This window comes from Hemitrygon akajei, chromosome 8, assembly GCF_048418815.1.
Source record: "Hemitrygon akajei chromosome 8, sHemAka1.3, whole genome shotgun sequence".
Classification (NCBI taxonomy): Eukaryota; Metazoa; Chordata; class Chondrichthyes; order Myliobatiformes; family Dasyatidae; genus Hemitrygon; species Hemitrygon akajei.
Genome location: NC_133131.1, coordinates 128525595 through 128749595, shown reverse-complemented (window position 1 = coordinate 128749595; position 224001 = coordinate 128525595). Strand labels below are relative to the sequence as shown.

At 40.6% G+C, this 224001-nt stretch overlaps 1 protein-coding gene across 2 annotated transcripts; it reads right to left on the bottom strand.

Annotated features, from left to right (window-relative positions):
- Positions 1-11927: 11927 nt before the first annotated feature.
- mrc1a (mannose receptor, C type 1a) lies at positions 11928-181713 on the bottom strand. 2 transcript variants are annotated; one of them, XM_073054606.1, is made up of 30 exons: positions 181580-181713; positions 180447-180848; positions 174124-174294; positions 138972-139136; positions 129749-129862; positions 129145-129288; positions 120696-120875; positions 116658-116815; positions 115079-115198; positions 96436-96551; positions 94251-94402; positions 90570-90769; positions 86469-86596; positions 85596-85680; positions 72646-72787; positions 68864-68905; positions 60735-60895; positions 60567-60631; positions 54991-55091; positions 44756-44898; positions 43557-43671; positions 41908-42070; positions 39464-39570; positions 33134-33366; positions 31712-31877; positions 29649-29798; positions 28110-28226; positions 17241-17408; positions 17116-17151; positions 11928-13224 (listed from the first exon to the last, which is right to left on the bottom strand). In XM_073054606.1, exons 1-30 carry the CDS (start codon positions 181638-181640, stop codon positions 12995-12997), a joined length of 4335 nt encoding a protein of 1444 aa, XP_072910707.1. In that variant the 5' UTR covers positions 181641-181713; the 3' UTR covers positions 11928-12994. The 2 variants fall into 2 exon arrangements, with proteins under 2 accessions (XP_072910707.1, XP_072910708.1); XM_073054607.1 differs by having other exon boundaries at positions 31745-31877.
- Positions 181714-224001: the final 42288 nt, after the last annotated feature.

Sequence of the window (224001 nt, the reverse complement as noted above, 5' to 3'; positions counted from 1 at the left end):
ACCGGATAAATCCATAACTAAAGCTTCATCTCTTCGTTTTGACCCTCCACCCACAATGAAACGATGTATTCCTCCCCCGAAAATGGAGCTTTTCTAAAATACTGTCCAGAGTGTGTAAATCTGAAAACGCCGATTGAGTGGTATAATGTGAATGGGGTAACCGGAACTTTTTAAAATCGCTGTCATGACGTGCTGGAACAGATGGTGGCAGCAGCGCGGCATTTCATTGTTTTCTTGAACACAGCCTCCAATACCCCAACAACAATGGCGGACGGCTTCAGGAGACTGTCCCCGAGGAGAATGTAACTGCAGCTTTGCAGTATAACAGAGAATTTCAATCCCCCACACACAACCTAACAATTTCAGAACAGACGGCAACGAGACTGAAGCCAGAAGAGTTAGAAATGTACTCACCAAATACTTTGACCCATCACTTACCGAATAAATAAGTATACTCACTTTGCCCTTTTTTCTGTCCTTGCTTGTATGAAGGTGGTTTACCTATTTATGCAAGTACGTCTCTGACAATAGATGTGTAACAGCCTAATGTAACATTGTATGGAAATACAAGGTAACACTGATGCAGACATGTTTTATACATTTAACAAGGTGCTTTATTAATGTATTGCTTGTGCAAACATTCAATAGATTCAATAGATGTCACTACTTCCAAAATGTCATTTTTAAGTAGTAGCTTATGTTTGTAAGTTTTACTTTTTCTCAGGTAAAAACAAAATCACTTTTGCTCAGTAACTCGTTTTACTGTACATGTTAAATACAGCAAAATAATATGGAAAGACATGGCAAAAGTAAAGGCAAACAAATGAGGTAACAGCAAATTTCTCTTTTGCCCAGTAACAAGCCTTATTGCATTTAGTTGTAGTTGTCGTTCCTTTCATCGGTGAAAAGACTATTGCTATAGGAGATGTTTCCAGGGTTAGTCAGTTTTTCAGTGTTCGCTGTCAGCCAGATCATACTGTCCTTGAACTCCCTGTCGGTTGCCTCCATATGCGCCAGTATTTATTTGTTTAGTTTTAAGTCCTCCTGTGTGAGAGCCAACAGCTGTCCGTCGTTTGGCAATTTCCTTTTAAGTTTTTCTAGTCTGTAACTGAACAAATGAGCACGAAGTCTTTCACGGCGAGATTCGACACCAAACACGTCGTTTGTTTTCTGCAGATGTGTCCTGCACATGCCCAGTAGGAGGAGATTCACCCAAATACCCGTTTTAATGTGGATGGAAGTATTTTCAAAATTGCCTGGTGTGGACGCCTATCATTCTTACGCGAAACCAGCGTTTCCAAAATTATCCGGTCTAATGTGGATGTAGCCTTAGTTTCTTTCTTCTTCTCTTCTCTGTTCTGAGTCATTGCCCTGTATTTATGCCTTCTTCAGACTTTATTAGCTGCCATTAGCAAGCTACCTTCAGCCTCTCTCAATCAATACCAATCTGTCATTATTTCCTACTTGTCTTCCTCTTCTCTGTCATTCCCTTGTTCTCCATTTTGTCATCAACTTAAAAGATGAATGTTTTCTAATTTCTAGAAATGCCAACCCTATTTCTGTCTCCACAATTGCTACCTGATCTGCTGAAAATTTGCAGCACTTTCTTTCTTTATATTTCAGTTTTTCATACGGAACCACTTTTCTGCAAATGCCAGTGGTGCGTCAATAAGAACCCCTAGAATCACCTTCCTGGGGAAGCTGCTATGGGGACACCTGCAGCTTTCACAGGAACAATACTTTGGTAATTATTTTTAAAGTGCTCTGTGATGAGAAGATGGTGAAGCAAACTATATTCCTTTACACCACCCATCTACCCCCTCCTCCATATCTTTTGCTCAAAATTTTAAATCTGTGTCTGTAGTTCTTGAACCGTCTACTAACAGGAGCAGCTCTCATCTAGTTATTCATTCTAAATCAGTCAAGATCTCTTCTCAGACTTGAGTTCTTCAAAGTGGCACAACTGCACTTTTTCCAGTCTTGAGTTACTGCTAACGTTCTCCAGTTTAATCTTAAAGCTGAACTGGGAGAAAATATTGAAGTAATAGAGTCAGAGTACTATAGCACAGAAGCAGACCATTTGGAGCATCTAGACCAGTGGTTTACAGTGGCCGCGAGGAAACAATATGATTTGGCGATATGAAATGATATTAATCATCTGCACCTTTCCTCATTCCCTGTCACGCCCACTGTTGAACTTGAATACACACGAGGTCATTACCCACGTGAAGTCATCAGTCGCCTAACCACAGTGATACCCTCGCGCCAGGGATCACTGGTTGGCCTCAGGTAACCAGCCGCCTCGCGCAGCCAGCGAGAAGTGCTGTTGGTACTGGCCTGGAGTGCGGACAGATGGGCGCTGCCTCTAAACCTGTTTAGCACACCGAATGTTTGTGGGGAACCCGGTGCTAAAATATTCTCTGACGACCTAATTTGGGCTCAGGGTTTCGTAAGTAGTAGAGCAGCTACCTCACTGCAATCTACTGAAAGTCATCCATCGAGCCAAACTTTTGTTGGCCGATATATCCTACCTACCTACAAGAGGGGCAGGCACGCCCCCTGTCGCATTCCTCGCTCGGTCAGTCGTTCTCTCTGGACTGTGACCGCTGCAGCCCCGGTACGGGGACCTCCAGCCCTTACCTTGTCCTCTCACTGGTGTGTTGCAATGATTTTATATGTTCATGCAAGGAAAATATGTGCTGTTTGTTTAATATCCAAACATTACTTTAAAATGTTATGATGCTATTGACTTATAAGTGAGTTATAATTATCACTATGTTCATGCGAGGAAAATATGCGCTGTGTGTTTAATATTAAATTCATTAGATAAATCCCTCTAGAAATGAAATTGAGTGTATTAGCCATTTATAAGTGACTTATAGTTGACTTATCACCAACATTCTAGTCAATATTAACATCCACACCGCACCCCCCAGGCCGGTCTGCAAGAATATTGTCAATTTAAAACTGGTCCGCGGTGCAAAAAAGGCTGGTGACCCCTGATCTAGACTGTGCTAACCTGGTCTTCTGCCCAGTCCCATCCACCTGCACCTGCACCTGATATCTCTGTCATCTATGTACGTCTTAAATGATACAATTCATTCGGCATCAAAATTTTTGCTAGCACCTTGTTCCACATTGAACTGTCCTGAATGAAAAGATATCCCTTCCAATTTCCCTTAAATATTTAATCTTTTATGCTAAACCAATGACCTCTAGTTTTAGTACCATCCAACCTCAGTGAGTAAAGCCTGCTTGCATTCACCCTCTCAATACCCCTCAATTTTGTATACATCTATTAGATTTTCCCTCATTCTCTTGCATTGCAGGGAATAAAGATCTAATCTATTCAACTTTTCCCTAGACCTCAGGTCCTCGGTTCTCAGAAACATCCTTGTAAATTTTCTCTGTACTTTTTCAACCTTATTGGTATATTACATGTAGGTCAGTAACCAGAATTGTACTCGTTATTCCAAAGTCAGTCTCACAACCTCTTTTATAACATTAAAATAACATTCCAACTCTTAGTCTCAATGCCCTGATTTATAAAGGACCATGTGCCAGAAGCTCTTTTTATGACCCCATCTATCTGTGATGTCAGTTTAATAGAATTATGGATCTGTCTTCCTAGATCCTTTTGTTCTACTGTATATCTCAGTGCTCTACCATTCACTGTCTAAGTCTTACACTGGTTATCCTTCCAAAGTGTATTAAATTCCATCTGTCATTTTTCAACCCATTTTCCTAGCTGGTCAAGTGTGACCTTCCCTGCCCTGTTCCCTAAGGGGGGGGATCCAGAATTGCACTCTTTCTAGTTGGGACATCGACATATCAATTAAGAAAACTTTGTTTGACGTATTTGACAAACACTATTCCATCCAGTCCTCTTACAGTATGAAATTTTCAGTCAATATGTTAAAATCCCCCACTATCATAACCTTGCATTTCTTGCAACAGTTTTCTGTCTCTACTAATTTATTCCTCTAAATCAGAGGTCTATAATATGGTCTCATTAACATCACCTTCCCTTTTATATTGCTCAGTTCTAGTCCTATTGCCTCAGTAGATGGTCCCTCCAGTACGGCCTCTCTGAGCACTGATATTTTCCTTAATAAATAATGCCACCCTTCCCCTTTAATACCCCCTCTTAAATGTCTAAAACATTGGAAACCAAGAACACTGAGATGCTAGCCCTGGACCTCTTGCAGCCAAGTCTTACTGATGGCTAGAACATCATAATTCTACATGCTGATTCATGCTTTAGGATCATCTGCCTTACCTATAATACTCTTTGCATTGAAATAGAAGCATCTCTGATCAATAGGCCCAGCATGCTCAACCTTTCAGTTTCTGTCTTTGATTGGAAGCTTAACATCAGCTTTCCCCACAAGCATGCACTTGTTGTCCTGCCAGTCTGGATCACACTCCCTTGCACCTCTAGCTTAAACCCTCATCAAAGCAGCACTAGCAAGCCTTCCTGTAAAGAAATTGAACTCCTCCAGTTCAGGTGCAAACTCTCCCATTTGTAAAGGTCCCACCTTCGCTGAAGGAGAACCCAATGATCCAAAAATCTGAAGTCTTCACTCCTACGCCATCTGCTTAGTCACAGGTTAAGTTGCATAATCTTCCTATTTCTTCCCTCACTAGAATGTGGCATGGGTAGAGACCCTGTGATCACCATCCTGGATGATTGTCTTTTAACTTAGCACCTAACTTCCTGAACTCACTCTGCAAGACCTTGTCACCTTTCCTACCTATGTTATTGGTACCAGTGTGGACCATAGCATTAGTTACCCACCCTCTCCCTTACTAATACTATGAACTCAAACTGAGACATCTGTGACACTTGAATCTGAGAGCCAACATACAATATGGAGTCAGTCTCAGCCACAGTATCTACTGTCTGTTCTCCTAATCAATGAATCCTCAAACACTACCATTTGCCACATCTCAAGATGTGCTCCTCCCAATTGCGATATTTCTTTGTTTGTGTCCATGGGTTTTCCTGGTTCTCCAGTTTTCTCCCACATCTTGGGATGTGCTGTTAGATTAACTGACAACTATAAATTATCCCTAATATAGGTAACTGGCCAAAGAATCAAACAAGGTGTTGATGGGATGTGACAGAGAATAAGGTGCAAGGATCTCAGCCTCGGATTAGAGGAGTGTTGTTTTGGAACGGAGATGAGGAGGAATTTCTTTAGCCAAAGACAGGTGAATCTGTGGAATTCTTTGCCACAGGCAGCTGTAGGGGCCAAGTCTTTGTGTACATTTAAGGCAGAGGTTGATAATTCTTATTTGGTCAGAGCATAAAGGAAGAAGGAAAGAAGACAGGAGATTGGGGCTAAGAGGAAAATTGGATCAGCCGTGATGAAATGGCAGAGCAGACTTGATGGGCCAAATGGCCCAGTTCTGCTCCTATATCTCATGGTCTTGTGGGTCATAAAGAAATTTAAAAAATCAGTAATTGGGCTGGTCTCTTCAGAGTTGGCATAGACTTGTAAGGCTAAATAGCTTCTTTCTCTTCATAATAAGCAAGTTAATTTCTCCTGTACATCCTTTCATCTTTTCCTTAGTTCATTTTTTCTAATCCATCTGCTCTTGAGACATGATCTTCCAATCCAAAGCAAACAAGATGTCCTCCATTTTCAGAAATCAAGGCTTCACTCCCATTTTTGCTGGTGGAATTTTCACTTGAAGCTTTTCTACTGCTCACACCTGCTCTTACCTCATCAACCACCACCACACCACCCCCCGGCAGTATAGAGCTCCCCTGATCTCCTAGTAAACTATAAGCTCACCAGTTTATGCATCTGACACATCATTCTTTGCAACTTCCAACAACTTCGTCAGAATCTGAGTGCCAGCCACGCTTTCCTTTCCCCACACCTCTCCTACACCTTTTGTACTGCCTACTTCTCTCTACCTTTCTGTCCAGTAGAAGGGACATAACATGAGACATAACCTAATTATTTCCATCCATCGATACGTCTTCACTCATTGCATGTTGCTCTAGATCCCAGCACCTGCTGTCTCTTGTCTCTACTTACTATTTATTCTGGATACCTCCTGTCCTGTCTTTCACACAGGACCTTCAAAACAATTAAAATAAATAGTTTTATCACCATCAACTCTGTTCCTCAGTTATCGGAGATGTTTATTCCTGTTCCCGTTCATCCTTCATACTTGATTTTTTTCCTCATTCAGTCCTTACCCTATTGTAACAGAATGGTGGCCTTGTGATCCTTTTACTCTATGATGGCTCCCAACAGAACAAACCTCTCAGCCTCATTTCCTCTCTCATTATTTCCTTGTAAACCTTAAGATAAGACAATAAGATATAGGAGCAGAATTAGGCCATTTGGCCCATTGAGTCTGCTCTGCCATTTCATCATGGCTGATCTATATTTTCCTCTCAGCCCCAATCTTCTGCCTTCTCCCCATATCCCTTCATGCCCTGACCAATCAAATATCTATTGACTTCTGCCTTAAATGTACATAAATACAGCCTCCAAACTGTCTGTGGCAAAATATTCCACAGATTCACCACTCACTGTCTAAAGAAATTCATCCTCATCTTTGTTCTAAAAAGACGCCTTTCTATTCTGAGGCTGTGTCCTCTGGTCTTAGACTCTCCCACCACAGGAAACACCCTCTCCACATCCACAAGGCCTTTCAGCATTCGATCTTCTCCCACTTTCTTTCTTTTGCCATTAACTTCCACTAAAGTGTAATTTACAGGAGCCAGTTAACTGGCCAGACTGTCTTTGTCTTTGAGATATGTCAGGAAACCAAAGAAAGCCCAGACAGTCACACAAAAACATGCAAACTTCGATTGTGTGATGGATCTTCACTTTTCAGGTTCTGAGAAACACATTCAGCTTTCCAAAGGGTCAGAGTTGCTGGTGATAAAGTTTAACTTTTAACAAATATCCTTTGCTAAGCATGTTGTAAGCAAGGACCTGTCCCTGGTTCTTGATGTACACAGAAACATAGAAACATAGAAAATAGGTGCAGGAGTAGGCCATTCGGCCCTTTGAGCCTGCACCGCCATTCTGTATGATCATGGCTGATCATCCAACTCAGAACCCTGTACCTGCTTTCTCTCCATATCCCCTGATCCCTTTAGCCACAAGGGCCATATCTAACTTCCTCTTAAATATAGCCAATGAACCAGCCTCAACTGTTTCCTGTGGCAGAGAATTCCACAGATTCACCACTCTCTGTGTGAAGAAGTTTTTCCTCATCTCAGTCCTAAAAGGCTTCCCCTTTATCCTTAAACTATGACCCCTCATTCTGGACTTCCCCAACATCGGAAACAATCTTCCTGCATCTAGCCTGTCCAATCCATTTAGAATTTTATATGTTTCAATAAGATCCCCCCTCAGTCTTCTAAATTCCAGTGAGTATAAGCCTAGTCGATCCAGTCTTTCTTCATATGAAAGTCCTGCCATCCCAGGAATCAATCTGGTGAACCTTCTCTGTACTCCCTCTATGGCAAGAATGTCTTTCCTCAGATTAGGGGACCAAAACTCACACAATATTCTAGGTGCAGTCTCACCAAGGCCTTGTACAACTGCAGTAGAACCTCCCTGCTCCTGTACTCAAATCCTTTTGCTATGAATACCAACATACCATTTGCCTTTTTCACCGCCTGCTATACCTGCATGCCCACCTTCAATGACTGGTGTACAATGATACCCAGGTCTCGTTGCATCTCCCCTTTTCCTAATCAGCCACCGTTCAGATGATAATCTGTTTTCCTGGTCTTGCAACCAAAGTGGATAACCTCACATTTATCCACATTAAATTGCATCTGCCATGAATTTGCCCACTCACCTAACCTATCCAAGTCACCCTGCATCCTCTTAGCATCCTCCTCACAGCTAACACTGCCACCCAGCTTCATGTCATCTGCAAACTTGGAGATGCTGCATTTAATTCCCTCGTCTAAATCATTAATATATATTGTAATCAACTGGGGTCCCAGCACTGAGCCTTGCGGTACCCCACTAGTTACTGCCTGCCATTCTGAAAAGGTCCCGTTTACTCCCACTCTTTGCTTCCTGTCTGCCAACCAATTCTCTATCCACATCAATACCATACCCCCAATACCGTGTGCTTTAAGTTTGCACACTAATCTCCTGTGTGGGACCTTGTCAAAAGCCTTTTGAAAATCTAAATATACCACATCCACTGGCTCTCCCCTATCCACTCTACTAGTTACCTCTTCAAAAAATTCCATAAGATTCGTCAGACATGATTTTCCTTTCAGAAATCCATGCTGACTTTGTCCGATGATCTCACCTCTTTCCAAATGTGCTGTTATCACATCTTTGATAACCGACTCTAGCATTTTCCCCACCACCGATGTCAGACTAACAGGTCTATAATTCCCCGGTTTCTCTTTCCCTCCTTTTTTAAAAAGTGGGGTTACATTAACCACCCTCCAATCCTCAGGAACTAATCCAGAATCTAAGGAGTTTTGAAAAATTATCACTAATGCATCCACTATTTCTTGGGCTACTTCCTTAAGCACTCTGGGATGCAGACCATCTGGCCCTGGGGATTTATCTGCCTTTTAATCCCTTCAATTTACCTAATACCACTTCCCTACTAACATGTATTTCCCTCAGTTCCTCCATCTTACTAGACCCTCAGTCCCTTACTATTTCCGGAAGATTATTTATGTCCTCCTTAGTGAAGACAGAACCAAAGTAGTTATTCAATTGGTCTGCCATGTCTTTGTTCCCTAAGATCAATTCACCTGTTTCTGACTGTAAAGGACCTACATTTGTCTTGATCAATCTTTTTCTTTTCACGTATCTATAAAAGCTTTTACAGTCAGTTTTTATGTTCCCTGCCAGCTTTCTCGCATAATCTTTTAAGCCCTTTGTCCTCCTCTGCTGGTCTCTCAATTTCTCCCAGTCCTCTGGTGTGCTGCTTTTTTTTGCTAATTTATATGTTTCTTCTTTGGACTTGATACTATCCCTAATTTCCCTTGTCAGCCACGGGTGCACTACCTTCCCTGGTTTATTCTTTTGCCAAACTGGGATGAACAATTGTTGTAGTTCACCCATGCGATCTTTAAATGCTTGCCATTGCATATCCACCGTCAACCCTTTAAGTATCATTTGCCAGTCTATCTTAGCTAATTCACGTCTCATACCTTCAAAGTTACCCTTCTTTAAGTTCAGAACCTTTGTTTCTGAATTAACTATGTCACTCTCCATCTTAATGAAGAATTCCACCATATTATGGTCACTCTTACCCAAGGGGCCTCGCACGACAAGATTGCTAACTAACCCTTCCTCATTGCTCAATACCCATTCTGGAATGGCCTGCTCTCTAGCTGGTTCCTCGACATGTTGGTTCAGAAAACCATCCCGCATACATTCCAAGAAATCCTCTTCCTCAGCACCCTTACCAATTTGGTTCACCCAATCTATATGTAGATTGAAGTCACCCATTATAATTACTGTTCCTTTATTGCATGCATTTCTAATTTCCTGTTTAATGCCATCCCCAACCTCACTACTACTGTTAGGTGGCCTGTACACAACTCCCACCAGCATAAATTGCAAGCTACGATCAGTTCAACATTGAAGGTACAGCTTTGCAAATTAGAGTGACCAGGAGACTTGTCTCAATTATCCGAATACAAAACAATGGGGTTATTTCACTTAGCACATTGAAAATGGCTACAAGTTGGGATGTTTGTGTACTCAAGGGGTCAGCACTTACAGCATTAATTGTAGATGTCTGGAATCTCTGTCACCACAAGCTTTTAAGACCGTCTGTTTGAGTTACTTTGTCCCAGCAAAGGTATCTCCTCACTGGCAATAAACACAGGCACACCTCAAGAATAAACACTTAGCCTGCTGCTCGATTCTGTCTACACTAATGACATCTCCAATAACGATCTATAAACTCTCCCGTGACACCATTGTTGTTGTTATAGTCTCAGGTGGCAATGAAGAGGCATACAGGAAAGAGTATCAGCTGGTTGAGTGATATTGCATTAACAACCTCATGCTCAGCATCAGTAAGACCACCAAGAAGTTGCTTATGAACTTCAGAAAGTGGAAGTTGGGAGCACACCAGTTCTCATTGAGGGGTAAGGAGTGGAAAGGATGAACAGAATTAAGTTCCTGGGTGTCAACGTCTCTGTGGGATGCTCCTGGATCTAACACATTAATGCAATCATGAAGAAATTATGCTAGCAGCCCTACTTCATTAGCAGTTTAAGAGATTTGTGATGTTAAAGTCTCTTGCAAATTTCTCTGGACGCACCGGAGAGAGCATTTGGCCTGGTATCAAGGCTCTAGTGCACAGGATCATAAGAGGTTACAGATGGTTGTAAACTCAGCCATTTCCATCATCTGCACAATTTTCACCACTATTGAGAATATCTTCAAGAAACTGTGCCTCAAGAAGGCAGTATCCATCAGTAAGAACCCTCACCATCCCGGACATGTTCTCTTCTCATCACTACCATCAGGGAATTGATACAGGACCCACATTGAACTAAATAGAATAGATTCTTCCCCTCTGCCATTAGATTTCTGAATGGTCCATGAATACTATCTTATTATTTCTTTTTGCATTATTTATTTACTTTGTAATATGTAGTAATCCTATGTCATTGCACACTGCTGCCACAAAACCACCAATTTCATGTCATAATTAACCTGATTCTGATTCTCATAGCAATGCTGTGATGTTAATTTTGGTCATTAGTAATGTTAAATGCTACATGTCCAATTCACTCTTCTATTGCTGAACAGCAAGGGCGGACAGCAGGGGAGCTGTGTGGTCTTGGTTATGTCAAAAAGGCCTCAAAACACAGTGTCACCTGTTTCCAGATTGGTGTGGCAGAGTGTAGGTGCTGCCATCCAGTATCCGTTTGGCAAAAGACAAGATGTATCATGCTCAACTGTAAACTGTCGCAACGTGCGTGGACTCAGGGACTTGGACCATTTTTTTGTTTTGTGAGACTATATTTTACAACTGTCTTGTATATGGTATGTTTTCTGCAAACGACTGTCTGTACTGTGTTTTGCACCTTCGCCTTGGAATAGCGCCGTTTAGTTTGGTTGTATTCATGTATGGTTGAATGACAATTGGACATGAAGCTGGATTTGGATTACTGTGCTGAAGCTGCAATCAGACTATGGTGGGAACTCAGAATGTGGGGGAAATCTCACTAGCAGTGGACCCTGAATATGGGATGAACTTGAACTTGAGAAACTGAGTCAGACCTTAAAGGCCTGACTGGAGTGGAACAGGACCGTCAGTAAGCCAGTTCATCCATCCTGCCAAACCTTTCTTCACTCCAATGCAGAGACAAAACTAAAGATTAGAGGATTTTAATCACTGCATTCTGTGCCCTTTTTTGGATGAATCATTATTCTCAAACTTTCCAGGAATATTTGAGAATATTTTTATCTTTTGTAAACTGGTTGTCTGTTTAATTCTCCCTCAGTCTTTAGAGGAAGTAACATTTTTATTTTCTAAACAAACCAGGAAAGACTGCCCAATATTTATTTATTTTTAAACCATTACATGAAGAATGTAACCCATCCTGATTCTCTACATGCACGCTCAATGAAAAATAACCCTTTATATGGTATCAGTTCCTTAGTATATGATTGGTGTAAAAAATCATGTTCTATTAAGAATAGATTGTGATTTATAAAGTGTACAGCATATAATTAAGAAAAAGCTGTACTCATGCTGTCCACAGCTGATAATTTTTATTTTCTTGTGATTGATGTTTGATGCAATTCATTCCTTATACATACACAAACCATAGAAATCACAATTTGATCAGAATCCTATTTTTTAAATGAATAAAACATTTATCCTTTTAACTGTGCCTGAAATCAGTTCATACCTCTTCAGTGTATCAGGAAACATAAAAATCATTCCATATTAAACATGCTAGACTTTTATTTCAAATGTTATTATTCATACAGGTATGTAAGGTCAATGTATTTAATGCCTAAATGAAGACCCTCAATTTATTTCAATCTGTATGAACATCCAAAATTTTGCATACATTCTGTCTCTAGAAATGTGCTGACAATAACTTTTTTTACACGTGACTGGAAGTTCATCTGCACACATTTTGTCTATAAGGTTTGTATAATCACCAGATTATTCGGAAACAGTGAATGGAACAGTAAGTAACCATAAATTCATATTCAAGTTGTTTGCTGTTTGGAAGTCAACAAAATAAGGGTTAATAATGTACATCTAATCCTTTTAAAAAATAAAGCAGAGAATTGCTGACAAATAACTTGTGAGCTGATTTAACAATTTTCTGTAAAATCTAGGCTTTTAATGGTTATGTGCAGAAAATGCTGGAGGAACTCAACAGCTCAGTCAGTATCTATGGAAATAAATAAATAGTTGATATTTTGGTCCCGATGAAGGGTCTTGGCCAGAAATGCTGACTGTTTATTCATTTTCATAGATACTGCCTGACCTACTGAGTTCTTTGTATTGCTCTGGATTTCCCCAGCATCTGCAGAATCTCTTGAGGTTTTTAACAATTCTGTGTATTTTGCTCACTCTATTTGAACTATAAATCAGATACGTAAAACAACACACTTTTTTTTGCAGTAGGCCAAGCATCTAAAACTATCATTCCAATGTTTTCTTTGTATCAAAGCTATAAGATTCAACTCTCTCCTATTTACATTTTAAAAGTGTATTATTTAAATAGCAGAATTACTAAAGCACTAAGCATTAACTCTAAAAGGTCACCTGAAAAATTGACCTTTAACAAGCATAAGTAATCAATATATATACTTCTAAAATGATGGGAAACAATACACAAGAATAATCATGGAGTCTTGTGCAAAATATTGCAGCAAAGCACACATCAGCCAAATACACTGCTAAAATGTGTTTCCAGTCTAACTGCATGCAGTTCATGGTAGAATTATTTCAATGTATTTCAAAAACTTTTAATAAACTACATTACATTCTATTCATTTGATTCTATATTTGGCACAAGAGACTTCATGTCACAGGGTTCAGATGCAAACTCTCTGTTGAAGAAAAGGGTGTTATCAAATGTTGTAGGTCCATCTGTGGCCTTCCTCCTATACTTTTGAAAGAAGTAGCCTCCAAGAACTGCAAGTAGAATGATGACAAGAACCAGTACCACCACAATCCCTGTAGTGCTGTAAGATGGATTCTCTTTTGGCTGGGAAACTGATAATTAAAAAAAAACACACACACAATAAGATAACCAAAGATAACACTTAACGAGAGGATGCAGTTCAGACTGTCTGCACAGTTGCCAGCTATTAAGCTGGAGATTTCTCAAGATAATTTCCCAGCTCTTTACACAAAAACATAAGAAAAAAGTGCAAGAGCCATCCACAGGCCCCATTAACATTATTCAATAAGCTTAATGGCTACCATTGCTGAATGCTCCTCCGTCAATATCCAGCAGCTTATCATGAAACAGAAAAAGAACAAGGTCCATCACAGTAAGTCCATGGCAAGAAGACCTATCATGAGTATTCTGCAAGAAATGGTTCCCTTAGATTCACGAGGTTAATTCCTGGGATGTTAGATTCACAAGGTTAATTCCTGGGATGTTACATTCACAAGGTTAATTCCTGGGATGTCTGGACTGTCTTATGCAAAGAGGTTAGAGAGACTGGGCTTGTACATGCTGGAATTAAGGAGATTGAGAGGGGATCTGATTGCAACATATAAGATTATTAAGGGATTGGACAAGATAGAGGCAGGAAATATGTTCCAGATGCTGGGAGAGTCCAGTACCAGAGGGCATGGTTTGAGAATAAGGGGTAGGTCATTTAGGACAGAGTTAAGGAAAAACTTCTTCTCTCAGAGAGTTGTGGGGGTCTGGAATGCACTGCCTCAGAAGGCAGTGGAGGCCAATTCTCTGGATGCTTTCAAGAAGGAGCTAGATAGGTATCTTATGGATAGGGGAATCAAGGGATATGGGGACAAGGCAGGAACCGGGTATTGATAGTAGATGATCAGCCATGATCTCAAAATGGCGGTGCAGGCTCGAAGGGCCGAATGGTCTACTTCTGCACCTATTGTCTATTGTCTATTGATTCCCACCATCTATAAATACAGCATGTACGTGAGTTTGAATATATCCACCTTGCACAAATGAATGCCTCACCAGGACAAAGCAGTGCACTTGATAAGCACACCTCATCTGCCATTTCTAATATCTCACTTACTCTGCTACGACCACTAATACCTATCTGCAGAAAGATGCTCTGCAACAAGATCTCTTTGAAAATATCTCTCAGTCCTGTGTGTTAAATTAAATTTTGTAACATACTGGATGAATGTTCGAACAGTTCAAAATGGCATTTAATTCTTTGTGAGATCACAGCATATAGAGTGCCTGTACATACAAAGTAAACACTGTAGGTTTGTTAATGCCTAATGCTTTCTGATAGCAGCTGGATTCTTTCTCAGTCTGTCACCATTAACATGAGGATGTCTGTAAATGACAAAGACTGTTGGTTACTTTGAGAGCTAGTTTGATGGATCCTTTCTTAGTGTAATATCAATGTTCTTTGTAAGTCAAAGGAATGTTATGTCCCAAACATTCGTGGACTGATGAATAATCAGTGACCATTAAGAGGCCTAATTGATTGAAAAGGGGATGCTGAACACTGCGTTCATAAATGCTCATGTTGTTTGAAAGGAAGTAACCAAGCTAAGTTAAAGGCATGAGAACAAAAGATCAAAGACGTTGTCGGTCTCCGTGTCTCTCTATGCTCATATTTAATGGGGTACCTTTCCTGGGCTCTTTGGACTTCCAGACTGGGAACTGTGATTGGTGTCTAGGACCCAGGGGTGGTTTCACAACTGAGTTGGAATTCTGAGTCTCCAGACAACAGCAACAATCAAGAAATGTCTAAGAATCATGAGCCTTGAATTCTCCGTGGAAATCTTTGTGACTTATTACATAGTATTTTGTGTGGTTTATTTGTGTTTTCTATTTTATGCTAATAAATTAGGCTTATGTTATTTTGTTGTGCTTGTAGGCTTTTTACCACATTTCCTGGGCACTTGAATTGTTTGAGTCTGATCAACCCAGTCCGTTACAGTCCTGTTACCACTGACATCCAGAGAGACAAAGGCTACAGGAATCAAGGAAACTTCTCCCTCCAAATCACATGCCATTTGAATTTTTCACAACCCTTGTGTACCACAATGGAGAGTTACAAGAAAGAAAGTAACCTTCTCAAACACTATTCAGGATGGCAATAAATTATAGGCTTGTCAGCATCCCCTGATGCAAACTTGGTCACAAATAAGTGCTTGAAGAACTTTATCTTCAAACTTAAATAACCAAACCGCTTTACCTTGAGACCATGTTAACATTGAACAAAGAACACATCAACACAATATAGGCCCTTTGTTCTTTCTTTATTCCATTTCCTTAGCTTTCTTTCTTGCTGTTTATTTTCAGATTCTCTGACTTCTCAGGATCAACCCTATCAAACCGTCAAAGAGGTTTATACATTTTGTTATCACTTTTTATTCACATACACTCAGTAGCCATTTTATTATGTTCCTCCAGTACCAAATAAAGTGGTCACTGAATGTATATTTGTGGTCTTCTGCTGCTGTAGCCAATCCACTTCAAGCTTCAATGTGTTGTGCATTCAGAGATGCTCTTCTGCACACCACTAATGCATGGTTATTTGAGTTACTCTCTCCTTCCTATCGGCTTGAAACAGTTAGGTTATTCTCCTCTGATCTCTCATTTTCACCCACAGAACTGCAGGTTACTAGATTTTTTTTTGCTCCATCCTCTGTAAACTCCACAGAGTTTGTGAAAGTCCCAGGAGGTCAGCAGTTTCTAAGATATTCAAACCACCCCATCTGGAACCAAGAATCACTTCATAGTCAAAGTCACTGTGATCATATTTTTTCTCTATTCTGAGGTTTGGTCTGAACAACAACTGAACCTCTTGATGATGACTGTATACGTCTATGCATTCAGTTGCTACCACATGATTGGCTGATTAGATACTTGTGGAACGAGCAGGTGAAGAGCTCTACCTAATAAGGTGGCCACTGAGTATGTAAAATCTAGACTACATTCTACCTATTCTATCTTTTCCAAGAATCAATGCAGTGTGTCTTCATTTCATTTCACTTTCTCTTTGGTAAATGTTTTCCTCTATCAGGTAAGATGATCAAAAATGGTTGCAGACTTACTAAAACCCTTTATAAATACAGCATTACTTCCATAATTGTATACTACACTCATTTATCAACGAATGTGTATTTTCTTAATTTCTTCTTTTAATTTTTGATTTATAAACAGCACCAAAACAATTCACCTTCAAAATACAATGCCTCAAAAAGGACCCCCATCACCCAGGACATGCCCTCTTTTCACTGCTACCATCAAGGACGAGGTACAGGAGCCTGAAGACACACACTCAATGTTTCAGGAACAGCTTCTTCCCCTCCAACATCAGATTTCTGAATGGACACTGAACCTAGGAACATTACCTTAGTATTATTTCCTCCCTTTTTGCACCACTTATTTGATTTAATTTTCTTTTTTATATATACTTATTTTAATTTATAGTTTTTTATTATTATGTGTTGCAATGTACTGTTGCCATAAAACAGTAGGCCTGTTGTCTGCAGACCTCCCTCTAAGGGCTCCATCTGATGCCCGATAAGGCCAGGGTTGAAATATATGATTTCTCTTACATTTTCTCTTACTACAAAACCCCTTCTATTGTGAAGGAGCTGATGATGGGATATAGTCAGTGAAGGAAGTCCCTGCTCTGTACCTCTGAGAATTAGTAATGCCTGATGGCCTAGAAAAGGGCTGATAATTTTTCGCCAGACTACAGAATATGGTGTCACCTCTCCACAACTTGCCTCAACAGAAAATTAGCATTCTCCACTTGCAGCATTATGTTACCCTATGTTAGTAACAGTTGTTTTGGAAATTTCTGAAGAATGTGACAATCTAAAGCAAATTCATCAGCTGAAACAAGAAGTACCATTTGGGTGAAGATAAACTTATCATCGAAGTATAATGCTAACAACTTCTTAGGTGCAAATAGCTCTTACCTTCCAGTTGTGATGGTGCCTCAGTTACATCCACAACTGTAAAAAAAAGGAAATGCTAGTTATTCTTCACTGAATCCCACAAGGGAAAATAAAATTTTCAGAAGCCAGAGTACCATTTAACTTACTTTTCGGCATTTTGCAGATGTAGTTTTTATAAACTGAACATTGTGCGTTGTTCCAGGTGCCTTTATCCGAATACATTTCAACACAGTTTTCGTTCTTATGATCTGAAGGCTCACCTTTATTCCAGTTTACAAAATCCACCACACTATTATCTAGCCATAACCAAGCACCTATAATGGGGGAAAAGAATTATTTTCTAAAATGAAATACCAGTCTGAATATAGCTGAACGTGTGGGTCATAAAACTCTGCTCCACCCGTGCTCCCATGTCTTGATCAACTCAAGGAATCCAGCACAAAACCTCCTGATTGAGGTGTCTCAGTGCTAAGTCTGATTGTGCCTCAGGTCCCCATTCCCTCATCACCCCATAATTTTGAGTCCATTTGGACCATAAGTGCTCTAATCCTTATTTCCTATGACTGCTTTCACAGATTTCTGGATGAAAGTGTTTCCAAAATCACAACACTCCAGGTGAAAAATTGTTCCTTGTTTCCCTTTTAAAAGGAAGACCAGGTTATTCCCCTATAGAGTGAAGAGGAAATACCCTCTAAGGAAACATCCCATCAAGTCTTCTCAAAATGTTACATTTCAAACTGATAACCACCATTGAGTTTGTCAAATCTGCCCAATCTTTCTGACACTGCAACTCTTTCCTGTAAAGGTAAAGCCCATTTTGTTTTAATTTCATGAAACTTCTGGTAAGATGGCAGCACACTTGGTTGCAGCAGCATCTCTGGGTCCAAAAAAATGTGCAAATGTTTGACTTAAACTATTATTTGTGATTACAAGATACTGATGGATATAGGCACTACAGCAAATCTATTTTATTAGTTCATAGATTCTTAGAGCACTACAGCATAGAAACAGGTTCTTCAGTGCATCTAGTCTGTGCCAAACTACTATTCTGCCTAATCCCATAAACCGACATCTAGACCATAGGCCTCCATACTCCTCCCATCCCTCCCATCCATGTACTTAATAGATAACATACTTGTGTATTGTCCAAACACGAGGAAATCTGCAGACGCTGGAAATTCAAACAACACACACAAAATGCTGGTGGAACACAGCAGGCCAGGCAGCATCTATAAGGAGAAGCACTGTCGTGTTTCGGGCCGAGACTCTTCGTCAGGACTAACTGATGGGAAAGATACTAAGAGATTTGAAAGCAGTGGGGGGAGGGGGAAATGCAAAATTATAGGAGAAGACCGGAGGGGGTGGGATGAAGCTAAGAGCTGGAAAGGTGATTGGCGAAAGTGATACAGAGCTGTAGAAGGGAAAGGATCATGGGACGGGAGGCCTCGGGAGAAAGAAAGGGGGAGGGGAGAGCACCAGAGGGAGATGGAGAACAGGCAGGGTGATGGGCAGAGAGAGAGAGAAAATAAACAAACAACTAAATATGTCAGGGATGGGGTAAGAAGTCAATGTTCATGCCATCAGGTTGGAGGCTACCCAGCCGGTATATAAGGTGTTGTTCCTCCAACCTGAGTGTGGATTCATCTTGACAGTAGAGGAGGCCATGGATAGATATATCAGAATGGGAATGAGACGTGGAATTAAACTATGTGGCCACTGGGAGATCCTGCTTTCTCTGGCAGACAGAGCATAGGTGTTCAGCGAAATGGTCTCCCAGTCTGTGTCGGGTCTCACCAATATATAAAAGGCCACACCGGGAGCACCAGACGCAATATACCTCACCAGCTGACTCACAAGTGAAATGTTGCCTCACCTGGAAGGACTGTCTGGGGCCCTGAATGGTGGTGAGGGAGGAAGTGTAAGGGCAGGTGTGGCACTTGTTCCGTTTACAAGGATAAGTGCCAGGAAGGAGATCGGTGGGAAGGGATGGGGGTGACAAGTGGACAAGGGAGTCGCGTAGGGAGCGATCCCTGCGGAAAGCAGAAAGGGGGGGAGGGAAAGATGTGCTTGGAAGTGGGATCCCATTGGAGGTGGCGGAAGGTACGGAGAATTATACGTTGGACCTGGAGGCTGGTGGGGTGGTAGGTGAGGACAGGGGGAACCCTATCCCAAGTGGAGTGGCGAGCGGATGGGGTGAGGGCAGATGTACGGGAAATGGGAGAGATGCGTTTGAGAGCAGAGTTGATGGTGGACGAAGGGAAGCCCCTTTGTTTAATAAAGGAAGACATCTCCTTCGTCCTGGAATGAAAAGCCTCATCCTGAGAGTAGATGCGGTGGAGATGGAGAAATTGTGAGAAGGGGATAGCATTTTTGCAAGAGACAGGGTGGGAAGAGGAATAGTCCAGGTGGCTGTGAGAGTCTGTAGGCTTATAGTGGATATCAGTAGATAAGCTGTCTCCAGAGATGGAGACAGAAAGATCAAGAAAGGGGAGGGAGGTGTCAGAAATGTACCAGGTAAATTTGAGGGCAGGGTGAAAGTTAGAGGGAAAGTTAATGAAGTCACTCCCCTTTTTCTGCTTTCCGCAGGGATCGCTCCCTACGTGAATTCCTTGTCCAGTTAGTCCTGACGAAGGGTCTCGGCCTGAAACGTCAACAGTGCTTCTCCTTATAGATGCTGCCTGGCCTGCTGTGTTCCACCAACATTTTGAGTGTGTTGTGTATTGTCCATTAGCTTATATATGTACACAAATGTTTGTGTGTGCGTGTATATACTTACACACACACTTACATATAAACACACTGTATATACGTTCAAAGTAAATAGAACAGGATCTACAAAAATGTTACATAAGGACTTACAAAGAACCAATGTGTGAAATAAAACAAATCGTGCAAATTAAAAAAACATTTATGTACATTTATATGTACATACAGCATACACAAATACTGTACATATGTGTACATGTACAAAGGTAACACATATGTACTGCATCTATATGAAAAATAGACAACACACACCCGAAACACTGCCATTGATAATTACTAATACAACCAGAACCAGATTTCCAAACCTTGGTCTCCACAATTCCCTGTCCACGTTCTGGTTGCGGTTCCAAACTCAACCACAATAGTTCAGCTGTTTCACAACAATTGTAGTACACGCCAGAAAGAACGTGTATGTGCCATTGACTGGCATATTTGAGATAATAACAGCTGAAAATACAGTTGGTAGCATTACCATAAAACCATAAGATCATAAGACATTGGAGCAGATTAAGGTCTGCTCTACCATTCTATCATGGCTGATTTATTATCTCTCTGAAACCCATTTTCCAGCCTTCTCTCCATAAACTTGACATCCTGACTAACTAAGAACCTATCAAGCTCAGCTTTAAATATTCTCAATATCTTGGCCTTCACAGCTGTCCATGGCAAAGAAATTGCAGAGATTCACTACTCTCTGGCTAAAGAAATTCCTTCTCATCTCTGTTCTAAATGGACATACCTCTATTTTGAAGCAGTGTCCTCTGGTCTTAGACTCACACACTATGGGGTATATTCTCTGCACATCCACTCTATGCAGGCTTTTCAATATTTGATTGGTTTCAAAGAGAACCACCCTCATTCTTCTAAACTCCTGCAAGTACAGGTTCAAAGCCATCAAACGTTCCTCATGCATTAACCCTTCATTCCTGGAATCATTCTCGTGAACCTCCTCTGCACCCTGTCCAATGGCAGATAAAGGGCCCAGAGCTGTTTACAATTCTCCAAGTGTGGTCTGACCAATGACTTAAAAAGCCTCAGCATCACATCCTTGCTCGCATATTCTAGTCCTCTTAAAATGAATGCTAACATTGCATTTGCATTCCATATCACTGACTCAACCTGCCAATTAACCTTCAGGGAATCCTGCACAAGGACTCCCAAGTCCCTTTGCACCTCTGATTTTTGAATTTTCCTTCCACTTAGAAAATAGTCTCTGCCTTTATTCCTTCTGCCAAACTGCATGATATAATTCCCAACACTATATTTCATCTGCCTCTTCTTTGTCCATTCTTTCAATCTGTCTAAGTCCTTCTGCAGACTCCCTGCTTTCTCAACATTACCTGCCCCTCCACCTGTCTTCATACTGTCTGCTAACTTGGCCACAAAGTCATCAATTCTGTCATCGCAATCATTGACAAATAATGTGAAAAGAAGTGGTCCCAATACCAACACCGTGGAACACCACTTGTAACTGGCATCCAACCAGTATAGGCCCCTTTATTCCCACTCATTGCCTCCTGCCAGTCAGCAATCTTCTATCCTGTAATCTTTCCTGTTAAACAGCCTCATGGGTGGCATCTTGTAAAAGGCCTTCTTAAAATCCAAATAAACAACTGACTCCTTTGTCTATCCCTGCACATCTCAATGTGGTCCATATGATTCTCCAGGGGAACGTGCTGGATTGTGGAGGGGCCACTAGTCAGAGAACAAGAAATTGGGGGCTACAGGAGAATCTGAACAGGCCATGAGAAATTTACTGTACATTTTTATGTAAATAAAAAAGATATTCATATATGTAATTTATTTGGAATCCTGAATGATGTGAGAAAAACAACCAGTTGCTGAACTGCAAGTTAAGAAGGTAGCCTTGCAAATTGATGAAAACACATTATGTGATAATGAAGCCCATCTGATGACATATGGTAAGTTTGTGCATGATGATCAGGTCAGTGAGGAAATGTTTTTTGCCTGGAAGCTTAAACAAATACCAAAGGTGAAACTATTTATGAAGCAGTCAAGAGCTATTACTTGGAAAACAACATTTTGCTGAAAAATACAGTAGAATGGCTTGTGCAACTGATGGTGCTGCTTCAACGGTAGGAAGATGAAGAGGATTCACTGATCATTAAAAAAATGCTGCACCTGACATTTTTTTTTGCATACACTGCGTCATCCATCGTCAGCATTTGTTTGTAAAAATTTGGCAGGATGTTTGCATGACACCTTTGCTGTTGTAATAATGGCTGTCAAATTAAATGCACTTCAAGGTAATTTTTTTGACAGGTTTTTGAGGAAAGCAAAGACTTTGAACAGCTACTAATGCATACAAAGGTCTGATGGTTATCAAAAGGTAATAGTCTTAGTTGCACTTTGGAATAGTATTGCAACAGGCTCTGTGATAAGCAGCTTAGAGAATAAATTGTCACTGCTAAGTCTAACATATTTTACCTGCCAGAAATACTTGAAAAACTATATTTATTAAGTGAAGAGTTACACAGAAAAAAGTTTTTGCTTTCCTTGGAAAACTCAAATTTTTCAGCAGCAATATAGGACACCATGACTATCATTGTGAGTTTATGGAATCTGCTTCACTGGTCACTTTTAAAATAGAATTACAAGATGATGATCCTGATCATTTGAAACAACTGTGCACTGATAGGAATTTTGTTTCAGAGACCTGCTGGAGATGCATCTTCCAGATTGGGAGGTAGATCCATCTGGGGTGATTGTAAATGATGTTGACACCACATTGCAAAAATGTTTATTGACCTGCAGACTGATTACAACTCAAGCAAAATTCAAACTTAGCAAGCAAAATTTCCACCGCTCTGGAAGAAGGCAAAGTTGTTTTTATTGGATTTCCAAACTGTTATACCAGTGCCTAAGAAGAACAATATGAGCTGCCATAATGACTATCACCCGGTAGCACTCACATATACAGTGATGAAATGCTTTGAGAGGTTGGTCATGACTAGACTGAACTCCTGCCTCAGCAAGGACCTGGACCCACTGCAATTTGCCTATCGCTACAATAGGTCAATGGCAGATGCAATCTCAACGGCTCTTCACACAGTTTTAGACCACCTGGACAACACAAACACCGATGTCAGGATGCTGTTCATCAACTATAGCTCAGCATTTAATACCATCATTTCTACAATCCTGATTGAGAAGATGCAGAACCTGGGCCTCTGAACCTCCCTCTGCAACTAGATCCTTGACCACAATCTGTGCAGATTGCTAATAACATCTCCTCCTCGCTGATGATCAACACTGGTGCACTTCAGAGGTGTGTGCTTAGCCCACTGCTCTACTCTCTCTATGCCCATGATTGTGTGGCTAGGCCTATCTCAAATACCATCTATAAATTTGCTGATGATACAACCATTGTTGGTAGAATCTCAAATGGTGATGAGAGGGTGCACAGAAGCAAGATATGCCAACTAGTGGAGTAGTGTCGCAGCAACAACCTGGCACTCAACGTCAGTAAGATGAAAGAGCTGATTGTGGACTCAGAAAGGGTAAGGCAAAGGAACACATACCAATCCTCATAGAGGGATCAGAAGTGGAGAGAGGGAGCAGTTTCAAGTTTCTGGGTGTCAAGATCTCTGAGGATCTAACCTGGTCCCAACATATCAATACAGTTATAAAGAAGGCAAGACAGCGACTATACTTCATTAGGAGTTTGAAGAGATTTGGCATGTCAACAAATACACTAAAAAACTTCTATAGATATACCATGGAGAGCATTCTGACAGGTTGCATTACTGTCTGATATGGGGGTGGGGGGGGCTACTGCACAGGACCGAAAGAAGCTGCAGAGGGTTGTAAATTTAGTCAGCTGCATTTTGGGTACTAGCATACGAAGTACCCAGGACATCTTCAAGGAGTGGAGTCTCAGAAAGGCAGCGTCCATTATTAAGGACCTCCAGCACCCACTGTTTCTCACCGTTACCATCAGGTAGAAGGTATAGAAGCCTGAAGGCACACACTTAGCGAATTCAGGAACAGTTTCTTCCCATCTGCCATCCAATTCCTAAATGGACATTGAACCACGAACACTACCTCACTTTTTTAATATATATTATTTCTGTTTTTTGCATAACTTTTAATCTATTCAATATACAGATACTGTAATTAATTTCTTTATTATTATTCTATATTTTGTATTGCACTGAACTACTGCTAGGTTAACAAATTTCATGACGTATGCTTGTGATAATAAACCTGATTCTGATTCTGATTAACTAGTTGAATGTGACTTTAGTCAAGCTCTTCACCTGCTATCAAAAGCTTGTTACTGTCTTGAAGTCCTTCGATTATCTTCAACCAGGTTGCAGTCAGATATTCAAAAATTTGTTAGCTTCCATAAGTTGGAAGAATCTCGCTAAGTACCCAAAGTAATAATATCAAGCACTTTTGGGTTGCTGGTTGGAAGAATGTAATACACACTATAAATGAAGTATGCTATTCAGAGCTTTGAAATGGTTTTATTTTTCATATACAACTGTAACATTGTATTTAACAAATAATAATACCTATAATCTGTCAAAACATAAATATTGATTAAATAATTAGTGCAGTTGACCAAAAAAGCTTTATCATCTAATGGAAACTATAGAGGGTGATGGCCACAGAGGTAAATGAAAGCCATAAGTGGGCCACAAGTGAAAAAATGTTGAGAACCATTAGCCTGTCTGTTATTTTTAAAAATAATTTCAATGGATTTGTCAGGCAAGATTTCCCCTTCAGGAAATCATGTTGACGTTGGTCTACTTTATCACGTGGCTGGTGTTGTAAAGATCTTGGAGTCCATTATTAAGAATGAAGTTCAGAATTCCATACAATGTGTCAGTGTTTCAGTGGAATAAAGGAAATTACAATGGCGTGAGAGGGGAACTGGCCAAAGTTGACTAGCAAGGGACATGAGCAGGAAGGACAGCAGAGCAGCAATAGCTAGAAGTGCAGGATGGATATATTCCAAATAAAAAGAAATTTTTGAAATGAAAAAGGACACTACCATGGTTGACAAGTGAAGTCAGAGCCAAAGTAAAAGCAAAAGAGAGGACATACAAGGAAGTCAAAGCTAATGGGAAGATAGAGGATTGGGAAGCTTTTAAAAACTTTCAGTGGAAACTAAGAATGTCATTAAGAAGGAAAAAATGAATTATGAAAAGAAGCTGCCAACTAATATCAAAGAAGATTCTGAAAGCTTTTTTATGTATATAAAGGGTAAAACAGAGTCGAGGATAGATATAGGACCAATAGAAAATAATGCTGGAGATATTGTAATGAAAGATGCAGAGATGGCAGAGGAACTGAATGCGTATTTTGCATCAGCCTTCACAGTAGAGGACATCTGCAGTATACCGGACATTCAAGAGTGTCAGGAAAGTGAAGCAGGTGCAGTGAAAATTATGACGGAGTAGGTGCACAGGAAACTTAATGGTCTGAGGGTGGATAAGTCTCCTGACACTGATGGAATGCACCCTCAGGTTCTGAAGGAAGTAGCCGGAAATGCTGCAGAGGCATTAACAATGATCTTTCAAGAATTGATAGATTCTGCCATTGAACCGAATGACTGGAAAATTGAAAATGTTACTCCACTATTTAAGAAGGGTGGAAGGCAGCAAAAAGGAAACTATAGACCTGTTAGTCTGACATCAGTGGTTGGGAAGTTGTTGGAATCGATTATTGGGGATGAGATGAGTACCTGGAGGCACATGCAAGATAAGCCAAAGCCAGCATGGTTTCCTGAAAGGAAAATCCTGCCTGACTAACCTACTGCAATTTTTTGCAGAAATTACAATCAGGGTAGACAAAGGAGATGTAGTAGATGTGGTGTACTTGGATTTTCAGATAGCTGTTGACAAGGTGTTGCACATGAGGCTGCTTAGCAAAAGAGAGCCCATGGAATTACAGGGAAGTTACTAGCATGGGTGGAGTATTGGCAGATTGGCAGAAAACATAGAGCAGGAATAAAGGGATCCTAGTCTGGCTGGCTGCCCGTTACCAGTGGAGTTCCACAGTGGGACCACTGCTTTTTATGATGTATGTCAATGATTTGGACTATGGGATTAATGGATTTATGGCTACATTTTTTGATGATACAAAGACAGGTGGAGGAGCGGGTAGTGTTGAGGAAACAGAGAGCCTGCAGAGAGACTTGGATAGTTTAGGGGAATGGGCAAAGAAGTGGCAAATGAAATACAATGTTTGAAAGTGTATGGTCATGCACTTTTGTGGAAGAAATAAATGGGCAGACTATTATTTAGGTGGGGACAGAATTCAAAATGCAGAAAGGCAAAGGGACTTGGGGGTCTTTGTGCAGGTTACCCTGAAGGTTAACCTCCAGGTTGAGTTGGTGGTGAAAAAGGCAAATGCAATGTCAGCATTTGATTCTAGTGTTATAGAATATAAGAACAGGGATGTGATGTTGAGGCTCTATAAGGCAGTTTTGGGCTCTTTATTTTAGAAAGGATATACTGACATTGGAGAGGGTTCACAGAAGATTCATGAGAATGATACAAGGAATGAATGAGTTACTGTATGAGGAACGTCTGTCTGGCAGCTCTTGGGCTGTATTCCCTGGAGTTCAGAAGAATGACGGGTGATCTCATTGAAATATTCTGAATGTTAAAAAGCCTGAACAGATTAGATATGGGAAAGTTATTTCCCATGGTAGGAGATTCTAGGTCAAGAGGGCACGATTTCAGGATTGAAGGATGTCCATTTAGAACAGAGATGCGGAGAAATTACTTTAGACAGAGGGTGGTAAATCTGTGGAATTTGTTGCCACGAATGGCTGTGGAGGCCAAGTTATTGAGTGCTTTTAAGGCAGAGATAGATAGTTTTTTTTTATTAGCCAGGGCATCAAAGGATATGGAGGAGAAGGCAGGGGAGTGGAGATGACTGGAAGAATTGGATCAGCCCATGATTGAATGGCGGAGTGGACTCAATGAGCTGAATGGCCTACTTCTGCTCCTATACCTTATGGTCTTATTTTTCTCAGAGGACAAGCAGTCCACTGCCTGATCTACCATCCTGCCTACACTTGCTTACCTCTAACTTCTCAAGCTTACTTCTAGCCTGCCCCTGTTCTCACTCAATCCTGTTGAGCCAAAGCCTGGCCGCTCTAACACTGGCCCTTTCCAAAAATGGCTACTCCAATAATGACCACTCTGCTTAAATCTCACTTCTTTTTATTAGCCCTTATTTATTCACTATAAACACAAACAATCGCCTGCTGTGCAGATGTTGGTGAGACTGACAGCAGTAACTGTGCAAACCAGGACCTCACGCCAAATTGCTACCTGTTACAGCCACTCAGGAGAGGAAACGCTGGAGGTGGTGTGGGACAGAACAGTGGCATAGCGGGCACACCGGAATCCATGCCCTAGAACCAGGCCCTCATGCTGCAGCGTTGCCTGTTGCAGCCACCAAGGGGAGGAGGCATCAGAGGCAGTGGGGGAGCAAGCAGAGGTGCAGTGAGCATGCTGGAATCTGTGCTGGGCTGGAGGCTGGAGGCTGCAGGCCAGCTCTCCCATAGCTGCTGCTCGCTCGAGTTTCTTGCCTGGACCATGAGCTGGATTGCTTTCGGGTGTCGGAACTGGTGTGTGCTTTTTCTTGCTGGAACATGATTTCTGATGCACCATCGATCTTCAGTCCATGCCTCTCGGGGACTTGTGCTAATATTATTTTGTAGCCCGATGGTGCTGTTGTAACTGAATGTGCTGTGTACTGTGTGTGACTGTATGTACTGTGTTTTGTACCTTGGCGCTAGAGGAATGCTGTTTCATTGCTTCCATACTTGTGCATAGTTGAATGATGATTACACTTGAGCTTGAATATACAACCTTGAATTCAGCAACAATTTGCTTTAATAAAACTCTTGCTATGCATCAAAATTTCTTTCTGCGAACTATCAAAAAAAGTTTGAAATCACCCATATACCGGAGGAAATGACCAAATTAAAACTAATGGTGTATATTTTAAGTTTGTCCTTAAAAGAAAGACAGGCTGATGAACGGGTGGTCATACATAGGCTTGGCCCAATAATAACTTACATGGGGGGTGGGGGAACCGAGCAATGATCATGGAGTCAGCAGCCTATTCTCCCTGTTTCAATCCAGAGTTAAATGGTAGAGCCACATCACATATAGAAGAATTACATTCCTTCTCTGCTTGCCCTGCACATTCAATTTTTGATGTGGAGTTTAATTAGGAAATACAAACCATATTTTCTTTACCTTCAATATTACTGTACATTCCTATCCAAAAGGTAGGTGCCTTGTCAGCCATGATTTCTGCAGTATTTAGCAAAAAGGTGCTTTCTGGAATATTATCGATGCTTACTAATGAAGCACCTGAAAAATGAAGATAAAATTTAAATTAGTTTTTATTTAGAGGAATAGACTGGAACAGGCCTTTTCAGCCCAATGAGCCACACTGCCCAGTAACCACTTATTTAAAACTAGCCTAATCAGAGGACAATTTACAATGACCAATTAACCTACTAATTGATACGTGGAAGGAAACCAGAGCACTTTGAGGAAACCCATGCAGTTCTCAGGGAGAACGTACAAACTCCTTACGGAGGGCACTGGAATTGAACTCCAAACTCCAGACTGCCCTGAGCCATAATAGCATCGTGCTGTCACAATCACAGATTCAGCAGTGCAGTAGATATGGCAATTGCGCTTGTGAATATGTACTTGTCAGCTAATTATTATTTAATCCTGGTAGTATTTAACTCCATACTTATCGTCGAAGTGCTTGTTGAGACTTGTGCAGAGCAGAGCAACACTTCGCTGCCTGTTTGCATTTGGCCTCCCTGAGAAATTGGACTTTCGAGTCAACTGACTCCGAAGACTAACAGTATTCATTTAATGTTTAGATGTTCTTTTCAGCTGCAGTGTAGGCTTCGTTTTCCATTTGAGGGTTTTTGTTAACAGCCCTGTTTGGCCTAGTGCTTATTGTTTTATTTTCCCTTTAAGAGTATTCGCATTAAAGTTTTTGAATGATCGACCTGCTTCAGTGTCTCTCGCTCTGCACTTGGGCCACATCCGAACCTGGTAACACATGCTAACCACTATGCTACCATAATGCCCTAAAGATAAATATTTCACTCAAAATAGAAAAAATAACAAGTTAAAAGCAAGGCTTATTACTTCATATTTTGTAGTCCACTGGTATTTACTGTGAGCTACAGTATTACATTGACAATAAACGTTCAATTAGTTGGAGAAAAAATTTAAAATGTTCATATTTTTTTTAAATCCAGCAGCTAAGGAAGTTTCAACATACAAAGGCAAACAAAAGATCAAGCATATTACAAAGTAAATAAAAGCTATAACTGTGTTGGAAAAAGGACTGCATGTTAACTGTTACACTTTATTCTGCATTCTGTTTTTTTATCTTGTTCCCCTCAATGCACTGTATCATGACCTGACCTATATGAACAAGCTCTTCATTCATTATATCTTGGTACATGTGACAATAACAAATCAATTTAAATTCCAGTATGAAATAAAGTTAGTGCTTTTGCTAAAAAGTGCTGCGTTAAAATTAAGTGTTGAAGATTATATGCAACGTTTCTTTGGCTTGAAGCAATTTCATTTTGCATAATAATATGGAACCACTGTAGTATATTGTATCTATTGGTGGATTAATCAGTTTGTTAGTAAGACTGATTCATCTGGTAAGATTTATTTTTAGTGTTCACTCACAGACAGACATAGTGTCTAAAAAAGCGTAATCTCACAGTTACCACAAAATGAAGTTCTTACCATAACGAATGCAGTCAAGACTGGCAGAGGGCCAAGGCTTTTTAGTTGATGCTTCAAAGTAGTAACAGTGCCCATGGAATGGGATCCAGGATTGCGCCAGTGTTTCTGGACACCTTCCTTGGAGTTGAGGTGGCTCAGTAATCACAGGTTCTGACAAAACAAAACATTTAAATAAAGCTTCAGCTGACCAAACTTTCTTGGTCTTTAGCTAACGAGAGCACTTTTATTCATATGTCTAAAGGGTAAATTCTCCAAACACACACAATCTTCCATTTGAAAGGATGAACTATTATTTTGCTGGCTCTTATCCATGTTGTACCTCACTTGGCCTCCAGGGAGTGGATGGAAAGGGCGGCAAATAATGAATGTTCCTGTGAAGAAACAGGTAGAAATGTGGGAAGAAATTGGAATAACCAATACCTTTTTCTTCTGGGAATTGGTGAGTTCACATTTCAGAAAACACATATAACATCTTGGTAAAGGGCTTTGCTTGAGAGCATTCAACATTGCTGGGAACAATTGCTGTGACATCCTTAATGAGGAATGACTTGAAAGCGCTGCTGTCATTTATTCCCAGCTGCCTAAATACAATCAGAATTCCCTTATCTCTAGATTATGCACATCAATACTCTCTGTGTGAAAATATGATCTCCAGAACTTCATCTACCCTGCCGTTGATTCTCAGCTTCAAAGATGCAACTGCTATTCATATACTGAATTGTGAAATGATTTACATTACTGAATCAATAATTGATTAAATTTAGACCGACAAAACGTATGTTGTTTTTATCATGAAATTGACAATTTCTTATAGTACTCATTGATTTATAAGCCTTCAGTTTATGAATTGGTTCTGCAATGTTAATGTCCTTGACTTGTGAATTTCTCTTTGCCACACCAAGCAACTGATATCAGAGGCAGGCAGAACTGTGTCATCAAAGTTCGCTATCAAGTTGGCTAGCAGCAGCTCCAAGCTACCAAAATGAGGAATGGTTACAGCTTACACAAAGAGTGTGAGTAGGATTACACAGCAGCTGCACTACCAACTAAAGCTATCTACAAAGAGACTGTGGAATCACAAACACGAGAAAATCCACAGGTGCTGGAAATCCAAGCAACACACACAAAATTGTAAAGGAATACAGCAGGCCAAGTGGCTTCTATGGAAAAGAGAAAGCAGTAAGCAGTCCGCGTTTCAGGCCAAGACCCTTCTCACTTTACTCTTTTCCATAGATGCTGCCTGGCCTGCGGATTTCCTCCGGCATTTTGTGTGTGTTGGTTGAAGAGACTTTGAAGGTGTTCTACTACAAGGAAATCATGATAGTCATCTTTCAAAAGGATTATACACAGAGCAACAGAAGTGGCCTCATTATGTCTTGCTTTTCTGTGAGGAGCTTTTCCAGATGATGAAGAATAAAGTGATTTGAAGAACATTGACACCTTCTTTAAGCCCTGCTCTGCAGTCCCCTCAGCAAACTTCAGGAACAACTGTTGCCCATCACCTCTAAGCAGCTCACAAGCAGCTTCAAAAATCTATGACAACTCTACATTTTACATGCTCTGCTACCAACTTCACATGTAAAATCACTACACATTGAGATCCTTGGAGGGGGGATGGGGAGGGAGGGTGATATGGATAAAGGGAGAAAGAGGTCTTTTATGTTTAACTTGAGGAATATCTTGAGACGGTACATTATGCAAGGAATTTACCTTTTAATGATCCTTATTTAAGATTTGATTATTAATAAAATAATATTTCAGATAGTTATGCTGATCAATTTTTAAGGTCTTTTTCAATGAAATTCTTGAACTGCCACTCAAGAATTTTTTATTGACCCTGTGTAGTTGACTCTCTTGATTTCTACATTTTCTCTAAATGGAATGTTTTCTCCAGAATGTAACGTCTTTGCACATTGAGAGATAACTTTATTAGAATGCAAGGCTTGTAAGTGTTATAAAGATGTTAAAACAAGTTTGTGCTCATTTATAGTTTTGATGTAAATTGACTTTCAAAGAAATCAAACCAGTGCAGACAGAACTGAAGTTCACAAATTGGTTCTTACCAGAAGATATTTTACAAGCAGCATATGACTCACTGTTGCAGCTTGAGGTTTTCCACTGTCCATTCAGGTCAATAAAGACACAATCATTATTGCCCTTGGGCTCTCCAACATCCCAGTTGGAATATCGCAGTTTCCACCCATCAATCCATCGGTACTGTCCTGCAGTCTAAAAGAAATTCTATTTTAAAATAATGCAGCTGTGCCCAAGGCCCTGAGCTATACTTCTTGCGACTTAAGGTGACAGCAATTGGCATTCTTTTTAGATCCCGATACCTAACATCTTTCCCTTTTGACTTGTGAAATAATTCAAAGTAACATTTCACAATCACAGTATCAGATCATTGGTGGCATAATAATTGTAATTAAAAATGTTAAATTTGAGAAACGAACACTTATCTGAACTTTTTTCCCATCAGATTCTCCAGAACAATTCAAGTACAGGTGTCCCCCGCTTTACGAATGTTTGCTTTACACCGCTTTGCTTTTACAAAAGACCTGCATTAGTAACCTGCTTTCGCATTACAAAGAGCAGTCCGTCACAAGTAAAGTCATCACCTCCGTTGAGCATATCCACATGAAACACTTTCTCAGGAAAGCAGCATCCATCATCAGGGAACTCCAACACCCAGAGTATGCTCTTTCTTCACCTCTGCCATCAGGAAGAATGTACTGGAGCCAGAGGACTCTCAGCACCAGGATTTGGAACAGTTATTACCCCTCAACCATCAGGCTCTTGAACCAAAGGGGATAGTTCACTCAACTTCACTTGCCCCAGCATTGAAAAGTTATCACAACCAATGGACACACTTTTAGGGTTATTCTTCTCATGTTTTCATTATTTATTGTTTATTTATTTATTATTAAGGTTTCTTTCTTTTTGTATTTGAGAAGATTAGTGTCTCCTGCTCTCTGGTTGAATGCTCAAGACAGGTGCTCTTACACTGATTCTGTTACAGTTATTATTCTATAGATTTATTGAGCTTACCCACAAGAAAATCTCTCAGGGTTGCTTATGGTGACATATTTATACTTTGATAATAAATTTACTTTGAACTTTAAAGAAGAAAAGTGAGAGGATAGTTCTGCATCTGACCAGTTTCTTTCCACCTTCTGTGTTTGCCTGAAGGTGTGCAGAAACTGAAACAAACTAAGTTGTAAAGAACCGAAAGACAGGTTTCCCACAAAAGAATCAACAACCTGACTGCTTGATTTACCAAAGATTTTACCCTAGCCCGACTTTAATCTTGCAGCAATTGTTACTGCTTTTTATCTTCTAGTCAAGTGCTCATTTATTTCCAGCATTTGCTCTGAATATTTACATCAGATCCTCAAATTTTATCTTGTACTAGTACTAAGTGCTTATTGAAATAAATATGTTTACTTTCTACTCTTCAACATACAACATTTCTCTTTGTTTCTTACCACATTGGCATTTAATCCAATCCAAAGTTTCTCTCCAGCCTTATTTGCCTCTAGCATCATGAAGGAATTCTCAAAGGCATTCCTAATACTGATAAGTTGGGCACCTTCTGCTTCACATACTTTTTGTGCATCTTGCCATTTCAACTTGACTGTAATAACTTTATAGGAATTGTTGCCATACTGATAGTAATTTGGTCCAGGAGCAGTTGTGGGCTTCATGCTTAGTGAACGATCTGAGGAGAAAAAAATCAAATGTTGCACCTTTATTTTCAAACTCCTATGTACTTTGCTTTCTCTGAACAACAATGGAAAATATTCCAATTTTTCAGTCTAAGTAAAAGACATTTTAGCAAACATATCGAGTGGTAAGGCAACCAGTAACTAAGATAATGGAACAGTTTTCCAAGGACTACATTGTCAGCAAGGAACCTTTTCTAATCACAGATCAAACTGAGAAAACCACAAAAACTATATGGTTTCAATAGGGAGGAATTCAAGGACAACCAATATAGAAAATGCCGATGGGTACCCTTGCTTAGAGACATGATTACGCATTGTCAGATATGTCTGTAAACCTCTAATCTGTAAAATATTAAATCATTGTTCAAAACATTCCTTAAATAACATTTCCATTCTTATGTAAATGAAAGCTATAAAATACTACATAAATATATTAAAAAAGGCAGGACACAAAAATAAGTAGGAATTGCCACCGTGGCATAATACTGGTCTTCACTGTGGAAGACATGAACAGTATGATGAAAGTTCTAGGTGTCAGGGGGCATGAAGTGTGTGAAGTTATCATAACTAGAGAGAAGGCTCTTGGGAGCTGAAAGGTCTGAAGGTAGATGTCACCTGGACCAGATTGTGCACATCTCAGTGTTCTGAAAGAGGTGCCTGAAGAGATTGCGGAGGCATTAGTAATGATCTTTCAAGAATCACTAGATTCTGGAATGGTTCCAGAAGACTGGAAAATAGCCCAAATGCTATATCACAGCAACAGAACTGCAACCTAATCTGGCACATCTGGTGAATTTCCCATTTGGCTTCAGAACTGGCTTGCCCATTGAGAACAGGGGATAGTAATCAAAGGGACTCATAATAGCATGAGGTCTGTGATTAGCAGTGTTTCACAGGGACCTGAGCTGAGACCTCTGCTGTTTGTGATGTATATAAGTGACCTGGATGAATACGTAGATGGGTGGGTTAGTAAGCTTGCAGATGATACGAAGACTTATGGTGTTGTGCATAGTGCAGAAGACTGGCAAAGAATACAACATGATATAGATCAGTTGCAGATATGGGCAGAGAATTGGCAGATGGTGTTTAATCCAGATAAATGTGAAGTGTTGCACCTTGGTTAGTCAAACGTAAAGAGACAATACACTGTTAAATGCAAGACCGTTAACAAAGTTGATGATGGATGAGGGATCTTAGAGTCCAAGTTCACAGCTCCTTGAATGTTGCTACAGAGGATGATAGGGTTGTTAAGAAGGCATCTGACATGTTTACCTTTATTAGTCAAGGCACTGAATTTAAACATCAAGAAGTTATGGTGCAGCTTTATGAAACTCTTGTTAGGCCGTATCTGGAGTATTGCATACAGTTCAGGTGGCCCTATTATAAGTAATAGGTCTAGGCTTTGGACAGGGTGCCGAAGAAGTTTATCAGGATATTGCCTGGATTAGAGAGCATATGCTATAACGAAAGGGTGGATATACTTGGGCTGTTCTTTTGGAGGCAGAGGCTGAGAGGTTATCAGATAAAGATTTGTAAGATTCTGAGAGACATAGATAAAATAGACAGACAGCATCATTTTCCCAGGATAGAAATGTCTAATACCAGATGGCATGCATTTAAGGTGAGAGGGATAATTTCAAAGGAGGTGTAAAGGGCAAGTTTTTTATTACACAGAGAGTGATGGATGCCTGGAATAATCTGCCAGGACTGGACACTATTGAGGCTTAGGCTGAGCGGTATGGAAAATTCAAGGCACACAAGTATCAGACAACACAACAAAATGTTGAAGGAACTTAGCAGGTCAGGCAGCAGCTATAAAAATGAAAATGAGTCCTGATGAAGGGTCTAGGGCTGAAACATCTATGAATAATGCATTTCCATAGATGCTGCCTGGCTTGCCAAGTTCCTCCAGCATTCTGTATGGGTTTTAATAGATTTTCAGCATCTGCAAAATCTCTTGTGTTTATAGGTGTGAGACATTACCATTTCTAACAAATCTAGTCTAACAACCTTCTGTTGACATTTAGTGGGGTCATCATAATTACTATTCACAGATGCCACTGTTTGGAGTTCATTGTTATCCTTGGCTATTAATACCATTAACATTCTGGAGGAATCCATTCACCAGAAACACAAATGGGCCAGCCACATCAATAAGAGCTCTTCTACCAACTACCAGATGAAATACTGTCCATCTGCTGGTTGTGTGCAGCTTGAACAGTACTTAAAAAGATTGATGCCATCTAGGACAGAGTTATCCTCTCAACCAGCACATTTTCTGAGACTCCAAACATTTACTCTCTGCAGTACGTCCCATCTGCAAATGCACTGCTGCAACCAGCCCAAGCAGACTTACTAATCATAACTAGTATGTTCACAAACAGCAATGGTGCAAAGACCAATCCCAATGGTACATCACTGGTCACAGGCTTCCAAATCACAAAGCAATCCTCAAGCTTCAACCCTTGCCTCTTTTCACCAAACCATATGGCCTCATTTAAATATCCTTCTAAGATATCCTCACTTATTACTGCAGTGATGGGTTCCCTGATCAATAATTCAATGCCCCTCCTTTTCTGCATTCACCCCACCCTCTTCACTATCACATTTGAAACTTAAATACCCTGAAATGTAGAGTACCAGTCCTGTCCTTCCTTCAACTTTTTTCTGAGTGATTCACACATTGTGTCACTGATCTAAGATACTTTGCCATGTCAGTTAGGATCTTTGAATTAAAACAGTTGCAATTCAGTTTTATAATCCCCCTATGTACCAGATCATATCAGTTGTGCTTACTGGCCTGGCCCAATCTTCCTTCTTTATATGACTGAAGTGACCTCAACAGTACAACTCCATCACAACCTGTGGCCAAACTATTTTTAAACCTCCTCCACAGCAGGACCAATCCTCCCAGATTATTGGTGAGACCAACTGCTCATACTCTAAATCAATAATTTGGATGAGAGGATCCAATGTAATATATCAAAGTTTTCTTAATGATACAAAGCCAGGTGGTAATGAAAGCTGTGAAGATGATGCAGAAAAGCCTTACGGAGTTGCGGAAAGCAAGGGTATGATAGATGGAATATAATGTAAAACATACAGGTTTTTTCCACTGAGGCTAGGGGAGAAAAAAAACAGAGGACATGGGTTAAGGGTGAAGGGGGAAAAGTTTAAACGGGGGGCTTCTTCACACAGAGACTGGTGGGAGTGTGGAATGAGCTGCCAGATGAAGTTGTAAATGTGGGCTCACTTTTAACATTTAAGAAAAATTTGGACTGGTACATGGATGAGAGATATATGGATGGATATGGGCCAGGTGCAGATCAGTGGGACTAGGCAGAAAAATGGTTCGGCACAGCCAGGAAGGGCCAAAGGGCCTGTTTCTGTGCTGTAATATTCTATGGTTCTGTGGCAAATTCTCTTCGGAAAGGCATAATGTTTTTTAAATGACGAGAGACTGAAGAGTGTTGGTGTTCAGAGGGAGCTGAATGTCTTTATACATGGATCATTGAAAGTTAATATGCAAATACAGTAAATAATTAAGAAGTCAAATGTTTTGTTGACCTTTAATTCAAGAGGATGCAAGACAAAGAATAAAAAAACATCCTATTCCATTGAACAGGGTCCTAATGAGACTACACAGACAATACTTGGGATTACTGCCTGTGCCATGTGACAGTGAGTATAGGAATAGAATGAGGTGGAGGATAAATGCGCGGCTGAGGGCTTGGAGCAGAGAGCAGGAATTCAGATATCTGGATCACTGGGACCTCTTTTGTGGCAGGTGTGACCTGTACAAAAAGGACGGGTTGCACTTGAATCCCAAGGAGGCCAATATCCTGGTGGGGAGGTTTGCAAAGGCTATTGGGGAGAGTTTAAACTAGAATTGCTGGAGGGTGGGAACCGAACTGAACTGATGGAGGAAGAAGTGGTTGGCTCACAAATAGAGAAAGCTTGGTGACAGTGCGAGAGGGAGGATAGGCAGATGATAGAGAAGAGACACGCTCAGACTGATGGTTTGAAATGTGTCTATTTTAATGCAAGGAGTATTATGAACCAAGAGGATGAGCTTAGAGTGTGGATCAGTACTTGGAGCTATGATGTTATGGCCATTACAGAGACTTGGATGGCTCAGGGGCAGGAATGGTTACTTCGAGTGCCAGGCTTAAGACGTTTTAGAAGGACAGGGAGGGAGGCAAAAGAGGTGGGAGCTTGGTACTGCTGATCAGAGATAGAGTCACAGCTGCAGAAAAGGAGGAAGTTATGGAGGGATTGTCTACGGAGTCTCTGTGGGTGGAGGTTAGGAACAGGAAGGGGTCAATAACTCTACTGGGTGTTTTTTATAGACCACCCAATAGTAACAGGGACATCGAGGAGCAGATAGGGAGACAGATTCTGGAAAGGTGTAATAATAGCAGGGTTGTCATGGTGGGAGATTTTAATTTCCCAAATATCGATTGGCATCTCCCTAGAGCTAGGGGTTTAGATGGGGTGGAGTTTGTTAGGTGTGTTCAGGAAGGTTTCTTGACACAATATGTAGATAAGCCTACAAGAGGAGAGGCTGTACTTTATCTGCTATTGGGAAATGAACCTGGTCAGGTGTCAGATCTCTCAGTGGGAGAGCATTTTGGAGATAATGTTCACAATTCTATTTCCTTTAGCATAGCTTTGGAGAGAAATAGGAACAGACACATTAGGAAAGCATTTAATTGGAGTAAGGGGAAATATGAGGCTATCAGGCAGCAACTTGGAAGCATAAATTGGAAACAGATGTTCTCAGGGAAATATACGGAAGAAATGTGGCAAATGTTCAGGGGATATTTGCATGGAGTTCTGAATAGGTACATTCCAATGAGACAGGGAAAGGACGACAGGGTACAGGAACCGTAGTGTACAAAGGCTGTTGTAAATCTAGTCAAGAAGGAAAAAAGAGATTACAAAAGATTCAAAAGATTTACAAGGATGTTTCCTGGTTTGGGGAGCATGCTTTATGAGAATAGGTTGAGTGAACTCAGCCTTTTCTCCTTGGAGTGACGGAGGATGAGAGGTGACCTGATAGAGGTGTACAAGATGATGAGAGGCATTGGTCTTGTGGATAGTCAGAGGCTTTTACCCATGGCTGAAATGGCTAGCACGAGAGGGCATAGTTTTAAGGTGTTTGGATATAGCTACAGAGGGGATGTCAGGGGTATGTTTTTTATGCAGAGAGTGGTGAAAGCGAGGAATGGGTTGCCAGCGACGGCGGTGGAGGGGGAAACGATGAGGTTTTTTAAGAGACTCCTGGATAGGTACATACAGCTCAGAAAAATAGAGGGCTAAGGGTAACCCCAGGTAATTTCTAAGGTAAGGACATGTTCAGCATAATTTTGTGGACCGAAGAGCCTATATTGTGCTGTAGGTTTTCTATGTTTCTATGTTTATACAAGGGAAGTGGACACTTACGACATAAGGAAATAAATAAAGTGTCATATTGATTCCTGAGGGTGACATAAGAGACTGTAGATGCTGGAATCTGGAGTAACACACTAATTTCTGGAGGATCTTTGTACGCCAGCCAGCATATAGAGAGAGAAATGAACAGTTGATATTGATTGTCCATTTCTTCCAATAGATGATATCTGACCTGCTGAGTTCCTGCTGCATTATGTATGGGATTCCTGAGGTGCTGGTTTTCTTGTTTGTATGAGGAAAATTAAGTAGGTAAAAGCAGTGTTCTCTTGAGATATGGAGAAAGAGGCCTGACCTAATTCAAATATTCAAAAGCCTCCTGCAGCTTAACATGATAAATGCAGAATTAATGCATCTCCATGACTGCATTATAGTCTCAATATAAGTTTCAATCTATTGAGCGCAAGATGAGAAGAAACTTCTTCACCCAGAGTGCAATGAATTTTTGGAATTCTCTACACAAGGGGGTTGGGACAGTTCCATCTCCAAGGAGAACAAGAGAAATGGGTTAATGAATTAAAGAGATTAAAGAGGTACTGGGGTACAAGATCAGCGATGATTTAATTGTTTGCCAGATATGATTTTACATTTAAGATAACACAGATTAATATATTGTGCAAAAATCAGCCCTGTGCTCACCTTTATACTTCTGGCATATAAAACCTCTTTTGATATGGCAGTAGTTATCCTTCCAGAGGCCACCAAGTTTCTTTGCAGTTACACTCACAGTCACACAGTCAGATTGCCATATAAGGAAAACAAAAAATAGTTAGCACCATAAACCAACAGAAAATTTTCCAATGAAAATTGATATTTAAAATGTTGGCAGATAATTGAATAATGATGTCCAAATGCAATTTATGGAAATCTGTGACCAAATATCACAACAACGTTTTGCTGTTGGCTTAGTTTTATCTTTGCATAGAATAAATTACTTATGAGGTCAGTCATCAGTGGAGTACCAGGAGGAGTGGGTTCAAGAACAATAGAGGATGTCTTTAAAGGACATTAGAGGTAGGAAAGAGCATGACAGTAGAGGAATGGGGTTCACAGTAATAGAATTATAGAAATTAATGACAAAGATGGGAACTTCCTGCTCCAGCCAAGGACCATACAGCATATCAAGTGCATATCCCAAAAAAAGAGCAGAATTGCTATAAATGCTCTTTGGAGAGCAAAATACCATTCCTCAAAATAGTTTCTAATAATATGCTCAACACCAAGGTTAGGATGATTGGCCTGTTTTCATCTAGTCTCTACCTTCCCCTTTTCTCAAGCAGTGAAGCAAGATTATCTGTCTTCCAGTTCCCCAGAAGAACATCGAGAGAACATCTACGCAACATAGGAAAATGATGATTAGAATCTCTTCAATTTCTTAAGTTGCTTCTCTTACCAGCCTGGAATACACTTCACTGGTGTATTTTCAAAAATACAGAATTCATTAGCGATTCCTTTCTCACTGGACCTGATCTAATATTTCACACCTTCATCCTTAACTACAGTCCCTTAAGGTTCAAATATTCATTAAGACCCTCACTTAAGAGTCACCTCCAGAAATGAATTGTATTGTTTCTAAAAGTCTTTACTCCTTTATAGAAGTCATAGAATCAAAGGAGAGATAGAGCATGGAAGTAGGGCCAGCTGCCTATTAAGACTGTGATGACCATTAACTACCATTTACATTGATGCTACATTAGTCCCATTTTATTTTGTCCCATAATCCCCAACAGCTGTCTCTGAGTTCTATTAATGTTTTCATGCTTATGACAATTACAGTGGCCAATTAATCAACCACCTTCAAGACTTCGGGGTATAGGAAAAAAGCAGAACACCCATTGAAAGTCCTGGTCGTCACACAGAGAATGTTCTGACTCCACACAAATAGTACCTTAGATTGAACTCTAAGTAGAGCAGTGAAGAGGAGGTCACTTCAGCAGCACTAGATATAATAAACAGCCCCAAAAGTTTTGTAGATGAAGTGTTGTGTCACCTTGAAGGACTGTTTTTGTTTCCTGTTTTACTTTTGAATCTCACCACTTGTTATGTTGACTCCTGGACAACAGGTTTTCATAGGCTTTCTGTAGTACTCAACTCTCAATAGCAAGTGGAAGCTTCCCACCCATTTTTCCTCTATCCTATTCCACATCCTCTTTATCCAGGAGTTCCTCTGGACATCCCAGCATAGTTTTTTTTGAGTGGGGTATATATTTACTCAGTGAGAAAAGTATTAATCTTCCAAGTCTACTATACTAATGATACAATCACCTGCCAGGTCTATTGACAGCATATTCTGCCTGTATGGGCAGTCAGTAATAACCTCCAAGTATAGATATTATGCCTTAGGATACAATGCCAGTACTTGTGCCATTAAAAAATTTTGTGGCATCCAGCAATGTCAATTACCAGAGTCACCTAAATTTTAATCATTGTAAAATGGCAGTCATAGTACAGAAATTTATTTTTTCAAAAATGTTTTTTTCATTTGCTTTTTTTTTCCCCACAGCTGATCATTCCTCCACAGATAGTCTTATATGAAAGATGGTCATCCCAACGTGTTAATTCTGTTTTTTCGCCTGCAGATGTTGCTTGACCAGTTGGGTATTTCCAAGTTTTGATTTATTTCAGATTTCCAGCATCCTCTGCAATTTCTTTTGTGTAAATCCCCATGAGTACTTTCCACAAAACAATACTCCAGGGGTCCAGGGGTACTAATAATGGTCATACGTACCACAGAATCATGCAAATGGTTTGACCCCCAAGAGCTTAATCAAGTAACTAACTGATTCAGCTGACCTCAAACATCACCACAGTCCTCTCAATTCCAATTCCACTTTTTGGCTTCCTGAGGAAACATGGCCAATCCAGAGTATTGCTGAGTTCATAATTTTAACATGGGGTAAGTTTACATTGAGGTGTTAGATATTCCAACTAAAAATAAAAATATTATATATTGTGACTGTTGCCATAGATTTAATGAGGTTAGACACTGAGCCCATTGAGCCTAGAAAGTTAGTGAAGACATATATTACTAAAAGTAAGTCAACTGCATTGCTAATGCTCATGGGGCGAGGTTGGAACCTACCGGATTATCATAAGAGTATGATTGTCCTGTTGGGAAGCCTTTGGCCCAATTAGTATATGATACTCCCTTTCCTTCAGTCCAGAGGTATCTACCCTCTTGATTAATATCATTTAATCCAATCCAGACATCCAGAGGAAAGCCATTCAGAGACAAGGTAATAAATGCTGTGAAGGGAAAGAGATTAATATAATTCAAGATTGTGGTTAAAATTCAACACTTAAAAAAAGATTTCATTGCATTTACACAATTCCTTTAATATGTGGTTCCAAAGTAACACAGAGCAGCATAAACAAGGTAAAAAGAAATCTTAGAATATGGTAATGAGCAATTGCAGAATTCACAATGAATAAAATAAAAGGCTAATAGCATGCACAGAATATATTTACCAAGTTTCCAAAACATATAGTGTATTAGTGCACAATTTGAGTAGTGGGACGGTTGACTTGGAATGAAAGTTTGAGGTATTCATCTACCGTGTAAAAGTGGAATCACAATGTTTTACAGTAGAAATGGATTTATGTACTTAGTCCTTGAATGAACTCATCACTTTGTCTCATTTTCTTGCACTTTCCTGGTAGTTTTTTTATATCCAATATTTTTAAATGTTTATACACTAGCCTTTGAAAAATTATGATGCATCTGTTACAATTTTGGTAGGCTATTATCCTCTGTAGAAAATATTCTCCTAACACCCCTCTTACTGCTTTGAGTTAGTCAGAATTTTGTATCTCAGGTTGACATCTCACTGACAAATGGAAGCTTTTTCCTTCAAGCTCCAATTCACTAGCTAGCAGAAATTGCTCTTCCATGAACCCAAATTAAAATTATAATTTTAGTACAGTTTTCTACTTCACTAATGCATCTCCATTATCTGCCTGTCACTATTTCTGTTTTCTAACCAAGTTTCATACTATTACTTTCCCTTTGGACTATATTATGATCATTTAACAAAAGGTAAGGTGAAACAACAGGTAAAGATCAGGAATAACAAAGAATCAAATTACACTTGGCATACAACAAAGTAAAATAGTATATGAGAACAGCACAAATCATTTGATAGCTATTGTATCCAATGTATTCAGAAATAAAACTAACAATGAACAACAGTGAATATAGGGATATCATTCTAAATTGAACATCCTAGGTTACTAATATATACAAATAGAATAATATCTGAAACTGTTATCTGTACTGCTTTCGCTGAGGTGGGACTATATTAATGGTCTTGCTAAACTAGCAATGATTCATTTGTATACAGGCAATTATTTATCACGTATTTTTATTCTCTGACAAAATTAAAGTTAAAAAGAGTATTGCGTACATCATGCACTTCACTGTAAATATATTCAACAATGCTCTTTTATCCTGAGATCAGTGTTGATATTATTGTTCCTTTTGGTTTTGGCTTTTTGTCACTAACAAAGGCAAAAAAATAAATAAATCTGTACCTAAACAGAGACATCATTGCATTAATTGGAATATTGGATGTGCACAATTTTGTACCTGGATTATCATTTTGTATATTTACTGGTTCTAATTGTTGAAGTCCCTCCTGCTTCCAGGTTTGAAAAAGAAAGCCAATCCATAATGAAATCAAACCATTAAAAATAAATCAGCAAATGTAAGGCCACACTTGTCATAATTACTTACCCTGTTCCTTAGCACTTTGAATTGATGCCAGATTCCCTCCACCATTTATGCAAACATCTCTTGCAGCATTCCAAGATAAATGTTCCTCTTCTATTTTACCATAAAACTTGAAACACTGAGGGACAGATTCCCAAATTCTTAGAATGTACAATGCGTCAGGTAATTATATTACAAATAAAGCAATATTTCAGCAATAAGCCAATGTGCTGTGCAAGCCAAAATGTTGATACAAGAGGTTCTGCAGATGCTGGAAATCTTGAGCAAACACACAAAATGCTGGAGGAACTCAGCAGGCCAGGAAGTATTCATGGAAAAGAATAAACAGTTGACATTTCAGACTGAGATGTTGACTTTGAAGGTCTCAGCCTGAAACGTTGTCTGTTTAGTCTTTTCCATAGATGTTGCCTGGCCTGCTGAGTTCCTCCAGCATTGCTGAGTTCAACCTACAGAGCTGTTCCAGAATTTTGTGTGCATTGTCCAAGCCAAAATATAGTCTGTTGTCTGAAGATCATTATTGTGGCATTGGCTCTGCTGTGCTCTTTTTAGAAAAATAAAGACATATTTAAATAGAAAATGTGAAAAACAGATCATCAGTGATATAGACCTGCTTCTAAAGCCTGTGGAACAAAGGAGTAAAGATACAATAAATTCTATTGCCACATATTTTTCAGGAAGTTAATAGCATTTCTCTTTGCAATAGCAACATCAAGAATTCCATACAATAAACTATTAAGTTGTGCCAGCTGTTTGCAGGTGATTTTGTAACTGCATTATGAAGCTTGGCTTCTTGTTGTGCACAACAGGTTTCAAAATCTAGCAGCAGGCCAGACTCGGTGTGGGGCTGCTTCTCCTTTGATTTCAGCGCAGGAGAATGACCCTAATTAACTAATTTGTTTATTGGGTCAGATTATCTTGGAACTGGATGGCAACCAGAAATATGCTGCCCGTGATATCTGGCCATGCAGGCTTTCCTTGTCTGGATCAAGTAATCAACCTTTTTACTTTATACAATAATTGTTCCAGGAAACAGATTAAAATATGAGCAGTGATTATGTTTCATGCAGCAAAATCTGTGAGAAAAACTGGTATTTACAGCTAATATTGGCCCTGATGAGATGGTGGTTTATTGCCTTTTGAACATAAAAAGGAAAATATTGGAAGCATTCAATAGGTCAGGCAGCATTTGTGGAAGCATATACCTTCTTTCCAAATGGTTTCCAGTCTGTAGGGCATCCTCCTGACCTGGAGTCCTCAGTGGGAGCTTGAGTAGTATTAACTGAACTGTTACTTCTTTCACATATGGAAGGAAATGGGTGGCCACAGTTCATGTCATTCCAAAATCCTTGCAAGATGAAATAAAGTAAATATAAAAAGTATTCTTCACAAAAAAACTATAATTTCATCAATGTAGTTTGATGTATTTCATTTAATTATTTTTAAATGGGCATATAAAACCCTAAAATAAAGACTTATCTATGATTTTTTTCCATATTATGTTGATGAAGATCACTTTTTAAATGATCAAGGTTTGAGAATAGTTCCAAATGAACAAGCAAATTATGCATTGCTGGCATTGCATTGCAAGGTCCGTCAAATGACAGTCTGATGAATAATTGAAGGATGAGATGCTGCATTTCAAAACAATGTCAAGAAGCCTTTAATATTGCTACTGCAGCAAATTATGTATTTGTTAAATACAAATAACAGTTTAAGTTAAAGAAATTTAATTTAGATTCAAAGAGCAATACAGGCCCATGGCTCACTCAGACATGCCCACCAAGATGTCTACCTAAGCTCATCCCATTTAACTGTACTTGGATTCTTTCCAATTTGTCCAAATGCTTTTAAAAATTTGTAATGATATCTTTTTCTACTACTTCCTCTGATAGCTCCTTCTATATACTCACCACCCTCTGTGTGAAGAATGGATGCCCTTTAAGATTTTCCCCTCTCACCTAAAAATATGCCCTCCAGTAGTTTCAATCTCCATTGCACTGGGGAAAAAAGGCTGTAAACATTTACCTTATCTATGTCCTTCATGGTTTTATAAACCACTATAAATTTCATTCTTTAGGCTCCTTCGTTGCAGATATTTGCAATTTGAAATTAAAGTTAGTGGCCCTCCATCATCCTCTTTTTTAACCCATGAGCAGGGTGTTAGGGAATTAAAATATCATCTCCCACCTAAAACTTGTTCATTGCTGTTTTCAGCCCTGCCATAAATAGACATCTCTGTGTCTTTATGATGTGAAAATTTCAGATTATTAACATAGGCAATCACAGTTTTGTAATCTCTTTACGCTGGTAGACTCATTCTCTAACAGTCTGAGAAGCAAAATTTGATTTATTAATAGTGTAATAATAAAACTGAAAGTTCTTTACCTTAATACACAAAATATTGATGAAAATGTAGGTGAATTAATGACACAGTTAAAATTAAGTGGGTATGAATCAATGACCATCGTAAGATGTGGCTGTAAAGTAACCAAAGTTGGGAATTACAGTATGTATTCCAGGATACTCCTCTTTTCAGGAGTTAGGCAAAATAGGAAAGGAACAGGAGCACTCTGACTTTAAAGAAAGACAGTAGGAAGGAAGGATCTCAGCTCAGAAAATTGGTTATTATGGGTGAGCATAAGAAACAGCAAGTGTCATTTGTTGATTTAAAAGTATAAATTCACACTACTGAGTATAATGAACATAAATGGAAAAGATATGCATTATCTTTTCTCCTGTTTGTATTCATTGTAATAAATGAAGTTTATTTTTGAAATTAAAAAATAACATTGATTGGAGTTGTATGTAAACTTCTTTGACAGTAATGGCACTATAGAGCAAAGAATAAATTGAAATTAAAAGAGCACTTCACAAAGTAAATACAATAATTAAGGTGGGCTTTAATCTACGTATAAGCAAAACAAACCTATTAAGCTGTAATAGTGTAGAGGATGAATTTATGGAGATAATGCGGCTGACTGGTATGTTGGGGAACCAATTATGGAAAGGCTATTTCACTATTATTGTGTAAAGAGAAAGGGTTAATTGATCAATTGTTAATTAAGACTTCAGAGTACATGAATCAAAACAGGATAGAATTTTATACAAAGATTATTAGTTCAAATTGAAATGAGGATTTTAAGTCTGAATAAAGTAAACTACAAAGGCCTAATTCAGTAATTAGACATAACAGACTTGAAAACTGAATTACATATATAGCAGTAAGCCAACATTGTAAATGACAGGACCTAGGAAGTGTAGTAGAACAGAGAGGCATTGGGGTACAAGTGCATAGTTCTTTAAAAGTGGAAACAGGAGTATACAGGGTGGTAAAGGAGATGTTTAGCACAATTGCATTCATTTGATAACCATTGAGTACAAGAGTTGGTAACCCACGTTCCAGCTCTGTGGAATGCTAGTGAGGCTGCTCCAGACACTTTGCAATAGGAAGGATGTTATCAAACCAGAGGTGGTGGAGAAAAGGTTTATAAAGATGTTGCTGGGACTGGAGGACAGAATTATGAGGTGATATATAAGACGAAGGAGCAGAATTGGGCCATTTGGCACATATTGAGTCCGCTCCACCATTCATTCAAGACGGATTTATTTTCCCTCTCAACTCCATTTTCAATATTCTTCCCATAACCTTACTAATCAAGAATCAAGTGAATCAGTCACCCTCTTCTTTAGTTAAGACATCGAAACAGGACCGTCAGCCCAATTTGTTCATGCTGATTAAGTTGTCTACCTGCTTGATATACAATGACCTAGATGACGGAAAACCTTCATAGATAGATAGATAGATAGATAGATAGATACTTTATTCATCCCCATGGGGAAATTCAACTTTTTTTCCAATGTCCCATACACTTGTTGTAGCAAAACTAATTACATACAATACTTAACTCAGTAAAAAATATGATATGCATCTAAATCACTATCTCAAAAAGCATTAATAATAGCTTTTAAAAAGTTCTTAAGTCCTGGCGGTTGAATTGTAAAGCCTAATGGCATTGGGGAGTATTGATCTCTTCATCCTGTCTGAGGAGCATTGCATCGATAGTAACCTGTCGCTGAAACTGCTTCTCTGTCTCTGGATGGTGCTATGTAGAGGATGTTCATATTTCAATATTTCATATTGAAATAGTCATATTTCAAGAGCAGAGACTGTGGAAAAGGAGTGCCTCTGGGATCAGGCCTTTGATCACATTCTGTTCACTGTCAATGAGTTGCATTCAGGGATCTATTGTCATATATCTCGCCTTACTGATAACACAAAGCTAGGTGGCAGTGTGGGCTATGAAGAGGTTGCAAAGAGGGTTGGCAGACAAAATGTGATGTGTAAAAAAAATAGGAAGGCATTTGATTTAAAGATTGAAAAAGGTTGTTATTTAGAGAGAAAAACAAGAGAATGTTGGAACCATGGGCAATAAACAAGTAGAACATCAACTATGGGGAGAATCACAATGTCACCATTTTGGGTTGATCCCTGTATCTGATCATGGAGATGCAATATAGCCAGCATAAAGAGGAGAGGGGGAGAGATGATACAGGGGGCAGGAGGTCAGAATCAGAATCCGACTCTGGTTTAATATCACCAGCGCATGTCATGAAGTTTGTTAACTCCGTGGCGGCGTATTATACGATATATAATAATAGCAAAAGCAACTGTGAATTACAGTATGAATAAATGTATTAAACAGCTAAATTAAATATGTGGTGCAAAAAAGTAGAAATAGAAATTGTTGAGTGTGTGCCTTCACATGTCTGTACCTCCTTCCTGATGGTAGCAATGAGGAGAGGGCAGGTTCTGGGTGATGGGGGTCCTTAATGATGGATGCCGCCTTTTTGAGGCACCTCTCCTTGAAGATGTCCTGGATACTAAGGGAGATACCATGATGATGATGACTAATTTTACAACTCTTTGAGCTTAATTCAATCCTGGGCTGCTGCCTCCCATAAATGACGGCAATGCAGCCAGTTAGAAAGGTGATGGCTGATGATAGGGCAAAACTGGGTGACAGATAATGGGCAGATAGACCTATGTGGGGGGAGGGGGAGGAGGGATGAAATTGGGAGACAGAGGCCTTTGAGTGACAGGTAGTCAAGCAGAAAAAATAGGCAGATGGTGGGGAACAAGGAGGATAGAGTGAATGAGGAGACAGATAGACAGAGAAAGTAACTTCTGTTATTCCAAGTGACTCTTTTATCCTTGTGTGATAATCGTAAAATGTTAATAACAACTGCAAATACTGTAATTTATATCCAGGATCTTCAATATAAAGCATTAGTGATGTTTCCACCTGACCTGCTCAGTATTTCCAACATTTTCTGTTTTTATTATCAATAGTTAATATTGAGCATATTCATGAAAACAGGAAGCCAAACTTTTGCAAGATTAGAGTACAGAAGTAGAGATATCTAGTCCCATTCATATAAAGTTCTGGTGTAACCTCATCAGGAATACTGTGTACAGAAAAGACTTTTTTTTACACACGTGAGAGTGACAAGGCTCTCTAGCCTTGTTTTTATGGCTTGTGTGAGGAGTGAAGAAGCAGGCTAGATTGAAAGTTTATTGTGCAGCAGATAACATTCAGGTGTAGACAGATATTTGGATGACTAGTGGGAAACAGAAAGCAAATGCAAATAGTCCTTTTTCATCTTGATAAAATACAATGAATGGAATCAATGCTTGGGACTCAGCTTTTTACAATTAATTTTAAGGAAGATACAGAAGGTGCCACAAAATGTAAAATGTGAGCGTGATATAAAGACTACAATGAGATATAGCCAGGTTTATCAAGTGCACAAGGATCTGGCCAATATCATATAACCTGCATTTATCAGATCATATAACAAATGGAGTATATAATGAAGGAAATACTAAGCTTTTTATTTTTGCAGAAAAAATAAAAATAATGCAGCATCTTACTTAAATAGTGAGAGATTGCAGAACTTTAGGGTACAGAATCAGAATCATGTCATGAAATTTGTTGTTTTGTGGCAGTAGTTCATTGCAATACTCATTAATTTTTAACATTATAAATTACAATAAACAATATATTTAAAAATTTTAATAAAGTACCGGTAAGCAGTGCAAAAAGAGTGCAAAATAGTGAGGTAGAATTCATGTGTTGATTGTCCATTCAGAAATCTGATGATGGAAGGGATGGTGATGGACTTAGGTTTGCAAATGTATGATTCACAAAAGGCTGATTTAAAATTACAGGAGGTATTTATGAAAACAGACTTTCATTTATTGCTAGGGGAATTGACTATGGAAGTAGGAAGGTTTTGCTTCTGTTATATGGGAATTGGCAGGAACATTTCTGGGGTATTATATACACTGTTGTTCTGCTTGCTTAAGGAAGCACGTTAAGGCCTTAGAAATGGTTTCTGAGTGGATTATCTTAAGAAGAAAGGTTGAACAGGCTGGGCTTCTATCCACTGGCATTTAGAAAGCCAAAAGGAATGGCCAAAAACACATATCATCATTTAGAGCTTTGTTGGGTTGAATGGAGGGATTGGTTCCTTCTGAGGGAGAATTACAAACAGTGGATTACTGTTTAAAAGAAGAACTCTGGAACCCGAGTGGGTCCAATATGCTTGCAGGCAAGTTGGCTAGAGCTGTTCAGGAGGGTTTAAACTAATTTGACAGGTGTGTGGGAGCTGCAGTAATAGTGCTGAAGATAAGGTAGTTGGTTTACAAACAGAGGCAGTGTGGAGTGAAACTGCTAGTGAAGAGAGGCTAAATGTAGGGAAAAATTACAATCAGCAGAATTAGTTGCAATGTAAAAGGTGGACAAAATTGAAAAGGGTGAAGACAGGACTGAAGGTGTTATATTTGAATGCGCACAATATTAAAAAAAGGTAGATGAATCTGTAGTACAGTTACAGATTGGCATGTATGATGTGCCAGGCATCACTGAATCATGGCTGAAAGAAGATTATTGCTGGAAGCTTAATGTCCAAGGATACATATTGTATTGAAAGGTCAGGCAGGAAGGCAGATGGATAGGGGTGGCTATGATGAAAAAAAAATTAAATCAAGTCATTACAAAGAAATAACAGTGTTGAAACATTGTAGGTAGAACATTGAAGGGACTGCAAGGGTTAAAAGATCCTGATGGGAGTGGTATACAGACTCCCAAACAGTAGTAAGGATGAGGACTACAAAACTGCAATAGGAGATAGAAAATGCATGTCAAAAGGGCAATGTTACAATAGTCATGGGGGATTTCAATATGCAGGTAGATTGGAGGTTGATGCTAGATTCCAAGAGGCAGGATTTCTAGGGTGCCTATGAGATGGCTTTTGAGAGCAGCTTGTAGTTGAGCCCACAAGAGGATCAGCTATGCTGGATTCGGTGTTGTGTAATGAACCAGAATTTGATTAGAGATCTTAAGGTAAAAAAAAACCCTTAGGGGCAAGTGATCATAATTTGATTGAATTCACCCTGAAATTTGAGAAGGAGAGCTAAAATCAGATGTATCAATACTACAATAGAGTAAAGGGAATTACACAGGCATGAGAGGGAAGTTGGCTAGCAATCATTGGAAAAGAACACTGGCAGGGATGATGGCAGAACATCAATGGCTGGAATTTCTGGAAGCAATTCAGAAGGCACAGGATATATACAGCCCAAAGAGGAAGAAGTATTCTAAAGGCAAGATGACACAACCATGGCTAACAAGAGAAGTTAAAACCAACATAAAAGCCAAAGAGAGGGCATATAACAGAGCAAAAATTAGTGGGAAGTTAAAGGATTGGGAAGTTTTTAAAAACCAACAGAAGGCAACTAAAAAAAAGTTGTTAGAAGGTAAAGACGGAAGTTAAAAGTAAGCTAGCCAATAATATTAAAGAGGTACCTAAAGTTTCTTCAGATACATGAAGTGTAAAAGAGCGGAAAGAGTGAATATTGGACTGCTGGAAAACAATGTAGGAGAATTAGTAATAGGGGACAACAAACTAGTTGGCAAACTGAATAAGTATTTTACATCAGACTTCACAGTGAAAGGTTTTAGCAGTATGGTGGAAGTTCCAGGCATCAGGAGTCATGAAGTGGGTGAATTTACAGTTTCAAGGGAGAAGGATTTTGGTAAAGTGAAAGATCTGAAGGTAGATAAGTCACCTTTACCAGATGGTCTAAACCCCAGGGTTCCAAAAGAGGTAGCTGAATAGATTCAGCAAGCATTAGTGATGATCTTTCAAGAGTCGATAGATACTGGAATAGTTCGGGAGGCCTGGAAAATTGCAAAGTCACTCCACTCTTCATGAAGGGAGAGAGGCAGAAGAAAGGAAATTATTGGCCAGGTAGTCTGACTCAGTGGTTGGGAAGATGTTTGATTCAATTATTAAGTATGTGGTATCGGGAATACTTGGAGGCACATGAATAAATCAGTTAATGTTGTGTACTTGGATTTTCAGAAGACCATTGACAAGGCACTACATATGGGGCTACTTAAAAAGCTATGAGTCCATGGTATTACAGGAACAATTCTCTCATGGATAAAGCAGTGGCTGATTTGTAGAAGGCAAAAGGTGGGAATAAAGGGAGCCTGCTTTTTGGCTGGCTGCCTGTGACTAGTAGTTTTCCACAGGGCTGTCTGTTGGGACTGATTCTTTTTACATTATATGCCAAAGATTTAGATGATGGAATTCATGGCTTTGTCGCAAAGTTTGCCGACAATATGAAGATCGCTGAAGGCGCAGATGGCTCTGAGGAAGTAGAAAGGCTACAGAGGACTTAGATTAGGAGAATTGGCATGTAAGTGGCAGATGGAATACAGTGTCGGGAAATATATGGTCATGTATTTTGTAAGAAGAAATGAAAGGGTTGACTATTTTCTTAATGGAGAGAAAATTCAAAAATCTGAGGTGCAGAAGGACTTCGGAGTTCTTGTGCAGGATTCTTTAAAGGTTGATTTGCAGGTTGAGTCGGTGGTGTTTTTTTTTCCTGTGCTGTTTTTTTTTTATGTAGTTCAGTCCAGTATTTGTATTGTGTCATGTAACACCATGGTCCTGAAAAAACATTTCATTTTTACTATGTACTGTACCAGCAGTTATGGTCGAAATGACAATAAAGTGACTTGAAAGCAAATACAATGTTAGCATTTATAATGAAAGGACTGGAATCTAAAAGCAAGGTTGTAATGTTGAGACTTTATAAAACACTGGAATGCCTCACTTGGAGTATTGTAAGCAGTTCTGAGTCCCTTATCTTAGAAAGGATATGATGAAACAGGAGAAGATTCAAAGGAGGTTCAAAAAATTATTCCAGGAATATGAAGAGATTTTGATGGCTCTGGGCTTGTATTCACTGGAATTTAGAAGAATGAAAGGCCCTGGTAGAGTGGGTATGGAGAGAATGTTTCCTATGGTGGGAGTGTCTAAGACTCGAAGACACAACCTCAGAATAGAGGATGCTCTTTTAGAACGGAGGTGAGGAGATTCTTTAGCCAGACAGTGGTGAATCCGCTGAATTCTTTGCAGCAGGTAGCTGTGGAGGTTAACTCGTTATATATATTTAAGGCACAGGTTGATAGATTCTTGATTAGTCAGGGAATGAAGAGATACAGTAGGGGTGGGGGGAGGCAGAAGATTCGGGCTGAGAGGAAAAATCGATCAGCCATGATGAAATGGCAGAGCAGATTCAATGGGCCAAGTAATCTAATTCTGTCCTATATCTTATGCTCTTCCCTAGAAAACAAGGGCATTTAAGTTAGAATGTTATTTCTGGATTTCTGGTCCGCAGACAACACTATTGTTCCACAGACATTGCTGAATGAATTACTACTCCTCATTCTAAATATACCACTGTTCAACTGGGCATTGAACTTCCTAATAAACAAAGCTCAGATAATCACGATGCACATTGCTCCACCTTCCCACCATCATCTACACGGGTGCTCCCCAAGCTGCGAAGCGAACCTATTCGCTGTACATTTTGCTCACACATAACTGCATGTCCAAACACCCGAGTAATCACATTGCTACGTTTAGCAATGACACAACAGTGGTGGGCTCATTACCAACAACCTACAGAGAGAAGGTGGAAGAGCTTGCGGCCTGGTGCCAGGTCAACAATTTCTTCTTCACTGTCAGCAAGGCACAGGAGATAGTTATTGACTCACGAGAACTTGCTCCATTCACACTCCTTTTTACATTGGCAGCACAGTTGTGCAAACTGAGAGCAGGTTCAAACTCCTTGGGACTACACATCTTGCACAACCCCTCATGGTCCCAGAACTCATTCTACACAATCAGGAAAGTGCACCAGTACCCCTACTTTCTGAGCAGGCTGAAGAGAGCTAGACTAAACACATCTATAGTCATATCCTTCTACAGATGCGCAGTAGAGAGCATCCTAAGATGCTGCATCACTGCATGATGCATAAACTGCACTGGAGAGGACAGGAAGGTTCTACAATGGGTAGTGAAAAGAGCCCAATGCATCACCGGCAGCAGCTTACCCATCATCAAGGACATACATACAGGAACGGTACTAGAAAAGGCTCAGTAACATCAGGAAGGATCCCACCCACCTTTCTCATGGACTGTTTGTCCCACTCCTGGCAGGCCAGGTCCACTAGACTCAAAAACAATTAGTTTCCCTAAGCAATAAGGCTGCTCAACACCTCCAACCCCTAACCCAATCCCTCCACATCCCCCACCAACACTACTACCTTATGATTTCCTGTCAGTCACTTTATTAACAGATGCTCGTGTGCCCAGTATCACTCTATGGACATACAATCGATTTATGTATATAAGCTATCTTATGCATTTACAAAGTATATTTATTGTGTTTTTTTGTGTCTTTTATTGCATTCGCTTTTGTGCTGCATTGGATTCAGAATAACAATTATAGTGTTTTGTTCTCCTTTATGCTTGTATACTGGAAATTCTATTAAACAATCTGGAATCTTGAAAATTAAAGGGTTAAGCATTTAAAATAGAGATGAGTTGAATTTCTTTCTCTCAGAGGGTCATGAACTTTTGGAACTCTTATCCTCAAAGGATAGACTGAATATTTTTTTATAGATAAGGTAAGTAGATGCTTGATGAACAGGGTGTGTGGAAGTATTTAATACATAGGCATATGAACATGTAGAGAATGGGAGGATATGGAAGGATATCAATCACAGACAAAGTTGAGAAATTTAACTTTCAGAGCTCAAAGCATATAGAGAAACATTCTTTTCAGTTTGGATTTCAAGGGATTGTGAAAATAATGCATGTAATTACATTGCATGCATTGGCATGAAATCGTACACAAGAACATTTAATGCAGTGTGAATGTGCATGTTGTGCTGGTACTGAAATCACCCCAACCCCCTGCACCCCACTAATAACATGAGGAATATTGCATGCATCCCACACCATTTTGACATACGTTTCCAAGCACTTAAATATTTACAGCAATGTAAATTCTTACCCATGTTTGTGTACATGGTAACACAGTTTTCATCATTATTTGCAAAATTAGGCTCATGCTGGGCCCAAGCAAGATAAGTAACTGGCGAATTGTCGATCCACCTAAGAAATCATGGTAAAAAATGTCAGTCTCATTGGAAAAGGATAGGTCACTCATATGCATCATTTTTTAATCGCAATCCTGTATTTAATCTCTAAGCAATGCTCCAGTTTTTTATAAATATATTTTGGTTGTAAATTAATGGGACCCAATGGGAAAGATGTAAAACCAACACTGAGGGAGCACTGGTTTCCATTTCTGGTGTTCCTCAAGGCCAGGAGCAGCATCCTCTACCCCACTGTCTCCCATTTCATCTGCCCCTCTTCTGTGCTGATTCTCACGGAGTTCAGCAGAGCAGCTTGAACTGCCACAGACTTCCATTCTCAACCTGGATAGACTTAATACTAAACCTCTGGCATAAGAACAACAACTGAATGAGGGAAATCAATCACTAAGGGAATGGTTTTTGTTAATATATTTACTCCTTTTAAGATTTTTAATGGTGGGATTATGTTTTTGGTGTATTTATTATTTCAAAAATGGATATTTTAACAAGCTTTTTACTGTTTAAACAGGTCCCAAGGTGTGGCTGAATCCATGTAAATCCTTCATTGGCTTGATGGCACTAGTAGCTTTGCAATCTACGAGCCTGGAAGGAGGGGCCTCCCTAGTTGTCAGGAGAGAGCAGGCTTTCTGTGCTGAGGTACCACTGTGTCCACATGCTCTCGGAAACCATATCGTTAGAAAGGCGCACAGAAGATCTGACTCTACACCTCCACTTAAAAATCTGCTTCTTCAAATGTTTAAACCATAGTTAAGACATTAAATAAATAAAGAACCCAATCATTTATACCAAAGTTTAACTTCTAATCCACTGTGTTGCTTTTACAGGTGAACTGTGATGATTTTGGCAAGATTCATTTCTCAAAGATAGTAGCAATGAAGCATTTAAAATTTCATAGAATCTAAGAATGATTCAGCAGAGTAACATGCCTTTTTAGCAAATCTCATCCATCCCAAATGTGAATCCTATCAGTCCTCAGACCATTTTCTTGCACTGAGTTTTTTATCCCTCCATTCCATTCCTTTCCAAGCAACTCTCCAAAGGCCTTTTAAATGTTGTAATTATATCACCTTCCATTACCTCCTCTAGCAGTAAGTTCCAGACATACATTGCCCTCTCTGTGAAAAACTAACTCTTTAAATCTCCTTTAAGTTTCTGTCTTCTTACCTTAAACCTGTACCTTCTAGTTCTAGACTACCTTGCAAAAGGTACTAATTTTCTATCTCATCTATGCCCATCAGGTCTGTACACTGAGTCCACTGCTCTACCTTCTCTACACATTTGACTGTGTAGGCCGGCACAGCTCAAATGCCATCAAGTGCAAACTTCTACAGATGTACAATGGAGAGCATTCTAACTGGTTGCTTCACCTTCTGGTGTGAAGGGGCCACTGCATAGGATCAGAAAAGGCTGCAGAAAGTTGTAAATTCAGCTAGCTCCATCTTGGGCACTAGCTACCCCAGCATCGAGGACACCTTCAAAAGGCAATGCCTCAAGAAGGCAGCATCCATCATTAAGGAACTCCATCACCCAGGACATACCCTCTTTTCATTGCTATCATCAAGGAGGAGGTACAGGAGACTGAAGACACACACGCAACATTTCACGAACAGCTTCTTCCCTTCTGCCATCAGATTTATGAATGGTTAATGGACCCATGAACATTACTTCACTATGTTTTTGCTTTTGTTTGCATTACTTACTTAATTTAATTTTTAATGGATATTTCTTATTGCAATTTATAGATTATTTGTTATGTATTGCAATGCACTGCTGCCACAGAACAACAAATTTCATGACATGTTCCAGTGATGTTAAACTTGATTCTGATCCCAATCCTGACTGGTTACACATAGTACATTACAGAGGTACCAAAGCACATGATCGCAAGAGGCTGCACAGGGTTGTAGACTCTGACTCAGACTCAGCCAATTCCACCACAGGCACAACCTCAACCCACTTCCCCCAACACTCACACAGAAGCGTTATGGAGAAAAGGCAGGTAGGTGGAGATGAGTCCATGGTCAAATCAGCCATGACTTCATTGAATGGTGGAGCGGGCTTGACAGGCCAGATGGCCTACTCCTGTCCTGCTCCTATTTCCTATGTTCTTATCAGAGACATAGAAGATAGAACAGTACAGCACAGTACAGATCCTTCAGCCCATGATGTTACCCTTTTCTATGATAACCCCACATTTGCCAAGGTCCCTCTCACTGGTGAATACTGAAGCAAAGTATTCATTTGGGACCTTTCCTACCTTCTCTGACTGCAGGCATCTATTTCTTCTTTTTCCCTGATCAGTCCTATCCTCACTCTAATCATCCAGTTCTGGTCGCCTCAGTATAGGAAGGATGTGGAAGCATTGGAAAGGGTACAGAGGAGATTTACCAGGATGCTGCCTGGCTTAGAGAATATGGATTATGATCAGAGATTAAGGGAGCTAGGGCTTTACTCTTTGGAGAGAAGGAGGATGAGAGGAAACATGATAGAGGTGTACAAGATATTAAGAGGAATAGATAGAGTGGATAGCCAGCACCTCTTCCCCAGGGCACCACTGCTCAGTACAAGAGGACATGGCTTTAAGGTAAGGGGAGGGAAGTTCAAGGGGGATATTAGAGGAAGGTTTTTCACTCAGAGTGGTTGGTGCATGGAATGCTCTGCCTGAGTCAGCGGTGGAGGCAGATACACTAGTGAAGTTTAAGAGACTACTAGAGAGGTATATCCACTTTGGTTGCAAGAACAGGAAAACAGATTATTATCTGAACCGTGGCCGATTAGGAAAAGGGGAGATTCAACGAGACCTGGGTGTCATTGTACACCAGTCATTGAAGGTGGGCATGCAGGTACAGCAGGCGGTGAAAAAGGCAAATGGTATGTTGGCATTCATAGCAAAAGGATTTGAATACAGGAGCAGGGAGGTTCTACTGCAGTTGTACAAGGCCTTGGTGAGACCGCACCTAGAGTATTGTGTGCAGTTTTGGTCCCCTAATCTGAGGAAAGACATTCTTGCCATAGAGGAAGTACAGAGAAGGTTCACCAGATTGATTCCTGGGATGGCAGGACTTTCATATGAAGAAAGACTGGATCGACTAGGCTTATACTCACTGGAATTTAGAAGACTGAGGGGGGATCTTATTGAAACATATAAAATTCTAAAGGGATTGGACAGGCTAGATGCAGGAAGATTGCTTCCGATGTTGGGGAAGTCCAGAATGAGGGGTCACAGTTTAAGGATAAAGGGGAAGCCTTTTAGGACCGAGATGAGGAAAAACTTCTTCACACAGAGAGTGGTGAATCTGTGGAATTCTCTGCCACAGGAAACAGTTGAGGCCGGTTCATTGGCTATATTTAAGAGGAAGTTAGATATGGCCCTTGTGGCTAAAGGGATCAGGGGGTATAGACAGAAAGCAGGTACAGGGTTCTGAGTTGGATGATCAGCCATGATCATACTGAATGGCGGTGCAGGCTCGAAGGGCCGAATGGCCTACTCCTGCACCTATTTTCTATTTTTCTATGTTTCTATATGGAGGAATTTAAGATGGGGGGGTTATATGGGAGGCAGGGTTTAAGGGTCGGCACAACATTGTGGGCCGAAGGGCTATGTTCTATGTTCTATCCTCGTGTTCTTGATGTACATATTGTATGCCGGGGGTTTTCCTAACTTCTTCTTGCCAAGGACTTCTCATGACCCCTTCTTAACCTCCTTTCTAGCTATCTTATAACTCTCAAGTGCCCTATCTGATCCTTGCTTCCTACAGCTAAGTATGCTTACTTCTTCCTCTTGACTAGATGCTCCAAATCTATTGTCAGCCCTGGTTTCTTTACCCTACCACCCTATCTGTGCCTCAATGGGACAAACCCATGTAAATGTTCCTCAAACATCTCCACATTTCCTGAGAAAATACATTCTCAACTTGTGCTTCAAAGTACCCACATAACAGCATCATAATTCACCCCCCCCCCCACCAATTAAAATTTCCCATACCTTCTGGTCCTGTCTCTGTCCAAGGCAATAGTAGCCACTCTGTACCAAAGGTTCACCTACTGAGAAATCTATTACCTGACATCTTCAAGAGGCAATACTTCAAGATGGCGGCCTCAATCAGTGAGGACCCTCACCATCTGGGACATGCTCTCTTCTCTTTACTGCTATCAAGGTGGAAGTACAGGAGCTTGAAACCTCTCACTCAACAATTTAGGAACAGATTCTTCCTCTCTGCTTTCAGATTTCTGAACGGTCCTTGAACCCATTAAGACTACCTCATCATTTCTCTAACATTATTTACTTATTTTTGTAACATATAGTCTGACGAGGGGTCTCGGCCCGAAACGTTGACTGTTCGTTTCCATGGATGCTGCCCGAATTGCTGAGTTCCTCCAGCATGTTGTGCGTGTTGCTTTGACCCCAGCATCTGCAGAGTACTTTGTGTTAGTAATTTTTATGTTTTGCACTACACTGGTGGTGCAAAACAACAAATTTCACAATGCCTGTCAGTGATAATAAACCTGATTCTTATTATTTTTAAATGATACTTTAAAATCCTGCCATTATTAAGTTACCAACTCCTTGTATGATACTTTGGTAAGATCTCTTGTTTGGTAAGATTCAAGTACCTTTTGAAAATCCATATTTACTGTATTAACTTTATTGCCTGAATGTTATTTCATGAAAGAACTCAATCAGATTGATCACACAACTTTCCTTTAGCAAGTGTATGCTATCCACACACCCTACTCCAAGTAAGAATTAATTCTATTTTGGCAAAATTATTCTATATTTTCCTACCACTGGTGATTGTCCAATTGGCCAAGATTCAAAGAAAGCAGTTCCACGTTTCACAATTGAAACTGAACTGAAAGACCAATAGTAAAGCTCATGATGTACTTAATCTCTGATCCCATAAGTGAGGTTATGGTAAATGGTCAAAAACACAAATAATGGATATACAGGAAACTACAGATCAGTCCAGATGATTAGTTTTGACCTGAAGCCCCAACTGTCCATTTCCCTCCATAGATGCTGCCTGACCTGGTGAATTCCTCCAACATCTGTGTGAGTACAGTGTATTTTTCTTAAAGACTCCTTCCCAGCGTAGGAGAATTGGCACTGCATTTTAAATAGTCATTTAATTGTATTTTCCAACTTTGACATATCATTAAAGTCCAGCTTGGATGCTTAAGACACTAATTGTTAGGAGAATTTAAATGATAATGCTTCTCCTATCTAATTTTTCCATTTACATGGTAATGTGAGTAAAGTTTGTGTCCCCGGCACCATTGAGGAAATTCAAGTCCAAAAGCAATGGAAACCTAATTCAACTCATATTCATGATTGAATGCATAAATACTTCACAGCATTTTCCTTAGTACCTTATAAGAGTGTATTACCAACTGATGACAGGAACTGAAGACCTTAAATCCAAAGAGTGAAATTTCAGGGTAAAGATCAATTATCAAAACGTTTACTTACTTTATAGTTCTGTCAAGACCCACAAGCAAGCCAATAAAGTATTGATTGGAGGGGTATTTCAAGATCTGCAATGATATTTAGGTTAATTCCAAGGTAGACAAACCATTAAAAATAAATTGTTAATCAATAACTTAAAGAGATAGATTTCCAAAGTGAAATTTATATTACCGATTTCCACAAAAAGATTCTTTCGGAAGCACTGTTGATTATAGTAAGGTCGCCAAACCCTTTTTTGCAGAATTCCCTCGCGTCATCCCATGCTAATTCTTCTTGATTAATATAGTACTGAGATTCGCCATGTATCAGCCAGCCATCATCAGTTATTACAGCTGTTTTTCACCATTCACAAAAAGTATTAGTTCAGGAATGAATGTATATCTGTATAAATTCATGTATTGTAAATATGCACATTTACACAACCGTTGAATGACAAATACACAATTAACAAAAGGAAACATCCTGAAAAATGTTAATGATGCTCCTGTTTGTTATAAGCCATCAGATATCGGCACTATCTGTAACAATCTCCATATTCATTTTTAGGATTAAGATACAAAATGATGCAATCAACACTAGCATTTTGACTCAGAATTTGTTTTTCAACATCCCTTTAAATCCAATGGCATTTCATGAACTTGTCAGGAGAATTGAGCTAGCCCTGTGTCTGATAAAAGTGTGCCTCTTTTGAGGATCCATGATGTCTATCAGAAAGAGAAAGAGAAGTGAGATTCTTCATTCAGTCAGATTGAAGAACTCTCACCTAGGCACACACATTCTGTAAATCAGGAAGTAAGGGACAGAAAATATAAAATTGCATTTAAATCATTGACTCAGGAAATTAAATTATGCTTGAGATATATAAATGAGAATAAAAAATTAAAAATCTGAAAGAATTTTTAAAATTCATTTTTTAATATTTAAAATAATTTTGAACAGCACTTTTCTTCTAAGGTGATGAACAACACATCTCACTTTATTCGACTTAACTCTGTATGTGCAAGCTAAAATTTTTCTCCCATTTTGAGTGTTAAGTTAATAAACTTTTTCTTATTTATTTCTATTTTGCAATCTGGGTTGCTGGGCAGCATTTTATTGCCCTTTTCTAACCACCCTTGAGAAGGTGATAGTTACAATCTTGACTGCTGTTTTTCCCCTGTAGAAGCATGGCAACAATGCTGTTGGAGTGGGGATATCCAGGATTTACACCTAGAAATGATGAAGGGCCAGCAATATATTTCCAGGCCAGGGTTGTATACAGCATATAGCGGAATGCCACACCCTTCCTGCCCTTGCCCTTCCTCATCATAGAGTTATGGGCAGTGCAGTGAGTAAAATGGCACATATCACCATTACTGGCAGATAAATGAATGCATGTATAGGGAAGTAATGGTGTGCCAATCAAATTTAATTTTAATTTTAATTAACTGCAACATACTTGCCCTCACAACATGACAGAGATTACAATATGAAGCCAATGGACAAAGGTTTGCAAGAGCACAATGTGAAGCAGCAGGTCACAGAATCACAGAGCTGTGCAGCACAGAAACAGCCACCTGACTGAGATATATAAAGAAAGATAGGCATTGATAGAGCAGATGGCAGCAAACATTCCCCAGAGCAGATATTTTTGTTTTAACTGCATATTTAGTCTTCTTTTGCACATCAGTTGTTTGTCAGTCTTTATGTATAGTTTTTCATAAATTCTATTGTCTTTCTTTTTTTCTGTAAAAGCCTGCAAGGAAACGAAGCTCAAGGCAGTATATGGTAACATATACATTACATATTTGAATATAAGTTTACTTTGAACATTCTAAACAAAAGGACATAGGAATAGGGTAAAGAGGAATAGCTTTAGAGGGGATCGAAGAAAGAACTCTATCAACCGGAGCATGATTGGAATCTGCAATACACTGCTTGAGGGGGTGATGAAGGCAGGGTAACTCTGACAACATCGAAAGCTGTAGTCATCTTGTCAGAGTCATACAGGGTGGAAGCAGGCCATTTGGTACAACTCGTCCATGCTGACTATGTTGCCCAGTGAGCTAGACCCATCTGTCCAAGTTTATCTTCTAGCCCTTTGAACTTCTCATCTCCCTACACTCATCCAGGTGGCTCTTGAATGTTGCTAATGTACTTTCTTCAACCAATAATTCTGCCAGCTCATTCCAAATATATGCCCCATTTGTGTGAAAAAGCTGCCCCTGATGTCCATCTTGCCCATAATGTTAATCCTTTTAGAAGTATCTTGACAACAAGTTAGTTTCTTTGTTTCAGGATTTAGAAGTTTCAACGGGGATGGGTGTGGGTAAAAGAGTATGGATGTATCAATGCTAATCAAGGATAACATCATAGCGGTAGAAAGAGAGGATCACTTGGAGGGATTGTCCACTGTGCCAGTGTGGGCAGAAGTCAGAAACTGGAAGTGAGCAATTCAATCTATTGGGAGAGTTCAATAGACCTCCCAATAGCAACAGAGAAACTGTGGAGCAGAATAGGAGGCAGATTTTGGTAAGGTGCAAACATAATAGGATTGCTATCATGAGTGACTTCACCTTCTCTAATACTAATTGGCATCTCCTTGATGCAAAAGGTTTAGATCAGGAAGAATTTGCAAGGTGTGTCAGGATTCCTGACACAATATATGAAAAGGCCATCTAGGAGAGATGCCATACTGGATTCAACCTAATTAGAGATCTCTCAGTGGGTGAACATTTCAGAGATAGTGACCGTAACTCCTTTAGCATCGCCTTGGATGGAAATAGGAGACGGTGTGGGAAAGTATTTAATTGGAGGAAGGTGAATTATGATACCAGGTAGGCTCTTGGGAATAATTTGAAAACAGATGCACTCAGGAAAATATGCAACAGAAATGTGGAGGTTGTTGGGAAACATTTGCCTGGGGTTCTGGGTGGGTTTGTATCACTGAGGCAGGAACAGAATGGTAGGATGAAGGAACCATGGTTGACAAGAGAAGTCGAACATCTAGTCAAGAGAAAGAAAATAAAACATATTTAAAGTTTAGGAAACAAGGATCAGAAAGGGCCTTTGAGAGTTATACGAAAGCCAGAAAGGAAATTAAGATGGGATTTAGGAGAGCTGGAAAAGGACATGTGAAGGTCTTGGCAAGTAGGACTAAGGAAAAACCCAAGGCATACAACATGTATGCAAAGAACACGAGGATGACTAGAGTGAGGGTAGGATCAATCAGGGAAAAAGAGGAAATGTGTCTGGAATCAGAGGAGGTAGAGGAATTGTTGGCCAGGAAGAACTACAGTTTACAAATCAGTGAATTTGTATGAATCAAGGACAGTGGAAGCAAATGGACCAATTGCCTTTGCTCTTGCCTTAAGGAAGGATTTGGTGGCTGCCATTTTATGAAGAGACTCTGTAGTCTCCATTTTGTGAGACGAAGTTGCTTGGCTTGGTTAGTGTTTTAAAGTCGATATAATTATGCTCCAGGTAATCTGCTGAATTAGGGATAATTTCCAAATGAAAAATTATTTGTAAGGTGTTCTTTGGTTGGATATAACATGCAGGTTTGTGACTGTTGGGGCCTGTATTTGTCCTGCGTGATACAAGCTGTTTGCTGATTGAGGACAAAGAATTATAAATTACTGATTATCACTTGTGAAGAAGAGGGCAATAAATAGATGTTAGCTTGGAGCAGAGCCAATAACAGGGTGTTAAAGGTCAGACACATGACCAATACCAAGAAAAATGGAATGCAATATTTGAATTGGTAGGAAATGAGTGTAAAAGCAGAGGTTTTCACATACAACACAGCAATGAGTTTGTAGGAGATTCTGCATCATAGATGCAATCTGCCCCAAGGATGTGGAGAATTGAAAAGGGACTTCAAGGAACACGTGGGCAGTAGCAGAATCTCCTTTTAACTAGTATTATATTTTCAATTCTTTGACTGTTCATGGAAGGTCAGGGAAACTTAATTGATATGCACACAGGTATTCGGTTGTGCAAGTTCACGTGTTCTTCCATTGAGACAATAAAGGTACTTGTCACTAATTACAGATTCTCTCTGTGCCTCCCTGATCATTATTACAATTGGTGATTCTTGTAACAAGATCGTCAATGAATACTTTATTTTAGTATTCACCGGTAAGAGGGATCTAGACAAATGTGAGGTCAGTGTAGAATAGAATAATATGTTTGAACATGTTGAGCTTAACAAAGAGGATATTGTGCTGGGCCATTTGAAACGCATTAGGATAGATAAGTCCCTGAGACCAGGTAAGATATATTCCAGTTTACTACAGGAAATGAGGGAAAAGATTGCACCTTTCATGATAATCCTTGCATCTTCACTGGCCACAGGAGTAGTACCAGAAGGCTGCAGGGATGTTTGTTCAAGAAAATTTATAGGAATAATCCTGGGAAATATAGGCCAGTGAGTCTTACCTCAATAGTGGGCAAACTCTTGCAGAGGAGTCTTACCAAAAGGATTTATGAGCAGTTGCAGAAGCATAGTCTGATTAAGGTTAGTCAGCATGGCTTTGTGAGAGAACAACATGCCTTATGAGCTTAATTGATATCTTTGAGGAAATGACAAAACAAGTTGATGAAGGTAGAGCAGTGGGTGTGGTGTATAAGGATCTTAGTAAGGCAGTCAACAAGGTTGGGCAGCAGGCTAGCAGAGTGGTTAATACAATGCTTTACAGTAAGGGTGATCTGGGTTTAATTCCTGCCGCTACCTGTAAGGAGTTTGTACATTCTTCCTGTGACTACGTGGGTTTCCTCCAGGTGTTCTGATTTCCTCTGTTATGATCCCAGCCCCCTCCTTCTTGAGAATCGCAAGATCGCTATTAATTCAGGTCTTGGACCCAGGAAATGAGAGAGAATCCTTAGCAGACAAAGCAACGGATTTCTTGGAGACACCTTTGTGGATTGCGATCCTATACTACGTGCCAGCTCTTAGGGCTACGTGTACACCCTCGGGCAATGTGGGCTGGGGATTGCATCACCCCACCCTGATTGACATCTACAACCCTGCAAATCAAGATAAAAGAGGGGCTGCAGGGGGCAGTCCCCTAGCGACGCACCAGAAGGAGACACCATCGCTCATCGCTCCCGTGATAACGGGAAGCTATTCGGAAGCCACGTGTGGTCTGTTTCCCCTGGCTTGGGGAACGGGTGGCTGATAACACCGAAAAGGACTTCGAACTAACAACGGGGAACCCACATTCCCAATTCAACGGTTTGCGTCCTAAAGACTGGGCAAGTTTCTTTTCTCACAAAACCTCTCTCTCTCTCTCTCTCCAACAAGTGATACCCAGCAGTCCCCAAAAGGCTAAAGCCTGCATGAACTTGCGAGACTTTTATATTTCCATCGGACAATATTTTTACCCCTAGACAAAACGATAGAGCCACTTCTTATTGATGATTATTACTATACCCACGCTTTAGATTGAGTATTGACGACATAGATTATCTGAATCTTTGTATTAACCTTACTTTTGTGCCCCTTTATAAATAAAAACGTTTAAAAATAGTACCATCAGACTTCAGCGGACCTCTCTATCTTTGCTGGTAAGTGACCCAGTTACGGGGTTCGTAACACCTCCCACAGTCCAAAGATGTACTAGTTGGTAGGTTAATTGGATATTTGTAAATTATCTGGTGATTAGGCTAGGATTAAATCAAGAGATTGCTGGTCGGTGGGCTCAAAGGTCCAGAGGGGCCTATTCCACACTGTATCTCAACAAATCAAAAAAAAGATTTTCCCCATAGTAGCCTCATTCAAAATATCAGGAGGAATGGGATTCAGGTAAACTTGACTGGGTGGATTTGGAATTGGCTGCCCACAGAAGTGTAAGAATGGTGAGAGATGAATCGGTTGTGCCAGGAGACCCTTGACCAGTAGCGTTCTGCAGGTATCTGCTCTGGGACCCCTGCCTTTTGTGATTTTTTTATAAATGATTTGGATGAGGAAATGAAAGGGTAGTTTACTAAGTTTGTAAATGACATGAAGGTTGGTGGTGCCGTGGACAGTGTAGAACTTTGTCGCAGGTGAGACATTAATTAGATGCAGAGCTAGGCCGAGAAGTGGCAGAGGTGGATGATAAGAGGAATAGATTGAGAGAACAGCCAGCACCTTTTATTCCAGGGCAGCAAAGGTGAATTCAAGAGGACATCGTTTTAAGGTGATTGGAGGGAAGTATTGGATAGATATCAGAGCTAGGATTTTGCACAGAATTTTAAGTGCATAGAACATGCTACTTGGGGGTACTGGTTGAGACAATACATTAGGGACATTTAAGAGACTGTTGGATCGGTACATGGATGATAGAGAAATGCAGAGCGATATGGGAAGTAAGGATAATATATATTCACTTGCAGTGCAATAAAAGGATTGAAAGGGACAAAACTGGTACTCAGGAATATCAGAATAGTAATCCATATGTGAATCCATAAGAGATGGGGGGAGATCTTAAATGGACACAGGGTCTATAGAAGTGAGGCAAATTTGCTGTCTTGAGGCAAATTATGTTGAATAAGTCCTCAGGATCTGACAACGTGTTCCTTCAGACCCTGTGGGAGGCAAGTGCAGAAATTGCAGAGGTCTTAGCAGAGATATTTAAATAATCCTTAACAACAGGTGAAGTATTGGAGGACTGGAGAATAGCCAATGTTGCTCTGCTGTTTAAGAAAAACTCTTTAAAAAAAACCAGGAAATTTTAGGCCAGTAAACCTGGCATCAGTAGTGGGAATGTTATTGGAAGGTATTCTAAGGGACTGGATACAAGACCTTAAGACCAAAAGTTATTGCAGCAGAATTAGGCCATTTGACCCGTTGAGTCTGCTCCACCATTTCACCACGGCTGATCCACTTTCCTTCACAGTCCCAATCTCCTATACAATCATATATAACTATTTGGATAGACATGGACTGATTAAGGATAGTCAGCGAGGCTTTGTGCATGATAGGTCATATCTGACCAACCTTATAGAGACTTTTTGAGGAAGTTACCAGAAAAGTTGATGAAGACAAGGCAGTGGATGTTGTCTATGTGGATTTTAGCATGGCATTTGACAAGGTCCTGCTTGGGAGGTCGGTCATGAAGGTTCAGTCACTTGGCATTCAAGATGAGGTAGTAAATTGGAGAAACAAGAGAGTGGTAGTAGATGGTTGCCTCTCTGACTGGAGGCCTGCAGCTAGTGGAATGCCACAGGGATCAGAACTGGGTACTTTATTATTTGTCATCTACATCAATGATCTGGATGATTATGTGGTTAACTGGATCAGCAAATTTGCTAATGACATCATGATTGATGGTGTAGTGTACTGCGAGGAAGACTACCAGAGCTTGCAGCAAGATCAAAACCAGCTGAAAAAATGAGCTGAAAATTCAGATGGAATTTAATGCAGACAATTGTGAGGTGCTGCATTTCGGTAAAACCAACCAGAGTAGGTGTTACACTGAGGAGTGCTGATGAACAAGGGATCTGGGAATAAAAGGTCCATAATTCATTGAAAGTGGATCACAGAGTGAAGTTGTGTAAAATGTTGCTGTGGCCTAATTTGAAATATTGTGTGCAGTTTTGGTCACCTACTTTCAGGAGGGATGTAAATAAGGTTGAGAGTACAGAGAAAATTTACACGGATGTTGCTGGGACTGGAGGACCTGACTGATAAAGGAAGAGTGAATAGGTTAGGACTTCATTCCTTGAAACATAGAAGACTGAGGGTAGATTTGATAGAGGTATACAAAATTATGACAGTTATAAATAGGGTAAATGCAAGCAGGCTTTTTCTACTGAGGTTAGTTGGGTCAAGAGATCATAGGTCAAGGGTGAAAGGTGATAAGTTTAGGAGGAACATGAGGGGAAGCTTCTTCACTCTGTGAGTGGTGAGAATGTGGGATGAGCTTCCAATGCAAGTGGAGCATGCAATCTTGATTTCAACTTTTAAGAAGATTAGTACCTGGCTGGTAGGCATATAGAGGGCTATGGTCCCAGTGCAGATCAATGAAAGTCAGCAGCTTAAATGGTTTGGCATGATCTAGATGGACTGAAAGGCCTGTTACTGTGCTGAACTTTTCTACGACTCTGAAAGGTTGGCACAACATTGTAGGCCAAAAGGCCTGTTCTGTACTGTACTGTTCTGCATTCTATGTTCTAAATAACCAACACATAGAAAACAATCGATCAAATGTTGATAATAGGCGTCAGTATAGAAAAATAGTTTATGGTAAGCATACACATGGCAGATCAAAGATTTTGTTTCTGTACTGTATGACTGCATAGCAATAAAATGACAAATATTAAAAATCTTTACTCACCTCCTAAAAGTTCAGTTGTAGGTTCGGGCTTTACAGGTTTTCCTAAGAAATTAGAATATTACTTTATAAACAAATATTAAACAAGTAATTAATTAAATTCAACTTCAAGTTTAATTGTCATTCAACCATACACATACAGCCAAATGAAACACTATTCACCAAAATCTTGCTTTAAAATACAATCTCATAAGAGACACCATACCTTACTATAAGTATAAACTTGATCCAGTTTTAGAGTTAGAGCCCTACAAATGATACTATGGCTGATCCATTATTACAAATAGAACAAAATACAATAACCATCTGGTTATAATATTACAGGATAAACAAGCAAGAACTACTTACTTTTGAAACACACAAAACATACTGAATTTAATGAGTGAAAAATACCAGAAATATGCTGAATTAAAAGAATAAATTGAATGACCATGGGACATAAACAGGGTCTGTACATTGTCCCAACAGTAATATTTACATCTGATATCATCCAAAGTCACTACACAATAGCAATAAACTATTAGGCCTGCACAGTAATATTTATGGAAATCTTCAGAAAGTCACAAGACTAAATACCACTTGAAGAGTCTGAAAATTCCTAGCAGTTGAGAAATGAGTGTGCTTCGCTCTGCCCATACCTCAGACTTTACCAGCCTGAGCTGAGAAAAAAAAAACTAAATAATACATAAGCAACAAATATTGAGAACATGAGATGAAAAGTCTTTGAAAGTGAGTCCATAGGTTATGAGAAAAGTTCAGTGATAGGGTGAGTGAAACTGAGAGAAGTTATCCACTCTGGTTAAGGAGTCTGATGGTTGAGAGGTAATAACTGTTCCTGAAATTGGTGATGTGGGTCCTGAGGCATCTGTGCCTCCTTCCAGATGACAGCTGTGATAAGACAGCATGGCATGGATGGTAGTACTCCTTGATGATAGAAATTGCCTTCCTGCTTCAGTGGGCAATGTAGACGTTCTCAATGGTGGAGAGGACTTTACCCTATAATGGACTGGGCTGTATCCACTGCTTTTCAGTTCAAGGACATTGGTGTTTCCATACTAGGCTGTCAAGCAACCAATTAATATACTCTCCACCACACATCTATAGAAGTTTTCAAAGCTTTAGATGACATGCCAAATCTTTGCAAGCTAAGAAAGTAGTAATTAGAGGCACTGCCATCCTTTCATCATAAATGACAGGACAGATCCTCTAAATTGATAACACCAAGGAATTTAAAGTTTCTGACCCTCTGCACCTCTGATATCCCAATGAAGACTGGCTCATGGACCTCCAGTTTCCTCCTCCTGAAGTCAATAATCATCTCTTTGGTCTTCGGTCTTGCTGACATTGAGTGAGAGGTTTGTGGCACCACTCAGCCTGATTTTCAATTTCCCTTCTATATGCTGATTCATCACCACATTTGATTTGCCCAACAAACAGTGGTGTCGTTGGCACACTTAATTGTGGCATTGGAGCTGTGATTAACTTCACTGTCATAGGTATAAAGCAAGTGGAGCAGGGAGATAATCACTCAGCCTTGTGGTGCACTTGTGCTGATGGAGATTGTAGAGGAAATTATTTTACGAATCAAACAGACTAGAGTCTGCAAGTAAGAAAATCGAAGCTCCAGTTGCACAAGGAGGTATTGAGGCCTAGGTCTTGAAGTTTATTGATTAGTTTTGATGCGATGATAGTATTGAATGCCGAGCTCCAGTCAATGAAGAGCATTCTGATGTACACATCTTCATTGTCCAGGTGTTACAAAGGTTGAGTGAAGAGACTATGAAATGGCATCTGCTGTTGACCTGTTGTGACATTCCTTAGCCAAATGTTGTTATTACCCTTTCAGTACATGGTTATTCATTTCTCTCTCCTTTCTCTTCAGGCATCTCAGCCATCTATTTCCCCTTTCCCCATTACCTTACTGCCTCCCTGGAGAAGTGTTTTTCCAAGTATACTCTTGTTGTAGTACAGATCCTCTGTGTCTGTTGGGTCCAGAAACACATTAAGCATGAGCAGGTGTAGGTTACGAATAGAACTTCAAGTATAGAGACCTTCTCCAGCAAATGCTGGCCATCCTTGGATTACTATGTATATCAAGAGTTTGTAAAGTGTCCCAAATGGCTGCTTAATTATGTTCCCTGCAGAAAGCAGCTGCTGTAACCACAGCAAGTGATCAGTAACAATTAAGCTTACTGAACACCAGTACTTTAGTAACTTTTACAAAGCCAATATATTGTAAAACACAAAGACCAGTTAACTCATTGGACCGAATTTTAGGTACATGCTTAGGACTATAAAGCAAGGCTCAATTACTGAAACATGCTCCTTTATTAAGTAAAATTTCATAAAACTTGAATGCATGTTCATCCTAATCAGAAATTCTCCATATAAAGTATTTTAACATAGTTTGTATTTCAAAAAACTCTGATATTTGTCTGGTTGATGCCCTACAGACTAGCTCTTGAGCAAGGTGTGTTGAGGAAAGATCGAACAAGGATCAGCTTCTTCAATAATTGTTGAGTTATTTCCAAGAAGAACACACATAGAAGTATAAAATATACATTTCTTTGAAATGTCTTCCAAAAATGGTCAAATTCAAATTCCTGTGATTGACTTTGCTTAGAAGAAGGCCATTTTCTCATCGTTTCTCCCAATTCTAGAATTATAGATAAATTTCCAATACAGAAGTTTATACAGAACAGTTAGTTCCCTGTATGGCAATCCCATCAGTCTCACTTCACTGCCCTTTCCCAGTAACTCTTCCAGTTCCTTTCACAAAGTGGAATAAGCCTGGAACTTGGGGTCAAGGGATATGGGGAGAGGGCAGGAACGGGGTACTGATTGTATATGATCAGCCATGATCACAGTGAATGGCGGTGCTGGCTAGAAGGGCCGAATGGCCTACTCCTGCACCTATTGTCTATTGTCTATTAACTTATAACAACAATGTTTATTTTAAGAATTCATAAGAAATACTGTATTTGCTTTCAGAGCTCAAATTAACATAGAAGTAACAAAAAATGGGGACAGAAATAGGCTATTTGGTTCTGATATCCTTTATAATCACGGCTCATTGTCTACCTGAAGACCAAGTTTTCACTGTCCTCATATCCATTGATGCTTTTTGTTTACAGAACTCTATCTTTGTCCTTATATTCAAGGACTTGGCCCGCAAAGCCTTTCGTGATTCAGGTTCACCACACTATGAGTGCAGTCTTATCCCAAACATTGAGATTGTAACCTTTGGTTAAAGATCCCCTTCCACCAACCAAGCCAGAGTAAACAATTTACCTGCATCTGGCCTGTTCAGTTCTGTCAAAATTTTGAGCATTTCAATTAGTCTCCTCGGGCTCTTCTAAATATTCATGTATACAAGTCTTGTTGACCCAGTCTCTCCACATATAACTGCCTCATCAATAGACGAGAACTCTGGTGAAATTTCTCCACACTCTGTGTATAGCAGCATATCCCCTCTTAGTTACAGAGACCAGAAGTACATAGAATGGTCTCACTGGACGTGTCTAACATGATCTATCTTCTATTTTGCTGAAGTATTAATCTTAACAGTTGTTACTTCTGCATTAAAGCTGGTGGTAGATGAGAGATGTGACAAAGGGTATATGACATGTTATAGATTTTGGTTTTACCAGCTAAAAAGCCTGAAGACTTCATTATCAGGTGCTTCTCAGTTTTCATGTTTATACTATAACTCTTGATAGTTAATAAATGTTAAATTCAATTCCATAATGTGTGGTAAAAATGAGAAAGCTTTCTTTAATCCTTGCCTTTTTTAATTTTGCATATCCAGTCACGTAACTTTTCACAATGCAAGTCATTCCATCGCAAATTATGTGTTCCTACTTCACCACAGTTCTCAATCCCACGATAATTGTTGGGTTCTCCAGCATTCCATTTCTCATACCCTACCTACAGCAAAGACAAGAACAGCTACAGTTTAGCAATTTGAAACCTGAGCAAGTGATAAAATAGAACAACATAGAAGATCAGACGCGCCCAGCAGAAGATAAATTTAAACAACTGTATATATGTAATTGGGTTTTTCTTTAAAGACAGTTCACAATTTCCTTCCTTAGACGTTGTGGAATAAACTTTAAACAGGGAAAGTGTAATCTCAGTGATCACTGCTTGTAAATGCAAATATCGATTCAGCCATTCATGGGGTAACAACACAATGCAGAAAAGCATGCTGACACGGTGGAGATATTTAGTTGTTGTTCAGATCAAACATCGCAGAATGATTATTAATGTCAGACGGGGTGGTTTGAGCATCTCAGAAACTGGTGATCTCCTGTATTTTCAATCACTACAGTCTCTCGAGTTTACAGAGAATGGTGTGAAAAAACAAAACCATCCAGTGAGTGGCAGTTCTCTGGGTGAAAGTGTCTTGTAAATGAGAGAGGTCAAAGGAGAATAGCCAGGTTCAAGCTGACAGACCACACGTTACAACAGTGGGATGTAGAGGGAATCTCTGAATGTACAACACATTGGATCTTGAAGTGGATGAGCCACAGCAACAGAATGCCACGATCATGCACTTAGTTACCATTCTATTATATACAGGAGGTACCTGACAATGCTTAGAATCAGCAACAATTTAAAAAATGAGATGAGACATTTAGGACAAAGTTATTAAAACTCTTTTGCTTCTTGGAAATAGTTGTAATTCAAAGTTCAAAGTAAATTTATCGAAGTACAGATATGTCACCATACTTTAAACACAGATCACAGGAACCAAAGTCTGATCTGTTATTAAAATGTAATGAATTAACCTGCTCTGTAGTTGGTTTAGGCCCTTAAAAAGTTGATCTAATTGTATCCATGATCATGGAGCAGACTACCACTAGGAACAGATCTCGGGCCCTTTTATAAGCAACAAGAGCTCTTGCTCATTAATAAACATCCATCAAAGCCAGCCTAGTTCAGCGCAGGGCTAGTATCATACAACTTATTTTTTGATATTTACATTTGAGCATCTGGAATTGCCAAGGATCTTGGGAGTGGCTATCGCATCAATCCCAACTTCTTTGCAAGAATCACTCATCAAATAATTGAGCACTGGATAGTCTGGTTTGTTTGGAAATTGACATTAGCAACATTTTAAATAATTTTCATTCAATTTCAAAGGGCCTCTCATACTCTAACTCAAAGTCAAGTTTATTGTCATATTAGAATCAGAATCACGTTTAACATCATTGTCCTATGTCGTGAAATGTGTTGTTATATGGCAGCAGTATTTTGCAATACGTAATAATAAAAACTGAAATTTACAGTAAGAAGTGTGCTGATGGTTACAATGAGAAGAGGATACGTCCTTCGTGATAGAAGATCCTTAATGATGGATGCCTCCTTTTTGAGGCATTGCTCATTATAGATGTTGTAGGTTTACGTAAATAAACGATCAGAGGCATTTTACATTTATGGGAAACTGTAACAACTCCTTTGTTGTCAATACAACACTGAACACAAAGCATGATAAAAAAAAACTTCACATCATTACATCATCACTTCAGATTAGCCTCTTAAAGTGAACCCCAACACAACATTGGTGGTTGTAAATTATGCATATGTTTCCACCCCTTACATTACCCTAAAATGTCCTGGATGTTGGGAAGGCTAGTGCCCATGATGGAGCTGACTGCGTTCACAACTTCGTGCAGCTTATTTTGATTTTTCTGTGCAGTGCCCACCCCACCCCCTCCCATACTGAATGGTGATGCAGACAGTTAGAATTCTCTCCACAATACATCTGTAGAAATCTGTGAGAGTCTTTGGTGACATACCAAATCTCCTCAAACTCCTAATGAAGCATAGCCATTATCATGACTTCTTTGTAACTGCATTGATATGTTGGGCACAGAATAGATCCTCAGAGATGATGACACCCATATGCACAAGCACGTGTATGTAAAATTGCAATGAAAAGTTTACACGGCAGCACCACTGGTACAGACACAAATTAAACAAAAATTGTACAAATATTTACAAGAAACAGTACAATTGATGATCTTTATATTCAAACTGATTTTGGACCTTTAACAAAACCACAATTTCTGGGACAACTGCTCATGTATGCTACTACCAGTAAAGCTTAGAAGGGATATGGGCCAAAATCGGTAGATTAGAAGGAAACTCATCCTACTACACTCTTAGCAATGGATCAAAACCTGGAGAAAATTGAATGACATTTGATTAGAATTGGTGTTAAGCCAATTAAGCACTTTGCCTGGCAGATAGATCAATGTGTAAAAGCCCCATTAGAACCTGTGCTAATCCATAATACTTTCATGCCTTCTAAAAGGATTTATTGAGTATGGCAATCATAAAGTGAATCCAAAGTAAAACTGAAAACTTACAATATTTGTCCTCAAGTAATAATTGTAATGCTTTTATTAAACTTCTAAAATGGAAAACAATGAGCATTCCAAGGCATAAATATAATGAATGTATGAAATTAAATGCATTATATAAAATAGCAATCACAGTACAATGCCCTCCATTTGGAAAGTCTGACCATTCCTCCATCTTTCTCCAGCCCGCCTAGAGGCAGAAATTGAAGCAGGAAGTGGCCACAGTGAAAACTATCCACTGCTGGTTCAACCAATCAGACTCAATGTTACAAGACTGCTTTGACAGGGTCACCTGGGAAGTATTTCGAGCTGAGGACATCTCTATAAACACGAAGGTGGTCAGAAGCCTCATTTGGAAATGAATTGAAGACATTGTTCCCAAAAATCAGTTCGGGTCTACCCAAACCAGAAGCCATAGATAAATAGTACAGTACGTGTTGCTTTCAGCCCAGAGGATAAAGCCTTTGCCTCCGGAGACCAACAGAAGCTCAAGAGATGTCACTATGATTTATGCAGAGCCATCAAGGTGGCAAAACAGCAACACGGGGACAAAATCCAGCCAAAACTCTACGACGGTGACACACGCAGCATATGGCAAGGACTGCACACTATCGTGGACTCCGAGAGGAAATGCAGCAGTATGGTCAACATTGCCGCCTCACTCCCAGATGAGCCAAATGTTTTTTAATATTCAATTCGAGGTTGATAGGACTGAAACCCTGAGGAGAGCTGCCGACGAGACCTGCACCTTGGTCATCTCCGAGGCTGAGGCATGTAGAACATTCCAACGTGTCAGCAGCCGCAAGGCAGCGGGACCTACAGCATCACAGGGTGGATCCTCAAAGTGTGTGCAGAACAGCTGGCTGCTGTGTCTACAGACATTTTTAATCTCTCCCTCTCCTGCTTCAAGTATATAGTGCCCTCCTGCTTCAAATCATCCATTATAATCCCTGCAGCTAAGGTAGCGTGCTGGAATGATTGGTGCACCATCACACTTACCTCAATTAGAAGCAAATGCTTTAAGAGGCTGGTTAATGACTACATCTGCAGCATGCTACCACCCACACTGGACCCCTTACAATTCGCCTAATGATGGAACAGGTCTGCTGATGACACGATAGCCACAGCACTACACACTGTCCTCTGGAGAAGAGGGGTGCATTCGTTCCTGGACTACAGTTCAGCATTCGACACCATAATTCCCTCCAGACTTGACAGGAAGCTCAGAGACCTCGGCCTTCACTCTGCCTTGTGCAGCTGGATCTAGCAGTCGGTAAGGATGGGCTCCCTCACCTCTGCTGCTCTGACCCACAACACAGGTGAACATAGAACATAGACATTTACAGTACATTACATGTCCTTTAGCCCACAATGTTGCGCCAACAATGTAACCTACTCTAGAAACTGCCTTGAATTTGCCTAGCACATAGTCCTCTATTTTTCTAAGTTCCATGTACCTATCTAGGAGGCACTTAAAAGACCCTATTGTATCCACTTCCACCACTGCTGCTGGCAGTGCATTCCACGCACCCACCACTCTGTGTGTGAAAAACCTACCCCTGACATCCCCTCGGAACCTATTTCCGAGCAACTTAAAACTATGCCCCCTCATGTTAGCCATTTTAGCCCTGGGAAAAAGCCTCTGTCTCTCCACACGATCAATGCCCCTCATCATCTTATACACATCTATCAAGTCACCTCTCATCTTCCATCCTCCAAGGAAAAAAGGACAAGTTCACTCAACCTGTTCTCATAAGGTATGCCCTCCAATCCAGACAATATCCTTGTAATTCCACTCTGCACTCTCTCTATAGTATGCACATCCTTCCTCCAGTGAGGTGACTAGAACTGAACACAGTACTCCAACCGGGGTCTGACCAAGGTCTTATATAGCTGTAATATTACCTCATGGCTCTTGAACTCAATCCCATGGCTGATGAATGCCAACACACCATTTGCCTTCTTAACAACACTGTCAACCTGCACAGCAGCTTTGAGTGTCCTATGGACATGGACCCAAAGATCTCTCAGATCCTCCACGCTGCCAAGAGTCTTACCATTTATATTAATTCTGTCTTCAAATTGGACCTACCAAAATGAATTACTTCACACTTAACTGGGTTGAAGTCCATCTGCCACTTCTCACTCCAGTTTTGCATCCTAACGATGTCCCGCTATAACCTCTGACAGCCCTCCAGACTATCCACAACAACCCCCAACCTGTGTGTCATCAGCAAGCTTACTAACCCACCCTTCTACTTCTTCATCCAGGTCATTTATAAAAATCACAAAGACGAGGAATCCCAGAACAGATCCCTGTAGAACACTCAAAAGTCACCGACCTCCATGCAGAATACAAACTATCTACAACAACTCTTTGCCTTCTGTTGACAAGTCAGTTCTGCATCCACAAAGGATACCTCCTTACTTTCTGAAAGAGCCTTGCATGGGGAACCTTATCAAATGCCTTACTGAAATCCATATACACTTCATCCTCAAAAAATTCAATCAGGCTCGTAAGGCAGAACCTGCCCTTGACAAAGCCATGCTGACTATCCCTAATCAGATATGTTTGTCCAAATTCTCATAAATCCTGCCTCTCAGAATCTTCTCCAACAAATTGCCCAACACTGAAATCAGATTCACCGGTCTATAATTTCCTATCTTTACTCCCTTTTTGAACAAGGGAGCAACATTTGCAACCTTCGAATCTGCCTTCTCCTGTCTCGATTAATGATACAAAGATCATTACAAAAGGCTCAGCAATCTCTTCCCTTGGTTCCCACAGTAGCCTGGGGTATATCTCATCTGGTCCCAGTGACTTATCTAACTTAATGCTTTTCAAAAGCTCCAGCAGGACCTCTTTCTTAATGTCTATATGCTCAAGCATTTCAGTCTGTTGTAAGTCATCCACACAATTGCCAAGTTCTTTTTCTGCAGTGAATACTGAAGCAAAGTATTCATTAAGTACCTCCGCTACCTCCCCCAACTCCATGCACATGTTTCCACTATCGCACCTGATTGGTCCTATTCTCACATGGCTCATCCTCTTGCTCTTCACATATTTGTAGAATGCCTTGGGGGTTTTCCTGAATCCTGCTCATCAAGGCCTTTTCATGGCCCCTTCTGACTCTCCTAATTCCATTCTTAAGCTTCTTCCTAGCAACCTTGTAATTATCTAGAGCTCTAACAGTACCTAGTATCTTGAACCTTTCGTAAGCCTTTCTTCTCTTCTTAACTAGATTTTCTTCATACTTTGTACACCATGGTTCTTTAACCCTTCTATCCTTTCCCTGCCTCAATGGAACATACCAATGCAGAACTCCTTGCAACTGTTTCCTGAACATCTGCCACATTTCTGCTGTGCATTTCCCTGAGAACATCTACTCCCAATTTATGCTCTCAAGTTCCTACCTAATAGCATCGTATTTCCTCCTACCTCAATTAAATGTTTTCCAAATTGTCTGCTTCTATCCCTCTCCAGCACTATGGTGAAGGAGATAGAGTTGTGGTCACTACCTCCAAAATGCTCTCCCACCGAGAGATCTGACACCTGATCAAGTTCATTTCCCATTACCAGATCAAGTACAGCCTCTCCTCTTGTTGGCTTATCTACATATTGTATCAGGAAACCTTCCTGAACACACATAGCAAACTCTACCCCAGCTAAACCCGTTGCGCTAAGGAGATGCCAATCAATATTAGAAAAGTTAAAATCTCCCATCACAACAACCTTATGATTATTGCACTATTCCAGAATCTGCCTTCCTATCTGCTCCTCAATATCCCTGTTACTATTGGGAGGTCTATAAAAACACACAATGGAGTTATTGCTTCTTTCCTGTTTCTGACAGGTGCCACCCAAAGTTGTGTTCTAAGTCCCCTTCTCTACTTCCTTTACACCCACGACTGTTCTGCCACACACAGTTCCAATCTGCTCCTCAAATTTTCAGATGACAGGACTTTGATCGGCCTTGTTTCTAGCTGTAATGGGACAGCCTACAGAAGAGAGGTTGACACCCTGACAAAATGATGCCAACCTTTCCCTCAATGTCCAAAAAAACAAAAGGAGCTAATTATGGATTACAAGAGGAACAGAGACAGGCTCACCCCAACCAATATCAATGAGACGGTGAGTAGTTTCAAGTTCCTTGGTATACACATCACCGATGATCTCACCTGGACTGTGCACACTGGCTTTGTGGGAGAAAAAAAAAGCTCAACAGATTCTCTTCCACCTCAGGTGACTGAAGAAGTTTTGCATGGGCCCCCAAATCCTCAAAACCTTCTACAGGGGCACCATTGAGAGCATACTCTCTGGCTACATCACTGTCTTGTACGGGAACTGCACCAACCTTGATTGCTGGGCACTGCAGAGAGAGGTACAGACAGCCCAGCACATCTATGAATGTCAACTTTCCTCCACTCATAGCAGCAGATGCAGAAAAAAAGGCCTGGAAGATTATTGCGGACACCAGTCACCTCAACCATAAACTGTTTCAGCTGCTTCCAGCTGGCAACTGGTACTGCTGCATTAAAGCCAGGACCCACAGGCTATGAGACAGCTTCTTTCTACAAGCCATTAGACTTTTGAATTCACACGTCTGTACATGGCGACGGAGTCATAATGCAAAGATTTTTACTCCCTCACATAGTGGGATGGATGTAAGATTTAAATAAATTCTAATTCTCATTCAAACTGTAAAATGGGAAATTAATTATTTTAGAATAATTAAGTAGGAATTTCTTCAAATTGTACACATCTGGGGGGGACGTCACGTGATGACGTAGGATCGAGACTCTGGAACCCAGCCCTCCCGTAAAAAAAATCAATGAATTAATGTTTAAATGAAGAAAAATTAGTCAATACTTTCATAAGGTTACTTATAAACTACTCCGGATTGTTTTAAGCTATGCCTCATGAACAGAGGACGAAGAAAAATACTACCGTGAAGACAGCTCAAGTTCAAAAAGAATCAAGGCCTACTTCTGCCGAAGAACCATGGACTCAGGTACAACACATCACTGGCAAAACAGAACAGGAAACTGCGGCAGCATCGGCCATTTCTAAAGGAAAGGATCAACGAGAACTGCGCAAGCGTAAAAGAACGAGCATGCGCAAACGAGAGCAACCAGAACTACAAATCCCAGCTGCGACTTCAACTGAGAGTGACAGTGACTCTGAGAGAGAGTCAGATTCTCTGGATAAATCAGACGAAGATGGAGATGAAAATTCCGCTGAAAATATGAAAAAGACTTTGAGGCAAATAATGCATAAATTAAATGCATTGAAAGTAATTAAAAGTAACCAAAAAGTAATTAAAGAAAAAATAATAAATATGGAGGCTATGTTTGATAAAATGACAAAGAAACAAGAAAAAATGGAAAAGAAAATTACAGATTTGGAAATGAAAATGGAAGACATGGATGGAAGAATGATTAAAATTGTTGGACTTAAAGAAGGTACCGAAGGAGAAGACCCAATAAATTTTTTTCAAAAATGGATCCCTGAAAAATTGGAAATGGGAGAAGAAACTTCAATTGAGATTGAAAGGGTGCACAGAGCCTTAAGGTCAAGATCTCAAGATGATCAAAATCCGCGATCAATTTTGATAAGATGCTTAAGATACCAGGATAAAGAAAAGATTCTGCCCAAGGTGCCAAAAGAAGAAATGGACCATTGATGATAGCAGAGAAACCAGTTCTTTTTTATCCTGATATAAGTTATAACCTTTTGAAGAGAAAGAAAGAATTTAATTCAGCAAAACAAGTTTTATGGGAAAAAGGTAACAAATTTTTAATGCGTCACCCAGCAACACTGATAATTTTTTTGGAAGAGGGAAAAAGATTTTTTCCCGATTATTGAGATGCGGAGGTGTTCGCACAAAAACTTCCATCTATTCGCTAATTAAACGTAGAGATTTATAAGCGTAATGGTTAAAGACGAAGACAGAGATAGCGAATGGAACTGATGGACATTTAAGGATGATACAAGGGAGAAAACTAAAACTTTAGAAATGTTAATTGAGAATAATATGTTTTTTTCTTTTCTTATATATATACTTTTTATGTTGCGGGGGGGCTGTGGAGCTTTGAATCGATTACTGCATGATTCACGTGTGTAATCATGGCGATTGCCATGACCCGTACAACAGAGGGGGGTAATGTTGTGTTTTTTTTCTTTCACAACATTAGTAGGGGGGTATTTTGTTTTTTTCCTTATACTCTATTTTTCATCTATTTTTTTGCCTGGATGATTGGTGGGGACACACATAGCAACATGGAGACTTCTGAAAAGATTTCCCAGGATACCACGAAAGTTGAAAGATTAGGTATTATTATAGATTGGAGTAACATAATTAAAAACAATGACTAATTTATTGAATTTTTTAAGTTTTAATGTTAATGGGCTCAATGGACCAGTAAAAAGAAAAAGAATTTTAACATATATTAAAAAAATGAAAATAGATATAGCTTTCCTACAAGAAACTCATTTAACGGACATAGAACATCAGAAATTAAAAAGAGACTGGGTTGGAAATGTTATTGCAGCTTCATTTAACTCAAAGGCGAGAGGAATTGCAATTTTGGTTAATAAAAATTTACCAATTAAAATACAAAATGTATTAATTGATTCAGCAGGAAGATATTTAATTATACATTGTCAAATTTTTTCAGAACTATGGACTCTTATGAATATTTATGCACCAAATGAAAATGATGTAAAATTTATACAGGAGGTCTTTTTGAATTTGGCTAATACACATGATAAAATATTAATAGGTGGAGATTTTAATTTTTGTCTAGATCCAGTTTTAGATAGATCAACAAAGGCTGTTACAAAATCAAAAGTAGTAAAATTAACTCTATCATTGATGAAAGACTTAAATTTGATTGATATATGGAGAAGAATCAATCTAAAAGAAAGAGATTATTCATTTTATTCAAATAGACATGAAACATACTCAAGGATAGATTTTTTCCTATTATCAACGAATATTCAAGATAGAGTGAAAAATGTGGAATATAAAGCAAGAATATTGTCTGATCACTCTCCTTTAATAATGACAATGATAATGATAGATAAAGAGGAATCAATTTATAGATGGAGATTTAACTCAATTCTACTTAAAAGTCAAGATTTTTGTGATTTTATGAAAAAGCAGATTCAGTTCTTTTTAGATACAAATTTACATTCAGTTGATGATAAATTTATATTGTGGGAAGCAATGAAGAAAGAGATTATAAAATTAGAAAAAGAATCTCAAAGAAATATGACAGAAGAAAAACTAAGACAACTTATTAATAAGAAATTAAAATATAATACACTCCAGACATATCGAACAGAAAAAGCAATTATGAGAACTAAACAGAGATATTATGAACTAGGTGAAATATCACATGAGGTCCTTGCATGGCAGTTAAAAACAGATCAGATTTCTAAAACAATAAATGCAATCCGAACAAAAGTGAACAAAGTTACTTATAAGCCTCTAGAAATTAATGAGGCTTTTAAGAATTTTTATTCTGACTTGTATAAATCAGAATCAAAAAATGATGATGTTAAGATAGAAAGATTTTTAACACAAATAACTCTTCCAAAATTAAATACGGAAGAACAGAAGGGATTGGGTATGCCTTTTATATTGAAGGAGGTTGAAGAAGCTCTGGGATCACTTCAAAGTAATAAATCTCCAGGAGAAGATGGTTTTCCGCCTGAATTTTATAAAAAGTTTAAAGATTTATTAATTTCTCCCTTTATGGAGTTAATACATCAAGTGGAAAGAACGCATAGACTTCCAGAATCTTTTTCAACAGTTATTTTAATAGTATTGCCAAAAAAAGATAGAGACCTTTTAAAGCCAGCATCATATAGACCTATTTCTTTATTAAATACTGATTATAAAATAATAGCAAAAATCTTATCTAATAGATTATCTAAATGCTTAACAAAATTAGTGCATATGGATCAAACAGGATTTATCAAAAATAGACAATCGGCAGATAATGTAACCCGGTTAATTAGTATAATCCATTTAGCGCAAAAGACGGAGGAAACGAGTGTGGCAGTTGCTTTAGGTGCAGAAAAAGCATTTGATAGATTGGAATGGGATTTTTTATTTAAGGTATTGGAAAAATATGGATTAGGAACATCATTTATAAAATGGATTAAAACCTTAAATACTAATCCCAAAGCTAAAGTAGTGACAAATGGTCAAATTTCGACACCATTTCAGTTAACAAGGTCAACTAGGCAAGGCTGTCCATCATCACCTGCTTTGTTTGTGTTGGCAATAGAGCCATTAGCTGAATTAATTAGAATGGACCCAGATATTAAGGGTTTCAGAGTTAATCAGGAAGAATACAAGATTAATTTATTTGCGGATGATGTTCTACTTTATTTAACAGATCCATTACATTCATTATGTAAATTATCTTATAGATTAGAAGAATATGGGAAAATATCAGGTTATAAAGTAAATTGGGATAAAAGTGAAATTTTACCTCTTACTGATGGAGACTATAGTCAATGTCGATTAATAACTCAATTTAGATGGCCGGCAAATGGTATAAAGTATTTAGGTATAAGAGTTGATAATGATATAAAAAAATTATACAAATTAAATTATTCACCACTTTTGAAAAAAATTCGGGAAGATCTTGATAAATGGATGGCATTACCAATAACATTAGTAGGTAGAGTAAATACTATAAAAATGAATATATTCCCTAGACTACAATATTTATTTCAATCATTACCAATACAATTACCCCAGAAGTTTTTTCAAGAGTTAAACAAATATGTGAGGAAGTTTCTCTGGAAAGGTAAAATGTCAAGAATATCGTTGGAAAAATTGACATGGAAATTTGATCTAGGAGGGTTACAACTTCCAAATTTTAAGAATTATTATAAAGCAAATCAACTTAGATTTATTGCATCTTTTTTTGAGAAAGATAAACCGGCATGGATTAGAATAGAACTAGATAAAATAGGAGAAAACGTACCAGAAGATTTTATATATAAACGGGAATCTAAATGGATACGGGAAAAGAAAGAATCTCCTATATTAAAACATTTGATTGATTTATGGAATAAGATAAATGTTGATGATGAGACAAAAAAATCTTTATTAGCGAAGAGATCTTTAATTCAAAATAGACTTATTCCTTTTACAATGGACAATCAACTTTTATATAACTGGTTTCAAAAAGGGATTAGATACATAGGAGATTGTTTTGAAGGAGGTATATTAATGTCATTCGATCAATTAAAGAATAAATATAAAGTATCAAATAATACTTTATTTTGTTACTTTCAACTAAGGGCTTATATAAGAGAAAAACTAGGTCAAACAATGTTATTACCGAAATCTAATGAAATAGAAATTTTAATTCAAAAAGGAAATATTAAAAAAATTATATCTTGTATGTATAATTTGATTCAAAAACAGGCAATTAAACAAGGAGTCCATAAGTCAAGACAAAAATGGGAAAGTGATTTGAATATTAAAATTGAAGAAACAAATTGGTCAAGACTATGTCTTGATAGTATGACAAATACAATAAATGTGCGGTTAAGATTAGTGCAATATAACTTTCTACATCAATTATATATTACACCACAAAAAATAAATAAATTAAATCCAAGTTTATCTGATCAGTGTTTCCGATGTAACCAAGAAACTGGTACATTTTTACATTCTACATGGTCTTGTTCTAAAATTCAACCTTTTTGGACAAATTTAAGACTTTTACTGGAACAAATTATGGGAATACAACTTCCTCATAATCCAATATTACTTTTACTAGGTGATATTGAAGGGATAAAACCGAAACTCAAACTAAATAAATATCAGAAAGAATTCATAAAAATTGCACTGGCAGTAGCCAAAAAGGCTATTGCAGTTACTTGGAAATCGGATACATATTTAAGTATAGATTGTTGGAAGAAAGAAATCTATGGCTGTATTCCATTAGAGAAAATTACTTATAATTTAAGAGATAAATATGAAACATTTTTGAAAATTTGGTGCCCTTATTTACAAAAGACAGGACTAAATATATAGGTGCTCTGAAGATGAAACAATTGGTTACTTGGGGAAAGAAATAAATATATATACTAAAGTTACTAAGAACTCCATGGAGCATGTGGAGATCTTCCAACAACCAGGCACTCTTTCTTTTTTTTTCTTTCTTACTTTCTCTTTTTTTTTATATAGGGAAGTTAGGGGGTGGGGTTAAGGGGAGGGGGGAAAGGGATATATACATTTTTGTTTCCACTCTTGTAATTACTTAAAAATGCAATTAAATAAAATTTTAAAAAAAATAATTGTACACATCTATATAGTTGAGAACAAAACACTTACTGGACTGCCATCACTCCAAACAAATCCTGAATTTGGTCCTGGCTTACTTATTCCAATCCACAGAGGCGAATCAGTTAAAAGTAACCTGTAAAGAAAGGTTGAGTAACATTATGCAATCAGCTGGAATTTAATTTAATGAATTGGTTCTGAATAAGCAGAAAATCTGTGTTGTTTGTCGACCAGAAATTGTGAAATAATTTTGCTGTTCAAACCTCATCATCATCTGACAGAGAAGCTACCAATAAGTTCCCACAGAGAGAGGGGGTGCAGAGAATGCAAGTAGATAGGCTGCCATTGGGGCCAAGTGCAGGAGAACTTATTTTTGCCATTTCTTCTTCTAATTACCATTACCACTTGGTCATTTAAATGAGGGAAATAAAGAAAAAGCAACTCTAGAGTTTTAACTGGGAACATTTGCTTATTCCGTCCAAGATAGTTCTGGAGAGACCTGAATGAATGTTACTATATTATTCCCCCACCTCCCCCAACCAAACTTCCCCCAATCACAGTAAAATCCATTTCACCAAATATTTACCTTGAAAATTGTTGAGACATTTCTATCTGACATATATTCATGTGAAGAACTAAATTTCTGAACCTTCATTTGGCTTAGTGACAATTGTAAATGAATGACCCCTCAAAGCTGGCACCATAGTCATTATCCTTGATGAGTTACATCAATAAAACCAAAAATAATTTTATTTTTTATGAGAGAAGGTGAAGTCTTCCCTTCACATTATTTGCTGTAACTGAATGCATTGGAAAGGCATGTTTGAGGTAAAATAATGAATTTCAACACAATCGATTTAGTAACTCTTAGTTGATATAGGTAACTAAATTATTTTGGAGAAATGGTAAACAGTAAATACGCACACAAGTTCTGTCCAGATAAAATCAGCTTCTTCTTTATTGTGGATGCTAACTAGATCTGCTCCTCTACTTCGACAATAATCACGTGCATCAAACCATGATTTCTTAAACTCCTGTGATTTTATGAAAACCTGGATGGAAAAGTATGCATCTTATTAGTCATCAGATACCAGGCAGATAAAGGCTAACAATAACACTTACTAGAAAGCTCACAGTCTCTAAGTGAGGTTTACAGAGACTGGCGACACAAAGCAAATTTAAGGACTTTTGTTTGGATGCTTATCATGTCCCATTATTATGATGCTTTTGCTTTCTATTTGACAGTTTCACAGCACCTGTAGGATTTTCTTCCTAACCTCAGTCCTACTGCAGACAATCCTCAGCTTGTAGTTTGACCATCACCATCCGTTTTTGGATGAAGAGTGGAGGGTGAGCTTGTAGGATGACACCTCCTGTACACATATTACTTAAAGAAAGAGTAACAAAGAAGATAGTTGGTGAATTTGAGTCAAATATTAACAGTAAGATAAAGAACAGGGTTTAAAGGATTCAAATAGGAGGGAACATAAATGAGAAGGAAAGTAACATTTCTGGATATAATTTCCCAATTGCAGGAAAGAGATCAAACATATTTCCCTGAGTAACAGAGGCTGGTTGGCAGTGCATTAGCAAATTTATTAAGATGATACCAACCTTTTTAATGATCTAGTTTTACGTGCCACAATAAATTAAGTGAACAATTAATATACATAGTCAGGACTTTTTTTTTAGGTAACAGGAACCAGTGGTGAGGTGCCATATAGGTGAGGCAAACCTTGGAGTTGTGTAAGTCAGCTAGCAAATTCTGGGCTTTCATAACTTGCAGAATATTTTTCATAGCCCTTAATTGACTGACTGATATAAACATGATTAATGGAGGAAATAGTATAGCTGAGAGAGCTGAGAAATGACTTCTTGCCACACATTTTTCAGATACTAAACAGTCACTTCAACTACAAAGCAGAATCAGGATGCTGGACAGCCAGCTGCCACTTCAAACACCATTACCCCTGGCAGTGAATTTCAGGCATCCACCATCTTCCGTGTAAAAAAAAAACTTGCTCCGCATACCTCCTTTGAACTCAACAGCCTCACCTTATATCCATGTCGACTAGTGTTAAACATTTCAAACCTGGGGGAAATATACCTGTCTACTTTCTGTATGCACCTTATAATTGTATAAAGGTTTATTAGAAATTCCCTCAACTTCCACTCCTCCAGAGAAAACAATACAAAATTGTAGAATCATACAGCACAGAAACAGGCCCTTTGGCTGAGATAGACAATGACAACTGAGATTACTATATAGTCTAGTCCTAATCCACCCTTTCCTAATAGCATGTGTCCTCTAATATTGGTAACAACCTGGTAAACCTCATGTGCCACCTCCTAAGCCTCCACATTCTTCCTATAATAGTGTGACCAGTCTGAATGCATTACTCTAGATATGGCCTAAACAGGGTTTTAAAAGTTTACAACATAGCCTATCCCTGCAAGCAGCTTAAGTGCTAGAAATGCCCATTGCCCTCCTCCATCACCATCATTCAGGGCCCCAACCAGTTCTTCCAGATGAGGCAACATTTCACCTGTGAACCTGCTGGGGCCATCTATTGAGTCTGCTGCTCCCCACGCAGCCTCCTCTCCATTGGTGAGACCCTCCATAAATTGGGGGACTACTTTGTTGAGCACCTCTGTATATCCCACAAGCGGGACTTCCCGGTGGCAAAACATTTTAATTCTAATTCCCATTCCTGTTTTGACATGTTGATCCATGACCTCCTCTTGTTACAAGATGAGGCCACCCTCAGAATGGAGGACCAACAGTTTATATTTCATCTGGGTAGCCTCTAATCTGTTGGCATGCATATCGATTTCTCCTTATGATTAACAAATTAACCCTTCCCCTTTCCTCTATTCCCAACTCTGACCTTTCACCTCTTCTAACCAGCCTATTACATCCCCCTGGGTCCCCTCCACCTTCCTTTTCTCCTATAGTTCACACTTCTTTCCTATTAGATTCTGTCTTCTCCGGTCTTTGGCCTTCCCCACGCATTTGGCTTCACCTATCACCTTCCAGCTAGCCTCCTTCCCTTCCCCCAACATTTTTTATTCTAGCCTCTTTCCCCTGAGCCCTGAAGAAAGGTCTTGGCCTGAAACTTTGACTGTTTATTCATTTCCATTGATGTTGCTTGATTTTGTGTGCTTTGGATTTCCAATATCTTTAGACTTTCTCATGTTTAACATAACTATCTGACTCATGAACTCAATTCCTCATCAAAAAACGGCAAGTGTGCTACTCTGCCCCATCCCATCACTACCCCATCAACTTGTTCGGCCACTTTCATACTAGAGCATCCATTCCCTAAATGTTGAGGGCACACACTGGATCTACTGCAAATGAATGAATGGTGTGCAAATGAAAGCACTTGTCCTCAATCTGATATGAACAATACCACAGGAACAACCACTCGAGTGAACGCTGGAAGATCAGGCAGTATTAGGATTTGGGGGAAGGGAAATAGGGAGCCAGAAGTCAGTGTGGGAAGGACAGAGATCCAAGTTGGATCCAGGGTGGGGGGGGAGAGAGAGATATCGAGGGACAGGCTATCAACGAGTAACATGGGTGATCAAACCTGCTACCCCACAGCACTAGAGGTCTGCATTCAATCCCAACCATGGGTGCTGTCTACGGTAAGTTTGTACATTCTCCCAGTGAACACATGGGTTCCCCCCCATATCACAAAGGCATCCTGGTTAATAGGTTAATTAATCACTGTAAGTTGGCCCTGGTGTGGGTGTGCAGTAGAATGAAAGGGCAGGAGAGGTTTGGGGATGACTAGATGGGAAAGTAAGAATAAAGAAAGGTCAGGATAGGATTAATGTGAATGGCTATTTGATCATTACCATGGACTCGATGGACTGAAAGGTCTAAACTACTCCCAAACAGCAACACTCTGATAATGCCCTCTCTCTTTTTTTGTTCTAATTGGCTTCTTTCTTCTAAAAATTGTCTATAATTTATGTTTAATATATGCTTTTCCCATGAATGCAGCTTATGCGATGCTATATGCCTGTGGTGTTGTTGTAAGTTTTTCATTGCACCTGTACATTCATGTACTTGTCCATATGGCAAAAATTCAACTTTGACTTAATAACTCTCTATGACAGAATCTGTCACGAAGATTGTGATCGACTTAACTCCTCCTTTCTCTATATTGAGGTAAATAAGTCTTTTTTTCTGTAGTTTTTTGTACATGGTTGGCTTCCTTAAGTACAATGTGTCTTCTGTCAAAGCAACATTACAGTGGGAGGTCTTACATCCCTTATTTGTATTTGCAAAATGGTAAATGCCTTTTCCAAGTTTAAATAAAGGTTACATCATATTTTCCCTCTCTAATGGTAGATTGCAAGTTGCCTACCTGTCACCATGGAAACGAGGGCAACATAGTGCCTGAAAACGAGTGCTGAACGGCTCAACTATTGATATTCAGGAATAACTACTCGACTTTCTTCTATTCTACTGACAAATTGTTTGCAAGTGGGACAAAATATGTAAAACAGAGAGGAGCTGGCTAACATGATATTAAAGTATTTGATTTCATTGAGTTTTCTGTAAAAGCAAAAACCCAAACGAGGAGGAAAAAGCTTTAGGATATCCCTGAAAGATTTTAGCTGTTGGTTTACTTTTTTAATTAGTCACTGTTATTTTGTAGGATGTCTTAAAATCATTAGGATTCAAATCTTACCTTAGCTTCAATTAAGCCTAAAACACAAAAACATAAGCTAATGCCAAGAATTTAGTGGCTCAACATTCCTCTAGACTTGGCTAGGGCCTTTGCCAGAAAAATCAGACAATTCAAAATCACGAGAGTGAGTGAAAGTAAGTTCTTCTACTTCATTTTAGCAGTAACCGCTTTCTCCAACAGCAGCTTTTTGAAGTACAGGGAAGATAAAACTGTCTCTAGGACAACATCAAGCTGATTTTAAAGAAATGATACATAGATATACATTAAGTACACATAAAATCTATAATAGGGCAGAATTTAAACCTTTGATCTGACTCACTTTGTAGCAGTATTGGGAGTTGTCATATGTTTTCCACCCTGACGTACAAGTTGCAGGAGGACTTGTTGGAATGAATGGAGGTGGTGTCACACCATCTGCCCAGGACCTGCAGATATATTTTGCCTTGGTATTACAATCATAGACATCCCATAACCCAGCAGAATTTCCAGTTGCCATGCCAACACATCCAACATTTCTCCCTGCAAATAACAGACAATATGATGTAAATAAATGTCAAAAGTTTTAAAAGGTTCAAAGGTTCTAAGTATCCAACTCTGAAATTCATCTTCTCCAGTTAGCCATGAAACCAAGAACGATCATCATCAGCACTTTACAAACAAATGAAACCAATGGATTCCATTCAAAATAAGTGAAAATTTATTGAAGGCCACTACAATGAAATTGTACCATTTTAATCCAGGTTGACAGGTCCTCATAGTGATATAGTATGTTCTAAGTTTTATGTTCTAGATCACTTCAACACTTAATGCATCAAGGTAACACAAGGGAAGAGCAGTAACTGATTGCAGAATATGGTGTTACAATTACGGAGAAAGTGGATATCGAGGTTTAAGGGTCTTAATCGAGGTTTAAGGGTCTTAATCGAGGTAAACTGTCGTCATGTGTTCATCTTTCACATAATTGATTCACACTAGATCTAGTATATTTTCTACATTATTACTAGTACCAATCAGAAAACTGTTCTACTTGGATGCATAGTTCATTTAAAACATATTCAATTTTATTCTCAATTTAAGTCAAATAGCACAAATTATTTTCAGAATGTAAAACCAGAGCTCAGCTGACCCTGGGGTAACCCAAATGTTTCATGTCCATGTGGCTCACTTAGTAGCAACATCACTGCAGAATGAGGTGGGAATATCACACAGTCAGAAGTATCAACGTTCCAAAGGGATATAAACCAAGGGTTCTCACACTATCTAAAGTGAGTAAAGTTTGAAGAAGAGCAGAGCAATTCTCACCAATTTCCTGACCAGTCTCCTTCAGGGAGAAATTTCTTTGTTCAAAGGGTAGTGATCTCTGGAACTGACTGCCCTCCAAGGGTGATGGAGACCAGATCATTAAACATATTTGAAGTGGAGATAGATAAATATTTGAATAATCTAGGAATTGAGGGCAATGGGGAACTGGCATCGAAAAGGAGTTGAGGCCAGCAAAGATCATCCACAATCAGTTTGAATGGTGGGAGATGCTCACAGGACCTGGTGGTCTGTTCCTGCTTCTATTTTTCTGGTCTTCTTGCATTCTTATTGTGCTCACTATCACCGTAACTAAAGCAAATCTTCTGACCATCATCATATTGACACAGCATATTTACTATGATAGAGTTATACAGCTGGCAGAGCTGGTGCCTTACAGCACTCGCAACTTGGGCTCAATCCAGCCCTCTATTTGCAGTATGTTTGATGTTTGCATTTTCTCTCTGCAACCAAATGAAAACCAAACAAAAAACAAAAGCTGGAAAATCTCAGCAGGTCAGGCCGAATCTTTGGAAAGAGAAACAGTTAATGTTTCAGACCTGAGAGTCTTAGTTATGACTGAGTAAAATAATAAACAGAGACTAAACTGCTGGAACCTGCAGCAACACACAAAAAGTGCTGGAGACTTGATGGATCACGCAAGATCTATGGAAGGAAACAAACAATCTACATTTGAACTAATTAAAAGTCTTGACCTGAAATGTCAGCTGTCCATTTCCCTCCATAGATGCTGCCTGACCCATTGAGTTCCTCCAGCATTTTGTGAGGAAGAGAGAAAACAAGGTAGCAGGGAAGGGGAGGGAGGACAACAAAGGGAGTTTCTCTGAAGTGATGAAATAATGCAACCTTTAAGAATTAAGCTTAAGAATTTACTTAATGTCTTGTTAATGTTGCAAAGTTTGGGTAATGTGCAGACCGACTTTCTGGAACATGCCCAACAAAGAAGAATATATCAAAAGGGAAGAGTCCTGATACAAAAAAAAAGTAAAAAGCCTCTGCAGATGCTGGAATCTACAGCAAAAATGGAATGCTGGAAGAATTCAAAGGGTCAGATGGTATATTTGAAGGCAAAAGGTCCAAGTCAACCTTTTAGTTCAAGACCCTTCATCAGGACAGAGTCCTCACTGAGTTTTTCCAGCAAATGGAGGATTCAATATTGAGAGCTAAAGGCTGTAACATGTTGAAACAAAAAGTGAGATGCTGTTCCTTAAATTTATGTCAAGCCTCAATGGAACACAGCAGAAGGTCACCGAGAAAATGGTCAGAATGGGAATGGAATGGGGAATTAAAGCAGCAGACACCCGAAAGATTATGGTCATGGCTGCCCACTGAGGGCAGCTGTTCTGCAAAATTAATGCCCAATATGTTTTTGATTTCTCAAATGCAAAGGAATCCAAGTCCCTATGAACACATGGGTTTCCCCCAGATGCTTAAGTTTCATTCCAAAGATGCATTGTTTGGGAGGCTAATTAGTCTCATGTGATAAAATTGATAGCAATATGGGAAAAATATTATACAGGGAAAATTAGTTGTGATTGATACAGTACATGATCCATCAAAAACTCCATGGACCAGACTGTCTCCTTCTCTGTTGTAAGGAAATACGTAAGAGTCTCAGAATCAGGTTTATTATCACCGGCATGTGACGTGAAATTTGTTAACCTGGCAGCAGCAGTTCAATGCAATACATAACATAGAGGAGAAAAAAAATTAAATCAATTACAGTATGCATACATTTGAATAGATTAAGCGCAAAAAAGAGAAATACTGTATATTAAAAAAGTGAGGTAGTGTCCAAGGATTCAATGTCTATTTAGGAACCAGATGGCACAGGGGAAGAAGCTGTTCCTGAATTGTTGAGTGTGTGCCTTCAGGCTTCTGTACCTCCTTTCTGATGGTAACAGTGAGAAAAAAGCATGCCCTGGGTGCTGGGGGTCCTTAATAATTAACGTTGCCTTTCTGAGACACCGCTCCTTGTAGGCTAGTACCTAAGATGGAGATGACTAGATTTACAACCCTCTGCAGCTTCTTTTGGTCCTGAGTAGTAGCACCACCCCCCACCCATACCAGACAGTGATGCAGCCTGTCAGAATGTTTTCCATGGTACACCTATAGAAGTTTTTGAGTGTTTTTGTTGACAGGCCAAATATCTTCAAATAAAGTATAACTAACGTCTTGCCTTCTTTATAACTACATCAATATGTTGGGACCAGGTTAGATCCTCAGAGATCTTGACACCCAGGAACTTGAAACTGCTCACTCTCTCCATTTCTGATACCTCTATGGGGATTGGTATGTGTTCCTTCATCTTACCCTTCGTGAAGTCCACAATCAGCTCTTTTGTCTTACTGATGTTGAGTGCCAGGTTGTTGCTGCAGCAGCACTCCACTAGTTGGCATATCTTACTCCTGTATGCCCTCATCACCACCCGAGATTCTACCAACAATGGTTGTATTGTCAGCAAATTTATAGATGGCATTTGAGCTATGCCTAGCCACTGTGTCAATGTAACTGGTAATCATACTTCAAAAACACATTATGGCTTGCAAAGCATTTAGAAGGATCCAGAAGTTATGTCTTTTGTATTTAAAATTAGCACCATTATGTTTTTCCATATTACAACAACAAATAAAATGTCTAACAAGCTGCCACATTAGGATCCTTGATTCCTATTACCCACCTGGCATGTTAATGTTCCAGTGGGTAAATGATACTGTCTTCCGATCTACAGATATGAAAGTCCCTTCAATATCTTCATCAGATTTTATTCCAATCCAAAAATATGCTTCAGGTCGTAGACCAATTAAGCTTGTCAGGAAAGCTTGTTCATATCTGGAAAGGAGAAGAATGTAAAGTAAGAATGAATATGGTCTCCAGCATTATGCAAGAAAAGATCTTCCAAAAGCAAGTTTTTGGTTCCAAAACTGTCAAATTCTTGAACTTCATGGAATGAACATCACAAAATGAAATAACCTGCTTTTTGTTTTGTCTATGCAAGGTTAACATTAATTTTATTCCACAGTCAAAAATTGGAAGTTTTTTGTATTTGTAGGGTGATTCAAGCTTTTGTTGTACAGTATATTCCTGAGGAAAAACCATGACCTCACACAAAACTTGTAAAATCATTTCACGCTATATAATGTCTCTTGCTTGTTACCTATAATCAATAATGGCATTTTATTGTTCATTTTGAGTGTTGCCAGTGGACATCTGGTAACTTTACCTATACATATACAACTAGTTTTGGATGAATAGTTTGGATTGCCTGTACTGTGTATACTGAACAAATAAGGTTATATCAATAAAGAATATCCAGAATATTTGAGCAAATTTGTGTTATATTATTCAGACACTTAAGCTGAAATTTTTTTCACAGGGAGGAGAGAAATGATTTTGTTATAATTATATACTATAGTAACGTGGCTGTGAATCCAAGCTGCATACTGCTTTCGAAATTCATTACCTTCATAAAACCAAACTTTAGAAGTAGAGCACAGCACTCTGTAGTTGCTGCATAGTACAGAGTCAAGTGGTTAAATAGCTGGGTTGGCATACAGAAATTAACACCATTATTCCAGAGACTTGAGTTTACATTACATTGTGGCACTTGAGGAATTTAAATAAATTTGGAATAAAAAGTTATTCCCTGTAACAGTAACATTGATACTATAAATTGTCATAAACATTCCAATTGACTCAACAATGTCCTTCAAAGATATAAATCAGACATCTCTTTACTCTTGTGGCCTATACAAGACTCTAGGCCCACCACTGCAGGCAATTGTCCCCTGAGATCAGTGATATTTAGAGAGTGACAATCAGAGACTTCAGGTGTCAGAATCTGGTGTAAAAATCTAACTACTGGTGAGGGATGAGCAGACCATAGAAAGGAACCTTTCAGAAAAAGCGGGAAAGGGAAGTTGTGGCTAGCATTGGGATCCCATTGCAACTGGTAGCAATGACAAAGGATGATGTGCTAGACATGGTGGCAGTAGGGTCAAAGGTGAAGACAATGAGAGCTCAATCTCCATTCTTTTTGCAGGGAAGAGGCTTAAGAGCAAAGTCTGGGAAATAGAGGAAATGTGAGAGAGGGCTTTATCAATCTCAATAGAATGGAAGCTATACTTCCTGAGAAAGGAGAACATTTAGGATGTCCTAGAATGGAAGATCTCATTTTGAAAACTGATATTGTGGAGCAAGGGAGAAACAGAGAGAAAGGGATTGTCCTTATGAGAGACAAGGTGGGAAGGGGTGTCATCTTTGTAGCTGTGACAGTCAATGAGTTTATAGTAAATGTCAATGGATAGGTTATCTCCTGACATAGAGACATAGAGATCCAGAAAGTGAGAGGTATCAGCAATGGTCCAAGTGATTCGGAAAGCAGGAATAGAAGTTAGTATGAAGGTGATGGGAAGCAGCACCAATGGAATCATCATTGGGGGTGGTGTTAAAGAAAGACTGGAACGAGAACTGTTCCACTTAAACAAAGAAAATCAAGGCATGGCATGGTCCCATATGTGCAATACTGGCTAAACCTTTGATTTTTTGTAGTTGTTCAGGGTGACATGTTCTACCAGGCAAAGGATAGTATTGGTGGAGGGGATCTGATTGGATCTTTATTACATAAGTGGACAGCTTTAAGACCTTCCTGAAGTGGATGGAACTGTATAAAAACAATAAATGCTAGCATTGCTTGCAGTGTTTAAATCCAAATATCCATAGATGTTAGCAAAAGGACCTCTTTTGTTGTGATAGCTATAATGCAATATTAACATTTCCTGACATCATTGTTTATTTGTTAATTATATTAGAAAGATTACATTTTTTATGATATTTCTCCTGAGTTCTGATGGAAAGTTACCTACCTTCCTTGGATATTAACAAGGGTTGCTCCCTGATTTTGACATATGTTATTTGCGTCCCTGAACGTCTTTACTGTTTGTCCAATCAGATAACAAAATGTATGATACCTCTTCCAACCCTGCAAATAAAAATCCACATCTGGTCTTTTATATGGGTTTTGAAGTGCAGGAGTAACAGGAGTTATAACTTGAAGAGACATAGTTTAATTCTGCTAATTAGCTTTCTAGAGTCACTGAGGAATAAAAAACAGACAGCAAACCTAATGAGTGGACAAGCTGGCTAATTGAAAGTGACAGCAGAAAGCCAGATATGTTTTGAAGTCCAACCTGATTCCCATGTTATGAATTAACAGTGGACACTCAATAACTCTTAGATTTGCTTCATTGGCCAGAGTTATTGAGGCTTCCTTCCATCAGTTATCTTAGTGCTGATGGATATCTAGTGATACCCTTTAAAAATCCCATGGATGAGTTGGGTAAGCCAAAGTTTGTTGCCTCTGTGAAGCTCCACATGAATAACTTACAGCCTCACATACAAAGACTGAGGATTGAAAGGACAGCTATGGAAACACCAAAACAGACAATTCCATTTGTTGTATCTGACACATACTCATTGCTATGAAACATTAAATCTGTCACTCTCTGCACAGATGCTGCTTGATCTTCAGAGTATTCTTTTCCCCTTATGTTCTATTTCTGATTTCCAGCATCTGCTTAAAGTATTTTGTGTTTTAATGACTGTTGAATTCCCTGTGCTTCTCTTCCAGTGTTGCCATCCTGAAAAATCTTTGCTCTACCCATAGGTTCAGAGTCATAGAGTTAAAAAAGATGGAACCAAGCTTTTCTGGCCATCTTGTCTTTGACACTGAACAAGATTTCTATTTGTCCCTTTTATTTTGATTACACTCAGTTGCTTTTGTTTACTTCTTATTTTTGATAAGGTGTTGAACAAAACTCACTTCCATAATCATATTTCTTTTCATATAAAATACCCCAGTTCCAAATTATTCCAAATGGAGTCCAGCAAAGATTCCATCTTTCACATTTTGGATCCAACCATTATTATAGCTGTGTTCAAGATATTTAGCAGTTTATGATCATTCTCATTGTATCAAAGACTTATGTATAATGCCATGTCTAAGCATATGTATTCATTTCTCATTACAACAGAATTAGAATCAAAACAATTATAATATCACTGGCATATATAATGAAATTTATTGATTTGTGGCAGCAGTACATAATAATAAAAGCTATAAATTACATTAAGTATATATAAAATAATTAAATAATTAAATTGATTAAGTAGTGCAAAAAGAGGGGGGAAATATTGCGGTAGATTTCTGAATGGGTTCATTGTCCATTCAGAAATCTGATGGTGGAGAGGAAGAAGATGTTCCTGAAAAGTTGAGTGTGTTTCTTCAGGCTCCTGTACCTACTCCTTGATGTTGCCAATGAGAAGAGAGCATGTGCTGGGTGATACGAGCCCTTAATGACGGATGCCAACATTTTGAACGTGTCCTTGAGCCCAGGGAGGCAAGTGTTCATGATGAAGCTGGCTGAGTTTATAACTTCCTGCAGCTTTATCTGATCATGTGCAGTGGCCCCTCCATACATGACAGCAATTCACCCAGTTAGAATTTTCTCCGTGTTAAAAAGACCCTGATGGGAGTTGTGTACAGACCCTCAAACAGCAGCAAGGATGTGGTCAACAAATTACAATGAGAGATAGAAAATGCATACCAAAAAGACAATGTTACAATAGTCACAGGGTCTTCAATATGCAGGTAGATTGGGAAAATAAGGTTGGTGCTGGATTACAAGAGGGAAAATTCCTAGATTGCCTATGAAATGGCTTTTTAGCACAACTCATTGTTCAGCCCATGAGGGAATCAGCTATTCTCAGTTGGCTGTTGTGCAATAAACCAGAATTGATTAAAGAACTTAAGGCAAGTAATCACAATATGATCACATTCACTTTGAAGATTGAGGAGACACTAAAGTCAGATGTATCAGTATTACAGTGGAATAAAGGGCATGAGAGAAGATTTGGCCAGAATTCATTGGAAAAGAACACTGGCAGGGATGGCAGAAGAGCAGCAACGGCTGGAATTTCTGGAAGCAATTCAGTTGGCATGGGATAAATACATCCCAAAGTGGAAGTAGTACACTAAAGAAAAGACGACACAACCGTGGCTAACAAGAGAAGTCAAAGCCAACATAAAAGCCAAAAACAGAGCATATAACAGAGCAAAAATTAGTGGGAAGCCAGCCAATAATATTAAAGAGGATACCAAAAGTTTTTTCAGATTTATAAAATGTAAAAGAGTGGTGAGAGTGGATATTGAACCACTGGAAAATGATGCTGGAGAAGTAGTAATGGGGGGGGGGGGGGGAACAAAATAGCAGACAAACTGAATAATATTTTGTATTAGTCTTCACACTAGCAATATGGTAGGAGTTCCGGGTGTTGGGTCATGAAGTGTGTGAAGTTACCATAACTAGTGAGAAGGTTCTTGGGAAACTGAAAGGTTTGAAGGTAGATAAGTCACCTGGACCAGATGGTGTACATTCCAAAGTTTAGAAAGTGTTTGCTGAAGAGATCGTGGAGGTATTATTAGTAATGATCTTACAAGAATGACTAGATTCTGGAAAGGCTTCAGAAGACTGGAAAACTGTGAATGTCACTCCACTTTTCAAGAAGGGAGAGGGGCAGAAGAAAGGAAAGTATAGGCAAGTAAGTCTGATCTCAGTGGTTGGGACAATGTTGGAGTTGATTATCGGGGATGAAGTTTCAGGGTACTTGGAGGCACATGATAAAATAGGCCATAGTCAGCATGATTTCCTCAAGGGAAAATCTTGCTTGACAAATTTTTTGGAATTCTTTGAAGAAATAACAAGCAGCATAGACAAAGTAGAATTGGTTGATGTTCTGTACTTGGATTTTCAGAAGGCCTTTGACAAGGTGCTACACGAGGCTCCAGAAGACTGGAACAAGCTATGAGCCATTGGTATTACAGGAAGTATATGGATAAAGCAGCAGCTGATTGGGAGGAGTCAAAGAGAGGGAATAAATGGAGCCGTTTCTGTCTGGCTGCAGGTGACTTGTGGTGTTCCACAGGGGTCTGTGTTGGGATATTATACATCAACGATTTGGATGATGGAATTGACGGATTTGTTGCAAAGTTTGCAGACGATACGAAGATGGTTGGAGGGGCAGGTAGCTTTGAGAAAGTAGAAAGGCTACAGATTATGAGAATCGGCAAAGAAACAGCAGATGGAATACAATGTCAGGAAGTGTATGGTCATGCACTTAAGCAAAGGATATTAAAGGGTTGATTATTTTCTAAATGGAGAGAAAATACAAAAAACTGAAGTGCAAAGGGACTTGGGAGTCCTTGTGTAGGACTCCCAATGGTTAATTTGCAAGTTGAGTCTGTGGTGAGGAATGCAAATGTTAGCATTCATTTCAAGAGGACTAGAAAATAAAAGCAAGGATATAATCTTGAGACTTTATAAAGCAGTAATGAGGCCTCACTTGGAGTATTGTGAGCAATTTTAGAACCCTTATCTTAGAAAGGATGTGCTGAAGCTGGGAGTGGTGAATCTGTGGAATTCTTTGCCACAGGCAGATGTGGAAGCCACGTCTCTATGTATATCTAAGGCAGAGGTTGATAGATTGTTGATTGGACAGGGCATGAAGGGATAGTGGAAGAAGGCAGGAAATTGGGGCTGAGAGGAAAATTGGATCAGCCATGATGAAACAACAGAGCAGACTCTATGGGTCAAATGGCTGAATTCTGCTCTTGTATCTTATGGTCTTTTTAAATTCATGCCACATGCAATTGTTTACATGAGTGATCTGAGTGATCTGAGAAAGGATAAGCTGAAACTGGAGAGGGGTTAAAGGAGGTTCACAAAAATAACTCTAGGATTGAATGGCTTGTCATGTGAAGAGTGTCTGATGGCTCTGGGCCTGTATTCACTGGAATTCAGAAGAATGAGGGGTGACCTCATTGAAACCTATCGAATAGTTGGAAGAGCTTGATAGAGAGGACTTGGAGAGGATGTTTCCTGTAATGGGAGAGTCTAAGATCAAAGGACACAGCCTCAGAATGAAGGAGCGTTCTTTTAGAATGGAGAAGAGGAGGGACATCTTTAGCCAGAGAGTGGTGAATCTGTGGTATACTTTGCCACAGGCAGCTGTGGAGGCCAAGTCTCTATGTATATTTAAGGCTGAGGTTGATAGATTCTCGCTCGGTCAAGGCATGAAGGGATACGGGGAGAAGGCAGGAGACTGGGGCTGAGAGGAAAATTGGATCAGCCATGATGAAATGGTGGAGCAGACCCTGTGGGCCAAATGGCCTAATTCTGCTTCTATATCTTATGGTCTTATGTTACATCCGTAGAAATTTACACGTTTCTCCTCAAACTCCTGATTAACTGCAGTCACTGCTATACCTCCTTTTAATTGCATCACTATGCTGGGGTCAGAATTGATCCTCAGTGATGTTGACACTCAGGAACTTGAAACTGCTCACCCTTTCTACTTCTGATTCCTCATTGACGACTGTTGTATATTCCCTTGCGCTCCCCTTCCTGAAATCCACAAACAGTTTCTCCTTCTTACTGTTACTGTCATGGTTTCTCGTGCCCCACAAACAACCGGGAGACGCAGAAGATTCTTCAAGAAGGGTTAAACTTTAATTTGTAAATCAAAGCTGAGACAGTCATTGAGCTAGTCGCTGATTGCCCACCGATCCTTGTACATAGCATTTTTTATAGCAATCTCCTGGTTTAGTTGCATTAGCATATCCAATCGGTCTACAGTTGCGTATCACAAGTACATCCGCCACTATTGTTTCTACCCATTGACTTAATCATGTTCTAGTCTACATCTCTTAGCTACCTCTCATTAACACACCATTGTCTTCTACATTCTTAAGATTTCATTCTCCTACTAAATTGGATACATGCATAGCAAATAGCAAGCTCAAAGCTGACTACATAGTTTTGGTTACACAGCAAACAATGCAACTTTTATACTCCAATATATCCCCCTTTGAGACCCATAGGGTCTCACACAGAGAAAGAAGACTAAGAGCCCCAATAAACTCAAGCACTTATTCCCAAATCTCGGGTTAAACTATAATTTTCTGCGCCAAGACCTCAAAGTATTCTCTCCCTGTTACCCTGGGCCACTGAGCCAAAAACCTGTCCCTTTATACCTGAGATGGAAAAAAAAACTCAGAAGCCCTTACAATCTACTCCCACACTGTCGTTTTGCTCTTGTTCATCCTGCAGGTGTTGTAGGCTGTAACAATACATCTTCGGTGCTTCTTTCTCTACTAAGCTTGCTTCAGTAATTGCCACAGCATCAGAAATTGTTTGGTTGCAGCACGCACTATTTATGTCCTCCGCGTGCCAGCTTCTCTAACAGAGTTATAGTGTCCTGCTCACACTGTTCCTTACTGTGGGAGCAAATCAACAGGTCATCCACATACTGTAACAATATACTTTCCAATGGTATGCCCTCTAGGTCTGCCTTCAACACCTGATTAAAACGTGTGGTGAATGTTTAAACCCTTGCGGCATTCTGGTACAGGTATACTGAGCACCTCTGTAAGTAAATGCAAACAGATACTGACACTGGTCGGCCAGAGGAATGCTGAAGAAAGCCGAACACAAATCAATCACTGAAAAGTAACTCGCTTCTGGTGGAACATTCGTCAAAAGCATGTGTGGGTTGAGGACTACCGCTGGCCAGTCCTCTACCACATCAGTTACCGCTCGCAAATCATGCACCAATCTCCACTTAGATTTATCTGCTTTTAAGACCGGCAGCAACGGGGTATTGCATGGACTGTTTGTTCTTTTAAGCACTACTATTTCAAGCATCCCCTGAACTGTCGATGCTATTCCCTCTTCTGCTTCTGGTCTTAGAGGGTATTGTGGTTTCCTGGGTGGAATTGCTCCTTTTTTCAGCCTTATTTCCACCGGACTAGCTGTTTTTATTTTCCCTACGTCCGTGTCATGCTGTGACCACAGAATAGATGGCAACTCATCTAACCTTCTATCTTCCTGCTGGCCTCTTTCCTTTCCCAGCAATGGCATGTGTGGTTGGGGAGTTATTTCGACCTCTCTCACTGTCCCTACCATATCTACACTTACTATTATTTTAATACAATTGTTGTCTTCGGATATCCACACCTCTGGCGTGATTTTCCTCCACACTGTTACGGTTTCAGCACTCTTAACTAAGGGTCCTAAGTCTTTAGACTGATATCCCTTGTTTACCAACAACGTTACGTGGGGTGCAGCCTCCGGTATCCTGTACCATTTTTCTAAAAAGGTGTTCCACTTAACTTGTAAAGCTGCCCCTTGCTTTCCAATTATCACAGCCTCCCCTTTCAGGTGCTGTTGGGTACATGCCTCCAGGTGCCATCTCTCCTCTAACTCCCTGTTCTGAGTCTCGTCAAAAATCACTGTACAATGTAGCTCAGATTTGGGCATTACAGCCCTGGGTAATATAGCCTGAACGCCCTTTTTCCATTTTTCCCAGGTTTCCTGAATCTGATCTGCGATGTTTCCTATCCAAAAGACATTAGCCTTCTTGTCTTCTCGCACTGTCAATTGAGCCCCTGCTCTTTCCACACTCAGCCCATTTCTGGTGCATTCTAATTTTAATTCCAGTTTCAATAAGGCATCTCTGCCTAACAAATTAATCGGAGTTCCTTTAAATACTAGCACCGGCAAAACCTTTATTTCCCATTCTCAACTGCACTGGAGCCGTGCACTGTGTCAACTGTGTTTTCCCCGAGAACCCTACCGTATTAATAAACTTTCCTGACATGGGAAGGTGAAGGGCATACTGTGGCTGCACACAAGTGTACGTGTGTGGTGAACTACATATACCAGTGTGGTTTGCTCCCAACAGACCCCTGCTGACTGCTCCTGTGGCTCCTCCCACAAACCCCTGTATAAAGGCGAATGAGGCCTGAGGCCGGCCCTCATTCTCCAGGATGTTGTGTTGTTCATTCTTCCAGTCAATAAAAGCCGATATCTCACTTCTTACGTCTCAGAGTGAGTTATTGATGGTGCATCAACGTGGCTCCAGTATCTATCATCATTGGTGTCAGTTGCCCTTCTAACATAACCTGAACAATGGGTTCCTCGTCTGCCTCCCTTGTTATCATTGGGTAATGTCCCTTCCCACTCGAGTTCTCGGGGCACCCCTAATACCTCGCATAGGGGTTCACAGGTCCGCTTGGGCCTGTGGGGGCTGGTCCTTGGCTAAACTTTAGTTCCTTTCTTATCGGTTCCTGCTGGTGTGTGACAGGCCATGGTGTAAATGGACAATCTCCTCTCATGTGACCTGGCTGATTACATTCCCAGCACAATCTCTCTACCTCTCTTTCCCCATTTCCTCACTGGTCCCCTCTGCCCATAGCTCCTCTGTCCCGCTCCTTGGGACGTCCAGTCCTGACTGGGCTGTTTGAATTTAGTCTGTTCCTGATAGGGCATTTGTGGGAATGCTCCTTCAAAGACGTTGATTATTGGCATGGGGTTTTCCGGCCCTTGTCTTACAGTATGATTGGTTCCTCCATATAGCAGTGCTTCATCCAGTTCGATGGCTGTACTCAGACCGGTGGTTGCTGGCAGCATCTTTTTGCTTTTCTCTTTTTCCTTCTTTTTGAGTTCTTCGAGCTGCATTTGTATTAACTTTCTTTGCACCTCTTCCTGCTGCTCAGCCAACCTTCGTTTGTCTTTCCGGTATTTCTCAACCGCATGGACTACATGGTCTCTAAATTCTTGTGGGGTCATTGACGTCAGCCCAACCACTTCCTCCAGTTTGGATTTTACTTGCGGAGGCATTGCATCCAAAATGCTATGTTGGAACAGTGTGGTGATAAATAAGCTATTTTCCACCTCTTGCTCAGTCTCCAGTCTCCACCTTTTCAACTGGTTTTCTACGTAGGCTGCTGGGTTTTCAGTGTCTCCCAGTGGATCCCCCTTTAAGGCTTTGGGGTCCACTTTGGGTGGATAAAGCTTTCTGAGGGCCTGCCATACCCTCTGCCTCACTCTGTCAAACCCGTCTCCATCAGTTCTCGGGTCGATCGAGTTCACTATGCCAGCCATTTCCATTAGTTCGTTAAATTTGGAGGTTCCCATCAACCTTATCAATAGTGCCTTCAAATCTCCCATAGCCAATAATCGTCCCGCCGTTTCTTCTTCAAAGGCTCTAATCCATTTCCCTGCTCCTTCATGTAGATTGGGCAGAGTGTTTTTCAGCCCTTCTAGGTCCTGGGACCCCCAAGGGATATACTGCACTTGTCCTGATCCTTTAACTAACAACGACATCATTCTTCCTCCTTCTTCCCACCTACCCTGGCTCTCCTCCTCGCCTGACTCCCCATCTGTCTCCCACACAAATTTCTCCGGGGTCCTCTTCTTCCCTCAGTCTCCCTGTGGAGTCCTTCCTTTCTGTCCTGATTCAATACTTGGTTGGCCCCTGAAGTATTTTTCGCATCTCCTCTGGCAATCCCCTCTCAGTAACTTATCTAGCTCTCTCTCTACTTCTGCAAGTCGCTTCCCTACCGCCTCCTTCTGCTCTTCTAGGCTTCTGCCTCGTACCTCTTCCCCACAAATTCTCGCATCCTCTCTCTCTCCACTTAACTCTTGCTCCTCCAATGAGTCACCTTCTCTTTCTTCCTGTCCGTGTCTGTACACCTGTGGCAGGGACTCCTCATGATCCTTACTCGTGCTTGATTCCCTTCTCTCTTGTGTTTCTCCAAGACTCTCATCTCCTATCTTTTTTCCACTTCCTCTTGAATGCCTCATCTCTTCCTGCCCTGATGAGCCACTTTCTTTTCTAGTCTGTTTATTTCTATGGTATAACCGATACTCCTCATACTCCTTTTCCTCTCTCAAGTATTTCATCCGTTCAATCTCTTCTTTCATTTCTCTCTTTGCCTGTTCCACCTTTATCCTTTCTGCCTGTATCTCCTTCCATATCGCCGCTTTTTCCTTCTCGTATTGTCTTTTTTCCTCCTCATTATCCCAAACTTGGACTTCTCCCTGCATGTTTACTGTTCCCGTCAGCAGGGGGCACTGCGTAGGGGTTCCTTCCTCATTATAGGGAGGGGGCTTTTCTGTTTCTTTCACATCCGGGTACGGAGCTGAAGCTAGCTTCTCACTGTACCTTCCTCTCTCTCTAACAGGCTGTTTCTCCAGCATCTTAGTGTCTTCCTCGCTTGTAATCAATATTCTACCTGTCCTCCTCAGCCTTTCTCCCTCCGTTCTGAAGAGTTTTAGCACTTCCATTTCTCGTTCTTTTTTTGCCCTCTTTTCTTAGATTTATCTTTTGGTTTGTAATTTTTAATTAGTGCCTCCATTTCTTTGCACAAGCTTACATCAAACGTTCCTTCTCTTGGCCATTTTGTGACCAGGTTTTTGGTTCTTTTTCCCATTTTACTGAAGTTTTTGTGATCTCATTTATTTACCGGGATTTTTTTGCTCAGAATCTCTACTGCCGTTCCTTTGCCTGTCATGTTGTTCTCTCTTTTTAGGTATTTCAGAGATTCACAGTTCGTTTACTCGATAATATTATTTACTCTAATTCTATGCCTAGTCTATCGTCTATCTTAGTGCTTTAAGCTATAAAGTCCTTGTCCTTGTTTCCTATTCTGTTCTACCCGTACAGACCTCTATTCAGAGCGGTATCCACAGAACATTCTCTTTGCACCTCGTCTATTCAGACCCTTATCTCTTAAGGCGGTATCCACGAGGATTTTCTCTATTTTCCTTTCCCTGCCCGTTCAGACCTTCGTTTCATACGAAGCGGTATCCACAGGGATTTTCTCTATGCACCTCGTCTATTCAGACCCTTATCTCTTAAGGCGGTATCCATGAGGATTTTCTCTATTTTTCCTTTCCCTGCCCGTTCAGACCTTCATTTCATACGAAGCGGTATCCACAGGGACTTACCAACACCACGTGGAATTTTTCTTCACTTAACTTCTTATTAGCTTATTTGTACTTACCCTCACTGCAGTGTTCTTGATCAATCCTCCGAGCCTCCTGTTAACCCCCAATTCTGCCAGATTCTTTGGACCAGAGAGACCCTTCGGCAGTGGTTCCACACTTCTGAGACTCCAAGACCTCCCCAAAACCAACAGAATTCTTAGTCCAAATTGTCGCAAAAGGCGCTTACCTTTTGTTTGGGTGCACCCTTAATTCTGTTAGCCTTGTGGGGGTCCCTAGAGGACTGAGAAGCGTCCCCAATCTGCCGTTTCCTTTCCGCGGGTCTCTTTCTGGTCCTGCCGCGGTCGCCAATTTTGTTGTGGTTTCTCGTGCCCCACAAACGACCAGGAGACGCAGAAGATTCTTCAAGAAGGGTTAAACTTTAATTTGTAAATCAAAGCTGAGACAGTCATTGAACTAGTCGCTGATTGCCCACCGATCCTTGTACATAGCATTTTTTATAGCAATCTTCTGGTTTAGTTGCATTAGCATATCCAATCGGTCTACAGTTGCGTATCACAAGTACATCCGCCACTATTGTTTCTACCCATTGACTTAATCATGTTCTAGTCTACATCTCTTAGCTACCTCGCATTAACACTCCATTATCTTCTACATTCTTAAGATTTCATTCTCCTACTAAATTGGATACATGCATAGCAAATAACAAACTCAAAGCTGACTACATAATCTACATCTCTTAGCTAGCTAGCCTCTCATTAACACACCATTGTCTTCTCCATTCTTAAGATTTCATTCTCCTACTAAATTGGATACATGCATAGCAAATAGCAAGCTCAAAGCTGACTACATAGTTTTGGTTACACAGCAAACAATGCAACTTTTATACTCCAGTATTACCGAGTGCAAGGTTGTTTCTGCAACACTACTAAACCAGCTGATGTTATGGTATTTAATTAATTCAGAAATATTTGAGAAATATTGTAAATATATATTGTTTGATTAAGCATACTTTGCTGTTAACACAATTCATTATGAGTTAGACAGTGTGCACAATGTATGTGAATGGCCTACATCGTTACACCATCGTGTCATGACTGAGCGCCTCACTAAAGTAGAATGAAGTAGACATGTTTTCCCAGGCTCCCGTCCTTTTCTTTCAATTAATTTCTGGAATTATGAAACATAACACTGATCTATCTTGCTCCTGTATTCCTCTTCATCACCATCTGAAATAAGCTGTGTCATTGGCAAATTTATGGATGGGTTTTGAGCTTTGCCTAGCCATACAGTCGTGGGGGGTAGACAGAGTAGAGCAGTGGGCTAAGCATGCATCCTGGAGGAGCTTCAGAGTTGATTGTCAGTGAGGAGGAGATGTTATTTCCTATCTGCACAGACTGTGGTTTCCCATTGAAGTCAAGGATCCATTTGCAGAGGGAGGCACAGATGCTCGGGTTTCTGAGCTTGTTGATTAGAACTCAGTGATTGTGTTCAACACTGAGCTGTAGTCAATAAACAACAGCCTGGTGTAGCTTTGCTATTGTTCGGGTGATCCAAGGCTGAGTTGAGGGCCAGTGATATTGCATCCATTGTAGAACCATTGTGGCAAAAGGCAAAATGCAGTAGGTCCAAGTTCTTGCTTTGGCAGGAGTTGATTCTAGCCATGACCAACCTCTCAAACCCTTCATCAGAAAAGATGTGAATGCCACTGGGCAATAATCATTGGGGCAGCTCTCCCTGCTTCCCTTGGGCAGAAGTATGATTGTTGCTCTTCTGAAGCAGGTGGGAACCTCCCCTGACTCCTCTTTCCCCACAGTCACCCACCCTTCTGTCTATTGGGTGTCTGTTTTGATCTTCATCTCAGATTCTAAATAAGCAGTCCTCAGCAGAGGCCTCAGTTTCATCCCCTTTTTGTTCCCATATCAAAAACCTCTGAGCCCAGAATGTTAGATGTTCATTGTATGATGGATCTAGGTGTTCTTGTACATGAATTACAAAAAAAATGTTCGTTGGCAGGTGCAGCATGAAGATACGAAATCCCATTTTGGTCCATATTGCACAGTAGTTGGAGTTTAGAAATAGGGAAGTATTGTTATAATGGTTACATATTGTTTATGAGACTGCTTTCAGAGTACTACATACAGTTCTAGGTCCCTTTATTTGAAGAAAGGATATACCAGCAGTTGATTGGGCAATCGAAAATTGAAAAGCTCAAACAAATAAAAAGAGGGGTAGATCAAGCAGAGTGGCCAGTCAGTGAGTGAGCCAGTGAAGGAGTGGAGCTTTGAGGCTTTGGCTCAAGAGGTTTTGGCGAGAAGAGGCTGCGAACGAGCTTGTTCCCAGTGAGGTAAGGCCAGATAAGTTTCTTTAATCAATTTAATTAACTTAGGAGTTGGTAATGGAGGCAGTAGATAGGGCAGTCGGGTGCTCCGATTGTAGGATGTGGGAAGTCAGGGACAGCACAAATGTCTCTGATGACAACACCTGCAAAAGGTGCATCCAGCCGCAGCTCCTGTCAAACCGAGTTAGGGAACTGGAGCTAGATATACTTTGGATCATTCGGGAGGCGGAGGCAGTAATAGATCAGAGTTTCAAGGAGACAGTCACACCAAAAGTCAGGAGACAGGTAACTGGGTGACTGTCAGGAGAGGGAAGGGGAATAGACAGAAAGAGCAAAGCACCCCTGTGGCCGTTCCCATCAACAATAAGTATACTATTTTGGATACTGTTTGTGGGGATGACCTACCAGGGACAAGTTGTAGTGGTCGCATCTCTGGCACTGAGACTGGACCCTCAGTTCAGAAGGGAAGGACGGAAAAGAGGAGAGCAGTAGTGATAGGGGATTTGTTAGTTAGAGGGACAGATAAGAGGTTCTGTGAGAGAGATCGAGAATTCCAGATGGTCTGTTGCCTCCCTGGTGCCAGGGTCTGTGATATCTCGGATCGAGTTCTCGGTATTCTCAGGAGAGAGGGTGATCAGCCAGATGTCGTGGTCCACGTGGCGACCAATGACATAGATAGGAGTAGGGATGAGGTCCTGAAGAAGGAATACAAGGAGTTAGGAAAGAAGTTAAAAAGCAGGACCTCAAGAGTGGTAATCTCGGGATTGCTGCCTGTGCCACAAGACAGAGAGGGTAGGAACAGGAAGTTATGGCAGATGAATGCATGGCTGAAGAGTTGGTGTAGGGGGCAGGGATTCAAATTTCTGGATCATTGCAATTTCTTCTGGGGAAGGTCTGACCTGTACAAAAAGTACGGGCTACACCTGAACTGGAAAGGGACCAATATCCTGGCGGGCAGATTTGCTAGAGCTGTTGGGGAGGGTTTAAACTAGTTTGGCGGGGGGTGGGAATCAAAATGTGCGTGCAGAGATTAGGGTAGAAGGACAAAGGCATGATGCTATGTGTTCTGAATTGGTGAGGAAGGACAGGCAGGGGACAAATCATAAATGTAGCCAGTTAGAGGGGTAGAAATGTGTCTATTTCAATACTAGGAGTATTAGGAATAAAGGGGATGAACCTATAGCAAAGATCAGTACATGGAACTACGATGTTGAGGCCGTTACTGAAACTTGGCTGGAGGAAGGGCAGGATTGGCTGATGCAGGTACCGGGGTTTAGGTGTTTTCAAATGAATAGGATGGGAGGTAGAAAGAGGGGGGGAGTGGCATTACTGGTCAGGGATAGTATCAGGGCTATAGAAAGGGAGGACGCTGCAGAGGGAGTGTCCACTGAGTCGGTCTGGGTGGAAGTCAGGAATAGGAAGGGATCAATCACTCTGCTGGGAGTAGTCTGTAGACCCCCAAATAGCCCTCAGGACACCGAGGAGCAGATAAGCAGGCAGATTTTAGAACGGTGCAGGAAATGCATGGTTGTAGTTATGCGTGAATTCAACTTCCCTCATATTGACTAGCACCTCCTGACTGCAAGGGGGATAGATGGGGCTGAATTTGTCAGGTGTGCTCAAGAAGGATTCCTGACACAGTATGTGGACCAGCCAACGAGAGGAGAGGCCATTCTGGATCTAGTTCTGGGTAATGAACCTGGTCAGGTGGCAGACCTCTTGGTGGGGAAGCAATTTGGTGAGAGTGACCACAACTCCCTTAGCTTCAGCAAGCTATGAAAAAGGATAAAAAACAGACAAAATGGGAAAGTGCTTAACTGGGAAAGGGCTAACTGTGAAGGGCTGAGGCAGGAACTAGCAAGAGTAAATTGGAAACAGATATTCAAGGGTGAAAGCTCAGAAGTAATGTGGAGGAAGATTAGGGAGCACTTCTGCTGGGTTCAGGATAGGTTTGTCCTACTGAGACAAGGAAAAAATGGTAGGAAAAGAGAACCGTGACTGAAGAAACACATGAGGCAACTCGTCAAGAGGAAGAAGGAAGCATATGTTGGATATAGGAAGCAGGAGAGTCTCATAAGAAATATACGGTAGCTAGGAAGGAGCTTACGAAAGGACTTAAGAGAGCTCGAAGGGGGCATGAGAAGGCCTTGGCATGTAGGATTAAGGAGAACTCCAAGGTGTTTTATGCATATGTGAAGATCAGAAGGATGACAAGAATGAAGGTAGGGCTGCTAAAGGATAAAGAGGGCAACATGTGCCTGGAGGTGGAGGAGGTTGGGGAGATCCTGAATGAGTACTTTGCTTCAGTATTCACAAGTGAAAAGGACCTTGATCAGGGGGAGGTTGAAATAGAACAGGTCTGTGTGCTGGACAACGTGGAGATTAAGGAAGAAGTAGTGTTGGATCTTCTTAAAAACATCAAGATTGATAAGTCCTCAGAGCCGGATGTGATATACCCCAGGTTGCTGTGGGAAGTGAGAGAAGAGATTGCTGGAGCAGTAGCTATGATCTTTGAATCCTCTTTGGCTGCAGAGGAGCTGCTGGAGGATTGGAGAATGGCAAATGTAGATCTCTTGTTTAAAAAAGTTGATAGGGAGAATCCTGGGAACTATAGACCGGTGGGTCTTACGTCGGTGGCCTGCAAACTATTAGAAAGGGTTCTTAAGGATAGGATCTATGAGCATTTGGAGAACCACAGTCTACTCAAGGATAGTCAACATGGCTTTGAAAGGGAAGGTCGTGTCTCACGAGCCTAATTAAGTTTTTTGAAGAGGTAACAAAAGAAATTGATGAGGGTAGGGCAGTAGATGTGGTCTACATGGATTTTAGCAAGGCATTTGACAAGGTCCCCCACGAGAGACTCATTCAGAAAGTCATGAGGCATGGGATCAGTGGAACCTTGGCTGTTTGGATAAAAAATTGGCTTATAGGAAGAAAGCAGAGGCACATCAAGCAGTTGTCTCCCAGATAGCCATTGACCTGCTTTCATTAGAAGATCTTTCCTCCACCACTTGTAGCTTTATATTTTCAAAAGTGTATACTCCACATAGAAATGACCTGAGAGCAGGACTAAGTAGAGATCACTGGAGCAGATGCAGCTGTTCTTCTAGCTGTGCCAATGAAACACTCTGTGCGGTGTGTTAATCCGTTGCTGTGCATCCACATGGCCTTTTGTGCAGGAAGGCAAAGAGAAATCTTCATCTGTTGCTGTAGTGAAGAGCTCATGAAGGGTACCTCAGATGTTTATGTGCAGAATATCACAGTGGAAAGAAGGTTAGAGAGTGGACATAGAATTGAAAGGGGAGGTCAGGGTAAGAGTTGGCTGCCGTTGTGTCACGGAGATTGTCAAACTGGGCTGAGTGGAGAAGCTTGGCTCAGATGACCTAAGCCAGGGAGATTGGTGGATAAGGAGGTGGTTGGATTTAGGTGAAACTTCTGAGGCTGGTTGTCATGTGTAGGGTTTAGGTACTATAGTTGAAGGGGTGACTGAAGTAAATGCTGTGTGTAAATAACTTAATGAGACCAGGCTCCCAGCCTTAAGTTGGGAGATGGGATATCACCTAAAGAGTGTGCAGAATGAACTAACTTCTACAAGAAATGCTCTAAGGAAACATTGCATTGGTAATTATGTCAACATGTTCACTAGCAATGCAGTAAACAGCTCAAGATATCAGTAGGTTTTGTGACCAAATGTGCCTGGTCCAACTTCTAGTGCTTTCAGGAAGTGATCTTTGACCTGCTCTTGAATACATTTTACTTATGTGGCTGGATCAATTGGGTTTCTAATCATTGGTTACCTCCTGGATACTGACACTCAGGGACTTGGCAATGATAATGCCATCAATTGTTCATGGTGGAGGGAGTGAGACTCCTCCTTATTGGACATGGTCACTGCTTGGTACTTTTGTGTCGTGAATGTTACTTGCCATTTATTAGCATTGCCTGAATATTGTCTAGGTTTTGCTGCATGCAAGTAGAGACTTTTCATTTAGTGAAGGGAGTTCACTATCATTGAATATTGAGGATTCATCATCAAACTTGCCATTTCTGACTTTATGATGATAAATGGTTATTGATGAGAATACTAATGACCGCTGGGCCCAGGGCAATATTCATTGATCTGAATCATTAACTCTGTTTTTAACTCCACATATGCTGTTCCAATATTTTATTTTGCTTTTATTCAACCTGTGGGGCTGGATAGTAAAGGACTAAATTTCACCAAATTTAATAAATTAGTTTTGGGCAGTACCAACTTACAAATATAAAATTTAGAAATTCATTTCAGAACACAACAAGAAAACAATTATACCTTAAGGAACTATCAATCTAAATGTTATTGTAATTTACCCTAAAGTTTTAATAGAGAAAAAGTAAAAATAGCTTTACTTGATGGCCTAGATTATGGTAAGTTCATGAAGTGCTGAGTATATCCTTCCTGTTAGAGTCAATTAATTTTGATGTATAATAAAACATCAAGAGAGTTTCTCAAAAAGGCAAATATGAATTATAGTCTTAGAAGTCAGCTGGCAATCTTATCAGCAATAATATGGTAAACATGTCAATTTTTTTCCTGACTATGAACTCTAAGCTACTTCAGTCTTTCCGCACTTTGCTAATAATCTTAAACAGGTTCTTGTCAATCTGCTGACACCAGGAACATTTATATTATGTGGTCCACTAACAGTGAGCTCCATTCCACTCTCAGTTAGTTCAACAGCAGAATAAACAGGATAGAATAGTTGCATATCATGGAATTATGGGCAATTTCCAAAAAAAATGCACATTGAGACAAACTGTAACTCTAAATCATTGAGCCATTACTGTAGATTTGCACATGGCACCTTTGACATTCCATGTCCATGCCAACCTTTCTGTCCATTTTCACTAATCACATTTGCCTACCTGAGGGCTGTGTCCTTCTATACCTTAACTATTTGTATCTTACCTATCGCACCTATTTGTATTGCAAACATCTCCTAAACTTGATAATTGAATTAGATTCCACTGTCTCCTCCTGAGTTCCAGATATAAATCACTCTCTATGTAAAAATAACTTAGACCTCAGATCCATTTTAAAACTCCTTCCTCTTACTTTAACTCTATGCCTTCTTGTTTTTGACATCTTTCCATGGTTACTAAATCATTTGACTAACCACCCTATCCATACATCTCATAATCTTGGGTAGTAATTGAAGATTGGCAACTTGATCGATGACGCTTTCTGTTCTGCCTAGACTTTTATGGTCTTCCAAAGCAAGAAGTTATCCACGACTAAATGATACAAAGTGGCACATTGAAAGTGCAGGACTATCTACTGAGAGACACACCAGAAGTTGCTGCCGTTTTTGTAAAAACTCTCAAAGCAAAATTAGCTTATGAACTATTTACGATAGCACACTGAGGGGTTCTATAGAAAAACCTCCCAAATTATTTACTCATAGGATGCATGTATAAGAAAAGTTAATATGCTACTGATAAAAGATTACATTTATAATGAGAGAATGATTCACTTTATGAATGCTGACATATGAATCTGCTGTATTATATATCTGAACATTTTATGGATAGAGTATATATTAAAAAAACAACATTTTTCAACAGTGAGTTTATACAACCCATCCTATTCCATTCAAGTATTGACTGAGTTTATTCAGACAAGAGCTAAAGAGATCCCAGCTAGTTTCCAAATATCCAGAGTACAGTGAAGGAAACCTGGCCAGTGGTGAACGCTGGACAAGAATTTTGTAAGCATCTTGAGTGAACAAAGTGGAATTCAACTCAGATGCCACCCAATCAAATAATCTGCTGTTAAACAGATTTAACCTTGAAAACTGAAATGAATAGCTGCCTTTGGGCAATATACCATCAGTTTTGTAGGGGGATAAATAAGTTTGGTGTAAACTGGAGCAAATAGCAAGTTTGTTGGGGGGGGGGGAGGAAATTGAAATGCCAATGTAGAAGTTTACTTACTAAAAAAAGGCGGAAGGTTGTCTAGAATTACATGGAGTGTATTTAAGGGAAGGAAAACAGGATTTAAACATAGGAAAGAATGGTTTGAATTAAAACCCGCTATTTCATATTTCAGTCCTAATTGTAATAGTTGAAATTCACTACTCAATGCTTCTTTCATTGTCTAATTAATATGATTACACAGTAATATAAAGCAGAAATTCTAAATTATTCCCCTTCTGTTGGTTATGATTTGTTTATTTAATTTTTCTCTAAAACTGGTCAATGTGCTTAGTTAATGGAAGACACTTGGCCAAATATTTAAAGTGGCACCAGATTTGACTTGCATCAGTGAACATTTAATCTCACCTTCTGGCATCCTTCTTCTGCAGGAATATTCAGCTTCACCCCTGGTTTTTTTGAAAGTGGTTTTCGTTTACAAACATATTCTTGTTCTATTTCACAAAGCTGATCTGCCCAATAGCCACTCTGAAAAATACACAAATGCATTACATTATTCATAATAATTTTTACTGTGTGTGTCAAATGTGTGAAAAAAATAACTCGTGCAAACAACAAAAAAAGTAAAGAAATACACTCAGGACATTATCTGAAGAGTCCCCAAAAGTGAGTCCACAACCGCGAAGCCAGCTCAGTGCTAAAGCAAGTGAAGTCAGTCCAGGACCCCGGTGGCTGCAGGCCACAGCCACAGAGCCAGTTCAGTGCTGAGCCGAGTGACAATGGTCGCAGGCCACAGCTGCCGAGACAGTTCATCACTGATGACCCTTGATCAAATAGCTCAAATAGTTTTAAAAAAAAAGCTAAACATGAAGTGCAGAGTCCCCAAAATGGAGTCCACAGCTGCCAAACCCATTCAGCGCCATGAGTGAAGCCCATCCAGAGCAACAACTGCTTCCTAATTCGGCGGTGTGGGACCCAAGACTCCTGCTCCTCCCGCCCAACAGTAGTAGCAAAAAGAGAGGGAGACTGGTCAAACAAAGGCAGATGGCACTGCACACCTGCTCAACCTTCTGTCATCCTCGATGATTTTAATCTTTCTAAGCACCTTAAGCAGTAATGCAGCCAACCAGGGCTTCATCTTCTGTCATCAGACATTGACTCAGCGTCCATTCCAGTGATGGGCATCTCAGCTGTACCTGCACTCTTGAGTCTATTTTACCAAAAGCCTCAGGAGACTGCAAACGCACCAGGTCATTTAGATTACTCAAAAGTACATCCTCGAAAAGGGAATTTACAGGGTGCAGGTTGCAGCGATTACAGAACAGGAGTATATCTAGAAGAGGAAGGGTATCTAGTAGCTTTGTGAGGTGCCTGAAACATGTCGCCATTGGTTGCTGGTGCCATCTTTCTTCATATGGAAACTGCATTACGGCAGACAGGAAGGTTCTGCAGGTGGGTGGTCAAAGCTGCCCAATGCATCACTGACACCAGCCTATCCACCATCAAGGATGTATGTACCGGAAGTTACAGGAAACTGGCCAGTTAAATCAAGAAGGATCCCACACAACCTGCTCAGACTGTTGTCCCACTCCCATCAGGGTGGAGGCAACGTAGCATCTACACCAGGACCACCAGACACAAAAACAGTCTCTTTCTCCAAGCAGTAAGGTTGATCAACATCTCCACCCACTAACTCCATCACTACTTTATTATTTCCTGTCAGTCACTTTATGTACAGCCTAGTGTCACTTAGTGAACATATAATCAATCTATGTAGCTATCTTATGTATTTATATTTACTATATATTTTTATTATTATTATTGTGCTCTTTATATATTTTGTAGTTTTTATTGTGTTGCATCAGATCCAGAATAACAATTAGTTCATTGTATATACACTGTGTACAGGAAATGACAGAGTGTACTAAATTATACAGTCTTGGATATCATAATTTGAAAAGTACACTGAATGCATTGCTGCCCTCACCGTTGCATTCATCATGACACAGTCTTCATCCCTGTTACTAAGGTGACTTGGTTCTCCATAGCCCCAATAAGTAAAGGTCACAGGCATGTCATCTGACCATGCAAACAACATTGACGTCTTAAGATCATTCAATCCAAGCCATACTCCATTAATGGATGCTGTAAGAGAAAAACAAGGTAGATTTTAACTGATGTGAATTGATTCCAGTGGCAGAGTATGTCCTGAGATATGGTCTAGGTCCTTCTTTCACAAACTCTAATGGCATTGATGTTGCATAGTAGGATGTGCATGGATGAGATTCAGTAGATACATCTTCCTTCCTTCTCCAGTGCCTTAGGTTATATTTAGCTGCCCCTGTGAAAACGTTCTTTGATTTGTAAAGTAGTGGAAGAATAGTTTCTAAATATAACGACATTTAAAAAGATATTCAGAGAACTACATGGATAGGAAGGGTTTATAGGGATATGAGTCAAACATGAGCAAATGGGAGTAGCTTAGACAGGTGTATTGGTTGTCATGGGCAAACTTGCCCAAGTGGCCTGTTTCCATGCTGGATGACTCCATTGTTATTGGTGCTCACATGAGTGATCCAGCATAGAGAATGGCGAATCTCTGGAATTCTCAACTCTGGAGATTTATCGAGACTGAATCACTGGGGTTACTTAAAGAGGAAGTAGATATATTTATGAAAGATATGTCAATTGAGAGCCATAAAGAACTGGTGCCTGGGCTAATCAGCCTTTTTCTGTACTAAATGGTGGACTTTAGGGGTTAAGGTCTATACTTTTTCTATTCTCTTATCTTATTTTGTATGGAGTTCTTCTTCTAGTACCTTGAGCTTATAGTAGTCAACATTGCTGCCTGTAGTACGTGGACTTTGCAGATTTCCCCCAGGACTGTAAGTTTACCTGGATGGTCTAGTTTCTCACACATTTCTAAGACATTCCTGTTGGAAAAGTATTTGATTAATGGAAATTTTCCCAGTGTAAGTTTATTAGGAGATTTGTGAAGGGTATGCCATGTGCGAGAACAAGTCACACAGAAGCGGGTAGAAGAATGGATTTAGTGGGATTGCTCTGACAGACATCTGAGGCTCAATGGGCTAAATGGTTTTTATTGTTAGCAAGAAAAGTGGATTGGGCAAAAGTAGGCAGTGACTCTAGGAGCTGACTGAAGATGAAGCAGCAACTGGGTTTTGATAGAAGTCGTTAATCACCACCCAACTTGTGATTAGCTCAAAGATTCACATCTTCTGACCTCAAACTTCCACCTCTATTGGTGGCTCTGGACATGACACATGGTGTACACGTCATACAAAAAATAAGCTGTTTTAGCATCTCATCTGCAGAGGCAAAGAGATGGTCAATGTTTCGGGTCAAGATTCTGCATTGGGGCTGTGAGTGTAGGAGATAGTATAAAAGGTGAGCAGGAAGGAGGCGACAAGAAATAGGTGGATCCAAGAGTGAAGGGTGGAGATAGCAACAAAGTCTGGGAAGTGATGTGGAGACAAAAGGGCTGCAGATTATGGAAACTGTTAAGAAAAGGAGGTGATGTAAGGATCAGATAAAAAGGAATATTAAGCAAAAGGGAGAGAGGGAAAGGGATGGGGAACCAAATGGGTGCAGTGTGTAGGCAATAGACAGATAGAAGCAGTAAAGGAGAGAGAAAGAACATGAGAAACAGGAGGAACACACACAAAATACTGTAGGGAATCAGCAGGCCAGGCAGCATCTACAGAAGAGAGTGGACAGTTGATGTTTTGGGCTAAGACTCTTCTAAGGGTGTGCAGGTGTTACTTCAGACTTCTAGCATCTGGAGATTTTCTTGTGTTTGGGATGAGAATAGGGGGCTGAGGAATGGAGAGATGTTTGGGTCAGAAGTGGTGGGGGGGGGTGTGTGTGCACGCGCGTGTGAGAGAGAGACTGCGCGCGTGCACCTGGAGGAGAGCGACTGGAACAGAAAGTGTGTAGTTTATCTGAAATTGGAGACTTTGATGTTGGGTTTTTCACAACCCAGGAGGAATATGAGGAGTTGTTTGCATTTGTTCTCACCCTGGTTGTGAAGGAGGCCACAGACAGAGAAGTCAGTGTGAAGGCCATCCTGGAAACCAAGCCAGTGCCATTAGTTCTATGTTCACTGAAAATGAGTCATGATGAAGAAGCTTTGCCATTTATTGGTGCAGCACACCAACAGGGCAGGGTTTTCTTTGGGCACTTGTACAAGGAAGTGATATAGATTTCAGAAAAATAAGTACTCCAAAAACAAAATCCACAATAGAATTTTTTCTTAAAAAATACTGACGAATAAAGCTTTTAATTGGTCATTTTGAATTTTAAAATTGTTAATGCTACTAATAGTGGGGTAAATAGTTGAGTTCAGCTTGGATTTAAAATTAAATCCAACCATGAATTGAACAGGACTACAGCTCTAAAGCCTGACATAGTAGCATATTATTTTCACATAGCTGACTGTTATGGAGTACATAAAAACTCAGACATCTTATTGATAGAGTTCAGGCCTAAACAGCAAGTATAGAATCAAAAGAAGAACAAATGAATGAAATAAACAAATCATCCTGACTTCAGCCAGGCCTGCACAGACCAACACTGAGCTTAATGAATCTTTTATCAGAATGAACATCTGGTGCAGCCCAAATGTGACACAAGTAGTTGGATCCCATTGGATTCAAGGCAGGTTGCCAGTCTGCAGTAACCAGGCTTTTAAGAATTCATACGTGCACTTTTTAAATTTTTCCTCATTGGATGGATTTTGAATGCTTTAAACCCAGTCACACTGATTGTTCTTTATACTGAGCTCTGTATTATGTTGTAATTTATTTAAATTTCCATTCCATCTGTGTCTTTATGACATTAAGTGCTGTTTTCTAGTTGTACATTATAAGTGCTTCAAGCTTCATAAACCATTCCCAGCCTCATGTGCCTGCACTAGTTTGCTAATATCATCTCAGCAGGAGGAGTACACAGATGCTCAATGTATTGCTTGGCACTGCTACTTCCATAAAATGGTACAGTAAGAATCCATTTGCTCTATTATACCATAGCCAGTGTTCCATTATATTTCTTTATAACAGAGAAGGCATTCAGCCCATCACGTCTCTGCCAGTTTTCAGAGCATTCCTGTCAATTCAACCCCACTATTTATTTCTCCATAGCCACTTCTCTGATACATGGCCAGTAATGTATGCTTCCCCTGCCCCTTTTCCAAATCTCCTACCATCGGTCCACATACGAGTAATTTTACAGGTGCCAGCTCACTTTAAAATCAACAGGTCCTTGGGATCTAGGAAGAAACCAGTGGATCCAGGGAAATCCCACACAGCAGCTGGGAAAAAATGTGCAGAGTCTACATGCACAATGCCAGAGGTGAGAACCAAGCCCAGGTTTCTGGAGCTGCGTGTCAGCTGGCTTGCTTCCAGAACCACTGTGTCTCCTCCGACAAGTACGTAACTGGTTCACAGCAGGCAATAAAAGAATAAATCATTAATGAGAGATCGTTTTTGCATGGTTCAGACCACGTCTATTCCGTCTGCAGAATAAACTGTTACTAAAACCAAATTTGAAGTGTCTTGTGTGGGCCACAGAGAAACATTTGGAAGAGATACTGTACATCAAGGAAGAAATGCGTCTATGATCCATAATGCAAAATGCATAATATCGCAGCAACTGTGCTTTGTATTCCACTTCTTAAAATTAGTTCCTGTGAGAAAAATCTCAGAAGCCAAACGCAATGTGGAGCTTGTACTATTTAGCTCATCGAGTACTGCAGATTGATGGAGAGCTTCTGTTTTGGAACTCAGCTTTAATATTCTGATATCAGTTTTGCATCAAGTTCCATGAAATTAAGCTATTGCTAACTCTGGATCCACTGGTGCCCAAGTGTCAAATGCTGCATTAATTTTTCCTCTCCCATGGTGGAGTGGCTTGTACAAAAGAGATATCACAGATTGTGGTTCTTCTCAAATATATATTTTGTGTAGAAATCGAACCAGTGCATGTATGGGCGCAATTTGGTACTCACGAACTCCAACGAGAGTGAAGATAAAGCCTTCCTCTTCAATATTGTGAATGCTAACTAGATCTCCTTCCTCCTTTCGACAGGCTCTTAAAGACTGCTGCCATGTCTTGGGACTTCTTTGTAGGCTATAACAATAACCGGCATAGGGCTGCCATCCACTGGGACAAGAAACAGGTGTAATTACTGAAAAAGATCAATATTACATATATTACTTAGATTCAGCAAGTGACTGAAATTCAAAGACAAGAACAATACAATTAACTATTTAAATATCTGATTCCTCTTTGGCATTCTCCCTATTAAGTTTTATCATTGACCATTTTACATTGAAATATACTGTATACTCAGGAGCCACTTATTAGCTACCTCCTGTACTTAATGAAGTGGGCACTGTGTGCATGTTTGTGGTCTTCTGCTGCTGTAGCCCATCCACTTCAAGTTTTGATGTGTTCTGAACACCTCTGTTGCAATACATGGCTATTTGAGTTCCTGTCACTTTCTGGTCAGCTTGAGCCAGATCAGCCATTCTTCTCTGACCTCCCTCATTAACAAGTGTGCCAAAAGAAGCGCCACTCACTGGACGTTTTGCTATTTTTCAAACCATTCTCTATAAATTCTAGAGACTGTTGTGAGTGAAAATCTCAGGCGATCAGCAGTTTTTACAATACTCAAACCACCTTGTTTGGCACCAACAATCATTCCATGTTCAAAGTCACTTAGATCACATTTCTCCTGCATTCAGATGTTCGGTCTGAACAACAAATGAACCTCTTCTTCCTCTTCTTGCTAAGTTTAACGGTGGTTGGCATACCAACATAAGGTCCTACTTACTGAGGTTGATCATAAAACATAGGAACAGAATTAAGCCATTCAACCCATCAAGTCTGTAACGTCATTCCATCATGGCTGATCCCAGATCCCATTCAACCCCATACACCTGCCCTCTCACCATATCCTTTAATGTCCTGACCATTCAGGAAACAATCAACTTCCACTTTAAAGAGACCCATGGTCTTGGCCTCCACCGCTGTCTGTGGCAGAACATTCCACAGATTCACTGCTCTCTGCCTAAAAGGTTCCTCCTTACCACTGTTCTAAATGGTTGCCCCTCAATTTTGAGGCTGTGCCCTCTAGTTCTGGATACCTCCACCAGAGGAAACATCCTCTCCACATCCACCGTATCTAGTCATTTCAACATTCAGTAGGTTTCAAGGAGATCTTCCGCATTCTTCTAAATTTCAGTGAGTACAAGCCCAAAGATGTGAGATGTTCCTTATATGTTAACCCCTTCAATCCCAGAATCATCCTCGTGAATCTCATCTGGACTCTCTCCAATAACAACACATCATTTCTGAGATATGGGGCCCAGAATTGTTGACACTACTCCCTGCTGCCTGACTAGTGTCTTATAAAGGGTTGGCATTATCTCCTTGTTTTTATATTCTTTTCCTCTTGAAATGAATACAAACATTCTATTTGCCTTCTTTACCACAGACTCAACCTGTAAATTAACCATCTGGGAGTCTTGCACAAGGATTCCTAAGACCCTCTGCATCTCTGAAGTTTGAAACTTTTCCCCATTTAGATCATAGTCTACACTATTGTTCCTTTTACCAAAATACATTTCCCAACACTGTATTCCATCTTCCACTTCGTCTAAGTAATTGCATTGCTTCCTCAGCTCTACCTATCCCTCTACTTATCTTTGTATTATCTGAAATCTTTGCCACAAAGCCATCAATTCCATTGTTGAAGTCAGTGACAAACATACAAAAAGCCGTGGTCCCAATACTGACTCCTGAGGAATACCACTAGCCCTGGCAGCCAACCAGAAAAGGCTCCTTTATTCCCATTCACTGCCTCCTGCCTGTCAGCTATTCCTCTATCCATGCTAGAGATTAAGAGTGAAGCAAAGAGACAGGTAGTATACCCATTAAAAAATCAAATAATATCAAAAAGTCAAATGCATTTCAGAAAGTCGAAACCAAAATCAAATCAGAGCATGGAAGTACATAATTAGGACATACTTCTTCAACCCATTTCAAGACTAAAATGATAGCAACCATCTCAGAAATGAATATTGATACTTTGTCTAATCATTTTTTTCTTAATAGCTACTTGAAACTTAGGAACATAAATAGCAACACCTGAACAACCTGTCATTGAATCTTTTGATCAATCTGTGTAGATATGTAAAAAACCATAGTATCTGCCTTGCATATATGCTGCTGATTTTCCTGTGCCACTGATATACAATCCTTCTTCATCTTGATCTTTACCTGAAGGCAATCAACCACAGGCAAATGGGAAAAACCATGGAGGAGCAACTGAAAGAGGTAAATTGAGACTATATTCCAAATTAAACAACCCAAGGTTTTGTGCCTATTCATTACCCATCCACCCAAAACTGAAGACTGTACTAATGCAGTGCTTCCAACAATCTACCAATTTTGGATGACTAACTTTATGTCCTCTTAACGTTTACTCAAAAAAAAAAACACTGCTGACTGTAACCTGCATAGATTTAAGAGTATTTCACCTGTTTCTACCAGTAATGCCAAAACTGGAGATGATTTAAAAACACCAGAACATAATCTCAATGCTTAAACTTGAACTTTATCTAGGGGGTCTTAAGACCATTGGAGAGGCTGGTCCAAAAACAACACATCCATAATCAAAATCAGATCTGATTAAAACAATATACATGTACATTTGTTTAAATGACCTCCTACGCACACACCAATCACAGCCAACTATGCACTTGAGCACATTGAGGGCTCTTCAAAGGTTCATTTATTATTAATGTATACAACTCTGAAATTCTTCTCCAAATAGCTACTGAATCAAGAAAGAAAAGTACGGCAGCATGATTATCCCCTCTCCACGCACAAAGAAAAACAAAATGGAACAGGTCCCTACAAATCCCCTCCCACAAACAGAAAAAAATGAGAAAGATCAGATGAAAAACACAGAATGTAAAAAACTTTAAGGCTGGATAAAAGGTCCATAGTCTAAGTTCATCTTCTTATCCACATCCAAAATGCAGAAAATATGGGTAACATTCTCTGGGCACAGGGGAAGCCTCTCCCTTTTCCAGCAGAAGAGCGATCCCACCAAAGATAGAAAGGCAGTCTCCCCTCTCCGGCAGCAGAACGATCCCACCAGCGATTGAAAGGCAGACTCCCCTCTCCAGCAGCAGAACAATCCCACCAGCGATTGAAAGGCAGTCTCCCCTCTCCGGCAGCAGAACGATCCCACCAGCGATTGAAAGGCAGTCTCCCCTCTCCGGCAGCAGAACGATCCCACCAGCGATTGAAAGGCAGTCTCCCCTCTCCGGCAGCAGAACGATCCCACCAGCGATCGAAAGGCAGGCAGCCAGCGGACACCCTCCACATTTGCCTCAATGTTTCAATAACCCTTGCTGCTTTAGTTAGTGAAATGGAGTCAAACATCAGCTTGCGTCCCGTCCTCCAGTATCTTTGCCACAAGGTTCATATATGCTGCCTCTGCCTCGCAGAATCCTCTCAGAGACTGGAGAACACTGACACAACCAAACAATCTCCAAACTGCAAGTCACAGGCTCCAGCAGTTCCAGAATCACAATCAAGGTGAGAAACAGTGTAAAAGACATACAAGAAGTGAAATAAATGGTCTCATGGTCAACGCAGAAGATGTCAACCATGGGAGCTCTGTATGCAGAAGATTTTTTTTTACACTTCTCTAGAGTTTTATTCACATGCACCTTTCACGTCCATATACCTAGAAACTTTACCACTGACTCTTGTTTGATTTACCATATAAATTGAGATGAATTGTGGGTGTATGTTCCTTTTAGAAAAACAAATAACTTGAGTCTTTGCAACAGAAAAGTTATACCCACACTGACAGCCTCATTCTTCTACTTCATTCTCTCTGCATTTTCCTAAGTATGTAATTTATATTCCTGCCTCTCCACCACATTGCACCATCTTCAGCATTTAACAATTTTCAAATGTCTGAGCCAACATTTAAGAAAATATTAAAAATAAGTGGACTAGACATATTCCCCTACAGAGTGTGTTCTCTATCGCATACTGCTTAGAGAAACAGAACTTCTTAACAATGTCTGCTTGCTTTTATGCAATGAGTTGTGCCACATATTAGGTATTTGCATTAAAGAGCAGGTGTACAGGCATAGCTAATAAAATGGCCACTGAGTGCAGTTGAATTAAAGCTGAACTAGCAGTTCCCACATTGATCTCACCAACCTCCTCAGAAACCACAAAGCTGGAGTGGAACTGAATCATCTCTTGATCCCCAGTAACAATTAGGAGCCTCTAAGAATGGAGATCTGTGGATAAGGAGCTAAAAAAAAAACATGCAGCCAGTTCAAAAGCTGCAGAGAAGCTTGGGTGTGATTCAATTCCTTCATGGATTCAAGCCAAGAATTTGGCACTTTTTTGGGAGTCAGCATTGTGATTTTTTGCTTTGGACAGCAGCCCTCTATTGGACACATATCCCATGTTCTGTGATCAGTACTTTCCTGTATCCTTCCTTTTTTCTTAGCAAGCACTGCTAATCTGGAACTGTCCATTATTGATTGATCTTTCAAGAGTTATATAACATTTAGAATGCCTATGTAATATCTTAGGCAACCCATTTTAGAAAGGATAAAGTCTTAATCAAAATATTGCATTGAACATCCAGTATTCGGTGGCTGGACACCAGGATCAATGCTATTGTGTGTCACAAGTGTATAATGTTGCTATTTCATAAGGTCATTGTTTGAAATGAAATCACTTGGTAAAGGACGAACACATTTCTAAGATTAAGCACTAGGGTAACCGATATTTTTGGTACCAGATTGGCCAACACACCTACAGGCAATCACTGCCGTAAGCTGCCTGTGCTTATTTCAACTCCGGCCAGGAAATAGTAGGATTGATGCAGTGCTTCACTGATCACCGGCTGCCCTCTGCCTAGTGCCACTAAACCCTCTTCAAACCTTTGACCTGAGAAATGGGTTTCCTGGCCTGTACATTAGCGGATTACCACCACTCCAGCATCCCAGTGGTGGGGATAGGCTACCTATCAGAGAAAGATTTTGGGAAGTAACAGGGTCTCTGTCAAAGTTTTAGTTCAATAACATATATGTATTTTTTTTTGTAACAATGCTTAAATGTTTCATATTATTTACAGGTCCTTTGGAAAGTGATCTATTACTGTCCCAGGTGTTGTGTATTTAATATTTCAGTAATACTGTAGACATGTTTGATTAAGCATTCTTTGTTGTTTACAAAATTTATTATGAGTTATATGTTAAAGTACGTGAATGGCATACATCATTACGCCACCGTGTTGAAAGTGACTGCCTCACTAAAAGTAAAACAAAGTAGGCACGCATCATTCCATCTCCAATGTTTTTCCTTCAATTAGTTTTGAACTTATGAAACATTACACAGGGATATAATATTTATCCACCTTCAGCTGTTACCATTCTCTGTTATAAAGCTGTCTGAATTTTCTAATTTGATATATACTGCCATATTCATGTAATTTATTGAAATTAACTTGGAATTAACCAATTGATTTAGTATAAATTACAAAACCATAAGTAACATACTGGAATTTAAGAATTATTCCTTTATATCACTAATGAAAAGTCAGCACAGACTCTGCTTAAACCATCCTTCAGTCCTAAAGTGGAGCTCTTACTGCATACCATAATTGACAGCCAGTTAAAGTGTTTCCTGCTTCCACTTTAACAGTGCACTTAAATCCAAACATAAGATATGCATCTAGCAAGGTCATATTTTTGTTTTCCATGACAAATTTCCTTGTAACACGTTTGGATATTGTGGAAGTAATACACAATTAAATGAAAAGGTGAGTTTGTGTATTATTTTATTCAGATATAGTCATTATAGGCTTTGGAATGACCACCAACATTTTGAAGTTAGTTAACTGGTCTCAACTATATAGTTTGAATCCTGTTCACACTTTTGCTGTAGCAGATTTATGAAAACTTTTATATGTAAACTTGCGGGTAAGGGGTGGGTTGGCAATGTCTTTAATGCTGATATCATTAGTATGAGGATGAATTATATGTTTTCCCAGTTGCTTGATTCACCACAGGGCATATCAGGTCTTTTGAAATCCATGCTACAATGTCACAGCTTGGCCATTGGTCTTCAGGCCAATCTTCAGGGTAAATCTGGCAGGAAGTGGCACTGAGCTCCTTGCATGCAATTTAGTTTCACACCCCGTAAAATGCAGCAGAACCACAGAAGTGATACAACCTGACTAGATAGGTCAAGGTAAAAGATCACACTTATATCACAAAACAATCAATTTCAACTAAAATGTCAGACCCAAGAGACAACAATGCACTCAGAGCTCCACAGAATCATGAATCAGCAGACAAACTCCTCCCCCCCATGCACATGCATTCATAGTCCAATTCAGAGACATATGGACAGTTACACCAGGCATAACCATTTTAAATCTATTCCCTCCAGATTTTGACACCCTTTCCCCGAGAAAACAAGTGTGTTCAGCCAATGGGAATAACCCTAAACTTGTCACTTTAATTCTACATCACTGCTGCAGCAAAGCTCAGCGTAACTTTCTGTCTGGCCCTGAGGCATTCTGGGCATGATACTGATCCCTCCAGCTTCAGTTATCTCTGCGTGAGAATTGGACATTAGCGCTGATATATTCACCGGTGATATTGTTTCAGTTTCCTTCACTGCCTGACCCGCTGTACGTGTCTGGCAGCTGTTAATGGCAACATATAACACAGAAAAAGAATTGTAATCACTCGTCTACCTATAAATTTAATCCCATTAGTTGAGGTGTACAAGATGATAAGAGGCATTGATCAAGTGGATAGCCAGAGACTTTCTCCCAGGGAGGAAATGGCTAATACAAGGGAGCATAATTTTAAGGTGATTAGAGGAAAGTATAGTCAGGGGGGAGAGGATGTCAGAGGTAGGTTCTTTACAGGGAGTGGTTGGTGAATAGAATGCCTTGGCAGGGGTAGTGGTGGTGACAAATACATTAAGGGTGTTTAAGAAGCTCCAAGACAGGCACAGGGATGATAGAAAAGTGGAGAACTATGCAGGAGAGAAGGGTTAGATTGATCTTAGAGTAGATTAGAAGTCTGGCACAACATCATGGGCCAAGGGCCTGTACTGCGTTATAACATTCAAAGTTTTTCTATGTTATCAACCCATCTGACCTGTCCCACCCTCTAGGAGATATTCCCTCACCTTCTTGGCAAATCAAAACTAATCCATTTATTTCTCCCTCTCCCTGTGCGCGAAATAGAAGCGATGCGGATGAGGGCAGCTTTGAAGGATGAAGGAAATCTCCTTCCTTTCTTTATCAATCTTTTTATTAATTAAAAAGAGTACATACATACATATATTTATAGATATAAACAAAAAAGGGGAGAATTATCTCAAATATCTATATCAATAACAATTCATATAAAAGGTAAAAAAACCATTATCAAGATCATGCATAGTATTAATCTAATAGTATGTAATAAAGAATAAGATAATCGATTCTCCTCTTATCATTCCATGAAAAGAAGAAAACAGATAAAGAAACTTGTATAATTGTAATATACATTAAAAAAAAACACTAAACAAAAAAAGCAACAAAATAAGAGAGGAAAAAAAGAAAAGTGGGCAGCTTAAGGAAACTTCCTTTCTTTGAAGGAGGAGGACATCTGGGATGAGAAGCCTCATCCTGAGAGCAGATGCAGCAGAGATGGAGGAATTGAGAGAAGGGGATGGCGTTGTTACAAGTAACAGGGTGGGAAGATTGTAGGTCAGGTAGCTAAGGGAATCAGTGGATAAAGTGTGGGGGTCAGGTTAGAGGCCAGGTCCAGAGGTAACAGAGAAAAGAGACCAAAGAGTAGGAGGGACAGTCAGGGATGTTGAGAGGAGAGCAAAAAAAAAAAAAGTGGAGAGGGCTTTGGAGGAGCCCAAAGCAATGTTGGGTAATGTCTACCTTTAAATAAATTTATTTGAGTCGAGTTTCCAGTGCTTGTCTGTGACCAGCTGTTTAAGGCCTTCCTTTAAATAAACTTACATGAGTCTGGTTTCCAAAGCTAATCTGCATTCTGCTGCCTAAACCAAACAGAAGCAAACTTCACAATCTGCTTCTCTACAGAGTCCTCCATACATTAGCACATGGGTCACATAGGGTACTTTGAAAGCATATCACTAGTTTCGTGCAACATAATGATACCCCAGATCTTCATTACTGTTTTAAACTGAATGAATTTGGATTGGCAAGCAGGCAAAAAGAGTGGCATTGTCTGGTCCAATTTCCACACTTTGGTAAATTGTTTTACTTTTGGTATGAAGTGCTTAAAAAAAAGCCTGATTTTAATATATTACTTTGAAAGTTTTAGTGTTAGGAGCTATGAATTTGCTATTTTTGTATACACAGTTCAACATACCTTGAGCTGGAGTGGCCTTCAAAGGCTTACTGTCACCTTGACAAATATATCCCAATTTCAGAGAACAAGCTTTGCTTTCCCACTTTGATGCCATTGATGGATTCAAGGCCACACATGTATCTTCTCTGGCATATGACGGATGACCTTTACACATAGAAAGAAATATAAAACCAGTGGGGAAGTGTTAAGACGCTAAATATAAAACTGCATTTAATGCACAGATCAACTTGTCTCTGCAGTGTAGTTTAAAATGAAGAGCAAATATTGCTTGTACATTTATTATGGATGTGATCAGCTAGGCTGATAAACATTTAGTTCTGCAATCAAATTGGCATTTGTGGAGACAACAGCGAACATTAAATTTTTGATAAATATCCATCACAACATTGATTTATTAACAATGGCCGCTCTACAAGTGCTAGTCATCCCAAGTGGAACTTGAATTCCAGTTCATAAGGGATAGAATATTAATGGAGACAGTTAGAAATACAACAGTCTCACCCTCCAGCATTTATCAAAGAAGGGCTTATCAAAAAAGCTAAAAAAGTGCTGTGACTTTATTTTATTTCTTCTAGACAGAAGCAAGTATTTTTCTATTCCTTACCAGGAGCCCAGTTCAAGTATCTGAAGGGGCTTTGGTCACTCCATTCCCACCCACTCTCAAAATCCTGCGTGCTTAGTCCAATCCATAGCGGTGCTCCTGCAGATTGTAATAGGCCTGAAGGAAACATACACGTGTATCTTATAACCAAAAGTTACTCATACATGGTGCTTGTTGGAGCTTGCTGCACATAAATTTCCTGTCTCATTCCTTACAGTGGCCATCAACAAAGCTGAATGAACAAAGACATTTTGAAGGATTGTAATGCTGAGCACTTAGTACAACATAATATTAGTATTTTTAGCATGTCTTAAAATATCATGATAGAACAGTCAAGAATTCCAAAATTCCATAAGTTCGGGTTATGAGATGACTTACAGTCAGCAATGTAATAAACAATAGTTTATATGGAGAGACCAGTAAATATCTGACTGGAAAATGGTTCTTTAATGAGATTATTTCAACAAATGCAGTTAAAACATAAGAATGGTTCAGTAGTGATCCAAGAGCTGATGGGAGTTTAGCAGTGAGGTATACATTGTAGAATAAGCCAGCTATATCTGTCTCACCCAAGAAACCAAACAGAGCAATTAAAGGGTTAGGTTCTAAGTGGCGATTCAGAATACAGGATAAGGTTATAAAAACATCTCTTCAAAGTTTCTCTAGACTAGGACAGGTCCAATACATATGAATAAGAGAAGCCTTGCCACTTTCGCATTTATCACAAAGAGGACTGATATTAGGATAAAATTGAGATAGTATAGATTTGGACATATGGGTCCTATGAACAATCTTAAACTGTAAAAGACAGTGGTGAGCACAAAGAGAAGTTGAATTAACCGATTTGAGAATTGAGTCCCAAACCTCATCAGATAAAGGGATATTTAAGTCATGCTCCCAAACCATTCTGATTTTATCCACAGGGGCATGCCATAAGGGTATTAATTTATTATGAATAAAAGATATTAAGCCTTTACCCAATGGATTAATAGAAAGAAATAAGTCCATAACATTTTTCTCGGGCATTTCATGGAAGTTGGGAAATAAAGGATTGATAAAATATCTAATTTGGAGATATCTAAAGAAATGTTGAATATTATCTTTTGCTTCTCTCCTGGCTAGTCATCTAATTCTTCTTAGATAGAAAGATGTTGCCCCACCCACGCATGCTCAATGGCTTAACGATATCATGTCCTATTTAGACCTTGAAAAAATTCATTATTCAATTCTTAATTCGGATATAAAGTTTCATAAGGTCTGGGGACCTTTTATTGAGTATTTTCATAACTTTCCTTTTAATTATGTTTTTTTTTTCAGTCCCTTGCTTCCAGCTTTTTTTTGGTAGTAGGCATTATTATCTTCTGTTTTCAACTGTATTTACAGTTTTGGGGGTTTGAATGTTCTGATTTATATTTTCTACATTTTCTTTTGGTTGGTCTGGAGTTTTTTTTGTGGGGTTGGGGGTGGACACTAACCTTACACGACTTCATCTTGGGTGCTTTTTCAATTATTTTATTTTGTATTATATTACTATTGTATGTTTATCTTGCACTGTACTAATTCCTTATTTTGTTTCTGGGGTTTTTTTTTGTTTGTAGTGTTGTAGAAAATGCATAAAAAAATCAATTAAAAAAAAAGAATAAGCCAGCTAAAATAATGAAAGGCACCCTGATTAAAAAATAATATTACATTAGTGTAATGTAATATTTCTATGCTGATCCTTTGCCTCTCTGCTTGTAGATGATTAGGAGAAGTGAGAGAATGTAGTGCCAGCTTTTGGCAAGCCTGATGATAATGAGAACTGACTTTTCAATCCAAGCCCACTTAAGAGGAATAAGTTTGGCAGATTGCAGAGGGATTTACTTTGGTTAACCTATGATCTCACACTTTTTGAACATCAGTGGAACATATATGTATGTAGAAAGCAGTACAAACATGTATCAAGAATCTGCTGCAGGATATGATATAACATGGGCAGCCCAGTAGCGTAGCGCTTAGCACAACACTTTACAGTACAGGTGGCCCAGGTTCAATTCCTGCTACTGCCTTTAAGGAGTTTGGACATTCTCCCCGTGACCTCAGGGGTTTCCTCCAGGTGCTCCGGTTTCCTCTCACAATCTAAAGACCTAGGTTAATTGGTCATTGTAAATTGTCATGCGATTAGGCTTGGATTAAGTCAGGAGTTGCTGGGCAGCATCGCTTGAAGGACCAGAAGCGCCTATTTGTGCTGTACCTCAGTAAATAAACAGATAAATGACATGTAAGTGATGTCAACTTGTTAGTAAACATAATGAGTCACTATAATGTTTCAGCTCATCCTAAACAAATAAAAATTTCAAAAGGATAAAAAAGGTGTTATGGGTTAAAAATTTATTCAAGCAGCTTCATGTCAACAGTACTGCACTGTTGAAAACCATACCACTTACAAAACTAAGTATTGAACAGGCTGCTTTGTTACTTTTCGATCTGTAAAAGCACGCAACCTCACGCATATATCACTTCCTGGCCGTAGGATCAGTCCAAGTGGCTGCTACATCTCAGAATGTAATACACTGCTCCATTAGGAAGGTCACCCGAATTCTGGAGGAAACTACATTTTGTTTATTTTCCCTGTATTCACAAAAGCAGGAAGAGTTCATATAGACATTAGTCGACTTTACAGAGTTCTCCAAACTGCAGGCATTTGCAAACTGCACTTGTGACCATACTGAAACTTCTCTTATCACTTCCTGACCAAGGCACCTTACATAAAGGATATGCTTCCTGCTGGACAAAAGCAGAAACTGCTGGAAATTCTCAGCAGGTCAGACCACACCTGTGAGAAGAGAACAGAGTTAACGTTTCAGGATGAAGACCCCGAATATCTGTTGTTATCTAGGGCTTCCATCGTGAAACAATGGCTCTGTTTCGCTTCCCAAAGATGTGACATGGCTACTGAATATTTGTTTACCATTTTCAGTATAGCTCTGCATTTTTTAAAAATTCCTACGTGAATTCTTTCTCATAAACCAGTCTCCCTGACATGCTGGGAGGACTGTCTCACAATTGCGGCATCCATTCAGCCAGCAGCAACCTTCCCCTGTGGCTGTAAGACTACTGCCAGCTTCACAAGATGTCCCTTCAAAAATGGGACTTCAGAAATCATACTGCCAAACAGTCTGCTGACATCAGCAAAAATGTGCAATCTGTTAATAGGGAATAATTCAGTGATCATGCAACATTCACAAACAGGATGATACATAAAGCTCTTCTAGCACGAACCAAATGTTGTGGAACCATTTATAGGCCTAAATGTTCCTTGCCTGATAGGGTCCAATTGTGAAAATGAAGTTATCAGTCTGAGAGTCATAAAGTCATCCAGCCTGGAATTCGGTTATTCAATCCAACAGATCTATGCAAGTCCAAGATACCAATCTGAGCTGGTTCCATTTGACTTCATTTGGCTCATATTGCTCTAAATTTTTCCAATCTGTGTACAGTACTTGTCAGAGTACATTTCAAATATTGCTAATGTATCTGCCTCAATCAATTCCTCTGGTACTTTATTCCAGGGTGAAAAAGATAGCCCTCAGGCTTCCAATAAATCTCTATCCTCTCTCCTTAACCCTAATGCCTTCTCATTCGTGATGCGCCAACCCTGGGAAAAGTCTATGTGCATTGAACTCTACCTGCACTCCTCTTGACTGTATGCACCTCTATCTGATAGTCACTCATTTTCCTCTGTTGCAATGCGATAAGGTTGAGACTCAGCAGAGAAATGGTGAAGAAGGGACTTAGCATGCTTGCCTTTGTAGGTCAGGATATTGAGTAGAGGAGTTAGGACATCATGTTACAGCTGTACACATCCACATTTGGAGTACTACATACAGTTTTAGATGTCCTGCTATAGGAAGGATGTCATTAAACTAGAAAAAAATATTTACAGAGATGTTACGAGCTCTGGAGGGTTTGGTTTTTAAGAAAGGAATGGATAGAACATAGAACGTAGAAAGTTACAGCACGTTACAGGCCCTTCAGCCCACAATGTTGTGCCGATCACTAATGAAAACCATGGACCCTTGCAACAAAAAACATCAAACCCCCAACGCACAAAAAAATTGTGCAGGAACGACAAAATATGAGTGAGAAACACAGAACATAAAACATCAAACCACAGAGTCATTGAAGCAGTGTCGGAATGTTCAGTTCAGTTCCGTTCAATTTAGTGCTGTGTCATTCTTTGTCTGCAGGCCGCCCTGATCAAAATCGCACAAAATAGCAATAAAAAGGAGCAAGCAGAAACATCACAACATGTCTGGGGTAGATGGGTTTGCTGCTTTACCGAGGCAGTAAAAGCGTAGACAGAGTCCACGGAGGGAAGGGCAGTTTCCATGATGTCCCAAGCTGTGTCCACGATCCTCTCCGGTTTCTTGTGCTCACAGCTGGAGCAGTTGCCCTACCAAGGTACGAGCGCATCTGGACAGGACGTCTTCTGTGGGGCACTGGTGAAAATTATTTTGCTAGACCATTGGAGGTTGAGGAGTGACCTTCAGATTCAGATTTAATTATCACATGTACTGTGCATCAACACTTACAGTGAAATGCAAAACCAACACACCCGCAAGTGTCACCACACATCCCAGTGCCAACACAGCATGCCCTCGATGCTCGGCCAAACATGAAAAGCCACAAATTATGAACAGCAAAACAAGGACCTTTCCCCCTTCCAGTCTACGCACATGCATGAGCAGTCTTCCAACTCCATGACTGGTCTCCAGTCTCCAAACTTCTGCCATTGAGCTCCGACTTCCAGACTTCAGATTCAACCCCATGACTTGACTCCAAACTCCCGACATGAACTTCAAACTTATAAAGGTTTATAAAATCATGAGGGTCATAGGTAAGGTGAGTAGCCAAAGTCTTTCCCCCAGGGTAAGGGAATCCAAAACTGGAGGGCATGGGGTTAAGGTAAGAAGGGAATAATTTAAAAGGCACTTGACTGCCAACATTTTCACACAGAGGATGGTGCATATGAAACAAGCTGTCAGAGGAAATGGTTGTGGTGGGGGCAACTATGATATTTCACAGACATTTGAATAATTACATGGATTGGAAACAGTTATGGTGGATATAGGCCAAACACAGGCAAATGGACTAGCTTAGTCAGGCAACATGGATGATTTGGGCCAAAGGGTCTGTTTTGGTGATTTACAGCTTTATGACTCTTTTTGCTGACACTATAGAGGGATGGACTCAGTGAGTCATATGGAACAGAAACAGGATATTCAGCCCTACACTTTCACATTGACGGAGATGCCTAGCCACACCAATCCCAATCGTCTGCATTCCTTCTGTCCCTTTCCTTTCCAAGTTTTTCTCAAATTCTTTTTAAAAGCTGTGATTATCTCTGCATCTACCATCTCTTCTGGTAGCTCATTCCACATAGTCATCACCCTCCCTGTGCAAAACAATTCCCACAGAGCTCCTTTGAACCTTTCTCCTCTCACCTTAATTCTATGTCCTATCATTTTAGACTCCACTACCTCAGTAAATGACTGTGAACATCTAATCTATCTATATCTCTTATGATTATTTTTATAAATCTTTATTAGTTCACTGTTCAGTCTCCTGACCTTCAGTGAGAATGATCATAAGGCTATAGGAGCATAATTAGCTCATTCGACCCATTGAGCCTGCTCTATCATTCAACCATGACTGATTATTTTCCAAACCCGTTCTCTCACACCAAATGAACACTGGAGAGCTGCACTGAGTAAACACTGGAGGGCAGCACAGATAGGGAAAGCTACCCCCACCCCCATCCCAGTACAAAATGAATGGCACACAGTCAGCTCCAGCATCTCCTTCCCCTGTGACTGCCACAGGCAAGTCTAAGGCTTGAGGGTCTTGTCCACACAACAGCCAAGACAACGCAGCTCTCCTGCCATCAGTATCACCAATGAACTTACAGAGCCTGTATTGCCATTTTCACAGAGCTATGAACTTGCAAGCTAAATCCCTCTGCACATTGACACTTCGCTGTTCAAAGTATATGCCCATACTATATTTGACATCCAAAGGTCCATTTACCTTTGTCTGGATTAAACTCCATCTACTCAGCTTTTCAGCTGGTCTATATCCCTCAGCAAACATAGGAACATAGAAAACCTACAGCACAATACAGGCCCTTCGGCCCACAAAGTTGTGCCAAACATGTCCCTACCTTTGAAATTACGAGGTTTACCCATATCCCTCTATTTTTCTAAGCTCCATGTACCTATCTAAAAGTCTCTTAAAAGACCATATCATCTGCCTCCACCACCATTGCTGGCAGCCCATTCCACACACTCACCACTCTTTGTGTAAAAAATTTACCCCTGACATCTCCTCTGTACCTACACCCCAGCACCTTCAACCTGTGTCCTCTTAAGGCAACAATTTCTGCCCTGGGAAAAAGCCTCTGACTATCCATATGATCAATGCCTCTCATCATCTTATACACCACTGTCAGGTCTCCTTTCATCCTCCGTCGCTCCAAGGAGAGAAGGCCAAGTTCACTCAACCTATTCTCATAGGCATGTTCTCCAATCCAGGCCACGTCCTTGTAAATCTCCTCTGCACTCTTTCAATGGCTTCCACATCCTTCCTGTAGTGAGGCGACCAGAACTGAGCACAGTACTCCAAGTGGAGTCTGACCAGGGTCCTATATAGCTGCAACATTACCTCTCGGCTCCTAAATTCAATTCCACGATTGATGAAGCCACGATTGATGATTGATATGATACACCATATACTTTCTTAACCACAGAGTCAACCTGCGCAGTTGCTTTGAGCATCCTATGGACTCGGACCCCAAGATCCCTCTGATCCTCCACACTACCAAGAGTCTTATCTTTAATACTATATTCCCTCTTTAAATTTCACCAACCCAAATGAACCACCTCACACTTATGAATTGAACTCCATCTGCCACTTCTCAATCCAGTTTTGCATCCTTTCAATGTCCCGCTGTAACCTCTGACAGCCCTCCACACTATCCACAACACCTCCAACTTTTGTGCCATCAGCAAACTTACTACCCATCCCTCCATTTCCTCATCCAGATCATTTATAAAAATCACAAAGAGTAAGGGTCCCAGAACAGATCCCTCAGACACACCACTGGTCACCGACCTCCATGTAGAATATGACCCGTCTACAACCACTGTTTGCCTTCTGTAGGAAAGCCAGTTCTGGATCAACAAAGCAATGTCCCCTTGGATCCCATGCCTCCTTACTTTGTCAATATGCTTTGCAAGGGGTACATTATCAAATGCTTTGCTGAAATTCATATACACTACATCTACTGCTCTTCCTTCATCAATGTGTTTAGTCACATCCTCAGAAAATTCAATCAGGCTCGTAAGGCATGACCTGCCCTTGACAAAGCCATGCTGACTATTCCTAATCATATTATACCTCTCCAAATGTTCATAAATCGTGCTTCTCAGGATCTTTTCCATCAACTTACCAACCACTGAAGAAAGACTCACTGGTCTATAATTTCCTGGGCTATCTCTACTCCCTTTCTTGAATAATGGAACAAGATCTGCAACCCTCCAATCCACTGGAACCTCTCCTGTCCCATTGATGATGTAAAGGTTATTGCCAGAGGCTCAGCAATCTCCTCCCTCGCCTCCAACAGTAACCTGGGATACATCTCACCCAGTCCCAGTGACTTATCCAACTTGACGCTTGATTGCTGTCTGAAATTCCACCAGTCTTCATGTCATCAGAAAACTTACGTACATGGCCACAGACAATCCCAGCCAAATCTTGTATCCTGATCCTTATAGTATACCACTGGTTGCAGCCATCCAGTCAGTAAAGCAGCCTTCTGCCACTAGCCACAACTCTCTGTCTGCTATCACCATGCCAATTCTGGATCCAGTTTGCCAAAATACTTTCCATTGTATGGCCCAGCCTATCAAGTAGGACCTTATTAAAAGCTTTACTGAAGTCTATGTATATCACATCTACCACCTTGTCTTCATCAATTTTTAATATCACCCCAAAAAACTCAAATCAACATAATCGTCCACCTCCTCCCCCTTATGCTTAATATTTTTGCATAATGTTCAACTAATTCTCAGATTGGCTGTCTGTCAGCTGCTGAATATCATTGAGATGATATACATGGATATTGTTATTTGCTGTGCAATACCATTTTTGAACAGTTGGATGATAGCTATTACTCAAATAATCCATGGTCCATAAACTCAGTGTTTATCTTTTGCACTATTTGTTTATTTTGTAACTTACAGGAATGCTTATGTCTTCCACTCTTCAGCTGCCACAAAACAATATATTTTATGACATATGTTACTAATAATAAAATGGACAACAAGCGCCTCTTCCCCAGGGCACCACTGCTCAGTACAAGAGGACATGGCTTTAAGGTAAGGGGAGGGAAGTTCAAGGGGGATATTAGAGGAAGGTTTTTCACTCAGAGAGTGGTTGGTGCGTGGAATGCACTGCCTGAGTCAGTGGTGGAGGCAGATACACTAGTGAAGTTTAAGAGACTACTAGACAGGTATATGGAGGAATTTAAGGTGGGGGTTATATGGGAGGCAGGTTTTGAAGGTCAGCACAACATTGTGGGCTGAAGGGCCTGTAATGTGCTGTACTATTCTATGTTCTATGTTCTAATTAAGCTGCTTCTCTTTCTGATTCTGACTTAATGAAATTAATTGCTCAATTTATTAGAAGTTGGTGCAATTAAGTCACAGCCTGATAATATTTAAACAGCCCAGTTGTGTCGGAGACAAACTTTCACAAGCAGTGATCATGACTTTCAAAATAACATGGAAAATTATAAAGACAGAGGCATAAATTAAAATCATGGCAACTATCTCCCATGGTACGTGCAACTTGGATATAACTGGGAGTGTAAAGCAGAGGGAATACAATGAGAAAACAGCTTACATGTGACAAGGGACTTAATGTCAAATTGCCTAAGGACAGAGAGATCATCAAATGAGAAGATAACATTTTGAGGTAAAATTGCATACGTAATTACAATATATTGATGAAGTCAAGCACTTATTGTTATAGAATAAGAACTTAATTTCAATGTAAGTGTGTCATATTAAAACAATTAGAGAAAGTGACTGTTGGAATAAAATGCTTATCAGGGTATACTGTATGCAATGTAATGTTTCTGCTTGACAATTTTAAAAAGTGCTTAATAACTACAGCAATTTCTTACCTGACAGAAATGTCTGAGCATGCAATTCTGTCACACTCAACAAGTCAGAATTTTGTTGCTGACAACTTCTTCTTGCTTCATGCCATGTTAGAGCTGATTGAGTGTTGGCTTGATAACATTTGCTTGTTAAAGAATTGTTCGTCCAAAGAAAATTACAGGGAGCAGCTGTAAAGCAAGCAGATTTTATTACTCAATATATATCACTCTGGATGAGCTTTAAAATGGATACCATGTACGTACAGTTCTCATTAAGCTGCATCAGATGGAAAGTCCACACAATTACCAATATTAATCAAGATTTTTATGTATAGTTTGTTCAGCACAGTCATGATAAAGTGAGACAAACCTTGTTGGTAAGTGGCAGCATTTCTGTAGTGAATTGATGCCATTTATTCTTGTAAATACTAGCAAGGTTAAGCCTTGGGCTTCTGCAAATCTACCCTGCCGACAGTTTGCATCCAGTGACTATCCACAAGGGGTCCAACAGCACTAGCACTGGGGAATCTGTTTGTGCCATGTCACCAGCACCTCTACATCCTCAGAAGGCTAAAGAAATCTGTCAAATTTCCTTTGATAGTCAGTAATTTCTATCAATGAACTAGAGAGAGCATCCTATACAGATACACCACTGCTTAATATGGCTCTCCCCATGACAGCAATAAACTGCAGACAGTTGGGGACACAGCTCAGCACATCACCAAAACCTACCTCCCCTCTTTGAACTCTGTCTACACTTCTTGCTGTTTCAGTAAAACAAGAGCACAAACATCCCACCCACCCCAAACATTTTCCCTTCATCCCCCTCCCATCAGACAGAAGGAACAAAAGCCTGTCCAAGGTCAAGGACAGCTTCTATTGTTTTATCAGACAAATGAGTGGACTTCTTCTATAAGATAGACTCTTAACCTCACAACTTACCTCATCACTGTCTCACACTGCATTGTCTGCCTGTGCTTCACTTTCTCTGTAACTGTAACACTTTATTCTGAATTCTGTTATTGCTTCCCCTTTTACTACCTCAATGCACTGTATGGATGGTATGCAAAACTAAATATTTTACAACTCGGCAATAATAATTCAATTTACAATTTATAATAGATATCTTACAACTGCAAGAAAGAGGAAGATAGGTTACCAACTTTATATTATTCTGTTTACATGAATGATTTTAATTATGCAAGAGTGTTTTTAGGCACTCATTTTATTTTTAATTTCAGAATCAGAATCAGAATCGGATGGCAGAGGGGAAGAAGCTGTTCCTGAATCACTGAGTGTGTGCCTTCAGGCTTCTGTACCTGCTACCTGATGGTAACAGTGAGAAAAGGTCATGCCCTGGGTGCTGGAGGTCCTTAATAACGGATGCTGCCTTTCTGAGACTCCACTACTTGAAGATGTCCTGGGTACTTTGTAGGCTAGTACCCAAGATGAAGCCGATTAAATTTACAACCCTCTGCAGCTCCTTTCGGTCCTGTGCAGTAGGCCCTCATAACAGACAGTGATACAGCCTGTCAGAATGCTCTGCACAGTATAGAAGTTTTTGAGTGTATTTGTTGACATACCAAATCTGTTCAAACTCCGAATGAAGTATAGCCACTATCCTACCTTCTTTATAATGGCATTGATATGTTGGAACCAGATTAGATTCTCAGAGATCTTGACACCCAAGAATTTGAAACTGCTCACTCTCTGCATTTCTGATCCTTCTATGAGGATTGGCATGTGTTCCTTCATCTTACTCTTCCTGAAGTCCACAATCAGCTCTTTCCTTTTACTGATGTTGAGTGTCAGGTTGTGTGGTGAACTACATATACCTGTCTGGACACGCCCCCCCCCCCACCCCGCTGACTGCTCCTGTGGCTCCTCCCTGTATAAAGGCGATTGGAGGCACAGCTCCTCCCTCAGTCTCCAGGATGTCGTGTGGGGATCTCTTGCTGCTGACTGCTCTCTTCCAGCAAATAAAAGCCTATATCTCACCTCACGTCTCTGAGAGTTATTGATGGTGCATCAGGTTGTTACTGTGACACCACTCCACTAGTTGGCATATCTCACTCCTGTATGCCCTCTCGTCACCATCTGAGATTGTACCTGCAATGGTTGTATTGTCAGCAAATTTATAGATGGTATTTGCGATCTGGCTAGCCACACAGTCATGGGTATAGAGAGAGTAGAGAGTGGGCTAAGTATATACCCCTGAAGAGCACCAGAGTTGATCGTCAGCAAGGAGGAGATGTTATTACCAATCTGCACGGTTTGTAGTCTTCCGAGTAGGAACTCAAGGATCCAATTGCCAAGGGAGGTACAAAGGTCCAGGTTCTGCAACGTCTCAATCAGGATTGTGGGAATGTTGGTATTAAATGCTGAGCTATTGTCGATGAACAGCATTCTGACATAGGTGTTTGTGTTGTCCAGGTGTTCTAAAGCTGTGTGAAGAGTCATTGAGATTGCATCTACCGTTGACCTATTGTGGCAATTTTTGAAGAATTGTCAATAATCTTTTAAAAGCTGCACTTAATTATTACGATCTCAATAGTCTTCGAATTTCTGGTCCAGGGTACATTCAAGTGATAACTTCCAAATGTATACCAGGAAAGGATTAAGGAGAAACTGACCAGTTAATGTAATTTGGGTACTTGTCTTCTCAAAATCTAGGTCTATGGAACTACAGGTAAATTTAGCTATATTGTAATTTTTAAACTGTCATCTCAGATTATGTCAATTTAGAACTGAAACCATATTAATAAAACAAACTTTATCTCTTTGTTACCATGAAATTGGATTGCATCTTTTATTGAGGCACCAACACATGGATGTATTCAGTGGCAATATTAAGCCGAGTTCCAAACAAAAACAATGCAATATTTCCCAAGCCATGGACTGCACTAAGATGGCTTATAAGAAGTGAAATAGGAGCACTGAGATGCCTGACCAGTTTTAACAATATTTTGCTATACAGTTGGCTCTTCACTATGCAGCCCATAAAGTAACCAAATGGCAGAAATACAGTTACACCCATAAAAGTGTCTGTGGCTGCTAAGGTGAGGGAAACAGCTCCAATATCCACATTAAGGAACGTGCAATCATAAATCACAAAAACAAGGTCGGGAGGAAGGCTCTGTGAATGGGGGGGGGGGGGTCAAGCAGATAAATAAAAGGTAGAGCTGAAGCCTCAGCTGACCCACTATTTGAGAAGTCTGAAGGATTGGATCATGAATAACTGCAAGTCTGTCTGAAGGTGGCATGATTGCCTCTTACTCTGTCTTGCTTTCTGAACATCCAGAGGTCATGGGTTAAGAGTGAAAAGTGAAATGTTAAGGGAAATATGAGGGGGATCATCTTCACTCAAAGGGTGTGAGAGTGTGGAATGAGCTGCCAGTGGAAGTGCTGGATGTGAGATCAATTACAACATTTAATGGCAATTTGGATAAGTACATGGATAGGTGGGTATGGACGGCTATGATCTGGGGCAGGCTGAGGGGACTAGGCAGAATAATAGCTTGGTGGACTACCTGAGCCAAAGGGCCTGTTCCTGAGCGATAACTCTATGACTCATTGTGGCCACAGTGCCCACCTCAAGTTATTGCAAAATGGAACAATGCTGATACACATGTTACAGTCTTACCATGTGTATAAAGATCCTTTGAGAAATATTTTTCTAATGCAGTGGTCTGAAACCCTTAAGTGAGGTCTTATTAAATTTAGAGAGATTTGTAGTTTGCAATTCAGAAAACTGGAGCCACAAATTATTCATTAATGTGGTAATAAATGAACTGGGGAACTGACAAGCAGGATGTGTTGAAATATTATGCATCATCAGGCTCCTTCCACTGGATTATTGGTGCACTAATGATTGGACTATTGGGAGGATTCTCAGGAGAAACATCTATCAGCCAGTCTCCTATAACCCGCACTGACAACGTGTCACCATTCCCCTGGGACAGAAAGCACAGGATGGTGAGTAAGGATGTCTTCTGGTCACCTTCATCTTACTCCTACTGCTCTTCAGGCTCTGACATAAGGACATCTGGCACCAGGTCACTATATTAGCCTTCATCCAGAACTCTGCTGTTTCCAGTGCCTGAGTTTGCTCAGGATGCAGTATATAACAATAAGATGTCCACATCTGCTAGAGTCATGTGGACTCCTTAAAGTCATCTCGAGAAAGCCAATGGGGAAACCCTGCTATTATTATTTTACATGATGTTCCTGCACTCCAGTAGCTCCCACTGCTGCTGATGATGTTCTGACTAGTCATTCTGGCCAGTGATTTCAACTGCATCTTCAATGTGGCTAGACAAACAAGAGTGCTGGCAGGAAACCCTCCAGACACCTGGTGGAAATGGTTGAATGTGCAAAGATATATGACATCTTCACCACCGATGCAGGTGAACACCTGGGAGAGACTGGATGGCTCAGTACAGTCCCAATCAGGCTTCCTCCTCAGGTCACGGGCAGTCACAGTCAAACCCACCAACATAAAATCTGAGTTCTTCTATGACCAGTGCCTCCTTCCAGCTTCCTGGCACCTAGTAGGGAACCAAAGGCAAGCAAGTGGATGTGGAAGTTGAGCATCAAGCTGCTGACCCCGGAGAATGAGGGATTACACATGTGGGGAAAGCCCAACATTGACTCTTGATTCACTGGTGGGGCGCAATGAAGGAGAACATCAAGGCCTTCTTTATCCTCATAGGTGTTTATAAAGCAAGACACAGTCAGAGGGAATAGTTCCAACTCCAGACAGACTTGCAGTAACTCCTCCGTCTGCAGTTGAGGGAGGAGTATGTGAGAGAGGAACTCCGAGAGGTGAATAGCTGGCAAGCTATGCTCTTTGCTTCAGCATCATCTTCAGTTCCAGAGTCTGCTTGATGGAGCAGAATGAGGGTTCCTTCCTCATTTTTTTCTTCCATTTTTTTCAATTTTTCCTTCCAAACAAATTCACGGAGCCTCTCTGAGATCCACAGCCTGAAGGGAGAAGATGGCTCAATAACATTCTCACAGAATAAAGCTGCGAGAACTGACAGCTCAGTGGCAGAGTGGTGCTCAGCTCTGTGGCACTCGATGGGTAGAGCTGCTGGGAGTGTATTACAGTATGCTTCCAACTGGCAACACATCAAACTCCTTCATCACCCTCATCAACAAGCAAAGGGAGGAGATGGAGGACTTCAGGAATTGGAAAACCATTTCATTCTTGAAGATGGATTATATGATCCAGTCAAATCCTATTGCCAACTGGTTAAGGTCTGCTCTGGGAGTATCCTGTGCAGTATCTGGCTGGAACATCTCTGACAGCTTTGTGCAACTCAGGGATACTATGTCCTACGGTAGCATGGAGGGGTAGATGCTAGTGGGGCTGAGGTACATAACCAGAATTGACTGGGATCATGAAAACAATGCTCTCTGTCACAACTGGAAAGAACTTGGTCATCAGGCATGATGTGCTCTCAGGGTTGCTGGGTTTGACACAGTTGTATCCTTTTCCTCCAGTTTATCTGCATGTCCAAGATGAAGCACATCCTATGGGTTATAATACCCAGAGAATAAGGACAGAAGTGTACCCAATGTTACCTTTGTTCTGATGACACCTTTCTTTGTAGCTGCAGATGTCTGAAGATGAACCCAAAATGCATGTGCCGTGGTTCTACCTGACCCTGTGTTGCAGAAGTTTGGGCTGGTCCTGTTGTCTTGGCCACATCCCAGTCAGCTGGATGTTGCTGCTTTACCTGTGCTTTGTGGAAGAGTTCTTCCAAAAAGCCATCTTTGACCATAGGTCTATCATGTAGTGGCCAGCAGGTGGTGTGAGACCAGCATGTATATATATATATATAGGGAAGGGGCTCCTTGAGCAAACTGTTCAAACCAACTGATAGCCTCTTCGCCAGAACTTCACCAAGACATTTCATGGCTGGGGGGCCCTCACAATCTGATCCTCCCCAACAGATAACATATCATTACCAATGCATAATGTCTTTGGGATGGCTGCAGTGGGGAAAGAGACAGTTACCCACCACTTTGTGGATTGTGGATTTGCTAAGAAGATGTGGAGAAGGATGGAAAGGTACATGTCCCAGTTCATCCACAACAACGGAGGACTCTCTGATTTATGGGCTGTTCCCAGGGTCACAAACCAAGACAAACATCAAGTGTTGCTGAAGATCATGAACTCAATGAAACGTGTCCAAAACTTGATAGTCTACCAGTACCGCAGGATGTCTGTAAGGGAATGCTGTTGAATAGAAAATATACATATATATATATATATATATATATATATTCTCCAGACTTTTTTTGTCACTCTTCAGTACATGGGTGTAAAGAAAACAAAATGATTGTTACTCCGGATCTAATGCAGCATTAAAAAAACAAACACACACACAATAAGCATAAAGAACAAAATAAAATAACACAATAAAAAGCAAAAAATATATAAATTTTAAAGCAATCCTATAAAACACAATTAACAAGTGACTGTTATACACATAGACCGATTGTATATACATAAAATGTTGCTGGGTGAAGTGTATGCAGTGGTAGTGGGGGTATTGGGGTGTGTTAATGGGTAGAGGTGTTGAGCAGTCTGATGGCTTGGGGGAAATAACTGTTTTTGAGCCTAGTCAGTTTTGAAATTAAACAGTGCAATGTATTGATCTATTTCTTTTAGCATAATGACTACTCTTAACACTAATCTCGACTGATAACTTACCCAAGTGCATTAATCTGTGGTTCTCTCTCTGCAAAGTGAATAAATGAGTTAACCTTACCTCCACATGCATGCTTTTACTTAATTGATATGTAGTTGCACAGACACAACAAATTGGTGATGAGTATGAATCTGATTGTCAGTGAAATTGACAAACTGCACCAACGGTTATGAGATGAATTCAGAGGAAGGGGGGGGGGAGAGAGAGAGGAGAAGAGAGAGGAGAAGAGAGAGGAGAAGAGAGAGAGAGAAGAGAGAGAGAGAGAGAGAGAGAGAGAGAGAGAGAGAGAGAGAGAGAGAGAGAGAGAGAGAGAGAGAGAGAGAGAGAAAATCAATACAGAGAAGGCAGTCACGGACACTAACAAACAGCGAAAGACAACAACTAGCAAACCTAAAGTAGCTAAACTTGCAATGTTAAGGTAAAAATAAAGTGATGATGGCCTTCGTTGGTAAACTTGATCAATTTGATCGTGCTAATGAGAACTGGGAATTGTATATCAAGAGGGTTGTACTGTATTGTAATGTGAATGTTGTGGATGAGGTAAAGAAAGTTTCCATGCTTAGCTTAATGAGTGTTAAAACGTACAGGCGTTTACGCAACGTAATAACTCCTGAAAAGCCAACAAGCTAGACAGTTGATGAAAATCACTTGAGCCCAAAACCCTATAGCAATACCTGAGAGATTGAGAGTTAACAAAAGGAACCAATCAAAGGATGAAAGCATTTCTGAATACATTTCAGGACTGTGAAAACTTTCCCAATACTTGACTTCATAGTTGGAATTTCTGATGCATTAAGGGACAAGCTTGTTAGTGGCATGTATAGTCAAAGCACTCAAAAGAGGCTACTGCCAGAAAGAGACCTAACCTTAGAACAGGCATTCAACATTGCAATATCGTTGGAAATTTCAGAAAAGAATGTATCAGAACTACATAAAAAGAGTTCAGAATGTGAAACGTACAAAAAAAATTCAGTAAGTGGCAGATCTGTAGGCAAAAAAATGCTTTGTTACTGAGATGGTCAGAGGAGAATGACCAAACTGTTACAAGCTGACAGGAAGGTGACAGTAACTCAAATAACCACGCTTTACAACAGTGGTGTGCAGAAAAGCATCTCTGAATGCACAATATGTTGAAACTTGTAGTGGGGACGGGCTACAGCAGTAGAAGATCATGAATGAACAAGAAGTGCACTCAGTGGCCGTTTTATTAAGTACCTCCTCTACTTAATAAAGCAGCTACTGAGTGAACTGTATATTGATGCAGGTGGAATGCGCCAATATAAATGAGATATAATATGCAGATGATTAAATGTGAAATATTTGTTAATCAATTCAGTTCTTTCTTAATATAGCAATTAAGAGAGTACCTACTGCTGGAAGAAACCCAAGCTTGCTAATGTGAATCATGGATAAATAGGTCAGTCCAATTTCACAATCAGTGCCACTTCACCTGGAAATGTTTGCTTGTCCATTTAGCCAAAATATAATCAGATTAACATAATTGACACTTAAAACATTGAATGACATTTGATGCAATAAGGATTGTATACAGTATCTATATACAGAATGAAAATGAAACATGTTCTTGTTTACAAGAAAAAAAATCTGCAGACGCTGTAAATTCAAGGAACTCCCACAAAATGCTGAAGGAACTCAGCAGGCCAGGCAATATCTATGGAAAAGAGCACAGTCGATGTTTTGGGCTAAGACCCTGCCCGAACCGTTGATTGTACTCTTTTCCATAGATGCTGCCTGGCCTGCTGAGTTCCTTCAGCATTTTGTTTGTTCTGCAATTTACAATATTAGCATTCTACATTACTGCTCTACTATACAATGAAGCTTAGTTAAAGTCTCTTTTTAAAGAAATAAGGATGTTGAAAACTTTAACAAATAAAACATTTTGTCAGGCCAATACAGTGGCTAGGAAAAAGGACCATTGAAAAGAGAACAGGATTCAGACTGTAGGGCTGATCTGTTACTACATGCTGTTCAAGAGTCTAAAGAAGCTTCATTAAAATCATAAAATCTTGTCACCTGCAGGAATGTGGTGAGGAAATAGACAAGAGAAATTATTTGCTAAGTTTGTATTAAAAAGGCACCGAGTTGATTAACGAGTGTTTGAAGTTTAATCATCTGAATAGTATATCTGGAGTGTAAGGAACAAACGGAATGCATTGAAGGTGTAACTGTAAATTCAATATGTATTTATAATTGTTGCAAAGATGGTGATGCTGAAACATAGTATACCATGTTATCATGTCTACAGGAAATGTAGGGAAAACAGTACAGCAGAAAGAACAACCTTTGTACTTAAGACAAAATCACTTCAATGAAAAGAGATATCATATGAGAGATACATGCACAGAGACTGGGTGGAATAATGAAACAGAAAACTATTTCAGAATCTAGAAGGAAATATAGACTCACAGCTGGCAGCTCAATGGCAGTAAAATATACAAATGGCAAGGATGAGATATGCATGTAGTAGAGATAGAGTGAGTTCACTGGCAGTTTTTAATTTTTATACAAAATGGCTTACATAGACCGTCTCTAGGTAGGTAGGCTGGAAGTTTTGAGTATGTGCAAGACAATTTTTGGTATCATTTTGTACCTGAACCAGAAAGGGGGTGGGGGAGACTGGACATTTTAGAATTAATAACCTGTGATGGCACAGAGGTAGTTAACAACTTTGCAGTAGGAATGTTTTTCCAACTTTAATAATATAAATAATTGAGATCAATCAGTGTTTGAGAGAGAGCAAGGCAGCAGTCAAAAAATGGATAGCAAGGAACATTGTGGGCATGGAAAGCGAGCTGAGGTGGTAGAGGTTTATGGCACAGAGCCACAGTAGCATAGTGGTTAGCGTGACATCAATGCAGTTTGGGGCATTCAGGAGTTCAATGTTCAATTCCAGCGCTGTCAATAAGGAATTTGTACATTCTCCACATAAATCACGTAAATTGTTCCAGGTGCTCCGGTTTCTTCCAACAATCCAAAGATGTACATGTTAGTATGTTAATTAGTTATTGTAAATTGTCCTGTGATTAGGCTGTTATAAATAGATAGGTTGCTAGGTGATACAGATCGTGAACTGGAACTGCCTGGTCCTCATTCTGTCTCAATAAATAAATAAAGCCCGAGCTGAACCATACCAGGTCTTCCAGCCATAATAAGTTAAACAGGTTGACTATGGTGAAATATAGCAATGATTTACCAGAATCAAAACAGGTTCACCTCAAAAGAGGTGTGCTTAGCTCACAGTTCTACTCACTCTACATTATTATGTGGCTAGGAAGAGCTGAAATATCATCTATAAATTCACCACCCTTGTTGGTAAAATCTCTGTTGATGACAAGGAGATCTGTAGTAGTGATTTTGACTGGCTATTTGCATGATGTCACAACAATCTCAAACTCAGTGTCAGTAAGACCAAGGAATTGATTGTGGATATCAGGAAGAGAAAGTCAGGAGAACATGCACCAGTCACCATTGAAGCATCAGTGGTGGACACAATGAGCAGCTTTAAGTTCCTTTGACATCAGCATCTCAGTGGATCTATCCTGCGCCCAATGCATTGATGCAATTATGAGAAAAACATGTTGGTGATTCTACATTGATAGGAGTTTGAAGAAATTTAGTATGTTACCAAAGTCTCTTGCAATTTCATCAAAATGAGTGATCTATTCTATAGATATAGGCGGACAGCATTCTGACTGATCGCATCACAGCCAGGTATGGCTGCTCCAATGCACAGGAGTGCAAGAGGCTGCAGAGAGTTGTAGACCCAACCAGCTCCATCAAGGACACAACTCTCCCCACATTTGTGGACATCTTCAAGATGCTTGAGATGGACATTACTCTATTTGACTGTAACACATTGGTTGCTTTTTAACAGGCATAAGGGCTACACTAAACAGAGTACAGTTCTGCTCTACAGTATAATCAAAAGAATGGAATATATTTAATAAAGCAAGTGCTAAGTTAAAATGTCACGTAGTATTATTATAGTATAATCAATATGAATAAAAGAATGCCCATTCCTTTTCCTGCTTCCAAACAACAAAAACTTCATCAATATCACAGATTACCCCTTTTCTTTAAAAACGGAAGAAAACTGAAATTTCTAATGGCAACTTCCAAAGTGCCAATTGTTTTAAGCAGGAAAGTAAAGTGATTACAGTACACAAGCTGTAATTTGCACCAACTGTCAGAGGAAAAAGGGATACAGTGTGCTTGCAGATTTGAAGTCAATGTTATCCTAACTGAAGTAAACATTCGCAGGCAGCATATTAAAATATGTTGCTGGGGTATTTAAATTAGAGAAAGAACTTTACACACCAGAAATGTTATTGAACAGGGAAACTTGAATCAGTTTTGTGTGAGATACAAGCAGTGAAGTTATATAATACAAGGTCTGTTGCATTGCATGCAATCAAATAGACCTTACACATGAAATGTGGTAATATCTAGCCATGGGATCATTGATAGAACTCAGTGATTCAAACCAATTTAGCATCGGTATGAATTCACACCACATGCCTGATAACCAATGAAACTACTCAATGAGGGATGGATCCAAGATGAAACTGGATGAAAACTGAGGCTTCTCCTCCAGGCCATAACCTTCCCAGTTGATCAGGTACCTCACTTCCCATCCATGATGATGTAAATGCATCCAAACTGTGTGCATTGCACTACTTTCCACCATCCTAGGCCTTGGACGGATGAGTGGTTCATGGACAAGGGACTTGAAGCAGGATACATGAAAGTACATGTGATCCTGAGGGGTAGTGGCAGCTCTAGACAGTAGGTGACTGAATTGATGCAATGGGTAATCCTGAAGGGACTGATGAACTGGGCTGAGAGTTTGTGGGACGTGATGGGTGTGTAGGGGCAGATCTCGACTACCAGACCCAGTCCCCAGGCTGGCACAGTTTGGCTGGGAGTCACTGGTGGTTGGCCTGGCAACAGTGGGCATGGCTTGTAGCTAGGATGGGCCTTCACATCCTCTTCAAAGTATTCTGTAGAGGCAAACCAAGGCCTTGGTGGATGGGACCACAATAGGCTCTTCAGCAGGGAACAACAACAACGGGTGACATACATGTGACAAACAAGGTATGTAGATTGTGGGACAGTGCTGCCCAGAGCAAGTACCTCTTCCATATGGAAGGGTTAGAGGCAGCAAAGCATTAGAAATTTCTCTGATCGTCTCTTTCTGACTGATCATTGGCCTGTGGATGATAGTAAGAGGACAAGCTCAGGGACGGAAGAGGGAGCAGAAAGATCATCAGAAGTGGAAGAGAAATTGTGGGCCCCAGTCCAATACAATGTCTTAAGGGAAGCTGTGGAGGTAAATGACATATTGTTGAACCATTCTGCTGTCTCAACGGCTGACAAAATTTTGGGGAAGGGAATGAAGGGGTCCACCTTGGAGAACTGGTCCACCACTATCATGATCATTGTGGCCCCATTGGAAGGTAGCAAACCTGTGATGATATTCATGGTGATGTGGGACCACAGGCATCGAGGGATCAGCAGGGGCTTCAGGAGCCCAGAGGTCTGTTGGTTGGAGGAATTGGACTGGGCACAATGAAGGCAGGGTGCAATAAACTGATATTCCTGTGCCACCAGAATCAGTATCACTGAAAATCCAAAGTCTGTTGTGTGCATTGATGTCCTGAGAATGGTAATGACTGGGCCAACTGAGTCATAGTGCCCGGCTGCTAGCACGTACATACAGTTGTCAGGTGTGTCAGCTGGGGCAGGGTCACGCTGTGGGGCCAGGCAGATCTGGTTCTCGAGGTCCTAGACAATTGAGGCAAGGATATGACAGGATGGAATGATGTGTCGACCTCCATTTCCACTGGGTCGAACTGTCGCGACAGTGCATCCACCTTAGTGTTCTTGGAGTTGGGTTGGCCAGAGATGTGAAGTTGAATTGCTCAAAGAAGAGGGCTCAGCAAGCCTGGCATGGGTTGAATCAGTGAGTCTGTTGAATGGATATGAAGTTCTGGTGGGCAGTCCAAATCAGGAAAGGCTTGGTGTTTCCCATTAGCTAACATCTCTATTCCTCCTAGACCTATTGCTCCCCATCTCCTACTCCAGAACAATGCTGTCTAGAGTTGAATTTGTGCAAGAAGAAGGCACAAGGGTGTGTCTTCACATCTGGTCGTCACTGGGAGGAGATAGTCCCGGCACCCACATCAGGTTCATCCACCTCTACCACAAAAGGTCTTGCAGAGAATGAGAGTGTTGGTGAAGAGTCTCTTGAGCTCCTCTAAAACGTGGCCCCCGGTAGCAGACCAGTTTATCCATGAAGTAGGTGACCTGGAGAGGGAATTTGGCTGTAGTATCTGATGAAATGATGGTAGATATTGGAGAAGCCCAAGAAGCTGTTTGAGGGAACACAATCAGGGCCATCCGACAACAATGTACACTTTCCCTGGGCCCATGGTTACGCCTTGGAGAAAAAGGATGTATCCCATGAAGGAAATGACTGGGGTGTGGAACTAGCATTCTTAATTTGCAGTACAGTTTGTTTTCGAGGAGATTCTAAAGAGCTGAACAGACATGACAAACGTAGTCTTAGGGATCCTTACAGAAGTTGAGGATGTTGTTGAGATACACGAATACATACCTGTGTAGCATGTCTCAGAGAATCTCATTAATGAAGGCTTGCAGGCCTACTTGTCTGGTCTATTGGAAAATCCAAAAGGCATCAGGAAGCCTTCGGAGTGGCTAATGGGTGTTATGAATGCTGTCTTCCTCTCATTCCCCTTGCAGATGCAGATCAGGTTTTATGCACTCCTTAGATCCAATTTGGTAAAGATATGGACCCCACAGCATGTTTTGAATGGACTATCTATCAAGCAGAGAGGGAAGTAGTTCTTAATGGAGATTTTGTGAGTCCACGATAGTCGATAAAGGAACAAAATCCCCCATCTTTCTTTTTGACAAAGAAGAATCCTGCACTGCCTGGGTACTGGGATGGTCAAATGAAGCTATGCTGTAGCAATATATTGCTTGTGTCTCAGGAGGGGAGAAGGAGAACAGACAACCTCAGTGACGGGTGGTGCCCAGGAGGAGGTTAACCATGTCTCTTGAGCATTGTGAAGTGGCATGGTGCTGGCTTCCCTATTACTGAAAGCGAAGGATAAGTTGTGGTATTCCTGTAGGAGTTTGATGAAGTTGAAAGTTTCCTTACATCCATGGATTTATGGAGCGAAGTCAACTGAGTTTGCAAGTAGGTGATGCAGCTTCCCGAACACAGTGGGCATATGACACACGAGTGATTGGCTGTTCCACAGTGAACACACAAGTTGTCTCTCCACAGATGCTCATGTTCTTGGGGGGTTAATACTGCTCTCCTTAACTGCATGGGTTCTGGAGGCATTGCTGATGAGGGTCCTGCAGCTCAAAATGGTTCTAGGAATGGAACTGGGGTTCTGGCACGTGATGTGGAGATCACTCCATAGGTGTTTGTCAACACGGAGGGCTAGAGTGATGAGGCTTTCAGAGTCAGTGGGCCCCTCATCTATTATGCATTCCAAGGAGTCGTGATGGTAATGCGCCAGCAGCGCTTCTGCATTCCTGCCATACTTCACAGAGAGAGTCCTGAATTCCACGGTGGAATCCAACATTGAGTGTGAGCCTGGACACAGGCGAAGTATCTGATCTGCTGCCTCCTTCCACTACCTGGATGGTTGAAAGCCCAACATATCTCAGCAGTGAAATCCTCATATCCATTGTAAATTGGGGTTTATTGTCCCAGTTAGTGGTGGCCCAGCTCAGAGCTGGCCTATTGAAGAGAGAATTGACGAAGGCAATCTTGGCTCGATCTATAAAATAGAGAGAGGGCTAGAACTAGAAGTGCAAGGTGCACTGGGACAGGAAGTTGTGACATCAAGCTGGGGATTCATCATGGCATTCGGACACCAGAATCTGGGATTTGGAGGGAGGAGGCTGTCATGGGTTTGGTTTATCGGGATGTGAGTTGGTTAAGAGTGGTGAGCAGATGATCAATGGTTTCCTGCTGCTTCTGGATCGCGTGCTCAAGTCGACAGATGACTTCCTTTAGCCAAGCAAACTCTGCTGGTTCCATTGTTGTTTCACACATCCTATCAGGAAATGTAGAGGAGGCTTGACCAAAAAGCAGAGCAATAGAGATGATTTAGCAGTAAACAATACTTTACTAATAAACTGCAAAATAGTAAGCCATGGGGAGAGGACAAGAGAGAACAGATACTAAATCCAATAAGCGACAAGGTAACTTGTGGCTAGGAGCACCTGGTTGCGGCTGGCTTGTTCAATGGGTGAACAAGGACTGTGGATGAGAGTTGGGTTTAAATAGGCTGCAGGTGATGAGCTGGAAATGAGTAGCAGGTGACCGTTAGCTGGGTGGAGACTGCAAGGTGCCTGTTTATGCAAGCCAGGCACTTGGTTAAGCTAAGCAATCAGGTTACAGATAAAATTCAACTACACAATGCACCAAAATGTTGCTACATGTAAATTCAAGTATGCAAGTAAATTTAAAATTTAAAAGTAAATGTGACCTGTTGGCTAATGTGAACACAGAGAGCCAAAGAACCTCCTTCCATGCAGTATAACTCCATGACATAAAACTGTCAGGTTCACTGATACCTTACAACAAAGGAAAATTGCCATTCTTCTTTGTTTTAGTGTGTTTGTGACTCCATACTTGACAGTGAGATTGTCTCTGGAATGTATCCTCAACTAATGGGAAATTGGATGAGACTTCTGTCTCTGCAAGTAACATCCATGTTCCAGGAAAAGATAACTAAATAAAAGAGTTATAACCCATTATCTGTGTCTAATTTGTCAAAGGTAGATAATAAACAGCAACAAAGGATAATCACAATTGATTTTAAATTTTTTATATTAAAAAAAACTATGCCCCATTTTGGTGGAAGTTATCTTGAAGCTCCCTGTGGGTGTTTCCCCATAGCTGGAATCAAAGTGCCCGTCAGCGTAAGATTCTGTGAGGAACTAATTTCACAATTTAAGATTTTTGAGCACATTATGAATGGAGTTGTCTGCCTACTGTCCAAAGTGTAGTATGCCCATTGAAGTCTCGGAAATTTCAGAAGGGTCAAGTTCAGAAGCACCAAATATCACTTTGCAAATAATGACAACATTCATCTCATTCGATGGAGCCTGCAAAGTCACATAGTGTAAACTGGAGCTGAACATTTAGTACTTGATATCAGCCCCATCACTAACACTTTGTGCCAAGTATAATGTTAATTGTTGAAAGGTGGAATTTGCTTGTGAGTCATTATGGAAAGGTGATAAGTAGGGCTCTTATCAATGACTGTCTAAATACAACCATCCTGACTGGCAGGGAAATAGACCATCAGCAATTTAGCTTCCTAATGCAAGCCATAAAAAAGCAGATTTGCAAAACACAATTCTGTTTTGGAAAAGTAAGTGATTTAAAGTAGCAGACCTTAACAAAATAAAGTTGCTTACTCTCCCATTATCAATCTGAACAATACAAACAGTTAAGTAACTTAATTTTCATAAAATATGTAATAATAAATCTACAATTGATTTAAGTCAGTGTTGACATCTAAATTCCAAGCCATTGTTAATTTCCGAAGTTTTTAATGCCAAAACTGAAGGAAGCATTTTAGATAAGATAAATCTTGCACTTTGCAACAACTTCCCAAGAAATTCCTCAGCATCAAAGATGACCTACTTCTCCTTTGGTTTTACATGTTATTACATTTCAGATGAAGTCAATGTTAGAGCTATAAACATCCTACATGAACTACAGAACTGGGAAATTAACTTCTTCCGTAAACTGGTTTCGATTTTTTTGGGAAGGGTGGAGTTGAATGATTTATAAAAAAAGACATAATTATAATACACACAAATAAGTTTTTTTATAAAATCAGGGTAGAGTTACTGTTTACACAATATATTACTCATGTAAGATGCTGGTTCACAGTGGACTAATAAAATGGAGACAAGAGACTGCATTGTATCTCTAATCCATTATTTACTGGCCTTTATTTAAATACTCGTGCAAAAACATTTTCTGTAAATCCATGAGAAACTGGAAAACAGTGTGATTTCATAAACATGCATAATATATTGTTCCTTGCTTAATAAGTCCATACAGCAATAAAAGCACGTTGTGCCTTTTAACAGAGCAAAGCATTTCAAGTGACTGCATAATAGAGATATCAATGAAAATTTAATTCTGAGTAACAGATTTTTAAGCAGAAGTCTAAAACTTTGGTATGATACACTTTCTTAAAGAACATTATAAGGGAAGTGAAATAGAGAGAGAGAGAGAGAGAGGCTTGGGAAGTCAGCCTCTAGCTATAATGTCAAGTCAAGTCACTTTTTATTGTCATTTTGACCATGAACTGCTGGTACAATACACAGTAAAAACAAAACAATGTTCCTCCAGGACAACAACACAAAAATACTAGACTATGTGAGACAACTCAAGGCTAGACTAGACTACGTAAAAAACACAAAAACTACACTGGACTACAGACCTACACAGGACTACATAAAGTGCACAAAACAGTGCAGGGCAGTACAATAATTGATTAATAATAAATAATAAGCAAGACAATAGGCACAGTAGAGGACAAATTTCAATATAATAATAAATGATGTAGATGTCAGTCTAGACTCTGGGTATTGAGGAGTCTGATGGCTTGGAGGAAGAAACTGTTGCACAGTCTGGTTGTGAGAGCCCAAATGCTTCAGTACCTTTCGCCAGATGGCAGAAGGGAGAAGAATTTGTATGAGAGGTGCATGAGGTCCTCCACAATGCCGTTCGCTTTGCGGATGCAGCGTGTGGTGTAAATGTCTGCAATAGCAGGAAGAGAGACCCCGATGATCTTCTCAGCTGACCTCACTATCCGCTGCAGAGTCTTGCGATCCGAGACAGTGCAAATCCTGAAGCAGGCAGTGATGCAGCTGCTCAGGATGCTCTCGATAAATCCTCTGTAGAATGTAATGAGGATGGGGGGGAGATGGACTTTTCTCAACCTTCGCAGAAAGTAGAGACACTGCTGGGCTTTCTTGGCTATGGAGCTGTTCTATAGGGACCAGGTGAAATTCTCCGCCAGGTCAACACCAAGAAATTTGGTGCTCTTAACGATCTCAATGGAGGAGCCATCAATGTTCAGCAGAGGGTGGTCATTCCGTGCTCTCCTGAAGTCAACAACCATCTCTTTTGTTTTGTTCACAGTCAGAGACAGGTTGTTGGCTCTGCACCAGTCCGTTATGTGATGTGTGATGAGCAAACCAGGCTGAGATGAGGTCCAGAGTTGACCCCCCCCCCCCCCCGCGTGAACTATGCTGCTAACGAGAGAGAGAGAGAGAAGAGGGGGGGGAAGAGGGGGGAAGAGAGAGAGAGAGAGAGAGAGAGAGAGAGAGAGAGAGAGAGAGAGGGGGGGGAAGAGGGGGGAAGAGGGAGAGAGAGAGAGAGAGAGAGAGAGAGAGAGAGAGAGAGAGAGAGAGATATGGATGATTTAGTATTATGGCTTCTTCGATAGTTTTTTACTTTGCTCCAAGGACACTTTGCCTGCTTGTGTGGATTCCTGCTGAGACAGCAAGGCGGTGCCAGGTGATGGACGTGATGAATGGCTGGTACCCCGGCAGGGGAGATAAAAGCAAGTCTGCTGAGACACAGGCAGACACACCACGGGACACCGAAAGAGCGTTGTGCACCCACAAGAAGGTGGGGGTTTGGAGGATCGATTTGGGGGAATCGATCAGAGGCTCACAGTGTGTGAAGGCAGACCGGTGGGGGCTTGTGTGTGTGTGTCCACCCTCACCTGGGTGACAGGCTCACCACTGAATAACGGTCTGGCCTGGTACGAAGGGGTCACAGTCAGTGACCACAACACGACAAGAAGACAATGGAAGGTTTGCCTGCAACTGCATCATCTCTTGCTCTCTCTCTCCCTCCCCAACGGTACAACAGCAACTACCTCGACTTAAACTAAACTGAACTCTGCACCATCATAAGACTATTTATTTACCCCTAGACTTCGATAGAGCTTGGTTTTTGATTTCTATTTCTACACTTCTGTATAGATCATTGCTAACCTGTTTTGTATATATTTGCATTTTAGAATACTGTATTACTTAGTTTACTAATAAACACTTTTAGTTACAGTAATACCAGACTCCAATGTATTGTTCCATATCTGCTGGTTTGGAAACCCGGTCACGGTGTACGTGACAATTAGCCACTGCACCTCCTCTCTGTATGCTGACTCATCATTCCTGCTGATGAGACCCATCATAGTTGTGTCATCAGTGAACTTGATGATATGGTTCGAGCTGTGTGTTGCTGCACAGTCGTGGGTCAGCAGAGTGAACAGCAGTGGACTGAGCACACAGCCCTGGGAGGCCCCCATGCTCAGTGTGATGGTGTTGGAGATGCTGCTCCCGATCCAGACTGACTGAGGTCTCCCAGTCAGGAAGTCTAGGATCCAGTTGCAGAGGGAGGTGTTCAGGCCCAGTAGGCTCAGCTTTCCAGTCAGGTGCTGAGGAATGATTGTGTTGAATGCTGAACTGAAGTCTACAAATAGCATTCGAATGTACTTGTCTTTTTTGTCCAGGTGGAGGATGGTGGCGATGGCATCATCTGTTGAGCGGTTGGGACAATATGTGAACTGCAGTGTCGTGGAGGCTATGAGTATGGCTGGTAATACACTTGATGATGAGGCCTGACAATGGAGTGGGGTAATACTGGAGAAGGATAACTTTCTTAAAAAGCAGCTGGCAAGTAAGAGAGAGAGATTTGAAAGAGAAGAGGAGAATTTTAAAGCTGAGGTGTCACTTAGCCAACATAGCATAACAAGTGTAAGGGCAATGGGTAAACTCTATTTGCTCTGACATGATGCAGACATGAACTGCTGCACTTTGGTTGCCCTCAGGTCTTGGGACATTTGAGTGAAGGATGCCAAGGGGAAGCCTTTTGCAGAAGTAACACAGATATGGGTGAGGGCTTCAGATAAGCTGAGGTAGGAACAGAGTCCGATGGTGTTTCTGAGATAGATTCTGGTGGTCCTTGTGATGGTACAACAGAGTGCCTGAAGTTCACCTCAAGGGTAACTACAGTAGAAGACAAAGAATCAGGTTCAATTTGATTATATATCACTAGTGCACACCTTCATCTCACCTATTTATACTAGCCATCTTCCCTCTATCGTTAAAAAGTGAAAAACAAAACATCACCTATCCATTTTCACCACTTCCCATCCCATCCTACCACAGCTGCTGCCCGATCAAATGAGTTCCTCTAACAGTTTGCTTTATTCACTCCAGATTCAGCACCTATAGTCTCCTGTCTCCTGGTTAATTTCACACTGAAGCTAGGAGAAAGGATAGACACTGCATCAAGGGAATTAATTTTGTGACAATAATTAAAGACGATAACTACAATCATCCCAATATTAGGCAACTTCCACTCACTCGGTATTGGATGTCAGAAAAACAGTTTGCTTAGAAACAAATGAGAGTTCAGAATCAAGTTTATTAACACCAGCATGTGTCATGAAATTTGTTAACTTAGTAGCAGCAGTTCAATGTAATAAATAATATGGAAGAAAGAAAAAAATAAAATTATGATAATAAAAAATAAAACAGTAAATCAATTACAGTATATGTATATTGAATAGATTAAAAGTCATGCAAAAAACAGAAATAATATTTATTTAAAAAGTGAGTTAGTGTTCAAGGGTTCAATGTCCATTTAGGAATTGGATGGTAGAGGGGAAGAAGCTATTCCTGAATCGCTGAGTGTGTGCCTTCAGGCTTCTGTACCTCCTACATCATGGTAACAGTGAGAAAAGGGCATGCCCTGGGTGTTGGAGGTCCTTAATAATAGACGCTGCCTTTCTCAACATCCTTGCTGACATCCTTGAAGATGTCCTGGGTACTTTTTAGACTGGTACCCAAGATGAAGCTGACTAAGTTTACAACTCTCTGCAGCTTCTTATAGTCCTGTGCAGTAGCAGCCCCACCCCCCCAACCAGACAGTGATGCGGCCTGTCAGAATGCTCTTCATGGTACATTTGTAGAGGTTTTTGAGTGTATTCATTGACATACCAAATCTCTTCAAACTCCTAATGAAATATAGTTGTTGTCTTGCCTCCTTTATACTGCAGTGATATGTTGGGACCAGGTTAGATCTTGGCACCCAGGAACATGACGCTGCTCACTTCTGATCGCTCTGTGAAGATTGGTACGTGTTCCTTTGTCTTACCCTTCCTGAAGTCGACAATCAGTTCTTTCATCTTACTGACATTGAGTGCCAGGTTGTTGCAGTGACATCACTCCGCTAGTTGGCATATCTGGGTATTATATATTGACATGCAGATTCAATACTGCAGACTGACCTTTGGCAAGTGAGTTACCTTGATTCTGAAGTATGGTCATTGTACACTAGGTGATACCAGGTAGAATTTGCATATTATCAGGGGCTGAGCTCCATTCATGTGACCATTCATGTGAGAGGACGAGCCTCACACCCAACTTCTACAGTACCAAGTACTTCACTCCACCTGCCCCTGCTGCACCATTACTCTCCTCCAATGAAGGTTCACAATGGGATTCTGGAAAGCGTGGACCACTTCTAGCATTTTGGGAGCCACCTCTTAGCAAAGACAGACACTAATAATAAGATTCATACCAGGCCTCATTTCCGTTGAAGAAAGCATATTTAAGATTAACACCTCAGAATTGATTCAAAGCTCATAGCAGTGAGTCCATAAACCCTATCACCTAAAGCAGCACCTTAGGTGATAGAAAAAAAAAACACCAATACTGTCTCCTCAAAATCCTCCAAATTCACCAAGGATAAAGTGAACCAACATCAGTGTCATTTCCCTAGATATTATCAAGAGCTTAATTATTCAAAGTTGGCATAATTGGGCAGAGCACATTGTTTGCATGCTCAGTAACTAATTTTGAAACAGACATTCTATTCCAAACCCCATCGTGAGATCAGATGGTCAGATGAAGAGAGTCAAGGATCAAAACTCCTGGAAGTGTAGCAACCATTCCAATTCCTGGAAACATCTGGATCACAACCACTTAAAATGCAAAATGACCATTCAGGGTGGCATTAAGAACCTTGTTTCCTTGCACTGAGAAGAAACAGAAATTCAGAGTAACCAGCAGAATATGCACACAACCCTCCAAATCCTTCAACCACCTCCTGTCCCATCAGTGGAAGGGTCTATGATTCACACATCGACTTCATTAGCACTTCAAAACTCAGCAAACAGGAGTGAAAACAAGTCAACCTCAATGAAAAAGGGGATTCTGTTGCTATATTTGCTGATGCTGGTTGCTGAGAGGAAGCATGTAAATGAAATTACAAAGGTGGCTTAGGTTAGATCCAGGTAGACATCTGAGTTAATGGTGATGAGAAGCCATTGACAGTGTTGCTGTGAATAGATGACTGGAGTCAACCTGGCAGAATGGTGCTGAAGAGGTGTTGGAGGAAAATGGCGTGGTCAACCATGTTGATGAATGTTGAATGATCAAGAATGACAAATTGGCTCAGATGATTTTGAAGAACCTCAGCAGTTCAACCCTTAACTCTTGATACATATCTGAGTGTCATCTACTTCTATGCCACCGAATCCAACACCCTAAGGAATAATCCACTACTGACACCCAATAACTGCTCCCTGTACCATCTGCAAACTGCATTGCAGTTGACTGACCAGGCTACTCCACTAATGTTTTAATTACCAAGAAGGTCAAGGGCAGCAGACACCACCATCAGCAGGTACCCTTCAACGATGCACATGATCACAACTTAGAAATATTGCTAGTCCTTGATCATCCTTGGGCCATCACCCTGCAATTCCTAGACCTGCAGCATTGTGGAATTGATTACCTTCTACAAATGGCTCCTCACCACCTTATCAAGAATGATTAGGGCTAGGCAATATATGCTAGTGATGCCAACCATGCCTGATTTCCAAAAAAACACAGAAGAAAAACATGTCAAGATGTTCAGGACTTCTACAGTTGTACGTGTGAATACAGAAGCCTGTGATATCCTGACAGTTAGTTGGCATAGGTTTTTCCAACTGCACATCATTGCTTCATAGATTCTAGCAGGAAACCACAAGCTTCCTGTAATTCTTCAGCACCAATAAAGGGAGATCTCTCCAATGAATATGAGAAAGGTTGATCATGGTTGAAGTCAACGGCTCCATTCATCTTAATAGAAAACCAGTGCTGTGACAGGCATGCATATTAGGTTACTTACATTTGTTTTTAGTTGTTTCAGTTTATTTAATATTTCAAAATATTTTTAATCAGATCTAAATTTTGTTTTTATAAATAATCCTTCAAATGTTTTAAACATTTGGTTGATTTCAACAAATCAGAATAGTTCAAGGAATTGAAGGCTGGAAAATCTATACAATGTAACTGGGTGATTTGTCATTATATAAAATGTTATTATTGATCATTATTGGAGCTGGTTGTTACTACCCAGCATGATAACCTGATCATGATGATTTAAATCTTGTAAATCTTGTGAAACTGAGACATCAATTAGGGGAGGCTACGTCATTCTCGTGCACTTTGAAAGAGTTTTGAAATGAGGTGACAGTTTCTGATAAAGGAGGAATGGGGTGATAACAAGAGGTCAGAAAGAGAGGGACAGTAGGTAAGAGAGAACACCATCAACAATATCAGATACCAGTGAGTGAGTAAAGGTAGCTGGCTGTCTACCAGAAGGGAGAAGGATCCCGAAAGCAGGTGATGAACATGACCAGTGCATGAGATGGGAAGAGAGAGAAGCTAAGGAAAGATGTGAGCACAAGGCTAGGGTTGGGAATGGAGCCTTGGAGCTTTTGCACAGCAAATAGAGAACTGGTAAAGATAATGCTCCTTGCATCTTTTGCACAGTGAATTAGAGAACAGACTTGTATCTGTTGAACTGATGTAAGCAGAGGTGAGGGATACCAATGGTTGAAATGGATTAGGGTATTAAAGGTGAGGGCAGAAAGTGGATGGATAGATTCGTACCTTGTGAAATATTGTGACAAAAAGGAGAGCAAGGGGTTAACTGAAAGTTTGGTTGTGATTGAAAATGGAGAGAAGACATTTTTTACCCCAGAGACATGCACAAAAAGAAATGGATTATGGGGTTAAAGGGAGATAAAAGGCCATAAGGCATAGGAGCAGAATTAGGCCATTCGGCCCATTGACTCCACTCTGCCATTTTATCATGGCTGATCCCAGATCACATTCAACCCATACACCTGCCCTCTCACCATATCCCTTGATGCCCCAACCAATCAGGAAACTCTGAACTTCTGTTTTAAATATACCCACTGAATTGGCCTCAACTACAGCCTGTGCCAGAGCATTCCACAGATTCACAACTCTTTAGTTAAAAAAAATCCTCCTTACTTCTGCTCTAAAAGGTTAACCCTCAATTTTGAGGCTGTCTCCACCAGAGAAAACATCTTCTCTGCATCCACCTTATCTAGTCCTGTCAACATTCGGTGGGTTTCAGTGAGATCCCCATGCATTCTTCTGAATTCCAGTAAGTACAGGCCCAAATCTACCAAACACTCTTCATATGTTATTCTCTTCATTCCTGGAATCATCCTCATGAACATCCTCTGGATTCTCTTCAATGACAACTCATTCTTTCCATGATGAGGGGCCCGAAGCTGATAACAATACTCCAAGTGCAGCCTGACTAGTGTCTTATAAAGCTTCAGCATTATCTCCTTGTTTTTATATTCTATTCCTCTTGAAATAAATCAAATGTCTTTTAAGAGCCTCTTAGATCGGTACATGGAGCTTAGGAAAATAGAAGGTAATGTGTCAGGCAAATTCTAGGCAGTCTCTAGAGTAGGTTACATGGTTGGCACAACATATGGGCCGAAGGGCCTGTAATGTGCTGTAAATTTCTATGTTCTATTTTCTGTGTTCTAAATGCCAACATTGCATTTGCCTTCTTTACCACAGACTCAACTTTGAGTTAACCTTCTGGAAGTCTTGCCCAAGGACTCCTATGTCCCTTTGCGCCTCTGATGTTTAAATCTTCTCCCATTTAGATAATAGTCTGCACTATTGTTCCTTTTATCAAAATTCATTATCATACATTTCTCAACGCTGTATTCCATAATAGAAAGTGATCAGAGGAAGTCAAACGTACGATTGAAATGATTGTTGTAAGATATTTGTCAAGGGGTGTGATGTTTTGCTTCCTTCTTGGCTGACCTTCTCTGACAGGCTGAATATCGTAGACATTTGCAGCAAATTATAACAGTTATAATTATGAATATGAAAATATTTTCTCAAATTTCCATACAACACATTGCTCACAGAATTAAAAGAATGGTAATTAATGTCTTTGATATATTATTTGGTAGTAATTCAGAGCAGGTATCACTCTCAGTTTGTTTCTTTTAGCTAGAGATTATAATTTATTTCTTCCTAAACATTGAATAAAGAATGTCCAGTGGAGACACAAGAGACTGCAGCTGCTGGAATCTTGAGCAAAGAATGAGCTGCTACAGGAACTCCATGGATCAGGCAGCATTGATGCAGGGGAACTAACAGTTTCCAGAATTGGAAGTCTTGGAGTTGGATAATATAAAGTTGAATTGATTCCATTATCTGAAGTTTAATCTCCAATAACTGACACTAACAATTCCAAATCTATAGATAAAACATCAGCCTCTAGATTTGTCTTCGTATACTGATTGCCAGAGTCAAATATTCCTTTAAGATCAAATTATATGACGAGTAAAGTTGAAAATCATATTGCATAAAATTTTCACATGCCCATTGTAATTAAATCAGATTCAGATTCATTTATTTATCATATATTCATTGAAACATACAGTGAAATGAGCTGTTTGTGTTCACAACCAACACAACCTAAGGATATACTGGGGGCAGCCCACAAGTGTCACCATCCATGCTGGGGCCAAAATAGCATGTCCACCATGTTCACAGAACAGCACAGCAACAATAGCAGAACAACAGCAGCAAAGCTACCACAGCAAAGCAAGTCCCACCTCCCTTACCACCCACCTGTGCACACATGCATACAAACCTAAGGACAGGCAGTCTTCAACCTGAAGCCTTCAGCACAATCACAGCCACTGGGTCCTTTGACCTCCCCAGTGGACGTGCAGACTCACAGACCCAGGGCCTCAACTTCCAATCAATGTTTCAGCTTCGATCTTCCGTATCAACCCAGGACTTGCTGAAGACAATGAATGAGGACACCACACCCTAGACCTTGAATACTAGACACTTCAATGATCGAGACCTCGAACTCTAGTCTTCACTGACTTGTGTACCTTGGGGGTCACTGGCCCTCATGCCTCCTGGCCACAAAAATTTTAATCTGGGAAACTGCTGACAACTTGGTGATCTGGAGAGGGATGTGGCCACCAGCCTGCCCAACATCTGATCACGGATATCCTTTGCAACACAACCATGTCACTGGCTTTCAAACATGGAGCATGAAGCAGAAGTGGGAATTCTGGCCTAACCTCCAATACCCCCACTTCCCCGTCCCTAAACCCTAAGCTCACTCCTACATCTGCTCTTTATCCTCAAAACCATACGGAGAAGCCTAAAAAAACAACTAAAATTGAACCAGAGCCTCAACGGAGACAGCAGCTTAATGCCATCTTGACAGGTTGATTAATTTGTTATAAATAAGGTTCTGTCCCCACATTCTTCGTCAGTGCACATTTTCTCTCTTTAAGGGAGTTCACTGTAAGCCTTTACAGCGGTCTCAGTAGACTCCAGGCACAACCAAAGTTAATCTCATATCTGGCACCATTTCAAAAGAACTGTTGTTTAACATAATCACTAGACAGCAAGTGGAAAAGAAAATCCTGCATGATTTAATCTTCCCTTTCCTTTTCCAAGAGCTGTTAAAGACAACTATATTATCAATATCATAAACACAAGAAATTCTGCAGATGCTGGAAATCCAAAGCAACATACACAAAATTCTGGAGGAACTCAGCAGGTCAGGCAGTACCTATGGAAGTGAACCTACAGTTAATGTCTCGGGTGGAGATCCTTCTTCGGGACTGCAAAGGAAGGGGCGAAGATGCCAGAATAAAAAGGTGGAGGTGGGGAGAGGGGAAGGAGGACAAGCTAGATAGTGATTGGTGAAGCCAGTTGGGTGGGAAAGGTAAAAGGCTGAAGAGGAAAAAAACCCATTAGGAGAGGAGAGTGGACCATAGGAGAAATGGAAGGGGGGGGGGCTCTAGGGTAGGTGATAGGCAGGTGAGAAGAGGTAAAAAAAAACCCCAAATAGGGACTAGAGGAAGACTCGGGGGGGGGGGGAATTTTTTACCGGATGGTAAAATTGATATTCATGCCATCAAGTTAGAGGCCACCCAGTTGGAATATAAGGTGTTGCTCTTCCACCCTAACTGTGGCCTCATAGCAGCACAAGGAAGCCACGAACCGCCACATCAGAATGAGAATGGGAATTGGAGTTAAAATGTTTGGCCACTGGGAAGCTCCACCTTTGGTGGATAAAGCGGAGGTGCTCGACAAAGCGCTCCCCCAATTTAGGTGGGGTCCACCAATGTAGAGGAGGCTGCACCAGGAGCACTGGACCACTTACATAGAAGAATCAGTATGTTTTGGAGAAGGCATACATGGAGCATAAACACTGATATAGGCTGGTTGCTTTATAGAACTTATTTCCCTGCTGTATTAGATGCAATTTAATTTACTGGGGCTCATTCCTCAAGTTACATTCAACTCAGTCTGAGGCATTCCTGGTCTAGAAAGTTTGGCTCTAAAATACAGCCAGCTGGTTTTATGAATTGTAAAGCTAACTTAAAGATTTGGAGGTACCTAATAAAGTGACCACTGAGATATCTTCATTATCTACTGCTGCTGGAACCCATTCACTTCATGATTCAGTGTGCTGTGCATTCAGAGATGCTCTTCTGCACACCACTGTTGTAATGTGTGGTTATTTGACTTACTGTCACCTTCCTGTCAGCTTGAATCAGCCTGGCCATTCTCCTCGACTTCTCTCATTAACAAGGCATTTTTTGTCAACAGAACTGCTACTCACTAGATGTTTTGAGTCTTTCTCTGTAAATTCTAGAATCTGTTGTCCGTGAAAATCCCTGGAGATCAGTAGCTTCCAAGATTCTTCAACCACTCCCATCTGGCACCAATAATTATTCTATGGTCAAAGTCACCTAGATCACATTTCTTCCCCATTCTGATGTTTGGTCTGAAAAACAGCTGAACCTTTTGGCTATGCCTGCATGCTTTTATGCATTGAGTTGTTAGCACATGATTAGTTGATTAGATACTTGTATTAACATGCAGCTGTACAGGTGTACCTAATAAAGTGGCCCATGAGTGTATGTCAGAATCAGAATAGAATTGGTTTAATATCACCAGCATACGCCATGAAATTTGTTGACTTTGCAGCAGCAGGACAATGCAACGTTCAGTACAATGTTTCACAGAGAGATCGCAAGTTTCTGTGTTGCTTTCTGACTTCTGTATTGATAGCATTATGAGTAATTGCTTCCTTCTTGTACAATGTGTTTTGAAATTTTCAACTCCTGTTGGAACGCAGAATGGTGAGTGGGATAACAGTTGGGATTATGGAAACATAACAGCAGAAGGTGACGAAGAGACAGAAAATTCTTGCTTGGCATTGTTCACAGGTGTAATGTCTCTCACAGGCAACAAAGTACATTTGCTGGGTGTTCACTGCATCAAAGAGCTATCTCTTTGTGCAGATAATCTGAGCTAATGAGCAACTGGTCTGTTTTTCAGTTATACTGCATTATACACATTGGGCAGGATACACATGCTCTCCTCCTAACTTGTGCTGTGGAAGTTTGTATGCCCATTTAAGAAGGAAAAGAGGGGCTTGCATAGTTTTCTGTTTAAAAGACAACAAAAACTATAAATGCTTACTGGATTTGGATACAGTATAACCTCTAATTCAATGGACATTAAGAATCTACCGTAAGCATTGGTGACCTAGAGTGACGAGATTGCTTCAACAGGAAATTCTACCCAATACACGTGGTGCTGTTGAATTTATACTATGCACATATGATATTCTTCGGTCAAACAATTACAGGAAGAGGCCAACAGTGGCTGCCGATGATGGATACTGTAAATGATGTGCTTTCATTTCTTTAGTCTCTATGAATTCTAGGCTGATTACTTAGCAGCTGCTTTTCGCTGAGGAAACAGAAGCTATCCTGGATGATTAAATTGCTATTATGGAGAAAGTTTTAACTTCCAGTTTAATTTTTTTTTGGGCGCTTCCATAGATCAATCTTTTGCACATCTTGCACCACCTCACCACCTCAGTTCCTTAGAAGCTTTTTCCTATCTGCACCAACTTTGAATACCGGTTCCTGCTTAAATTCTGTTAATCTATCTTTTAGTTAGATCATCAAAAAAAATCTCACATCCCCACAGGATCAGAGTCAGGTTTAATATTACTGGCAACTCTTGTGAAATATATTGTTTTGCAGCAGCAATACATTGTGATACATAATTTTTTAATCTATAAACTACAATAAATATATATAAACAATTAAATTAAATTTGTAGTACAAAAAGAGAGCAAATATAATGAAGCAATGTTTGTGGGTTCATTACCTATTCAGAAAATTGATGGCAGGTGGGAAGAAGCTCTTTCTAAAATTTTGAATTGTTGAACGTGTGTGTCTTCAGGCTCCTGTACTTGATAGTAGCAATGAGCAGAGGGTAATGGGTGATGGAGGTCCTTAATGATGGATGCTGCCTTCTTGAGGCATCGCCTTTTGAAGGTCCCCTGGATGCTGTGGAGGCTAGTGCCCATCATGGAGCTGGCTGAGTTTATAACTTTCTGCAGCTTTTTCTGATCCTGTGCTGTGGCCCCTCCACAGTACACCTGTAGAAATTTGCAAGAGTCTTTGGCAACATAGCAAGTCTCCTCAAGCTCCTAATGCACTCCTCCTGCCACTTCCATGCCTTCTTTGTAATTGCATCAGTATGTACAGATACTAGATGTGAGTGCGACTGATTGACAGTCGTTGCGGCAGCTCATCCTGCTCTTCTTGGGCACTGGCATGATTATAGCTCAAGTGAATGATTTTCACTTAGTTTGAGTAGTGTGATTAAGGAAAAGATTTCTGTTTATCCATGCGTAGAATATGAGGATTGTGGAATGGTCCAGAAATGCTGTTCAAACCCTGAAAAGCAGCTGGTGAGTTGTTGCCTTAAAAAAACACAAGCCCATGTAGTAAGGCTACTCATGCAGAATCATTTGAGGGCAGGACTTTGACTTGACATCAGAGAAGAAATTATACTGTATTACCATGTGAAGATAGTGTGTACATTGGAAATTGCGAGTACTGCCGTTCCCAAGGCTTTTCCCTACAGCAGTTGTGATGTTATGCTGAAGTTGTGTAAGACATGGGTGAGGCAGAATTTTGAGAATTCTGGTCACATACCTCCAGGTAAGGTATCAATAAGACTGAAAGAGTACAGAGAAAATTTACAAGAATGCTTCCAGGTCTTGAGGACATGAATTGTAGGGAAAGGCTGACTAGGTTAAAACTGTTTTCACTGAAGCATAGGAGAATGAACGGTGGTTTGATAAACGTATACAAAATTTTGAGGGAGATAGATAATGTAAACATAAGCTGGTACTATCTATACCCCTCATAATTTTGGCAAAGTAACCAGTTTAGTGTGGACTAGATGGGCTGAAAGGCCTGTTTTGGTAATGTAGTTCTCTATGACTTTATTTAGAATTAGAATCATTTGAGGGCAGGTATGATGCATTTATCTAAATACAATACTAGGAGGAGCTGATTATGAGCCATGGCATAATCTTGTGAATAATCACAAAGGGAAACGAAGACAGTGGCCCCACCAATCTTCCAAATTTGCTGATGACGTGGAAAATGTTCGCAGCCTTTCACAATTAATCGGAACATGGCTACATTTTAGATGTCAGCAATTTCCTCGTGCTGACTCATTGCCACAATACTTAGCCAGGATTACAGTGAAATTTTGGGCAACATCTAAAGACACTCTCAGGCAATATCTGATATGCTAGTGAAAGATGTTGTAAGTGAAGCCTGAACACTGCCTGGTGAACTAGATGTGATAAGGTGCCATATTTTTACTTTGTATGGTATTTATTGAATCCATCATCATCAAAATAAGAAAACAGGAAATAACAACTGAACTATTTTTTTAGATAAGCTTAAGTAAACTAGAGTGGGATCATGAGACCAGAGGAATTTTTGAGCAGACAGAGGCCTTCTAGCCCATTTTACTCATGGTGCAGCTATGCAAGAGTTACCCATAACGTTATGGAATAACTGCCTGGAATCCTCTGCCAGCTTGGTGGTGGACATAAACTTGAGATAGAGACATAAGAGGTTTTTAGACTTATGAACGTGCAGAGAATGGAACGACGCAGACAGTGTGCAGGCAAAAGAGATTCGTTTAGTTAGGCATTTAGTTTCACTGTGTTCCGGTTAACTCAGACACTTTGTACACTTTCGCCCAATTAAATGGCTGCCACTATTAGTCAGAGTTTGATGGAAATAGTTAAAAAGGTATAGGAAAGACAAACTACCTTTTAACTGAGTAACGAAGTATATTTAAATGAAATGCAGAACAGATTATAACACTACAAATACTACTGGTGGTTGTCCGTTGTATCTGATGATGACAGGAAACCTGTGTGGGAGAGTTTTTAAAGTGGAAAATCTATTGCACTGGGACAGTTCCTCAAAAGTCAGGGTCTAGTGGGACGAGTAGACGTCGCAACTGGGGTCTTCCCTGGTTGCAGTGGATGACCATGACAACTTTTGTGCTTCATCATGCCCTTCGCTCTCCATGGAGCCCAGCAGAATCACCTTCCTGGCCGTTGCATCTCACTGTAGATCTCATCCACACAGTCTGTTGGAGCTGACTTCACAGGTAGGGACAGCAACATCCCTATCTCACTGGGGTATGCTACATACGATCTCGACTTCGCCACTCCTCACTCCAATTCCAACCTCGCTCCTTTCGAACACACTGCCCTCCACTCTCTCTGCACTAATTGTAACCTCACCATCAAACCAATAGATGGAGGGGGTGGGGGTGTGGGAGGTTGCTGTAGTAGTCTGGCAGACTGATGTTTACCTTGCCGAGGCTGCAACTGTCAGACACCTCCTCTTACTTACCCCTCAAACAGGACCCCACTCATGAGCACCAGGCCATTGTCTCCCACACCTTATTAACTCAGGGGATCTCCCATACAATGCCACCAAACTCATAGTTCCCTCACCCCGCACCTCCTGTTTCTACTTCCTACCCAAGATCCATAAACGTGCCTGTCCAGGTAGACCTATTGTTTCTGCTCGTCTCTTCCATTTCACGTAATCTGCCCTCACTCCATCTTCTTGCCACCCCACCACAGATAGGGTTCCTCTTGTCCTCATCTACCACCCCAACAGCCTCCACATTCCAACACATAATTCTCCATAACTTCTGCCATCTCTAGTGGGATTCCCCCACAAAGCACATCTTTCCTTCCCCCTCACTTTCTTTTTTCCACAGGGATCACTCCCTACATGACTCCCTTGTCCACTTGTCCCTCCCACTGATCTCCCTCCTGGCACTTATCCTTGCAAGCTGAACAAGTGCTACACCTGCCCTTACACCTCCTCCCTCACCACCATTCAGGGCCCTAAACAGCCCTTCCAGGTGAGGCGACACTTCACCTGTGAGCACGTTGAGGTCTCCTACTGTATCCCATGCTCCCGGTGTAGCCTCCCATATATTGGTGAGACTCGACATAGATTGGGAGACTGCTTCGCCAAAAACCTATACTCCACTTGCCTGTAAAAGCAGGATCTCCCAGTGGTCACCCATTTTAATTCCACTTCCCAGTTCTTTTCCTATTCTGATATGTCCATCCATGGTCTCTTCTACTGTCGCAATGAGGCCACACTGAGGATTGAGGAGCAGTATCTTATATTCCATCTGGGTAGCCTCCATCCTGATAGCACGAACATCGATTAGCTGAACTTCCCATCATGCCCCCTTCTCCTTCACCATTTCCCATTCCCATTTCCCTCACTCACCTTATCTCCTTACCTGCCCCTCTGGTGCTCCTCCACCTTTCCTTTCTTCCATAGCCTTCTGTCTTCTCCTATCAAATTCCCCCTTCTCCAGCCCTTTATCTCCTTCACCAATCAGCTTCCCAGCTCTTTACTTAACTTCTGGCCCCCTTTATGGTTTCACCTATCACCTTGAGTTTCTTCCTCCCCTCCCCCCAACTTCTTACAGTGACTCCTCATTATTTATTCTCCAGTCCTGATGAAGGGTCTTGGCCTGAACCGTCAACTGTCCTCTTTTCAATAGGTGTTGCCTAGTCTGCTAAGTTCCTCCAGCATCGTTTGTGTGTTGTTTGGTTTTCCAAAATCTGCAGATATTTTCTTGTTTGTAAGCAGTAACTACATGAGCTTTTGCAAAAATAACCTCCCTTCACTTCTTCTTAATGATCGTCTTCCATTTAGCTTTTCATACTCACTGTCTAAGGAGCATAAGGAGTCATCTCATCTGCACTGCCATGATAGGCAAGCCTATCAAAACAAAGCAACTTAGAATCTTAATGGACAAGCATTTGTTTCTGTGGTCTTCTCTGGTTTCTCTCCAGTTCCTGAAAACATTGACTCAGTATCAAAGAGTTTCTTACTATATTAGTGCAAGGTTCATTTGCATTGCTGAGATACATGGAATCATTATTAATAATATCAACCAATATTATTTTATTGTGATAGAAGTTACCCAGCTTGTTGATTATGTTCACTGGTTGGATTGCCAGACAGACCAGCTATCAAAATTTTCTATATATCAATACCAGATCAGAGCACAGACAGTTCTACAGTATATTCCAGGACATTTCACATCACTAATTCCACAATGACCTCTATTATTTGTCCTTTCCAAGCTTATGCTTCATATTGCACTGATAATGCCTTTCCCTTTTCAGTCTGTAGCTCAGGATCAAAGATGCCTTGTTTCCAGTCTGGTTTCTCAGAATCTGTGATGTCTAGTGAGGTTAATTGTTCACCACAGTGGGGGGATATCTGAGGCTATGAAGTGGGTAATTTGTGAGGTGGTGCAACCCTTACACTGTTTATGCCGACCACCTCTCTGCTTCCAGTCCATACACTCTGGCTTTTCAATACAATCCCAAATGCTCTTTCTCTACTTTGAGCAAACACGGGACAAGGATTCCCAGGAATATATGCATATATCCTTGAATCTCTTCCTCATCCACCTGGGAATTTGCTCCCATAACACAACTTAGAACTGAACGCAGTTCCTTCTATAGATGCATACTGGTGAGTAGTGGTGAATACTGCTTGTATTGATTGCATCATGGCCTGGTGTGGAAACACCAGTGCTCAGGAATGAAAAAGATTACAGAAAGTGAAAGATACAGCCCAGTACAAGCAAAGCCCTCCTCACCATTGAGCATATTTACATAGGGCACTGCCATAAGCAATCAGCATCCACCAGCAAAGACCACTACCATCTGGGGCCATGCTACCATCAAGCAGGAGGTACAGAAGCCTTCGGTCCCACACCACCAAGTTCAAGAACAGTTATTATCCTGCAACCATTAGGCTGCTGAACCTGTGTGACTCACTATATTTCACTCACTATAACTTTGACCTGATTCTACAACCTACAGACTCACTTTCAAGGGCTCTTTACAATTCATGATCTCAGTATTATTTTTTATTAGCACATTTGTCCTTCTTTGCAGATCGGCTGTTTGTCGTTCCTTATTTATAGTTTTTCATAAATTTTATTATATTTCTTTATTTTGCTGTAAGAAAATTAACCTCAAGTTAGTATATGGCAACATATGCATACTCTGATAAATATTACTGTGGTATATGACACGATAAAGTGTGTTTGCCTTGAATAAGATGTGTAATAAAAGTTCTGCCTGCTCTCACAATGGATATACAAAATCCCAGGGCAGTATTTCAAAGAAGAGTAAGATGTTATGCTGATGTCGGGGTAAATACAGTACTGTACATATCCCTCAATGTCCATTATCAAGGCAATTGATCACGTCCTGAAATACCGGAGAAGAGACTGGAATAAAGACAGAAATCAAACCGGGTACTGTATTATATAAAGAAAAACAAAATTGTATCAGAAATTATTTACAAACTTCAACAATAAATGCAACTTCTGAGCCTCTTCCAGAGAAATCCTAGATGCGTTAATAATGTGGACAGGAAAGGGAAACAGCACAAATACAAAAATAAGGCACAAAATATTGACTTGATATTCAATTTTAACTGCAGGGTTCCAATAGCCATGTATAAATTTATGTAATTATAGAAAAGTATATAATTGTTTGACAAACTTACATTTTGAAGGACAAATCCCCCACTTGCGATCTACATAGTCTGATGTGGTTGCACACCAATGGAGCCCATCAGTTCTGCCATTAAGGGTACACTCTGGAAACCACTTCTTTCCATATTTGAAAGGAAATACACAGGGCTGTCCATTGGAATTACCGTATATTGTAAACAAATCTGAAAGGGAAACAGGGTCTGTTAGAACTGAAGTCTTAAGACTGGGAAACAACTCCATGGTCGTTCTATGCAGTGTCCAAATGAGAAGGACCTATCATGCTACTCAAGGCACCCTAGACTCTATTGGCACTGCCTGGATGGCAACGGTGGAAGTCATTTTACAAATTTTCAATATCTGTGACATACAGAACTATTTAAGAACAACAGAAAATTGAGTAAATAATGAAAAATATAAACTTATCCAAATAAAACACATTAAATATATAGAAATAAAATAAACCATTAAACTGGACTTCATTTTTAAGTGAAACTTCATATCTGTAGATCTACAATTCCATTTGGAATTATTGGGTCTCAGATCACATTTTATCTGCCTTGGGATCAAACACTTAGGATTCTCAACGAGTCAGGGCTCCATCATTGGACATCTCCAGTAAAATTAGGTCTTCTAAATCTACCAAAACCAAAATTTGGAATGTATTCCAATCCCAACCACACCCACCCAATAAATGCATAATGCATATAAAATTTATGAATATTACTTTAAAGAGCATGACATTTGTCAAATATGATTTACTTTGGCTAATTCTTTCTGGGCTTTATTAACTCATATTTTGAAATACTCACAAAGTGAGGCAGCATCGGCAGAGAGAGAAAAGCACTGAATACTTCAGGTTGATGATGAAGTTTTGACCCTACATATTAACGGTTACTTGACAGAGTTGGTATAAGTTTATTGTCACATGTGCATTTAGCACTTTTAGACTTTAAACTTTGTTTCTATACTTCAGTCCCTGCCTGACCAAAGTATATCTACCATTTGTTTTATTTTAAATTTACAGCATCTGCAGTATTTTATTTTTTGTACAGTCCAAAATGCTTTAAGATAATTTAGAACGTTATATATTTTCCTGATTACTAAATAATGATTAACTGATCTGGAGTTCCCTAGGTTGTTCTCCGATCCTTCCTGAAACGAGCATGTAATTTTGTATACTCTCCAGAATCATTGCACAATGTGAATGCTTAAGGCAGATAAAAGGGCAGAAGACAGAGAATTCATTACCTCTTCCTTGACTTTTTTATTCACTTGCTTAGGATATAGAGCAATGACTTTTTTTAGTTGTTTTAATCTTTTAAAAGCTTTTATTATTATTTTTTGAATTATCCACAAGTTATCTTTACTGTTTGTTATGTACTAATGTTACCATTGTGACTAATTGCTTCCAATATTCACTTGTTTTTTGCTTGATCCTGTTTATCCACATTGTTCTATTATTTGCTACACTCATGTTAGCTTAACCAGAATTGAGTGAAGATTTTCTACTGAGATTGAGTCATTAATTATCATACTAGGGGTTTTCCTTTTGCCAGAACAGTGCACCATTTTCCTGATCTGCTTTAAGTTGAATCTAACCACGTTGGAACCGTTGACTTTTAATGATTGACCTGCCATCACATCAGTTATTTTTCTCTCTTCATCTCATAGGCATCCGTTAGTCTTGTTAGACCATGGATTTGCACCTAGGAAGGTTTCCAGGGCGCAGGCCTGGGCAGGGTTGTATGGGAGACTGGCAGTTGCCCAAGCTGCAAGCCTTCCCCTCTCCATGCCACTGATGTCCAAGGGAAGGGCACTAGGACCCAAGCAGCTTGGCACCGGTGTCATCACAGAGCAATGTGTTGTTAACACTGCAGTATTTATTTTCTTGTTGGACTAAAAATGTACTAAACTAGTAAGCAATCCAAAATGCATTTTATAAACTACTTCTCAGCTTGACTACAATACTGGCTACGATTGGATACTCTATGTTGAGATACTAAAGGCTGCAGATGCTAGAAATCTGGAGCAACACACAAAATGCTGGAGAATCTCAGCAGGTCAGGCAACGTTTATGGAGGGAAATGGACAGTTGATGCTTTGGGTTGAGGTCTTTTATCAGGAGTGGAAAGGAAGAGGGGAGGCAGCCAGTTTAAAAAGGAGGGGGGGGGGGGAGAGGGATGGAGCAAGAGTTCGCAGTTCCAGGTAGATCCAGGTAAGGGGGGTGATGTGATAGACAGATGGGGCAAAGGAAAAGCAGGAAAGAAGTGAGGAGCTGAAGTGATCGATAGAGGTAACAAAGAGCTGAAGAAGATGGAATCTGATAGGAGAGGATTGTGGACCTCGCCTATCAGAGAAGGCAGTGAGGAAGGAAGCCAATAGGAGGAACATCAGTGGGGCCCAATGCAAGTTGGAGGATTGCTTTACCAAGCTCCTTAGCTCCACTTGCTGTAGCTTGTGGACACCTATTTCAATTTCTGTCCACAGCCTCATTTACTGTCAAGTTCATGCTGCACACAGAATGGAGGAGCAATACCTCGAATTCTGCCTTGGTAATCTCCAACCTGACAGCATAAGCACCAATTTCTCCAATTTAGAGTAACCACTCCTTTCTGTGCTTTATATTATCCTCATCCCACCAGCCCCATCATCCCATCTATTTCCCCTCCACCACTCTCTTGATCTGCTTATCACCCACACATTCCTCCCACCAGTTTCCCTCATTTACACCATGGTGCACTGTCCTCTTCTATCAGATTTCATGCTCTTCAGCTTGTGTTGCTTTCACCCAACACCTCTTGGCTTCTCAATTCATTCACACTTCAGCCCTCCCCACCTGCCTATCATATCCCTTAGCTGGATCCATCTCTTGCCTGCCAGCTTTTGCTTGACTTCTTCACCCACCCTATTACAGGCTTTGGCTCCTCTTTCATTTCAGTCCTGATAAAGGGAACCAACCTGAAATGTCAGCTGTCCATTTCCCTCCACAGATACTACCTGCCCATTGTGTTTCTCCACCTCCTCTGTGTGCTGTTCACTCAATGTTCTTATTTTATTCTTTGACATCACCCTACAGGCCTAATAGCTCATCTAAGATGGCAATGGAAAAATCATAGATACAAGGATCTAGCACACTGGGTTTCTTTTGGTATTAAAATCAAAATGTGGATCACTATAGCTAAACAGCAAAAAAACTTCAATGATGAGGCTCACTGAAGCTTGGGTATTAAGGGAGTCAATGGGTGTCAGGTAGTCCAGAAAACAGTGCTGAGGTTAAAGATCAGCCAATAATGACAGATCAGGTGTGAGTGATAATATGTGCTGCTTTTGTCCATTTCTGTGTAACACAGCTGTCAGTCAATTGTTGCCTGTACAACAATTTGTGAAAATTGTTCATTTGATGTGGCATTCCCTTTTGAAGTGGTGCAAGTACTCAAAAGCATGATGATGTAACATAGTGCATACAAATATATAAAGTAAAAGCAGGATTGGGCCTCTTGACCATTCAAGACTTCTCGGACAGTTAATATGTTTATCCCTGATTGCATTGTCATTTCAACTTCGCACACTACTCACTGCCATTAACCCTTGTTTTAAGTGCCAATCTACATCTGCTTTGAGAATATTAAAGACTCTGCTTCTACCACCCTTTGAGGAAGAGACTTTCAAAAACTCAAGACGCTCTATGAGGGAGAAAAATAACATTTTGCCTTACTCCTCTGCTAAGTGGCCAGATCTTATTTTTAAACTTATTTTATATTCTATAAAAAAAGGAACATCCTCTCCCCATTCACCATGTTCAAACACCTCAGGATCTTCTATGTTCTTGTTATCACTTCTGACTTTCAGCAAGTACAAGAATAACTTTTCCAAACTTTCCATATGAGGTGCCAAAGTTAGAAATGCAGTAATCAGTATTAATGGAGACACTAGAGACTGCAAATGCTGGAATCTGGACCCAAAAATAATGTATTTATTTAGCAATACAGCAAGGAATAAGTCCTTTGGGTCCTTCAAGTCACATTGCCACAGCAACCCCACAAGAATGACTAACCCTAACCTAATCACAGGACAATTTACAATAATTTTTACAGTTGCATATGACATCATGATTAAGGTACTTGTTACAGGGCAATAGATTAATTATGAAGGTCTTCAATCTACACATACACAGGGTAAATCAAATTAGTACCAACAGCACGGAACTTGAATTCCTGGAACATTTATGAAATAGATTTCTCATACATTGTGGAGTTAAATGGGAAACAAGCCATTTTAGTGTTGCCTCTCAAGTTCCTCTTAAATATAGATAGATAGATAGATAGATAGATAGATAGATAGATATTTTATTCATCCCCATGGGGAAATTCAACTTTTTTTCCAATGTCCCATACACTTGTTGTAGCAAAACTAATTACATACAATACTTAACTCAGTAAAAAATATGATATGCATCTAAATCACTATCTCAAAAAGCATTAATAATAGCTTTTAAAAAGTTCTTAAGTCCTGGCGGTAGAATTGTAAAGCCTAATGGCATTGGGGAGTATTGACCTCTTCATCCTGTCTGAGGAGCATTGCATCGATAGTAACCTGTCGCTGAAACTGCTTCTCTGTCTCTGGATGGTGCTATGTAGAGGATGTTCAGAGTTATCCATAATTGATCGTAGCCTACTCAGCGCCCTTCGCTCAGCTACCGATGTTAAACTCTCCAGTACTTTGCCCACGACAGAGCCCGCCTTCCTTACCAGCTTATTAAGACGTGAGGCGTCCCTCTTCTTAATGCTTCCTCCCCAACACGCCACCACAAAGAAGAGGGCGCTCTCCACAACTGACCTATAGAACATCTTCAGCATCTCACTACAGACATTGAATGACGCCAACCTTCTTAGGAAGTACAGTCGACTCTGTGCCTTCCTGCACAAGGCATCTGTGTTGGCAGTCCAGTCTAGCTTCTCGTCTAACTGTACTCCCAGATACTTGTAGGTCTTAACCTGCTCCACACATTCTCCATTAATGATCACTGGCTCCATATGAGGCCTAGATCTCCTTAATCTATTCCCTCTTAAGTATCACTTTAAACTCATGAATTCTGATTCTTGATTTCCCAGTTCTGGGGGAAAAGGTCCACATCTCAAAAAATGAAAAAGAGTGAAAAAATGAATTCCTGATTTGTGAGATCGGCATCAGTATGTAGAACATAGAGCACAGAGCAGTACAGCCCACTCAGCCCACAATGCAATGCCAACTTCAAGATCATTCTAAAGCTTCCCTCATGCTTATCTCTCTTTTATTCTTTCATCAATGTAGCTATCTAAAGTAGTTTGATAAATACTGGGATATACAATAAAGGATGTAATTATCAAGAAAGCAATAATGTGATTGAGCAGAATCAGGATGGACTTACGCATCCATCATTAAGGACCGCCATCACCGAGGACATGACTTCTCCTCATTGCTACCGACAGGAAGGAGGTACAGAAGCGCAAAGGCACTTTGGATTTTCAGAAGGCTTTTGAAAATGTCCCACAGTGGAGGTACGCTTTGGGGCTGTTATACATAAGCATGGATTGAGGGATGGTCAGCAGGTAGAAACCAAAGAGCAGGGATAATTGTATCCCTCTTAGGTCAGAAGGCTGGCACTGTGGAGATTGTAGCTGGTGCCCCAGCTATTTACTAGACATGTCATTACTACAAGTGTAGGGAGGAAATGAAACAATTGCAAGTTTGCTGATGATGCAAGACTAGGTGGGAATATGATTAGTCATTTAGCTTAGAGAAGTGCAAGTCCAGAAACAGTATCCAATTTGTATATTTTGATCTTGTATGTTGCACCATCAAATATGTTGTTTGAATTCTCATGTACATAACCACCCATGTTTCCCAGAGAAACAGTCAACCCCATACAATATTCTGTAATGCTTCTCAGCATAATTTGACTCCAAGCTGAAATTGATGAAGTCACCAAGAGTTTTAGCAAAGATCGGGTGGCAAAGGTTTAGGAGGGAGATCATTTGGTTGAAAATTACCTAATGTTATAAACATCAATTAAACTGAAACCTTCTCCACTGCATAGCATTGTGTGTACCCAGCCATCGAACATGATTCCAGTCAAAATCTGTGGGTTTTGAATTGAAAGAATAGAAGTATTGAATGGTGATGTGGATCTGAGGTAAAAGATTAACCATGACTTCATTAATTGGCAGAGCAAGACTGAGGGGCTGTATAGTTGACTACCATTGCTATTTGATGAATATTACATTGGCACATTAAAAAGGATACACTGTGTAGTCAGTATTTTCTTCAATTGCTGAAATTAATCAATTCAACATACCTTCAAAGTGCTTTGAACAAAGATCTTTGTTGGTGTCATAAACTTTCCACCTGCTCCATAATCCCGATCCTTTGTACAGCATTATATTTTTCTCATTTTTGTTCCCATAATTGAAGTAGAGATCAGCATCCTTGATGCTCAGCAGGGTGTCATTCCGGCATATCCAGCTCTGCAGATTGCTACTGTCATTGCATTGAAACAGAGTTACTGGCACCCAGTTCACTTTCCTGGGAACTCCAAGGCATAGTGTGTACTTGACGCTCATGAGCCTCTGACCAGTAACCCACCTAAACTGCTGTGACACTACAGTGGCATCACAAATACTTGTTTCCACAGCTTGTTCACTTTTTGCATCCACGCACCTTTGGTGATCCTCATTATATATTAGAAAGATGTTGGAATCTGAAGACAAAAGCAAAATGAATGGTTATACAGTACTTCTTTTCATATATTCAAAGGTTTGTTTACCCATCTCTCCCCACCGTATTCTAGTTCATGTTTGAGTTTTCTGATCAAACCAAAATAGGCCCAGATACGGTTGCACCCTATGCATTACCATATATATTGTGCCATGCCACCAAGTTGTAAAAGCAAGGCGTCAGATATTTTATCATTATCAATTAACTGTAACCTTATATTTTCCTCAATGTTGCATAAAAGTATATTTCAGTTATATTAAGTCTGTTACATGAAGTCAGATATCCTGCTTCATATACTCAATTCAATTTGCATCTCGTCCATATAAATACCTAGTGATGAACATTACAGTATGTAGCTGAAGAAAACAACATCCACTGAATAAATATTATTTGGCTCTGTTAAATCATGATACATAGAGAGTGCTGACAGACTAAAATGTTCATATGGGCACAGCAAGACTCACCAACAATTAGTCCTTCTGCTGAAGTGAGCAAAATAATATTACACAGAGAGGAATAATAGAAGCTTACAGCACAATTGAGTAAACTCTCATTCAACTAAAAAATTAATAAGAATTCTGATATTAAATATATGGTGATAACTTTGGATTGATGCTGACACCATGCTTTTTCAATCTATAAGGCAGTCAAATGTTTCATACAAATGTATAAAATTCACCACAAGATTTTTAAAAAGTCAACAAAGTGGCATACCTGCACATCTTACGGATTGTATAAAGCAAGCAAAAGCAGCAAACAGAATTCCAATCTTCATAATTTCATAACTTTTTTGCAATGATTTTTAAAAATGTTTTTACTCTCCAACAAAAAGGTAGTGCTAATGGAAACTCCAGATTAAAAGTGCTCCTCCTAGCAGAGACTGAGCTGATAAATACTGATATGGCCCAGAATATCCTGTCATGTGACAAGCAGGAAATAACATGAATCCAGGCAAAAGGATTTGCTTTCATCATTAACGTTTACATCTTTCTCTACCCTGTTACAGGGCATAAGATAAAGTTCATCCAGATGACAAAATTAGCATCACTTTTTGATCTTCATCTATTTGACTGAACTTGAGAAAGTGTTTTGGGCCACTTTGCTAATTCTTCTGCTTTTCTGATTTTGTATAATTTGCAGATGAATCAAAGATTTAAAGACAAGTTTAGCTTTATTTGTTACATATGTATCAATACATCAAAATATAAAGTGAACTGTGTAATCTCCATTAACGACCAACAATCCAAGGACGTGCTGGGGGCAGCATGCAAGTGTCACATGCGTCTGGCATCAACATAGCATGGCCCCAACTGACCACCCCCAACCTGTACGTCTTTAGACTATGGGAATAAACCGGAGCACCTGAAGAAACCCACTCGGTCACAGGGAGAATGTACAAAATTCTTTCAGACAACCGTGGGAATAGAATCCGATCTTCCAATCACCGGAGCTGTAAATCATCATGCTAATCGATATGCTAATGCATCACCTGTAAGATTGAATTAAAGAGAGCTCAAGTTTCACTTCAAGGCTGTGCTAAGTAGGGTGGTGAGAAATAATGTGGCGGATTTTAACCTCTTGTGCTCTTAAGTTGAATGCACAGTGTGAAACATCAGGATACAGCCTCAAGTCCTCTGACCTGCAGCATAGAAGGCAGCATGCAAGCAATCTCATTGAAAGGCTGAATGCCGATTTCAATTTGATATAAACTCACAATTAACAGGAGCTTTGAACGTCGAATGAGTGTACACGGGTTTTCTGAATGTCCTGGAATTCACTAATCAAAGCAAGTGAGAAGCCACAGCCATTAGAAAAGTTTGATGAATGGATAGTCAAAATGCAATAAGAAATGCAGCCTTACTGTTTTTCCCTGAGCAACTCTGTCAAAGACTTTGCTCACATAAGCTGTGGGGAGTAACTTGATGGTGCTGAAACATGCTGACAGAGTCACCACCCACCTGTGTCTTCTCTTTGGGAGGTGGAGGAAAGCACTCATTACCTGCTGCACCCTGGATTCCCGCAGCTTTGCACAGTAGAACTTGGGGTGGGGGTCCCACCACCTGACAGCCCCTAATAAAAGGAAAAGCTGAGGGCCAAGCATTGTCCTCTATCAACTTGTCATTTATTTTAACCATGTTTCACTGTCTTTAATAATAATCAAGAACAAATAACATTTCAAGTTAACTTAAAACACATATATAACATTTTTTCTTAGTGATTTCAGGTAAACTATAAAAAAAATCATTTTGAAATATCTTATTTTCTCCATTATTTCCAGAATCTTCCAGCCACACATGAGGTTGCTTAACAAGTTAAGAACCCATTGTATTACAGGGAAAATACAAGCATGGATAGAGCATTGGCTGGTTGGCAGGAGGCAAAGAGTGGGAATAAAGGGAGACTTTGATGGTTGGCTGCCAGTGACTAGTAGTGTTCTACATGAGTCTGTGTTGAACCCATTTCTTTGCACACTATGGATTTGGATTATGGAATTAATGACATTGTGGCCAAGTTTGTGGATGAGACAGAGATAGATGAAGGGGCAGACAGAGTTGAGGAAGCAAGGAGATGCAGAAAAACTTAGACAGATCAGGAGAGTAAGCAAAGAAATAGCAACTGAAATATAATGTTGGGAAGTATGTGGTAATGTACTTTGGCAGAAGAAATAAAGGCATGGTGGAATGGTGGAGGAGACTTGATGGGCTGAATGGCCTAATTCTGTTCCTGTGCATTATAGCCTTATGGTATAAATACATTTTTAATTTTTTCCTTCCACCAAAGATAATCTTCTCCCAGTCTATGTAGGAGCAGTTGATATTCCTTTCTAATACTACCCAATTATTTCTGCATTTTCAGAAATATAATTGTTTGCTGGCCTCTGTCTGACTGGAAAAAAGGGAAATCTCGGTATACTTCCATCAATGTGATTATCCTTTTTTAATGCAGTTTAATTCAGAAAGACTTAATTGTTGATTTTCCTATATAGTCATTCTGGTAAACTATGTATACCTGTCTGGACACGGCCCCCCTTGCTGACTGCTCCTGTGGCTCCTCCCACAGACCCCTGTATAAAGGCGATTTGGGCACTGCTTCTCCCTCAGTCTCCAAGATGCCGTGCTCCCTTTTGCTGCTAATAAAAGCCTATCGTTCACCTCCCGTCTCCGAGAGTTATTGATGGTGCATCAGTCATCCTACCTTGCAGATATAATTGTTCGCTTCACCAATAATTTTTATGCCTCATCCAATTTTACCTCCCAACTGTCTTGTTTGTAATTCTTTAACCAGGAGCGCTCAACTGTTACTTCTGTCTATCTCATTAATGACCATTGAGTCATATACCTCCTGTCTGAGGGAGAATCTGTGCTTTTGATAACAAACAAAATGCAGGAGGTAAATCACCCAAAACGTCAACAATTTCTCCCTGCAGATGCTGTTCAATCCTTTGAGTTGCTCCAGGATATTGTGCTTTTTTTTTTTCCAGATTCCAGCATCTGAGGTCTCCACTGTTCTTCTAGTATATTGTCTTCCTATCTGAGACACCTTCATTTAAATATAAATAATCAAATACCAAAAAAATAACATGTTTTCATTCCTCTGCTTTCCAAACTCATTTCTTTCTAAGCAACTCTACTAAACTTCTACCTTCCACAACCAGCGAGAAGAGTTTAAAAGAAGACAGCTTTATAGAGTGTGTCTCAGAGAAGCGGGAGACAGAGTAGGAAAGCTTTGGCTTAACAGGGCTTCGGCGATAATGGGTTGAGGTCAGATAGGATATCTGTGTAGAATACAGACAGGAAGTATGTGTGCTCGGTGTCAGATGTGGGAAGTCCTAGGGAAATCCCCCCCCCCCCCACGGACGCAGGTGTGGCAGTTGGGAGGTAAAATCGGATGAGGCATAAAAATTATTGGTGAGGGTTGGAGGGTTGCAGATGTTGTTCCCTTATTCAAGAAAGCAAGTAGAAATAGCCCAGGAAATTATAGACCAGGGAGCCTTACTTCAGTGGTTGGTAAGTTGATGGAAAAGATCCTGAGAGGCAGGATTTATGAGGCATAGACTATTAGGAATAGTCAGAATGGCTTTGTCAAAGGCAGGTTGTGTCTTACGAGCCTCATTGAATTTTTTTGAGGATGTAACTAAACACATTGATGAAGGAAAAGTAGTAGATGTAGTGTATATTGATTTCAGCAAGGCATTTGATAAGGTACCCCATTCAAGGCTTATTAAGAAAGTAAAGAGGCATGGGATCCAAGGGGACCATGCTTTATGGATTCAGAATTGGCTTACCCACTGAAGGCAAAGAGTGGTTTGTAAACGGGTCATATTTTGCATGGAGGTTGGTGACCAGTGGTGTGCCTTACAGATCTGTTCTGAGACCTCTTCTCTTTGTGATTTTTATTAATGACGTGGATGAGGAAGTTGAAGGATGGGTTAGTAAATTTGCTGATGACACAAAGGTTGGAGGTGTTGTGGATAGTGTGGAGGGCTGTCAGAGGTTACAGTGGGACATTAGACAATAGACAGTAGGTGCAGGAGTAGGCCATTCAGCCCTTCTAGCCAGCACCACCATTCACTGTGATCATGGCTGATCATACACAATCAGTACCCCGTTCCTGCCCTCTCCCCATATCCCTTGACCCAAAGAGCTCTATCACTCTCTCTCTTGAAAGCATCCAGAGACTTGGCCTCCACTGCCTTCTGGGGCAGAGCATTCCACATATCCACCACTCCCTGGGTGAAAAAGTTTTTCTGTATCTCTGTTCTAAATGGCCTACCCCTTGTTCTTAAACTGTGGCCTCTAGTTCTGGACTCACCCATCAGCGGGAATATGCTTCCTGCCTCCAGCGTGTCCAATCCCTTAATAATCTTATATGTTTCAATTGATAGGATGCAAAACTGGGCTGAGAAGTGGCAGATGGAGCTCAACCCAGATAAGTGTGATGTGGTTCATTTTGGTAGGTCAAATATGATGGCAGAATATAGTATTAATGGTAAGACTCTTGGCAGTGTGGAGGTTCAGAGGGATCTTGGGTTCCGAGTCCATAGGACACTCAAAGCTGCTGCGCAGGTTGACTCTGTGGTTAAGAAGGCATACCGTGCATTGGCCTTCATCAATTGCGGGATTGAGTTTAAGAGCCGAGAGGTAGCTTTGCAGCTATATAGGACACTGGTCAGACCCTACTTGGAGTACTGTGCTCAGTTCTGGTCACCTCACTACAGGAAGGATGTGGAAAACATGGAAAGGGTGCAGAGGAGACTTACAAGGATGTTGCCTGGATAGGAGAGCATGCCTTATGAGAATAAATTGAATGAACTCGGCCTTTCCTCCTTGGAGCGACGGAGGATGAGAGGAGACCTGATAGAGGTATACAAGATGATGACAGGCATTGATTGTGTGAATAGTCAGAAGCTTTTCCCAGGGCTGAGTGCACAGTTTTAAGGTGCCTTGAAGTAGGTACAGAGGAGATATCAGGGGTACCTTTTTTTACGCAGAGAGTGGTGAGTGCATGGAATGGGCTGCTGCGACAGTGGTGGAGGCAGATACGATAGGGTCTTTTAAGAGACTCCTGAATAGCTATATGGAGCTTAGAAAAATAGAGGGCTATGGGTAACTCTAGGTAATTTAGGTAAGGATATGTTTGGCACAGATTTGTGGGCCCAAGGGCCTGTATTTCTATGTTTCTAACAAAATTCTCTTCCACTGCCAAGTGATATCAGCAAACTTACTCATAACAATTTGCTTCTTCTTCCTGTTGAGATACCACCCATTAGACCTTTGTAGTTCAGTCTTTCCCATAACCACCCCAATTGCCCAAGAATCTAAAAGCCTCCCTACTGTACCATCTCTCCAGCCACTTCCCTCTTGGCTTTTGACTCATTGCCTTGCGATACAGGCAGTTATCCAGAAATTACACTTTTTGAGATCGTGTTCTTAATTTTCTCCCATCTTCCTGTAATCTGCTAAGGACCCTCATCCCACTTTCTTTTATGTTCCCGATAATGAATGGTTTCAAAAGTTTCAAAGGTACATTTAAAGTCAGAGAAATGTATACAATATTCATCCTGAAATTCTTTTTCTTCGCAAACATCCACAAAAACAGAGGAGTGCCCCAAAGAATGAATGACAGTTAAATGTTGGAACCCCAAAGTACCCCCCAGCTCCCCCCTTCTGCACCTAAGCAGCAGCAAAGCAACAACCCCCTCCTGCCCCACCAGCCAAAAACATCACAGCCCCTCACCGAGCACTCAAGTGCGCAGCAAAGCATCAATAAAGATACAGACTTGCAGAACGCCAAAGACTACTCATTCACCCTATAATTTGACATACCACTGACTCTCTCTCTCTCACTAATAGGGGAAAATAGGTGTCCCTGTTTCACAGCGAGAGGGGAGACATAACAAACAACTCATTGATTTACGATGTTAAAAGTCTGTTGCGTCACTTCTTCCAAGATCCGTGTCCAATTAACTCAGGTCTCTGGACACACAGCCAGCTCGCTGCTTTCAATCTTCCATCTCCCACGACACACCGGTTTCTGTAGCACTGTCATTAAGTCCACCCGCCTCCAGAGCCACAATATCCTGGAATCCTGAAGGCACGCTTATCTTCTAGGCTGCGTGCTTGGCATATCGAATAGCAGCCAGTTGTGAGTCTCCAAGAGCGGGTCCCATTCCCGCAAAGAACCGAAGTCAGCGTGTAACTCCAGGTCAGGCTCTTCAAAAGATCCCTGAAAGGGAAAAATAGAGATATTAAAGATAGAAATAGAGCTGTTTCCGAAGATCCAGACAAAGGAGTCGCCGCTAAGTGGCTTCATTCTCCTGAGCTCCGCCTCCATTTCTGGCAGTTCACAAACATCTTTCAACCTTCACTTCAATGCCTCATTGAGCCTGGCATCAGAAGGATACGTACAATTCTGGAATTATGGTTCTGACCACAGAACTGCCTGTATTTCCCTTCACTTACTGAATCTCTTTTCACTGTAGTTCTCTTGTACTCTTGAACACTACTCCATATGGATGTGGAAGCTTCATTGAGGAAAAACATTGGGGTTATCAGAGGTAAGTTTTTTTTATACAGAGAGTAGTAGGTGCAAGGGTGGTGGCATTAGGGACATTTAGGAGACTCTTAGATAGACACGTGGATGAAAGAAAAGTGGAGGGCTATGACAGAGGAAAGGTGTAGATTGATCTTGTTGTTATTGTTGAATGCTGTCGAGTCCTCATCAACTCATGGCAACCCTATGGATAGTGTAGTTGTCCATAAGGCTTTCGTGACAAGATACAGAAGTAGATTGCCAGCTCTTTCTTCTTCACAGATACTGCTGCTGCCCAGGTTTGGCCCTGGCCGGATTCAAGCTCAGGAATTTCCACCTCAAAATGGAGTCCTACCAGCCCAAAATTGATCTTAGAGTAGGTTAAACGGTTGACACAACATTGTGAGATGAAGGGCCTGTACTGTGCCATAATATTCTATGTTCTATACAGATGAGTGACTTGATCTTGATTTTGGCTGCACTAATTGCAGAAGTATTACTAGATCTATTACTAGCTAGAGTGGATGATGCAGTCTTCTTGCATGATCTGATAACCAACCATTCTACAATCAAACAAGAAAGCAATCAACTCAACTTCATGGATCTTAGTGTAGCTCAGATCGGTATAAATAATGATAGCCTCATACCTGTCACATCTGTCAACATCCATATATCTTACAAACATTTTCAAAGTTGGAACTTTATAGTTGTGATATACACATCCTATGGAGATCAGCAACAGTGTACAACCCTAGTCTCACACACACCCATGTTGTACATTATCTCCTGAAGCAATACCCTCACCAACAGAGTCTAAACCATTTTTACTCTTAATTCACATATCAGCACACAAAGTGTGACCCCTGACACCAGACACTTGTAGAGTTGTATGAGGTAAAGTGGGAAAGGGTTCTTTGACCCATAGTTTCTGTGCTGGCCATCAAGCTAATCCAACTTTTGTGCATGAAATTCCTAGTCCATCTAAGTACCTGTCCAGAAGTCTCTTAAATGTCGCAAATGTTCCTAACTCTATCACCTCCACTGGCAGCTCATAAGACCATAAGATATAGAGGCAGAATTAGACCATTTGGCCCATCGAGTCTGCTCCGCCATTTAATCATGGCTGATACATTTTTCCTCTCAGACCCAATTTCCTGTCCTCCCCCCCCCCCACCCACCTCCCACACACTCCCACTGTATCCTTTCAGGCCCTGACCAATCAAGAATCTATCAACCTCAGCCTTAAATATGCATAAGGACGGCCTCCACAGCTGCTGGTGGCAAAGCATTCCACAGATTCACCAGTCTTTGGCTAAAGAAATTCCTCCTTATCTCCATTCTAAAAGGGCGCCCCTCTATTCTAAGTCTGTGTCTTCTCGTCTTAGGCATAGGAAACACCCTCTCCATATCTACTCCATTAAGTTTCATTCAGGCTGAAGGAGCAACACCTCATGTTCCCCCTAGGCAGCCTCCAACCTTATGGCACAAGCATCCATTTCTCCGTCCAGTAATTTTTCCACCTCCCCCTTCTATCTTCTGCCATTCCCCACTGCTTCCCTCTTCTCCTCAACTGCCCATCACTTCCCTCTGGTGTCCTTCCTCATTCCCCATGGTTCCTCTGCTTTCCTTTCAGTATTCTTCTTCTTCAGCCCTTCACCTTTTCCACATTATACCTCCCCTTCCCCTCCTCTGACCTTCTTATTCCTCCTTCCATTCCAGTTCTCAGCCTGTAACATTGACTGCTTATTCCTTTCCATAGACGCTGCCTGCTGAATTCCTCCAGTATTTTGTATGTGTTATTCTAGATTTCCAGGATCTGCTGAATCTCTTGTAGTCAGGTTTGATGGGACCTGTGGCCTACTCCTGTTCCTACTTTCTTGTGTTCTTGTGCTCCATATTGGCAGTTTTATAGTCTGTCTCCATTTCAGTCCTGATGTAGGGCTTTGACCTGAAACCTCAACAGTTACTTTCTTCCAACAGAAGATGAACCACCTACTGAGTTTCTCCAGGAGATTTAAAGTCCTTGGTGACTCAGTGTATAGGCCACATTACCTGATGCTACATCCCACAAGTTACTCTTTCAGAGCATGTAGTTGCCAAAGGTTTCTACATCTGAGATGAATGCTGCATTTTCATGAGTGGAGATAGTTGATGGTCTATCCTTAGAGAAAGAGTCAGAGATTGACCATAGTAAAGAGAAGAACAGAAATATACTGGCAACAGAGATGAAGGTTTTTTAGCCCCCCCCCCCCCAAATGTGGCCTATTGCAGGAAGTAGAACTAACAACTTGGTAAAAGGGAGAAGGGCTGAGTTTGAAGTGAATCTAAAGTTGGACCATCAATATTTCCAAACAATGGGAGAATAGATTATTGAAATTTTCCTTTAGCAGGGCAACATTAAAACACAAAAAAGCCTTTGATTGCCAGTTTCAGTTGGGGTTGCCTTCTGAAGCCAGGAAGGGAATAAAAATTGTAATATATTTTATTCCCATCCTGACACAAGGAGTCCACTCATTTATGAGCATATGCTCACTGAATAGTTTGTGTTTTCCAGAGCAACCATACGGCAATCATATTGATTTATTTTCAAGAAAATTAAAAGTATTATTTACAGATGGACCCCAGTTTCTCAGACATTTCTCCCTTTTTAAAGTTTAGAGAACTGTGTAAAGCTTTGGCTATCTGCTCAGCAAAATGTTTATTTTTATAGCCTTGTTGTCCAAGAATGTTTATTATTTATATTGATGATATTAGTGTTCCACTATGACAGATGTGCATTGCACTGATGCAATGAGGAATAGATGGCCACTGAAGCTGAAGTTGAATTAAAATTGCACTGGCAGGGTCTGAGGAGTTTCATATTTTTTTATATGGAAAAAGGTCTTAGTTCCAATTACCATGTTGCTGATGAAAACAGGTAACTTTGTAACTTTTAGAACCATGATCAATCACATATCTAGAATATGCTTTGTTCAGTTCTCTGCTTAATTAGAAGTTCCCAGTCCTGGTGTTCAATGCCTGAAACTATAGTCCATATCCCTAACACTATTTGTATCAAGTTCCATCCTACTCTATGTTATATATTTAGGTTCAGATCAGACAGGTTCAATATTTTAAATATCAGCACGGTTACTATGTCTTAGTTACTTAGTTTCCATTTCTCCGCATGAAAAGGCCTCAAAAAGTTATTTCATTATTTCTTCTTTTGTTAGCGTTACACCACATTTGAGGGGAAGAGGCCTCTGTGTGCATCGATCCTGCTCAAATGAAAAGAATAGTCGGGATGGTTCTGAAGTATATTTTAATTGCCCAGATCTGAATGAGTTTTACTGATATATTTGAACGGAGTCCCCATCTGAATCACCTGTTGACAATTGACCAGTTCCCTACGTAACCATTGCGCGGCGTTGTAATAGCACCACCACAGCTTCAAAATGGTTTTTACTTTGACAGCAAGAAATGTACACTTCACGTCTTTTTACTACTTATTCTGTATATTACTATTTTCCCTATAATGACTGCATTATTTGTCTGTGATCCTTTTTTTCTGATTAATCTCGGTTGCACATTTACATTAATCTGTGAGCCTTGCTGTAGAGTATTTATAAATTACTTGTGCAATCTATTTATAGTCCTAGCTCTTTTCTGCTGTTTTGTAACTATTTCACTCTTATGTGGTCTGAATGCCGTCAGTATATCAGAAAACTTTTGAGACTCAACCCAGCTGGAGCAGCTGAATATTCGATGCATTAATATTCAAACATTTCCTTTTGCGTAGAAAGAGCTTATTCACTCCATCAAGTTTCTGTTAACTCACAGAGCATTCTCAGTCCTTCACTAACTGTTCCTGTAAACCATCCTACCCACGTTCTCGGTAACCCACATCTATACATTAGGGACAATTTACTGCAGATGATTAACTGAAGAGCCAGCACAACTCTGGAGTGTGAGAGGAAACAGGAGCAGTCAGCGGAAAACCTGGAGGTCACGAAAAAGATGTGAAAGCTCCACACAGGGTGGTGTGTTATTATATGTGCACATAAAGAACTTCATTTCCCAGCGTGCAATGTGGGGGTTTCACCCAGAACTGGAAATGATGTTGATGAACTGGTAGCTTGCACTCAGGTCAAGCTGGAGCATCCAGTAAATAATAATGTACTAGCAGTGTTACCCATGCTGTTTGTCTTTATTAATAACAAGCGTAATAGGTAGCACTGGAGGTCAAGATTATGCATGGATTCCTATAGCTATTAGGCAACAGGTCTTCTATATAAAAATTCATAAAAGTAACCTGGCCAAAAGTTCATTCCAGTTTCTTTTTGATTACAGGCCCAACCCATTCTGACTATAGATTCACGCTTATTGGCTCAACAGGAAAGATATGTGCAGAAAATGGAAATGGAAAGAATGTCTCTCTAAACTGGAACTGTGATGGACACAGTGGGAATTCTGTGCCATGTTTAATGCTAGTACTGCAAGAGACAGAACAAGAAGGAACATTTTGAAGTGGTGCCTTACATGCATGAGATTAGTCCTGTGTCTTGTTTCCTTATGAATTAATAATCACATCTGACTAGGTACTGATAAGAGTTTTAGAAAATTACAAGTTTGCCAGGAAGGAGCTTAAGAATGGAGCCATGAGAAAGCCTTGGTAAGCAGGATTAAGGAAGGCCCCAAGACATTCTACAAGGATGGGGAGAGCAAGAGGACAAGCCATGTGAGAATTGGTGCAATCAAGTGTGATAGTGAAAACCTGTGCATGGAGTCGGAGGAGACAGAGGAGGTACTTAGTGGAGGTAATACTTTGCATTAGTATTCACCAGAGTAAAGATCCATTTAAGATCTCCCCAATTTATTTTGACTCCATTCATACATTACCATTCTGAACTTCTAGAGACCAATTTTGTCCATTGCAATCCTTTTACTCTTAACATATCTGATGAAGACCAGACAAAACTTTATAAAGTGATGACTGAAATAGGATAGATAGACAGAGTCTCTTTTCCAGCGCAGAAATACCAAATACTGGAGGGCAGAAGTGAAAGAAGGAAATGGTTAAAGCAGATGTATGAGAATTTTTTTTGGCTTTTGCAGAGAGTAGTAGGTGCCTTAAATGCCTTGTGCATTGTGAGGGTGTGGGGAGGATGTCATTGGGAATGGAGACTACTATTTAGACAGACACATGAATATGAAGGTGATGAAGGGATGCATATCATATGCAAGCTGACGAGATTTGTTTCATTTGGTTCTGAGGTAGTACTAGGGAAAACAATTAAAGGATGTGGAATAAGGTATTACAGTTCCAGACAATAAGGTGCAAGGCCATGATGAGGTAGATTGTGAGGTCAAGAATCCATCTTATTGTACTAGGAAAACAGTCAATAATATTCTATCCTACTTTTTAAGATATTCTTGACCCTGGTGGTACATGGTTTTTATATCTTTTGCCCAATGGAGAAGGGAGAAGAGAAAATATCCAGGATGGGTGGGGTCATTGAGTATATTGGCTGCTTTACTGAGGCAATAAGAGGAGACACGGTAGAAGGAGGAGAGACTGGTTGCAGGGTAGGCATCACAGTTGGCACAGACATTGTGAACTCAAGAGCGTGTTCCTGTGCTGTACCATTCTGAGTTCTGTCAATACTGCCAAGCCAGGAAATCAACTGTGTTTCACTTAGGGGTGAGGAAAGGAACAACATATGGAACAGCTCAATAAACAGAGGTGCCATTATCTGAATAGCAATGCGAAGATTGGGGAAGACGCTCTCATCTCCATCCTGAACAATAAATTCAAGAAGCTCTTCAGGTCTTGATATTTTCATGTTGACACGACTTGATGGCAGCATTCTACAATCCAAAATTTCTTCACATAGCTGCTGTCCATCAACATCAGAGCTGTACAATTCGCCCAAATTTTTGCACTTCTTCTTTAGATCATTACTGTTGGCGCCAAACTTGGCGTCAATGACATGCAAATGAGTGAACCTTTCATCCATTTCTCTGTGAAGACGGTCAAGTGTTCCCTTCATGACTCTTTCCATTTCCTCCTTAGCTGTCTCTCGAGTTCTCATCAGCCATTCGTTTCTTTCGTCTCTGACGTCTTTCAACTTCAATATTCCATTCTTGACAGAGACCGACTCCTTCTTCGAGTGACTCACTGACCAAGACTTCTCTTTCCCCATAAAAATGATCTCGGAGGGCTTTTAAATCAGCATCATGGAAGTTCATGCTAGGATCCTGCAGCCTCTTTTGAATACGGTCAATGCGAATGAGTACTTTGTTCCAAAATCCTAGCAAAAATCAGAAAATCGTAACTCAACATGCAGTTGTACATGCCTTGCACCACTTCTTGTTTCACTGGTCTTGTTTTAATTGTCTATCATGTCCTGGAGAACTTGAAGTATCTCCTTAAGGTACTTGTTGACAGGCTTCACTGCTTCTCTCCTTGCACTCCACCTGGTTTCAGACTCCGACTTAACAACCACAGGCATGGCGTTATTGAGTTTTTCCCAGCGTTGTGTCGAAAGAGAGAAAAACACATAGAGAGCTTTGATGGTTCCAAACAACGTGACCATCATTGTACCCTGCTTGGCTGTATGTACACCCACCAAGTTGAGTGAGTGATTGTCGCAATTGACAAACTCTGACAGGTTGTTTTTCTCACTTATTCTTTGATGAACACCACTTCTGTGTCCAACTATCACAGCAGCGTTGTCATAGCACTGTGACTGACAATCTTGAAGCTCCATTTCATCCTTCTCTAGCTGTTTCAAGATGTCTTCAAACAAGCTCTCAGCATCCTTCTGGCTTATCTGGATAAAACCAAGGAAGGGCTCTCTAACACAGACTGTTTTCCTCTCAAAATCAACCTCCACATACCACATATTTCTGACATCTGCTCATGGTGTGCCTGATCAGGAGTTAAGTCGAATGTGAGACCATAGTACTTGGCTTTACAAATGCTTCTTAGTAAACTCTGGCAAACAGTGGATGCCATCATGTGGATGAATTTGTTCTGGACACCCGGTGAAAGATAAGACGTGGATCCAGGATGACTTTCCACATGAGTGAGGTGTTCTTTTATGACAGGGTCAAAGATGGCTAATAGTTTCAGTAAGCCAAGGAGTGACTGAAGTGACTTCGTCTAGCTGAAGTGACTCCATGTCCTCACAAAGCCAGGTTCTGAGTTGCAAGGAATTTTATGCAGTGAAGGATTTTCATCAAGATATCACGCCACTTCTGCTTTTCCTTCTCAATCTGTGACTGAAATACTCGTCAATAACTCCTCTGTTTCCGGCTAAATTTCTTTCCATTTCTTTCCACTGTGAAGCATTCCCAATGATTCGTGGCATTTTCATGAACACTAATCCTTTCAGGTGCTTTCAATTTTCCTGCTTCGATGAGGATTGGTGGTCTGACTGGAAATAGAAAAGACAACAGATAAAAAATGCAGCCTTTTAGAAGGGGAATAGACCAGCCACGAGTGAGTCACTTCCTCACCACGACTAATCCCCAATTTTCTCTTGAACCAAGTTTTGTTCATTGAGCGGTTGGTTATTTGTTGGTAGGAAAGGCCCCCACTATTCTGGAAATACTTCAAACCCAGCTTTATTATTTCTGTTCTCAAAGCGTCAGGCAGAATTGCTTTTCCATTATCCTTGTCGAACTTCAGAAGTCCAATGTCATGCTGTTCAATCACTTCTGGTATTACAGTTCGAGGCTCCTTGAACCATCCAGTTCACTAGGTTCAGTGTCATCAGGTTCAATCTCATCAGGTAAAATTTTGTCAATAAACTCAACATCACCACCACCACCATCGTCTTCCCCTTCTGTCATGTCCACGTTCTCTGTGGCAGCCTTACTCTTAATCTCGTCATACTCAGATTTATCTGACTTGACTTCCTCCTCAGCTTGTGATGTATTTGTACTTGATCCACCTTCGGATTCTAACAAACTTGTAGCACATGCAGGCGACTCCATGGATCGTGTCAAACTACTTGTGCTGGGCTTTTCAAAGAAGGGCATGAAGAACTTGCTCGACTTCTTGGCTTCCTCCGCCTCCAATTTTCTGTCCTTCTGTCCTTCAGCTCCACTTTCCTTCATGAAGAAACGTTTCATGGTCTTCTTACACAATGCTCTGAAATAAGGCCATCCTAGTGCTTCTCACCCATGATAATCAAAGACAGAACATACACATGAAGAAAATTATTTTTTCTCTATCCGAGGATGGCTTGTCTGACTGTAATAGAAACTGCCCAGGGCACGTGCCATACCTTAGGTACTTCACTGCCAGTATGGAAACACCAATGCCCTTGAATGGAAAAGCTTACAAAAAGTAGATGATACTGCAGAAGCAGTGTTTGGGATATGGTTAGAGATAATTGGCGCTTTGAAATGTGAGCTGTCCAATGACAGGAGGGTGTTTATGTACCATGTGCCTGACACCAGGTGATCTGGGATTTTTGTGAAGAGAGAAGATGCCAGAGGGAGGAGATCGTAGGACTTGATCTGGAGCAGAGCCATGGCTGGGGAGATCGAAGGAGGATTGCCAAAGGAGAAACCATGAGCTCCAACTTGTGCACATTAGACTCTTTCATTAAAATGGGCCCTTCTCTTTTTTTTTGCTTTTTCTTCACTAACCCTGTAGTCAAATTAAGAATTATAAAGCTAAATCATTTAATTGTATACGGTGTACTGTCTTATTTTGTGGTACTGATTTATAACAGGGTAACAAACGACGCAGCAGCTACACAAACAAGAGGTTTAGGGGTGGACACGTATCTCAATCTCACCCGTTTGGCAGGGCCAGAGATGATCTTCCCTAGACTTACGCAGCCAACAGAACCTGAGGGCTACACTTGTTATCATTTGTTCTGTTTATTTGTAGTATTTACTGTGAATGCGCACTTGAATCTCAGGGTTGTACATGGTGACATACATAGGACGTACCTTGATAATAAACTTACTTTGAACTTTTAAAGGAGGGGCATGTCCTGGATGGCAAGGATCCTGAATGATGGATGCTGTCTCCTTGAATAAAACCTCTTGAAGATGTTCTCTCTGGTGGGGGGGAGTTGTGTTCATGATGGAGCTGGCTGAGTCTACAACCATCTGCAGACTCTTGCAATCCTGTGTATTGGAGGCTGTTAAACAACCCGTCAGATGCACCCACCATACAGTGACAGAATTGTGACATTCCAAATCTCCACAAACTCCTAACATTGTAGAGCCACTGGCATACCTTTGGGAATATTGGTGCATATGGAATTGAGGCAAGGCTTCTAGCAGTGTTGATGTACACAGGGATCTTACGCTCCAAGTCCACTGCATCCTGAAAAGGGCTATACAAGTTCAAGGATTGGTATAAAAGATGCATCGCATGCTTGCCTGTATGAGTAAAGCCTTTGAATTCAAGAGACGGGATGTTATGTTGCAGTTTCACAAAAGCTAGTTGTTAGAGCAAACCTAGAGTATTATATTTAATTCTGGTCATCCCACGAAAGGAAGGAAGTGGAATACTTGGAAAGGGTTCTTAAGACGTTTACCAAGATGGTGCCTGGGTTAGAGGATATGTGCTATATGGAGAGAATAGACAAATAGTTTGATTTCTCTGGAGTGGTAGAGACTGATTGGAGACTTTTAGAAGTTTAGACCATAATACACAGGAACAGAATTAGACCATCGGTCCATCAAGTCTGCTCCATATTTCATTACAGTTGATCCATTTCCCTCTCATCCCCAATCTCCTGCCTTCTCCCCGTAACCCATCATGCCTCGGCTAAAAAAGAATCTATTAGGAGAGGCTGTACTTGATTTGGTATTGGGAAATAAACCTGGTCAGGTGTCAGATCTCTCAGTGCGAGAGCATTTTGGAGACAGTGATCATAATTCTATCCCCTTTACAATAGCACTGGAGAGAGATTGGAACAGACAAGTTAGAAAAGCTTTTCATAGGAGTAAGGGGAATTATGAGGCTATCAGGCAAGAAATTGTAGGCTTAAATTGGGAACAGATGTTCTCAGGGAAAAGTACAGAAGAAATGTGCAAATATTTAGGGGATATTTGTGTAGAGTTCTGCATAGGTACATTCCAATCAGACAGGGAAGTTATGGTAGGGTACAGGCACCGTGGTGTACAAAGGCTGTAATAAGTCTAGTCAAGAAGAAAAGAAAACCTTACAAAAGGTTCAGAGAGCTAGGTAATTTTAGAGATCCAGAAGATTATAAGGCTAACAGGAAGGAGCTTAAGAAGGAAATTAGGAGAGCCTAAAGGGGCCATGAGAAGGCCTTGGCAGGCAGGATTAAGGAAAACCCTAAGGCATTCTACAAGTATGTGAAGAGCAAGAGGATAAGACATGAAAGAATAGGACCTATCAAGTGTGACAGTGGGAAAGTATGTATGGAACTGGAGGAAATAGCACAGGTACTTAATGAATACTTTACTTCAGTATTCACTATGGAAAAGGATCTTGGTAATAGTAGTGATGACTTGCAGCAGACTGAAAAGCTTGAGCATGTAGATATTTAGAAAGAGGATGTGCTGGAGCTTTAGGAAAGCATCAAGTTGGATAAGTCACCAGGACCGGATGAGATGTACTCCAGGCTACTGTGGGAGGTGAGGGAGGAGATTGCTGAGCCTCTGGTGATGATCTTTGCATCATCAATGAGGACATGAGAGGTTCCCAAGGATTGGAGGGTTGCAGATGTTGTTCCTTTATTCAAGAAAGGTAGTAGAGATAGCCCAGGAAATTATAGACCAGTGAGTCTTACCTCAGTGGTTGTTGGTGGAGAAGATCCTGAGAGGCAGGATTTATGAACATTTAGACAGGCATAATATGATTAGGAATAGTCAGCATGGTTTTGTCAAGGGGAGGTCGTGCCTTACAAGCCTGTTTGAATTTTTTGAGGATGTGACGAAACACGTTGATGAAGGAAGAGAAGTAAATGTATTGTATATGGATTTGATAAGGTACCCCATGCAAGGCTTATTGAGAAAGTAAGGAGACATGGGATCCAAGGGGACATTGCGTTGTGGATCCAGAACTGGCTTGCCCACAGAAGGCAAAGAGTGGCTGTAGATGGGTCATATTCTGCATGGAGGTCAGTGACCAGTGGAGTGCCTCAGGGATCTGTTCTGTGACCCTTACTCTTTGTGATTTTAATAAAAGACCTGGATGAGGAAGTGGAGGGATGGGTTAGTAAGTTTGCTGATGACACAAAGGTTGGAGGTGTTGTGGATAGTGTGGAGGGCTGTCAGAGGTTACAGCAGGACATTGATAGGATGCAAAACTTGGCTGAGAAGTGACAGATGGTGTTCAACCTATATAAGTGTGAAGTGGTTCATTTTGGTAGGTCAAATATGATGGCGGAATATAGTATTAATGGTAAGACTCCTGGCAGTGTGGAGGATCAGAAGGATCTTGGGGTCCGAGTCCATAGGACGCCCAAAGCAGCTGCGCAGGTTGACTCTCTGTTTAAGATGGCATATGGTGTATTGGCCTTCATCAGTCATGGAATTGAATTTAGGAGCCAAGAGGTAATGTTGCATCTGTATAGGACCCTGTTCAGACCCCTCTTGGAGTACTGTGCTCAGTTCTGGGTGACTCACTACAGGAAGGATATGAAAGCCATAGAAAGGATAGAAAGGGTAGAAAGTGTGCAGAGGAGATTTACAAGGATGTTGCCTGGATTGGAGAGCATGCCTATGAGAATAGGTTGAGTGAACTCGGCCTTTTCTCCTTGGAGCGACAGAGAATGAGAGGTGACCTGATAGAGGTGTATAAGATGATGAGAGGCATTGATCATGTGGATAGTCAGAGGCTTTTTCCCAGGGCTGAAATGGTTGCCACAAGAGGACACAGATTTAAGGTGCTGGGGAGTAGGTACAGAGGAGATGTTGGGGTTAAGTTTTTTTACACAGAGTGGTGAGTGCGTGGAATGGGCTGCCAGCAACGGTGGTGGAAGCGGATACGATAGGGTCCTTTAAGAGACTTTTGGATAGGTACGTGGAGCTTAGAAAAATAGAGGGCTATGGGTAAGCCTTGTAATTTCTAAGGTAGGAACATGTTTGGCACAACTTTGTGGGCCGAAGGGCCTGTATTGTTGCTGTAGGTTTTCTATGTTTCGATGTTTCTACATATTAACCTCGACCTTAAATATACTGAATGACCTGGCCTGTGAATGAATTCCACAGATTCTCCACTGTCTGGCTAAAGCTACCCATCTCCATTCTAAATGTACATCCCTCTACTTGGAGGCTGTGCACTTTGGTCCGAGACTAGGAAATATCATATGAAATATCCTTTTCACATCCATTCTATCAAGGTCTTTCAACATTTGTTAGGTGTCAATGAAGTCCTCCTTCATTCATCTGAATTCCAGTGAGTAGAGTGTAAGAGCCATCAATCAGTCTTCATATGGTACCCATTCAATTCCCAGAATCATTCTCGTGAACCTCCACTGAACCCTCTCCAATGCCAGTACATCCTTTCTTACATAAAGGGCCCAAAACTGCTCACAATACTTCAAGTGAGGCCTTGCCAGCACTTTAAAAAGCCTCAACGTTACATCTTTTCTTTTAAATTCTAGTCTTTTCTAAATGAAAATTGCATGTGCCTTCCTTACTGCTGACTCAACTGGCAAAGTAACCTTTAGAGGATACTGCACAAGGACACCAAGTCTCTTCACACCTCAGATTTTTAAAATTTTCTCTCCATTTAGAAAATAGTCTTCGCTTTTACTTTTTTTGACCAAACTGCTTGACCATACACTTTCTGACGTTGTATTCCATCTGCCACCTTTTTGCCCATTCTTCCATCTAAGTCCTTCTGCAGCCTCTCTACTTCCCCAACACTACCAGCTACTCCACCCATCTTTACACCACCTGCGAAGTTAAGGCTGATTTATACCTGTGTGTACGGGCTACGGCGTAGCCCTGATTTATACTTCTGCGTCGCTCTACGCTGTAGCGAGCATGCGTTGGTATGCGCCAAAACGCTAGTTGGCGGTAGGGCTTCTATGCCACTGTGTTGAGTTTCTTCATGAGAGACATGGACAAAGAAATGTACTTCAAACATTTTCACTTCATTTTTAGAATTTTATAGCTGTAGAAGATTATGTACCAATAAAAAGATTCTAAAAATGAAAACAAACATATCGGCAGGTAGATTTGACGATTTGGTTCGTCTATTTCACATCGGTGAACAGACATGGCGGAGAAGAAGCAACCGGAAATGCAGAGGAGGAAATGTGATGCTACCAAGCGGACCAATCACAGTTGTTGCGGTCTGCATTGCCATGACGCACAAGTTACTTTTTTGGGGAGGTGCACGTCACCCTATGGCGTAGGGTACAGTGCAGGTACAGTGTAGGGTATGCGATACCTATGGCGTAGATGTGACACACAAATATAAATCAGCCTTTAGATACAAAGCCTTCAATTCTGTCACCCAATTCATTGACATACAGTATAGCACAAATAGAAGTGGCCCAACACCAGCCACTGTGAAAAACCATTAGTCACTGGTAGCCAACCAGGAAAAGCTCCCTTTATTCCCACTCTTTGCCTCCTTCCAATCAGTCAATGCTCTATCCATGCTAGTATCTTTCCTGTAATACCATAGACTCTAAACTTGTGAAGCAGCACCATGTGTGGCACCTTGCCAAAGGCCTTCCGAAAATCCAAGTACACAACATCCACCAATTCTCCTTTGTCTATCCTGCTCCTTATTTCATCAAAGAATTCCCACAGATTTATCAGGCAAGTTTTTTCTTAAAGAATCCATGCTACTTATCATATGCTTCCAAGTATCCAGAAACCTCATCTTTAACAATTGACTCCAACATCTTCTCAGCCACTGGGGAGAGATAAACTGGTCTATAATTTCCTTGTTTCTGCCTCTCTCCCTTCTTGAAGAGTAGAGTGACATCTGCAATTTTCCAATCCTCTGGAACCATGCCAAAATCTACTGATTCTTGAAAGATCATTATAAGTACCCCCCACAATCTCTTTGGCCACTTCTTTCAGAACTCTGGAGTGTAAACCATCTAGTCCAGGTGATTTATCTACCTTCAGACCTTTCAGTTTCCCAAACACCTTCTTCTTAGTAATTGAAACTTCTGCCCCCGACACTCTCAAACTTTCGGCATACTGCTAGTGTCTTCAGCAGTGAAGACTGATGGAAAATACTTCTTTAGTTCATCTGCCACTTCCTTGTCCCCCATTACAACATCCCCAGTGTAATTTTCCCAGTGGTCCAATATCTGTTCACATCTCTTTTAGTCTTAATATATCTGAAGAAACTTTTGGTATCCTCTTTGATATTTTTGGCCAACTTAGCTTATATTCCATCTTTTTCATCTTTATGATGTCAGTTGCTTTCTATTGGCTTTTAAAAGGTTCCCAATCCTCTAACTTCCCACTAATTTTTGCTTTATTATATGTCCTCTCTTCGGCTTTTATGTTGGCTTTGACTTCCCTTGTCAGTCACAGTTATATCATTCTGCTTTTAGAAAACTTTGGGATGTAGCTCTCCTGTGCCTTCTGTATTGCTCCCAGAAATTCCAGTCATTGTTGCTCTGCCGTCATCCCTGCTAGAGTCCCCTTCCCATCAGCTTTGTCTATTTCCTCTCTCATAGCTCTGTAATTCCCTTTTCTGTACTGTAATATTGATACATCTCACTTTAGCTTCTCCCTCCCAAACCTAGGGCAAATTCTATCATTTTATGAATATTTGCTCCTAAGCATTCCTTTATTTAAAGCTTTCTGATCAGTTCCAGTTCACTGCACAACATCCAGTCCAGAATAGCTTATCCCCTAATGTGCTCAACCACAAACTGCACTAAAAAAACCATCTTTGTAAGCAGTCTACATATTCCCCCTCTTGATATCCAGCACCAACCCGATTTTTGCAATCTGCCTCAAAAATTGAAATTCTCCCTGACTATCCTAATATTGCTTTTTTGCTATGCCTTTTCTATATCCAGTTGTAATCTGTACCCCACAACCTGGCTACTGTTCCAGGCCTGTATAAAACTCCCATCAGGGTCTCTTTACCCTTGCAGTTACTTAGCTCTATCCATAAGGATTCTGCACCATCCAATCCTATATCACCACTTTCTAAGGATTTGATTTCATTTTTGACCGACAAAACCATCCCTCTTCCTGCCTGCCTGTCCTTTTGATACAATGTGTATCCTTCGATGTTAAGCTTCCAGCTAAAATTTTCTTTCAGCCATGACTCAAGGATCCCCACATCATACCCACTAATCTCTAACTGTGCTGGATGTTTGTCTATCTTGTTCTGTATACTGCGTGCATTCAAATATAACACCCTCAGTCCTGTATTCATCACTCATTGATTTTGTCCCCCATTGACATTGCATCTCAAACCGTTGACTACAATTTTGCTCTATCATCAGTCTGTTCTTGATAGCAGTCGCACTACACACTGCCTCTATTGGTAAACCAATTTTCCCATCCTCAGCCCTAACCCCTGCCAAATTAGTTTAAATTTTCCGTCAAGAAGAATAATGTGGTCTGCCTAAATGACTATCGGCCAGTAGCACTCACATAGACAGTGATGAAATGCTTTGAGGTTGGTCATGACTAGACTGAACTCCTGCCTCAGCAAGGACCAGGACCCATTGCAATTTGCCTATCGCCACAATAAGTCAATGGCAGACACAATCTCAGTGGCTCTCGACACGGCTTTAGACCACCTGGACGACACAAACATGTATGTCAGGATGCTGTTCATTAACTATAACTCAGCATTTAATACCATCATTCCCACAATCCTGATTGAGAAGTTGAAGAACATGGGCCTCTGTGCCTCCATCTGCAATTAGATCCTCGGCTTCCTAACCAGAAGACCACAATCTGTGCGGATTAGTGATAACATATCCTTCTTGCAGGTGATCAACACAGGCGCACCTCAGGAGTGTGTGCTTAGCTCACTGCTCTAATCTCTATATACGCATGACTGTGTGGCTAGGTACAGCTCAAATACCATCTGTAAATTTGCTGACGATACAACAATCGTTGGTGGAATCTCAGGTGGTGATGAGAGGGCATACAGGAGTGAGATATGCCAACTAGTGGAGTGGTGTCACAGCAACAACCTGGCACTCAATGTCAGTAAATCAAAAAAACTGATTGTGGACTTCAGGAAAGGTCAGACGAAGGAATACACACCAATCCTAATAGGTGGATCAAAAGTGGAGAGAGTAGGCAGTTTCAAGTTCTTGGGTGTCAAGATCTCTGAGGATCTAACCTGGTCTCAACATATCAATATAGCTATAAAGAAAGCAAGACAGTGGCTATACTTTATTAGGAGTTTGAGGAGATTTGGCATGACAACAAATACACTCAAAAACCTCTATAGATGTACCGTGGAGAACATTCTGACAGGCCGCATCATTCTCTGGTGGGGGCTACTGCACAGTACCGAAAGAAGCTGCAGTGGGTTATAAATCTAGTCGGCTCCATCTTGGGTACTGGTCTACAAAGTACCCAGGACATCTACAAGGAGTGGTGTCTCAGAAAGGCAGCGTCCATTACTAAGGACATCCAGCACCCAGGGCATGCCCTTTTCTCACTGTTACCATCAGGTAGGAGATACAAAAGCCTGAAGGCACACACTCAGTTATTCAGGAACAGCTTCTTCCCCTCTGCCATCCTCGCTTTTTTTCTTAATATAAAGTACCGGTATTTCTGATTTTTGCACGTTTTTTATTCTCTTCAGTACAATATATGTATACTGTAATTGATTGATTTATTTACTATCATTTTCATTTTATTTATTTATTTTCTCTTCTATATTATGTATGTCATGCTGGTGATAATAAACCTGATTCTGATTCCAATTCTGAAGGATATTGGTGCCCTTCAGGTTCAGATATAACTCTTCCATTTTGTACAAGGTCATACATTCCCCAGAAGAGATCCCAATGACTCAGAAATCTGAACTCCTGCCCCCTGCACCAGTTCCTCAGGTCATGCATTTATCTGTCAAATCATCTAATACTTACTCTCACTGGCACTTTCCACAGCCAGCAATACAAAGATTATTGTCCTGGTAGCCCTGCTTATTAGCCTTCTACCTAGTTCCCTAAGATCTCTCTTCAGGAGCTCCTCATACTTCCTACCTACGTCATTGGTGCCAATATGTACCAAGACTTCAGGCTGCACACCCTTCCCTTTTAGAACGGTGTAGACCCGATCAGCGACATCCCTGATCCTGGCACCTGTGAGGCAAATTACCATCCGCTGTCTCTCTTACATCCACAGAATCACATTTCAATTTCTCTATCTATGGAACCTACTATCACTACTGCAGTCCTCTTCACCATTCTTCTCTTCTGAGCCATAGCTCCCCCCAGTAGGACGTCACCCTCAACAGTATCTGAAACAGTAAAATTATTGAGAGTAATGGCCACGGGTATTCTGCACTGGCTGCCCTTTCTTCTCCAGACAGCCTCCAGACATCTCCCTCTTGCAATCTAGGGGTGACTACCTCCCTATAGCTTTTACCTCAGTTCCTCTGTCTCCCATATGAGCTGAATGTCATCAAGCTGCAGCTCCAGTTCCTTAACATGTTCTTAGCTGAGCTGCAACTCAGTGCACCCGATCCAGATGTAGTTCTCTGGGAGGCTGTAGGTTTTCCAAAATTCCCACATCTTACACATAGAACTTAACATTGCTCCAACTATGTCCTAACAGATGAAGAATAAAGAAACTTACCAGATACCTCACTGAAGCCGAAACTCACCTAAGCCTGATGATCCAAAGCCAGCTTCTCCACTCCAACACTGGCCCACACATGCAATGGCCACTCCAGCAATGGCCAATCCACTTGTCCCTGCCTTGATTTTATTCCCGTTCACTGAGCGGCCACAGTTCAAACTCCAAAAACTACTGCAAAGTGCTGCTTCTTAAATCTTCAATTGTGAACTGTTGTGAATCTGTCTTTTCTTTTCATGCTCCCATTCACTAATTGTCTGCAGTTCAAACTGCGTTGAAGCATTGCTTTTTTAATCTTCGATTGCAGACCTCTGTGAAGCTGTCTCATCTTGTCACATTCACAGGGTGTAGTTCAAACTTTATAAGATTATGGGAGGCACAAAGCCATCATTCCATCATCCAAATCGCTGGTATACAAGGTAAAAAATAAAAGTGGTCCAATACCGACCCCCAAGGAACAACACTCATCAATGGCAGCCAAACAGAATAGGGCCCCTTTAATCCAACTCTTTGCCTCAACCAAACTTCTATCCATGCTAGTATCTTTCCTGCAATACCATGGGCTCTTGTTAAGCAGCCTCATATGTGGCACCTTGTCAAAGCCCTTCTGATCCAAGCAAACAACATTCACTGACTCTCATTTGTCTATCCTTCCTGTTATTTCCTCAAAGAATTCCAACAGATTTTTTAGGCAAGATTTCCCCTCGAGGAAACCATGCTGATATTGGTCTACATTATCATGTGCCTCCAATTACCCTGAGATATCATTCTTAATTATGGACTCCAACATCTTTCCAACCATGGAAGTCAGCTTAACTGGTCTATAATTTTTTTCCTGCCTCCCTCCCTTCTTAAAGTATGGAGTGGTATGTTCAATGTTCCACTCCTCCAGAACCATTCCAGAATCTAGTGAGTTTTGAAAGATCATTACTAATGCCTCCACCATCTCTTCCACTACTTCCTTCAGAACCCTGGGGAGTAATCCATCTGATCAAGGTGACTTATCTACCTTCAGATCTTTCAGGTTCTTAAGCACCTTTTCCTTAGTAATAGCAGCTACACTCTCTTCAACCCTTTTACATTCTTGAATCTCTGGCATACTGCTGGTGTCTTCTACAGTGAAGGCTGATGCAAAATATTTATTGAGCTTTCCCACATTTCTTTTCACCTGTTTACTACCTCTACAGCATCATTTTCCAGAGGTCCGATATCTACTCTTGCTGCTCTTTTACTCTTAATACTGCAAGTCTGAAAAAGCAATTGGCATCCTCTTTTACATTGTTGGCTAGCTACCTTCATATTTCAACTTTCCTCTATTTTTTTAAAATTGTCTTCTGTTGGATTTTTAAAAGCTTCCCAGTCTTCTAACTTCCCACTAATTATTGCCATATTATATGCCCTGTCTTTTTCTTTTATGCTGTCTTTGACTTCCTTCGTTAGCCATGGTTATCTCAATCTTCCTTTAGCATACTTCATCTCTGGGATGCATTTCTCATGTACCTTCAGAATTGCCCCCAGGAGCTCCAACCATTGCTGTTCTGCCATTATCTCTGCTAGAGTTCTCTGCCAATCAGCTTTGATCAGCTCCTCGCATATGCTTTTGTAATTTCCTTTACTCCACTGCAATACTGAAACATCTGACTTTAGCTTCTCCCTCTCAAAATGCAGGGTGAATTCATATTATAATCATTGCCTCCCAAGTTTCCCTTAACTTTAAGTTCTCTAAACAAATCTGGTTCATTACACAACACTCAATCCAGAATTGTCTTTCCCCTAGTGGGCTCAAACACAAGCTGCTTAAAAGAGCCATCTCGCAGGCATTCTCCAAATTCCCACTATTGGGAGCCAGATCCAACCTGATTTTCCCAATCTATCTACATATAGAAATCCCTCTAGTATCGTAACATTACCCTTATTAGATGGTTTTTCTATATCCAATTGAAATTTATATCCCACACCCTGGCTACTGTTCAGCAGCTTGTCTACAACTTCCATCAGGGTCTTTTTACCCTTGCAGTTTCTTAACTCCACCCACGGGTATTCTACATTTTCCAATCACATGTCCCCTCTTTCTAAGGATTTGATTTCATTTTTTACCAATTGAGCAAACCCTCTCCCTTTGCCTACCTGTTGATCCTTTCAATAAAAGGTGTATCCTTGGATGTTAAGCTCTCAACTATGATCTTCTTTCAGCTGCATCTCAGCAATGCCCAGAACTACCTGTCATTTCTAACTGCACTAGAAGATCATCTATCTTATTCCATAGACTGTATGCATTCAAACTTAACACCTTCAGTCCTGTATACATCACCCTTTTCAATTTTGCCCCATGTTACACTTCACCTCATTGCACTGACTGCAATTCTGCCTATCCACTCTCAATAGCCTCCCTACACACTGCATCGACTTGCATACCAACTACCCCATCCTCAGCCTCATCACTCTGGAAAACATTTTGATGATCTTTTGAAAGGTAGATCTTTGACAGTTATAAGGTCACATTAATATGGAGAAAGTCCAAAGAATCAAATAGATTTAAACATTTGAAAGATAAAACTTATTACTAGCTTCAACTAGTTGAAAACTTAAAACAAATGGAAATTGGGAAAAAAAAAGAACTAAACACTTGGCTGTGATTGTTAATGATTCCTCGTGACCCCTATCCTGTTATCACAATGTAGGTAAGATCACAGATATGAAGTAAAGGTGGACATCAGCTCTGTATATTTGTTCTCTGTACAAAACTCATGGCAAGTCCAGTAAATTCACTGAGAAATGTTGGTGGTGGTTCTCCACGAAACCACTGGTCTCAGCTGAGCAAGTTCCAGCCTAGCAGTGAGCACTGCACTTTTACAGATTGCGGCAGAATTCAGAGTTCAATCCTGGCTTCATCTGTGAGGAATCTGTACATCCTCCTCATGAAATGCAGGGTTTTTTCCTGGGTGGTCTGATTTCCTCCCACAGTCCAGAGATGTACTGGGTAGGTTAATTGGTCAGTTTAAATTATCCTGTGATTAGACTAGGGTTAAATCTGAGTTGCTGGGGGTCGATGTGGCGGTGCAGCTTGAAGGGTGGGAAAGGCCTACTCCCATGCTGTATCACTAAATAAAAGGTTAGTCCATAAATAGGATAGAATTGACAAGAGAATTAAAAAGACCAAGAAATTGACTCCATGTTGCAAATTATGTAAAGAAATAGGCAAAAGTAATCACAAAATTAACAACAAATTACAGGTGGTGGAAGCTTAGGTTTCTAAATGGATGAATGGCTTTGACATAACCTGGTTAGTCAAAGGTTCAAAATCTTTCAATCTCTGAACCAATATTTGTAGACAGTTGATCTTTCAAACGTTGCTGTGAATAGGACTAAATGACAACATTTACACCAGCTCTTTAGTTACATAAAGACTATCAGAGTCATTAAATTTCTGATGGTTAAAAGTAGAACCTGAAAATTATCAACATAACTATTAACTATCAACATAACTATTAAGACAAAAAGAAACAAGACCGCAGATGCTGGAACCCAGAACAAAAGCAAAAAAACAAGCAGAACACTGGACAAACTCAGCAGGTCAAGCCACATCTGTGCAGGCAAAAGATATGTTTCAAGTGATGCAGAATCTTGACCTGAAATATTGACATACACCTTGTGCCTCGACAGATACCGTTCGACTTGCTGCGCTCTGCCAATGTAACTACCAGTTGTGCACACAATTTCATTGTGTTATCATTAGGTACCAATTGAGTATATTCTGCCTCTTCTGTAAACTGCACAGAAGGTCAAATTAAACAATGAACTCCACATGTATGCTATTCCTGTACAAATGGACTAAAATACATCTGAAAACATACTAAAGCTATCCAAAATTCTGATTGAGAGAACTGTTAAGCGACTCCATTGAAGTGCCAGTCTCTGGAGCTGGGCACCTTATCATTTTCAACTACAATCTACATTGCTGCAACCTCTCTTGGCTCTAAGGGTGAAAGCACTAGGGTCACTTTCTCTGGGATTTAGAAAATTATGGTAATACATGATCAATTTTAACAACATATTAAATGGAATTGACAGTATAGATGGAGAGGAACAATTTCTATTAATTGCAGAGTTTTGAAATTGTATATATAGGGTTAGAGCTTACAAGATTGAATTTAGAAATCCAGTACACATTGTGCCTTCATAACAAAACGTGGTTAACATTATTCTACTCATATTCTAGTAGAGTTTCATTGCATTTTCATTGTACAATGTTTTATACTTCTCTTTTTCATCCTATTAGCTCCCTCTCCTCTGTATTCTATTTATCGAGTTCATAGAGTTGTTCAGCATAGAATCAGGCTGCAAGGCTCCATTGGTCAGTGCTAACCAAGCTATTTCATCCAAGCTAGTCCCATTTGCCAGTATTTTTGACCTATAACCTTTAAAACCATACTGAACCATGCACCTCTCCAGCAGTCTTCTAATTTTTTTCGTTATATTTGCCTCAACCACTTCCCCTGGCACATTCCACACACATTAAGTCTTTACCCCTCACCTTCCACTTATGCCCTTTGTTTCTTGATTCAACAACCTAGGGAAAAAGACTCCCTCATGATTTTATACTCCTCTATAATATTATCATTCAGTCTCCCACACTTCAAGGAATAAAGTCCTAGCTTGTGCAAGTTCTCCCTAAAATGTTATCCCTGAAGTCCTGGCAACATTCTTGCAAATCTTTTCTGCACTCTTTCCAATTTAATAACGTAGCTCCTATAACAAGGCAACCAAAATTGAACACAATATTCCAAATGCAGCCTCACCAGCATTCTATATAACCACATAACCATATAACAATTACAGCATGGAAACAGGCCATCTCAGCCCTTCTAGTCTGTGCCGAACGCTTACTCTCACCTAGTCCCACTGACCAGCACTCAGCCCATAACCCTCCATTCCTTTTCTGTCCATACACCTATCCAATTTTGCTTTAAATGACAATACCGAACCTGCCTCTACCACTTCTACTGGAAGCTGGTTCCACACAGCTACCACTCTCTGAGTAAAGAAATTCTCCCTCATGTTACCCTTAAACTTTTGCCCCCTAAGTCTCAACTCATGTCCTCTTGTTTGAATCTCCCCTACTCTCAATGGAAAAAGCCTATCCACGTCAACTCTATCTATCCCCCTCATAATTTTAAATGCCCCTATCAAGTCCCCCCTCAACCTTCTACGCTCCAAAGAAAAAAAACGTAACTTGTTCAATCTTTCCCTGTAACTTAGGTGCTGAAACCCAGGTAACATTCTAGTAAATCTTCTCTGTACTCTCTCTATTTTGTTGACATCTTTCCTATAATTCAGTGTCCAGAACTGTACACAAAACTCCAAATTTTGCCTTACCAATGCCTTGTACAATTTTAACATTACATCCCAACTCCTATACTCAATGCTCTGATTTATAAAGGCCAACATACCAAAAGCTTTCTTCACCACCCTATCCACATGAGATTCCACCTTCAGGGAACTATGCACCATTATTCCTAGATCACTCTGTTCTACTGCATTCTTCAATGCCCTACCATTTACCATGTATGTCCTATTTGGATTATTCCTACCAAAATGTAGCACCTCACACTTATCAGCATTAAACTCCATCTGCCATCATTCAGCCCACTCTTCTAACTGGCCTAAATCTCTCTGCAAACTTTGAAAACCTACTTCATTATCCACAATGCATCTGTGTACTTACTAATCCAATTTACCACCCCATCATCCAGATCATTAATGTATATGACAAACAACATTGGACCCAGTACAGATCCCTGAGGCACACCACTAGTCACCGGCCTCCAACCTGACAAGCAGTTATCCACCACTACTCTCTGGCATTTCCCATCCAGCCACTGTTGAATCCATTTTACTACTTCAATATTAATAACTGACGATTGAACCTTCCTAACTAACCTTCTGTGTGGAAACTTGTCAAAGGCCTTACTGAAGTCCATATAGACAACGTCCACTGCTTTACCCTCATCAACTTTCCTAGTAACCTCTTCAAAAAATTCAATAAGATTTGTCAAACATGACCTTCCATGCACAAATCCATGTTGACTGTTCCTAATCAGACCCCGTCTATCCAGATAATTACATATACCATCTCTAAGAATATTTTCCATTAATTTACCCACCACTGATGTCAAACTGACAGGCCTATGACCTGTAACAGTATATAACAGTACCACAACCTCCTTGACTTGTATTTAATGCTCTGACTTATGAAGATCAGTACGTCAAAAGCCTTCTTCATTATCTAGCATCCCTGTGACTCCACTTTCAGGAAACTATGCCCTTACACTCCAAGGTTACTCTGTCCTGCATCACACCCCAGGGTCTTGCATTCACTTTGAAAGTCCTACTTAGATTTATCTTTACAAAATCACCTCATACTTAAATCGGATCAAACTCTATTTGCCATTCCTTGGCCCAATGACCCAGCAAATGAAGAAATCTGTAATTTTTGATAAACCTAAACCCCACCACTTCATTAGTTATTTGATCTGATAAAACTCTGCACAGTTCAGATACAGTCCATCTAACAGAACAGCTCTCTCCTTTCCCAAACACTTGATGTTTAAATATCACCAAAATTAGATGCAATGTTCCATCAGCAAGAAATGGTTTCCATAATCCATAAATATTGCATCATATTCTCAATCATGTATGGTGGAAACATAAATTAGATTATCAACTCCAGATCTCCCTATGGAGCAAATATTCTAAAAATGCTTGCAGTGTTATAAAGGTGCCATAACTGAATGGTAAAAACATATGCCTAGTCTCAAGCATACAAATCACCTTCCTACAATCTCATTAAAAATCGGAAAGTAACTAATTTTTTTCTGTAGCTGCTCTTTATTTGCCAGCTTCTAAATTATAAATATTGCTTTGTGTATGGACGTCCTGCCAAAGGTCTATTTCATATTTAATTAACAAGTTTGTTTTAAATATACAGAACACAGCATATTTTTTTAAAAGCTGCATCCACTTAATCCTTGCATTCAGGAACCATTCATGTACTACTCAGACAACATTGTCACACTAAGCTGAATCAACACGGGAGCCACAACCCATAACAACCGTCACTCAATGTAATAAACTTAGGATCTGGAAGATGTTAAAGCATTTTAAGCTATTTCAGCTGATAATATATCAATACTACACCAATTCAATTAGTACCAAATCAATTCATTATCAGCCTGTAAACATAAAACAAATTATAATTCCTCTTTGTGTGGTAATTTAACAACAATAATTTACTCAATGAATTTGCTATTGTACAAATAACAGCAAAACATTCCCTTGTAAAATTGCCCAAATGCAAGAAAAAAATGTAATGCAAGTAATAAGCAATTAAGAGTTCATTACTTGAGAACCTGCAATTATAAACCCAAAGCAAGACAGTGTTGTGAAAATCAGATGCATGACTAAGGCTGGCAGCCTGTAACGTAAATTAAACTATCTTAAATGAATATTTCCAGTATATTGCAAGTGCAGTAACTTAATAACATTTACTGTAAAGAAATATCAGAATTTTACTTTAAATGTACAGGAGAATTAATCCTAATTTAAAAATAAAATCACTGATTGTACAATTTTATTTTAATCATGTTTCAAATTTATCTTAAAAATAAAATATTTTATTTAAGTTTATGTATTATGTTGTGGAAATACTCAACCAGTTAGGAGTATGCTAGGGCAGAGAAAAGGTTAGCTGGGCAAAAACTTTTCACATCCATCCTTCTGATACCAACTCCCTTCCCCACACCCATCTCAGAATCACATATACAAGATGATAAGACATAGGAGCAGAATTAGGCCATTCAGCCCTTAGTCTCTGCTGTACCATTTCATCATAGAAATGTACAGCACATTATAGGCCCTGCAGCCCACAATGTTGTGCCGATCATGTAACCTAATGGCTGATATATTTCCCTCTTGACCCAATTCTCCTGCCTTTGCCCCATATCCTTTCACGCCTTGACTGATCAAGAATCTATCAACCTTTGCCTTAAATGTACCCAGTGACCTGGCCTCTACAGCCGCCTATGGCAACGATTTTCACCGACCCACTACCCTCTGGCTAAAGAAGTTTCTCCTCATCTATTTTCTAAATGGATGACCCTGTATTCTGAGGCTGTGTCTTCTCCCATCAAAGGAACCATCCTCTTCACATCCACTTTTTCTAGGCCTTTTATCATTTAATAGGTTTCAATGAGAACCACCTTCATTCTTCTAAATTCTAGAAATTACAGGCCCAGAGCTATCAATCGCTCCGCATTTGATGAGCCTTTCATTGCTGGAATCATTCTCACGAACCTCCTGTGAAACCTCTTCAATGTTAGCATATAACTTCTTAAATAAATTGCCCAAAACTGTTCCCGATACTCCACGAGGCCTCACCAGTGCCTCATACTCAGCCAGTCAGAGGTAGCATTACATCCTTGCTCTTGTATCCTAGTCCTCTTGAAATGAATACGAACATTGCATTTACCTTCCTCACCACTGACAACCTATAAATTAACTTTTAAGGAATCCTACACAAGTCCCTTTGCACCTTAGATGCTTGATTTTTTTCCTCTCATTTAGAAAATAGTGTAGGCTTTTATTCTTTTTACCAATGCGCATGACCATACACTTCCCAACACTATTCCATCTGCCACTTCTTTGCCCATTCGCCTAATTCATTCAAATCCTTCTGCATCCTCTCTGTTTCCTCAATCCTACCTGCCACTCCACCTGTTTTCATATTGTCTGCAAACCTGGCCATAAAGCTCTCAATTCTGTCATCCAAATCTTGGATATACAGCACAAAATGAAGCGATCCCAACATAGACCACTGTGGAACACCACCAGTCACTGGCAGACAATCCAAGAAGGATCTCTTTATTTCCACTCTTTGCCTCCTGCCAGTCAGCCAATGCTCTACCTATGCTACTACCTTTCCTGTAATACCTTAAGGCTCTTATCTTGTTTAGCAGCCTCATGTGCGACACCTTGTCAAAGGCCTTCTGAAAATCCAAGTACACAACATCCACTGCATCTCCTTTGTTTATCCTGCTTGCTATTTATTCAAATAGTTCCAACAGATTTGCCAGACAAGCTTTCCTCTTAAGGAAACCACTCTGACCATTTTGTCATGTGCCTCCAAGTACTCAGAACTCACATCCTTAACAATTGATCCAACATCTTCTCAATCACTGAGGTCAGGCTAGCTGGTCTATAGTTTTCTTTCTTCTGCCTCCCACCCTTCTTGAAGAGTGGAGTGGCATTTGCAACTTTGCAGTCCTGTGTAACCATGCTGGAATCTATGGATTCCTGACAGATTATTACTAATGCCTCCAAAATTCCTTCAGCTACCTCTTTTAGAACCCTGGGATGGAGTCCATCAGCTCCAGATGATCACCTACCTTCAGACCTTTAACTTTCCCCAAGCAACTTCCCTCTCGTAATAGCAACAGCATTCACTTCTGCCCTCGACACTCTCAAATTTCCAGCCTACTACCTGTCTTCCACTGTGAAGAGTGATGCAAAATACGTATTCAATTTGTACACCATTTCTTTGTCCCGTTACTATTTCAGTGTCATTTTCCGATGGACCAATATCTACAATCACCTCTCTTTTAACTCTTCATATATCTAAAAAAAAACTGTTGCTATTATTTTTGATACTATTTGCTGGCTTACCTTCATTATTTCATATCTCCACCCCGCATGGTTTTATTTAAAGTTGCACTTTGTTTGTACTGAAAAGCTTCCCAATCCTCTAACTTTCTTTTAATTCTTGCTCTACTATATGCCCTCTCTTTTGCTTTTATGTTGGCTTTGGTTTTACATAGAACATAGAACAGTACAGCACAGTACAGGCCCTTCAGCCCACAATATTGTGCTGACCTTCAAAACCTGCCTCCCATATAACCCCCACCTTAAATTCCTCCATATACCTGTCTAGTAGTCTCTTAAACTTCACTAGTGTATCTGCCTCCACCACTGACTCAGGCAGTGCATTCCACACACAAACCACTCTCTGAGTGAAAGACCTTCCTCTAATATCCCCCTTGAACTTCCCTCCCCTTACCTTAAAGCCATGTCCTCTTGTACTGAGCAGTGGTGCCCTGGGGAAGAGGTGCTGGCTGTCCACTCTGTCTATTCCTTTTAATATCTTGTATACCTTTAACATGTCTCCTCTCATCCTCCTTCTCTCCAAAGAGTAAAGCCCTAGCTCCCTTAATCTCTGATCATAATCCATACTCTCTAAACCAGGCAGCATCCTGGTAAATCTCCTCTGTACCCTTTCCAATGCTTCTACATCCTTTCTCTTCTTTTGCCTTCTGAATTGCTCACAGAAACTCTAACCATTGCTGTTCTGCTGTCATCCCTGCTAGTGTCCTCTTAAATCAACTTTGTCCAGCTGCCCTCTCATGTCTCTGTAGTTTCCTTTACTTCACTGAATTACTGTTATATTTGACTTTAGTTTCCCCCTCTCAAACTGCAGAATGAATTCTATCACATTTTGATCACTGTTTCCTAGGGGTTCCATTACCTTAAGCTCCCTTATCATATCCGTTTCATTACCCAACATCCAAACCAGAATTGCTGATGCTCTAGAGGGGCTGCTCTAAAAAGCCATCTCAGAGGCATTCCACAAATTCTCTCATTTTTTAAAAACCAGCAGGACCACACCTCCTTGTCTGCCTACCTGTCTGTCCTTTTGATAGATTGTGTATCCTTGGATATTAAGCTCCCAAATTAAACTCATCTTTCTACTATGACTCCATGATAATGACAATGTCATACCAGCCAATCTCAAACTGCATTACAAGTTCATCTATGTTACTCTATATACTGCATGCATTCAAATAAATCTTCAGTCCTGTATTTATCACCCATTTCAGTTTTGTCCACCTTTGACATTGCAACTCATCCTGTTGACTACAATTTTGTCCCTATCATCAGCCTATCCTTGCTAGCAGTCTCACTACACACTGCCTCTGTTTGTGAACCATCTGCCCCATCCTCAGCCCTTTCACTCTGATTCCCATCCCCCTGCCAAATTAGTTTAAACCTTCCTGAACAGCTCTAGAAAACCTGCTTGCCGGGATATTGGTCCCCCTGGGGTACAGGTGTAGTCCATCCCTTTGGTACTGGTCATACCTTCCCCAGAAGAGATTACAATGATCCACAAATCTGACAGTGTGCCCCTTGCACCAATGCCTTAACCACATATCTATCTGCCAAATGCTCCTATTCTTATCCTCACTGGCACATGGCACAGGCAGCAATCCAGAGCTTACCACCCTGGAAGTCTTGCTTTCTGCTCTCTACCTAGATCCCCAAATCTCTCTTCAGGACCTCCTTGCCTTTCCCACCTATGTCATTGATGCCTTTTGTACCAAAAGTTCTGGCTGCTCACCCTTCCCCATTAGAATGTCATGGATCCTATCAGAGACATCCCTGATCCTGGTACCTGAGAGGCAACAAACCATCCAGGTGTCTCTCATGTCCATGGAATCTCATTTCTATTCCTCTAACAATGGAATCCCCTAACACTATTGCACTCCTCTTCACCCCTTTTCTCTTCTTAGCCATAGCACCAAACTCAGTGCCAGAGACCCTTTTGCTGCGGTTTCCCACTGGCAGGTCATTCCCCACCACCCTGCACAGTAACCAAAATGATATATTTGTTATTGAGAGGAATGGGAACAAGGGTACTACTTCCCTGTAGCTCCTAACTATCATCTTATCAGTTTCCCTTATGTGCTGAAGGTCATCAACTTGCAGCTCCAGTTCTTCAACACTTTCTCTGAGGAACCACATCACAGTGGACCTCATGCAGAGATCTGGGAGGCTGGAGGTCACCCAGAACTCCCAATTCTCAAAGCAAAGCCCTTGGAGTCATTCTTACTGCCCTAACTATACATTTACAGATGAAGAATAAGAAAACTTGCCAGATACTTCCCAGCCCCACCTGTTGTCGCCCAAGCCTGTTAAGCTTAAGCCAAAGCCTCCCCATTCTACCACTACCCCACTCCAACAATGGCCACTCCAATTGCCTCTGCCTTATTTTTATCCTGAACTCTGAATGGCCACTGATCAAGCTCCTTAAAAGAGATATAGATTGGCTGGTTGGGTGGTGTCAACCTCAGTGTCAGCAGGACCAAGGAACTGATGTCAGGAGAACACATACCAGTTCTCATTGAGGGTCAGTGGTGCAAAGGGTGAGCAGCTTCAAGTTCCTGGGTTTCATCATCTTGGATAATATATCTTGGGCTCTGACATTGAAGCAATCATGAAAATGTGTGCCAGCAACTCTACTTCATTAGGTGTGTGAGGAAATTTGGCTTGTCACCAGACTCTAACAAATTCCTACAGATCTATGGTGGAGAGCATTCTGACAATTTGCATAACCACCTGATATAGCTGCTCGAATGCACAAGACTGAAAGAGGAACCACGAAACAGAGGGTGATCCTGATTAAATTATTTGCTGCCAACAATGTATTATCTCAGTTCCATTGTCATTCAGAGCCCCTTCTCTGAAAAGGATGATGCCTTGATCCCCATCTCACTGAACCTTTGCCAGTTAACCCAAGGTTAATGTACACTAATTATTGTTTTTTATTATTTTTTTAATTACTCTTGTAATGCTCTTTTTTGTGTGACTTACAACACTTGTTAGCTTTGCCCAATGGAAGTGAGTCAACAATGTTCATTTCAGAGAGCAAACAGAAGTTACACTTCAGGATTTTTGGCTATTTCTTTCAATGTAAAGAAATTGTGGGATTTGCATTTTCTATTTTGAACAATGTAAAATTTGAACCCTGTATCTTCAAACTCCCTGATATTTATAACCCCCTCCATCCCCAGCCAATGCAATACCAAGGTAGTGACTCTTCTTAAAACTTCCTTATTTCACCAAATGTATGATCAAATGTCTTGAGAGGCAAGCAGATTAAATAGTAATTTTTCCAAACTGATAAATTGAAGATTAGGGGTCATAGTTCAAAAGAAAACTATAGCAGGAGTTTTCATGAGTAACATTAAAAACTACTTCTATACTCTACATAAACATTAGTGGATGTTTAGAATTTGTTTCCACAAATGGTAGTTGATAGGGTTCTTCAATTATGTTTAATCAGGTTAGCACAGGGGCAAAGCTGGTTACATAAGTTGTTTGTAGGTACATCATAGGTTAGGCTTGAAATTCCTCCAGAGATAAAGACCTCCTCCTGCAACTGATATATCATGTGGCTTGATGCTAAATAGTGTTTGGTGAAACATTTCAAGACGTGGAACAAAATAGTTTGCACAATTAAAGGTGCTACATCCAGGAATATCCTCAAACATATTTGTAGGATCCAAAATTGAACTTCCAAGAAATAATACTGTTGTATTTCTAAATAGTCAGAGTTTCAGTTAAAGTGCTACCCTTGAGGCTGATTGTCCTTTCAAATTTTCAATATAATTGATCATTGCACGGTATGTTTGAGATTATCATCATCTTCCTGGTGGAGTTTCAAATACAGATTAGGTATAGAAGGTTAATTGTTAAAAGTTGAGTTTCTTTTGAAGAGAATCAAGAACAGTTGGATATAATAGCCAAGAAAATCATAAATAAGTTACTTGGATCCACTATTTAATTTTGCATAAAAAGCACAAATATTTTGGGTTGCACAAGTAACATCAGTTTCCAGTATTTTTTCCTCTTCCTTGGTCTGTCAGTATAGAGACTGTATGTTAAGAATGGATCCAGAGTTAGAAGTATGTACACTTTGTGAGACGTGGGAACTCTGGGAGACCTTCTGCCTCCCTGATAACTGCATCTGCACCAAGTGCACTGAACTGCTGCTTGAGCCTATGTTAGGGAACTGGAGTTGTGGCTGAATGACCTTAAGCTCATATGGGAGAACAAGGAGATGACAGATAGGGGTGACTACATTGCTGTAGCAGGAGGCAGGTACCTAGGTGACTGTCAGGAGACGGAAAGGGAACAGGCAGCCAGTAGAGCGTATCCCAGTGGCCTTTCCCCTTAATGCTTTGGATAATTTTTCTAAATAGTCCGAATCTTGTTTGATTCGGAACAAGAAGGTAGCAGGACAGCACCTAAGGATTTCCAGCGGGAAGACATTTTGAGTTCTTGGGGGAAGAGCGAGGCCAGACTGCGCAGGCGCGTGACGTCCGCCAGTTGAGTGCGAACAGTTTAAAAAGAAGGCAGCCATATCCAGCGGGCAGCGGAGTGAGAGGCAACAGAGTGAAAGGGCTTTGGCTCAACGGGCTTCGGCGGTAATGGGATGAGGTGAGGCAGTTGTTGATTGCAAAAGGAGGTAGTATGTGTGTGAGGCCTGTTTTCTGTGGTCGGTGTCAGATGTGGGAGGTCCTGGAGTCTCCTGGCGTCCCGGATGGCCACATCTGCACCCGGTGCATCGAGATGCAACTCCTAAGGGACCGTGTTAGGGAACTGGAGCTGCAGCTCGAAGATCTTCGTCTGGTGCGGAGGTGATAGAGAGGGGTTACAGACAGGTGGTCGCTCCGGGGCCACGGGGGACAGAGAAATGGGTCCCAGTCAGAAGAGGGAAGAGGAAGAATCAGGTACTAGAGAGTACCCCTGTGGCTGTACCCCTTGACAATAAGTACTCCTGTTTGAATACTGTTGGAGGGGGGACAGCCTACCTGCGGGAAGCGACAGTGGCCATGCCTCTGGCACAGAGTCTGGCCCTGTGGGTCAGAAGGGTAGGGAAAGGAAGAAGAAGGTAGTTGTGATAGGGCACTCTATAGTCAGGGGTTCAGACAGGCGATTCTGTGGATGCAGGAAAGCAACTCGGATGGTAGTTTGCCTCCCAGGTGCCAGGGTCCGGGATGTTTCTCATCGCGTCCAAGATATCCTGTGGTGGGAGGGAGAACAGCCAGAGGTCGTGGTACATATTGGTACCAGTGACATAGGTAGGAAAAGGGAAAAAGGTCCTGAAAGAAGACTACAGGGAGTTAGGAAGGAAGTTGAAAAGCAGGACCTTAAAGGTAGTAATCTCGGGATTACTGCCTGTGCCAAGCAACAGTGAGAATAGGAATAGAATGAGGTGGAGGATAAATGCGTGGCTGAAGGATTGAAGCAGGGGGCAGGAATTCCGATTTCTGGATCATTGGGACCTCTTTTGGGGTAGGTGTGACCTGTACAAAAAGGACGGGTTGCACTTGAATCCCAGAGGGACCAATATCCTGGTGGGCAGGTTTGATAGAGCTGTTGGGGAGGGTTTAAACTAGATTGGCAGGGGGGTGGGAATCAGAATGTGAGTACAGGGATTAAGGTAGAAGGACAAGGGCATGATGCTAAGAGTTCTGAGTTGATGAGGAAGGACAGGCAGGGGACAGAACATGATTGTAGCCAGTTAAAGGGGTTGAAATGTGTCTATTTCAATGCTAGGAGTATTAGGAACAAGGAGGATGAACTTAGAGCATGGATTAGTATGTGGAACTACGATGTTGTGGCCATTACTGAAACTTGGTTGGAGGAAGGGCAGGATTGGATGATGCAGGTCCCGGGTTTCAGGTGTTTTAAAAGGAGTAGGATTGGAGGTAGAAAGGGGGGGGGGGGGCGGAGAAGCATTGCTGGTCAGGGATAGTATCACGGCTATAGAAAGGAAGGACGCTGCAGAAGGAGAGTCTACCTAGTCAGTCTGGGTGCAAGTCAGAAATAGGAAGGAATCAATCACTGTGCTGGGAGTAGTCTATAGGCCCCCCAAATAGCCCTCAGAACACCGAAGAGCAGACAAGCAGGCAGATTTTAGAACGGTGCAGGAAATACAGGGTAGTAGTTATGGGTGATTTCAACTTCCCTCATATTGACTGGCACTTCCTGAGTGCAAGGGGCTGAATTTGTCAGCTGTGTTCAAGGATTCCTGACACAGTATGTGGACCGGCCGACGAGAGGAGAGGCTATACTGGATCTAGTTCTGGATAATGAACCTGGTCAGGTGACAGACCTCTTGGTGGGGGAGCATTTTGGTGAGAGTGACCACAACTCCCTTAGCTTCAGCATAGCTATGGAAAGGGATAAAATCAGACAAAATGGTAAAGTGCTTAACTGGGGAAGAACAAACTTTGAAGGGATGAGGCAGGGACTAGCGAGAGTAAATTGGAAACAGATGTTCAAAGGGGAAAGCACAGAAGTAATGTGGGAGAAGTTTAGGGACCACTTGAGCTGGACTCAGGATAGGTATGTCCCACTGAGGCAAGGAAAAAATGGTAGGAAAAGGGAAGCGTGGCTGACGAAACATGTGAGGCAACTCGTCAAGAGGAAAAAGGAAGCATATGTTAGATATAAGAAGGAAGAAGGAGGGGCTTATGAGAAATATAGGGTAGCCAGGAAGGAGCTAAAGAAAGGACACAGGAGTGTTCGAAGGGGGCATGAGGCCTTGGCATGTAGGATTAAGGAGAACCCCAAGGTGTTCTATGGGTATGTGAATAGGAGGATGAAGAGAATGAAGGTGGAACCGCTAAATGATAAAGAGGGCAATATGTGCCTGGAAGTGGAGGAGGTTGGGGAGGTCCTAAATGAATACTTTGCTTCAGTATTCACAAGTGAAAAGGATCTTGATCAAGATGAGGTCGAAGTAGAGTGGGCCTGTGTGCTGGACAATGTGGAGATTAAGGAAGAAGTAGTGCTGGATCTTCTTAAAAACATTAAGATTGATAAATCCCCAGGGCGGGATATGATACACCCCACGTTGTTGTGGGAACTGAGAGAAGAGATTGCAGGAGCATTAGCTATGATCTTTGAATCCTCTTTGGCTGCAGGGGAAGTGCCAGAGGACTGGAGAATGGCAAATGCAGTTCCCTTGTTTAAAAAAGGTAATAGGGAGAAACCTGGGAACTATAGACCGGTGAGTCTTACGTCAGTGGCATGCAAACTACTGGAAAGGATTCTTAAGGCTAGGATCTATGAGCATTTGGAGAAGTACAGTCTACTCATGGATAGTCAACATGGCTTTGTGAAGGGAATATCGTGCCTACCGAGCCTGATAGAGTTTTTTGAACAGGTAACAAAAGAAATTGATGAGGGTAGGGCAGTGGATGTGGTCTACATGGACTTTAGCAAAGCATTTGACAAGGTCCCTCATGACAGACTCATCCAGAAAGTCATGAGGCATGGGATAAGTGGAACCTTGGCTGTTTGGATAAAAAATTGGCTTAAAGGAAGAAAGCAGAGGGTAGTTGTGGAAGGAAAGTATTCTGCCTGGAGTTCGGTGACTAGTGGAGTGCCGCAGGGATCTGTCCTGGGACCCCTGCTATTTGTGATTTTTATAAATGACCTGGATGTAGAGGGGGAAGGATGGGTGAGTAAGTTTGCAGATGACACGAAGATTGAAGGAGTTGTGGATGGAGCTGTAGGTTGTCAAAGGTTACAAGAGGATATATTCAGGCTGCAGAGTTGGGCAGGAAAATGGCAGATGGAGTTCAATCCAGACAAGTGTGAGGTGATGCATTTTGGAAGGACAAACCAGAAGACCGAGTACAGGATTAATGGTCAGTTACTTTAAGAGTATGGATGAACAAAGAGACCTTGGGGTTCAAATCCATAAATCCCTCAACATTACTGCGCAGGTTGATAGGGTAGTTAAGAAGGCCTATGGGATGCTAGGCTTCATTAACAGGAGGATTGAGTTCAAGAGTAGAGAGGTCATGTTGCAACTCTACAAATCTCTGGTGAGACCGCACTTAGAGTATTGTGTTCAATTCTGGTCACCTCATTATAAGAAGGATGTGGAAGCTATGGAGAGGGTGCAGAGGAGATTTACCAGGATGTTGCCTGGTTTGGAGAACAAGTCATATGAAGCAAGGTTAGCAGAGCTGGGACTTTTCTCTTTGGAGCATAGAAGAATGAGAGGAGACTTGATAGAGGTCTACAAGATTATGAGAGGCATAGATAGGGTGGATAGTCAGTACCTGTTTCCCAGGGCACCAATAGCAGACACCAGAGGGCATATGTACAAAATTAAGGGAGGGAAGTCTAGGGGAGACATCAGGGGCAAGTTGTTTGTTTTTTTGTTTTTTTTTAAAAAAACACAGAGGGTTGTGAGTGCCTGGGATGACTTGCCAGGGATGGTGGTGGAGGCTAAAACATTAGGGGCCTGTCCTCTTGGACAGGCACATGGATGAAAGAAAAATGGAGGGTTATGGGGTAGTGTGGGTTTAGTACTTTTTTTTAAAGGATTATATGGGTCAGCACTACATGGATGGCTGAAGGGCCTGTACTGTGCTGTAGTGTTCTATGGCTGTATAATGTTGGGGGTGTGGGTGGGAGGTGGCATACTGGGAGAAGCCACAGACCGGGCT

Excerpts from the sequence above, each read along its gene's own strand:
- mrc1a (XM_073054606.1), bottom strand. The coding sequence starts at position 181,640 with ATGAAGATTGGAATTCTGTTTGCTGCTTTTGCTTGCTTTATACAATCC. Across the intron at positions 17,409-28,109 it reads AATGTACAGTAATATTGAAG|GTGCTTGGTTATGGCTAGAT; the intron begins GTAAAGAAAATA and ends CCCCCATTATAG. Across the intron at positions 17,152-17,240 it reads CATCTGCAAAATGCCGAAAA|TTGTGGATGTAACTGAGGCA; the intron begins GTAAGTTAAATG and ends TTTTTTTTACAG.